This window comes from Lithobates pipiens, unplaced genomic scaffold, assembly GCF_037356315.1.
Source record: "Lithobates pipiens isolate NorthernLeopardFrog02 unplaced genomic scaffold, aLitPip1_a1.2 Scaffold_23, whole genome shotgun sequence".
In the NCBI taxonomy this organism is placed as follows: domain Eukaryota; kingdom Metazoa; phylum Chordata; class Amphibia; order Anura; family Ranidae; genus Lithobates; species Lithobates pipiens.
The window spans coordinates 65,315,668-65,557,787 of record NW_027507785.1 but is presented as its reverse complement, the minus strand read 5'-3'; the positions used below and the strand labels follow the sequence as shown (position 1 = coordinate 65,557,787).

The window sequence follows — 242,120 nt, the reverse complement described above, 5'->3', positions numbered from 1 at the left end:
AACGTTTTACAGGTTACCTTTTTAAAGTTACAAAGGAGGTATAGTGCTAGAATTATTGCTCTCGCTCTAATGATCACGGTGATCCCGCACATGTCGTTTACATATGTGAGTGTGACTTACGTATGCGTGCACTTCTGTGCGCAAGCTCGGAGGGACGGGGCACTTTTTATGTTATTATTTATTTTACTTTTTATTTTTACACTGTTCCTTTAATTTAAATTTTTTATCACTTTGATTCCTATTACAAGGAATGTAAACATCCCTTGAAATAAAGGAATAAGCATGACAGGTCCTCTTTATTGAGAGTTCTAGGGTCAAAAAGACCTCAGAAAGCACATTTACACTTAAAAGCAAAAAATAAAATAAAAAAAAGTAATTTTGCCTTTAAGAAGGAGAAAAAAATCATCCCTTTAAAGCGGGAGTCCACCGGGACTCCGCGTTTTTTTTTTTTTTTTTTTAAAAGCCAGCAGCTACAAATACTGCAGCTGCTCACTTTTAAATAGTGACACTTACCTGTCCAGCGCGCCCGCGATGTCGGCACCCGAAGCCGATCGCTCGCTCGGCTGCCGGGTCCCGCCGCCATCTTGGGTATTGGAATCAGGAAATGGAGCCTTTCGGCTTCATTTCCCGGTTCCCTACTGCACATGCGCGAGCCGCGCGGCGCAATCCGGATGGTCCCCGCTGCCTCTGGGAGCTGTGTGTTTCCCAGCAGGCAGCGGGGCACTTGCTGAAGGGGGCGGGCGCTTGCGGAACGGGCGCGTAACGTACGCCCCGTTCCGCAGAGAGCTAGCCCGGAAGTGGGTGCAGTTACCTGGATTATCCAGGTAACTGCACCCCCCTCCCCCCTGAAAGGTGCCGATTGTGGCGCCGGAGGGGGGGGGGATTCCGATGAGCGGAGGTCCATTTTAGGGTGGACCTCCGCTTTAAGGCTGGAAGGCAGAAGTGACGTCGGACATCGCTCTGGTCCTCCAAGGTCATAGAGCCGAACGGGGGCTATCTTGCCCTAGACCAGTGATGGCAAACCTTGGCACCCCAGATGTTTTGGAACTACATGTCCCATGATGCTCCACTACACTGCAGAGTGCTAGAGCATCATGGGAAATGTAGTTCCAAAACATCTGGGGTGCCAAGGTTTGCCATCACTGCCCTAGACCCATCCTTTGTATGTAATAGGCAAAGTAACTGGAGAGAACACAAGCAGGCTTTATTTACCTTCCCCATCCGCCCCTACCCATGTGAAACCTAAATGGGGATATCCACACTCCTTCTGCTCTCACGTGACGGAAGTGGCAATGTGGCACCTGGACACCAAGGACTACATTGTGGGGAAAGCAAGGGGAGTGTTGTGTGTTACCCCATAACTGGGGGTACTAGGTAAACTTTGGGGTGAGAACTGGATCCTTAGAGCCCCATCCTCCAGGTTTTGGCTCTCCATTGGCACCAGTATAAATGGAATTTAAAACGGTATTAAACCAAAAACCAAAATCGTATTGTATTGTAGCTTACCAATCATTAGATGTGGTGGCTGCATTCGTTTTCGTTTCTTAGTTTTTTATTTTAACCTCCTGTTTTCACCTGGTGATTTGGCCAGTAACACAACTCCTGTATTAGAGAGACACATCTCTGGATGAATGAGCACAGAAGGCACACTGGACTGCAAAATTGCCAGTCTGGGGGAGGGGAGTGTTAAACGTATTAGCAGATTTAAATACACCAACAGACAGAAGTCAAACTCCAGCTCACACTTCAGTTACAGCCAGGAGACGGCCCGTCCATTAAGGGTGCAGGGGCACCGCCCCCCTATCCATGCGCCTGGCCCCTATGCAGAACGCCGGACGCATGAATGTTTTTTTGAAGCACCTAATTAGAGCCAGAGGCTCTAATAGGCTTTAAAATAGGGTGGGCTCAGGGTGCAGAGAATGGACAGGTGATCCTTTTGCACGCCTAGGAGGAGGGGAGGGGATGCACAGCGGAACACCCCTGTGATAGAAAAGAGGATGCAGGAGCCGTGGCTAGCTGCCCGATACCCGCCACCTATATGGGGTAAGTGCCAGACTGACTTTCACGTGGTGAGTGTAGATGCTGCTGGGGGGTGGGGGGGCTTTTGTTTGCACCACACCGGCCACCACTGGTTACAGCAAAGTTTTTCTTTTTTGGGATAAAGGTTTTACATAAATAAATATAAGCTGATCATTATAAGCACCCCTGCCTGTGTTAAATGGTTTGTCTCATCCATGTAAATGGATACATTCTCCTGTAGAGCTTGAGACCTGCTGGCTGGATCACTAGATGAAAATCAAGGAAAGAAAGCCTAAAAAAGAAAACAAATGCAGCCGTCACATCTAAGAATTGGTAAGCTGAAATAAAATAAATGTTTTCTTTTGGGTTTAATACTGCTTTAAGGGTAACCATGAACCTGTGATAGGTGCCTTCTTATGGCCACATCAAGGCACCAGTCTTTATGGTATCCTCACATTTTTAGTGGTCCCAGCCAACTATCCCTGGTGCCATATAATTGGTCAGAAAACCTGTCATACACTGCTTCTTATTTCTGCCTCTTTCATTTCCATAGATTTTGGTTTGCATTTTGACCTGTCCTGGCGACCTGACCTATGGCGGACGCATCGGACACTTTTGACACATTTTTGGGACCATTGGCATTTATGCAGCGATCAGTGCTATAAAAATGCATTGATTACTACAAAACTGTCCCTGGCAGGGAATGGGGTTAACACTAGGGGGTGATCAAGGGGTTAACTGTGTGTTTCTAACTGTAGGGGGAGGGAACTGACCTAGAGGAAATGATAGATTGTGGTTCCTAGCTAATAGGAACTCACGACCTGTCACTTCTCACAGAACAGAACAGGGATTTGTGTGTTTACACAGCTTGTCGACCAGCTGCCATCATTTTACTGCGGCAGGTCGGCACGATCCCGTGAGCCGATGTAGCTATACGTCAGCTCACAGGATCGGGATAGCAGGTGCACGCATGCGCCAACTGCACGGCGGGGGTGCTGATGCTCATGGTCGACGGTCGCGATGCCCGCCAGTCATGATTGTTCGCGGGCACGAGAGGCAGAACATGGACTGCCTCTCGTGCCCACGAACAATCATGACTGGCGGGCATCGCGACCGTCGACCATAAGCATCAGCACCCCCGCCGTGCAGTGGGCGCATGCATGCACCTGCTATCCCGATCCTGTGAGCTGACGTATAGCTACATCGGCTCACGGGATCGTGCCGACCTGCTGCAGTAAAATGATGGCAGCTGGTCGACAAGCGGTTAAACCACTTCACAGAGCAATCAGTGGGAAAAAAGGACCCTTACATCGGTGATCAGTGGGAAGAATGTCCCCTCACGGTGGTGGTCAGTGGAAATAATGCTCCTTACAGTACTTGGTCAGTGGGAAGAATGCTCCTTAAATTGGTGGTCAGTGGGAAGAATGCTCCTTTCAATACTTGGTCAGTTGGAAGAATACAACTTACAGTGGTGGTCAGCTGTCCCTTAGTAGGGGCCTTAGGTGTTGGCGATGCCAGAACACTGTAATCCCTCACATTTACTCTTGTTGGGCGCAGGATGAAGTATTATATCAAAAATGTTAATTACATGCCCCTATTAAACGGGGGTTTGAAAAATCGAGCCTTTGGTTTTGGTGGTGCCAGAACACTGTAAGCCTCACAGTTACTCTTGTTGGGCACAGGAACTGGGCCTGCTATGAAATATTATATCAAAAATTGTAATTACATGCTCCTGTTAAACAGGAGCAGACAAATTGGGCCTTGGGTGGTGGTGCCCTAAACCAAAAATATTGTTGGAAGCTAGCATTATCAAGATTGAGGAGGAATAGGATAGTCAGCATAGACAGTCTTCAAGAGATCCCAGATTAATAGCAAATTAAATCAGTTACCTCAGCATCAGGTGCTTGATAGCTGCTGATCCAAGATCGATTCATTTTTATGAATATGAGCCTATCAACGGAGTCTGTGGACAGGCACACTCTTTGATTCCTTACAAACCCTCCAGCAGCACTGAATGTGTGTTCAGAAAGCATGCTGGATGCAGGACAGGCCAGTGGCTCAACTGCATATTGAGCAGGTTCTGGCCAGTGGTCCATCCTCAAGACCCAGTAACCCAGTGGATGCTCTGTTGGAAAGGTCTCCAAATCTGCTCTTACCCCTAGATATTCCTGAATCATATAATGCAGACACTGGCGAAGGTTGCTTGCACTGATTAGACCTTGGCGCTGAGGACTGAAAAATTGTTTAAAGGCATCGGTCATCTGGCAACCTTCTCCACCGCTCTTCCTCTGACTGAACGAAGTCTCAGCAACACGTTGTCCAGCACCAGGAAATGGTAACCTCCCAGGGTCTGGAAATGCGTTACACAAACCTTTCTTTAAGGCCTCTTGAAGATGTTTCATCCTCTGCTCCCTCTGTGAAGGCAGGATGAGTTTTGCAACTTTACCCTTGTAACGTGGATCAAGAAGGGTTGCCAGCCAGAAGGCTTCTGGGTAATTGGAGACGTCCCTTCCTGTTCATGGACCCACACCAAACTGAGGCTTGGAACGCATGCCGTGTTGGATAGATGGAGTGATGTGACGGATTCCTACAAAACAAACAGCTGGACAGACTCGGTGCCAGTCCTTAGGCACCTTAAAGTGTGAGTTCGAATTTTATCCATCGTCAAAATTTTTTTCGTCAAAATAAATAATTACTTTATGCATACATATTGCACATACATGTTGCGCTATTACGAAAAGTAGGTGGAAACTAGCCAAAACAGTGGAGTGGTTATCCCAGATGAACCAAAGGCAAATTTCTCTTTAGGCTCTGGTGAGTGCCCATTTTATATGGTGGTGGTGGCACATGAACTGGTGGAAAGAAATTCAGCACAAAGCACAAAGGAAAATTCAGAATATACACGATAAATGAAAAAGAAATCTGGAAATATTTTGTATTCATGTTGATATTTTGCACAATATTGACACGTTGCACTTTATAGTGGTTTTGTAATATTGATGTTTTAATAATCAGAATAATTAAATTTGTCACTTTATTGGCATGTTTGCACTTTAAAGTAGAATCAGTGCATAAAGCATATACACTGTGAAGTTGTCTGTTACCCAGACAACCGGGGAATCTCCGCCCCTAATCTCCGCCCAAACACTCTGCTCGGATCGAGATGTAGATGGAGGTACTGCCCCCTGCTGTACGGTGGGATTAGTAGTGGCAGACGGAGCTGGTGTTTGTATACAGGGAGGTCACGTGGCAGAGCTGAGGAGCTCTGTGATATCCTCAACCGACTATTTCTCCTTTCTCGCTCTCGATCCTGTAGAGCACCAAGATTAACGCTTAACTGAAAAAAATCTAAATGAAAAATAATTGTTTTTGTGTGTCTTTTTGGCAGAATTTGAATGTCTGTAGTAGCTGTGCGCCTTGTACATTTTTCAACCAGCGCATTTGAAAGGTCACGCGTGGATCTTTTCCTGTTTCTTGCAGTGCGTCACAGTTTAGAAAAAAATGCTTTTCTGAATAAATATATCTTTTCCTTATGTAAACACAAGCGACTCCTAATGCTGACCCTACTGTTGATAAAATGAAATTGTTCTGTGCATCTCATTTATAAGTTTAGGCTTCATTTACACGGCTAAAAAAAAAAAAAAGGAAAAAAGTTTCATTAACGAATCTGAACGCAGCTACATTTGTTTTCAATGGAGATATTTGCCCAGGTGCATAAACATGCACTGCGTTCAGATACGTAACCAACAATCGGAGTCATTCCTTATGAGGAAATGTTTGAGACATGAACCCACCTCAGGTAGGTATTTTCTGAGCAGGGGTGGTTTTCATTCAGGGAGAATGTTTTCATTTCGTGTTTGCATATTTAGCTTTGCTCTACTCTGACACTGAGTTGAATCTTGATATAGCACAGTCTTACCCCGTAGGGTCCTGACAGGCTTACAAACACATACACAGATACTAGGGCCAATTTATAAACTGAAAAATTAAACTGTTAGTAATGCAGAACTGTAAATAGCCATTTATCAAGTGATTATGAATCATTACTGCTAGATAAAACTGTGCTCATCAAATGCAGCCTCACTGTGCCCATCAATTGCAGCCTCACTGTTCCAGTCTTATGCAACTTCCCTGTGCCCATCATATGCAGCCTCACTGTGCCCATCATATGCAGTCTCACTGTGACCATCATATGCAGCCTCACTGTGCCAATCAATTGCAGCCTCACTGTGCCAATCTATTGCAGCCTCACTGTGTCCATCATATGCAGCCTCACTGTGCCCGTCATATGCAGCCTTACTGTGCCAATCATTTGCAGCCTCACTGTGCCAATCTATTGCAGCTTCACTGTGCCCATCATATGCAGCCTCACTGTGCCCATCATATGCAGCCTCACTGTGCCAATAAATTGCAGTCTCACTGTGCCCATCAATTGCAGCCTCACTGTGCCCATCAATTGCAGCCTCACTGTGCCCATCATATGCAGCCTCACTGTTCCAGTCATATGCAGCCTCACACGCCCACCATATGCAGCCTCACTGTGCCAATCAATTGCAGCCTCATTGTCCCCATCAATTGCAGCCTCACTGTTCCCATCATATTCAGCCTCACTGTTCCCATCATATTCAGCCTCACTGTGCCCATCATATGCAGCCTCATTGTGCCCATCATATGCAGCCTCACTGTGACAATCATATGCAACCTCACTGTGCCAATCAATTGCAGCCGCACTGTGCCAATCAATTGCAGCCTCAGTGTGCCGTCATATGCAGCCTCACTGTTCCCATCATATGCAGACTCACTGTTACATTCATATGCAGCCTCACTGTGCCAATCAATTGCAGCCTCGCTGTTCCCATCAATTGCAGCTTCACTTTGCCAATCATATGCAGCCTTACTGTGCCCATCAATTGCAGCCTCATTTTGCCAATCATATGCAGCCTCACTATGCCAATCAATTGCAGCCTCACTGTGCCCATCATATGCAGCCTCACTGTGCCCTCATATGCCACCTCACAGTACCCATCATATGCAGCCTCACTGTGTCAATCAATTGCAGCCTTATTGTGCCCATCAATTGCAGCCTCCCTGTGCCCATCATATGCAGCCTCACTGTACTCATCATATGCAGCCTCACTGTGCCAATCATATGCAGTCTCACTGTGCCAATCAATTGCAGCCTCACTGTGCTCTTCATATGCAGCCTCATTGTGCTCATCATATACAGCCTCATTGTGCCCATTAATTGCAGCCTCGCTGTGCCAATCAATTGCAGCCTCACTGTTCCCAATCATATGCAGCCTCACTGTGCCCATCAATTGCAGTCTCATTGTGCCCATCATATGCAGCCTCTCTTTGCCCTTCACAGTAGGCCAATCACATCCACATTTCAAGTAAAATAAAATAAAACCACTTAACATAAGGTGTCCTCATCAGAGTCCCCCGTTTTACATCAGATGTCCCAATCAGAGTCCCCCTTTACAGCAGGTGCCCCCCTTTACATCAGGTGTCCCCATCAACATCCCCCTATATATCAGGTGTCCTCATCAGAGTCCTCCTTTACATCTGGTGTCCCAATCAGAGTCCTCTTTTACAGCAGGTGCCCCCCTTTACATCAGGTGTCCCAATCAGAGTCTCCCTTTACAACAGGTGTCCCCATCAGCATCCCTCTATAGTTACATACATAGTAGGTGAGGTTAAAAAAAAACACATCAAGTCCATCTTATGTGTGTGATTATATGTCAGTATTACATTTTATATCCCTGTATGTTGTGGTCGTTCAGGTGCTTATCTAATAGTTTTTTGAAACTATCGATGCTCCCTGCTGAGACCACTGCCTTCCCTTCCACATCCTTTTCGCTCTTCCAGTAAAGAGCCCTCTACGTAGGTTAAGGTTAAACTTCTTTTCTTCTAATGAAGAGTGGCCACGTGTCTTGTTAAACTCCCTTCCGTGAAAAAGTTTTATCCCTATTGTGGGGTCACCAGTATGGTATTTGCAAATTGAAATCATATCCCCTCTCAGGCGTCTCCTTTCCAGCGAGAATAAGTTCAACCTTTCCTCATAACTAATATCCTCCAGGCCCTTTATTAGCTTTGTTGCCTTTCTTTTTATCGCTCCATTTCCAGTACATCCTTCCTGAGGACTGGTGCCCAGAACTGGACAGCATACTCCAGGTGCGGCTGGACCAGAGTCTTGTAGAGCGGGAGAATTATCGTTTTATCGCTGGAGTTGATCCCCTTTTTAATGCATGGCAATATTCTGTTTGCGTTGTTAGCAGCAGCTTGGCATTGCATGCCATTGCTGAGTCTATCATCTACTGGGACCACCAAATCCTTTTCCATCTTAGATTCCCCCAGAAGTTCTCCCCTAAGTGTATAGATTGCATTCATATTTTTGCCACCCAAATGCATTATTTTGCATGTAGTTGACCACCCCATTAATTTGTTCAGATCTTTTTGCAAGGTTTCCACATCCTGCAGAGAAGTTATTGCCATGCTTAGCTTAGTATTGTCCGCAAATACAGAGATTGAACTGTTTACCCCATCCTCCAGGTTGTTTATGAACAAAATAAATAGAATAGTCAGGGGTGGAAAGAGGGGTCCCCTATGGTTCTGTGCTGGGACCAATCCTGAGTATTCCCCCATTTATCTCCACCCTCTGAACTCTCCCTTTGTAGCCAGTTTTTAATCCACGTACTCACCCTATGGTCCATGCCAACGGACCTTATTTTGTACAGTAAACGTTTATAGAGAACTGTGTCAAATGCTTTTGCAAAATCCAGATACACCACATCTAGGGGCCTTCCTTTATCTAGAGGGAAACTTACCTCCTCATTGAAGGTTAATAGATTGGTTTGGCAAGAACGATTCTTCATGAATCCATGCTGATTACTGCTAATGATACCATTGCTAAAATCTTGTATATAGTCCCTTATCACCCCCTCCAAGAGCTTGTATACTATTGATGTTAGGCTAGCTGGTCTGTAATTCCCAGGGATGTATTTTGGGCCCTTTTTAAATATTGGGGCTACATTGGCTTTTCTCCAATCACCTGGTACCATTCCAGTCAGTAGACTGTCAGTAAAAATTAGGAACAATGGTCTGGCAATTACTTGACTGAGTTCCCTATGTACCCTCGGATGCAAGCCATCTGGTCCCGGTGATTTATTAATGTTACGTTTCCCAAGTCTAATTTTAATTATGTCCTCTGTTAACATGGAGGTGCTTCCTGTGATGTGTCATGAGGATAAACACTGCAGTTTTAGTTACTAAAGCCCCCCCGATTCCCTTGTGAAGACTGAGGAGAAGAACACATTCAATACCTTTGCCATCTCACCATCCTTTGTAACCAGATGTCCTTCCTCATTCTTTAAGGGGCCAATATGGTTTGTCCTCCCTTTTTTACTGTTTACATACTTAAAGAATTTCTTGGAATTTTTTTTGCTCTCCTTCACTATGTGTCCTTCGTGTTCTATGTTAGACATCCTTATTGCACCCTTACATTTCTTGTTGCATTCTTTATAAAGTCTGAATGCTGATGATGATCCCTCAACCTTGTATTTTTTTGAAGGACTTCTCCTTTACTTTTATATGCATTTTTACATTGGAGTTAAGCCATCCAGGACTTTTGTTTGCTCTTTTAAATGTATTACCCAATGGGATGCACTGGCCAATGCCCTTATTTAATATGCTCTTAAAGCAAACCCACCTCTCCTCTGAGTTCTTTGTTCCTAAGATTTTATCCCAATTCATGCCTTCTAACAAGGTATGTAGTTTAGGGAAGTTGACTCTTTTGAAATTCAGTGTCTTTGTATTGCCCTTATATTTCTTATTTGTGTGATTTATACTGAAGCCAATTGACCTGTGATCGCTGTTTCCTAAATTGCCCCATATTTCCACATCTGTGATCAGGTCTGTGTTGTTGGTAATCAGTAGATCCAGTAACGCTTTATTTCTAGTTGGTGTGTCTGCCATCTGAACCATGAAATTGTCCTGCAAGACATTTAGGAATTGGCGAGCCTTAGACGAATGTGTGGTTCCCTCCACCCAGTCTATATCTGTATAATAAAATCCCCCATTATGATAACACTTCCCATCCTTGCAGCTAATCCAACTTGTGATAGGAGATCCGTCTCCCCTCCTCCCTCAGGTTAGGGGGGCCTACAGCATACTCCCAGTCATATTTTCCCCTTAGCTTCATCCCTTTGGCGCTCTACCCATAAGGATTTCACCTCCTCCCTAGTTTCCTTAGTGATGTCATCTCTCACTTTACATTACATTACATTTACGTACATTATTCTTGATATATAGGCATACCCCTCCCCCTTTATTACCCTCTCTATCCTTGCAATAAAGGGTGAATGGTTGCCATCCAATCATGAGAGCTGTTGAACTAGGTCTCTGAAATTCCCACAAAATCCAAATCCTCCTTGTACAACAGTATATCTAGATCACCCATCTTGTCCACCAGGCTCCTGGCATTGGTGAACATGCCATGTAGTTTAGATCGGTCGCATACTATCTTCTTATTGGGTGTTCTGAGATTGCAACTAGGACTTGTTACTATACTTACCTTGGCTTTATGTGCTTTAGTCAACCTACCACTATTGCCCCCAATACTACCCTCTGGAATATTTTCCATGCTGACTATCTCTACCTCTGGGTCCTGCCCCACGTCGCCTAGTTTAAAAACCCCTCTAACTTTTTGGGCATCTTTACTCCCAGCTGATCTGCACCCTCCACATTTAGGTGCAGTCCGTCCCTTCTATAGTACTGACAGATTGACTAAAAAGTCAGCCCAGTCCTCCAGGAACCCAAACCCCTCCTTACTTCACTAACTCTTCAGCCACTTGTTTACTTCCCTAATCTCCCTCTGCCTTTCTGGTGTGGCTCAATGTACTGGTAGTATTCCTGAAAATACTACCTTGGAGTTTCTTTTCCTCAATTTAGCTCCCAAGTCCCTTAATACATTCTTTAGGACACTCCATCTGCCTCTGACTTTGTCATTGGTGCCAACGTGCACCATGACAGCCGGGTCTCCCCCAGCCCCTCCCAGTAATCTGTCCACCAGATCCATGATGTGCCGAACCCAAGAGCCCAGTAAACAACATACAGTTCCCAGTAGACAACATACAGTCCCCTACCACCAGAATCTGTCTTTCCTTTCCCTTTGCTTCTCCCCCACTCTCACTGGAGGAGTTCTTCCCCCGGCAGCTAGGAGAGTCCCTCAGCTCCAGCAGTGCTGGTCCCTGACTGGTGTCACTCAATGGAACGTACTTATTGGGATGCTCCAGCCCTGGATCGGCCTCTCTGGCACTTCCCCCTCTACCCTTTGTGACTGTCACCCATTTACTCTTTCCTAGTTCCTGCACCTCTTTTTGTTCCACCCGCCTCTGTGCTGGCCCCCTACCGGCACCTGCCATGTAAGTCCTGGCTCTCCTTTAGTATGGACGGACTTCTCAGTGCTGACAGTTGCTTCCCCAGATTCAGAACCTGGGCTTCCAGGGAAACAATGTGTTACATTTTGCACAGCAGTATTCATCCTCGATCGGATGATCAAGGAACGCATACATGCCGCAAGATGTACAACGAGTCGCATCTCCACACCTGCCGGGCTTCATACTTACTAATTTAATGAGGATTGGGGATTATACACTGTCCAAATTACCTAACAACTAGCTTCCTGACACTAATACTCAACAAGACAATACACAGGTACTCAACAAGACAATACACAGGTACTCGCTGACTTACGTGCACTCCCCTCTAGTGTCCCCATCAGCATCCCCCTATAAATCAGGTGTCATCATCAGAGTCCCCCTTTACATCAGATGTTCCCACTGAGTCCCCTTCACATGAGGTGTCCCCATCAGAGTCCTAATTGCATCAGATGTCCCCATTAGAGTCCTAATTACATCAGATGTCCACACAGAGTCCCCTTTACATCAGATGTCCCCACAGAGTCCCCCTTCACATGAGGCATCACCAGAGTCCCCCTTCACATGAGGCATCACCAGAGTCCCCCTTCACATGAGGCATCACCAGAGTTCCCCTTCAAATGAGGCGTCACCATCAGAGTTCCCCTTCACATCAGGTGTCACCATCAGAGTTCCCCTTCACATCAGGTGTCACCATCAGAGTTCCCCTTCACATCAGGTGTCACCATCAGAGTTCCCCTTCACATCAGGTGTCATCATCAGAATCCCCCTTCAGACCAGGTATCACCATCAGAGTCCCCATTTACATCAGGTGTCACCAGCAGAGTCCCCCTTCACATCTGGTGTCACCATCAGAGTCCCTCTTTACAGCAGATGTCCCCATCAGAGTCCCCCTTTACAGCAAATGTCCCCCCTCTTCCCCCTCGTACTCACAGCTCTCACAGCAAGTCACCTTCCATCCACATTCGGACTGGTTGGGATGAGTCAGAGAAACTGGACGTAACGGCGTGGGTCCCGCCAATCATTAACCACAACAGGGAACAATGCTATATTGGGAGTGTTCTGGGCGCAGAGCTCAGCGCCTGAGGACTTTCTAAAGGAAACCAATAAAGCTTCTTGTTTACATCACGTGATTGCAAACACGTCATGTTTCCCATAGCAATTGTGTGTCCGGCGCCCTGCACACACTTAAAGGGTTATTTTTTTTAAATGATTTCTTATCTATTTTTTTTGAGTGATTGCAGCACGCCATGCTTCCCATACACCTGTGTGTCCAGAATCTCGCACACACTTAAAGGGCCAGTATTTTTTTTATTTTTATGCTGAGTAGCTTTGGGGAGTGGTGCCCCTGCACCCCCTATGGGCAGGGGTTGCCACTGCCGCTCACTGCTGCTCTTTCTCCTTGTGCAGGGTGACTGATCTTGTCTCCGCCCCTCCTGTAATTTTCTGCAGGCAGCCTGTAGTGGGTGAAGCCTGTAATGCTCCTCCCACAGCTCTGCTTTCCGCACAGTCTATGTACAGCACAGCGATGATGTCACTGCTACTTTTAAAAGTTGATATCTGGGTTTGCACAGGCATCTGCGGCACACATAATGGATTTCTATCCTTTGTGGCTATTGAGGAATATATTTAAATGAAAGTTTTTGTGCCCAGAGTTCAGCTTTAAATAAAGTAATTTTTTTTATCATCTTTTAACCACTTTTCATCAGTGCTATAGCCAAAAGACGGCTACAGCGCGGGCGTCCAGTGCTGGGAGGGTCAATAGGCATCCTCTCGTGATTGTGCTGCTTGCACGCCCCCTGCGGTGCGCAGGCAACACACTCTGTGATTGTCGAGTTCTTCGGACTTAGGTGATCACACAACAGGGTAAAGGGTCAATCACAGCTGCCCTTTATCATGTGATCAGCTGTCAGCCAATGACAGCTGATCACGGAAGTAAACAGAAGCCGGTTATCGGATTTTTTTATCCTGACGATCAGAGTCAGGAGAATAGAAGAAAGCAGGTAACTGGCTTCTGTTACAGGGACATCAATCCTGATCTGTGCCCGCCAGTGCTGTTAATCAGTGCCACCTATCAGTGCCACCTATTAGTGACCATCAGTGCCTCATCATCAGTGTCTCCTATCAGTGCTGCCTATCAGTGCCGCCTACCAGTGCCTGTCAGTGTCACCTATCAGTGCCACCTCTCTGTGCCCATCGGTACCACCTATTAGTGCCCACCAGAGCCCGCCAGTGCCACCTATCAATGCCAACTTTTGCTGCCAATCAGTGCCCACCAGTGCCACCTACCGGTGACCATCAGTGCCTCATCATCAGTGTCACCCATCAGTGCTGCCTATCAGTGCCACCTACCAGTGCCCTTCACTGCTGCCTATCAGTGCCCATCAGTGCCACCTATCAGTGTCCGTGCAATTGACATTCAAAATGCAACAGCGCTGAAAGATGAAAATTGGCCCGTGCAGGAAGGAGGTATAAGTGCCCAGTAAGTAAGTAGTTAAAATGTGAAATTCATGATATAAATGCTGTTGAACCTGACAACAGAAAGGGAACTGGATTCCTTACAGAGCGCACACTGGGCTGGAAAATCAGGTTTTTATAGAACATCGAAAAATATTTGACAAAACAGTTTCATCTGGGTGTTGGGCAGGTGCAGCGGGCTCGTCGACTTGTAGGGTACAGTGTGTGTGACTAATGGCTCAAAGATCCCATGTATGCTAAGTGGGTGGAAAAGTCTCTACTTCCGGTTGTCATGATTACACACGCCCACAGCCACTAGCTAACCACAACGTGCGTTCCGTGACTGGGGTATAAGAGGAAATATGGGAATAATGCCGCATACACACGACCGGATTTTCCGGCAGACTAGGTCCGACGGTCTTCCCGATGGACTTTTAGCGGGGTTCCGACGGACCTTCCGTATGAACGGACTTGGCCACACACACGAAAGTCCGTTCGTAAGTCCATTCATTTTGAACGTGATGACATAAGACGGGACTAAAAAAGGAAGTTCAATAGCCAGAAGCCAATAGCTTCCCTTGCGTCGTATTTGGTCCGTCAGACCAGCATACAGACGAACGGTTTTCCCGATAGGAATTGAGTCCGCCGGACAGATTTGAAACAGGTTCTATTTCTAGGTCCGTCTGATTTTTTAATGTGAAAAATGGTCGGATTATCCCACACACGATCGGATTGTCCTACAGACTGATTCCGTCGGACCTTGTCTGCCGGAAAGTCCGGTCGTGTGTACGCGGCATTAGCGGAAACTTATACCGAGTATGCATGGTACTTTCACAGCCCGCACTACCTTTGGCCACCACTAGATGGAGACTCCACTCCAATCCATGGAGGTACTCCCAGAATGTCCGCAAACATCCGTGACCGCCGAGTCTGGAAGACCCGGCACATCACGGATCGCGGTAAACGGCCGCTCGTAGCGGCCAATTACCATGTGATCGCTCTGTCAAATGACGGAGCGATCACATGTAAACAAACCGGTGTCATGTCATGACGCCGGTTCCTCCCTCCCCTCTGTGTACCGATCGGTACAGTGCGAGGGGAGAGGCGGAGAGATGTGGGCTGGATGTGTAGTGCCCACAGCGCTGCTCAATGCCAATACTCTCCCCATACTGTGCAATACTCTACCAATACTCTGCAACACTGTGCAATACTCTACAATACTATGCCAATACTCTGCAACACTGCAATACTATGCCAATACTCGCCAATACTTTGCTAATACTCGCAAATACTCTGCCAATACTTGCCAATACTCTGCCAATACTCTGCAATAAATTTTAACAGAAACAAAGAATTTTTATTTTTTTTCCAAATTTTCAGTCTTTTTTGATTTATAGCGCAAAAAATAAAAAACCCAGCGGTGATTAAATACCACCAAAAGAAAGCTCTATTTGTGTGAAAAAAAGGAAAAAAATAAATATGGGTACAGTGTTGCATGACTGAGTAATTGTCATTCAAAGTGTGAGAGCACAGAAAGCTGAAAATTGGTCTGGTTAGGAAGGGGGTTTAAGTGCCCAGTGGTCAAGTGGTTAAATTGAGTTTTCTCAAGGGGGGGTGCTTGCCATCCAAACCAGTATTGCCCTGTAAACACGGTCGGACTTTCCGATTGAAAATGTGCGAACGGATCGTGTTGTTGGAAAATCTGATCGTGTGTGGGCTCGATCGGAATTTCCGACACACAAAGTTTGAGAGCAGGATCAAAAATTGTCAGACAACAAAATCCGATTGTTTAAATTCCGATCGTGTGTAGACAATTCCTACGGACAAAGTGCCACGCATGCTCAGAATAAATTAAGAGATGAAAGCTATTGGCTACTGACCCATTTATAGTCCCGTCGTACGTGGTTTACGTCACTTCGTTCTGAATGATCGGATTTTCCAACAACTTTGTGCAACCGTGTGTATGCAAGACAAGTTTGGGCCAAAATCCGTCTGAAAAAATCAGATGGATTTTGTCTTCGGAATGTCCGATCGTGTGTACAGGGCATATGAGTTGGCTGAAATTGGTCTGTCTATGGGGGAGCCTTCCACTGACACTGCATTCTGGTTAAAACAAAGTTCCTTATGTATGGGCACCCTCAGCCAACCCCCCAGCCTCTCTATCCTGGTGGCCCCCAGTTTCTGGGTATAATACAACATGTCTCTCAGAGGGTCCTTACCCTGGAACTTCTGTGGTCCTCTGGCATGTCCTCCCCTGGACCTGTCATTGCCTCGCGGTGTGCGCTGTGCCGTGGCCACGGCGGCGCCATTTTGGATTTCGGAGGGCATGCTTTCCTCTAGTTTTCTTGCCTTCCCTCGGGTGCAGAGGGCCAGTGGTGAGGGGGTCGGTAACTAGATGGGAAGCCGTTTTGTGGCCGCGGATTGCTGCTGGGAGAGGATCAATAAGCAGATCTTAGAGCGGAGCTGTGAGACACACTTCCTCTCACATGCCGGTCCAGGCCACGCCCCCATGTATGGGCACCCTAGTTGTACAGAAGTCGATCTACCGATTGTACAACCAGCCTGTGGGATTTTTCCCAATCGTTCACTGCCGCTGGCTATGGCCAACAGCATTTATTGTATTCTGATGACAGGAAAGACTCCCCACTGTCTGAACACAATAGCACCGCCACAGGATTCTACCATCCACATTGAATGTATGGATTGGGGAAACTTTTTTTTATTTCTCAACCCGGTGGTTGAATGAAAAAAATGTATGAATGTATGGGCTGCATTATTATTATTATTATTATTATTAAAATACACAAAAGTTATATAGCGCCAACAGTTTACGCAGCACTTTACAATGTAGGGGGGGGGGTGGGGGACAGCACAATTACAGTACAATACAGAAGGGACAAGAGGGCTCATAGAGCTTACATTCTAAAGGGAGGGGGTGGTAGCATTAGGCTCACTATACAATCTGATTGTACAATCTTCTTTAGATCTACCATCAACTATATAGTATAAGGGTCTGCCTAATCTGATATTAACTGAATGGATTGTTTAACTACTTTCTGCCTGGCCTACAGTCATGGCCAAAAGTTTTGAGAATGACACAAATATAAATTTCCACAAAGTCTGCAGTCTCAGTTTTTAAGATGGCGGTTTGCATATACTCCAGAATGTTATGAAAAGTGATCAGATGAGTTTCAATTAACTGCAAAGTCTCTCTTTGCCCTTGTACACACGGTCGGACATTCCGACGGAAAATGTCCGATCGGACCGTGTTGTCGGATAATCCGACTGTGTGTGGGCTCCATCGGACTGTTTCCGTCAGAATATCCGACGGACAAAGTTTTAGAGCTGGGCTATAAAACTTTCCGACAACATTATCCGATCGGACCTTGTCCGATTGTGTGTAGAGAATTCCGATCGGACAAAGTGCCACGCATGCTCAGATCAAATTCCTAGACCAAAGCTATTGGCTACTAGCCTGAACGTAGTCCCGTCGTAATGAAATAACATCATCACGTTACGAACGATCGGATTTTCCGACAACTTTGTCCAACCGTGTGTATGCAACACCAGTTTCGGACAAAATCCGTAGGACAAAATTTGACGGAATTTGTTGTCGGAATATCAGACCATGTGTACAAGGGCTTTGACATGAAAATAAAGCTAATCCCATAAAAAAACATTTCCACTGCATTTGTGAAGAAGGCTTCAGGGCGCCCAAGAAAGTTCCGCAAGTGCCAGGACCGTCTCTTACAGTTGATACTGGATTGGGGCATCACCAGTGCAGAGCTTGGTCAGGAATGGCAGCAGGAGGTGTGAGGACATCGGCACCCACAGTGAGGAGAAGACTTTTGGAGGATGGCCTGGTGTCAAGAAGGGCAGCAAAGAAGCCACGTCTCTCCAGGATAACATCAGGGACAGACTGATATTCTGCAAAAGGTACAGGGATTGGACTGCTGGGAACTGGGGGGTAAAGTCATTTTCTCTGATGAATTCCGTTTCCAACTGTTTGGGACTTCCAAAAAGAACCTTGTCCAGAGAAGTAAAGGTGATCACCACCATCAGTCCTGTGTCCTCTCCACTGAAAGAAACGGGATTCGCACCCCTAGTGGCCAAAAGGTGAAGCGACGTAGAGTAACATGATTTCGCCCTGCCGTGCTATTCTGCCTCAGTAAAACTGTGGCGGTTGGTCGGCAAGCAGTTAAATACCACCAAATAAAAGCTCTATTTATGTGAACAAAATTATAAAAATGTAGTTTGGGTACAGTGTTGCATGACCGCGCAATTATCATTCAAAGTGTGATAGTGCTGAAAGCTGAAATTTGCCCTGGGCTGGGGGCTGGGGGGGGGGGTGAAAGTATTCTGTATTGAAGTGGTTAAAGCCGGCCATACGTGGATTGATATTTGGCCCATTCAGCAACATCTGAGATTCGATCCATGTATCGGCAGGTGAGGTCAATTGATGGATCAACTTGGGTATAACCAGCCTGTTGGGTTTTTTACATACAGTTATGGCCGGTACACATGGTCAGAAAATCGTTAAAGAAAAAATACGTTTTCGGAGTGATCGTATGATAATCTGATCGTTAGTACAGAGCTTTGGAGAGCCAATTTTTTTTTCGTACGATGCCAGATCATACGATTTTTGTTTAACCGGTACAGCTGTCGTTCGAAAAGACATGACATCACTTCCGAATTTTTATTTTGTCATACGGGAATTGTCATGGATTTAGTAAACTCATCAGATACGATCTGAGATTAGCATGCAAAAAAAAAAACATTCTTCCGACAATCTCATTGTGTGTAGCGGGCAGCATTACTGCCTGTGGCTATAGCAGCTAGCAGCAATCATTGCATTATGCTGGCTGGTAAGGCACCCCGTGACCACGCCCCTCCCCCCATCGGCAGAGCACGATAGCACTGCGGGAGGGATTCCCCTTTGAACACTGACTGTGAATCGAGCAGTTTTTCTTTCCTTCCCCCCACAGTGGAAGGAAAGAAAAGCAAATCATCTACGAGCTGCTTTAGTCTGTCCCCGTATTACATAGTTTGGTAAATCTAAATAAGATTGCACAGAGATTGTACAATTAGATTGTATGGTGTATGGCCAGCTTTATACAGATCTTCCTATCACATGCCTCCCAACTTTTTGAGATGGGAATGAAGGACACCTATCAGCAAAAGTATGCAGGCATAGGACACACCCCTTGCCACGCCCCCTTAAAGGAGAATTGTACAAAAAAACAAGATTGGTTAAATCCACAAGTGCTTTTTTAACCACTTTGTGCCAGGTCAATAGCAGATTGACGTCCGGGAAATGGTTCTGTTATCCTGACTGGGCGTCATATGACGTCCTTCAGGATAACAGCCGCCGTGTGCCCATGCATCGTGGCGATCGGTGGTGCTGTGTGTGTCAGTCTGAAAGACCGCTACACTGATCTCGGTAAAGAGCCTCAGTGCCATCCATATGTACCCATCAGTGCTACCTATGAGTGCCCATCAGTGCCACCTATGAGTGCCCATCAGTGCCACCTATGAGTGCCCATCAGTGCCGCATACAAGTGCCACCTATCAGTGCCCATCAGTGCCACTTATCAGTGCCCATCATCAGTGCCACCTCATTGGTGTCACCTCATCAGTGCCCATCAGTGCAGCCATATCAGTGCCCATCATTGAAGAAGAAAACATACTTATTTACAAAAAAAATAACAAAAACAAAGAAAAACTTTTTTTTTTTTTTTGCAAAATTTTCGGTCTTTTTTTATTTCTTGCGCAAAAATGAAAAATCGCAGAGGTGATCAAATACCACCAAAAGAAATCTCTATTTGTGGGAACGAAATGATAAAAAAAAAGTTGTTTGGGTACAGTGTAGCCTGACCGCGCAATTGTCATTCGAATTGCGACAGCGCCGAAAGCTGAAAATTGGCCTGGGCAGGAAGGTGTCTAAGTGCCCGGTATTGAAGTGGTTAACTACTACTATTCCTTTATATTGGCTTCTGGAATTTACAAATGCAGCAATTTAGAAATCAGATAGATAAAAAGTGTATTTTATATACATCTATACTGTACTGTATTTGTGTTGTCCCCCCTATAAGTTGTAAAGCGCTGCGTAAACTGTTGGCGCTATATAAATCGTGAAGAATAATAATAATAATCTATATGGATCAGACCAAAATGAGGGACAAATGAGGAGGAATGAGGGACAGAGGGACATTGCTCCAAATCAGGGACAGTTGTGAGCTATGCTATCAGCCCTAAACAAGGGACAGAGGGATCTCCAACACAGGGACTGTCCCTGCAGGAGAATGACAGTTGAGGCTGGGAGTAATGACAGTTGGCATGCAGTGCAGTGCTGCACCTCCCATGTGTCAGTGAGTCAGTGTGTTGTACTGAGTCCCAGCACTTGGAGGTGTTTCTGCCTCCAGGAGGGTGTGGAGGAGGGAGAGGCGGTCCCAGTAATAGGGAACTGATCAGCACAACTCAGGACTGAGACCAGAGCTGTCGGTGGACCCTGAACAGCAACACAGAAAGGGGCCCCCAAGTCACTCAGGGGCCACAACCCCTCTCCAGCCAACAAAGCACCTGGGATCTGCTGGACTGACAACTTGTCATTAGCCTTAAAAAAAAAGAGGGATAAAGTTCTGATTGGGATTGTTTAGGGCATTGGACACCTCCACTGGGACCCCTTGTAGCCCACCTAGGGGCCCCCCTCTGGTGGGAACTTGAAGTCCTTCCAATCAGTGGCCTCTTCTTGGATACAAAGTTTTGAGTGGGTTTTTCCTGCCTGTACTCTGATCTCCCTGGCCGGGTGACAAGGACACGAGTGTCAGGATGTAATCGGGATTAACCCATCGGACGCCTCCACTGGGGCCCCTTGTAGCCCCCATAGTGGGGCCCCCTTTATAAGAACTTGTTACATTTCATCATTTTATAGACAATTCTTTCCTACTTGGATACAAAGTTTTCATTGGAGTTTTCCTGCCCTTTACTCTGAACCGCCAGACAGGTGACAATGACACGGGTGACGTTCTTCAGCGTTCTTCTGGTTCACGTCTTACTGTATGGACTCAGTACCCAGGACAGGGGGGCACTCCGGACTCTACCCAATGATGGCGGTGACATCAGCTGCAGTGGGGTAAGTCATACCTATGAATGGAAGACTAGGAGGATCTTAAAGAGGTTTTAATCCCAAAACAAACAAAAAATATATATATATTGCAGCTTACCAATCATTAGATGTGGTGGCTGCATTCGTTTTCTGTTTTTAAGGCTTTGTTTTCACCTCTGTTTTCACCTGGTGATCTAGCCAGTAACACGCCTCCTGCATTAGTGTCCCTTCACTCTGGATGAAGGAGAAAAGGAGGCACACTTGGACTCAGGAGAGGAGAGTGTTAGATGGACTAGCAAATTTAGATACACTAACAAATTGAAGCCAAACTCAGACTACTACTTTATAATTAGTTACAGTAATTTTTTTTTTTTTTTTCATTTGGGATAAAAGTTTTACATGAATAAAAAGCTGATCATTGTAAGCAGCCCTGTCAGTGGTAAATAGTTTGTCTCATTCATGTAACTGCTACATCCACATCAGGGGTCTCCGAACTTCCTAGACAAAGGGCCGGATTAATGTGCCATTGGAAAATGTCCTGGTATCAGTGGGAGTAAACAATGTCCCATTTTTGGTATTAGTGGACATTTTAGTGCCCCATTGTTGGTGTTAATAGGAGAAAAAGTGTCCCACTGTTGGTGTCAGTGCAGAAATTATTACCCAATTGTTGATGTCACTAGGAGGAATAGTGCCCCATCAATGGTGTCAGTGGAGGGAATGGTGCCCCATCGTTGGTGTCAGTGGAGGGAATAGTGCCCCATTGTTTGTGTCAGTGGGAGAAATAGCGCCCCATCGTTGGTGTCAGTGGAGTCAATAGTGCCCCATCATTGGTCTCAGTGGGAGGAATAGTGCCCCATTGTTGGTCTTAGTGGGAGGAATAGTGCCCCATCGTTGGTGTCAGTGGAGGGAATAGTGCCCCATCGTTGGTGTCAGTGGAGGGAATAGTGCCCCATCGTTGGTGTCAGTGGAGGGAATAGTGCCCCATCATTGTGTCAGTGGGAGGAATAGTGCCCCATCATTGGTGTCAGTGGGAGGAATAGCACCCCATCGTTGGTGTCAGTGGAGTCAATAGTGCCCCATCATTGGTCTCAGTGGGAGGAATAGGGCCCCATTGTTGGTCTTAGTGGGAGGAATAGTGCCCCATCGTTGGTGTCAGTGGAGGGAATAGTGCCCCATCGTTGGTGTCAGTGGAGGGAATAGTGCCCCATCGTTGGTGTCAGTGGAGGGAATAGTGCCCCATCATTGGTGTCAGTGGGAGGAATAGTGCCCCATCATTGGTGTCAGTGGGAGGAATAGTGCCCCATCATTGGTGTCAGTGGAGGGAATAGTGCCCTATCATTGGTTTCAGCGGGAGGTATAGTGCCCCATCATTGGTGTCAGTGGAGGGAATAGTGCCCCATCATTGGTGTCAGTGGAGGGAATAGTGCCCCATCATTGGTGTCAGTGGAGGGAATTGTGCCCCATCATTGGTGTCAGTGGGAGGGAATAGTGCCCCATCATTGGTGTCAGTGGAGGGAATAATCCCCCTTCATCGGTATAAGGGAGAGGAATTATGCCCCATTATTCATGTCAGTGGAGGGAATAGTGCCCCATCGTTGGTGTCAGTGGGAGGAATAATGCCCCATCATTGGTGTCAGTGGAGGGAATAATGCCACATTGTTGGTGTCAATGGAAAGAATAGTGCCCCATTGTTGGTGTCAGTGGGAGGAATAGTGCCCCATTGTTGGTGTCTATGCAGAAATGATTGCGCCATTGTTGATGTCAGTGGGAGGATGTCATAAGGATATCCAAAGAGCCACACTCGGCCCCCGGGTTGCAGTTTGTTTACCACTGATCTACATTATTCTTTTGAAAAACAACAGACTTACTAGCCAACTCATCAGGTGATAATAAAGCCTAAAAGAGAAAACGAATGCAGCCATCACATCTAAGAATATGTAAGCTGCGTTATAAAGGTTTGCTTTTGGGTTTAATACTGCTTAAGCCTAGGTTCACACATCGCATGCGATAAGCACAGGAGTCGCACTGTATTTCCGTGCAATGTACATGCGATGTCTGTGCGCTGCGATTTGAGCCATTCATTTTGTATTCTGAAATTGCACCAAGGTGTTGCAGGACCCTTTATTTATTTTTTTGCTGTACCAGAATCGGAACGCACTGGGCTTCTCATCCATGCAATCCGATTCAGGCAATCGCTCCGCGTAGTCTGAGCTGTTTTGGGCTGTCTTTAGTTTAACATTGACACCCGCAGCAGATTGCATGAACACCCTGCGATTTCAATGCGGTGTGGGAAACGCACAGGATTCACTACGTTTCCCACATCGCATATATATGTGAACCGAGGCTTCAGGTGGCCATACAGAATTCGATTTTTATTTGAACATTCATAGAACAATTGTTTAGTACATTCGATCTTTCTATCATGGAGTCCGTTCATTCCATTCTTAGAAATTTTGGGCAGATCTGCTGCTTGAATGGAAAACAGGTTTCATTTTATGTAAAAAAAAAATAGTGAGCAAAGACTACATTCACAATTAGATTTTTGTTTGAGAGAAAAAAATTGTTTCCGTTCCTTCAAATTTACTGTCGCTTTGGTCGAAAACGAACGTTAATTTTATGCCACTAACTGATAGAAAATCGAAAAACAAGAGTTGAGAATTTGAAAAATGTTTAAGAAAATTCTACCGGCCTATGGTCAGCTTTGGCCATCCAGGTGCGATGAAGCTTGGCGAGTGTGTACCCGCGTGTGTCCCCGTGTGTGTACCCGCGTGTGTCCCCGTGTGTGTCCCCGCGTGTGTCCCCGTGTGTGTACCCGCGTGTGTCCCCGTGTGTGTACCCGCGTGTGTCCCCGTGTGTGTCCCCACGTGTGTCCCCGTGTGTGTACCCGCGTGTGTCCCCGTGTGTGTACCCGCGTGTGTCCTCCTGTGTGTCCCCGCGTGTGTCCCCGCGTGTGTCCTCGCGTGTGTACCCGCGTGTGTCCTCGTGTGTGTACCCGCGTGTGTCCTCGTCTGTCTTGTGGCGGGGGGGGGCAGTCCATTCTTTTCCATGGGTTGTCCTATGTACAAGAAATGCGCAAGTAATTGACCCGTTTGCAAAATCGTGCTCTCTGAACTACATTGTGCTACAACACGTTAAAAAATGCGCACGTTGGCAGACGCGTGGGGGGTGCCATCAAGAATCCTCTGCCGAAGGACGGCTCATTTCTCTGCATTTCGGGACAGGTGTGAAGGTCGTATTAGTTAATAAGATTGCCTTATATCTAGGGACAGTTCCTGGCTTCCACATAGGGTTGCCACCTGTCCAGGATTCACCCGGACAGTTCGGGTTTGGAATCATTCGTCCAGGTTTCAGGCTGCCTGAAACCCGGACACATTATTCAGACCAGACTATGGCTTCCAGATACATCTGGATGAGAGGTGCTGGCTGCCAAGAGGTGAGTGAGCTCACCATCCATCCCTGTCTGTGACTGAAGTCTCCCTCCTTCTCTCTCCTGCCTCTGAGTGAGTACACTCAGGTAATTCCGGGTTCTCAGAGCACCACTTACATCAGAGTTCCTCTTTACTCCAGAAGCCTCAGTGTTCCCCCTTACATCAGAGTCCTCTCTGTACATCAGAGTTCTCAGTGTTCCCCCTTACATCAGAGTCCTCTCTGTACATCAGAGTTCTCAGTGTTCCCCCTTACATCAGGGTTCCCAGAGCATCCCTTATGTCAGAGTCCCCAGAGTTCTCCCTTACATCAGAGTCCTCTCCATACATCAGAGTTCTCAGTGTCCCCCCTTACATCAGGGTTCCCAGAGCATCCCTTATGTCAGAGTCCCCAGAGTTCTCCCTTACATCAGAGTCGTCTCCATACATCAGAGTTCTTAGTGTTCCCCCTTACATCGGGGTTCCCAGAGCATCCCTTATGTCAGAGTCCCCAGAGTTCTCCCTTACATCAGAGTCGTCTCTATAGATCAGAGTTCTCAGTGCTCCCCCTTAAAGCGGTTGTGTACCCATTTTTGTTTACTTTGACCTACAGGTAAGCCTTATTATAGACCCTGTACGGTTTAGGAGATATTCCCCTTGCATGCAGCTGCTGACTTCAGCGGCGCATGCACTCTGATTTTCCCAGCTGAAAGATCTGGTAGAATTGTCATCAAGAGGGAAGAAGAAACCATCCGGGGACACCCGTTCTGGGGACACTTTGATTTCCTCTAATCTTTTCTTGCATCTTTGGGACCAGAAGTGGAGAGAAAATTCCTCAGATGAAAAAAACAAAACGTAGTGGGGGGGGAATTAACTCTTCGCTATTAATATCCCAAAAATTGTATCTATACATAGACTTCAAGGTGGTCATACAGGTGGCAATTTGGTGGAACAGTAGAACTTGCAACTCTATTTTTTTGTTGAACCTGCTAAGCATTTGAAGGCGTTCGTTATATAGTGGATCCCATGGACCGCAAGGGGATATGGCTGAACCTAGTTGACTGAAACTTGTCACGTGTATGGCCTGCTCAAAGTACAAGCCACACTAGGGATCCTGTTGTTGGTGTCAATTCATTAGCAATAGGCGCTCCTAAATGACCACACTTACTTGTTCTTGTATGGTTGTTCTGATGCTGGAAATGCTGCAGAATCACAAGGTTATGTTGGGACCCCTCAGACGGGGACTCATCATAACCTCCTTGGTATGGACAGGGAGGGAGCAACACTGTAAGAGGTGAGTGTTCTTGTTGCTTTCTTAGCAATTCTGTCAACAGCAAATTGCCACCAACAAGACGTTGGCAGTTATGACACAGGCCTAACCCCTCCCTCTCCTGAACCAGAAAACATAACCTAACCCTCAAGGATATTCTTTAACACCTAACCTGCCCCTGATACCCAACCTAACTCTACAATATGACCCTTAGCCTAACCTAACCCTACAATATGACCCTTAGCCTAACCTAACCCTACAATATGGCCCTTAGCCTAACCTAACCCTACAATATGACCCTTAGCCTAACCTAACCCTACAATATGACCCTTAGCCTAACCTAACCCTACAATATGACCCTTAGCCTAACCTAACCCTACAATATGGCCCTTAGCCTAACCTAACCCTACAATATGACAGTTAACCTAATCTGACCCTACGATACGACCTGTAGCCTAACCTAACTCTACAATATGACCCTTAGCCTAAACTTTTTCGACAATATGACCCTTAGCCTAACTCTACAATATGATCCTTAGCATAACCTAACACCAGAGGCATTGCTAGGTCTGCAAAAGATCTGGGGCTAAAGCCCAATAGCAGCATAGTAAAGAAAGTTAAACGCAGGCATATACATGTATATGATATGTGTGTGTGTGTGTGTGTGTGTATATGTATCCCCATAGAGCCCCCCCTTACATCAGGGTCCCCAGAGAGCCTCCCCCTTGCATCAGGGTTCCCAGAGAGCCCCCCCTTAAATCGGGGTTCCCAGAGAGCCCCCCTTAAATCAGGGTCCCCAGAGAGCCTCCCCCTAAAAATCAGGGTCCCCAGAGAGCATCCCTTTAAATCAGGGTCCCCAGAGATCCTCCCCCTAAATCAGGGTCCCCAAAGAGCCTCCCCTTTAAATCAGGGTCCCCAGAGAGCCTCCCCCTAAAAATCAGGGTCCCCAGAGATCCTCTCCTTAAATCAGGGTCCCCAGAGAGCCCTCCACTTACATCAGGGTCCTCAGACAGCCTCCTCTCCCCTTGGGAACCCCTGAAGAGATTTGGGGCTATGGGCCCCAGATACGGTGCTATAGCCCCAAAAGCCACCCCCTAGTGACGCCACTGCCTAACACTACAATATGATCTTTAGCCTAACCTAACCCTAAAATATGACCCTTAGCTAACCTAACAATACAATATGCTTCTTAGCCTAACCTGACCCCACAACATGACCCTTAGCTTAACCTGACCCCACAATATGAGTCATAGCCTAACTTGACTCTACAATTTGACTCTTAGCCTTCCCTGACCCCACAATATGATTCTTAGCCCTTGTACACACGGTCGGACATTTCGACAACCAAATCCGTCGGATTTTGTCCGACGGATTTTGTCCGAAACTGTTGCATACACACGGTCGGACAAAGTTGTCGGAAAATCCGATCATTCAGAACGTGATGACGTTATTTGGTTACGACGGGACTACGTTCAGGCTAGTAGCCAATAGCTTTGGTGTAGGAATTTGATCTGAGCATGCGTGGCACTTTGTCCGATCGGAATTCTGTACACATGATCGGACAAGGTCTGATCGGATCATGTTGTCGGAAAATTTTATAGCCAAGGTGGAAAACTTGGTCCGTCGGATATTCCGATGGAAACAGTCCGATGGAGCCCACACACGGTCGGATTATCCGACAACACGGTCCGATCGGACATTTTCTGTCAGAATGTCCGACTGTGTGTACAAGGGCTTAGACTAACTTGACCATACAGTCTGAACCTTAGCATTCCCTGACCCCACAATGTGACCCTTAGCTTAACCTGACCCTACAATATGAGCCTTAGCTCATCTAACCCTACAATATGACTCTTAACCTAATGTGACCCTACAATATGACCCTTAGCTTAACCTGGCCTCAACATCTTAAGTTTAAGCTGAAAACCAAGCCCAAACTTCTTTAAAGTTTTGGATATAGTAGGGTAATGTTGGAACCCCTGTCAGGTGTTTTGTCCACAGGGAAAATTGACTTACTTTGTCCTGGGAAATGATTGTCCATAGGACAGAAAGTCATAGGAAATCCAAAATTTGATGGTGACACCAAGTGTCACAATTATACCGTCAGGTGTTTGGCTTCAGGCGATGGAGTGGATATGGAGTGGATATGTGAACCATCTCCATAGAGAATAATAGATTTATTTTTCTCATCCGGTGTTTTGGAGTTTAAACCTTCCAACTACAAAACGCTCAGGTGTGAATGGGAAGTAACAATCACTTTTCCTGGAAATCCTAGCCTGTTATAGGTAGTAAAAAAACAAAAACAGATCTACTGGCAGGATCAACAGGTAATAAAGAGCTGACTTAATGCCAGTGACAGATTGCACCATAGATGTGATTTTTTTTTAATTTTGCCCGGAGTTCCTCTTTAATCATATAGGTGTATCATGGTGTAATCAGAGTGAAAGCATTGTGCGGGTTCCAGCCGGGGAGGAGAACATCATTTACATTCCTGGGTAATAAGTAATATCTAGAGCAAAGGAACAAGCAGTCACATTTTGAAGCTAATGACAAACATTTTTGGCAAGCGCTTATATTATTACACATCAGGTAATGGCTCATTATCACATTTAGCAAATGGTTAATTCATTTTCACCACTTAAAGTGGAACTTCAAACAAATTCTAAATGTGTGTGAAGGGTGTGTGAAGGGTGTGTGAAGGGTGTGTGAAGGGTGAGATGTGGGTGGCACAGTGGTATAGTGTGTAGCTCTCTCACCTAGCAATAAAAAGGGTCACTGGTTCAAATCCCAACCAAGACACAACCTGCCTGGAGTTTGCATGTTCTCCCTGTGCCTGCGTGGGTTTCCTCCAGGTACTCCGGTTTCCTCCCACACTCCAAAGACATGCTGGTAGGTTAATTGGCTTCTATATATGAATGGGGACCTTGGATTGTGGGCTCCTTGAGGGTAGGGACCGATGTGAGTGTGCAATGTACAGGGATAGGGACAATTGTAGACACTCAGGTTGAACTGGATGGACTGGTGTCTTTATACACCCTAACTAACTATGTAACTATGAGATCACACTTCTGCGCATTAACGTATGTTGCTTTAAGATGGCCTATTCATTTTGTATGGACTACCAACCCACCCCACGCAGTCCAAACTGCGCATACCGTTTTTTGGGGAACCTATTGCAAAGTAATGCAGGGCGGTGCTCTGATTTAGGGCTCATTTACATGGCTATTATTGCCGCTCCTCTGAAAAATGTTTTGGGGTGGATTGCTTTTCAGATGGTGTTTCGCAGGTGTTGAGGAGGTCATAATTACCTTCCTAACTGCCTTTTTTAACCCCAAAATGCCGACCCACTGTGCCGCCCCATTCACTTAATGCCTAAGGGTGAAACAAATCTAAATGCCTATGCCCAATTTTGCAACTTTTACATGTGTTCGTAAAAACCCTACATATCACCACAACTACTTTGTGCATCTAGGTGGATTATAGCTTTTTTTTTTTCAGGACAAATTGGGCTTTCATTTGGTGGTAAATGGTAACATATATCTCATATTTATTTTTATTATCAAAGCAAAACTGGCCCAAAATAGTAAAAGAAAAGAAAAAAACATTTTTTTTAAATTTAGCTGCATATTTCTTGCTACTACCATAACAAACCACCAAAGAACAACCCAAACCAAATTCCCTCACTCCTGACGACCGCAGCGATCATTTGTGTATGTTAGTTGTTTGTACCCGTAGTACGACTCAAAAACAAAAAGTGACCATTTTACTTCCTTTTTTTAATTTTTTTTAATTTTTTTTATCCTACCTAAAACACACTGACACTGATACTAATTACAACAAAATAAAAATCCTGTCCAAAAAATACTGACCCTGACCTTTGACGCTGACGTTAACCTTTGACCTTAACATTTGACCCTGACCTTGAAACAAACACTAAACCCTGGCACTGACCTAGATCAAACCTTGGTCTCTCTAGGTATATATTTTTTTATTAATTTTTATTTATTTATTTATTTTTACACACACATTTTTTTTTCTATCTCTGCAAGGACAGAGAAAGATACAATGTATCTCTCTCGTTGGTTCACATAGATAGAAAACACGGGGGCAGGCTTTACTGTTACTAATCACTGTGATAGCCAATTAGAGGCTATCACAGCAATCAGGTGACCCAGAATCGGACGTTTCCGGGTTCTGATCAATAGACCGGCGTATGGGGTTCGCCGTGTGGTGCGCTCCCAACGCAAATGGAGGTACACAAATATGCAGCCCTACTGCAAAAAACAAAACAAAAAACAAGTCCAGTGGGGCTGCACATTTCTGTTATGTTGGTGCCAAGGAGTTAAAAGAGTAATTTTTGGCAGTGGTACCACCTGTCAAATGCAACATGATATTTGAATTTTGCCGCGGCCACAAAGCAGGGCATTGCACACTCAGCTTGTGCCCAGCCCTAAGCGGCTGCATTGCTGTGTTTAGGTGGGTGATGATGGAGGGGTGGGGGGGGGGGGGGTGGTAAACCCTCGGCTCTACTGCTTGCTTGCATTGCTCTCCTGGCCTCCGTGTGAATGAGCCCTTAGTATGTTGGGGTGTAGACATGTGCAATTTTTTTTGTAACTAATCAAAATTCGGCCGAATTTTGCATCTTTCAGACATTCGGATGCATCCGAACGTCCGAATAAAAAAAATAACGAATTTCAACTAATACGAAAGAAATAATAGCAGGTATAACAAATGAATTTGACATGAGTCGGTAATCTGTGAAAGATCTAATGAAACAAAAAGTCAACACAAAGTAAATCTTACAGTCCAATCAGCTGATTAATTTTGTGCTGGAGGTTGGATTACTGGCAAAGTGCATTCCTGAGAAGGGAGTGAGAAGGGTGTTGTATTGTATTTGAGCCGAGGAGGAGAGATATTTTCATTGTGTGTGTATAGATCCAATAAACCAATGACTTTCCAAACTACGAATCATTATCACGAATATACATACATACATAAATATCGAATTTCAATGAACACGAACAAAATTATAGGGCATATAACGAATGAATTTGATATGATTCCAGATTCAGTATAACGAATATCGACACTCTACAGAAATAACAAATTATCCGAAAACGTATTCACGTAACATAACAAATATAACAGAACAAAATTATGTATTTTATGAATGACAACCAACCGAAACGAAACAACATTTTCCGTTGTGCGCAAGTCTACTGGGGTGTCATTCGAAATGGCAACACAACGAAATAATGAATGGGTGTTAACGCATTGCAAAAGTGGGTTTTAATACCCAACTGAACTTTCAGTTTAAATTTGCTAAATTAGTTACATTTGCAAGAAAAAAAAAATGATGTGCAAAACCTAAGGGCTCATCCAGGCCTATGCATTGTTGCAATGAGCGCCAAAATGCACATGTTAACTTGCAGTGCCACAACTGTTCTATTTGTGGGGTATTGGACTGCCATTCTTTGTGAATAGCACCCCGACGCATTGTACAGTAGAGCACAATGCACTACGGTGCACCACTATGCATGTGCTGTTGTAGTGTGCTGAGTTAAAAAAAAAAAAAAAGGCCAGGCACATTTTTTTTTTGTCTGTTGGTGCATTAGCAGCCTATTCATAATGGATGGGCTTCCCAAATTCAACACACTTTAACATGTGCCTGATGGGAAACCTGATGTAAGGGGGAACTCTGATGGGTATCCTGTAAGGGAGGCTCAGATGAGCAACCTAAAGTAAGAGGGGAACTCTAATAGGCAACTTGATGCAAGGGGGGACCCTGATGGGCAACCTGATATAAGGGGGAACTCTGATAGGAAACTTGATGCAAGGGGGGACCCTCATGGGCATCCTGATGTAAGGGAGAACTCTGATGGGCATCCTGATGTAAGGGGGAACTCTGATAGGAAACTTGATGCAAGGGGGACCCTGATGGGCAACCTGATGCAAGGGAGAACTCTGATGGGCAACCTGATATAAGCAAGGATGGTGATGCAAGGGGGGGGGGGGGGGCGATGATGTAAGGCAGGAATTCTGATGGGGACTATAAGGAGGGACTCTAAAGCCCCATACACACTATCAGATTTTTTGCTGATTTTTGTCTTCAGGTTTACCAAAACCATGTAGTACAATGGCCTGCCTGATCGCATACAAATTGAAACTCCTAAGGTTTGACCTCATATTATATGGTTTTAGTAAATCTGAAGTAAAAAAATCAACAGAAAATCTGAGCAGTACATAACTTGTATACAGCACACATTACATGTGTGGGTCAATGATGCATCCTCAATGTGCACTGAGCGAGGATTAAGGTCAGTAGAGACTGTCTATGGTCTTACCTTCTGATGTAAGGGAGGACTCTGATAGGCACCCTGATGTAAGAGGGGACTCTGATGGGGATTCTAATGTAATTGGGGAAACTGATGGGGACCTGGATAGATGCAATGGGGGGGGGGGGGGCACTCGGATAACCTGTTGTAAAGGGGAACTCGGATGGGCAACCTGATGTAAGGGGGGACTCTGATGGACAACCTCATGTAAGGGGGGACTCTGATGGGCAACCTGATGCAAGGGGGAACCCTGATGGGCAACCTGATGTAATTGGGGAATCTGATGGGGACCTAGCTGCAAGGGGGAACCCTGATGGGCAACCTGATGTAATTGGGGAATCTGATGGGGACCTAGCTGCAAGTGAGGGGGGACTCTGATGGACAACCTGGTGTAAAGGGAAACTCTGATAGGCTACCTGATGTAAGGGGGGACTCTAATGGCAATCTGATATATATGGGGGGACTCTGATGGCAACTGGATTTGAAGGGGAACTTGATGTGAGTGGAAACTCCAATGGGCAACCTGATGTAAGGGGGGACTCTAATGGGCAACCTGATGTAGGAGGGAACTCTGATGGGCAGCCTGATGCAAGGGGGACCCTAATGGGCAACCGGATGCAAAGGGGAACTCTGGTGGGCAACCTGATGTAAGGGGGGACTCTGATGGGCAACATGATGTAAGGGGGAACTCTGATGGGCAACCTAATGTAAGCAAGGACAGTGATGTAAGGGGGGGGGGGGGGGGGTAATGAGGTAAGGCAGGAATTCTGATGGGGACTATGATATAAGGAGGGACTCTAATAGGGATTTTTTTTTGGATGACAATATTTATAAAATATATGATGTGGCCCTCATGCTGAAAAGCTTGAAGAACTCTGATCTATATGTGTGTTGTATAAAATCAGAACAGAAATGCATCAAACATAACTTGTACACAGCACACATTACACAACTGGTTTCTCAAGATCTTTTAAATGCAAATGTCTTTATGTGCCATCACCGGAAGGGTTGTTATTAATAAATTATAAGGTAGATCACTTTAGGCATTCATATGATTCAGAATTATCGGCTTCCTGGAATCATTGCAATTAATTTCACTTTTATAGTAGGTAGGGAGGACCCTCACCATGCCAACATTCAAAATATATATACAAAGATTGGCCAAGTCAAAAAATTGGCAGACTTTGTGGGCACACAATGAGAGGGAAAATCAATTAAAAAAAGTATACATTTTATTACAGCATAAATAAAATGACAAAAAACATATAGCCAACATACAAACAACACCCTGTATGGACACAGTTACCTGTTACCCAACGATGCAGTTACAGAGGGCTGGATCTAAGGTACAAAAATTGATGTCACAATGTATCAAAGTAGGAGAAGAATTTCTGATCCAGTAATGCCTCCAAAAACTTGCTAGACTACGCGTTTCACTAAGATATTAGCTTCCTCAGGACAAAAACTGGGTAGGTGCTGGTATATTTAAAAACAAAAGAGTACATGTGTAAATATTTAGTGTAGTACATATCTGTATAAGTATAGCTGTGACTGTTACAACATTGCTACAGAAGAAGTACATATACAAAAAGACCAATTACATATAGACATAACAACATGTATGCTTGCCTGGTAAACTTGTGGCTCAGGGTATGGGGGAACTTCACAGAACTAACAGACAACCGAAAAAGACAGAATTTCAAATTTTCATACGTGTGTGTATGATAGTAAGATACACAGATATCATGTGGTCTATGATATGTATCACTAGATAAAACAGAGACATATGCATTATGGACCAGGGTGCGAAAAAATACCCAGATCAAAAAAACGGTTTATACTAGAATGGCTCTCACCTGATATGCAACGGTCATGTAGAAGTATATTAGGATATAAATCGCACACAGTGGTGAGTAGTCACAGATTCCCACTATAAATGCATTCAAAAGTAGATCGAATCCATGATTAGGTATTAACCCTTTGAGCAGAATATATATACTGGAATAGAATACACAAGAGATACATAAAATATGTATGAATGGAACTTACCAGTAGTACCAAGAGATGGCCCATTGGGTACAGAAACACTATTTTAAATGAATGAGTGTTCAATCCCTTTAAGTATAGAGACCAATAGCATGTCTAAAAAAAGGGGGGGCATAGCAACCTATTAGCGCAGTGGTCATCAACCCTCTCCTCAGGGCCCACTAACAGGCCAGCTTTGCAAGATAACTAAAATACATCACAGGTGATATAATTTGCTGCTCAGTGATTGCTGTATTCTAGTCTGCATCTCCCCAAAGGTAATACATAAAACCTGGCCTGTTAGTGGGCCCTGAGGACAGGGTTGGTGACCACTGTATCAGCCCACAACGGTGCAACCATATGGTGCAAATTCCAGAACATATTTTTAAGATTGTAAGCTCTAACGAGCAGGGCCCTCTGATTCCTCTTGTACCAAATTGTAATGTAACTTTAATGTCTGCCCTCATGTTGTAAAGCGCTGTTCAAAATGTTGGCACTATATAAAACTTGTATAATAATAATAATAATAATAAAAGTGTAACGCAGCATCTACAAATACCCATATCTTGTACCCTACACAGCAGCCAAGGGAAAAAGGGCAAAAATTTATTTTGGAAAAAGAGACCACCCACCAACAAGCAACAAGCAAGCTAAATGACAATTTGGACAAAAAAAAAAATATGTTTACAAAAAGTTTTATAACTAATAGACTCATTAAGGCCAGAGGCAGTAGTGGCATCCAGGGTGTGAATCCATCTCATTTCTCTTTGTAGGATTTTTTTATCATGATTACCAACTTCAGAGTTTTTTGGAATGTGTTCTACTTCTAATGCTGCAAATTTTACTACATTGTTATCACCAGCATGCATTTGATTTATATGTCATCCTATTGTTGTAAGCAGTTGATTACTGTTAATGTAGTATATATGGGCCTTAATGAGATGCCAAAAAACTTGTTTGGTTTTGCCCACGTAGAAGCCACCACATTCGCAGAACATTATGTACACCACGCCCTCCGTCTGACAGTTGACATGGTGTACAGCAGAGTGTAATCTGCCATTTGGCATATACATCCATGGGCAAAAGGTGCATGAGCCACATTGCCAACTTCCTCTCTAGGTGGTATCCTCACTAGCTATTTCGGACAAAATGGCTTTGTGTCAATCTGTCCCCGAGTGATCTTGCTATCCTGAAAGTGATATTAGGTTTGGGACCTGTATATTTACAGAGAATGGGATCATTGATAAGAAGGTACCAATGTTTCCTAAGTATTTCCTGTACACATGAGTGAAAACTACTAGCATGTAAAAGGGTGTTCCCTGCTGTCTCCTTTCGATATATGGTGGTGTTAATATTTACATACCTTATACCGACACCAACATCTTATATCGAAAGAAGACAGCAGGGAACACCCTTTTTTTTTTGCTAGTAGTTTTCACATGACTCCTCTTATCAACAATGTCCCTTACAGACAATATCTCAGATTGCGCAGAATCTGCTCTAACGATACCCTATTTAAGCAGAAAGCAGATGCATTACAAATGAGATTATCCAATAGGGGATACTCAAAGACATCGCTTAATAAAGCTTATAAAAGAACATGTAGGCAGACTAGACACAATGCTTTAGTTAAGAGACCCAGACAAAGTGAGGAAGATACTACCAGGATCATTATTACTTAGAATTGCCAACACTCATGTGTATGGGAAATACTTAAGAAACATTGGTACCTTCCAATGATCCCATTCTCTGTAAATATACAGGTCCCAAACCTAATATCACTTTCAGGAGGGCAAGATCACTCGGAACAGATTGACCAAAAGCCATTCCTCTGAAATAACTAGTGAGGATACCACCTCGAGAGGAAGTTGCCAATGTGGCTCATGCACCTTTTGCCCATGGATATGTATGTAGTGCCCACCACCGTTAGGTGGGTGCTAGTAGGTAAAGACAGGTTAAAGTACCAGTGCCTTACTGTTCTTTTTGTACAGACCTGGAGGTTTGGTTTGGGTTAGGGTGGAGTTGTAGGTCAGAGGGAGGTGTGACCACCTTTTCATCCCCCTGGAAAACCCTCCCTTGCTTATCCAGAGGAATGTTCTGGAAAGGAGGCGGGTGCGGGGATTGAAGGACAGGCAGTGGCCCTAGTCCAATCATTAATTTGTTTGGGCAGGGGCGGGCTCATACATATACATTGGGGTCACATGTTCCCTGGGGGAGATGGAACGATATTTAATCCAGAAGGGCTGCAAGATGTGACCCACAGAAGCAGGGCCGGAAGGCCTGCATAGACCCCAGTGCTGGAAAGCCACAGAACTTTGCCGGAAAGCCTGGAGGTTCAGAGACCCCAGAGCTGGAAGGTTTCACCACTGAAGAAGCAAGAAGTACCTACTAACAGGACTGAGTAGACCGGGGTTGCCTGGGCAGGTGAGGCCTGGGACTCCAGAATTTCAACAGTACCACATGTCATTCAGAGGGACATGAGCCAGTTCGTTAAGGGAAAGGGTTCTTTCTACTCGTGCAGCTCAACAAGAGAGGCAACTTATACCGTCCTGCATCACTTGCTGATCACACACAACATGGACTGCAGCATCAAGAATAAAAGTTACTGTTTCAACTGTTGAACTGTGTCTGTGATTAATACAGCGGGGGTGGAAGAAGCGTGGAAGAAGCGGGGGTTAAACCAGCCGTACTGTAATGAACTATTTAGCAGCTCCCAAGGGAGTAGTGCGCTACAGATATATGAAAAGCATGCACTGTATTTGCCAAATGGCAGATTACACAGATTACACTCTGCTGTACACCATGTCAACTGTCAGACGGAGGGTTTCTGTGTGGGCAAAACCAAAACAAGCTTTTTGGCGTCGCATTAAGAACCATATATACTACATTAACAGTAATCTACTGCTTACACCAACAGGACGACATGTAAATCAAATGCATGCTTGTGATAACAATGTAGTAAAATTTGCAGCATTAGAACGCATTCCAACAAACTCTCGAGGTGGTAATCACGATAAAAAAAATCCTACAAAGAGAAATGAGATGGATTCACACCCTGGATGCCACTACTGCCCCTGGTCTTAATGATGCTATTAGTTATAAACCTTTTCTGTAAACATATATATATTTTTTGTCCAAATTGTCATTTAGCTTGCTTGTTGCTTGTTGGTGGGTGGTCTCTTTTTACAAAATAATTTTTTTGCCGTTTTTCCCTTGGCTGCTGTGTAGGGTACAAGATATGGATGTTTGTAGATGCTGCGTTACACTTTTATGTTGATAGGTTCCGGATTTGAAATTCTGCGTCATATGGTTGCACCGTTGTGGGCTGATTGTATGCATGGTGTTTGTGAGATATATCATTGCATTGTCTGCCGCATATTATTTACCATGGAAGGCTCCTCTTGTTTGTCCATTTGTTTGGTGGCTGGGTTTTGATGGGGGGGGGGGGGGGGTGTTCGCGTGGCTGTGTGTTGTTGCACCATCCTGTCACTGCCTGTTGATATCTGCTCAATCACTTCAGAAGCGTTTGTGGTCACATGATCCTGCTCACAAGACCACGATCACGTGGCATTGTTATACATCATGTGATCAGGATATCTTTGGGTGCCATATTTGCGCCACCACACTTTCCCCCCTGTTACTTTCATGCCCTATTGTAAGAGGTGAGGTTTATGGTCACATATTGTTATCTGCCCTATTATTTAAGAAGCGGTTTGTGATCACATGAATACTTTCACATGATCATGATCACATGGCGTTGATATACGTCATGTGACTCGTTACTTTATGGCGCCATATTCACGCAGTTGCGCTCCCACCTTTGTTACTTCCATACCTTATCACATGAGGATGTATATGGTCACATGACTTTAATCATGTGACTAGTGATCATGTGACACTATTATACGCCCCATGATTTGGCCATTTTGACGCCATTTTTGTGTCACTACGCCCCTTTCCCCGCCCTTTGCCTCTATATAAGATGGAACACACATGCATTTTGGGTGCCATACACAGCAAGGAAAGCTGTACATAGGGGTGCAGTGCCGAAAGGAAAGCCGTAATGTTTGTTTAGCCATTCTAGCAAATCACTATGTGACATCTTTTTTGGAAACTGGATATTTATTCCATGTATACAACTGTTTTTATTATAGGGGTACATTTCCCCCTGCTTATGTGACAATGCTAATCTGCACCCTAAACAAAGGTCTCCCCCTATGGAAGTGAGCCAAACCTTGGCACCCCAGATGTTTTGGAACTACATTTGCCATGATGCTCCACTACATTGCAGAGTGCATGAGCATCATGGGAAATGTAGTTCAAAAACATCTGGGGTGCCAAGGCTCGCCATCAATGTCCTATGGGATAAGCGCAGTATTCACATATTCAGGGTTATATGTAAATTTGAGGGCTGAAGAATTACACATACCAGTTTGTTATGTACATACGATCGCAATCAAGCACGTCATCATCAATTAAAGTACCATTTGTTATAACACATACATTATTGATTGAAAATGCAATTTATGAACTGTATCTTCACTCTTAGTTACTGCAATCTTTTTCTCTGCTATTGAGAATTTACCATATATAGTAGATCATTCAATAGCTTCATACATTACCTTATCTGCTTCCTTCCTTTCAAATGGTTTGTAAGTTGTCACCTTCTCTAGACACCATGTTTACAGTTAGTTCCCCTAGCCTAGAGGTAAATAGGGTTGTTAATCTGAACCAATGATAATTTTTGCACTAGTAGGCTTATACCTGCTAAGTGTACTGCTCTGTTATACCTATGTAGTATTATAAGACTTCTACCGTTGCAATTCGCTTACAGAATATATTTGTATTTTAGAATTCTTTTGTTAACCCTGATTTATTACCCAATAAAAATCTTTTGAAATGTAAAAAGCAAAAAAAAGAAAATACAATCTATCAGGAATGAAAGATGAAAGTGCGCTCCCAGCAAAAACACATACAGTATATGTGACCACCGGGGCCGTTTTTAATATTGATTGGACCCCGGGCAAAACATTTCTTGGGGCCCCCCCCATGCAGTTTTGCTCTCCACCTGCTCTGAGACATACAATAAATGGCAGCTAGACTCAAAATCAGTTTACTGAATCAGATCAGGCAGCTATTGCGATTGGTTGCCAGAGATTACAGTGTATCATTACCGATCACTGACTGGTTGCTAGAGGTTACAGCACACATTACGGCTCACTGATTAGTTGCTAGAGGTTGCAGCACATGATTTCTGTTTGTTGATTGGTTGCTAGAGATTACTGTGGATATGACCTCAGGGGGGCATGATATACATATCAATACCGCCAGCCGCAACTATTTACATATGAATGCCGCCACTATTTACATATGAATGTCGGTAATTTACATGTAAACACACGGTCTGCAGGTGAGCCATCTGTAAACAACAATAGGGCAGAGCTGGGCAGAATTAGTAGCAGTACTTCACACTGAGATATTGGGACACTGCACAGGACTAAAACCTCAAGGGATGAGGGAATTTAAACCAGGATAGTTGGCAAGTATGAGGCAGCTGCTTTGGGCCCCACAACAATGACAGGGCCCAGGGCAGCTGCCCCTTTTGCTCTGCCTTAAAAATGGCCCTGGTGACCACACAGAAGAAGACTCACTTCAGTGAGGCCGCATATACACTATATTACCAAAAGTATTGGGACACCTGCCAAGCGAACTTTTGTGTGACCGTGTGTATGCAAGCCAAGTTTGAGCAGAATTCCATTGGAAAAACCATCCAAGATTTTTCTGACGGAAAATCCGCTCGTGTATATGTGGCATATGACATTTTTACTGGTTATCACCCCACCTGGGATCCTCACTCTTTGACATCTTTACTGGTGATCATCCCACGTGAGATCCTCACTCTTCAACATGTTTACTGGTGATCACCCAGCCTGGGATCCTCACTCTTTGACTTCTTTACTGGTTAACACGCCACCTGCGATTCCCACTCTTCATTGCGTTTCACCTATCATACCAAATGTATTAGAGTGAGTATGCCAGGTAGGTTTATCGTTGGACCTATCTGCGTGAACTGAAGGTGTTTTTGCTGATCCCGGTGTACAGTGTTTGCTCCATATTTTTTTTTTGGTGGACTCTGGGCAGAGATGGGGCTCCTTAGCTGTACTGGACCAGAGGTGAGAATTGGATATCCAAGTGCAGGCTTTTACCGCAGTATTGGTTTTTGGATTGTTGGTAAAAGCCCATCGACAGTGAAAAATATAATATAATATAATTGGCACCAAGAAACGAGGGAAGACCTTTGTCCTCCCCATTATATAATCATGAGCTCACACTTGATTTTTATGGCATTATGGGGTTTTGAATGTTCCATAGTTATATAATTTTATGACCCACTGGATGACTTAGTATATGAAGCTGCTATATAGATTCAGTTCAGACAACCATCTGAAACGACCACAGTGATTCATACCTCAAAAGGTATTTATTACAAATAGCACCGACAATTTATATGGTGCCTTAAATATATTGTAAATGTCTGTCACTCCTTGCCCTTAAGGGGTTTACAGTCTAAGGTGCCTACCTCACATACATTCACATACTAGGGCCAATTTAGACAGACGTCAAGACTGAACCCAAACTTTTTGGAATGTAGGAGGAAACCCACGCAAGCACAAGGACAGCATGCAATCTCCCCGCAGGTGATGTCAGAGTCGGGATTTGAACTGATGAAAGCAGTGCTGAAGGGTACGGGTGCAAAAATGTTAACTGTGCTGCCAAAGTGGGATAATATTATAATGTACATCTTAGAGCAGTGGTCTCTGAACTGTGGCCACGCATGCTCAGATCAAATTTCTAGACCAAAGCTATTGGCTACTAGCCTGAACGTAGTCCCGTCCTAACGAAATAACGTCATCACTTTGCGTACGATCGGATTTTCTGACAACTTTGTCCGACCGTGTGTATGCAACACCAGTTTCGGACAAAATCCAACGTATTTTGTTGTCGGAATGTCCGACCGTGTGTACAAGGGCTTAAACCATGTGGAAAGCCTTCCCAGAAGAGTTGAAGCTGTTATAGCTGCAAAGGGTGGGCCAACTCAATATTGGACCCTACGGACTAAGACAGGGATGCCATATATATATATATATATATATATATATATATATATATATATATATATATATATATATCATATTGAATATACACAGTATGCATGGACTTTATAATGTTTGCTCTCCTTGTACCACCTTCAATATTGATTGCACAATGATGATTAAAGCTTTGTGAGTGAGAATATATTTTTGTAACATGAGTCAATGGTGACTGTACAAATATCACTTGTCAGGTGTGAAGCAACGCCGGCCAAGTGTATCAAACATCGATACCAGGAAAAACTCAGCTGTGTGTACACTGTTTATATCATACACGTCCTTTGAATGGCTAGCCTTCCTTCAATAACAATTGGTTTGGTTGGAGAAATGTAAAGTGTTTGAATTGCCTTATCTAACCTGCATGACACATGTGAAAGGGTGATTGTGGTAACAATGGGTAACACAAGCACCTTTTCTTGCAGATTGAGGCCTGAGATCTAATCTCACGCGAGTATGAAAAAAGCTAAAAAAAATTCCCTTTGTCACATAAGGAAAACAAATCCTCATTTGCTAATGCGTTTTATGAACATTTGCTAGATGCCAAAAGCACATGTACATCCATTAAAGCACAACTTTAGCCAACATAATAATATGAAAATAAATAGTCCATTAAAACTGAAATAAAACCAGCTTTTGCTGCAATAATCATTATTTCTGCTGCTAGCTGTCCTCAGTCTGATAGCTAGCATCATCCAACCTACTTCCTTTGAGCCCAGGTCATCCTGGACCACCCCGCAGCGTGTGACTGGACAAAATGCTCCTTATCAGCACACAAACTGATTGGCTTCTTGTGCTGCTTCTTCCGCACACACTCTATGCCCTGCTGTACAGGGACTGCATGAGGTGGATACCAGGCCACATTCAGTTACATAAACTGCCTGCATTTACAATAATACATTTATGATTAATGATTATAGAGATGCATTGATTTGTGTCTTTTATATCTGCCTAGAGTTAACTCTTGAAACCTAATTCCATCCAAATGTTCTTTTTAGTTTTGGAAGACCAGACTTTTTGACAGCAAAGGTCCGACAGAATGAGTCCGTCGGACAATTCGATTGTGTGTGGGCTCAATCGGACCTTTGCTTGCCAAAAATCCGGTGGACTTTAGAAATAGAACATGTTTTAAATTTTTCCACTGGAACTCCGCTGGACCGAAAAATCAGTTCGTGTGTGTGCTAGTCCGACGGAAAAAAACGACTCTAGGGCAGCTATTGGCTACTGGTTATGAACTTCCTTATTCTAGTCCGGTCGTACGTCATCACGTTCGAATGTGTCGGACTTTGGTGTGATTGTGTGTGGCCAAGTTCGTTCATTCGGAAAGTCCGTTGGAACTCTGCCGGAAGTCCGTTGGAAAGACCGTCGGACCTAGTCCCTCGAAGTCTGGTCGTGTGTATGCGCCATTACAATTTCTCCAAGGTTTCTATTGCAGTCTGTGTCCCCAATGGGAAACCTCTGAAGAATCCTTAGATCAAGGAACCCCTATCAAACACTGGAGGAGCCTTAGGTCAAGGAACCCCTACCAGCCTCTGTAGGAACCTTAGGTCAAGGAACCCCTAGCAACCGCTGAAGGAAACTTAGGCCAACCCCTGGCAACCTCTGGAGGTACCCTATGCCAAGGAACCCCTTTCAACCTCTGGAGGAACCCTAGGCCAAGGAACCCCTTTCAACCTCTGGAGGAACCCTAGGCCAAGGAACCCCTTTCAACCTCTGGAGGAACCTTAGGTCAGGGGACCACTAGCAACCTCTGGGAGAACCTTAGGTCAAGGAACTCCTAGCAACCTCTGGAGGAAGCTTAGATCAAGGAACCCCCTAGCAATTTCTGGAGGAACATTAGGTCAAGGAACCTCCTATCAACCTCTGAAGGAACCTTAGGTCAAGGAACCCCCTAGCAACCTCTAGAGGAACCTTAGGTCAAGGAACCCCCTAGCAACCTCTGGAGAAACCTAAGGCCAAGTAACCCGCAGCAACCTCTGGAAGAACCTCAGGATTCCAAAGAACCTTGGTTGAGAATGGCTCATATTGAGGTTGCTAAATTTCATATACAATCTTTTATCTAAATACATTTACCAAATGTTTTTTCTCCCTGCATAAATCATTGTCGAATCAGAAAGATCTAGGCTCCCTGTGTTCCAGGTCCCTATTACAGTGACATGGTCTACTATGTCTACAGTCACACCCTGAGTATATATGTTGTTCATCTCTGGCCTGCCATTGAGTATACTGTCCAGTTGACAGTTTCCAAGCAGGTGCAGATTTTAGGAACTTGGTACCAATAAATCCTTCATCTCCCTTAGCATATCTGTCACTATGGTGCTTCCATTTAAATGTCCAGGTGTTTCCATGTCAGCATCCACTGATAACGTATACAATAAAGCTGGAAAGTCCTGTCTATACATACAATAATAATTCACTCTCTGCTTTCATAAAAGGGGAAGTTCTTCAATGCAGTTGGCGTTTAATATCGCTTGACCCCTGTCAAAGGCCTGGATCTATTACGGTGCGTCTGAGTCCTTGGATTGGAAAAAGGAAAAACAAATAGGAGAAAAAGATATATACGGCTAAATAAATTTTTCAAAATTTCACAGAATACCTTACGTCAAATTAAATATCTGCAATTTATCATTAAAGAAAAATTGTCTACCCAAAGTCGATATTAAAATTTTTTGGTAGTCTCAGGGAGTTAAAATACCTAACAGCCTTCTAAAGCCCCTTTCAACAGATTTGTCTACGCCTCGGTTCCTCTAAGGGCACATTACAGATACTTGATTTTAGCCCTTGTACACACGGTCGGACATTCCGATGGAAAATGTCAGATCGGACCGTGTTTTTCTCATAATCCGACCGTGTGTGGGCTCCATCGGACTGTTTCCGTCAGAATATCCGACCAACAAAGTTTTAGAGCTGGGCTATAAAATTTTCCGACAACCTGATCCGATCGGACTTTGTCCCATTGTGTGTAGAGAATTCCGATCGGACAAAGTGCCACGCATCCTCAAATCAAATTCCTATACCAAAGCTATTGGCTACTAGCCTGAACGTAGTCCCGTCGTAATGAAATAACGTCATCGCGTTACAAACGATTTTCCGACAACTTTGTCCGACCGTGTGTATGCAACACCAGTTTCAGACAAAATCCATCGGACAAAATCCGACAGATTTTGTATTCGGAATGTCCGACTGTGTGTACAAGGGCTTAGGAGGGTTAGTAGCCCAGGCCATAACTTGTGGCTCACTATTTCACAGTTCAGTGTTAGGGAATCTTTCTCCATGAGAGGCCTCCCTTATCATGGTCTCTCTGGGTCTTGGGACCATTGTAATGCTTGGGACCTGCCAAATGCAAAGTCCCATGGCTAGCTGGCTATTTTCAGGAGGCGACAAAAGACACTATTCCATACTGTACTGAGGTCTTCTCCATGAAAAACCAACCATCCCATCCCCTTCTTTACCAAGACATTGACTTCACCGTTGACTTCTTTCTCAGAATTAATTGGAGATCAGCCCAGCATACCCAATGACAGAAAATATTTACTTTGCAACTTGCAGAATGTAGACTTCTTCAATGACGTCTCAAAACAGAAAAGTATATACCATAAGTCTTTACCTGTGTAGAACACAACATTTCCCATAGCAAGGTTTGGGACACATAATGTTTGTCATCGGGGCCACTGATAAGGGGGTATCACCGGTCCTTCTGTAAGTTCAACAGGGGAGCCCAGAGCAGCAGGAATGGGTGCAATTATGAGAACCAATCCCCATGTTGCCATCCCTGTGGTAATAATGCTTCAGTTAGTGAATGGTCAGGGAGTCTCTGTACAGAGTGCTTTCTTTTCATTCACTATGCAGCTGAGGCTGCAGAGAAAGGATTGAGGAATCTGTGTCCTCAATTTCTTTCTCTGTCTCAAAAGTGAGATTTTAGGTGTCTATTTAAATCCCTGATATTTTACCAACCCCCCCACAGGACTGTAAAAAACAAACAAAAAAAAAACATATTTAGTCCCCTTTCACACTGGGGTGCTTTGCAGGCACTACAGCACTAAAAATAGCACCTGCAAAAGTGCCCTGAAAGAGTCGCACCTCACACTCCAGTGTGAAAGCCCCGAGGGATTTCACACTGGAGTGGTGCGCTGGCAGGACGGTAAAAAAAAGTCCTGCTATCAGCATCTTTGGAGCGGTGAAGGAGCGGTGTGTATACCACTCCTTCACCACTCCTGCCCATTGAAATCAATGGGGCAGCAGCGCGGCTATACTGCCGGCAAAGCGCCACGGCAGCAGCGCTTTGCGGTGGTTTTAACCCTTCTCGGCCACTAGCAGGGGGGTAAAACCGCCCCGCTAGCAGCCAAATAACACTGCTAAAACGACAGTAAAGCGGCGCTAAAAATAGCGCAGTTTTACCACCGATGCCCGTACTGCCCCAGTGTGAAAGGGGCCTTAAGGTCTCCTTCTCACAGGTATTCCTGTTGCATGAATGAGTGGTTTGTTCAAATGGCTAGAGCTGCCTGTTAGGCTTGGTTCACTGTTCTGCCAGCTAGGTTGTATGGGGCCCCATGATTTCTAAAGGCAGCCCTATTTGTCATTATCTTCAAAGGGCATGACCTCTATCATTAGGAGGGGAGTCACAATACCCATGTGTGGTTTACAGTCTCTAGTCCTCCTTCTCAGCAAATAACAACTCATCCTTTCCTAGCTAGAGGCAATCCAATGATTTTGTGGTGGAGGTACTGTTCCTTTCTGTCATTCAAGGGCAGCTACTCCACTGAACCCCTTACTCCCCTTACTATTCTTTTAATAAAAATGTAGATTTTGAAAAGAAAGAAAAATGTTGAGCATGGTACGGCTTACTGTATCTGAGGTTTTGCTGATTACGTTTAGATAGTCCTAGGCAAGGCGTGTGCCCTCTGTGATGATGGCATCTGGCTGGTATCCCAGTGTGCACACCATGCCAGGTGAACAAGGAGAGAAGGGTCAGGATTTAGAATACTATCTTCATTCATAGTCTCTTTGCTTGGCATAGTGGAGACCCTGGTTATATGGCATCACCCAGGTGCTGGTCAGATGGTATAATAAGCTGGGCCACCACATTTATGGCTTTCTTTACTTTACCTGCACTGAACCTCACTCCGATATCTCCAGGCAAAGGTGCCAAGCCAACATGATCCCTGTTATTAGATGCAATATGTTTCCTTGCAATCAATTTCAGAAGAGCCCCGACTGATTTCCTGTCTCTTAGCCCCATCTCTTCTCCCGCGTCCTGCCTTATCTGACCATGCGCTAAATAAATATGTTTTTAATTAAACAGCAAAGAGTCTCGGCTGTATAATGGGCTGTTATTAGTAACTATGATAATGAGATCTTGATAATTGTATTAGAAAAAAGAAAAGCACACACAAGAAGATTTCATCTTTCAGTTCTGTAAATAATATGATTATTATGGGGCAAAGGTCAATGATGTATCTTAACCACTTGCCTACCGGGCACTCACACCCCCTTCCTGCCCAGGGCATTTTTCAGCTTTCTGCGCTGTCTCACTTTGAATGACAATTGCGCGGTCATGCTATACTCTACCCAAACAAATATTTTATCATTTTTTTTCACACAAATAGGGCTTTCTTTTGGGGTGGTATTTAAAGTGGGGTGCCCCCTAAAAAAAAAAATGGAAAAGTCAGCAGTTACAAATACTGCAGCTGCTGACTTTTTAACTGACACTTACCTGTCCCAGGGTCCAGCGATGCAGGGGAACGAAGCCCCCCCTCGTTTCCCCGCTCCGCTCGAGGCGCCATCATTCTTAGCCCTTGACACCAGTGATGGGGCACTATTCCTCCCACTGTAACTATTCTTCCCACTGACACCAATGATGGGGCACTATTCCTCCCACTGACACCAGTGATGGGCCACTATTCCCTCCCACTGTAACTATTCTTCCCACTGACACCAATGATGGGGCACTATTCCTCCCACTGACACCAATGATGGGGCACTATTCCTCCCACTGACACCAATGATGGGGCACTATTCCTCCCACTGACACCAATGATGGGGCACTATTCCTCCCACTGACACCAATGATGGGGCACTATTCCTCTCACTGACACCAGTGATGGGCCACTATTCCCTCCCACTGTAACTATTCTTCCCACTGACACCAATGATGGGGCACTATTCCTCCCACTGACACCAATGATGGGCCACTATTCCCTCCCACTGTAACTATTCTTCCCACTGACACCAATGATGCGGCACTATTTCTCCCACTGACACCAACATTGCACGCAATGCTTTTCCTCCCACTGACACCAAAGATGTTATCATAAAACCCAAAGGCAAAATAAACACCTGACAAGTCTGATTTACTGACCATAAATAACAATGTGCACTGGCAGCAGTTTCATTGTTTGAGGAATACCTGAAAACTTGTCAAACCTGCTGATATGTTTCAACACAAGTTGTCAGACTAGCGTGGTGTAACCAAGGACGCAGTCCCAGCGTGGAGGTCCGGCCCCAAATAGACAAGAGACTCTGGGCGTCTTCTTGGTCCATAAGGCTCTATGCACACAAGCAGTTTTTATAAGCTCAAAGAATTCTAGAAAAAAAAAAGCTGGATGAAAAATGTTGATAGTGTCTAGGAGCAGAAAAAAAATAGTTTTTGTAGTTTTCTGGAGCATTTTTCCAGTGATAACGCTACTAAATGCTCCTAATAGCATTTTTTGAGGTCTTTTTTTTTTTTTTTTTTTTTTTATAAGGAACTGCAAAAAAGCTAATAAAAATGCTCCCAAAATGCTATCAAAACTCTACTACAAAAATCTATTACCGACCTTTTTTATCCAGCATTTTTTTGTTTAAAAAAACGCTAGTGCACTAGCGCTTTTTTCTTCTCCTAGAAGCTAAATAGTGTTATCCTACTGTATGTGTCCATGCACACTACATTAGGCTATTAGCCCTTTTTGAGCTTCAGAATTAGGGAGCAGAAAAAAAATAGTTTTTGGAGAGTTTTTTTTTCTGCTTGACACTATTTTGGGACCATTTATCCAGCGAACAGTGCTATAAAAATGCACTGATTACTGTGTAAATGACACTGGCAGGGAAGGGGTTAAAGCGGAGGTCCACCCTAAAGTGGACCTTCCGCTCATTGGAACCCTCCCCCCCTCCGGCGCCACAATTGGCACCTTTCAGGGGGGAGGGGGGTGCAGTTACCTGGATAATCCAGGTAACTGCACCCACTTCCGGGATAGCTCTCTGCGGAAAGGGGCGTAGATCTACGCCCCTTTCTGAAAGTCCCCTGCTGCCTGCTGGGAAACACACAGATCCCAGAGGCAGCGGGGTCCATCCTTATTGCGCAGCGCGACTCGCGCATGCGCAGTAGGGAACCGGCAAATGAAGCCGAAAGGCTCCACTTCCTGATTCCCACACCCAAGATGGCGGCGGCAGCACCCGAGAGACGATCGAGAGATCGGCTTCGGGTGCCGACATCGCGGGCGCGCTGGGCGGGTAAGTGTCATCATTTTAAAAGTCAGCAGCTGCTGTATTTGTAGCTGCTGGCTTTTAAAAAAAAAAACGGTGGACTCCCGCTTTAAACACTAGGGTGGCGATCAAGGGGTTAAGTGCGTCCTAGGGAGTGTTTCTAACTGTGGGGGGGATGGGCTTCCACTGCCATGACAGCGATCACTGCTCCCAGTGACAGGGAGCAGTGATCTCTGTGATGTCACAAGGCAGGACAGGGAAATGCCTTGTTTACATAGGCGCTTCCCCGTTCTCCTGCTCCATGGCGCGATTGCCGTGAGACCGGCGGACATTGTCGCTCAAATTGGGCAGATTTGGGTGTTTTTCTTCTTTTTACATTGGTGACCTTTTGCCCTGCACAAACTCGCGGCGAAACGCTCTAAAAAAAGCCACAAAATCACGGTAAAAACTCTGCAAAAATGTGATTTTTTTGCAGGGCAAAAGGTCGCCAATATAAAAAGAAGAAAAACGCCCAAATCTGCCCGATTTGAGGGACAAAAAAGGGTCCAGAACTTGTTTGAGCTTCAGGCGTTCAGCTTCAGGCGACATGGAGTGGAGATGTGAACCATCTCCATTGAGAATAATAGATTTTTTCCCCTCCAGCGTTTTGTAGCTTCAGGCTTCAAGCTACAAAACGCTCAGGTGTGAATGGGGCCTTAAGCACCCTATGCATTACGGTGAAAAAACACCTTGCAGTCACTTGCAGGCCAGTCACAGAGCCTTCCTGTGATCTGAGAAGCGGCGCGTCCGGGTGACGCGAACACATCCGGATCGCGCCTCTGCACGGGCACGCGCGATCCCTCTCCTTCTGAAGGACGTTCCTGAACGTCCACTCAGAAGCAGGGGTGGACTGACAACTCATGGGGCCCCCGGGCAATAGGAGATTATGGGGCCCCCAGGCAATCAGAGATTATGGGGCCACACAGTATACACACACACAGTATACAATTACACAGTATACACATACATGTACACACAGTATACAGACATGTTTATATTGGCAGAGAAGGTACTGGAGAGGTGGGGCAGCTATAATCTCAGGATTTTTAGACCAAAAGGATGTCGGTAAGGGACATTTCAGAGACGGATGTAAAAGAAAACACACATTTTTACATACTGTCCCTGGTTTTACTGAGGCTGGCAACCCTGATGGGACCCCCTAGTGGCATGGGGCAATCGGGCAGTGCCTGAGGGGCCCAATGGTCAGTCCGCCCCTGCTCAGAAGGAGAAGGCGCCCACCCGGGCCTTATATGTGCAGTGGCCGGTTGGGAGGTGGTTGTAAACGATCAACATGTAAAACAACCCATTCAGTTTAAAATAGAAATGAAAGGCAAAACATTTTTGTATAGATAAGAAAACATTATAAACACCTTTTTTCCCTTTTTTTTTTTTTTATAAGTGATCACATTCCCTTGTTTCTCAGCTGCATAAGAGCTGGGGGAGGAGAAGCAGCAGTACACTGAGCTTCCCAGTGAATGGCTGTGCAGCGGACAAGTCTGATCATTGAATGGCTGTGCAGTGGACAAGGACAATTCTGATCATTGGAGGACAGTACACTGATTTCCCAGCATAGCTAGAGAAATGACTACACTGTGTTCTTCTGCTTAGTGTGGTCAGTTTTTAATAGGAAAGCAGAGGGATTGGCAGGAACACCAGGGATTTCATATAAAGGAAGCAATACAAAGAGAATGGGATACTTTCTCATACAAGTACATGGTACAGCAGGCACATGTCAGGAATATGAAGTGTAACAAACGCTTTCATCTTTATACTTGACATTCCCGAGGGTTGTACGTAGAGTAGAATTTAAGTAAAAATTGGTATGTTGCGCAGATTTTCCATTACCGGCGGTGGCATCTTTTTATTGGAATTTGCTGACTTTCGCAGAACTTCACCAGGCAGAGGATGAGCTCAGATTTCAAGCAATTCCCACACTTCTCAAGCTGTTTGGGAACAAAATAGTTTTGTTTTCCGTGAAACGTCGTCTGAGTCAAAGACAACATTCTGAAGAAGCTTCCCGACAACTCTCTGACCTTCTCATTTACTCTTCATGTGCCGTAATTCTTTAATTTAGAACACAGATCATGTGTAGGGGAATCATAAATCATAGGGGATCAAAGGACAGGATATTTGAAGCAAAGACAGGTTCACTTTTTTAAATATCAAAACCACTGTTTTAGTGTATTATCTCCTTGTTTTCTGAGGTTTTTTTGCCCAATGACCACAATATGTTCTCTGATTGGATGAGGTGGAGAGGCAAGGGGGGTGATATCACACCTCATCCAATCTGGGTATGCTTTGCATCCACTGAGAAAATACAAGGCATTCTCTGAATGGCTCCACTGGGTGACCTCCTGTATAATGCAGCAGGACAGGCACGGGACCCGAAAGCAAGTGGAGATCAATGGAGTAGCAGTTTCTACTACAGTGATTTCCAGCTTCTTCAGGGATCACACAGGTATGGCATATGCAGTGGCGGCTGGTCCAACAGGGGCCACCCCCTCCAAAAAAATTCCCAAAGTTAGTTTGCCAAAGAAAAAATCTTCTTAAAAATGTTATAAACTGTTAGCCCTTGTACACACGGTCGGACATTCCAACCACAAAATCCATCTGATTTTTTCCGACTGATTTTTTCCGATGGATTTTGTCCGAAACTGGTGTTGCATACACACGGTCGGACAAAGTTGTCGGAAAATCCGATCGTTAAGAACGTGATGTCGTTCATTCAATACAAAGGGACTACGTTCAGGCTAGTAGCTTTGGTCTCGTAATTTGATCTGAGCACGCGTGGTACTTTGTCCGATCGGAATTCTCTACAATCGGACAAAGTCCGATCGGATCATGTTGTCGGAAAATTTGAGATCCAGCTCTCAAACTTTGTTGGTTGGAAAAAGTCCTATGGAGCCCACACACGGTCGGATTATCCGACGACACGGTCCGATCTGACATTTTCCATCTGAATTTCCGACCGTGTGTGCAAGGGCTAACTCATATTATCATTTATTTAAAAATGTAAAAAAATTAAAACTGTATTTCGTTCATATGCGTGTACACTGTGTGGGGCACCGGACTAATGGGTGTCTATTAGGTCTGTAAACGTTTGAAAAGCATGTGATTTGAGGCGGAGGCTCTAATTGGCTTGTTTCAGGTTGTCCTCAGGGTGTAGAGCACTGCGCCCCGAACCCTCTCACTTTTGATTTTAGCGAATCAATATTTGTCATCTCGTGACTTCCGGTTTCCGCCTTCTCGTCCCGTGGAACGCAAGGCGTCCTCTGGTCAGTGTGGACCTGAAGGGGTTTGTTTGTGCCCCCCACCCCGAATTTTTTTAGCACCAGCCACCGCTGGGTATATGCATAATTACATTGGTCTGTGTTTAACTAATAAAGGGTCTGGAGGACATTAGTTATAAGGAAAGGTTGCGAGCACTGAACTTATTCTCTCTGGAGAAGAGACGCTTGAGAGGGGATAAGATTTCAATTTACAAATACCGTACTGGTGACCCCACAATAGGGAGAAAACTTTTCCACGATAAGGAGTTTAATAAGACATGTGGCCACTCATTAAAATTTGAAAAAAAGAGGTTTAACCTTAGAGCCGGTTCACACAGAAGCAGCACGACTTGCAGCGCGACTGCCTCAGACGACCTGCACACAACTTTAGCGGCAGTTTACAAAATGACTTCTGTATAGAAGTCAATGCAAATCACCTGAAGTCGCCCCAAAAGGATTACAGGAACCTTTTTCTAAGTTCCGAGCGACTTGAGTCGCTCCTATTAGAATGGTTCCATAGTACAGAACGGGACGCGTCTTGTCAAGCGGCTAAGTCGCCCCATGTGAACCAGCTCTTAAACTGCATAGAGGGTTATTTACTGTCACGTACACATGGTTCGAAATTCCGACGGAAAAGGTCCGATCGGATCATATTATCGGAAAATCCGATCGTGTGTGGGCTCTCAATCAAACTTTTTCCATCAGTAATTCCGATGGAAAAAATTTGAGAGCAGGATCTCAAATTTTCCCGCAACAAAATCCAACCGGACTTTTTCCGATCGTTTGTAGAGAATTCCGATGGGACATAGTGCCATGCATGCTCAGATCAAAGTACGAGAGTAAAGCTATTGGTTACTAGCCTGAACGTAGTCCCGTCGTAACGAACGAACGTCATCGCGTTCCGAACGATTGGATTTTCCGATAACTTTGTCCCGATAACTTTGTATGCAACACCAGTTCCGTCGGAAAAAAATTGACGGATTTTGTGGTCGGAATATACGACCGTGTGCACGGGGGCTTAGAGCGGCAAGGATGTGGAATTCCCTTCCACAGGCGGTGGTCTCAGCGGGGGGCATTGATAGTTTCAAAAAACTATTAGATAAGCACCTGAACGGCTTCAACACACAATGTAATACTGACATATAATCTCACACATAGGTTGGACTTGATGGACTTGTGTCTTTTTTCAACCTCACCTACTATGTAATGATTTCCCTCGGTTCATGTCTGATGAAACCATTGTCAGTGAGAACAATACGTAAGGGGAAATCCCTCAAACCGAGTCCTGGACAACAGTAAAAACATTGCAGGATTTGTAATCCTTTCTCTATTTATCCAAAAAAAATAAAAAAGAGAACGTTTTGGGTTGAACTTTAGGTTTTCCTCTGCTCAGAACATAGAAACGGCTGATTTACACTACATGGCCAGAAGTTGACACCTGACCATCTCAACTACGCTATATTGTCAAAAGTATTGGGACACCTGCCTTTACACGCACATGAACTTTAATGGCATCCCAGTCTTAGTCCATAGGGTTCACTATTGAGTTGGCCCACCCATTGCAGCTTTTGACAATATAGTTTATATGAGTTTGTTGCACATCCCATTGCAAAACTATGGAAAATAATATGGAGCTGGCCCCCTTTATGTGGCTATAACAGCCTCCACTCTTCTGGGAAGCCTTTACACAAGATTTTGAGGTTTTCCTATGTAGCCAAAAAAACTTTGAGTCAGACACCGGAAAAGAAGACCTGGTTCATAATCTGAATTCCAATTCCATAGGGGTGAGGTCAGGGCCTTGTGGAAGTCACTGATTTTCCTCCACACCAAAATTTATCAAAACACATCTCTATTGAGCTGGTCTTGATCAATGAGCACAATTAATGCAGGAACAGAAAAGGCATATACAAATTGGGGACCATCAACTCGCTATAACCATATTTATCGGCGTATAACACGCACTTTTTTCCCCTTAAAATCAGGGGAAAATCACGGGTGCGTGTTATACGCCGATACTCTGTGATTTCCGCGCAATTTTTTTGGGCTCTGGGCGGTTCCGAGAGCGGCCGAAAGCCGCCGAGAAGGGCCGAAGGCAGCCGAAAGCCGCCGAGAAGGGCCGAAGGCAGCCGAAAGCCGCCGAGAAGGGCCGAAGGCAGCCGAAAGCCGCCGAGAAGGGCCGAGGCAGCCAAAAGCCGCCAAGAAGGGCCGAGAGCATCCGAAAGCCGCCAAGAACTTCCGGGCGCCGCCAAGATACACAGGACATCTCGGCGGCACCATTTTAAAAAAAATAAGCGGACAATGCACTAAGGCTGCAATGAGGACAGGCTGCATGACGAGGCTGCAATGAGGACAGGCTGCATGACGAGGCTGCAATGAGGACAGGCTGCATGACGAGGCTGCAATGAGGACAGGCTGCATGATGAGGCTGCAATGATAGACTGGCTGCAATGACAAGGCTGCAAATGACACTGACAAGGCTTCAGATGGACACTGACAAGGCTGCATTGATGGGCATTTAAATGTAAATTTTTTTTCCTTAAATTTCCCTCCTAAAAGTTTTTTCCACAAAATTCCCTCCTAAACTTGGGGCGCGTGTTATACGCCGGCGCGTGTTATACGCCAATAAATACGGTAGTTACCACTACACTTGGTAGCATTTTACATACCCATGTAGTGTCCCTAAATATGCAGATTCACCTGTGAATGGTGCGGTCTCCGTGCCTATGGTAGGTAACTATAAAAAGATAATACGGGGGGGGGGAGAGCCCCTTGAAAAGGAGACACGGGTGGGCCAAGCTGCTTAATAAAGGGTTAATAATTTTATTACAAAAAAATACAAAAAACGCCAACACTGGGTACCCATCACCAACACCAGGATTATATTAAAAATAGACAACGTGGACAACGTTGTAGATTAACTAAATTGTAAACCGGTGTTTTGTCAGGTAGGAAAAGGTGGCCTATTTCCACAGTAGGTTATCAGTCCAGAAACCCAGATAAACAATAGTCCAGAGAATACTTGGTAAATTCACAGGGGATTCCACTGTGAATTTAGAAATGGAACTATCAAAAGTCTTGACCAGTAACTGAGCCAATCACGGGGCCCCATACTACCTAAATGACAGGCCCCTCCCCCCTCCAAAAAATACCCATACTTTCACTAAAAATACACAAAAATAATTATTTTTTTAATTATAATTAATTCTATTATATGACATATTTTTACTGGTGCCTTCTCTAAATCTCCATCCTAAAACATCCTCTTGTGCACCTTCAACATAGGGTTGCCACCTGTCCAGGATTCACCCGAACAGTTTTTGAATCACGTGTCCGGGTTTCAGTTCACCTGAAACCCAGACACATTATTCAGACAGGAATGTGGCTCAGAATAGGGCTTGACGGGAGGGTGAGGGGGGCGCTATGTGTGCCACATTACTAGTTTCTTTGCAGTCAGGTCTGTTACAATCCTATAGTGTATACTAAAAAAAAAAATTACTTTGCACTGCTAAAGTGTTCGGGTTTGGCTTGAAGAAAAAGCAGCAACCCTACTGCAACAGCTGCTGGCAGGAGAGGGGAGGAGGGAAGCCGGAAATGCTGCAGGACAAAGGGGCGCAGAGGGGCCCTGGAAAGCAGGGGGTTCCTGATCCCCCTGCAGCACAGCTGAAGGGAGGGAGCAAAGTAGAAGCGAAGCTGGCAGCAGTGCAGGATGAGGCAGAAGATGATTGGTGTCTGCAGTAAGGCAGTACAGTTAGCCCTCTTGCTCAGCAGGTGCCTGGGCCCCCCTTTTGAACTGATGGGGCCCGAGCCCAGTACTGAAGGGCTGGCTGTACTGCCTTATCAGTGGCCATGCACTGAGCACTGCTTGGAGACCTTGTATATAACATACTGATGGTGGTCCCCAGCTATCATCTCACATTCACAATACCTCAGCGCACGTTTTCTACTGGACCAACCTCATTTTTTGCTAAAAGGTGGAGTTCCCCAAATCGTTCTGCGAGTAAACAATAACCACTGTGCTGTTTAATCATCAAATGCTCACAAAGAACAAACTGGTCTGAACTGCTAATACAAAGTGCAAACAGAACGTGGGGAATGCGGTAATCGTTACCTGGGAAACTCCCAGCTAACAAAGAAGTTAACAAAAGTCAGTTTAGAAATATGGCAACTGACAGCTTTGTTTTCATTGACATATTTGTAGCCAAGTCCCGGGTCCCCTTTGGTCTAATGAGAACCTCCAGAGTTAGGGACAGCTGACATCCTTCTGTGTAGAGTGGGTTACGAGGCATGGTGGGTCCAATGCAAGGTAGATTCATGGGCGCCAGACACTTCTTGAATGCAAAGATTTATTGTCTCTTAAACAGAACGGAATTTTAGGGCCAGGACACCCTTCAGTAGTTGCAATGTTAATTTGTAGACTCTAAGCCCCTGTACACACGGTCGTAGATTTCCACAACCAAATCCGTCGGATTTTGCCTGTTGGATTTTGTCCGTCGGATCTTGTCCGAAACTGTTGCATACACACGGTCGGGCCAAGTTGGCGAAAAATCCGATCTTTCAGAACGTGATGACATAATTTCGTTACGATGGGACTACGTTCAGGCTAGTAGCCAATAGCTTTGATGTAGGAATTTGATGTGAGCATGCGTGGCACTTGGTCTGATGAAAATGCTCTACACATGATCGGATTAGGTCCGTCCGGCCCAGTTGGCCGGGAAATATTTCCAACATGTTGGAAAATTGGGTCGGACGGAGATTCGGACGGAATCAGTCCGATGCAGACCACACACAGTCGGATTATCCGACGACACGGTCCGATAAGACGCAATCTGACAGATTATCCGACCATGTGTACAAGGGCTAAGACTTCTATAGGCAGACAGCCATGAAGGGAAAGGCACCCAGCCGGACACTACGTCTGCATGTGTAGAGTAGACACGTTGTCTCCTATCTTGTTGCCTATCTGTTCAAGATAATAATCTTGAACAGTTTCTAACACAAGGTTACAATGAACTCCTTTACTTCCTCTACAATCTCCTCTTGTAGATCTTCACTCAACTGAGCTCCCAGTCTCTCTCACTAGACTTGCTGATCCATTGTCACTGGATACAGGGCCATTTTTAAGGCAGGGCAAAAAGGGCAGCTGCCCTGGGCCCTGTTATTGTTGTGGGGCCCAAAGCAGCTACTTCATACTTGCCAACTATCCTGGTTTAAATTCCCTTGCCCCTTGAGGTTTTATTCCTGTGCTGTGTCCCAATATCTCAGTGTGAAGTGCTGCTACTAATGCTGCCAAGGTCTGCCCTATTTTTGTGTACAGATGACTCACCTGTAGACCCTGGGTTTACATGTAAATTAGCGACATTCATATGTAAATAGTTACTGCATTCATATGTAAATAGTGGCAGCATTTATATGTATATCATGCCCCCTTGAGGTCATATCCACAGTAATCTCTAGCAACAAGCAGAAATCATGTGCTGTAACCTCTATCAACTAACCAGTGAGCTGTAACCTCTAGCAACCAGTCGGTGAGCGGTAATAATACACTGTAACATCTGGCAACCCATTTCAATAGCTGCCTGATCTGATTCAGTAAACTGATTTTGAGTCTAGCTGCTATTTATTGTATGTCTCAGAGCAGGTGGAGAGCAAAACTGCATGGAGGGGGCCCCAAGAAAAGTTTTGCCCGAGGTCCAATCAATATTAAAGACGGCCCTGACTGGATCTCCTGAGCTCTTCCAACCTTCTCACTCAGTATCTTTCTCAAGCGTCAACCACTCTTCCCTGTTGGGTCCCTAGCTTGGCATCCAAGATACTCCTCAAGCGTCACCCCACTGGCCTGCTCGGTCCCTAGCTTGGCACACAAGGCTGCTCTGCAAGCGTCACCTCCACTGGCTGGGTCCTTGGCTTGAACCCTGCTGAAGTTTCCCAATTCTTCACCATCCCCACTTGGTGAGAATACTATTCCGGTACTTGCTTCAGCTACTCACAGTGGTCCCTGGTAATAAGGTGGATATATAGAAAGTATTGGGTTTCACAGGCTCATGCAAATTTAAGGGTTGACATGTTGGGTATGTATTTACTCGGTGGAACCTCGGCTTCTATATTATATTAAAAATGTTGGTGGTTTATTGCATTTGTTTACCCTACAATTCACTTTAGTGGGGGTTATTTACTAAACCTGGAGCATACAGAATCTGGTGTAGCCGTGCATAGTAACCAATCAGCTTCTAACTTCAGCTTGTTCAGTTACGCTTTGATAATAAAACCTGGAAGCTGATTGGTTTCAATACAGATCTGTACCAGATTCAGTGTGCACCAGTTTTGGTAAATCTCCCCCAGTGTGTTTTTTTATGGAAATTTTGCATTTTATACACTTTCGCTGTAATATCAAGTGACATAAAAAAATTGGAAACTACCGTTATTCTATTCGCTAGGGCAGTGATGGGGAACCTCGGCACCCCAGATGCTTTGAAACTACATTTCCCATGATGATCATGCACTCTGCAGTGTGGTTGAGCATCATGGGAAATGTAGTTCCAAAACCTCTGGAGTGCCAAGGTTCACCATCACTGCTCTAGGGTGTCTGCTATCAGAAAAAATATATAATGTTTGGGGGTTTAATGTAATCTTCAGGCCTAAAATTATTTTTTAAATGTGTGCAAAAAAAACCTGCAAGAACGGCTCTGGCAGTGAAAGGGTTAAAGTGGTTGTATAGTCAAATTGGGGGCTTTTACCTACAGGAAAGCCTATAATAAGGCTTACCTGTAGGTAAAAAAAAAAAAAAACTCCTAAACCTGTACGGTTTAGGAGATATTCCCCTTGCAATGTGCCGCTGACTGCAGTAGCGCATGCGCACAGGGGATACTCGGCTGGAAGCCCGGCAGACACCGGACCCTGCCGGAGAGAAATCCCCCTGTGCGCATGCGCGGGAGTGACGATATCACGGCTCCGGCCACTCACAGCACCGGAGCCGTGATACCCAGAAGAAACGCAGAGGGAACATGTCAGCTCCCTTGGTGTGTATCGGGACAGATGTCAGGGCCTCGTTCTAAGGTAAGTATTTCATAATGAGCTAGTATGCGGCGCATACTAGCTCATTATGCCTTTTCCTTTGCAGGTGAGCAAAAAAAAATAAAAAATTCAGCGGGTATACAACCGCTTTAAAGGAAGGGAACAAGATTAATTGAAGAATAGAAAGTGAATGAAGGTCTGCTTTAACTGTATTTTGTCAAACTCACATTACTGGTAAACCAAGTAGAGTTCTTCTGACTTTATCATTGCCTTATTGTTGTCTGTATAGTATTAGTTGTACCATGATCAACAAGGCAGACACAAAGATCTGTGAATGTAGTAGAAGTCTGAATTGAAATCTGACCTTGGAAATAGACGCTGGGTAGGAAGACGCACAATGAGGAGCCATGAAATATGCCCTTGGCGATGGGTCAAATGAGTGCCATTTAGTTAAATCCGGGGAAAGTCCATTCGTGCGTTCAGTATATAATCCAACATAACCTGGGGACTGGCTTAGGAGAGACTACAATGGCTTTGTTAAGATGCATGGTGCAATATTATATGCTAGGCCAAAGCAAACACAGAAAATGGACTTTGCTTTAAGCTCCATATCCAGTATAATTATTAGAGTTGCGACATTATGGCATAGCTGGACGCTTTCCATACAACCTGACCCGTAGATCCTTCACAATTGGGTGTGACCACCATTGGCTGTACAGGGGGTTGGGAACGGCACTTCTTCCAGGGACGAGAGGTGTAAATACTTTTCTATGTCTACTGTATGGCAAACATTTTATTTCTCCGTCCCTTCAGTCTTGCACAATTGTTCAGGCTCTTCTACTTTACTAAAACTGCCTGATTTAATTTCACTGCACACTGTGAGCTTCTCACAGTAACTAGACTTGTGCACAACGGAAAATTTTGTTTAGTTTCGGTTCGTTGTCATTCGTAAAATACATCATTTCGTTCTGTTATATTCGTTATGTTACGTTAATATGTTTTCGGATAATTCGTTATTATTCGTAGAGTGTCGAATTCATTCGTTCGTATTAGTTGAAATTCGCTATTTATGTATGTATAGACATTCGTGATAACAATTCGTAGTTTGGAAAGTCGTTTGTTTATTGAATCTTTTAACACACACAATGACAATATCTCTTCTCTTCGGCTCAAATACAATACAACACCAGTTCTCAGGAATGCACTTTGCCAGTAATCCATCCTCCGGCACAAAATTAATTAGCTGATTGGACTATAAGATTTACTTTGAGTTGATCTTTTGTTTCATTAGATCTTTAAAGAATTACCGAATCATTTCGAATTCATTCGAATTCATTCGTTATATTTCTTTCGTATTCGTTGTTATTCGTTATTTTTTTATTCGGACATTTGGATGCATCCGAATGTCCGAAAGATGCAAAATTTGGCCGAATTTCGATTTGTTACGAAATGAATTGCACAAGCCTAACAGTAACCATTAGAAGCTGCAACATGCCAGATACAGCCTGCATCATTTCCTGGCTGAAGGACGTCCAGTGTCATGTAGCCTTTTCTCCCCCAGCCTGACTGCCCCGGCCCACTCCTTTCATTCATTGGATTTCAGTTCTTTAAGGCTACATTCACAGTGCAAATTGTAGCGGCAGGAATCTGAGATTCCAGCCCAGTACTACATTCAAGGATTCACAATGGCCGCTACAGGCAACAAGAATTTACACTGCAACAAAGGAAGAGGCTGTTCTCTAGTGACATCATCAAATCTTGACAGCTTTATTGATGGAGCACACACTGCTCCTTCCACCTAATGTCCACTCAGCTAACGCATTTTACCCTGCCAGGCATACAATTTGGCCTGGAAGGGTGATAAACACTAAAGGAGAAGACCAAGGTTGGAAGGTGTGTGGTGTCCATCAATAAAGCTGTCAAGCTTTGATGACGTCGCTGGACTACGACCCCTTCCTTTTTTCGCAGTGTGTGGTGAATGGAGCGTGGACAATTCCATTGGGCTGCAGCACCCGGTTGCTGGAGGAGTGGAGAATGATCAACCTGATGAACCTTCCATTCCAAGAATTCATCCTGCTAGCATAGGGGTTGATTTACTAAAACCGGAGAGTGCAAAATCAGGTGAAGCTCTGCCTGGTAGCCAATCAGCTTCTAACTTCAGCTTGTTCAATTAAACTTTAACAAAAAAATCTAAAAAATAACCTGGAAGCTGATTGGTTTCTATGAACAGCTGCACCAGATTTTGCACTCTCTAGTTTTAGTAAATTAACACCATAGCGTTCATCTTTCAGTAAAGACTGCTATGCCAAAACGTTAGAACCTTGGGGCTCTTTCACAATGACCACCAGGGGGCAGTAGAAACAGGTAGCTCAGCCATGGTTTGACCACCTCCTGGCCGTCTACCGGATTTCTAACATTACAACTTGACAGGGTTGCACACATTCCGTGCCAATTTTACCATCTGCAGAGTTGACAGACAGCACCTGTTGTGGCAGTTGCCTCACGGTCATGTAATTTAATCTTGCTGTTCAGCAATTAATGAAAAGAAAAAAAAAAAAAAACGAAGAAACAGGCCTCAGGCAGGTGGAGGCAGTAGCATCTCCTAAATGCCTGCCAGCCACTGCTATACTGGCCTCTGAAAAGCAATTCACTGCAAATTGCTTTCCAGAGGGAGGTAAGCATTACCACCTGTCTGAAAGAGAAGATGGACTTATGCCCTGTACACACGAGATTATCAGAAGAATGATCGTCCGTTTTTTTTTTCTATTGCATGCAAATCTCAGATCGAATCTGATGAGTTTACTAAAGTCACAAAAATTCTCGTACGAAAAAAAAAATAATAATAATTTGGAAGTGATGTCATGTATTGTAATGCATTTGTATTGCATTTCCGAACGATAGCTGTACTGTAGGGCGGCACAGTGGTGTAGTGGTTAGCACTCTCGCCTAGCAGTAAGCAGAGTCGCTGCTTCAAATCCCAACCATGACACTACCTGCCTGGAGTTTGCATGTTCTCCCTGTGCCTGCGTGGGTTTCCTCCGGGTACTCAGGTTTTCTCCCACACTCCTAAAACATGCAGGTAGGTTAATTGGCTTCTGTCCAAAATTGGCCCTAGTATATACGTGGGGACCTTGGATTGTGGGCTCCTTGAGGGTAGGGACCAATGTGAGTGTGCAATGTACAGTGATGGGGACAATTGTAGACACTCAGGTTGAACTGGATGGACTGGTGTCTTTATTCAACCTTACTAATTATGTAACTATGTAACTATGATTAAGCGAAAATTGTACGATCTGGCATCCTATGGAACTAAACTTTGCACATATCCGATAGAATAATATCAGATGAACTGTCATACGATTATCATACGATCGCTTCGAAAGCGGTAATTTCCATACGTTTTTCCGATCGTGGGTGGCATAAGATATCTTGACTCTTGGTTTTAGTTGCTGCGGGTTTGTAGGTGTGGTTGCAGGTGATAAAAGCAAAGTCATAAATCAGGTTTTAAAATAGACCCTGACCCATCATATTATAGATAATGTAGAGATAGAAAACAGGTGTACATGCTCCTCATGCCTGTTAATTATTTGTAGGCTCAAGGGTGGCACCATAGATAGTTCCAATGTACAGCACTTACCATACCATAATTATCTAGAACAAGTCAACAGAGTCAATTCATTGCTGGGCGAGTCATTTTATCTATGCTCTGCGATTTATTACATAACTATCTCTTCCAAATGTTACCTTCACATACAAAAGTGCTGCTTAGGTGCGCATTCTTTATATCTTCACATGAAACTGTTATTTAACCAATGAGAAGGTACCAATAAAAAATTCTCATGAATCAGCACCTGATCGCATGGAGTATGTTATCTCCATGACATAAATGACCTTTTTCATAGAACCTCATTGTTTTTTTTGTTTTGTTTTTCTCAATCAAAGATTTTATTGAAAATAAGATCAGGTTTACAGTCAAAGTCTGAATACAAATAGCAATGCAATCAATCTGTAAACAATATAACATATAAGTACATCTCCACTGTGTTCAGATTCGGTTAGTGGCTAGGTTGGAGTAAGAACACAATTGAAGACGCAAAGTGGCGCATGATGTTTGGGGACAATTGAGAACGGTGTGGAGGGTGTGGGGGGGGGGGAGGTGGGGGCAAGGAGGGGGGGTGTGGGGTGTGATCAGCCCATTGCTATCATTCATAAAACTCCGTTAATTCGAAAGGTTCTGTGACGGCTTAAGCTTTGCTCCCACCGTGATGAGTGTCAAAAGCTGCTGAGGAGTTTAATCCCTAAGGGTGCGGAATTCAGGGGAGAGCGTGAAGATCAGCCATGGTTGCCATGTTTTGATAAAGTTCGTGCTATTTTCATGTTTGGTCGCCACGATCTCCTCCATCTTGTAGATATATTGCACTCTGTCTAACCAGTCTGTAATGCTCTGTGTTTTGGTTGTTTTCCAGTGGATTGGTATCAGTGTTTTAGCGGCCGTGAGTAAGTGTCTGGACAATGATTTTTTGTAGCGGCTTAAGTTGGTGGGGACTAGATTGATCAAGCACATGGCCGCGTTCAATTCTAGGCGAGTTTCTGTTATGTGTTTTATCCAGGATTTGATTGCATCAATAGGCTTGTATTAGCGGGCACTCCCACCATATGTGCAGGAAGGTACCTTTGTGAGTTTTACATCTCCAGCACATGTCTGAGGTGGAGGGAGACCATCTCCTGGTTTGCTGTGGCGTAATATACCATTGAGCTAAAATTTTGTAGGATATTTCCTGGTATTTGGAGCTTAAGGAACACTTGTGTGCTAGCACGCATGCCTTATTCCATTGCTCCTCAGATATGCTTGTCTGGAGATCACGTTCCCACTTTGTTTTGAATTTGTTTTTGTCAGCTTGTGACGCTTGATTAAGCAATGAGTATGCAAGAGATGTGGTGTTCGTGATTGGTGATCTCTGTAGGCATATATTCTCGATCTGAGTCAATGGGAGGCAAAATTGATTTTTGTATTTGTTATTTACCAGGAAATCCTTTAATTGGATGTAGAACCAACTTCCAGGAAACAGCTCCCACACCTCCTCGTTCAAGGTTTCAAATGACTTAACTTGTGTACCTGATATACAAGTGTGCACTAGAAAGTCTTGTGGTAAGTTGTGGTGCAGGCCAGGGATGAAGTCGGGGTTATTCGCGATTGGCGTCAGGGGACCTGGGTTTGTTGCGATCTTGTGTGACTTTACCAGTGTTTGCCAGATCTTTATTGTAGTTTCAATTAGTGGGTGATCTATAAGTTTGGGCTGTCTGGAATGAAGCGACCATGGGAGGTAGAGGGTGCCGCGTTTTGCCAAATTGTTTTCTATTTGAACCCAATCCTTATTCGGGCCGTGGCAGTGCCAGTCTATTACTCTTGTGACATGGGTGGCCTGGTGGTATTTTTTGAAGTCGGGCAATCCTATACCCCCCATCTCCTTTAGCCAGTGTTAAATGTCGGAATTGGATTCTAGGTTTCTTATCAGCCCACAAAAATCGCCTCTGAATTTGGTTTAATGTTTTAAAGAAGAGTTCTGGGATTTTAATTGGTAGGGCGTTGAATACATACAGAAGTTTAGGGAGTACCGTCATCTTTAATATGGCGGCCCTCCCAAACCAGGAAAACATTTTTGCATTCCACTTAAGGAGGTCTCTTTTAATCGTGGCAAGTAGGGGTTTATAGTTTGCATCATATAAATTTTCAATGTCGCTGGATAACTTTATACCCAAATACTTAAGGGCGCCCCGTTCCCATTTATAGGGGTGATTGGTTTGTAGATTTTCGAGGAGGTTCTGTGGCAGGGTGAGATTTAGGGCTTCCGATTTAGACTGGTTTATTTTAAAGTTGGAAATGTACCCAAAGGTTTGAAAAACTTTGTGTAGGTTGGGTATCGAGATGTGGGGGTTGGTGAGAAAGAATAGGAGGTCATCAGCATAAGCAGCAATTTTATATTCTCTATCCTTTAATGTAAATCCCTGTATGTCCGTGTTTAGGTTAATAGTTCTAATTAAAGGCTCCAGGGTCAGAATAAAGAGAAGGGGTGACAGGGGGCAGCCTTGTCGTGTACCGTTATGGATGGATATAGGTTCTGAGAAAATATTGTTAATTTTGATTTTGGCTTGGGGGTTCCGATAGAGAGCAGAGATCCATGACAACATGTTTCCTCCAAGGCCAATGTGCGAGCATGTAGCCATCATGTACTCCCAGGAGACCCTATCAAAAGGCCTTCTCGGCATCGGTAGAGAGCAGCATGCCCTTAGTGCCGGATTTGCGCGCAAAATGTATCAAGTTCAAGGCCTTAATGATGTTGTCACGGGCCTCCCTCCCCGGCATGAACCCCACTTGTTCAGGGCCGATTATGTTCGCTAAGAGGGGTTTTAGTCTATTGGCTAGGATTTTGGCCAGGAGTTTTAGGTCTATGTTAAGGAGTGAGATGGGTCGAAAGTTTGCGCAGTCAGTGTGTTCTCTGTTGGGCTTGGGAATCACAGCTATATGCGCCATGAGAAAGGATTGGGAGTCGTGTTGGTTTTTTGCCAAGAAATTAAAGGCTGAACGGAGGGGCTTTATTAGGGCAGTGGTGTAAGTTTTATAATATTGTGATGTGAAGCCGTGGGTCCGGGGCTCTTCCCTGCTTTTAAGTCTGCAATCACGTTTGAGATTTCAGTGGCAGTTATTGGGTCCTCAAGTGCGTTTGTATCCTCTACTGTCATCCAGTCTTATCAGGGCTCTGTCTCTTCTCTTCCCTGCCCGATCGGTTATTGCCAGTTGTTCTGTTTGGCGCAGAATTTCGGTTTTAATGTCCGTTATTGCAGCTGTGAAGGAGCTTTTAATGTCGGCCGCAATGTCAGTCATGGCCGCATAGGTGAGCAGGTGGTCAGCCTTATTGGCACCAGCAATAGAGTCTTCAGAAGCAGGTAGAGAGACCTCGTCGTCTTCCATGTCTTCTATGATACCGTTGTCCTGTGGGGGCGCCTTTTTGGTATGTTTACTGCTGCCCGAGTATTTAAATTTGCTTAGGTTTGCGGATGATGAATTGCTCTGCGGGGTCCCCAGAGAGCGTAGGGTATGGGTATGTGTACTTCTCCGTGAGTGCATTGACATAGTCAAGATGATCCGTTTTCACTTCTCAGGTCCCCAGGTCACCAGGGTTGTTTTACATCAATAGCATATAGGCTATACACCAGGCCGCTACCCCTATTGCTAGCTCTGAAAATATGTGGCAGATTAGCAATTGAAGGGGGTGTATCCTATGTACAATCCTTACAGGTGTACTTTTGTGTCCCGGACAGCCAGGTCAGTCTATTGCAGGTAGGTTTAGAAGTGGGTTCAGCAGTCAGGGTGTATCAATATGGCCGCTGGTACTCTGTCAATAGGCCTGCTGGCTCTTGTTGTCCCACTGGCAGCTCCTGTTCCCCAAGTGACCTAGGGCTTGCAGGGAGGGATGACAGGTGGAACCGGGTGCTGGGCAACGGTGGCTGTGGGGGTGGGGGGAGGTGAGATGGGCTCTGTGTTACTCACTGCGTGCCCAGGGTGAAGGCCCAAGTCGTGGCTGGCATTTCCGCGGGTCCTGGCTGCATCCTGGGGCTCCTCAACAGCAGTCGTCGGGTGCTTTGGCTCTGCTGGTGTGAGGAGATGCCTGTAGATCTGGTGCCCGGCGGTGGAGGGTAGCACGGAACGGCCGGTACATAGGCCCCAAGATGGCGCCCGTGGGAGTCAACTGCCGCGCTGCGGCCTACTTCACCCACGCCGCCCCGGGTGGAAAGAGGGGCCCGCCGGCGACGATCCATGGCCGTTCTGTGACCCCCAATAGCTGGCGGATGGATGGATGGCGGATCGCTGGTCTGCGGGGACGGACTACGGAGGCCCCGGTATGCGTTGGTGGCGTGTGGCGCGATGCGGCCTGTCCTTAGGCCTCAAGATGGCGCCCGACAGTCTGTACGCCTCGCGGCGTCTTGCAGCCCCGCAACCGTTCTCGGCTGCCAAATGACCCCGCGAGGAGTCGTCCGATGGACACCGCAGTTGCCCCGTGCGGGATGGACGGTTGTCCGAGTCGTACGGGCTCCGGATGGCGGCGGATAGCAATCGCCTTCCCGGAGCTCGGCCTCTGTACGTCCGCACTCGTCCGCGGCTGGACACGCCCCCCAGAACCTCATTGTTATCACCAATTGGAATCCAGTAGTATTTAAAGCATTGCTCTAGTTATTATTACAGTTTGCACAGCGCTTTACAACATGAGGGCAGACAGTACACTTCCAATACAAATCAATACAGGAGGGACTAGAGGGCCCTGCTCGTTAGTTCCATCTTTTCAACCTTTTTTTTTTACCTTACAAGAACCCTTGAAATATTTTTTTAGGCCTCAAGGTACCCATGATAAAACCAAGTGACTGGGGGGCAGTGGGAAAAAATGCTATTCACATTGGTGGCTAGTGGGGAAAATGTTCCTTACATTGGTTGTCTTTGGGAAGAATTCCCGCTTACAGTGGTGGTTGTAAAGTCACTCTAAGCCCTTGTACACACGGTCGGACATTCCGACAACAGAATCCGTCTGATTTTGTCCAACTGATTTTTTCCGAAACTGGTGTTGCATACACACAGCCGGACAAAGTTGTCAGAAAATCCGATCGTTCGGAACTTGATGACGTCATTTCGTTACGACAGGACTACGTTCAGGCTAGTAGCCAATAGCTTTGGTCTCGTAATTTTATCTGAGCATGCGTGGCACTTTGTCCGATCGGAATTCTCTACAAACGATCGGACAAAGTCCGATTGGATCATATTGTCGGAAAATTTTATAGCCCAGCTCTAAAACGTTGTCGGTCGGATATTCCGATGAAAACAGTCCAGTGGAACCCACACACGGTCGGATTATCCGATAACACGGTCCACTCGGACATTTTCCGTCGGAATGTCCGACCGTGTGTACAAGGGCTTACTGCTAACCTAAAGGATCATTGGTGTCATACCACTACCTCCACCAAGTGGCATTGACCTCGGAAATATACATGCACCATCAATTGGGAGGTCAATCAGCCACAGCGCAAGGAACTTCTAGCAACCTATGGAGGAACCCTAGTTGAGAATTGTAAAGAATCTACCTAATGGATGGATCATACCAAATGGGTAAAAAAAAAACTAAAAGCACCAAATAAGAAATAAGGGATGAAAACTGTGGAAAATGATTAGTAAATGACAATATTAATGATAGGTACCAACAGTATTAATAGGTTTGTGTAAGATAGCCCAGAGTGGTAAACATAGCTAAAACTAGGAGCTGCAGCTAGAAGACCAGAGAGGGCACTCACTTTCCAACCACTGGAAGAAAACAAAATAAAAAACAGCACAGCGCCATAGTGTAGCATTAAAAAAATAAAATAAATGACAATTTATTGAAAAATAAAAATGCACTCACAAAAGTAACACATGTGTAGAGCATTTCATAAAGGTGACTTGCTCTAGTTCCATCTTTTCAACCTTTCTTTTTACCTTACAGAAACCCTTGAAATTATTTTTTTAGGCTTCAAGGTAGCCATGGTAAAACCAAGTGACTGGGGGGGGGGGGGGGGATGCTATTTACATTGGTGGCTAGTGGGGAAAATGTTCCTTACATTGGTTGTCAGGGAGAAGAATGCCCACTTACAGTGGTGGTTGGAAAGTCACTCTAACTGCTAACCAAAAGGATAATTGGTGGCACGCCACTGCCTCCGCCAAGTGGCATTGGCCTCAAAAATATGCATGCACTGTCAATTGGGAAGTCAATCAGCCACAGAGCAAAGCAACCCAGTGGCATAGCGTGGGGGGTGCGGGGGGTGCCGTGGCCCCGGGCACGACATTTAGTCGGTATGTGTCACTCACTGCTGCTCCTCCTAATTTCAATGCCTGTGTCCCGGGGCTCCGGCACCCTGTGATTGGGCGTATGGGGGTCAGAGGTCTTCAAACTTTCTAAACAAAGGACCTTAGGAGGGCCAGAACGTGGACTTTGGATGTAGAAAATGGTCCTATATCAGTGGAAGTAAACAATACCCCAGTTTTGGTGTCAGTAAGAGGACCCCTGCCCCATCACTGTGTCATTGTGAGAAATTGTGCCCCATCGTTGGTGTCATTGGTAGGAACTGTGCCCCATTGTTGGTGTCATAGTTACATACATAGTTAGTCAGGATGAAAAAAGATACAAGTCCATCCAGTTCAACCACAAAAAATAATAATAATAATAATAATAATATCATACCAGCCCATATACCCAATTCTATACCCACAGTTGATCCAGAAGAAGGCAAAAAACCCCAGCAGAGCATGGTCCAATTTTCTAAAGCAGGGGAAAAAATTCCTTCCTGATCCCCTGAGATTTTTCCCAGATCAACTTTACCTATAAATGTCAGTACCCAGTTATATTATGTACACTTAGGAAATAATCCAGAGGGGGCGTGTCCGGCAGCCGACCTGGAAGGACGCACATTCTGAGTGCTCTCCTCCAGCCCGCCGCTACAAGGCACTGAATCGGGGACTTACCTGCGCCTGATGGGGAGATCGCGGGCCACTCGTTCCTCCTCACTCCGGGGAACGCCTCAGCCTCCACCGGGACCCTCCGCGGCCTTCAAAAACTACTTCCAGCCGCCCGAGGCCTTGCCGGGCGGTGGAAGCAAGATGGCGCCGGACGGCGCGGAGCCTCATGGACGGGCTCCTCCGGCCCCCTCTGCACCCCGGACGAATGCCGCACATCAGCCCCCGCTCCCCCCGGAGCCCGCGGGGGAGCGGGAAGCCTTCTGTCACCCCTCGGACCCTGCCCTGGACTGCCGAGAGGCCCCGGAGGGGCCGGCCAGGGATCCACTCCTCGCGCTAGGCCGCAGTGACAAGATGGCGCGGATCGGGCGCCCAACGTCCTCCCAGGTACGCCAGCCCTCTCCCCTGCCTGCAACCGCTCAACCCCTGTCCCAGCCTGCCTTCTCCCAGGATGCTTTGCAGGGCAGACATTGTTCAGGAGAGGCCACCCAGGACTCCCCATCCCCCACCCCCCCCTCTGTGCTCTGGGGGGAGCGAGCCGAGGATCCACCACCATCCCTGCTGGATACCCAGTGTTCAGAGGCCTTCCCCCGCCTGCTACGCTCAGCTCCTCTCCCGAGCCCGGCCCTCAGCTTATCCCTGTCCCCCCCATCCCTGGGCACTTTGGAGGACTCTCGGGAGCGCTCGGACTGTCTCCCTAGTGGGGATGCTGGAGCACCCCTGGTAGCTGTGGGGGGGGCCCCGGGGACATGGCCGCGGCCTGCCTCTCCTAAGGCGCAGAGGCCCCCCAGTTCTCGGGACTCTAGCGAAGTCAGGATCCGCCCAGATGTCACCCCCTCCTATGCCCAGGTGGCCCGGGCCCCTGGCCACCTCCGAGGAACTGCCCAACTGGACCCCTCACCCTGCCCCCCCCATGCTACCTCCTGGGCTGATCCCAGGGGACCTATGCCATCGTGGCCCCCTTCTCCCACCCGGGAACTGCAGCGGGGTGGGCCGCCCCTCCACTCTCAGCCCTCCTTGTCTTCATCCCGATGCCATGAGGCAGCCCGCCCTGACTGGCAGCTGTACCTGCAATCTATGCCAACGAAAGAGGACTTTAAACAGCTTATTACGGAGGTACAGGCCACTTGCCGCGCTGAGATTCAGTCCCTGCACACTGGCCTCAAACATCTATCTGACCGTGTGGAGATGGTGGAAGAGGAGGTCCAGGAGACCAAGCTGGCAGTCCACCGTGCTCAGGTGGAGACCTCGGACCACCGCCTCATGCTTCGGGATATGCAACGCCACGTAGAAGACCTCGACAATAGAGGCCGCAGAAACAACATCCGCATTCGTGGCCTGCCTGAGTCGGAGGGCGCCGAGGACCTTCAGTCTTCACTGCAAACGCTATTTAACGAGATGTTGGGGGAAGACCCGGATAAGCACATTGAAATGGATAGAGCCCATCGGGCCCTGAGACCCAAAGGCCCGGCCTCCAAACCCAGAGACGTTATCTGCAGAATTCACTCCTTCCCGCTTAAGGAAGACATTATGCGCAAGTCCCGCACCATCCGAAATCTGGCCTTCGATAACTCACCGATTCAGCTTTATCCGGACCTCTCCTGGATCACACTCCAAAAACGGAGGCTGCTGCAGCCTCTGCTCAGAGCCCTGCAAGATAAGCACGTTTTATACAGATGGGGCTTCCCCTTCAGCCTGACCGCAAGACACCAAGGAAAGTCGGCAACTCTCCGCTACCCGGAAGATCTTGTCCCCTTCTGTGACACTCTTGACATCCCTGTCCCCCATCTGCCTGATTGGGATCTGGTCGCCTCTCCCCCTCCGATGCCGGTGATCTGGCAGAAAGTCCCTTCGGCCAAACGGCGCAAAGGCCCGGATCCCCACCGCGGGTCACCCAAGCGTGACTGAAGTACTGGCCCTGTCCAACGGACGTCTCCCCTCTACGTTTTTTTCTTTTCCCCTGTTTTTTAGGGGTTTTGCTACTTTTTTCCCCCCGATTGCCGGAGCTACATGATTTCCCAGTTTTTTTTTTTCTCGGGCTGGCCTAGGTTGAGTCTCGAACCGGATCGACTCCCGGGTTACTGCCCCCCCCTGTGGTTTTCCACTTGTTGGTTTCTTTGGTGGAGTGGACTGTTGGTGCCTCCCTAACCCGACTTTTATTTTTTTTTGGGTTGGGGAGCCGATAAGGAACCGTGCGGATCCGGTGTCCCTATAGGACCTCCGGACCTGTTACTTGACAATGTTTTCTTTTATCTTGTGCTGTGTTTCTGTCTCTCTTTTTTCCTCTCTCTCTAGGCTCTTCTCTGTTTTTGTTTCCTCAGGAGTGCCTTGCCAGTGGTCCTCTCGGTCGCCGTCCCTCCTCCGGTGGTCGTCGCTCCTCCCGAGGCACCTGGGCCTCCAACGGACCGAGCTAAGTATGCCCTGTGCTCTACCCCTACTTGATCATGGCTAAGATCCTGTCCCTTAACGTTCATGGCCTCAACTCCAACAAAAAACGGCACCTGGCACTTAGGGAGTTTCGACAGGCGGGAGCGGACATAGTAATGGTCCAGGAGACGCATTTTAACCAGGGAGACTCCTTTGCGTTTGCCTCCAGGCATTTCCCTCAGGTTTACCAGGCTTTCAACCCGCGGAAGAGAGCAGGAGTAGCCATTCTTTTCCGGCAGGGAGTCCCCTTTACTTGTACCTCTGTGCACCTAGATCCACGGGGCCACTACATTATACTCCGTGGTCTGTGGCGCACGCAGGCACTGACTTTATGCGTCCTCTACGCCCCCAATGTCCATCAACATAATTTCTTATCTAAGGTGTTTTCCCGTTTGTTTAAGACGCCCCCCGGGCTCCTGGTGATAGGGGGGGATTTCAACCTTATTCAGTCCGCACTCCATGATCGCCTGGTGGTGGGCCTCCGGACGCCTCAGACTAGGACTTTGAGAGACTCCAGGCTCTTCCGCCAAATTACCAGACGGCGGGGTCTTTTTGACGCCTGGCGAGCCTTGCACCCGCAAGACCGCCAGTACACCTTCTTCTCCGCTCCCCACGGCACGCACTCGCGCATTGATCACTTTTTTGTTAATAACACGACACTGCGGTCGGTCCAATCTGCAAATATACTCCCCATCTCCTGGTCAGATCATGCCCCCATAACTCTGACTCTAGCGCTGGACTCCCCCCTCTATAAGCCCTGCACCTGGAGGCTGAATAACTATCTCCTACAGCATGCTCCGGCAAAGGCAGAGCTGGAGTCTTCGCTCCGGCACTACTTTGTCGAGAACGACACCCCAGACATTTCCCTTACTACCCTTTGGGCCGCCCATAAGGCTGTCATCCGGGGGCGCTGTATAGCTCTGTCTTCAGCCTTGAAGCGGGACGCACGGACCGCCAGGCTGCTGGCGGAAAAACGACTTAAGACCCTCGAGGCCCGTCTCTTGGTCTCCCCCTCCGTCCCCACCCTTAAGCGAATCGTCCAGACTAGGCAGACACTTAGGGACCTGGCGTTGGGATCGGTTGAGAAAGCTCTGGTCCGCTTACGACAACTGTACTATGACAAGGGGAACAAGGCACAGTCGCTGCTGGCTCGGAAACTGGCGGACCGTACGGTGACCTCTGCCCCGGCCCAAATTAAAAACAAGGGGGGGGACCTTTTGACTCACCCCCAGGCGATAGTGGATGCGTTCGCGGACTATTATACTGACTTGTACAACAGACCGGACATCCCCCACAATCCCCCGACCTCGGACCAGTCCGCCCGCATTACCCAGTACTTGGACAATATAGTCCTACCCCGACTGCAAGCCGCAGACCTCCGAGAGCTGAATGCCTCTGTTACTGAAGAGGAGCTCTTGGAGACTGTGAAGACCCTCCCTGCCCACAAGTCCCCGGGACCGGACGGCCTCCCCTATGAATACTACAAGGCGTTTATGCCCCTTTTAAGCCCATACATGACCAAGCTTTTTAACTCCTTTCTCCAGCAGACCCCGGTCCCGACCGACATGCTAGGCTCGTTTATCTCCCTTATTCCCAAGCCAGACAAGGACCCGACGGTTTGCGCTAGTTATCGACCTATAGCCCTGCTGAACGCTGATTTGAAAATCTTTACGAAGCTTCTAGCGAACCGCCTTAACACAATCCTCCCCTCCCTAATACACAAGGACCAGGTGGGATTTGTCCCCTTGAGACAGGCAGGGGATAACACTAGAAAGATCATTGATCTTATTGACGTGGCGAACAGGGATAACCTAGAATCTTTGGTTCTCAGTTTGGACGCCGAGAAGGCGTTTGACCGCCTCAGCTGGCCTTTTATGGAGGCCACGCTACACCGCATGGGCTTCCGGGGCCCGTATCTGCGAGCGGTACGGCACCTCTACACCACCCCCTCCTCGCAGGTTAAAACCCCCTTCGCCACGTCCTCTACTTTTACTATCACCAATGGCACCCGCCAGGGCTGTCCGCTCTCTCCTCTCCTTTTTGCTCTATGTGTGGAGCCTCTGGCGGCTGCCGTTCGAAGCAACCCCGATATTCGGGGGATCCCGGTCAGAGGCAAGGAATTCAAGATTTCGCTCTTCGCAGATGACGTTATCCTTACCTTGGCTCAGCCCGGGATCTCACTCCCCAACCTCCACTCTGAGCTGGACCGCTATGGGGAACTCTCCGGCTACAAAATTAACCCGTCCAAATCGGTGGCCCTCCCCCTAAACATGGGGGCGTCAGAGACGACCCGCCTACGTTCCGCTTTCCCGTACAAATGGGAAAGCTCTTCCCTTAAATACCTGGGGGTCCTCCTTACACCATCATTCCACTCCCTGTATCAGGCTAATTTCCCCCCCCTTTTTCGGGCGATTAGGGATTTACTACGTAAATGGAAGGCCCACCACATATCGCTCATAGGACGGATCACGTCTATTAAAATGGTGATCCTCCCCAAGCTCCTGTATCTGTTCCAGACATTGCCGATCCCAGTCCCGTACGCACAGTTACGCGCGCTCCAGAAGGACCTGTTGAAATTCGTATGGAACTACAGAAAACACCGGGTCCCGAGCTCTGTCCTGACGGCCTCGCGCTCTGACGGCGGTCTGGCGTTCCCTGACCTAGTCCGCTACTACCAGGCCACTCAGCTGCGGGCCATAGCTTCCTGGTTTCCGCAGAAGTCTTATAATAGGTGGTCGGAGATTGAAAAGATCTGGCTAGCTCCTATACATCCGAACAGCTTCTTATGGGGGGCGAAGACTGATATAGACTCGGGTCGACTACTGGGGCCGATGGCCCAGCTTCGTCTCCTCTGGCGGAAGCTCTCCCGCGACCACAGCCTCCACTCGGAGTTCTCCCTACTGACCTCCTTCCTCTATAACCCGACTATCCCGACCAGCTTGACCCACCAGATGTCCTGGCCTTGGGCCTCGCGTGACCTGTTCCACTTAGGGCACCTAGTGGACCCCAGAACACGACGGCTGTTGTCCTTCTCGGAGCTTCAGGCTAAGCATGACCTCCCCCGTCAGACGTTCTACAGCTACCTACAAATTAGGCACTTTGCACAATCTAGGGCCCCTCACTTACGGTTCTCCCCACCCTCCCCCTTTGAGCAGATAATCCTGGCAGGACGGGATCGCAGAGGGTTGATCTCAGACATATACCGCGTCCTCAACGCATACCACTTTCAAACGAAGGGGAAGCACTCCTACATGAAACGCTGGGAGGGGGAATTGGGTGAGGAGCTCCCCCTTGAGACCTGGCAGGCGGTGTGGCGCCAGGCAGCCAAATCCTCTCTGTGCACATTGTACAAGGAGAATTTCTACAAAATTCTTTTCTTCTGGTACCAGACCCCGGATGTTCTCCACAGGATATACCCCTCTACCTCGGATTGCTGCTGGCGGTGTCTGAGGGAGCGGGGCTCCCTGTTCCATATCTACTGGGCCTGTCCCCTGATTGCCCCATACTGGCTTACGACCCGTGAGCTGCTCCAGCGTCTATTCGACGTTCCTGTACCCCACTCCCCCAAATTTTTCTTGATGGGCCTGTCCCAACCCGCTCTGTCTAAGCCGAGCCGGAAGCTCCTGCGGCATATCTTGACAGCGGCCCGCTGCCTGATAGCCCTTAACTGGAAGAATCCACTGCCCCCGTCTAGGGAGGCCCTTTACTCCAGGATCAAGGACGTCGAGCTCATGGAGAAGATGACTGCCAGGGTGAGGGACAGGCTGGAAGAGCATGACCTGGTCTGGGGGAGGTGGCGGCTGCTGGAGGACTGATGGTGTACCGGTGTGGACATGGTGAAGTGGACCGTTGGCACTCTATTTCTTTTTCTCTGTCTTTCCCTCTTTCCTTCCTTCTCTCTCCTCTTTTCTCCTCCACTCTTCTCGTTCGCATTACTGATGGTCCTTATTTTGTTTTAAGTTTGGCATGTAAGTTACGCAGCAGACCCCGGGTGGCCTTTCGGACCCCAGCACGGATAACTGACTTTTGGTGTCTTCCGTCCTGCTATGCATCCTGGGCCGGTTGGTCTGATCCCGCTGTATTTCCCGGTACTGTACTTTTCTGCACTGCACACTCATGTTGGGCCTCCTGTGTTTTGGAAGCCATGTTACTATTGCTGTATGCCTGCACTACTACTTTTGTTCTGCGACCACGAAAACTTAATAAATTGTTATTTGAAGGAAATAATCCAGGCCTTTCTTAAAGCAATCCACTGAGCTGGCCAGAACCACCTCTGCAGGGAGTCTATTCCACATTTTCACAGCTCTCACTGTGAAGAAACCTTTCCGTATTTGGAGATGAAACCTCTTTTCCTCTAGACGTAAAGAGTACCCCACTTGTCCTCTTTGTTGCCTGTAAAGTGAATAACTCGACACCAAGTTCACTATATGGACCCCTTATATATTTGTACATGTTGATCATATCCCCCCTTAATCTCCTCTTATCAAGAGTGAATAAATTCAGTTCCTCTAATCTTTCCTCATAGCTGAGTTCCTCCATGCCTCTTATCAGTTTGGTTGCCCTTCTCTGCACTTTCTCCAGTTCCCCGATATCCTTCTTGAGAACTGGTGCCCAAAACCGAACTGCATATTCCAGATGAGGTCTTACCAATGATTTGTACAGGGGCAAAATTATATCTCTCTCTCTGGAGTACATACCTCTCTTAATACAGGAAAGGACTTTGCTCGCTTTGGAAACCGCAGCTTGCCATTGCATGCTATTATTAAGCTTATGATCTACCAAAACCCCCAGATCCTTCTCCACTATGGATTCCCCCAGTTGTACTCCCCCTAGTATGTATGATGCGTACATATTCTTAGCCCCCCAAGTGCATAACTTTACATTTCTCAACATTAAACCTCATCTTCCACATAGTCGCCCAATCATTGGTAGGAATTTTGCCCTATCTTTGGTGTCATTGGGAGGAATAGTGCCCCGAAGCAAAGGGCAACAGTGTGGAAACCACTGCACTAGGCACACAAACTAGACTTTGGAGTTTGAACATAGTACTGTCTATACCCTCTAATGTGAGTAGACCTTTGGAAAGATGGAACTTGTAGAAAGAAAGATCAGAGTTTAAAGGTAGATGTGCTTCACCCATGTGTGTAGGTTGTTGGAAGGGGAAATATCCATAGCATTTATGTTTTCGGGTGGTGGTACAAGGTAGCTGGCCTAGAGAAGAAAAATATAAATCTGAGAATAATAAGTCCAGACCTTATGAACAAAAAAATGAGATTCCAGAAAGGAGTCATTTTATTATTCACAGCTCTGGTCCGGTATTGCAGAACTCATTGACCACAGGCTGAGAAATTAGGAAACGTGTCATTTCTCTATCATTCGCCCCATTGCTTCACCTATTCATCCTCCCAGCATTCTGGTAGAAACCGTCACCACAAATCATCATAGCTGTAAAGGTTAATAGGGGATGAGCGCCCAGACCAAAACAAACACATACGCTAACAAGATCCTTCCTATTGCACTTATAATAAATACCAGATGTCACTGATTCATAAATCCATTTGATGGTTTGGAGAAATGACAACAGATAAATGAATCTGCAATAGCGTGCCATACATCATGCCGTCTACCTGCAACAACAACAACAACAAGTCTGTGGTCATGAAGAAGAAACAAAATTAAAACGGAACAGTGTAAAAATTAAAGGAACAGTGTGAAAAAAAAAAAAATATAGCAAATAATTTTTTTTTTTTTTTAAATGTAAGCGTCCCCATCCCCATGTGCTCATGTGCAGAAGCGAACACGTATGTAAGTCATGAACACATGTAAACTGTGTTTGCACCACACATGTGAGGTATCGCCACAAACTTCCACAATGCATTGAAAAAAATAGAACGCAGAACGCTAATTAATGCGCGTTTATGAACGTTTATCAGCGTTTAGCGTTTTTTCGCTTTTTTTGTTGGCAGAAAAACTGCACTTTGAACGCGTTTTTTATGGCGTTCAGCGAATAGCCCATAAACTCCACTGCTGATAAAAGTTCAAAAACATGCATATGTGTGCACACATAGGATAACATAGAGTGGAGTTTATTGGCTGGTAAAAAAAAAATGCCCAAACTCCAAAAAAACGTGTTTATGAGGCCTGGAGCCTTTAAAGCGTCACCTATGGAGATTTTTAAGTATCGTAGTTTGTCGCCATTCTACTAGCGTGCACAATTTTTAAAGCGTGACATTTTAGGTATCTATTTACTCGCCATAACATCGTCTTTTATATTTTACCAAAAAAATGGGTTATATATTGTGTTTTTTTTTTTTTTTTTTTGCATTAACCTCCCTGGCGGTGATCCCGAGTCTGGCTCGGGCTGGGATTTCAGTACCATAAGCGGTAACCCCGAGCCAGACTCGGGATCGCATCGCTGGATACAGGGAGAGTTACTTACCTTGTCCCCTGGATCCAGCGATGTCCCCCGCGCTGTGTGATCGAGCCGTCCTCCGCTCGATTCACACAGTGCCCGAGTGCCGCCGAGCTCCGTTTCCCTGCGACATTACGGCGCACGGGAGCGGAGATCGGCGCCAAATTCAAAAAAGTAAAAACACACAAAACACACACAGCACTGTAATCTTACAGATTACAGTACTGTATAAAAAAAAATACACACCCCCTTTGTCCCTAGTGGTCTGTCCAGTGACCTGCATGCACTTTTATATTATAAATACTGTTTTTTTCTGCCTGGAATTTGGAGATTGCCCATAGCAACCAAAAACTGTCCTTTTATGTCAAAAGTGATTTTAGACCAACTAGAAAACAGCGATAATAAATTATAATCACTTGCAGAATTGAGCGATAGAGATTTGTGGGGAAATTCGTCATCAAACACTAAATCTAATGACAGCGACAATTCTGCAAATGAGCAAATTTCAGTGTTTTTGGATTACATTATTGAATAATTTTTATTATTATTTATTATCATTATTTATTATATTATAAATTTTATCATACCCGGGATGTCCGCTAGACTCTGGTTTGAACAGATTTAAGAGAGTTATTCCTAAGAATTGCAGGCCTACAATATAAAAACGCCAAATTTCCATGCAAAATAATTATACCGCTTTCAGCACCTAAAATCAGAAATAATCAATACCGCCAGGGAGGTTAAAATTCATTAAAGTGTATTTTTTCCAAAAAGATTGTGTTTACCGTGTGACATAAAAAAATTGCAAAGATCACCATTTTACTCTCTAGGGTCTCTGCTAAAAAGATATATATAATGTTTGGGCGGGTTTTCTAGCAAAAAATACAGGTTTAAACAAAAAGTGCCAGAAAAGGCTTGATCGGGACGTGGATAATACTTTCAGTTGATATATAGCACATTTTTTTTTATAGTGGTCTACTGTATATATCACATAACAAAAAGGGACAACTAAGAGGAAAAGTTGGACTTGGGTCCAAAAGAGGGACAATTCCTGGAGATAAGGGGGAGTTGGGTGGTATGTTTGTGTGAGTGACGATTGCTTCATACAGAAACTGAACAGGTTTACTGATATATGTTTCTTTTTCTGTTGCAGGATCTGGTATGTGAACAATCAGGTATGTACTGTTTGGAGCTCTTCTTACATCTCTATTGTTGTTTCTGTTGGCGAAACAAACATGCGGGACGGAAACCTCTCCATTCTCAGGCGTTAGATTTCTGGCGCTTTCATCTTTTCTTGTTATCAGAAGTTAAAGAGGGGATTTCACAAGACACATTCAAGACCAGAAATATTATTATCTGCTCCTACTGAATGTTCTTCAAGAGGGTTCAAAAAATGTACATAAAATATCTCACAAAAGTGAGTACACCCCTCACATTTTTGTAAATATTTAAGTGTTCTTGCATAACAAGAGCGCTTACTGTTATCTCACATATAATATTATTATTATTATTGCCAAATTTACCACCCTAACTCCTCCCACAGCTTTTACACGACATACACAGTAATATACCAAAATGTGCGGATTGTTCCTGATTGGTGTGCTACTACTTTGTGGAATGTTTCGCCGAATGGTTCACGAAATATCGTCATTTTTGAGGCAAAATTTGTCCCATAGGAATGAATGGCGAAATGTTCAAAACTAGAGTGGGAGATGACAAAAACTGACAACCCCATGATCAGCCAAATCATTATGACCACCACATGATCAGCCAAAACATTATGTCCACCCCATGATCAGCCAAATCATTATGACCTCCACATGATCAGCCAAAACATTATGTCCACCCCATGATCAGCCAAAACATTATGACTAGCAAAAACATGACCAGCCAAAACATTATGATCAGCCAAAACATTATGACCACCACATGATCAGTCGAAACAGTATGTCCACAACATGATCAGCCAAATAATTTATGACCACCCCATTATCAGCCAAATCATTATGACCACCACATGATCAGCCAAAACATTATGACTAGCAAAAACATGACCAGCCAAAACATTATGATCAGCCAAAACATTATGACCACCACATGATCAGTCAAAACAGTATGTCCACAACAGGATCAGCCAAATAATTTATGACCACCCCCTGATCAGCCAAATCATTATGACCACCCCATGATCAGCCAAATCATTATGACCACCACATGATCAGCCAAAACATTATGTCCACCACATGACCAGCCAAAACATTATGACCAGCGAAAACATGACCAGCCAAAACAATATGATCAGCCAAAACATTATGACCACCACATTATCAGACAAAACATAATGACCACCCCATGAAAAATTTTTTAAAAAAAATAATAATCAAAAAAAAAACATTTTTGAACAAAAAAAAAATTCGCAAAAAAAAATTATTTTTGAAAAAAAAATTGGAAAAAACATTTTTTGAAAAAAACATTTTTGGAAATAAAAATGATAAAAAAAATGTTTTTTGAATTTTTTTTTGAAAAAAAAAACTTTTTTGGAAAAAAAAATCGTTTAACAAAAAAATAATTTGAAAAAAAAAATAATTAAAAAAAAAAAAAATCATTAAAAAAAAAAAAATCATTTAAAAAAAAAATGTTCCGCTCTTTCAGCTAATGATGGGACTTCTTCAACTTTTTTTACTACTATTTATACTTTTTTAAATATTAAAGCAGTAGTAAACCCGCACATTTTTTTTTTTTTTTTAAACCTGCAAAGCAAAAGGCATAATGAGCTAGTATGCTCTACTTACCTTAGAACGAGGCCCCGACATCTGGCCCCATCACGCCGAGGGAGCTGACATACTCCCTCTGCGTTTCTTCTGGGTATCGCGGCTCTGGCGCTGCATGCGCGCGGGAGATTTCATTCCGGCCGGCCGGTCCACTGCCGGATTTTCAGGCCGAGAATCCCCTTGTGCGCATGCGCCGCTGCAGTCAGCGGCGCATACCGAGGGGAATATCTCCTAAACCGTACAGGTTTAGGAGATATTTTTTTTACCTACAGGTAAGCCTTATTATAGGCTTTCCTGTAGGTAAAAGTAAAAAAATTGAGTATACAACCACTTTAAGCTTTTTAACACTTTCACAGTTACTCCAGCTACTCTAACCACACAACAGTTACTCAAGCCACTCCACCCAGTTACTCCGCTCACTCCAGTAGGTGGAGGCAAGAACCCCTTTACACAATTTCCCCAGAAATTGTAGACTTTTCTAGTTTATTCTATCTTTTCATGTGACAACACTGAAGAAATTACACTTTGCTACAATGTAAAGTAGTGAGTGTACAGCTTGTATAACAGTGTAAATTTGCTGTCTCCTTAAAATAACTCAACACACAGCCATTAATGTCTAAACCGCTGGCAACAAAAGTGAGTACACCCCTAAGTGAAAATGTCCAAATTGGGCACAAAGTGTCAATATTTTGTGTGGCTACCATTATTTTCCAGCACTGCCTTAACCCTCTTGGGCATGGAGTTCACCAGAGCTTCACAGGTTGCCACTGGAGTCCTCTTCTACTCCTCCATGACCACATCACAGAGATGGTGTATGTTAGAGATCTTGTGCTCCTCCACCTTCCATTTGAGACTGTGCCACAGATGTTCAATAGGGTTACTATGTGTTGTGAAGGATGGCGATTATTTTGGGCAATAAAGGTAATTTGTTTGTATCTTCTGTTTTGTTTGTTTTTGGATAACATTTACCAAACATTTTAGACACACCTAGTAGAAGTCAGGAGAAAATGTTCACACCAGGAATGCCTTTTCAACGGTAAGGCTCGGTTCACACAGGGGGCGATGCGAGGCGACACGACTTGCCTCGCCGCGACCTGCCGCGACCTCAGCGGCGACTTGCAAATGACTTCTGTATAGAAGTCAATGCAAGTCGCCCCGAGGTCGCCCAAAAGTAGTACAGGAACCTTTTTTCTGAGTCGGAGCGACTCGAGTCGCTCCTCTTAGAACGGTTCCATTGTACAGAACGGGGGCGACTTGTCAGGTCGCGGCACGGCAAGTCATGTCGCCTCGTGTCGCCCCCTGTGTGAACCGGCCCTTACAGAACCAACAAAAGCAAAGACATTTACATTCCTCCACCATCCCATGAAGGTGGTGGCACTCAGCTTAGGTTAAAAACACTCCAGCTTAGTTCAGCTTTTTTTTTGCCTGGTGTTCAGCTTTAAATATTACATTTTTATAGAGGTCTAATCATCAGAACAAAATAAGGGACATTGTCCTTGGCAGGGTAACTCATCTGTGTTTCTGCCTTCTCCAATACAGAAATGTGGTGCAGTCCTGGAGACATAGAGGCAGCGATGACCCCCGTCCTGGTGCCGAGCGACCTCAGAGTGGAAACGGTGAAGAAGTGCCACAATGATAACTGCTCTCTCTGTGTCCAGGTGACGGTGGAGATTTCGGCAGCTTTCCTAACAGGTGAACATTCACCGATGGTTCGGTAATTGAATAACTTTCCTTCCAGGTTCCTCCAGGGCTTTGTGAGGAGCAGAAGTATCCTGCCTTTGGATCAGGGGTGTCCAACCCAAGTTCATTACTGGGCCTCATCAGTATTAGTGCTCATGCACATGGACGTTTTAAAAAACTGGCTGCAAAGCTAGCTCTAAAGCCTGGAAAAATCGGCGTTAAAAACGCGATTTTTACCGTGTTTTGCATTGGCGTTTTTGCGCGTTTTTGTGCGTTAGCATTAAGTAGCGTTTTTTAAAGAAATACATCTCTTGGCTATAGCACTCAGAAAACAAAAAAAATATGTTGCGCGTTTATGCGCGTTTGTGCGCGATTTTCCGCGATTCGCGTTTTTACAGCTCTAGCTCCGCGCCACGGAACGCACTGGTCCTGGGTTTTTTCTACAGCTTAAAAACGCCTATGCCATTTGCAGCTCAAAAACGCCTAGGTGGGCATGAAGCCATAGACTAACATGGACAGGCGTTTTTTAAGCTGCAAAAAACGCTCAAAAAAGCGGCTGTAAAAACGTCCGTGTGCATGAGGCCTGTTGTCCTGAAAGGTTGTATCTGTAAGATTAGATGTCCAGAGCACTCCCCCCCTTCCATCATATGTCAAGAGCATCCCTCCCCCAACACCAGAAGTCAAGAGTCCCCCACCCTCACTTACATCACAGTGCACCCCCCTTACCTTGTGCTGCTGCCGCTGTTCTGCCAAAAACTGTCCGGCCATCGGATAATGTCCGCCCCGTACTGCACAGGCACAGCACTTGCTCAGTACGGAGGACAAGGAGACTCCGAAAGTCTCTGAAGAAGAACGGTGCCTGTGCAGGTGCAAGCCCCACCATCCAAGTGGACATACAGTTACACATAGTAACAGGGCCCCTGACGGGTTCGCTTCACTCACCACGCTTCAGGCATGGACTCGGTTCACTCGGCTATTTTTTATTCTAACTCTATGTCCACTTGGATGGTGGGGCTTGAACCTGAACTCACGGCACAGGCGCCGTTCATCTTCCGAGACCTTCGGAGTATCCTTGTCCTCCGTACTGTGGCGGACACTATCCGACGGGGGACGGTATTTGACACAACACCGGGAAGAAGCTGAGGGTGGAGCTGGGAAGCAGAAAGTGTGGGTCTGGAGGAGAATCAGAGGAGGGCAGGAGTCAGCTGCCAGAGTCTGCACAGAGAGGGGCAAGATCTGTAATGCCGCGTACACACGACCAGACTTTTCGATGGACTAGGTCCGTCGGAATGAATGCGTCGGATATTATGATCGTGTATGGGCTCCAGTGGACTTTTTTTTCCCCAAAAGTCTGACGGACCTAGAAATAAAACATGTTTCAAATCTTTCCGATGGACTCGAGTCCGGTCGAAAAATCAGTTTGTCTGTATGCTAGTCCGACGCACGAAAACCGACGCTAGGGCAGCTATTGGCTACTGGCTATGAACTTCCTTATTCTAGTCCGGTCGTACGTCATCACGTTCGAATCCCTCGGACTTTGGTGTGATTGTGTGTGTCCAAGTCCGTTCGTTCGGAAAGTCCATCAGAAATCCGCCGAAAGTCCGTCAGGAAGACCGTCGACCTAGTCCGTTGAAAAGTCCGGTCATGTGTACACAGCATAAGAGGAGTTCTGAGATTGGCGAGGTTAGGAGTGGCATAGACAAACATCTCCATGGCCCTACAGAGAAGCCCAGGATCTGGCGGAGGAGTTCTGTCCTCTTCTCTGCTGTTGACTGCTGAGATGGGGGTGGGTTGCAGAAACGAACCTCTCCGTGGTTGCAAAGAGAAACCCAGGATCTGGTGGAGGAGTTCTCCTCTATGCTGCAGACTGCTGAGACAAGGTGGTGGCAGAAATGAAGGGGGTTTCCGCAGCTGGAGGAGAGGTGTGAAGGCCACATAAAATGGCCTGGAGGGCCAGATTCAGCCTGCAGGCCTTGTGTTTGACACCGTGCTTTAGATTGTAAGCTCCCCTGACCAGGGCCCTCTGAACCCTCTACCACATGGGTGCTCAACCTGTGGCCGTCCAGCTGCTGCAGAACTACAAGTCTCATCATGCCTCTGTTTTTGGGAGTCATGCTTGTGACTGTCAGCCTAGCAATGCCTCATGGGACTTGTAGTTCCACAGCAGCTGGAGGGCCACAGGTTGAGCACCCATGCTCTACCACAACGGATGGAGGGGCTTTTATACATGCCACAGTCGCAAAGCATCGTAGACACAGGATGTGTACAACCCCCTCTGGCTGTTTGTTTTAGATTAAGGGGGCTGTCGGGGGGCAGTAAAACTGTGTTTCCCACAGCATAATTTTCAACAGGCAGTACCACTGCCGAATGCAACCCATTCAAGTGACTTTGGCTGCTTCGCAACTGCCCTGCAATGCACCCAGTTGTGGCGTGGAAGGTTTACAGGGTTAAGCGGGTGGTAAGGAGGGGATATATTGTCTCTCAGCCACCTGTTAAACACCCTCTGAAAAGCGATCCACTGCATATCACTTTTCAGAGGGCAACAGAGATGTGAACGAGCCTTTAGGCCCCACCCACACTTGGTCATTTGGAACTGTGGACAGAATTGCTACGATTCTGACCATGATTCCAAATCACACAGCAATTACGAGGAGCGTTTGGGCGCCATTCCTTCTAAATGGCACCCCAATTGTGCTGTGATTATTGCGCTGCAATCGCGCCTTTAAAAATCACGTGAAGCTTGTAGCCCCAATGGGAGCAGGAGCTTCTTTTGAGGCGACGCATGCGCATAGAGCAGCCCATAGAAGTGAACGGGGCTGCCCTATGTGTGACATGCGGAAATCACCCATGCAAAATTGGAAGTGAGAACGCAAGGGTGAATGGGGAGATTTTCCTTTACTTCCTGCCCACAGCAGGGAATCAGAGGAAACATCTTGTCTTAGCCACTGGTGTTACCATTGGAGGATCTTTTTTTTTCACCTTCCTCTGATAACTCAGAATGTTTGAATTTTCCCTTAATTTCAGTCCCTGTAATAATGATTTCAAGGGGGGAAAAAAAGGGATAGGTCTTCTCAGATAAAGACAGCATTAAAAAACATAATCCTTTCGTAACAGTTCAGTGCTGCTGATCTCCTGAAAGCCTCTTTGCAGCCACTTCCTGCCTACGTGCACTAAAGTGATGGCTGCTTGTCATTTCTTAGGACGAGCTTCCTGTTGGTGACAGCAGTGGGTCATGCCTGTGTAAGTGACTCATCCACTTCTACAGTAGTCTGCATTGGGACAAAAGGGTTGATTTACTAAGACTAGAGAGTGCAAAATCTGGTGCAGCTCTGCATACAAATCAATCAGCTTCCAGGGTTTATTGTCAAAGCTTAACCTCTTGTCGTCCGCGCTATAGCTGAATGATGGCCACAGCGCGGACCTGAATTTCCGCGAGGCCGTCATATGACGGCCTCCCCTTTGCACGCGCCCTGCACAGCGCCCCCTGCAGGGCGCACGCTGTGATCACCGAGTCACTGAGACTCGGGTGATCACAGATCCGAGTAAGTGCCCGGTTCCGGCCCCTGACCACGTGATCAGCTGTCAGCCAATGACAGCTGATCACATGATGTAAACAAAAGCTCGGTAATCATTTTTTTTTCACGTGAGGAGAAAAAAAAGCCGATCACTGGCTTATCTGCAAGGGACATCGGCCCCAAAGAGGAAGAGACAATTATGCCTCATCTGTGCCCACCAGTACCCCCTGCCAGTGCCACCTGCCATTGCCACTTGCCAGTGCCCACCAATGCCACCTATCAATGCCCACAAGTGCCACCTATCAATGCCCACCAGTGGTGCCAATCAGTGCCACCTAGCAGAGCTGCCTATCAGTGTAACCGATCAATGGCCATCACTGCCACCCATCGGGGCCCATCACTGCCACCTATCGGTGCACACCTTACAACTTTTGGAGATGGGAATGAGGGACACCTATCGGCAAAAGTAGGCAGGCATAGGACACACACCCTTGCCACGCCCCCTTAAAGGAGAATTGCACACAAAAAAAACAAGATTGATTAAGCCCACAAGTGCTTTTTTACCATTACTATTCCTTTATATTGGCTTTTGGAATCTACAAATGCAGCAATTTAGAAATCAGATGAAAGGTTTAGCGCTGGAAAACACTTTTTGATAGATAAAAAGTGCATTTTATATACATCTATATAGATCAGACCAAAATGAGGGACCAATGGGGAGGAATGAGGGACAGAGGGACAAAATAAGGGACAGTCCCTTGAAATCAGTGACAGTTGGGAGCTATGTCGGTGCCCATTAGTGCCGCCTCATTAGTGCACATCAATGAAAGAGAAAAATTACCTGTTTGCAAAATATATAAAAAAAAAAATAAATAAAACAATTTTTACAATTTTTTTTTTTTTTTAAATACTACCAAAAGAAAGCTCTATTTGTGGGAAAAAATGATAAAAATGTCAACTGAGTACAGTGTAGCATGACCGCGCAATTGTCATTCAAAGTGCATCAGCGCTGAAAGCTGAAAATTGGTCTGGGCGGGGGGGGGGTTAAGTGCTCAGTCAGCAAGTGGTTAACCCCCCTGGCGGTGTTCCCGAGTCTGGCTCGGGGTGGAGATTTTGTACCAAAAACGGTAACCCCGAGCCAGACTCGGGACCGCATCGCTGAATGCAGGAGGAGATTACTTACCTTCTCCCTTGGATCCAGCGATGTCCCCTCCGCCAGATCTATCACGGAGCCGATCTCCGTTTCCTGCGAGCGTTGCGACGCACGGGGACGGAGATCGGCGCCAAATTCAAAAAAGTGAAACACACACATTACATACAGTATAATGTAATCTTACAGATTACATTGCTGTATGTAATAATTTTGCATCTCCTTTGTCCCTAGTGGTCTGCCCAGTGTCCTGCATGCAGTTTTATAATATAAAAATTGTTCTTTCTGCCTGGAAACTGGAGATTGTCCATAGCAACCAAAACTGTCACTTTACATCAAAAATTATTTTAGACCAGCTAGAAAACAGCGATAATAAATTAGAATCACTCGCAGAATTGAGCGATAGCGATTTGTGGGGAGATCCGTCATCAAATACTGAGAAGTAATGACAGTGACAATTCTGCAACTGAGCAAATTTCAGTGTTTTTGATTTGATTACATTATTGAATAATTTTTATTATTGTTATATTATTATTTGGTACAATTATTTATAATTATTTATTATATTATAATTTATGATTTTATTTTTTCAAACTTTATCATACCCGGGATGTCTGCTAGACTCTGGTTTGTACAGATTTAAGTGAGTTATTCCTAAGAATTGCAGGTCTACAATATAAAACGCCAAATTTTCATGCAAAATAATTGTACCGCTTTTAGTACCTAAAATCCGAAATAATCGTACCGCCAGGGAGGTTAATTGAACGAGCTAAAGTTACAGTAGAAGATGATTGGTTTCTATGCAGAGCTGCACCAGATTTTGCGATCTCCAGTTTTAGTAAATCATCCCCAGTGTGACAACGCAGGAGAAGACCTGGGAGACGGGAACACAGTGTTGTCACCCTATAACAGGAAACGCCTATACAAGGGCATTCATGGCAGGATCACCAGGTGGTTCCTCAATGAAGATTGCACATTGGGAAATATTGAAAATGACTTTTGAAATGACATTATTTTAATGAATAGGGCTATGTGTATTTTAATTACAATTGGGCTCACTGTGCCACAAATATGCATTAAATTGTACTTTTCTCTTCCAGAACATAATGAAGAGCTGGGATCTGGTGACTGTGACTATGATTTTGACGAGAATTACGACTCTGAATATGATGAAGAGGAGGAAAGCACAGAAATAACAGCTGTTAACGTGTATTTAAAACTCAATAACTCCAACAACGGTAGGGGGGCGCCGTTTTGTGAGTTATTTATTTACTTCAGCCCCAGAAGGATTTACCCCCTTAATGACCAGGCTATTTTTTGCAATACGGCACTGCGTCGCTTTAAATGACAATTGCGCGGTTGTGCGGCGCTTTACCCAAACAGAATTTATTTCCTTTTTTCCACAAATAGAGCTTTTTTTGGTGCTATTTGATCACCTCTGCATTTTTACATTTTTTGCACTATAAACAAAAAAAAAAAAAACTGACAATTTTTAAAAAAACAAACAATATTTTTAACTTTTTGCTAAAACTAGCGGCGATTTACCGCTGATGCCCGGGTGCTGGCAGTGATATTTATACAGCAATCAGAGTTAAAAATAGCCACCGATTACTTTACAAATGACACTGGCAGGGAAGGGGTTAACAATAGGGGCAAGTGGCTTGGCTAGGGGGTGGCTTTTGGGGCTATAGCCCCGAATCTGGGGCCCATAGCCCTCAAGTCCCCAAGGCTCTCTGGGGACCCTGATGTAAGTGGGGGGCTCTCTGGGGACACTGATTTTAAGGGGGAGGCTCTCTGGGGACCCTGATTTAAGGGGGAGGCTCTTTGGGAACCCTAATGTAAGGGGGGCCCTCTGGAAACCCTGATGCAAGTGGGGGGCTCTCTGGGGACCCTGATGTAAGGAGGAGGACCTCTGGGGACCCTGATGTAAGGAGGAGGATCTCTGGGGACCCTGATGTAAGGAGGAGGATCTCTGGGGACCCTGATGTAAGGGGGGACTCTCTGGGGATTTATATACACACACACACCTATATACATGTGTATGCCCGCCCAAGCATATGACTTTCTTTACTACGCTGCTATGGGCTCTAGCCCCGGATCGTTTGTACACCTAGCAACGCCCCTGCTAGGGGGCGATCAAGGGGTTAAGTGTGTCCTAGGTAGTGATTCTAACTGTGGGGGGCGGGGGAGGGGACTGACAGGGAGTAGAGAGAGATCACCGTTTCGGATCACTAGGAACAGCAGATCTCTCTCTGCTTCCCTGTCAGAACGGAGATCTGCTTGTTTACATTGACAGATCCCCGTTCTGGCTTACTGTGTAGCGATTGCGGATGGCCGGCGGGCACCTGCTATTGCTCTTAAAGCGGACGACATAGAGCTATGGCGATTAGCGCAGCCGAGACGACCTGCCGCTTTATAATGACAGCGGCTGGTCGGCAAGCGATTAAGCAACTGAGATCGAATGGTTTTATTTATGAGGGTTTATTCTTTTTTTAATATTTTCATGGATTTTTTTTTCTCTGAGAATAGGTGCTGGAACTCCCCCATTTTGGGTCACTTCTTGTCTCCGCCCTCTACCCACCTCCAAGCATCACCCCTTGGTTCCACCCCCTACTCCCCTCCCAGTACCGCCCCTTATAGAAAACACATAACCAAGTACAGGGTCGTCTTTAAGGCAGGGCAAAAGGGGCAGCTGCCCGGGGCCCTGTCATTGTTGTGGGGCCCAAAGCAGCTGCTTCATACTTGTCAACTATCCCAGTTTAAACTCCCTTGTCCCCTTGAAGTTTTAGTCCCGTGCTGTGTCCTGATATCTCAGTGTGAAGTGCTGGTACTAATGCTGCCCAGCTCTGCCCTATTGTTGTGTACAGATGACTCACCTGCAGGCCCTGTGTTTACATGTAAATAACAGACATTCATATGTAAATAGCGGCGGCATTACTAAGTAAATAGCTGTGGCCAACGGCACTGATATGTAAATAAAGGCGCCATTCATATGTATATCATGCCCCCTTGCAGTGGGGAGATGATGTGCTGTAACCTCTAGCAACCAATCAGTGAGCAGTATTACTGTACAGTAATCTCTAGCAACTAATTAACAAGCACAAATAATTTTCTGTAACCTCTAATAACTAATCAGTGAGCCATAATGTATACTGTAACCTCTAGTAACCAGTCAGTGAGCGGTAATGATATGCTGTAACCGCTGGCAACCAATCGTAATTGCTGCCTGATCTGATACAGTAAACTGATTTTAAGTCTAGCTGCTATTTATTGTATGTCTCAGAGCAGGTGGAGAGTGAAATTTTATGGGGGGGGGGGGCCCAAGAAATTTTTTGCCCAAGGTCCAATCAATATTAAAGAGGGATTCCACCTACAAAATAAATTAAAAGCCAGCAGCTATAAATACTACAGCTGCTGACTTTTAATAAATGGACACTCACCTGTCCCAGGGTCCAGCGATGTCGCCATTCTAGGTGAGGGAATCAGGAAGTGAAGCATTGCCGCTTCACTTCCCGGTTCCCTACTGCGCATGCACGAGTCGCGCAACGCACTAGGAATGGTCCGCGCTGTCACTGGGACTCGTGTGTGTCCCAGCAGACAGCGCGGCAGGACAGGAAACAGCATAGACTCCCGTGGGAGTCTATGCCCGGAAGTGGGTGCAAATACCTGTCTTAGACAGATATCTGCACCCCCCTCCCCCCTGAAAGGTGCCAACTGTGACACTGGAGGGGGGGAGGGTTCCGATGAGCGGAAGTTCCACTTTAGGGTGGAACCCCGCTTTAAAAACGGCCCAGACCAAGTATAATTTTGTGGTGCTCAGTAATTTTGTATAGAATTTGTTAAAAATAACAAGAAAAGAAGAAGGAAAGTGGATCCCCCGCAGCAATAGACCCCCTGCAGCAACAATAAATCCCACCCCCCCCCCCCAGCAACAACAGACCGCCCAGAAACAATGGACCTCAACAATAGGCCCCGGATTTCCCAGCAGCAATAGATCTCAGTAGATCTCTTCCAGCAACCTAAGCACCACTTCCCAGCAACAATAGATCCCCCACCAGTAACAATAGACCTCCACAGCAACAATAGACTGCCTGGCAAAAACAGGTCCCCTCCGGACAACAATAGACCAGCCAGCAACAACAGACCCCCTCCCTCAACAGTAGATGCATGGTTGTGCGTTGCTGCGTGTTGTATTTTCTGAAACGCATCAGATGATTGGCCCCACAATGCATTGCTCTGCAGTACAGGCTTTTGCTGCGACTTGTAGGTGAAAAGCCGCCATCAATGTTCTCTATCTGGGCCCAGCTGCACGGTGAAGCTGATTTGCAGACATGTTGTGGCACGCGGTGTATTACGTACATTTCAATTTAAAAATATATTTTTATCATTCGTTTTGCTGCCGCTCCTTAAATTGTTTCGGTTATTAGATTGCGGCTAATCCATCATACATAATAATCATAAATCAATTAGATGTCACATGTTTTACTATTTCTTATTATCATACCTGCTATGTCTGCCATACTGGTTTCCAGGCTTTGATCATCTTATTTATCTGCAGGTTCCCTTCTCTGCGCCAACCTGATCATCGCTCCTCCCACTCTCAGCTGTTACGCAATGAAGGTGTCTCTGCCCTTGTCCGCCGTGCCACCGACCAACAGCTCCAGCAGTACGGTGGTCGTAAGTATCACCTTCTCTGTATCTTGTCAAGGGAAACCTGTGCTATTGTGCATAGCAGCCAATCAGATTGCTGATATCATTTTCTATTTCAAAAATGCCTCATTGTGTTTGAGTATTAACCACTTAAGCCCCGGACCAATTTGCAGCCAAAGGACCAAGCCCCTTTTTGCGATTCGGCACTGCGTGACAATTGCGCGGTCGTGCGACGTGGCTCCCAAACAAATCTGATACAGTCCAAAATCAAGGTAATCCTATGGGCATAGCTCACATTATTGCAATCAAAAAAGTAGACCATGCTGCATTTTTCCGCACCGCAATGTGAAAAAAAACGCAGGAAAATGCACCGCAACACATCACAGTGCACATAGAAGCCGGGAAAGAAAGAAGAAGGAAGAGACCTCACAGGACAAATGCAAATAGAAAAACGCACTTCAACTGCATGTAAATGCGCATTAGCTGCATGTATATGTGCAAGGAAAAACATGCAGCAGAAGTGCAGTATCTAGTGTGAATGGGCCCTTACCTGCTGCTCTGTGTAATGGTTTTGCACAGAGCAGCCCCGATCTTCCTCATCATAGGCCCTTCGCCGGTGCTCCTGGCTCCTCCCCCCACCCACGAGTGCCCCCATAGTAAGCAGCTTGCTATGGGGGCACTCGTGCATGCTCACTTGCGAGCCGCCTCTCTGTGTCCATTGACAAACAGAGTGAGGTTCTGCCCCGCCCCCTCCTCACTGGGTGTTGATTAACAACCTCCCACTGCTGTCTCTGAGCCAATGAGTATGTAGACAGCTGACAGAGCCTCTGCTCTTGTGCACATCGCTGGATCAGGATCTGATTCAGGTAAGTATAAGGAAGGGCTGGGGGGAGGGGTAAGCTGCATGCAAACCTGCTGCCTTTAAAACCAATTTAATGGTCATCAGCTCCATCTAGTGGTCATAATGTGTTATGTTCATGATTTATGCTATAGATATGTGTATATAAAAAAAAATAGTTCAACCTAAAGAGAAAATAACCTACTAACGTCTGTTTACAAAACGAATGTACATGCAGTTTCGCAGGATGAATATATCTGAAATTTTATGTTTGGTAAATACACCCGGGTGTGCCAATTTCTAAGTCAGGCAGATGACGAGGGCAATAAAAATATTTCATAGGTAACCTTACATAATTATAATAATTTATTGCCCAACTTCGAGCTCTCACCCCCCCCCCCTCCCCTCCTTCAAGCCACACCCAACTGTCATTTTCCAGGGAATACTTGAATCTGATTGCTTTTAATGCTTAGTCTAAAGTATGTTTGAAATTCCTCCTTTAAAATCAATGATATATATATATATATATATATATATATATATATATATATATATATATATATATATATATATATATATATATGTTTATATAGTTACATAGTTACATATATATATATATATATATGTATATATATATATTTTTTATTTTTATTTTTTTCCATTTGTTATATTATGTATATAATTATTTAATTATTTATTTTTAGGGTTCCGTTGCGTATAACTGTATTAAGGTATCACCGGGCGCTGAGATGAACATCACATCGTACTCTTATCCGAGGTACACCAAAATCCTCAGCATAAGTCATGAAGTGCCAGGTAGGTCTCTCTTTTCTATTATATATTATATGTATTATATGTATGGATCTTAGGCAAGAGTGGAGTTTAAAATAGAAGGGAGCTCCCGGTCCATCCCACTCGGATCTAGGGATCGCTAATGCTGAATCCCAGAGTACAGTCCCTTTCATGGGATCTTCTAGAACACATATATCAAACGCAAGGCCCGGGTGCTGAATCCAGCATGCCAGGTCTTGTCATGTGGCCCTCGCACCCAGTTTTGCAGTCGGAACATGGAGGAACGCCCGTTCTGCCACCTCCCGGCCCTCATCCTCCACTCCTGCTGTCGCTTATAAACACAGAAGCCTTCTGTGTTTACCAGAGACAGCTTTGCTCTCAGTGGCTCCTGGAACTAACAGATGCCTGCACACACTCACATCGGGGCACTGCGGGGACAGATCTGTACATAATGTAACGTAAACCTAAACCCTGCACTCTGTACAAAGTGCACCCCTGAACCCTGCACTCTGTACATAGCGCACCCCTGAACCCTGCACTCTGTACATAGCGCACCCCTGAACCCTGCACTCTCCACATAGTGCACCCCTGAACCCTGCACATAGCGCACCCCTGAACCCTGCACTCTGTACATAGCGCACCCCTGAACCCTGCACTCTGTACATAGCGCACCCCTGAACCCTGCACTCTGTACATAGTGCACCCCTGAACCCTGCACTCTGTACATAAAGCACCACTGATCCCTGCACTCTGTACATAATACACCCCTGAACCCTGCACTCTGCACATAGCGCACCCCTGAACCCTGCACTCTGTACATAAAGCACCACTGATCCCTGCACTCTGTACATAATACACCCCTGAACCCTGCACTCTGTACATAGAGCACCACTGAACTCTGCCCTCTGTACATAGAGCACCCCTGAACTCTGCTCTCTGTACATAGAGCACCCCTGAACCCTGCATTCTGTACATAATACACCCCCTGAACCCTGCACTCTGTACATAGCACACCCCTGAACCCTGCATTCTGTACATAGCACACCCCTGAACCATGCACTCTGTACATAGCGCACCCCTGAAATCTGCACTCTGTACATAGCACACCCCTGAAATCTGCACTCTGTACATAGCACAACTCTGAACCCTGCACTCTGTACATAGAGCACCCCTGAACCCTGCACTCTGTACATAGAGCACCCCTGAACCCTGCATTCTGTACATAATACAACCCTGAACCCTGCATTCTGTACATAATACACCCCTGAACCCTGCATTCTGTACACAGCGCACCCCTGAACCATGCACTCTGTACATAGCGCACCCCTGCAATCTGCACTCTGTACATAGCACACCCCTGAACCCTGCACTCTGTACATAGAGCACCCCTGATCCCTGCACTCTGTACACAGAGCACCCCTGAACCCTGCACTCTGTACACAGAGCACCCCTGAACCCTGCATTCTGTACATAATACACCCCTGAACCCTGCATTCTGTACATAATACACCCCTGAACCCTGCATTCTGTACATAGCGCACCCCTGAACCATGCACTCTGTACATAGCGCACCCCTGAACCATTCACTCTGTACATAGCGCACCCCTGAACCCTGCACTCTGTACATAGAGCACCCCTGAACCCTGCACTCTGTACATAGCACATCTCTGAATCCTGCATTCTGTACATAGCACATCCCTGAACCCTGCACTCTGTAAATAGCACATCCCTGAACCCTGCATTCTGTACATAATACACCCCTGAACCCTGCATTCTGTACATAGCACATCTCTGAACCCGGCACTCTGTACATAATACACCCCTGAACCCTGCATTCTGTACATAACACATCTCTGAACCCGGCACTCTGTACATAGAGCACCTCTGAACCATGCATTCTGCAAATAGTGCACCCCTGAACCCCTGAACGCTGCACTCTGTACATAATTCACTCCTAAACCCTGTACATAGCTCATCCCTGAACCCTTTAATCTGTACATAACACACTCCTGATCCTTCCACTCGGTACACAGAGCACCCCTGATACAACTGGCTCTTTCAGGGTAACCATACTGCTGATACAGCCCGCAACAAAATTGAGTTTGACGTCCCTATTCTAGTAGAGATAACAGCATTGATGATACTGAATACGCCATCTACATGCTATTTTATTACAGCTTTACATATTTCATGTAATACATATGCCAACATTTGCATAGGGACTCATGGCTCACATATATTGTGTTACATGATTAAGTTGGCATACTGCATCAAAGTGATCCCACTATGGCCAGTCCTACTGTATGCAAAGTGATAAATGCTCTGCTCATAGCATACAAAGACCCCTTTCACAGTGAGGGCGTTTTGCAGGTGCTATAGCATTAAAAATAGCACCTGCAATCTGCCCTCAAACAGCTGCTCCATTGTCGGGGCTTTCACACTGGAGTGGTGTGCTGGCAGGGCGTCAGGAAAAGTCCTCCCAGCAGATTCTTTGGAGCGATGAAGGAGCGGTGTATTTACCACTCCTCCACCGCTGCTGCCCATTGAAATCAATGGGGGGGGGGGGGTCAGCGCTGCTATACCGCTGGCAAAACGCCACCATTGCGGGTGGTTTTAACCCCTTCTCAGCCGCTAGCAGGGGTTAAAAGCGCCCTGCTAGCGGGCGAAAATGCGCCGCAAATCTGACGGTAAAACGCAGCTAAAAATAATCTGTGAATGGCACAGAAGAATACCTTCCTTCCTAGCTATCTTCTGTAAAACACCAATTGCCCTGCCTCCCCCATGTACTGGAGATGAAGAAATATCGATGTGTTTCATTTACATGAGTGGCAAAAGGGTAGTAAAAAGAGGCAGTTGATTTGTGTTTTTACCCCCCCCCCCCTCCGTTTCCCCAGCCACCTAAGCTCTATCATGCACATGCTATAGATGTGATGTTTTGCCTCACTGTTGTGTCAAATTTAAATCATGTTGAGTTTGATGGCAGTGTCTACCAAACTCGACCAGGGACTGAGAAGCACCTGTGAATCAAACCCTTGGCTCCCACTTGTGGTGTGGCATTTAAATGCAAAATCCCAGGATTGAAAAGTAAAAAGAAAAAAAGAAAAAAAAAAGAAAGTGAATGCCTTGAAGTTGGTGCTCTACCGCCCTCTGAAAAGTGACCCACCAAGGATCGCATTTCAGAGGGATGGTAGAGACTGTGTAAAGGGTGCTTATGGATCATTAAGATTTTTTTTTCCTTACCCTTCATCACTTTTTTTTGGCATTGCACTAACTATATGAAATACTTATTTCAACAGGCTGTGCTAAGCTGAACCCGCTGGACAATATATGGGTGTGTGGTGGTAAGTCTGACGTTCTTTATTCCTTTCATGCCTAAAGCCTATTTCTGACATCTGTTGCTTACAAGTTAAAATACGTATTTATTTGCTAGAAAATTACTTGTACCCCTAAAAAGTATATATATATATTTAGCAGAGACCCTAGAGAATAAAATGGCGATCATTGCAATATTTTATGTCACACAGTATTTGCACAGCGGTCTTTCAAACGTAATTTTTGGGGGAAAAAAAGACACTTCAAATAATTAAAATAAAATAAACAGTAAAGTTAGCCCAATATTTTTGTATAATATGATCAGCATGGGAATTGTTTTATCTTTTTTCTTTTTTTTTTAACCAAAGACATGTAGCAGAATGCATTTTAGCCTAAATTTATGAAGAAATTAGATTTTTTTATTGGATATGTTTTAGTGATGAACTTCGGTCTGTAAATGAGGTCAGTTTAACCATTTAAAGATCAGGCCTTTTTCTGCCACTTGTTGCTTACAATTTAAAAATCAGTATTTTTTGCTATGAAATTACTTAGAACACCCCAAACATATATATATATATATATATATATATATATATATATATATATATATATTATTATTTTTTTTTTAAATCATTGAAGTGTATTTTTTCCCAAAAAATTGTGCCTGAAAGACCGCTGCGCAAATACAGTGGGACATAAATGATTGCAACAACCACTATTTTATTCTCTAGGGTCTCTGCAAAAAAATAATAATATATATTATATATATATATATATATATATATATATATATATGTATATATACAAAATGGTCCAGTTTAACCATTTAAAGATTAAGGCCTTTTTCTGACACTTGTTGCTTATAAGTTAAAAATCAGCCAAATTTTGCTAGAAAATTATTTAGAACCCACCCAGAGACCCTAGAGAATAATATAGAGGTTGCTGCAATAATTTATGTCCGATGTGTCTGATGTGTCCGCCATAAATTCGCAGATTGCCACCATTACTAGTAAAAAAAAAAAGAATAATAAAAATGACATAAAACTATCCCCTATTTTGTAGACGCTATAACTTTTGCACAAACCAATCAATATACGCTTATTGCGTTTTTTTTTGTTTTTTTTTACCAAAAATATGTAGAAGAATACATATCAGCCTAAACTGTGGAAGAAATTCGTTTTTTTTATATATTTTTTGGGCAGATTTATTATAGCAAATAAATTTTAAAAAATGCTTTTTTTCCCAAAATTGACGCTCTTTTATTTGTTTATAGTGCAAAAAATAAAAACCGCAGAGGTGATCAAATTCCACTGAAAGAAAGCTCTATTTGTGGGAAAAATAAGAAGTCAATTTTGTTTGGGTGCAACATGGCAGGACCGCGCAATTGTCAGCTAAAGCAAAAGCAGTAGAGAATCGCAAAAAAAAACTGCTCTGGTCAGGAAGGGGGTAAATCCTTCCAGGGCTGAAGTGGTTAAGAAAAAAGAAAGGGAAAAAATGCACTCGACTGCATCGAAAACGCACCAAAAACACGCATGCAGGAAAGCATCCAGACTGTGTTTCTATGGTGTGAACTGGTCCTTAGTGTCAGGAAAACCTGTCGCTGTGTCAGCAGAGGAAGGAGGCTATAGAGAGAAACGACACTTAGTGCTCTGGACTGAGACAAGTACACACTATAGAGGGATGAGCTTTGTTCATATTTCACGTTTGAGGTTTACAACCCCTTTATGTTTTTTTTCCGTTACTTCTTAGAAGAAAAAAAAAAGATCTTTTGAACAATAAAGAGCAACTAACCAATGATTAATCGATCTTCGTTTTCAGCCCCTGTCCTGGACTTTGTCAATAAATCCAACGAGACCTCGGTGGGAATAGTGAATGGGACAAACAGCCGGAAAGCACGCGTTTGGGTTTTCTACAATTACAAGAAGAACACTACCCACAGCGACAAAACTTTAGTAAGTACTGCTTTAATATTCATTACTGCTTGTTTAAAGTTCCTGCCTGTACAGTAAAACCTTGGATTGCGAGCATAAATTCATTCCGGAAACATGCTTATAATCCAAAGCACTTGTATATCAAAGCGAATTTCTCCATAAGAAATAATAGAAACTCAAATGATTCGTTCTACGACCATTTATTCATTGGTCCTTCAGTTTATAGTCCATATAAAAAGATGATAGCAATGTGATAGGTTGTGTAACCATAAAATGTCCATCCACAAATGGAAGCCTCCACAAGGGGATTAGAAGCAAAATCCAGCAGGAGCTCCAGAGTATAAAAGAGAAGAGGGGCGCCTCTAAGTGTAGCAATATGGTTACATTTAATGAAGGTACAACATTTTAGCAGCTCACATGGTTGATGATTAAAAGAGGCTGTCCACATAGACCATCCTCCACACCGCCGGCTCTCACCGACGGTGTGGCAAAAGATCAGGGAAAAGGTTAAAACACCTGCCAGATTATTGTTTGCTGTCTGTATACAACTGGGGAAATTTCCCTTCACTTCACCCCCCAAAGAGTTAACAGGAAGCTAGAGGAAATCTCCAGAAGTAAGGGGAACTCCTCTCTTAGACATACCCCTTAATAGGTGTCCCCTTTGGAGAAATATCCCTTTCTTCATGTTCTGAGGATAACTCTAATGCCCTGTACACACGGTCCGTTCGGATTATATTGTCAGAAAATCTGATCGTGCGTGGGATCTATCGGACTTTTTCCGTCTGAATTTTTTTTTAGAGCAGGATCTAAAATTTTCCGACAAAAAAATCCGATCAGACTTTTTCCGATCGTCAGAGAATTACGACGGACAAAGTGCCACACATGCTCAGATCAAATTACGAGACCAAAGCTATTGGCTACTAGCGTCTACGTAGTCCCATCGTTTGCAACGAACGTCACCTTGTTCCGAACAATCGGATTTTTGGACAAAATCAGTCGGAAAAAATTTCATTGATAAAAACGGCATGGGGATTTTCCCACAGGGGAACCCTGAACCAAAATGTAAAAAAAAAAAAAAAAAAATGCGTAGGGGTCCCCCTAAATTCCATACCGGGCCCTTCCAGTCTGATATAGATTTTAAGGGGAACCCCGCGCCAAAAAAAAAAAATGGCATGGGGGTTCCCCTCAAAATCCATACCACAGGGTCTGGTATGGATTTTAAGGGGAACTCCACACCAATTTTTTTTTTTTAAATAGCATGGGGTCCCCCCAAAAATCCATACCAGACCCTTATCCGAGCACGCAACCTGGCAGGCCACAGGAAAAGAGGAGGGGACATGAGAGCACCGCCCTCCTGAAGCGTACCAGGCCACATGCCCTCAACATTGGGAGGATGCTTTGGGGTAGCCCCAAAGCACCTTGTCCCCAAGTTGATGGGGAGAAGGGCCTCATCCCCACAACCCTTGCAAGGTGGTTGTGGGGGTCTGCGGGTGGGGGGCTTATCAGAATCTGGAAGCCCCCTTTAATAAGGGGACCCCCAGATTTCCCCCCCCCTGTGAATTGGTAATGGGGTATAAATGTACCCCTACCATTTCACCAAAAAAAGTGTAAAAAAAAAATGGCCCAGGGTCCCCCCAAAAATCCATACCAGACCCTTATCCGAGCACGCAACCTGCCAGGCCACAGGAAAAGAGGGGGGACGAGAGAGCGCCCCCCCTCTCCTGAACCATACCAGGCCACATGCCCTCAACATTGGAAGGATGCTTTGGGGTAGCCCCAAAGCACCTTGTCCCCCTGTTGATGGGGAGAAGGGTCTCATCCCCACAACCCTTGCCAGGTGGTTGTGGGGGTCTGCGGGCGGGGGGCTTATCGGAATCTGGAAGCCCCCTTTAACAAGGGGACCCCCATATCCTGACCCCCCCTGTGTGAATTGGTAATGGGGTATAAATGTACCCCCACCATTTCACAAAAAAAAAGTGTCAAAAAGGTTAAAAAACACAAGAGACAGTTTTTGACAAGTTCTTTAGTAATTTCTTCTTCTTTACGCTTCTTCTTTCATCTTATTTCTTCTGGTCTTCCTTCAGTGTTCTTCTTGTTCCTCCAACTTCTTCTTCTCCATCTTCTTCATGTCCCGCGTCTTGCTCTGGCTTCTTCTCCGCTCCGTCCGTCCGAACGTTCCGCCTCAGTGGGAGTCTTCCGCCATGTGACGCTTCAATTCTTCTGACACTTCTTAAATAACAGAGGGTGGGGCCACCCGGTGACCCCGCCCTCCTCTGACACACGGGGACTTCCCTATGGCTTTCCCCGTGATGTCAGAGGGGGTCCTATTTAAAACAATGAAAATGTTTAAAAGTGTACAAGACATAATGTTGATCCTACCAGTAGACACTTTATTATTTATTTTTTTGTCCAGATTGGAGAGAATCGACACTATATTCCACAGTCGGATATTGTCCCCTGTATGTGTATTCAGGTAAGTCGCTGACCTAAACCTAAGGCCCAGGGCCGGGACAAGGGGTGGGCAGGAGGGTCAGCTGCCCTGGGCACTGTGGTATCATGTGAGGTGGGGGGAAGACCATGAGGAGGTTGGGGGGGGGGGGATTTGTGTTGGGATGGGGAATTTGGTGAGGACAACAGGGTATAAGAATTGTTCTAGGAGGGGACATTTTGGGAGATGTGATTACAGTGGTGATTTGAGGGGATTTGTGTTGGGAGGGGGGAAGGGGGGAGAATATTTTGGGGGGGTTGTGTTAGAAAAGGTAATATGGTGGGGGGGGGGGGGATTTGTGCTAGGAGTTTTTTTTGTTGGGGGGGTGGGGGTTGGTGGTGGGAGGGGAAATTTGAGGTGATTTATTCTAAAATGGGGAATTGGGAGAGAATTTGTGTTGGAAAGGGGGATTTGGAGTGGGGGGGGGGGGGGCAATTGGCATGTGCGTCCTTGGCCCTAGGTGACCTTGCCCGGCACTGCTGATGCCACTATGAGTTTTTGCACTTTGTCCAATGCACTTAATCTGACTTTGATTGGGAGATGCTCAAATGTTTCTGATGGTTTTAATTTTTTCCCGTCTTTGGCAGGCCTGGTACAGTGATCTGGTGGATGCCGTGAGAACCATGATGTGCCCATTCAGGAATTGTAAGTTGTGTTATCCTTTTCTCCGAGTGTACATGCTACACTGTCCATAGACAAGTCATTGCATAAGATATCCCTGTTATAGGTGTATGCAGGATACAGACGTCCTTTATATTTTTGGAAGCTGCTTGTTCTTAATGGGAACCTGTCATAACCACTGTTAGCCTGGTCCTGCCAAGACTGGCATCCAGAGTTTGCCCACTCCCCTACAAGCAGTACTAGTGCACGATGCAATCTGATTGTACAACCTCCTTTAGACTGCCATTAATTGTGTCATGCAAGAGCTTTCCTGATTTGAGTGGATTGTTTAGGCTTAGTCCTTATATTGCATAGTTTTGGTAATTGGCAAGGAGCTTGTACAGAGATTGTATAGTGTATGGCTAGTATTAATCTTGCACCCTTTCAAGGGGTTGGATAGCAACAGCCTGGGAGCCTCCGATCTGACAGGTCACCGCTATAATGTCAGGTTCTCTTTAAAGTGGACCTAAAGCCTAACTTTAAAGTGGTGTTGCACACAAAAAAACCCCCAAAAAAATGATTAAAATTCCTAATTCCTAAAATTTGGATTTTTTTTTTTTTTTTTACTTACCTCTAAATGCCTGTTGCTAGGGGGTCCATCGTAGTCTGCTTCCTTCAGTGCCTGGGCTGGTGACATCACTCCCCCTCAGCACAGGAAGGGCTCAGCTCTGCCCCCTCCCTCCTGTCAGTCATCTGGGACACGTGACAGGTCCCAGATGACTGCGCGGCCAATCATGGCGCGCTGCGCCGCTTGCGCATGCACAGTGGGTGCCCGGCTGTGAAACCACGGCCGGGTGCCCACAGTTGCAATGCCGGCGCCGCCGAGCGGACGAGCGGAGCTTTGACCCCCCCACGTCGCTGGACCCTGGGACAGGTAAGTGTCCGATTATTAAAAGTCAGCAGCTGCAGTATTTGTAGCTGCTGACTTTTAATTTTTTTTTTCAAATGGAAACTCAACTTTAAAGTGTTACTAAGCCCACAACAATAATATCAGTCTGTATATGCAGTAACAGATGCTTTTTATACTCACCGTTGAACCTAATCCTCTGCATTGTGTAAAAAAGATGTTTGATTCTGTCGTCTCGGATCCTCCTCTTCTTCCACTTTCCCCATTGCATCTCCTGATAGAACAGAGCCTTGGGGGCACTCTGCACATGCTCAGTTTGGTGTGTATTACTAGAGAGTTTTTATTTTCTTGGGAGGGTGCGTGTGATCAGCACAGGGGCCAATCAGCACTGTCCAGACAGAGGGTCAGGGGTCATGTAGCCTCAGAGGACCATCAGAGGAGAATGAAAACTCCTCCTACAAGCTTTAACCAGACACTGATAGAAGTCACAAGACTGCTATATAATGCTGATGAGAAAAGGTATTTGGCAGTTTATACTTATTTAGATATTTCCATTTCCATGTTCTGTGTACTGCGGGAGACCAGATATAGTGAATGCAGGATCTGGGTCCGACCGTGTGTACAAGGCTTTCCGTTTTTTCGGAAAGTCCGTCGGAACTCCGCCGAAAGTCCGTCGGGAAGACCGCGGACCTAGTCTGCCGGAAAGTGCGTCGTGTGTACGTGGCATTAGGCATGTGCTGTATACCAAAACTCATGATATCATGAATCAGCCAGGTATGAAGAACAAAATTAAAGTTTATCTTTTATTCTGATAGAAATTTCCTCCTTGATAAATAAACATCACTTCTGTTTCTTTTCTTTCAGACTCTAAAGATTTAATTCTAGATAAAAGTAAATTGGAGGTGCAGATCAATGGATTTGATGTTTACATATTTAATGCACCTTGTAAAGTTACGGCGGAAGCTTCCTTGTGTTGGAAATCTGGGAACCCCCCGAGATGTAGAGAGATCCCCAATACGAGGACTGAAGTGGTCAGCCAGGTAAAATGATCAGCAAGATTTACTATGCAAGATGAAAGAATGTCCGAAACATTTCCACTTTCTGGTATCTGTCACTTGTACCAATATTGACATATGTCAATGTAAACGCAGCCCATTGATTGTATAGGCTGATAATGCGGCTTAAAATGCAATAAAATACAACAGCAACATTTGTGCCTACACAGCATGCCGCAAGCTATGGGGTCTATTCAGGGCTTTTTTTCTTGGAAAATAGATGCAGGAACCCCAACCCCAGCCCCCCCCCCCCCATCTGAGTCACCCCTTGTCTCTGCCCCCTACCCACCTCTGACCACCGTCCCTTCATTCCACCCCCTACCCACCTACCAGTACTATCCCTTTTAGAGAATACAGAACCAAGATCCCCACACAACAATGGACTCCACCCCAACCACAATCGATTCCCTGCAGCAACGGTGAACCACCCACAACAAAATATCACACCCAGTAACAAAATATCCACCCAAACAACATTAAATCCCCCAGCAGCAACAACAGATCTCCCAGGAGCTAGCATCAATAGATCCTCCGGCAGCCAGTAAATATATCCCTCTCTCTCAACAGTAGATCCCTTCCAGCAACATAAGACCCCCCCAGCAACAATATATTCCCCATCAGCAACAATAGACCCTCACACAAAATCAGATCCCCACCAGTGACAATAGATCCCCCAGCAGCCAACATCAATAGACACTCCAGCATACCCCACACCCCATGCTATTACACACATTCAGTGCTGGAGGTTCCCCCGCGTTCCCGCTGAAAAAAAGCCCTGGGTCTATTTATATCTGAGAATGGAAAGTAACAGTGCTGGTATACTGTAAGAAATACAAAGAATGCAAAAAATTTTCTCATGAAAAACACTGTGTTAAAATAGCTAACACGCAAAAAAGTGAAAAATAGAAAATGTCCGTGAAGACTAAATAAAAAATAAATCAGTCCCAAAGATCGATATGTCAATCACAGCTATAGTGGTTCACAATATAGAAAGACAGAGGATGATCCGATGGGCATCCGAAGACAGTGACCTCAGCCAGGTATATAATAGATGGGTACTCTTACCAAAGACAATGGACCTGCGTGTGGACAACACCAGGTCTACCGAGCATGAACAGATAAATCCTCCATCTTTTAGGAACGATGCAGCAGGTCAGAGATGGTCCTTTAACCAAAAGGGAACAATCCGCAATGTCCTCAGGAGCTCGCAAACCTCTCTTGATGGAATCCAAGGATGAGGGAGTAGCCACCAAACAATGAGTCAACAGTTGGTGTAAAAAAGGCTCACAGAGAAGGTCATATGTAAAACAAAACGGGACAACAGCTTCCCATGGTGTGGGTTCAAAAAACAAGTTGGCTGTTTATTGGCATAAAACCAGAATACAAAATAAAAATGGAAAAAGAATAAAAATAGTGATCACAATGTTAAAAGCAATATAGGGAACATAGAAACCAGGCCCTATCCGTTTCGTCCCAGGGGACTTCTACTGGGGCATCAGATGATGAGGAACTGACTGGACCATGCGTTCCGACAGCTTCTCCTGCCCCTCTGCTGCAGGAGTTCCCTGCCACCGACCATGTGGTGACATTGCAAATGACTGTGTAGAGGCAATGTTCCCTCACAGTTCTTTCCGGGCCTTCTCTTGTAATCGACACCCACAGATGGGTATGGCCTTCTGCTGCTGCCTAGCATTCCATTCCTCACTACACTCAGCCGACTTCTCCTCCCCAGTGGCATATCACCTCAGGTAATATAGGAGGCCTGTCCCCGGCCAATACCGATTGGGGATTGGTCAGGGCTCCCACATGAGCTGCCTACCATTCCAGTTATAGGCCCAGCCACTCTTCCAGAATCTTCTCCCTGGAAGCAGGGTAGACGCCCCAGAACTAGAGCACAGGTGGTCACACCCATTACTACTCTGGCCACTCCCAGCCCCCCCGATCAAAACAGACAGGCCTAGCTTGCAGTATAGGCCTGCCTAAATTTGCCTGTGCTGAAAATACTAGTAAAATAACCCTTACTAGCACCTACCTATTGGTAGAGGTTGCTACAAATAAAAGAGAAGAAATAAGAAATAATATTTTGGCTAAAAGCCACATCCGAAACAGAGAATGCAAAAAATTGGTGTAGCTGGTTCCACATTTTGCAAAAAGAGAAGAAAATTACACAGGCTTGCAATGTAAATTATAGGTTTCTATATTAGCGTACATTATGCAGGCATTGTCCATTGTTGTCACCATTTTAAAACCTGCCTTAGGGAATGCCTTGCAGCCATTGCTGGAGTGCAAATAGAGAAGTGAGGATATTTTATAACAACATGTCATTAATTTGTGATGTACAGTGCTTAGCAAACAAAATATCATTCAGTTAAAGAGACCCTGTCACCAAGTTTAAAAAAAATGCAGGCAAACACACAGAAAAATCCAGGATTATTTGCAGCATTTTTCCTTTCCATAAATGATTTTTTTATTCACTTGCAATGTGTCTTTGAAGTTGCCATTGGCTACTCTAACAATAGTAAACACCATTGCACAGTCATCTCCCTCTTTGCATGTCATAGCTCACTCCTCTTTTGAGAGTGGCAAATTGCTGTCTGTGCTGCTCCAGCTCCTCTGTCCTTGTATTTACTTCTCTATGTAACCTTTTATGTATGAAGAGGAAAACTATAAAGCAGCCATTCTCAACTAGGGTTCCATGGAACCTTATGGTGCCTCCAGAGGTTGCTTGGGGTATCTTGAGCTGTGACTGATAATGCCTCCCATCTAATAGTGCCTGTATAATTCCAGGACCAGAGCCAACTGCATGACACCAATGATCTGTAAGCCCTTGTACACATGATCGGACAATCCGACAACAAAATCTGTCAGATTTTGTCCGAAACTGGTGTTGCATACACACGGTCGGACAAAGTTGTTGGAAAATCCAATCGTTCGTAACGTGATGATGTTATTTCGTTACGACAGGACTACGTTCAGGCTAGTAGCCAATAGCTTTGGTCTAGGAATTTGACCTGAGCATGCGTGGCATGCATGGAATTCTATACAAACGATTGGACAAAGTCTGATCGGATCATGTTGTCGGAAAATTTTATAGCCCAGCTCTAAAACTTTGTCGGTCGGATATTCCGACGGAAACAGTCCGATGTAGCCCACACATGGTCGGATTATCCGACAACATGGTCCGATCGGACATTTTCCGTTGGAATGTCCGACCGCGTGTACAAGGGCTTAGAGTACTAATCTGACCACCACTGTAAGGGTTGCATTTTTTCCGATGGCCACCAATGTAAGGGGAGCATTCTTTCCAATGGCTATCAATGTAAGGGGAGCATTCTTTCCAATGGCCATCAATGTAAGGGGAGCAATTCTTCCCATTGGCCACCAATGTAGGGGAAGCATTCTTTCCTATGGCCACCAGTGTAAGGAGAGCATACTTCTCAATGGCCATCAATGTAAGGGGAGCATACTTCCCAATGGCCACCAATGTAAGGGGAGCATTCTTCCCAATGGCCACCAATGTAAGGGGCGCATTCTTCCCAATGGCCACCAATGTAAGGGGAGCATTCTTTCCAATGGCCACCAATGTAAGGGGAGCATACTTCCCAATGGCCACCAATGTAAGGGGAGCATTCTTCCCAATGGCCACCAATGTAAGGGGCGCATTCTTCCCAATGGCCACCGATGTAAGGGGAGCATTCTTCCCAATGGCCACCAATGTAAGGGGAGCATTCTTCTCAATGGCCACCAATGTAAGGGGAGCATTCTTCCCAATGGCCACCAATGTAAGGGAAGCATTCTTTCCTATGGCCACCAGTGTAAGGAGAGCATTCTTCCCATTGACCCCAGATTAATTGGTTTTAGTAAGGTTTCTCTGAGACCTCTGGGGTAAAAATATTGAGAAAGGCTTGTACAGAATGTCATCTGAGTGACATCTTTGAACCTGCTGGGGTTGCAGACATTTTACAGGTTAAAAGCATGCATAAAATATGATAAATGCACATATCATCTTTTAGGAAGACGGTTGTTGAAATTAATGGTCTAGGACAGGGTCTCTTTAAGATTTACATCTACATAAAGGTATTTTTTCTCTGCCTTTCTGTGGTAATTACATGGAGGTTTGCAACTGCTGCAAGATAGGAAAATGTTAAATGATGTTACACAACAGGGAAGCTCCATTCCAGGAAGTGTTGGCTCCATTTGCATAGTATTTTTTGAAGTTTACAAAATAAGATGGGAAGATGGGACTTCCCTCGCACATAACCTAATCGCCTTGGGCACGCTGAACATGTGTTGTCTTTAATCAGCTTTGATGAATAGGAGGATACATTGCATTTTGATTTGCCAATCTGACCTGTATGAGATGCAGCCTTGAAGGCTAAGATGACAGCGGTGGTGATAAAAATAGGTGGTTAATCTGTGTTTTTTTTCCACCACCCACCTACTATGTGACATGGAGGCCACTCACATTGCTGCCGCAGCAATACTTTCCTTCGGAGTGTGGTAATTTGGACTCTGCATGTTGAGTTTGGTAAGCAGTGCCATTTGCCAAACTCGCCCATTGAAGAAAATGGGACCATGCCACAAATGGTTATAGCACAGTATTTCAGTACAAACTTTTACTTCTTGGGAGCAACAAAAAAAAACTGGATTATCACGTCTCGAAAACACCTGTAAACCGGCTCTGAACCGCTACTTAAAAAACAGTCCATCGCGACCAGCTGCCGGTGTGAAAAAGGCCCAAAGGTCAATTGACCACAACAAGCAAATGGCTATCACCCCAGTCCGGGATCTTTGGGAATAAACTGGACTCCTCAGCCTCAGCGATGATGAGAGATGTGTGGAGATCATCATCGCTGAGGTTGAGGAGTCCAGTTTATTCCCAAAGATCCCAGGTTGGGGTGATAGCCATCTGCTTGTTGTGATCTCCTATAACTAAGGGACCACCACGTTCTGGTAAGCTGCAGTGTTTACTGTGGTGGAGACACGTCTATCTGGTCACACTTTTTTTGGGGTTGTTTTTTGTTTTTATTACCTGAGAAGAGTCTACAATCTTCCATTAATTGTGCATGGACTTTATTATATTTAGCCCCCGTACACACGGTCGGACATTCTGACAACCAAATCCATTGGATTTTGTCCGACGGATTTTGTCCGAAACTGTTGCATACACACGGTCGGACAAAGTTGTCGGAAAATCAGATTGTACATAACGTGATGACGTTATTTCGTTACGACGGGACTACGTTCAGGCTAGTAGCCAATAGCTTTGGTCTAGGAATTTGATCTGAGCATGCGTGGCACTTTGTCCGTCGGAGTAGGCTACACATGATCGGAGTATGTCTGATCGGACCAGTTTGTCTGAAAATATTTCCAGCAAGTTGGAAAATTTGGTCCGATGGATATTCCGAGGGAAACAGTCCGATGCATACCACACACAGTCGGAATATCTGACAAAACAGTCCGATAGGACACATTCTGACGGATTCTCTGACCGTGTGTACAAGGGTTTACTCTTCACTATTGGTAACCCTTTGGGTTATTATCATCAGTCAGTATACATGAACTAGTCACTTGATTTTTGTGATTTATTTTTCAGTTTTTTTTTCACTTGAGCTTTGATATGTATTGAGTTTTGGTATTTATTTTTGTTAGCATTGTATTCACACTGGGAGAAGCCCTCTTCTCATAATGGTCTCACCCACTGTGGGATATTAGCCTTTATATCATAATTGTCTCACGGATTAACTAGTTTAGCGCAGCTCCCTTTTGTTCCTCATTAAGAAGAATGCCTTTTACATTGATGGTCAGTGGAAAGCGTTTCTTACATTGGGTGTCCATGGGAATAATGCGTCTTACTTTGGTGATCAATGGGAAGAGTGCTCCTTGCAATGATAGTCAGTGGGAAGAATGCTCCTTACATTCGTGGTCAGTGGGGAAAATGCTCCTTCCGTTGGTGGCCAGTGGGAAGAATATCCCTTACGTTAGTGGTTAGTGTGAAAAATGCTTCTCATATTGGTGATCATTGGGAAGAATGCACCTTAAAGTGGTGGTCAGTGGGAAGAATGCTCCTTATATTGGTGGTCAGTGGGAACAATGCTCCTTACATCGGTGGACACTGGGAAGAATGCTTCTTACATTGGTAGTCAGTTAGAAGAATGCTTCTTAAATTGGTGGTCAGTTGGAAGAATGTCATGTGGTCAGTGGTGCTCCTTACATACAGAATGCCGCCATTCCAAACTGCTAAAAAGATCACTGGTGTCCATTGTGTTAAAAAAGATAATTGATGTCATTCTGTTGGGTTACCACATCATCCCTTTAATCCAGGACACATATGAATTACACAGGTTCGGAGGCTGATTTATTGCAAATAAGGCACCGAGTGAGTTTAATTACCCCCTTAATCAGCCACAGAACCTTTGTATTTAATATGTGCAGGGCCGTCTTTAAGGCAGGGCAAAAGGGGCAGCTGCCCTGGGCCCTGTCATTGTTGTGGGGCCCAAAGCAGCTGCCTCATACTTGTCAACTATCCCAGTTTACATTCCCTTGTCCCTTGAGGTTTTAGTCCTGTGCTGTGTCCTGATAGCTGCTGTCAAGCTCTGACTTAGTGTTGTGTACAGATGACTCACCTGCAGACCCTGTGTTTACATGTAATTAACCGGCATTCATATGTAAATAGCAGTGTCACGCATATGTAATTAGCTGAGGCCAACAGCATTGATATGTAAATAAGGCAGCATTCATATGTATACCATGCCCCCCTGCAGTGAAGAAATGATGTGCTGTAACCTATAGTAACCAGTGAACAGTATTACTGTACAGTAATCTCTAGCAGCCAATCAACAAGCAGAAATCATGTGCTGTAACCTCTAGCAACTAATCAGTGAGCCTTAAGGAGTGCTGTAACCTCTAGCAACCAGTCAGTAAGCAGTAATGATATGCTGTAATCTCTGGCAACTAATCACAATCGCTGCCTGATCTGATACAGTAAACTGATTTTAAATCTAGCTGCTATTTCTTGTATCTCACAGAGAAGGTGGAAAGTGAAATTGCCTGGGGGGAGGGGGGCCCTAAGAAAATTTTTGCCCAGGGCCCAATCAATATTAAAGACGGCCCTGAATATGTGTCCTGGATTAAAGGGATGATGTGGCAACCAACCCTACCTGGAACTCTCCTGGCGCCAATAAAAGGAGTCAATTAGTAAGTGCTCAAGGAACTCCTAGCAAACTCTGGAGGAACCCTGGTGGAGAATGGCCGAAGTTGTTTATCACTTCCTGTTGGACTTTCTTACATACCTTGGAAAATGCAGCGGAAGTAGTGAGAGCCCCCTTTACTGCAGGAGGAATGAGACTCCTGTCATAGCGTGGATGAGTAGAGCCATGGCCAGTGGATGTCTTGCCACTACAAGAACCAAGCTGTCCAGCATCTACCAATTAAACACATGGCTTTCGGAGAGTTGAGTCTGTGAAGGAAAACCATAAAGCACGCTCATTAAATCTGATCTATTACTGCATGGTTCAATCACCAAAAAATGTTGATGTGCTGATTTTACAGGAGAAAATGTTTGTCTGTTTGTCTTGAAATTCATTGCATCAGGCAGGAAGTGATGGGAAATCCAAAATTGCACCGTTGTCACCAGAATGAAAATAGAGGAAACAAAAAGTTTTAGCTTTGGATATATTTTAAAATAAGATCACACCACATGTAATACGTACAGTAATTGGTTTATTTTCCAGACAGTATCCTTAAAATTTCTCTACTTGTTTTATATAACAGGTTCGAAATAGAATTGAGGGTCTGAAGGTGCTGCACCCATCGCTCTGTGTCCAGGTATGAACCATCCTTGTTATATTATCTGTATGTATTGATTGTATTTATTGCATTATGGGCTCCAGGCTAAAATTATAAATCCACTGCAGCCCAACTACAGCACTCCTTATGCTGCTTCTACCAACAAAGTTCTGCTGTACAGGGGCTGCAAGAGCCATATTAATATTAAATATGTAATATTAAATATTGCCATATGTAATATTAAAGCAATATTAATGTTTTTTTTCTTTTTTTATTAATATAAAAAGCATGTTATACTTACAAATGGTTTTGCACAGAGCAGCTCCAATCCTCTTCTTCTGGGGTCCCCCACTGGCCGTTCCAGGCTCCTCCTCTTTAGCAAGTGCCCACAAATGAAAGGCACTTTCCATGGGGGCACCATTGTGGGATCACTCCTGAGCAACACTGTTTGCATCTATTGACACAGAGCGTGCAGCTTGGCCTGCCCCAACTCGCTGTATACAGCATTTGATTGACAGCAGAGGGAGACAATGGCTCTCGCTGCTGCCAAAAGGAAATCAGGAGTGCGAGTCCCTGGAGAGCCAAGGTTCTCTTGGACATCACTGGATCGAGAGGGGGCTCAGGTAAGTATTGAGGGGGGGGGCTGCTACCCCCAGAAGGTTTTTTTACCTTCATGTATAGAATGCATGAAGGTAAAATACTGTACCTTGTGCCTTTACAACCACTTTAATGCCTATGCTGCGTACACACAACCGGACTTTCCGTCAGAAAAGGTCCGGCGATCTTCCCGATGGACTTTCGGTGGACTTCCGAAAGCCCGTTCGTTTTGAAAGTCATGACGTAAGACAGGACTAAAAAAGGAAGATCAATAGCCAGTAGCCAATAGCTGCCCTTGCGTCATATTTGGTCCGTCGGACCAGCATACAGACGAACGGTTTTCCCAATAAGGATTGAGTCCATCGGACAGATTTGAAACGTGTTCTATTTTTAGGTCAGTTGGATTCTTTTTATGAAAAACGATTGGATTAGCCCACACACAATCTGATTGTTCAATGGACTGATTCCGCCAGACCTAGTCTGCCGTAAAGTCCAGTTGTGTGTACACGGCATTATAATGCATTAAGGAAAAATTTTAAGGCTTTAAAACTAGGGCTGCAACTAACAATTATTTTCATAAACGATTAGTTGACCGATTATTGTTTTTATTAATTGATTAATCGGTTAATAACCTTAAAACAAGTGTGGTGTATAACTTAGTTAATATGTCAAGTTAAAAAAAATGGCAATTTATTCTTAAATATCTCTATGCAGTGGTAAATATAAATAACCAACTATATGGTTGGGGAGAAAATAACTGATAATAACAGACAGAAGAGATATACTGTATATACTATTAGAGCAGAGATATACTGTATATACTATTAGAGGAGATATATACTGTATATACTATTAGAGGAGATATACTGTATATATTATTAGAGGAGATATATACTGTATATACTATTAGAGGAGATATACTGTATATATTATTAGAGGAGAGATATACTGTAAATACTACTAGAGGAGATATATACTGTATATACTATTAGACGAGATATATACTGTATATACTATTAGAGGAGATATACTGTATATACCAGTGATGGCGAACCTTGGCACCCCAGATGTTTTAAAACTACATTTCCCATGATGCTCCACTACACTGCAGAGTGGATGAGCATCATGGGAAATGTGGTTCCAAAACATCTGGGGTGCCAAGGTTCGCCATCACTGGTATATACTATTAGAGGAGAGATATACTGTATGTAGCACTGACCCCCGAAGGAGCGGCTGGTTTGATTTGGGCTTACCGTTTACCTCCTTTGCCTTGTAGCTCGTCGTTCTTGTCTAGGGGTTCCCGAGGTTGATGGCCCAATAACTGCAGAGACCGACACCTGTATACCTTTTGGAATTTTTATTTAAAACGTTGAACAGAAAGACAGTCTCTCAGCCAGCCTCGTGCGTGGCCCTCTTCCGAAGAGTCCTCCCATATGCGATGTTAGTACAGCGCTCTCCCCCGCTGAGCTATTGTGTTCTGACAAGGGGATGCCAAAGCCAGAACATACTGGTCAGCGATCCTAGCCATTGGCTGAGAGCGCTGATCGAATGCCGATTGACAGACCTTTTCCGGACCAGCTGCCGTACACACAGTTTTTATTGAACCGGCTGATACTGCCCGATATTCGGCCCCTGTGTTTGGCCCTATAGTGTCTTTGTCCCCACACAAACTCAGCTATGCCTCATTAAAGCGGAGTTCCACCCTATTTTTTCACTCTGGTCCCAGGCATTGGATATACTATTTTTTTCCCAGGCGCAGTGTAGGGATTTTTTATTTCAGCCCCTTGACAGTAAGGACAAAGCTTTTGAAATCTGAATGTTTTTCTATTTTGACTACACTAGCTTGATAGGGGCCCACTGTGTTTCTGGTTTTCCTTTCAAAGGAATGATATCTGCTGTTGAGTACAGTAACTACAAAATGTAATCTTTGTACTGTGTATTCAGCACCTGCATTGCCAACTTACTCATCTGTGACCAGTGCATTGCATTGCAAGTACGCATTGTACTTTGTGAACATGTTGACAGATGTGCCGCAGCTTGTAATAACTTTGTGGCTCCAATTGAATGTACATGATCAATAAGGATGGGTATGAGTTCAAGTAAAGAAGTGGTATAGCAAAAGAAATATCAGATGTAGACACAGCTATTGGGTCCATGGTTCCCAAGAATGGGCCCCCAAGAATGTTTATGTCTTGTTCTTCATTGCATAAATAGACGTATTATCATCACTGTTTCAGATGGTAACTAGTGATGAGTTTGGCTTCGGATTCAGACTGGTACAAGCCTGGAAGTTAGCAGTCAATGCTGGGCCAATGTGCTCCGGGCTGGTGATTTCTGGCATTGCAGCTGATATACACAAAGGATTTGCACAACATCATTGACCAAATATGGCCACACAGGCATATAAGGTCAGTTTTTTTACCTCATTTGCCCTACGATGATTGCTAATGTTCAGGTTTGGACCAAACCTGGTTCAGATAGAACAGCCATTCTCAACCAGGGTTCCCTGAAACCCTGGGGTTCCTTGAGAGGTTGCTAGGGGTTCCTTGAGCTGTGGCTGATGAAATAACTTTTTGATGTTGCCTACATAGTTCAAGGTTCAGCATCACTTAGCAAAGCCAGCAGCATGACACCAAATATCTTTTTAGCTGTCTTTTAAAGGATATCTAAAGGTTCGTGGTTTGTTTTAAAATAAAATAAAAAGTCACACTTGCCTCCTCTGTGCAGTTGGTTTTATACAGAGTGGCCCCAATCCTTCTCTTCTGGGGTCTCTCCTGGCTCCTTCTCTTCTCAATTGCCCTATTGGAGAGCCACTCTGCCTCTGGGCTATGGTGCAGGCGCACTCCCGTGTCCTGCTGCTGTGTCCATTGACACAGACAGTAGGACTCGGCCCCACCCCCCTGCTCCCATGTTAGTGGATTTGATTAATAGCAGCGGGAGCCAATGACTGCACTGCTATCAATCTATCCAATCAGAACCCGAGACACCGGCTGGAGCTGGTGTGCTCGTCCCCATTGCTGGAAAGATCGGGTTCAGGTAGATAAAAAGAAGGCTCTTGGGGGCTGCTGCATCACAGGAGGTTTTTTAACCATAATGCATTGAATGCATTAATGTGAAAAACCCTGAGGGTTTACAACCCATTTAAGGGTGGCATTCTGAGTACCACTTTAAGGGGGGACATTCTTCCTATTGGCCACCAGTATAAAGGGCATTGTTCCAATCAACCCCTGATGAATTGGTTTTAGTAAGGTTTCCTCAAGAACTGGGAATTATTTTTGGGGTTCCTCTAGGGTTAAAAGGTTGAGAAAGCCTGAAATAGAACCCAATTTATCCATACCTCATTAGCCCTACAATGACAGCTAATGTCCAGGTTTGGACCAAACCTAGTTCAGATCGAATCTAAGCTTATCTCTACCTCATTGGCCCTACGATGACAGCTAATGTCCAGATTTGGACCAAACCTGGTTCGGATAGAACCCAAGCTTATCCATACCTCATTGGCCCTACGATGACAGCTAATGTTCAGGTTTAGACCAAACCTGGTTCGGATAGAACCTAAGTTTATCCATACCTCATTGGCCCTATGATAACAGCTAATATCCAGATTTGGACCAAACCTGGTTCGGATAGAACCCAAACTTATCCATAATAGTAATGAGTTTGATTAATTGGGGAAGGAGTTAGGCTTAATTCATGGAGCTTTACACAAGGATAAAGATTTTTATTTTAAGTTAGGTTATTATCATTTAGAAATATAAGTGATAGGTAAATTAGGAGAATCTTTGATTCACAAATATTAGGTAGTAGTGTCACATCCAACTGGACTTGTTTTGTAATATTGAAGATGTTTCACCACTCATCCAACTGTCTTCCTTGGTTCCAGTGAGTGTTTTTTTTTATTTTTTATCAAAAGGTTTTTATTGCTCAAGAAACATAAAGCAAATTCAAGCAGGTATCACATTACACTTCATTTTATAAAGAATTAGTTACATAACCATTAGTCATATCCTGCAGTATACATATAACTGTGAGTAGACATTGCATTGCACATACATTGAGTTATTTTTGGTGATACATTGCAAACCCTTGCCAATGTGCTGACAACCCTAACATCTCCTCTCTTTTACCCTACTATGTTTTCTGTTACCCATGCGGGTGTGTCCCTGGGTATCTTTTACATCTATGAGCATCTAAGCAGTCTCATCTGTATCAGTTCTCTTGGGCTTATTCCTGGGCATATCGAGCCAAGCGGCCCAAAATCTGTCAATTTTCCCAGGATTCCCCCTAGGCTGATATATGTATTTTTCCATGATAACAGTATTACCCATGTGTTCAACCCAGAATTTAACCGTTGGTGATGTGGCAGATTTCCAGCTCATAAGTATTGTTTTCCTAGCTTGAAACAATGCTCTGGCGAAAGCCATCCTTGTAATTTCCTCTGGAATTGCCCCCTCCAGTATACCTAGAAGGCAACCTAGTGGATCAAGAGGGACAATAGTTTGAAATACCCTGTTAAGTGTGGCCAGGACCCCCGTCCAATATCTATGGCGTTTGGGGCAATGCCAGAGCAGATGTATCAGATCACCGGGCACTATTTTATACTTGCCACACGAGTCTGGCAATTTGTCGATTTTTGTGAAGTTTTACTGGGGTATAGTGTGCTCTCAATAGAATATATAATTGGGATACTTTTTGTAATACGTTCCGCGAACAGGTGTTAACAGCTTGAAGGGCCTCTTCCCACTGCTCCCCTGTAATGGGGCCTAAGTCTGCCTCCCACTGGATCGCTACTTTAATGGGGTCTCCCTCCAAGAATGCAGAGAGGATCATAAGGTAGCATTGGGATATTATACCCATTTTGTCTCTGAAGCGAGTCAGTAGGGGGTATATATTTAGCTTATAACAATCAGTTTGAGGCATATATAAATGTAAGTATTTAAAGAAGCTCTGCATTCAAACCAGGTTCCTCATCCAGTTACATCAGTGCAGATTTAGATCAGTTAATGGTAAGGCCTGAGTAGTGGCCAAAATCAGTGATAAGGGACACTGTGTGAGACAATGAGTTATCCGCGTCCTCCAGGAAGAGGAGCATATCGTCGGCGTTGAGCATTATTTTTTCATGCAATTCACTCTACCAAAATACATTGATTTGTGGACAAACCCATACCTGGGCAGCGAGAGGCTCAATAGCCAGTGCAAATAGCAGGGGGGACAGGGGGCAACCCTGCCTAGTGCAAAGAGATGAGACATCCTGTCTGACATGCGTATGGTGGCCCTTGGAGAACTATACAGTAACCGTACCCATGCGATGAATAGAGGACCAAACACAAATTTGGACAGTACATCCCAGAGATAACACCAACTGACACTGTTGAATGCCTTATTGGCGTCAAGAGACAACAGTGCCCTGTGGCCAGCTTCATATGCTGGGGTCTGCATGTTCAAAAAAAAGTAATCTAAGGTTAGTCGCAGTGGATTTTCGTGGCATGAAGACTGCCTGGTCTGGGTGAATGGTAGACAGAATAACCTTGTTAACCCTTAAGGCCAGAACTTTGGCTAGTATTTTTACGTCACTTTTGCAGCAGTGAGATGGGCCTGTAAGAGCTTGGATCTACCGGGTCTTTTCCTGGTTTAAGTAATAGTATAATGTTTGCCCTGGTCATAGTTATAGGTATCTGTCCCGACTTTAAGGAGGAATTAAAGACTTCTAGTAGTTTGGGTAAAATTACCTCCCCATACTGGGTAAAGTACGGGGAGGTAGTTTGGGTAAAATTACCTCCCCGTACTTCCATGGGGATCCTGTGCTCTCGTGGTGCTTTACAGGTAGGGAAGGAGGCAGCCGCCTCTTTCGGCTCGTCTAACGTGAATGGAGCTTCCGGGTCTTAAGGGATATCGTTTCTAGATAACCTTGTAGTGCCTCATCAGAGTAATCATCACAAGGCTTGTACAAATCTGCATAGGAAGGAAGCTAGTTCAGTGATTATTAGCTCAGGGTCATTCACCAGTGAGTATTTTAAATGGTATGATTCTTCACTGATTGGACAAAGCTGTGTAAATATATTTAGGACATCTAGGTATGGCCAGCTAAAGAGGTTTTACACCATATCCCTAATCTGCTAAGAGATGTCATAACTGTCTTAACCAATGTGTGGTTATAAAGAATATCCTGTGTATAGTTCAATAGATAGTAAAAATACATTTAAAAAAAAAAGAGTCAGACTTGGACCAATTGCTCCTTTTCCAACCCCACTTTTTTTTTTTTATAATTCTGCTGCATATTTTAACCTCTTCATACTTATTAATTTACAGGTGTCAGTTAAAGGGAAAGTCTTGCATACAGAATGCTTAAATGCCAGCGGTAAGTTGTTTTATAGCTTTGTATTGAGTCTGCCAAATGACTATACTGGTTTTCCTTTATTTTATTTAGCTTGTTGGAAAGGTTGGGTTTCAGTATCTTGCCATAAGCTGTTCTTGCTTTACCTACAAAGCATTGTCTTAAAGCGGTAGTAAACCCGCATTTTTTTTTTTTTAAACCTGCAAAGCAAAAGGCATAATGAGCTAGTATGCACCGCATACTAGCTCATTATGAAATACTTACCTTAGAACGAGGCCCCGACATCTGGCCCGATCCACGCCGAGGGAGCCGACATGCTCCCTCGGCGTCTCTTCCTGGTATCGCGGCTCCGGCGCTGTGAGTGGCCGGAGCCGCGATATCGTCACTCCCGCACATGCGCGCGGGAGATTGCAGTCCGGCCGGACGAGCGCTGCCGGATTTTCACGGAGAGAACCCCCTTGTGCGCATGCGCCGCTGCAGTCAGCGGCGCATACCGAGGGGAATATCTCCTAAACCGTACAGGTTTAGGAGATATTTTTTTTACCTACAGGTAAGCCTTATTATAGGCTTTCCTGTAGGTAAAAGTAAAAAATGTGGGTATACAACCACTTTAAATGCCCATTGTTTAGGGATTGGAATTTTCTAAATGTGTGTTATAGAATGAAGGCATAGGAGAAGCCACTGCTCATGCAACTCCTATGCTGACCTATATCAAGGGAAATAGTAAAAAATCCTTCCAGCGCCCAAAAAAGTAATTTTTTCCCCATATCTGTTGGCCGAATTTGGCACTGCATGAGACACCAAATCAAACATATTGGCTATAGGCTGGTGTTTTTGAGTAGTCATCATATTTGACCCTGCACAACACCTCCATAGAGCACACCATGGTAATGCTATCACGTGGTACCATGCAAAGTCACTTGCCATGCAGAGAAAGCCTGACAGAGGCCTAGTTCCCTGCCATTGGTTCTGAAGATTCCTGCACCCTAGGAACTCATCAGACAAACAATGCTTCTGCTGATGGCCAGCTTGCAGGTATTGAGTAAGGCTTGGAAGACTTGGTGACCTATGATAAGGAAAGCAAAAAGAAGAAGGCACACCGGCATAGTACATTACCCATAAGACCTTTAATTAGTAAAACAAATTCCAGTGTACACACAAAAGTATAAGATAAAGTGCATGTATCGTCCTAATATCTGCTTGTTGAATCTATTATTTGTTGAATAGATAGATTGACAGTTAGCCTTTTATTAAAAAAGTGTCAGTGCTTTGAATGTGCAATAGTATACTGTATCTGTAAGTTAAAATCGATAAAATACGTGTTAGAGCAGCCTTTCTCAAGCTTCTACTCCAGAGGAACAATTTTTAGGTCTCGAGGAACCCCCTGCTAAAACCAATTCATTGGACTTTGGTGTCCCATTACAGTGATGGTCAGAATACCACCTATACAGACATCTAAAAAAGGTCTTTGGTGTCATGCTGCTGATTCTGCCAAGTTGTGTTAGCCCCAAAATTATGCAGACATCATCCAAAGGGAGGAGAGAAATCAGCCACAGCTCAAGGAACCCCTAACATCCTCTAGAGCAGGGGTGCCCAACCTTTTTAAGAGTGAGGGCCACTTAAGCAACTTGGTAACCAGTCGCGGGCCACAATGAGTGGAGCGGGTGGATGACAAGTCACGGCTACTCTATACACCCTCTGATCTGATCCACCCAGATGGAAGGGGATGAATTCCCTTCTATTTTTTGTATCGGATTTGTAGGATCGGATTGGAGGCAGGCGTGCGTAAACGGACAAGAGTCTGTTTACATCTGCCGCTCTGTAGAGGTGAATCGAGGGTCCGATTGGGTAGGGGCGATTGTGTGAAAAGGGCCTAAACCGCTTTCACACTGATGTGCTGCAGTTTACCCACACCACGGGTGCAGCGTAGCGCACCTGTGTCTATCCTGTGGGTTAACTGAACTTTGCCATAGAATCTGCCTGTGGCAAAAGCCGGCGCTGTACAGGAAGCATCGGGCTATGGGGCTCTGCTCTGCAGCCACTTTCTTCCTCTACCACCAGCTTCATTGACAACACTGATGCTGTGATATGACGAGCCGGCAACCTGTGAACTGGTCTTGCTAACCCGCCATTCCAGAGCAGGAGGCCGCGGGCCACATCAGAGGGCTCCAGAGGCAACCTGTGGCCCCCGGACCACTGGTTGGCCACCCCTGCTCTAGAGGAACCCTAGTGTTTCACGGAAACCTGTTTAAAAATGGCTGTGTTAGATTATGAACTATTGTAAATAAAAAGATTTCCATTATGACCTTTTCTTTGTCTTCTTTCTCAGTGAGACGCGAGTTTCAGAATGAAGCTTTACTATGCCTCATAGAAAATGGAAGATGCAAAACACTATTCAACACGACACACCAGGTACTGCAAGAATACTAGCTCTCTGCGGGACTATGTTCTGAGATCCTTGGGGGTGGTTCTGGGGAAGAGCTTTTCCTCCTCAAATTAAAACAGTGATGACAGGAAGCTAAAAGAAGCCTGAATGAATACTACACTGTGTGAATTTTCTACCTGTTACATATCTGCTTTACATTTTCCATTGCTTTTGCTATATTTCAAGAGGTTTTTCTGTTTTAGACTCAACATAGAAAACTTATCCATTTGCCCTCTGCTGATTGGTGGGATCTTCCCAACTAAAGCCATGGCCAAGCTTCCTTCTTTCTCTCCATGTTTACTGTATTTTTATTGCATTTCCTTTTAACTGGAATAAAAGAAAATAGCAAATACAGAAATATGTAAGAAATGAAAGTTATAAAAAGACTGAAGCATTGTAAAAATATATATTTGCATAAAGTTTTAGAATGTCAAAATCTTGTATGTTTTTGTTTCTGTGCAGCCAAACATAGTTGCATATTTAGAAGAAAAGTTGGTGGGAGACGCGGTGTCAGAGCATTGTTTAAAGGTGAGACTGAAGTAGTAAAGAAAGTTGCTGTAAGCTATAGTAACCAATCAGATGCATTACTTTGTGCCCTGCCTGAATCTGATTGGCTGCTACAATTTATGTGGACAAAGTATGTGGACACTCAAATTATTGAGTTCAGGTGTTCCCAGGGTACTGTTAGCCCAGGTTCACAGCGCCCACAAATTCTAAGTCGCGCAACTTCCGCACATGACTTTGAATTTGGCCCTCCAGTGTGACTTCAGCACGGCTTGCATGCGACTTCTTTAACAGAAGTCAATGCAAGTTGTACCAAAGTCAGACCAAAAGTAGTGCAGGAACCTTTTTCTAAGTCGGAGAAACTCAGATCGCACCGATTGTTTACGGTTCCATTGCACAGAACGTGGTCTGACTTCTGATGCAACAAGTGCTCCAAAGTCGGATTGGTTGTCGCATCAGTGTGAACCGGGCCTTACTGCTACACAATGCAAAGATATTTTAGGCAAGTGTATGCATGTAATCTTGTAGTAACAGCTTGAGATAGACCCTTTTCAGTTCTACCAAAACGACCCCATAAAGACATGGTTTGATGAGTTTGGTGTGGAGGAGAGGCCTGACTAGAGGCCTGACTTCAACCCTACTGAACTATTTTGGGCTGAATTAAAATACAGATTGAAAGCCAGATCTTCTTGTCCAACGCATTACTAGACATGTGTGATTCGTTTCGTTACGAATCTAAATTTGGACAAAATTTTCAATATTTTGAGTTTCGGATGTATCCAAATCTCCGAATCACAATAGTAACAGATTTCAAGGAATCCAAAATAAGTTATGAGGAAACAACAAATTCATTTGTTTCATTGGATGTTTGAAGCATCTGTAATAACGTAATGACATAAAAAACAATTTAAATTGATTTAGTTTTTAAGCTGCATTAACGTTTTTCATTATTATAAAAAAAAATGCACTACATATAAAATGGAAACATAATGCAATAAATACAGTAAGATACAAATGTAAAATAAAATTGTGTTGGTTGAATGGAGGTGGATCCATCAGAAGCTCCAAATTACAATATAACTAATTAATCTGAAATTATGATTGTTCCATTCGTCATGTTATGTTTCATAGATTCTCATGGATGCACCTCCATCCAACCCAGAGAGCATAAGTTTTCCCCTAAAATATTGAATTAAAATGTTAAAGAAAATATAGCCAATCTTCCGAACATACTTCCAAGATATGAATCGATTTGGAAAAACGAATATTATAAAAAACAAATCCAAATATACACATTGAATCCAAATTTAGAAAAATAATCCAGATATACAAAACGAATTCTGAAAAATGAATCATTCTAACATAACAAATATGATGAAACCAAATGAAATACGAATTGATCCGAAATAAAACAAATTTTTCCATTGTGCACATCTGTACTCAGCACCAGAGTTCAAAAATGCTCCTTTGGGAGCTTTGTGAAAAGCCTGACAATAAAATTGGAGGCTGTTGTGACTGCCTTGGGGAAGGAGAGGGGTCCCAAATGAATGCCCATCATTTTGGAATGGGATGTTCAGTAAGCTCATATAGATGATTTACAGGGGTCCACATCTTATCGGCCTTGTTAGAAAACCTGTTAGCCCTTGTACACACGGTCGGACATTCCAACAAAATCCGTCGGATTTTGTCCGAAACTGGTGTTGCATACACACGGTCGGACAAAGTTGTCGGAAAATCCGATCGTTCGTAACAGGATGACTTTATTTAGTTACAACGGGACTACGTTCAGGCTAGTAGCCAATAGCTTTGGTCTAGGAATTTGATCTGAGCATGTGTGGCACTTTGTCCGACCGGAATTCTCTACAAACGATCGGACAAAGTCCAATCGGATCATGTTGTGGGAAATTTTTTATATCCAGCTCTCAAATTTTGTTGGTCGAACGTTCTGACGGAAAAAGTCAGAAGAAACCCCACATACGGTCGGATTATCTGACAACACGGTCCAATCGGACATTTTCCGTCTGAATGTCCGACCGTGTGTACAAGGGCTTAGAGTCTACAAAAGACAACATAGAATGGTTTATGTCAAAGCATATTCATGTGTTAGCCCTTGGACACCTGGTCGGACATTTCGACAACCAAATCCGTCGGATTTTGTCCGTCGGATTTTGTCCGAAACTGTTGCATACACACGGTCGGACAAGGTTGTCGAAAAATCCGATCTTTCAGAACGTGATGGCGTAATTTCCTTATGATGGGACTACGTTCAGGCTAGAAGTCAATAGCTTTGTTGTAGGAATTTGATCTGAGCATGCGTGGCACTTTGTCCGATCGGAATTCTCTACACATGATCGGAATATGTCCTATCGGACCAGTTTGTCGGAAAATATTTCCAGCAAGTTTGAAAATTTGGTCTGACGGATATTCCGACAGAAACAGTCCGAAGCATACCACACATAGTCGGATTATCCGACAACACGGTCCGATAGGACACATTCCGACGGATTCTCCGACCGTGTGTACAAGGGCTGAGAATGGCCCAGTCAAAGTCCAGACCTAAACCCAGTTGAGAATCTGTGGCAAGACTTGAAAATTGCTGTTCACAGACGCTCTCCATCCAATCTGACAGAGCTTGAGCTATTTTGCAAAGAAGAATGCGCAAAAATTTCACTCTCTTGATGTGCAAAGCTGGTAGAGACATCCCCAAAAAGACTTGCAGCTGTAATTGCAGCGAAACGCGGTTCTACAAAGTATTGACTCAGGGGGGGCTGAATACAAACGCACGCAGGGGCGGACTGACCATTGGGCCACTCGGGCACTGCCCGAGGGCCCCGTGCAACTAAGGGGCCCCATCAAGGTTGCCAGCCTCAGTAAAACCATGGAAAGTATGTAAAAATCTGTGTTTTTTTTTTACATCTGTCTCTGAAATCTCCCTTACAGACATCCTTTTGGTCTAAAAATCCCGAGATTATAGCTGCCCCACCTCTCCAGTACCTTCTCAGCCAATAGAAACATGTCTGTGTATACTGTGTGTGTGTTTGTGTATACTGTGTGGCCCCATAATGTCTGATTGCCTGGGGGCCCCATAATCTCCTATTGCCCGGGGGCCCCATGAGTTGTCAGTCCGCCCCTGAACGCACGCCACACTTTTGACATATTTATTTGTAAAAAATTCTGGAAAACATTTAACATTTTCCTTCCAATTCACAATTATGTGCCACTTTGTGTTGGTCTATCACATAAAATCCCAATAAAATAAATTTACATTTGTGGTTGTAACATGACAAAATGTGCAAAATTTCAAGGGGTTTCTAACAAATGTTTTTTTTCTTTTTTTTTTCTTTTCAGGTCTTATCTAGTGCAAAACAAAACATCTCCGTCTGCTCAGTTGATAAATGTAAGTGCATTCATAATATACAACCCTAACTCCAAAAAAGTTGGGACGCTGTGTAAAATCTACATAAAAACAGAATGCAATGATTTGCAAATCTCATAAGCCCGTATTTTATTTACAATAGAAAATAGAAAACATATTAAATGTTTAAACTGATAAAATGTACCATTTTAAGAAACAAATATCATTTTAAAATGTGAAATTTGTAAGATAATTTAGAATTGTGTATAACACATTTCAAGGATTAGCGTGCTACAAGTCACTGGCACCACTATGCTATGGCTAGAAATAATGCTTTCTCCAAAAAAAGAAAAAAAAAAAAAAGAAAATCCAGCTTTTCAATATGCCTGCAGTTTTCCAGCAAAACATAATGGCAGAAACAGCCATTTCACAAACTGAGTTGAATTTCTTCACGTGCAATCTTTAATTGATTTTCTCCAATTGTTTTCTTGCCTCTGGCTCTTGCCGCTTCATTGTCATTAAAATTCTCTTAACAGCTTGCCAAAATAATCAACACCTTTAATAAATACTTATACAGCCTGTGCCAAACCTCAGTTGATGATTTCCACTCAAAAAGAAAACTGTCCAGGTTAGAAGCACGCCGTCCTAAAGTATCTGCAAACCCAAAAACATAATAACTTACTGCTTTCCAGTCCTTGGATGTGGTGGCTGCATTTGTTTCCTTTTTTGGCTTTTTTTCCCTTTATTTTCACCTTGTGATCCTGACAATAACACTCTCACTGCCTATACTGAATCTATGGTGTAGCGGCATTGTCACCCAAGGTTGCTCGTCTGATTTGGACTAGACATGTGCGATAAGTTTCGCTACGGATTGAAATTCAGACTACATTTTTCGTTATTTGGAAATTCGGATGTATCCTAATTACCGAATCACAGTGGTAATAAATTTCAATGAATCCGAAATTAATTATTACAATATAATTATATAAATAATAATATTCATTATTATTATTATGTATTTTTTCTAATTTGAAAACGATTTTGTATTCAAATTTGAAAATGAATTTGAATTAGAAACATATTGCAATAAGTAGAGTAAGGTATAAAAGTGAACCATGATGATGATTCCTACTTAAGCTACTGAATAGAATAGAATATACATAAATTGAATATATTATAATAGAAAATAAAAGAGCAGAATAAAATGGAATAGAAAGGGATAGAATAAAACAGAATATAATAGAAAATAAAGGAATATAATATAATAAAATAGAACAGGAAATAATATAATAGAATATAATTATTATTATTATGTAATTTTTCTAATTTGAAAACGATTTTGTATTCAAATTTTAAAATGAATTTGAATTAGAAACATATTGCAATAAGTAGAGTAAGGTATAAAAGTGAACCATGATGATGATTCCTACTTAAGCTACTGAATAGAATAGAATAGAATAGAAATAAATTGAATATATTATAATAGGAAATAAAAGAACAGAATAAAATAGAAAGGGATATAATAAAACAGAATATAATAGAAAATAAAGGAATATAATATAATAAAATAGAACAGTAAATAATATAATAGAATATAATTATTATTATTATGTATTTTTTCTAATTTGAAAACGATTTTGTATTCAAATTTGAAAATGAATTTGAATTAGAAACATATTGCAATAAGTAGAGTAAGGTATAAAAGTGAACCATGATGATGATTCCTACTTAAGCTACTGAATAGAATAGAATAGAATATACATAAATTGAATATATTATAATAGAAAATAAAGAGCAGAATAAAATAGAATAGAAATGGATAGAATAAAACAGAATATAATAGAAAATAAAGGAATATAATATAATAAAATAGAACAGGAAATAATATAATAGAACAGACTAGAATGGAAAATTAATAGAATATAATAAAACAGAATATAATAGAAAATCATATAATAGAAAAGAAAAAAACAAAATAAAAAGTAAAAGATGATAATAGAATAGAATGGAATAAAATAGAATAGAATAGAAAATAAAAAACTATAATAGAAAATAATAAAATAGATAAGAATAGAATAGAACAAAAAAAAATAGAATATATTACAATAGAATAGAACAGAATAGAATAAAACAAATATAGCCGTCTTCTAAAATTCGAATTTTGAATCAATTTGAAAAGAATGAAAATATATTCTAATTTTGAATTGATTTTAAAATAACAAATATACGAAAAAAATTCCAGACACATGATAACACAAAAAAACGCGCTTGTGAAAAATTAAATACAATCAAAAATTAAGCTGCACCACCAACATGAGATATTATCACAAAAACGTAAAAAAAAAAATGTGTTGCCCTAAATCCAAAATACAATTAGGTGAGTCCAAGAAGTTTCCTGATGCTCGTGTAACTGGTGAGCTGAGTCTTAAATGCCAAAATTGCACACACCACTTTGTGAATTCACCACCACTACATATAGATGTGCTCTTACCAGGGAGCATAGACCTCCTATCACGGGAGGTCAAAGAAGGCTCATGTCTCTCATAAACCCATCCACTGTTCCAGCAAAGAGAAGACGATGGGAAGCACTTCATACCAGCCGACAGACGTACCGTCATTCCCTCTTGTCTCAAACCATCCGATGGTGTATACCAAAGAATAGATAAATGCCAATAATGTAAAACCATTTAAAATTCAACTTTATTAAAACTAATGCACTTACTCAATCCAGAATTAAAAAAACAGCTTCAGTCCACTTTCAATGTATAAAAAAACAAAAATTATCGCTGGTTAATCCAGATAGACGCAGTGACATGGGTCTTTATCTCCACCCGACCGGTTTCGTCACAGGAAGGACTTCTTCTGGGGCATATATATGAAATGAATTCCAAAAACAAATTATTCTCACATAACAAATATGACCAAATTAAATTATTAACTTAACAAGCAAATCCAAAATGAAACACAATTTTTCTGTTGTACACATCTCTAATTTGGACTACAAACATCTCCTGCTCTCTTCATCTCCAAAGGGAACAGAGGTTGTGTAGTTGACAGAAGATAGCTTGGAAAGCGTATACATTGTATGAGATTAGTTCAATTCACAGAAAGTGCACTTGCAGAAAATGTACTTAGCCTGAAAAAAGAAAAAAGAAATAATGCTATCCTATCTAATTACTGGTAAGCTGCAATTCAGATATACAAGATATTTGTTCTTGAGTTTAGATTTTATTCCTTATAAACATACATGTTCATTGTCTGAAGATATGGTTGGCTGTGGGATAGTAATTCATTGGTAACCACTCTTGTCTGTAGCTAGAGGTTCCAATACAGGAGCCTGAATGGAATCTTTCTTTATTTTACTGGGAAATAATTTTTTTTTTAGGATAAATCGTTGGCTCGGAGTACACAGAGATGTCTTAAGGCCTCTTCTTTCTCTCTTTGTAGTTATGAGGTCCAGGTGGACCTGGTCCCGGGTGTTGTGTCTGCTCGTAGTCGCCTGCCTCTTACTGATCATATTACTAAGGATAGAAGATCTTAAAAGTAAGTTTCTTGGGTGTTGCTCAAAGAGGACGTGTGGGCACTGGACATACAACAAATCTTCCATAACTTATAGATTAAAGCAGCATTACCCACACCAGATAGTGTGGCCACTACTGGGTCATGTTCTCCATATCTTTCCACTGTATCAATGGTGAAATAATTATTGTATTCATGAACGCATCTGAAGTTTGAGAGAATTTAACATCTTAGTGGCACTTAAAGAAGAACTATCATAAAAAAAATGTATGTTATTTACTTCCCAAGGGGATCCAGGAGAAGGAGGCATGGCTCTGTGTTGGCTGTACCCTCCCCCCTCCCCCTTCACCACAAGAATGCCCATAATTTGGGCTTCAGAACAGGGTGGAGCTATAGCCAACATTAAAAGGCGTGTATAGTGGATAACAGGGCCACCAGTCAGAATGGGACCAAATACTACTGTATATGCACTTGGTTCCTTGGGAAATTAAATAAAATGTAAAAAAAATGTAAAAAAAGAATGAACAATAGTTCTCCTTTTAGGGGCAATAAAAGAGACTGATGATATGACACTAGGCCAATATCTCTTCAATGTACTGTCCAGTTGTAATAAAAGTTAATATTGAAGAAGAATAGACAGTACAAAGGCTTGGTGGTTAGCATTTTAGCATTTTAGGGTTGCAGCACTAGGGTCAAGCCTTGGCTTGAATTCCAACCAGGAAACTACTTGCATGGAGTTTGCATGTTCTCATTGTGCTTGCTTGGGTTTCCTCAGGGTTCTACAGTTTCTTTTCCCTAGCAGTATATACATGCGAGATAAGGACTTTAGATTGCAAGCTCCTTGAGGGCATGGACAGTTGTTGGCAATATGTAAATAACTGTTATAAAAAAATACATAAATTTGATTTTAAGCAAGTCAAATATAGCTATAAAAACTTTTAGGTGCTACTGGGAAAAGATAAATGCATTTATTATTACTAATACTACTTATTTATATAAGTTTCACTGTGCTTTCACACTACAAGTAAGTCCCACTTACTTGTATAGAGAAGCAGTAATAATACAACAGAGAAAGGCCTAACTGGCACAGGCTACAATACATCAAAAATAATGGTGCTCCAATTCAAAGATCCTTCAGATAGGCCTCACATACGTACTGTGTGTGAGCAGCAAAATGCAGACCCACCTGCAATTCATCTTTTGAAACCGAAGCAAGCTGTCTCATGATAGTAGCCTCTGCGGTCCAATTCACAGAACTCCTTCTAAAGCCGTGTACACACGATCGGATTTTCTGACGGATATTGCCTGATAACAGGCTGTTGGCGGAAAATCTGACCGTTTGTATGCTCCATCGGACAATTGTTGGATAGCAGGTTTTAAAATTTTCCGCAGACAAATGTCTGTTGTCGGATTTTCCTAATGTGTGTACACAAGTCCATCAGACAAAAGACCCAAGTATAAACATGCATGCTCGGAAGCAAGGACAAGCCAGAAGCGGTTGGTCTTGTAAACTAGCGCTCGTAATGGAGAATTAACATTCGTGACGTGGCAAATTATGAAATCTTGAAATTCAGCGCACATTCTCTTCTTCTTTAATGGTATAATAATGGTGACACTGATGGAGTTATGCTGGTGACACTGATGGAGTTATTGCAAACACATTTTCAAAGGCTTTTTTTTTTTTTTCTAGTGATATTAAGAATAATATTATTATGCTTTTTTTTTTCTTTTATTTGGGCAAGTTACCACAACACCATTATCCCGTAATTTTTAAGATCAAAGATAAAACTACGTTGGTGCCCCTTGTCAATTTTACATTGTATTTTTTTTTAGATGTAACTGCCTACTCCCAAAACTGTTATTTGAAGTAAAATGCATAGCCAAGTATTATTCTACACAATTTTTTTATTGTGCATTAAAAAAAGAAACAAATAAAATTAGATGTGCTATCTGCCAATAGAACTTAACCAAAAAGTGCATTCTAGGCATCCAAAAATATAGAAAGTATACCAAATCAAATCATTATTTAACCAAAAAAATAATGCCAAAGCAATAACTCCAAGGCCAATAATAAATAACACATTATCTCCTATGATTCCGTAACATGTCTAGTTGATGAATGGCCGTTCAGAAACAAACTAAAAAGCACAAAATGAAAAGAGCTAAATGGTGAGTGTTGAAAAATCAACACTCACCAAACTTCTACTAACACGAAATTAGCAGAAGGAGCCCAAAGGATGGTGCTAAAGAGCTGAAAAAACATGTAGTACGTCACAACGTTGTACGTTCGGGATTGTTGTGCCGTGTGTATGCAAGACAAGTTTGGCCCAACTACCTTCGGATAAAAGTCAGCGGTTTTGTTGGCGGAAAATCCGATCGTCTGTACGAGGCTTTATTCTTTTGACGTTGACTTTCTCAGGTGTGTCATTTGCCTTGGAACTAGTCTGTGGAATTCTGGATGTCACACCGGCACAAGGCTGTTTCCCTGAATAATTTATTTATACATGCATGTAGTTTGCAGAGCTGTGATTATTATAAAACAGCATTTGCATGAAATTCTAATAGAGCTTCCAGGTGGGACTACAAAAGATCCAAGATTGATAGCAGTTTGTGTTGGCAGTCAACAGGAGAAGCATTGAGGAAGTGTAGCCTTATAAGAGTACAAGGTTGCCCAGGGACAGGTCTGTGGGAAAGGAGAAATAGTAAAGCTGGCCATAGACGGAGCGTTTTTCCTTCCTGCAACCTCGATTCTCCCATCAATACAGTCAGCGATTGGGGTATCCCTCCCATGGAGACATTGTGTTCTCCTGGCAGGGGGAGCTGTTCACACCGGGAGAACACATTGATTACTGCTAGCGGCTACAATAGCTGCTAGCAATAATCACATCTAAAATCCGACAGGCTGGTTGTACCCAAGTTGATCAATCTATTAATGTGGGTACATTCAGCCTACCCATACATGGATCAAATCTTGGCTGGTCCCTGCTGAAATTTGAACTGTCGACGGCTGGTTTAGGAATGGATTTAAGCCAGCCTGGGAAGAGTGCTGAGGAAGGGTATATCTAGGAGAGTTCTGTGGGGAAGTAGAAAGACTAAAGCCTCATACACACGATCGGACTTTGTACAAACGTTCCAAAGGGCGTTGGCCCTGAACTTGTTAAGCATACACACGATTTGACTTTTTCAGCCAACTTTCACCAAATCACGTGGTTTTTCTGCTCTTTACCGCCACCTTTTGCCAACTTCTGTATTGTTGTCTGATCTTTTGCATTGGTTCTAAGCATGCGTGTTTGTAAAGTCAGATGGTTTTCTGTACACACGATCGGACTTTGCTCCATCGGACTTATGTTGTCGAAAAGTTTGTCCGTTCGCACAGCCAACAAAAGTCAAATGAAAACCGAAAAAGTTTGTCCGATGGAGCGTACACACGGTGGGATGCTGCCTTAAAACAGCTAATTTGCATGTTTGTTTTCAAAAAGTCTGATCGTGTGTACGGGCCTTAAGAATAGTTAAAAGCCAGGCAGGGAAGAGTGTTGAAGAAGGGTAGCCTTATTGGAATCCAAGGTGGCCCCAAGAAAGACCAAGTATGGATGCAAGTGAGGTGGTTTGGTGAGTAAACAATATGGTGGGGAGCAGGTAGAAATCTTAGGAAGCATTAGGGAAAAAAGACCTCAATATAGTGACATAGCCTGACTCTCAAAGCACACAGTACAAGAGAGTAGGTGAGGTTGGGTATACAGGCTATGGTTTATATACTGGAAGAGATGTTCCCAGAACCTGGGTTACAATCAGTGAGGCTCTTTTAAGGGTGTCTATTAGTCCTCCAAAAACCCCATGATGATTTGAAAATCAGAAACCCAGGGTTGGAAGGCTGTGTCTACTAAGCAAAAATATTTTATAGCTTAAGCTTCGGTATTAAAGCCTAACTCTAGGTTTCCAATGAATATATAGTTCTCAGTCGCCCACTGTGAGTGCTGAATAAATTGTAAATAAATGCCAGAAGTGGTAGTAACGGCGCTCACCTACTATTGATTATACCTGCAGCAGGCTCACCTGCTATTAATTACATTTTGTTTTTACAAAGATCTGTGTAAATATGTGCAAAATTGGAAATGTAACTTGAAAATGCCTACGTGACAATATCTCTCATAAAATAATAATGCAAAAATAAAATGTAAAGAAACTTATATTGTATGGAAAAAAGCACAATAAATATTCTACATATCTAAGTCGCTGGCCATATGCGTAGGAATAATTGTGAAGGCCCTACTTTACATATAAAAGTTATAATTCACTTATTGCGATTTTAAGGGTGCAAATATACATTAGTGCTAAACATTCATTGAAAAGTGCTAGGTGCTTAAAAAAGTGCCATGATAACAATAACTACTGTGAAAAAGTGCTAAGTGCTACTTAAAGTGCAATAATGTATATATTCAGTCCTTATGTACTTATAAAGTCGCTAAATGGAGGCATGCATTTTTTAGTTGTTATAAAAGTCCAACGGCAGAAAAGACAATACAGCTCCAGTAAAAAATTCTTCTAAAACAAACAAAGGTGACAGTGTGCTTCAGTTTTCAGTGGATTCCTGGATTGCAACCGGTGCGATTTTCGTGTATAAAGACAATAGCCCGCACTCACCAGCTCTCTCTCCCCTTAAGGGGTTAATGCGCCTCCACAGTGTAAGCCCCTGTGCCGCTGTGCAGAGCTGGTCCGGTTAATATCCAGTGATAATCCAAAGATTTCCTCATTAAAAGCAAGATGAGGCAAACATAGTGTAATCCAGTTTTTTAAAACGTTTTAGTAAATAGAATGCTACTCACACAATAGAAGTTAAAAATGCGTTTCAATGGATGTGGTTCACAGCGTGTTTTGAATTCACCGCCGCCGCTATGCGACAGTGTATACACCTTAGGCCACGCTGAATAAATTGTATGTAGCATCAGCTACACACAGTATACAGGGCTGTGTCCTGGCAGTGGGACAGAGACTGAGCATTCACAGGAGGGTTTGTATTTTATAAATTAATCTGATTGGCTGAGATAAAAAGGCAGGAGGATGATGTAACAATCTCTACCAATCAGAGGAAGCCTTTTAAGCATTCATAAAATACAAGCCTTCCGTTGAATGGCTGAGCAGCACCCAGCTTGACTCAGTTTTGTCCAGGGAATGGGACAGGGTGTCCGCATCCCGCTGCCGCAACACAGAGCCAAATACTGTATGTAAATGAAGCTACATACAATTTATACAGTGCTCCCGATGGATGCATCAATTAATGAAGGAAATCGTTTGTTTGGACCAGCTTGGCTTAAACAAGCTATTTAAAGTCATAGGAAACCTAGAGTTAGAATTTAAAGTGGTGTTGCCACCAAAAAATGAAAAAGTGCTGGAAGTGAAAAATAATTGGAAAAAAAATTTTTTTTACTCACTTCTAAATAGCTGTTGCTAGGGGGTCCCTCGTAGTCTGCCTTCTTCCTTGCCCGGGCTGGTGACATCACTTCCCCTCGCGCCGCACAGTGACCTGGGACCTGTCATATGTCCCAGATGACTGTGCCTCTCCCTCATGCGCAGTGGGTGCCCGGCTGTGAAGCCACAGCCGGGTGCCCACAGTACGAATGACGGCGCCGCGAGCGGGGAATGAGGGGGGGGCTTCGTTCCCCCACATCGCTGGACCCTGGGACAGGTAAGTGTCCAATTATTAAAAGTCAGCAGCTGCAGTATTTGTAGCTGCTGACTTTTAATTCTTTTTTTTTAGGGGCACCCCACTTTAAAGCGGTAGTAAACCCGCACATTTTTTTTTTTTTTAAACCTGCAAAGCAAAAGGCATAATGAGCTAGTATGCACCGCATACTAGCTCATTATGAAATACTTACCTTAGAACGAGGCCGCGACATCTGGCCCGATCCATGCCGAGGGAGTTGACATGCTCCCTCTGCGTTTCTTCCGGGTATATCGTCACTCCCGCGCATGCGTGCGGGAGATTTCATTCCGGCCGGCCGGCCACTGCCGGATTTTCAGGCCGAGAATCCCCTTGTGCGCATGCGCCGCTGCAGTCAGCGGCGCATACCGAGGGGAATTTTTTTTACCTACAGGTAAGTCTTATTATAGGCTTTCCTGTAGGTAAAAGTTTAAAAATTGGGTATACAACCACTTTAAGTGTGAAATCCTAGGACCAAAATAATATTGATAGCATTAGGCAGAAAAGTGAAGAGATATGGAAAAGAGTAAATAAACTTTAAATATACTTTGGAAATTGTAGAAAATAGTGAACTGTAAAAATTCCTGCACGTAACCTATACACCTTTTCTGTATACAGAGTGGTTGAAGTCGGTGACGGCAGAAAAACCTCTGGGTAAGTACCAACGGGACATATTTTGTAAAATAAATCGACTTGGCTAAACAGCCAAATTCCACTGACAATCCTCCCGAAGGTTTAACACAAACAGCCACGGCATTTTAAATGATGTAAATGATAATAGAGGGCAAGTTCTCTTCTGCTGCTGCTTCTATATACAGGTCTTATCTTGTCATCATCATGAATCACAACTTAGGATTTTCACGTCTGTATATGCAAAAGTAGTTGTTGCCACAAGATATCTAGAAAGATGTGAAAAGGAGATAAAAGTAAGATTCCTTAATGCTTGCTTATGAATACAGCAAAAGGAAATATGTGCCACAAGGTGACTAAGACCCTACATATATAGGCAGTCTCTAAAGTTACTCAAAAGTCCAAAAACCATATAAAATGATGTGCAGTTCCATCGGCTTATAAGAAGATCCTAAAGATGGGGGGTGTCGAAGCACTAGGGCAAGCTTAACGCAAGAGCAGAAGCAGGGGCAAAACAGAAAAAGCACTTCTGAGTGCAGACAACTATAACATTTTATAGTAAATAGAAGACAAGGGGCAACTCACATTTTGAGAATAAATACAAGCTCATCAATCAATGGAAGCCAGGATGTCAACGCCCAGAAGGCCACCATGGTTCACTGCAGCATGGAGTGAGTCAGGCGGGAAATCTTGTGACTGGAGCCAAGAAGCTGGGATGGTGCTGGAGAGAACTGCAGCGCTAGAGGAGTGATATCACCGGAGGGGGGGAGATTGTGACGCGTTTCTGAGTCTGAGGAATGCCAATCCTGGACATACGCACTCGTTTAAGCCTGACAAAGGAATGCGCATTTCCAGGATCGGCATCACATCAGCAGGCTTCTGCTGGACATGCATAATGGAAAACCAGCAGCCAATGGCAGAAAGCACTGATCGGAGTGTTCTGGGGGGGGGGGGGGGGGGGTTTTGGACGACAGCTCAGCAGGGGAAATCTCTGTACTAACCTTGCATGGTTAGTACAGTAGCTCCAACTCAAGCTGTCAGTTTTTTTTTCTGGGTTGCACGAAAAAAAAAAAAGATGAGTGTGTACCCGGCTTAAGCATTGAGCCCAGGTTCACACCAGTGCACCTACGGTTCCGATCACATGCGATGTCTATGATATGCGAGTTCAGCCATACAGTTGTATGGCTGAACTCGCATTAGATTCGCACAAAAGTGCAGGGACTCGTTTTTTCCCGCTCTAGAATCAGATTGCATGGGTGTTCTCACCTATGCGATCTGATTCCTGTGCCAGTTAACAGTTCACACTGCGATCTGTGAACTGATCTGGGGGTGTCATTAACAATGTAATGACACCCGCAGCGGTTCGCAGAAGGCCTGCGGGAGAGGAGCGATGCGGAACCAGCGCTGTAATTGTTCTGGTTCCCACATCACATCAGTGGCCGCTCTATTCCTCCGCTCTACGGGCTACAGTGGGATGGGTCAAGATTCCCCTCTGGCGTCAACATTTGAGGTCACATGACCGCTGTGCTTGGCCACATAGCCCCTCCCACTTTAGTCCTTGGATGGAGAAGGAGAGCAGCCGGAGGTCACGTGGCCGGCCAGAAGAGATCAAAGATAAGGTAATTACAGGTATCATTTAAAAAAAAACAAAAAACATTTAAACAGTGTAGGAGAGATTAATAGAACAGAGGAGCTGTCTGTAATTGTTCTTTACTTTTACTGCTAGTTACTAATAGCGGCAGGAGGGAGGGAGGGGGGGCAGAGAGAGGAAGAGACACACAGGAGCTGACAGGCAGGGAGGGAGGGAGATGCAAAAAGGAGAGCAGCGGGGTGATGGAGGCACTTAACCTGACCACTATTGTGGATAAGCAGCCATGATTACTGTGATACAGTAACAGGCAGAATCAACCAGGTTTTTTACAGCTTAGAAAGGGACAGCTTAGTCAGCACAAGCACTGTGCTGTTTAATCCGCTATAAAGGAAGAGGATTTTTTTTTTTTTTTTTGCTTTAGGGTTACAACCACTTTACGTTCTGAACAGTGATCTGGGGATCATGGTTAATGTTTTCTGCATGTAACAATGTTTTTTTTTTTTTTCTGCAGATGAGATCTTCAAAAATAGAAGAGTGCTGATCCTCTACTCTCCGGATAACGCAGCCTATGAGGAGCTAGTGAGGGTTTTTGCTCTCTCGCTGAAAGTGGAGCTTAAGCTTGATGTTATTCTGGATCAGTGGGACCGGACAGAAATGGCTAGAGTGGGCCCTCTGCCTTGGTACGAGAAACAAAAATCTGCTGTTTTTGAAAAAGGAGGTCTTATCATCCTGCTGTTCTCAGAGGGAGCCCGGGAAAGGTATACAGCGTGGATAGAACAAAGAGCTGAGCAGGTGGTGGAATCTGACCCTTATGGATCATTTGGGGCCATACTAAACTGTGTTTACCCTGACTTCCTAAAAGGGCGAGCCAAAGGGCGCTATCTAGTCGCCAGCTTCGGCTCCAATAATAATGTTGTGCCGGATCCGTTTGGTTTACCCCCAATCTACACGTTACCCTTGAATTTGCTAAAATTATTGCCGGAGCTGGCAGGAGATAACAGAAAAATACTTTGGAGGAAACAAGCCAAGCGCCTGTCTGTTAAAATCAGCAACAGTCTGCAGGAGCCTTTGAAGGCGTGCCAGAAAATTATGAACAGGCAAACACTCATTAGCCAGGATGGTGGTGAGTTAGCCAAATCACCAAGATTCGATGAAAACGTTGCTGTGGAATTACAGCCGCTCGTGTAAAACTTGGACACAATTTGGAATGGCAGCGCACAATGTGGAGGCCACTTTGGAGGACTATCGGCCAGACCAAAGGACCTGTTTCCAAATGCAACAGAAGTATTGTAGAGATGGACAAAGCGCATTAACGGGCATTTTGTAATTTATTTTCAAGGGTAAAGTGAAGAATTTTTAAAAAGGTTTTCAGCAATCCTGTGACGTTAAAAAGATATTTTCTGAAAAAAAAAAAAAACGAACCTTTTTTAATGTTCTCATAAAAGAGGCTTTTCAGTGATGAGTCCTCATCTCAATACCTTCAATGAGAAAGTCCGTGACACCTGAGCTTATCTTACATCACCTGATCTGAGATGAACCTGTGTGTCTATAATTATACAATTTTCATGTACAATTTACCTTTAGATTTACCAAAACCATAAAGGCAGCACAGTAGCTAGGTGGTTAGCACTTCTGCCTAGCAGCACTAGGGCCTGCCTGGAGTTTGCATGTTCTCACGGTGCCTGCGTGGGTTTCCTCCCACACTTTGGTTGGTTAATTGGCTCCTGTCTGAATTGACCCCAATATGTGTATGTATGAATGTTAGTTAGGGACCTTAGATTGAAAGCTCCCTGAGGGTAGGTACTGATGTGAATGTGGGAGCAATTCTGTCCCATTGTTGGTGTCATTGGGAGGAATAATACCACATCATTGGTGTCAGTAGGATGAGTAGTGCCCCATTGTTGGTGTCAGTAGGAAGAATAGTACCCCATTGTTGGTGGCAGTAGAAAGGATAGTGCCCTGTTGTCGGTATCAGTGGAAGGAATAGTGCCCCATTGTTGGTGTCAGTGGGAGGAATAGTGCCCCGTCAGTGTGATGAGCAGTGTCCTATTGTTGGTGTCAGTGGAAGGAATAGTGCCCTATTGTCAGTATCAGTGGGAGGAATGGTGCCCCATTGTTGGCGTCAGTGGGAGGAATCGTGTCCTATTGTTGGTGTCAGTGGAAGGAGTAGTACCTGGTCGTTGGTGACAGTAGGAGATATTTTGCCCCATTGTTGGTGTCAATGGAAGGAATTGTGTCAGTGGCAAGAATTTCGCTTCACATAAGCGGGAGGAATGAAAGGGCCGCAGTTTGGAGACCATTGCACTAGAGAATCAGAGTTTCTGGTACACCACTCTTGGTGCGTTTCTATAGAAATAAATGAAGAATGCACTGTGAAAAGGGAAGGAAAATAAAAATAAGCTTATATGAATGTCCTGGGTGTCACCAGGACAAGAAGTGAGGACAAGGCTTAACATGGGGGACACAAACACTAATAAAAACCCAGCACATGTACTAAACTTTTTTTGATTGACTTTCCATTTCCTTCCAAAATTAAGCAAGAGAGACACTTTCTTTACCCACCTACATTTTGCCTGATTAGACTGTAGTCTAATCTTTGGCAACCAACCACCTTCCAGGTTTAATCTGTCTTGTGAATATTGGCAAACAGAAGGAGAAATCGGAGTAGCTGCTTTCAGAAATGTCCTTTCATTTTGTACCGGAGTTAGACCAACAACAGCTGGGGACTGATTGGTTGGGTTGGGCAAAAGGGACTGTTTTCTTTTAGAACTATTTTTACAATGCAAATGTATCCCTCGATGATAATATGTAAGTGGCTGCATGCAGGGCCGGGTTGAGACAGATGCAAGATAAGCAACCGCCTTTGTTTTTATGCATTGCCCTCCTGTGCCCTGCACTGTGCAGGACCGAAATGTCAAACTGATAGCCTAGTCCTGCGCATTGCACTAACAGCTCCCCCTGTGTAATTAGCAAAGCTCTGTTGTCAGTGTAACAAACACCTGTTCTGTATCAGGAGCAACCCCATTCACAGAGCATGGCACATAGCTGATAAAGTGACAGTAGAGCTCCTCTGATTACACTGGAAGAGCCGCTCACCCTCCATAATCTGCAGTTGGGTATTTATGCCTTGTCCTGCCGTTGGTTGCATTCTCACAAAATTTCTCCTGAAGGCAGAAAATGCCTTTAAGGCCTGTTTTGTTACACTGATATTCAGTGCAAATGTTATGTACAGTTTTGCTATATCAGTTTCTGTGAAACTAGACAATAGCTTGAAATTTCAGTTTAGGGTGGTGCTTATGGCTTCTTATACCTCTGCAAGGCCACAGATACCATGTTCCCCCAGAGTACTTTTTTTTTTTTAAGTTGCCAGCATTCCTGAAAAACCTAGGGGGCATGTTTGTGTCAACTGCTTTGGCAAACTTGACAACATTGTCTAAGCCCTTGTACACACGATCGGAGATTCCGACGGAATGTGTCCGATCGGAGCGTTTTGTCGGATATTCCGACTGTGTGTGGTCTGCATCGGACTGTTTCCATCGGAATATTCGTCGGACCAAATTTTCCAACTTGCCGGAAATATTTTTCTGACAAAATGCTCCAATCGGACATACTCCGATCGTGTGTAGAGAATTCCGATCGAAATAACGTCATCACGTTCTGAACGATGGGATTTTCCGACAACTTCGTCCGACCGTGTGTATACAACAGTTTTGGACCAAATCCGTCGGATTTGAATCCATGACAATGGTGGAACTAGACCAGGGGTCTCCAAACTTTCTAAACAAAGGGCCAGTTTACTGTACTTCAGATGTTAGGGGGGGGGGGGGGGGCAAAATGTCCCAGCATCAGTGGAATTAAACAATTCCCCATTATTAGTGTCATTGGTAGGAATTGTGCCCTTCACTGGTAAAAGCAAGAAAAGGGTCAGATAAAAGCAAGCAAAGGGCTGCAGTTTGGAGACCACTGAACTAGACTTTTATTACTCATGGTGGAGAAAACAATGCAGATGACATCATCATGTGGCCTTGACAGTTGTATAGCACTGGAAAATCTGATGAATTGGTCTCACCATTCTAGTCCCTCTAATGCCGCGTACACACGACTGGACTCTTCGGCAGACTTGGTTCGGCGGACCCGAATCCGTTGCACAATTCGATCGTGTGTGGGCTCCAGCGGACTTTTTTTTCCCAAAAGTCCGACAGACCTAGAAATAAAATGTTTCAAATCTATCCGACGGTCTAAAAATCGGGAAAACCGTTCGTCTGTGTGCTGGTCCAACAGACCAAATACGACGCAAGGGCAGCTATTGGCTACTGGCTATTGAACTTCCTTATTTAGTCCCATTTAAGTCATCACATTCAAAACAAACGGACTTTCGAGCGGACTTAGTCCGGTCATGTGTGGCCAAGTCTGTTCCGTTCAAAAAGTCCGTCAGACCTCCACCAAAAGTCAGTTGTGAAGACTGTCGCACCTAGTCGGACCCGGTCGTGTGTATGCGGCATTAGGTATAAGAAGCCAGGAAAAGTGCTACCTTGCCAACAACCATTAAAAATGGAATACCCAGAAAGTAATGGACAACTACATCCAAAATATAATTTATTGATGAAACTGACCTTTATTTTCTGGACATGTAAAAACTATTTAAGTTAGTATTATTGTCAAATTATTTGTGTACATAATAAATCCTGCTAAATGATAATTTAAATAAGATTGACTTGAATCAACCCTCTTGTAACTGTTGTTGAAAATGAATGGATTATAAAAATTTTGTATTGTTGCTGTAAAAACAAATGAAGGAAATCCAATAATACTGTCTACTGTCTTTGAATATAACCCATTGGATGTGGTATGTAAGCTGATATAGTTGACTTCAGGTATCAAAATGTATGATAAAATGTTTTTCAGCTAGGCCTAACATACTTATGACCATCAATCCCTCATATTTGACACCCAGACTGGCTGGTGTTTTTTTTGGGGGATATAAAAAGAGAAAAAAGGGCGCACCATCCTTGTGCATTGTCCAGCCTTGTGCATTATCCTTTGTGTATGTTTTTATTAAAAGTGATAAAAAAAAGAAAACTTCTCACAAACGACAGTAGGATTCTTGCAATAAAATATTCGCCAAATAGCAGCATAAAATCTAAAATGAACAATACTCTCCAAAGGTCACAGAGGAAATCACAGGACCACTGCCAGCTGACACGTTTCGAGGGGATAACCCCTCTTCCTCAGAGCTCAGGTTTTTTTTTGGGGGGGGGGGGTTGTGGCAAACAACTCACCCACTGCCAACCACCCCGGCTGGCCGGGTCACGGGTGGCACACCCCCCCAGGGTCAGTCAGTAGGTCAGGGCCCCACACGTAGGTCTCTCCTGTCTTGCCATAGCATGACGGGTGCGTGTATGCCTGTGACGCCACCACCTTTTTGCCCATCCTTACGGCGGGTCCCGGCTCCAGTGAGTGGTTGCTCCATCTGGTGTGTTCTGCGAGTGGTTGCTCAGTCTGGTGTGCCCATACACTGCGCGTCCAGGCCCCCAGTCTGTGGCCGCTCAGTCTGGCAAGTCTTTTACACTGTCCTGGCCGTTAAATCCTGGAGTTTGTTGACACCAACTTTCCACCCATTTTCCCCAGCAGGTCTGGGCCCCAAACTTACCCCATCTCACGGGCAGTGCTCCAGGTGGCGGCTGCTTCTCTCTGGGCTCGCGTCATGGCGTCTCCTCAAAATGAGTATCCTTCCTAAGGAGGAGCATCAGTGTTAAAATAGCAAATATTCGTTCAATCACACAACTGGGCGGGCTTTGGGCGCAGTGCTCTGCCCCGAGCCCACCCTTTTTTGAAAATTATAAGAGGAACCCATGCATAAAGCACTCTGCATGTATATCAGGGGGTCGGACACATGTATAGGGGGAATGGCCTATGGATGGGCAGCCACCGTGCCTGGGTCTCACTCATCTTTCACAGATGACACCCTGGCCTCACTAGTCCTTCACAGATGACTCCGGGGTCTTACCAATCCTTCATAAATGGCACTCTGGTTTTACCAATCCCTCACAGATGACATCTGGGCCTCACCAATCTCTCAGATGACAACATGACCTTGCCAGTCCTTCACAGATGACACCCCATCCTCACCGTTTTTTCTAATAGATTATGCCTGGACCTCACTAATCTCTCACAGATGACACCCTGGCCCCACTAATCCTTCACAAATGACACCAGGTTTTACCAGTCCTTTACAGGTGACACCCAAGGTGACACACTTCACCAATCCCACATGACACCAAGGCCTTACAAATCACTCAGATGTGTCACCTATGCCTCAGCAGTCCTTCACAGGTGACACCCTGGCCTCAAGATTTCCTCACAGATTACAATTTGGGCCTCACCAATCCTTTACAAATGACAGCTGGTCATCAGAAAACCCGCACAGATGACACCCTTTCCCCACCAATGCCTCACAGGTGACATACTGGCCTCACTAGTCCTTCACAGATGACACCTGAGCCTCAGCAAATGTCACAATGACACTTTGGCCTCACCAATCCTACAAAGATTATACTTCACTAATCCTTTACGTGACAGACGAGCCTCACCAATTTCTCACAAATTGCATGTATAACCCCAGTTCCAAAAAAAGTTCCTTGAATATCTTGGGCTGTAAATGTCCAGCCAGATATAAGCTAAGCTGACCAACAAAAATCTTAATAGCGCCTTAAAAAAGATCTGCACTGCCCAGTACAACCAATCCGATTCTTCATTTCTGTTTCAATCCAATTGGACATTATAGAGATCCAGACAGTCTTTCCTTTGAGACTCAGTTACAGTATGTCTTGCCAAGTTTACTGTAGAATATGGAGGCAAGCTGGGACTTTGCCCAAACCTGGAGGACCTTCGGGTTGCAGCTGTTTGGTGTAGATATTTAAACTTAAAAGTGTTGTACAAGTCTGTGTATTTATAGCTGTGGTTTTTGATAAGATGCGCAAACATTTGATATGTGGAACACAATGTGCTCAGTGAAGCCTGTGGAAATATACCAGATTGTATGGTGACATGCATGACAAATATTGGAAGAAATGTTTTAGCTCCAGCCAAACTAAGCGAATAAACCCATACCATTTACACAAGATTAGATAGGACAGTTCTGTTATCAGCATGGAGAAATTTGACGCAATGGTTGTTTATGGTTTTCTTGTCATGTACAGTGGCAAGCTGGAACTAAAAGCAGCTCTGGCATCAAAAACATACCACTGAAGCTCTATGTACATGACCCACAAAGGCTTTAACAGGGCTGGGAGCCAGGTCACTAGCGTGACTCAACTTAATCTGCTTTTCCTACTGCTGTCAATGGAAGTGTATATTTTTCTTGTATCCAAAATTACCCATGGTGAACTAAATTGGTTTTGAATAAATAAGGAGTTCCAAAATGGGGCAAGGCCAAAATAATGATGTTTTTAAGTGGGATTAAAGTGGAACTATAGGCATTTTTTTTTCTTTTTCCAAATATTTTATTTAGTCAAAGGGCATGGTTCAATGACACACAATATGAACAGTTTTGGTATATAATACAGCACAACAGATATTAACTACAAAAGATGAAACGTTGTGAACCCAGGATGACATGATGTCTGCTGACTACCCGAGGTATCTTGTATATGCCAGGCTAGATGTAAGGAAGATGGAACCTCTGGGCCGGCATGGTTAAGGTAAGTCATAGCCAAAATGCTAAAGTGTTCCAATGAGGTGGGGCCACGGAACCAGCCCAAATAATTTTTTAAATTTTGTATAGAAAAAAGGTAATATGGACCCATAGAAACATGGATCCATGAAGAAGAAATATTGAAATATAAAAAGAGAAAAAAAGAAGAGCATAGCAGAAAGAAGAAGAGTAGGAAGTGGGGGAAGGAGAGGAGCAGGGGGAAGGGAGAGGGATTGGAGAGCCGCATAGATGGCATACAGGATTCAGGTTTGGTATTTCTAAAATACCAAGTGTAGTCAAGGTCCTAGTAAGGTAGATTTAGTCAGCAGGGTCACAATCAAGGAGAGTTCTACCTTCATCAGAGAAGACGAACATGTTCCAGAGTGACCAAGTCTTGGAGTAGCGTTCTTGTTGGTGGCATGCCAAGAGAATGAGGTCTTCCAGCTCATTTATTTCCTCTACTTTCTTAAGCCACATCCCGATGGTCGAAGGCTGTGGGGATTTCCATTCAAGAGAAATGCATGCCTTGACTGCATCAAGGAGATGGCCAATTATTGATTTTTTGTAGATTCTCCTAGAGGCATGGAGGAGCAAAAATGCTGGATCGTCCGGTATCAGGCGCTCCGTGAATTTTTAGTTTGGGACAAGTCCAAAAAATATGGAGACTGGTGCCAATTTCTTCCTGGCATCTCCAGCAATAATCTCATATTGCAGGAAAAGTTTTTGAAACCTCATCGGTGTTCTATACCATCTGGTTAAAATTTTTAATTTAGTTTCTTGCACCTTCGTGCAGATGGAGGATTTGGAGGTAAATCAGAGGATATGTTGTCTTTGTTGTGGACTGAATGAGTTACCAAGATCTTGCTCTCACTCATAGAGGCAGCTTAGGGAGTGGGGTTCCGGAGGTGTGATCAGTAGGTTGTAGTTGGCTGAGAGTGTGTGAGGCATCATTCCCGAATCTGAGCAGTATTCCTGTAAAGTTGTGAGGGGCCTACTGAAGTTGGTCTGGGGCGGAAGGGATCTGAGAAAACAAGTGAGTTGAAGAGCCTTCCAAAATCCCAAACAGAAGGAACCAGCCGGGTTGGCGAGAGCTGAGATCAACAGCCAGAGCCCCTCAATTAAGAAGTGAGAGGCCTGCAAATGTCCAGACCTCATCAAGTTCCGAAAGGTTGGATCCTGGTATCCCGGGTAAAAAAGTGGATTTCCCAATATTGGGAATAATGGTGAGGTCGGGGAGGAGAGGGGAGTTTGTGTAAGCAAAGATGAACAGAAATATTGACAGGGAAGAGGGGAAATAAGGGAAAAAAAATAAATAAATAAATAAATAAATAAATAAATAAAAAAAAGAAATGAAAGAACCTTCACACAAAAAGACCTCAAAAAAATGTGGGTTCAGTTGGACTTTTTAGGCATAAAGAAAGTTGTAAACACAACCGGTATGAAAAATAATTATTTCTATTTATTTAAAATAAAAAAGACAATTTAAAAAAGAACAGGAAAAAGTTCAATTTCCCTTTTACACAAAAAAAGGGAAAAAGTTTCCTCCTTAAAATTGCACAATTAAGACCTAATTGACATCCTATCAAACATAATAACAACCTTTTCAAATTTCCAAAAAGGAAAAGAAAAAAACAAAGTATATATCTATACAAATGAGGGATCAAGGATATCAATCATACAGTCAACGGTTACATATATTTTTGGTGCTCTACATGTTTCGTGTCTACAATGACACTTCTTCAGGAGCTGATAATAATGTTCTGAATTCTAAGGAGAGAATATAAATGAGTAAAAGAAAAACAGATATATGTATAAAATACTAGAAAGAAAAAACATACATCTATAAACATTCGTATAAATAACATACATATATCCAACAAATTTCGTTAGATCACCCATCAAGATACTAAGGTGTAAAAAAAAAAAAAAAAAAAAAAAAAGGGGGGGGGGGGGGGGGAAGAGAGGGGGATTTTTCCTGAGACCACAATGTGGGGGCGGGTATAACATTCCTATTTAATGCCATATAGTATCAGCCACTCGATACTTACATTCCTTCGTAAAAGGGTGTCCTAAATAGGGAGATCACCGTTTCCAAAGGAGGAAATTGGTACGATTGGTTACACAAAACTTTTCTCCACAGAGGGAAACAAGAAAGGGAAGAGAAAAGAGGGGGAGAGGAAGAAAAAAGAAAAACAATTGTTGAGCAAGTATATAAACAAAAGTTAAATAAAGAAATATATTTTTTGAACTTAGTGAAATTGCTATAAAGGTGTATTCACCTCATAAAGATTAGATCTTCAGTGTGTTTAGTAAAAATTCTTGAGGCGTAAGTGAACACAGATAAATCCGTGATGGATACTCTTTGGTATCTCCTGAGCTGTATAATTAGAAGATAAAAAAAAAAAAAAAAAAAAAAAAAGAACCATAAAAAAGTGGGGATTTTTAGAATATATAGATAATATCCAAGAACATAAAGAAATATATCCATAAGGATAAGAAAAAAAATATATATATGAACTCACTATATAAGTGAAACATCAATTATTTAAACAGCAAAGAGAGAAAGAGGGCCAGCAAGGAGAAATTGTGCAGTGTATGCTAAAGCTAAGCTATTAATAGTGCCTACACCATAATAGATTTAGAGGAGATGAAAAAAATATATCAAATAAAAGCATATATAAAGTTGTGTAAACCAATTACCTCAAGTTGCAAAAAATGGATCAAATTCCCACTGGGTAAAGGAGGAAAGTAAAGGGGGAATCAAAGAGGCAGACTAATCGGCCCATTCACCCCTCTCATATTGTTTTTTGTGTGTAGAAGATGGCCGCCATTCATGGACACCAGCCACGTGTGTCCTTTTATATATATCCGTCCCGGTAGTGACGCTAATCCGCAATCGACGGAAGCGACGTTCATCTACCCGACCAACGTCTCCTACGATGCGTTCGGTTGATACCGACGTTACACACGAACGTGCAACGTCCTCGCATAGAGCACGTGTGTACGTTCGTGAGGCCAAAGGAAACACCTACGTCTGGCCAATATAACGTACAGACGTGCACCAGATAGGGGAGGAGCACCTTAAAGGTTCCTCCCCGATCTGCGGAGGTGGAATAGGGGGCCTCGTTCCGATGCAGCGAATGGAGACAGTACCAGAAGGGACTGTGAGAACAGCCCACAAGTCCCTATGGTAGAGCGCCAAACCCCATATCCCAAATGGGGTAATTAGGGGTCGCGCTCACGTGGTCGCACATTGTGGTCAAGGAATAAAATAAAATAAAAAAAATAAAAAAAATAAAAAAAACACCTAAGTATTGATGAAGTAATAATTACAGTGAACTCAAAATATACATAATTCTTTTTAAGCAAATTAGACTGTTACAGAGAGTTTCCATGAATGGCGGCCATCTTCTACACACAAAAAACAATATGAGAGGGGTGAATGGGCCGATTAGTCTGCCTCTTTGATTCCCCCTTTACTTTCCTCCTTTACCCAGTGGGAATTTGATCCGTTTTTTGCAACTTGAGGTAATTGGTTTACACAACTTTATATATGCTTTTATTTGATATATTTTTTTCATCTCCTCTAAATCTATTATGGTGTAGGCACTATTAATAGCTTAGCTTTAGCATACACTGCACAATTTCTCCTTGCTGGCCCTCTTTGCTGTTTAAATAATTGATGTTTCACTTATATAGTGAGTTCATATATATATTTTTTCTTCTTTTCTCTTCCCTTTCTTGTTTCCCTCTGTGGAGAAAAGTTTTGTGTAACCAATTGTACCAATTTCCTCCTTTGGAAACGGTGATCTCCCTATTTAGGACACCCTTTTACGAAGGAATGTAAGTATCGAGTGGCTGATACTATATGGCATTAAATAGGAATGTTATACCCGCCCCCACATTGTGGTCTCAGGAAAAATCCCCCTCTCTTCCCCCCCCCCCCCCCCCTTTTTTTTTTTTTTTTTTTTTTACACCTTAGTATCTTGATGGGTGATCTAACGAAATTTGTTGGATATATGTATGTTATTTATACGAATGTTTATAGATGTATGTTTTTTCTTTCTAGTATTTTATACATATATCTGTTTTTCTTTTACTCATTTATATTCTCTCCTTAGAATTCAGAACATTATTATCAGCTCCTGAAGAAGTGTCATTGTAGACACGAAACATGTAGAGCACCAAAAATATATGTAACCGTTGACTGTATGATTGATATCCTTGATCCCTCATTTGTATAGATATATACTTTGTTTTTTTCTTTTCCTTTTTGGAAATTTGAAAAGGTTGTTATTATGTTTGATAGGATGTCAATTAGGTCTTAATTGTGCAATTTTAAGGAGGAAACTTTTTCCCTTTTTTTGTGTAAAAGGGAAATTGAACTTTTTCCTGTTCTTTTTTAAATTGTCTTTTTTATTTTAAATAAATAGAAATAATTATTTTTCATACCGGTTGTGTTTACAACTTTCTTTATGCCTAAAAAGTCCAACTGAACCCACATTTTTTTGAGGTCTTTTTGTGTGAAGGTTCTTTCATTTCTTTTTTTTATTTATTTATTTATTTATTTTTTCCCTTATTTCCCCTCTTCCCTGTCAATATTTATATTCACAAAGTGATAATTAGGACGCGGCATTTTTTCTATCAGTGTATCCACAGACACCACCCTGTGATAGATACACAATTGTTCATTTTTCCAAAAAAGATGAACAGAGTTTTGCGGTCTGGCTAAACAGGGGATGGTTTTTCACTTCCCTAGGCAGAGAAACAAAGCTCTAAGTTGCTTTACAGATAGGTATGGTACTTAGAGCTTGCTCTACTCAAACCCACAATTTGAAGTCGCCATGCCTATTCCAATCTAGGAGTCTTAGATGTTCAGCCTGGTAGTATTTGCGTATGTCTGTCACCGCCAGTCCCCCATATTGTTTAGGTAGTGTGAGCTGACTTTGTTTCAATCATGGGCGTTTATGGGCCTATATGAATGCAAAAAAAATATCCCTTGGATCTGTTTGAAATAGCTATATAGCTATATAGATTGGTAGAGCTTGTAGAAGATATAGGAACTTAGGAAGGATACTAATTTTGAGAATATTGCAGCGGCCAAACCACGAGTGGAGTCCGGTGGTCCATTTGTCCAGAAGAGCTCTGACTTTTTTCAGTAGTGGAGGAAAGTTTAATTCAAATATCTTGAATATGTTGGTAGGGATAAGCTTGCTTAAGTATGTCAGCGCCACTCTATTCCTGTCAGGTCACCTGAGACCAGGTGACAGTGCACTCCGTAGGAGTCGGAAGTGCACCGCTAGGTAGTGGACCTTAGGACTGACTGCTGCAGATTGTACCCAGTGAGATTCAGGACACAGGTCTACAGGATCACTAACACGGATCCCAATGGGAGCTGGAGCATAGATTCCCCAGGGCGCGGAGTCTGAGGCCGCGTACACACGCGCGGACTGTTGGCCCAACTTTGTCCGTCCAACAGTTTGAGCGAACAGTCCGCTCAAACTTAGCATGGACGGACATGGCCACACACGACGGACGAACAGTTTGCTGAAACCGTGCGCGATGACGTGAACGGCACGTACGACGGGACGAAAAATACGACGTCCTATACACTGCAATGCAACCTTCCGACGTGGAAATCCTTTCTGAGCATGCGCGAGACTTAGTTGGCCGAACAAGCCTACACACGAGCGAACAGTCCGCTGAAACCTTGTTTCAGCGGACAGTTTTTCGGAATTTCCGTAAGACCTTGTTCGGCCAACTGTCCGCTGAAACTGTCCGCTGAAGCCCCACACACGAGCGGACTGTCCGCCCAAACACTGTTCAGCGGACAAGGTTGGGCGAACAGTCCGCGCGTGTGTACGCGGCCTAAGAGCCAGCGGGTGTTCGCCAGAGCCTCCAGTGGTGAGGATGGACTTCGCTGCAGTCTGGCTCCAGGTCGCGGCCCCTAGGGTCTCACAGCTCACGCTCACAGTAGACTACAGGAGAAGGAAGCAGCAGGCTGGAATGACAAGGATATTAAGTGGATACGGCAGAGGTCAGGGCAACTAGCAGACAGGAACAACAGAGTACACTCCAAAGGTTCAGGGTCACAGGCAGACAGGGATGGTCGGGAACATGCAAAAGGTCAAGGTCGCAAGCAGACAGGAATCGTAGCGAACATGCCAAGGCCGGTAACAGAGTCAAACATAGAGCACACGACAAGCAGGAACCAGGAAGCCAAACACACAATGAATACACAATGGTTGATCAGCAGTGTTGGCTTGCAGTGCACAGGTTAATACAGGGTTCCCTGATAGGGCCTAGGGTGGAGCCATGCTTAGAGGAGAAGTTATAAAAACCACCAGGTGGAAGTGGCTGGCCTCTTAGTCAGAAGACATGAGGGGGGTAATATACGGACTTCCGTTTCCGGGGGGTGTGTGCTGAGCATGGAGGAGTGAGGAGGCTCGTGTGAGCGGTGACCGTGCTTACAGACAGCGTGTATTACACAGCAGCGGACCGGAGAGACTCTCTGTTCATGCCGGGCCGTGGGCGGAAGACAAAGCAGCTGAATGCTCCCGTCCGCTCGTATATCACGAGGTATCTGGTGAAGAGCGGAGGGGGTACAGCAGTGGAGGAGGAGGAAAAGCTAAAGACTAGGACGGTGAAGAGCGGGGGAAGAGAGGAGAGTGGCGTGACAGCTGACACAGCTAAGATCATTAAATCCTCGCAAACCCCGGCATGTGATACTGCATTCCTCTCTTCAAAGACAGTTTTGTACACTGGCATTAATCCTATGCAGAGCTGGGACACAGAGGAGATAGCGAAGGCTAAAGATATCTCTGCACAGACGGAGAAGTGCATAAGAGGAGGACGGCCGGATCAAAACGAAAGTGAAAGGTCAGTCTTGTATCCACTTTCAGATAATATCCCTGCCTCAGTCCAGAAAATGTCAGAAACAGACCGGCAGATATATCAGGCACCAGTAACAAGCACAGATTTAAAAGAGATGGGAGGAGGGGAACAGGGGCTTAGACAGTTGATTCAAGCCCTACCCACAAAGGATGATATACAGGCATTAATGTGTAATCTGCTGGGTCCATTAAAGGAGGAAGTGGGTGAGGTACGGAAGAAAATAGAGGCAATAGACTATAAATTGCATAACTGTGAATTATCCCAAAATAAAGTAGAAATACGGATGGAAGAACTAGAGAAAAAATGTATAGAGCAATCGCAGAGAATGACTACTATGCAGCTACATTTGGAGGAATTTGAGAATAAAAGCAGAAGGAATAATCTGCGGATAAAAGGTATTACAGAAACGGTGTCAGCTACAGAGCTAAGAGGAGTATTACTGAATATTTTTAATGAACTGCTGGGTAATCCCCCTGATACGCAGATTGAGCTTGATCGTGTGCATAGGATTCCGGTGTCTCAGAAAATAGCCATGAAAGCTCCCAGGGACGTTCTCTGCAGAGTACACTTTTATAAAACGAAAGAGGAGATAATAAGAGCGGCTTGGAGAAAGAGCCCAGTCGAGTTTGATAAACATGAGATACAAATCTATTCAGATCTTTGCCGACAGACGAGAGACAGACGCCGAGTGTTGAAGCCATTATTAGATCATGTGCTACTTAAGGGGGCAACATATCGATGGGGGTACCCAATTTCATTGATAATTAAAAAAGAAGGACTAATGTTTTCTCTATACGACCATAAGCAGTTACCCGATTTGTTTCAATTTCTGGGATCAGAGATGATTGAGATACCTAACTGGAAAGACCCCTTGATAATAGGAGAAGAGAAAGATTTCCCGAATAAAAGGAAGAACAGAATGGTAGAAAGGAGGGACCAATCAGAGGGACCAAGCTGTGGATCACCAAAGTGAAGCTGAAGTAGAAGAAGTAGAAGAAAAGATAGACCCTGTATTAAGAGGCAAAGGACCTCCTCCCCCAATTAATTTTTTGCTTTTGGGACTCCCCCTTTCTTTATTTTTCTATTTATTTATTTATTTATTTTTTCTCCCCGAGAAATATTATCTCTGGGATTTGTGTGTTTATTTTTTGTATTTTTTATCTCTTTTTTTTTTTTTTTTTTCTCCTCCCTCCCTGCGTCTCAGAGGGGTAGATGGAGGCATGTTTTGCTGTGCGGTGGAAAGAGGCAATGTGGATTTTTTTTTTTTTTTTTTTTTTGCACGAATAAGGAATATGAAACATAGATGAAGGGCGATAATAGAGTATATTATATAATTATTTTTTTTTTTTATTTTTTATTTTTTTTTTTTTTATTTATTTATTTATTTATTTACTTATTTTTTGTATGATACACATATAAAAAGTAGAGTGATCTAATAGGATTTTTTACAAATGGAGAATGTGGGTATGGTAGGTTAAAGGGACTGGGAGGAGGGTGGGATGGTAAAATGGAAGCGTGAGATAATGTGTGCACTCTGATATACACGGTTTTGGATTTATGTTAAGGGATGTGGTAGGGGGAGGGGATGGGAAAGGAAACTATAAGTATTTTTGTGGTTTATGTATGTATATATATGTGTATGTATACATATATGTTTGTGTGTATATATATATATATGTATATATTTTTTTTTTTTTTTTTTTTTTTTTTTTTTTTTTTTTTTTTTTTTTTTTGTGATTGCACGGATATGACACAAATGACACAAAATGTGGATTGATTCAATAGGACTCCCTTGGAGGGGAGAAGTAGGATGGGGAAGTAGAGTGAATAGAGAGGGGGGTGAAGGTTTATTCGGTTTTGGAGGGTGAAGGGGAGGGGATGGGGGAGGGGAGGGGGAGATTGTGTTTTTTTTTTTTTTTTTGTTTTTGTTTTTGTAGAGTGATCTAATAGGACTTCTTACAAATGGAGAAGTGGGTATGGTAGGTTAAAGGGATTGGGAGGAGGGTGGGATGGTAAAATGGAAGTGTGAGATAATGTGTGCACTCTGATATACACGGTTTTGGATTTAAGACAGGGGATGTGGTAGGGGGAGGGGATGGGAAAGGAAATTATAAGTATCCTTATGGTTTATATATATATATATATGTATATATATATATATATATATATATATATATATATATATTTTTTTTTTTTTTTGTTTTTTTTTTTTTTTTTTTTTTGATTGCATGGATATGACACAAATGACACAAAATGTGGATTGATTTAATAGGACTCCCTTAGGGGGGAGAGGTGGGGTGGGGAAGTAGAGTGAATAGAGAGGGGGGGTGAAGGTTTACTCGGTTTTGGAGGGGGAAGGGGAGGGGAGGGGGAGATTGTGTTTTGTTTTTTGTTTTTTTGTGTCCCCCGCACATCTTCCCCTCCTGCCCTCCCTTTCCTGTTGATAGCGGGGGGGGGGGGGGGGGGGGGGTTGAGGGGAGAGTAATTTACTTAAGGAAAAGAAGAGAGGGGTAGCAGTAGAAATGATGAGGGGGAGGAGGGAGAGAAGATGGGAAAGAGAAAGAGAAAGGGAAAAGAAATAAAGGGGAAGAATAGAGATAATATGTGAAAAGTAAAGGATTAAGTAAAGATAATGATAAAGATCATGTCTATGTTAACAAGAAAAAGATGAATGTGGTAGAAAAATAATTATTGTTAGTGTGGAGAACGCTGGTTGTGGGCGCGGTTCACTTGCTCCTCTTTTGCTCACTAACACCCCCATATTAAACGCCTCTCCTCCAGGTGGAGGAAAAGTCGGAGGCGTTGGGTTTTTTTTTTTTTTTTTTTTTTTTTTTTTTTTATTCTTGGGGGACAGCTCCGGATATAGTATCTGTCTCTCATTTATCTGAAAGAAGGGGTAGTTTTGGGGCGTGGATTGGGTTTTATTTTTATATATTTATTTATTTTTCGTCTCCTCTCTTTTTCCCTCCCCCCCCCCCCCGAACTGACAATAAAAATGACTAAAATAAGTTTCACATCATACAATGTTAAGGGACTAAACACCCCAGAGAAACGTACACGATTAATAATGGAGTTGAAAAGATTTAAATCTCAAATAGTTTTCTTACAGGAAACTCATTTTAAAAAGGATAGGATCCCTTGGAGTAAAGGTCACTATTTCCCCTGGGTATATCATAGCACCTCACAGAACTCGAAATCCTGTGGGGTATCTATTTTAATAGCAAGACAGACACCATGGAAGGAACAAGGGGTATACATGGATGAGGAAGGTCGCCTCCTGATAGTAAAAGGTACATTGGGCTGCCAAAAAGTGACATTGGTAAATATATATCTGCCAAATGAAAACCAAGTAACCTCTCTAGAAATCTATTTACAGATTATTCAACAACATAAAGAGGGAATATTAGTGTTAGGAGGCGACCTAAATATGGCTTTGGATCCAATAAAAGACACATCAAAAGGCTCGTCTCATCTATCTTATGTCAAATTAAGGAAAGTAAAGAGAATGATGCAAGAACTGCAGCTGATCGACAGCTGGAGGGCTGTTCACACACAGAGCAGAGATTATACTTTTTTCTCGGCAAAATATAAATCTTACTCTAGAATTGACTATATTTTAATCTCCCAGAATGTGATTACATCCCTAGTGGAAGCCTCAATTGGCCTATTTACACTATCAGACCACGCCCCGACGAGTTGTGTGATTGAATTAGGGGAAGCTGAACCAAGGGAATGGCAATGGAAGTTAAATGAAACATTACTAAAGGATAATGAATATAAGGTAAAATTAGAACAAGAACTGGATGTTTTTTTTGCAACAAATAAAGTAGGAGAAACAACACCTTTTTGTATATGGGAAGCACATAAATGTGTCATGAGAGGAATATTTATATCCATGGGAGCACATAGAAAACGCAGAATGAATGAAACGATTGATAACTTGCTTAAAGAGATTAGGGAACTAGAAACAGTACATAAAAAATCACAAGCACAATTAGTAGAACAGAAATTAGAGGGTCTGCGTGAAAAATTAAATCTCCAATTAATAGATAAAGCGAAAGCAAAGCTAACTCGAGGGAAACGGAGATTCTATGAATTTGGGAATAAACCAGGGAGACTGTTGGCAAACGCCCTCAGAGAAAGCACAACTAGGAATTCAATTACACAAATTAAGACACAGAGAGATGAAATGGTTAATACATCGGAGAAAATTGCTCAGGTATTCAAAGAATACTATGAGAAGCTATATCAGTTGGAAAAGAAGCCTACGTTGGCAGAGGAGTTAAAAAAAGGAGAGATCGCTAGAGAATATATTGAAAGGACAGAAATGCCAAAAATAACAGAGGAAATGGCCAGAGAAATAGATGTACCAATCACTCTAGAGGAAGTTGCAAAAGCATTAAAAATATTGAAATTAGGTAAATCACCAGGTCCAGATGGATTTACTTTGTCATATTATAGAATGTTCGCGGAGAAATTGGCTCCGAGATTCGTGGAAGCCTATAATTCAATACGGGAAGGGAAGCAAATTCCAACAGAAACGTTACTGGCGCATATAACAGTAATACCGAAAGAAGGAAAGGATCCCTCTCAGTGTCCCAGCTACCGACCTATTTCGTTGTTGAATGTGGACCTTAAATTGTTCACAAAAATATTAGCCATGAGATTGATAAATTTGATACCGGAACTAATACACCCAGATCAAGTGGGATTCGTCCCAGGGAGAGAAGGAAGAGAAAATACGCAACGAGTGGTGAACACAATTTACCTGGTACAAAAATTGCATAAGTCAATGGTGATAGTATCTGCGGATGCAGAAAAAGCGTTTGATCGGGTGGATTGGATATTCTTAAAAGCAGTACTACAACATATAGGCCTGGGGGAGGGGATGCTGAGATGGATCCTAAACTTATATTCAAAACCAAGTGCTAGGGTGAAAGTGAATGACAGATTATCAGAGCCATTCTCCATTTTAAATGGAACACGCCAGGGATGTCCCCTCTCACCCCTGATATTCATTTTGACAATAGAACCTTTTTTAAGGAAAATACGTGCCAATGTGGATATCAGGGGGGTAAAAATAAAAAATGAGGATCAGAAGTTGGCAGCTTATGCAGATGATTTGATCTTTTTTGTAACGTCCCCAATTACATCTCTCCCATCTTTACTAATGGAGCTACGAGAATATGGGAAAATATCCAACTTTAGAATAAACTATGGAAAATCGGAGGCAATGGGAGTAGAGATGGATTCGCCTCAGTTGCAAGCAGTGTCCACGCAATTTGATTTTAGATGGACGAATTCATATATAAGTTACTTAGGAACAAAAATGTCAAAAAATCTAAATGAATTGTTTGAACTTAACTATATCCCACTGGTAAGACAGATCAAAAGAGATCTTCAAAAATGGGACAAAGAGATTTTTACATGGTTCGGGAGAACCAATATTATTAAGATGAATGTGATGCCCAGACTGTTATACATAATTCAAACTATACCAATTAAGATCCCTTCAAGTTTGTTTAAGGATCTTAGATCAAGATTTATGAAGTTCATCTGGGCTGGGAAGCCAGCAAGAGTACGTCGAGATATTTTAGTACTCCCCAAAGGAAAAGGAGGGATAGGACTTCCAGATCCAATAAAATACCAGGAGGCCTCACACTTAACTAGAGTAGTGGAATGGTGTAGGCTTAAAAACGAAAAACCGTGGATACAGACAGAACAAGCAGCGACAGATATCCCATTGGAAGGATTAGTGTGGATTCCAGATACAGAAATACCAATGGGATTGAGAAAACATCCAATACTAGGGGAGACATTACGAATAACTAAAAGAGTATTCAGGAAAACATCTATTTCAAGAATTCCCAGTCCGCTCCTTCCTATCCTTGGTACCCCAGCATTTCTACCGGGAATGACAGATCCAAAGTTTAAAACAATACAAGATAGAGGTATGAGTAGAATTTGTCATTTCTCGGTAGGCAACCGGTTAATGACTAAAAAAGATATTGAAAAAGGAATGACAATAGGACTAGACCCTTTCAGAATGAGGCAATTAGAAGCCTTTATTAGATCTAAATCAAAGGTATACGTAGAAATAAGGGCATTGACTGAGTTTGAAGAGATCTGTTTGAAAGGAGAGGAACTGAGACATCTGATGTCTTATTTTTATAGTATGTTAATAGAACAGGAGACTTTACAAGATTTGCCCTTTTTACAGGCTTGGGAAAGAGATTTAGGGACTACGTTTTCCCCAGAACAAAAGGATAAGATGCTGTGGTTTAATCAAAAGGCCTCGATGGCAAGCAGATATCAAGAAGGGGGATACAAGATCCTTACTAGGTGGTATAGAACACCAAAAGTGTTACATCAAATTTACCCCCAGATATCAGAGACATGTTGGAGATGTCATGGAGCAGAAGGAACATTATTACATATATTTTGGGAATGTCCAAAAATGAGAGTGTTCTGGGAGATGGTAGCCGATACTATTGTAAGGATTACAGGAATTGACCTGGGAGATAAACCGGCAACTTTTCTGCTGCTGGACATCCCAATGGCAATAGAAAGATTCAAAAATTCTTTGCTGAGACATTTATTGATAGCAGCAAGGGCATGCATCCCGGTTCTGTGGAAAAAAAGCAACCCTCCAGCTAGAGCACAGTGGTTTCAGAGAATTGCAGAAATCCAACAAATGGAAAATTTAACAATGACAATGAGAGATCAAGACGAGAAATATCAGAAGATCTGGGCTCCATATCTAAATTATAGAGAAAGTATGATGTGAAACATTTCGAAATATGATAGAGCAGGCGGGTGGTGGTGGGGGGGGGGGGGGAGTGAGGGGGGGGATTATAGTGAAAATTCAAACTTTTTTTTTTTTTTTTTTCTCTTGTTTGTATATTTATTTATTTATTTTTCTGGGAGGGAAGGGTGAGGGAGGGGGGAGGATGACATGGAATTGAGGTACGGATTGAAATATTATAAGACTGTTATAGCTGTTAAAGAAGTTGTAGATGTAAAACGAAATGTAATGTGAAATCTATGGAAAGAAAAGATGAAAAAATAAAGAATTTATAAAAAAAAGAAGACATGAGGGGAGGTAAGCAACCAGAGGAAGATCACTGCATAACCATGACAATTCCATTTTAATTAAAATTTTGCTCTGGAGTTGTGAAAGAGTCAGCTGCGGGAGGTTAATTCCCATTGCTTCTGATTTGGTAAAATTAATTAATTAATTTGGAGAGGGCTCCATATCTCTCAAATCCATCTTTCAGATTCGGGAGCAAGATCAAGGGGTTCGTAAGGGAAAATAAAATGTCGTCAGCATAGGCAGAGACCTTTTGTTGGGTATTTCCAACTGTTATGCCAGTAACGTCGGGGGTTCAAACGTATGGTACATAAAAAAAGTTCCAGTGACAGAGCAAAGAGGAGGGGTGACAGTGGGCATGCCTGTCGTGTTCCATTTGTAATTTTAAAAGGTTCCGACAGGACCCCATTGGCTTGAACTTGAACTGAGGGGTGAGAGTAAATTGTGGAAATCCACTGGAGCATATTGGTGCCAAAGCCAGCATGTTTTAAAACTGATAGCAAGAAGCTCCAATTCACCTTGTCAAAGGCCTTTTCCACGTCGGTACTAAGGAACATACATTGGGTACGGGATTTGTTGGCTACATGTAGTAAATTAAGAACCTTGGTTGTATTGTCTCTAGCTTCTCGGGTGGGGACAAAGCCTACTTGATCTAATTTAACTAGGTTCAGAAGATGGTGTTGAATCCTATTTGCCAAGATTTTCGTGAAGAGTTGAGGTCTAGATTGAGCAACGAGATCGGCCGATAGCTCTCACAGGAGGTTGGGTCTTTGTCCTCCTTAGGGATCACTGATATATGAGCCAGTAAAGTGTCTACAGCAAATGATGCGGTAGAGTCTATCGCGTTAAACAGTTTGACCATGAATGGGGCAAGGGTAGGTAGCAAGGCCTTATAATATTGGATAGTAAGTCCATCTGGGCCTGGAGCCTTCCCCGGTTTAGTGGCCCCTATGGCTCTCTGGCTCCATCTATGGTGATGGGGTCTTCCGAGGCATCCCTGTCCACACTCGATAGTTGGGGCATGTGGGAGGAAGAGAGGTAAGAATTTATGTGTTCCTGTGGTGGGGACCTAGTTGGCAGATTGCTATAGGGAGTTTTCTGGAACTCCTGTGCTGCATCGTGAGGCATTGTAACTTTGGGTCCATGTGGCAAATAAGGTACATACGTTGCCAATTTCTTGTCAGATGTTTATACTGAATTATTAAAACAGTATTATATTTATGGAATTATGCAAAATCTGTGTTTAAGGAGATTTTCACATTTTTTCCACAATACAACCAATTAAATCAAGTTTGTTTATCCATGCTAGTTTGAAGATGAGGGAGTACAACAATGTGCTAAAAATATACATTTATTAACTAAAAATTCAGTGTAAAATAATATCAGCTATATTTAGTGATAATACAAAAATATATATAATTTAAAATATCAAATATATGGGTGATACAGATGATAATACATTTTACCACATACAAACGTCTTTCTGTTTAGTGATATTTCAGACCTAACCCACAATTTTCTTCTTGGTCAGTTCCTTATTTGAGGCTCTTAATTTACAACTCAGGCTGATATGCAAGGAGCCTAGAGTCTCTTACAAACCATCTTGTGAGGGTTTCTTAGGCCGCGTACACACGGGCGGACTGTTCGCTCAACTTTGTCCGCTGAACAGTGTTTCAGCGGACAGTCCGCTCGTGTGTGGGGCTTCAGCGGACAGTTTCAGCGGACAGTTTGACGAACAAAGTTTTTCGGAAATTCCGAAAAACTGTCCGCTGAAACTTGGTTTGAGCGGACAGTCCGCCCGTGTGTAGGCCACTTTCGAAATGAGCAAACTGTTCCCGCTCGGAGGAAAGTCTGCTCATTTCGAGCGCGTCTCCAGGTAGGCGGCCTGGTATGGACTTAAAGGGGAACCCCAACGCCGAAAAAAATCCCGCTCGGAGGAAGAAGAAGAATGGAAGGCGACCGGAAGGCGACAGCGGCGACAGAAGACCGGGCCACTGCCTCTAAAAGAGCTATAAGAAGGCGCGGTGGCCCGGCAGAAGAACGGAAGGCGGCGGCGACAGAAGACCGGGCCACCGCCTGCAAAAGAGCTATAAGAAGGCGCGGTGGCCCGGCAGAAGAACCGAAGAGGGGGACAAGACCCCCGAAGTCGGGAGAAGAGGCCGGCGGCGGGGAGGAAGAAAGCCGGACTCCTCCGCTAGCAAAAGAGCTACAAGAAGATAGCGGAGGAGTCCGGCGAGAAGACCCCCGAAGACGGAAGACCCCCGGAGCTGTGCAATAAAATATTTTATCTCGTGTGTTGTGGTTTTTTTTTGGGTACTTTTATTTTACAGGTGAATGGGTAGGGGTATATTGTACCCCATACTCATTCACATAGGGTGGGGGGCCGGTATCCGGGGGCCCCCTTATTAAAGGGGGCTCCCGGATTCCGATAAGCCCCCCGCCCGCAGACCCCGACAACCAACGGCCAGGGTTGTCGGGAAGAGGCCCTTGTCCTCATCAACATGGGGACAAGGTGCTTTGGGGTGGGGGGGCCGCGTGGCCCCCCCTTCCCCAAGGCACCCCCCATGTTGAGGGCACGCGGCCTGGTACGGCTCGGGAGGGGGGGGCGCGCTCGCTCGCCCCCCTTTCCTGGCCGGCCGGGTAGCGTGCTCGGACAAGGGTCTGTTGTGGACTTTGTGGGGACCCCCACGCCGATTTTTTTCGGCGTTGGGGTTCCCCTTTAAGTACATTCCAGGCGGCGCAAAAGTTGCGCGGACTTAGTACGACGAACAAAGTTTGCCGTATTTGTCCGCTCAAAAAGTGCCGTGTGTGGGCGTGTTCGTTCATTCAAAAGTTTGAGCGGACTGTTTGACGAACTTAGTTTCGGCAGACAGTCCCCGCGTGTGTACGCGGCCTTAGTTTCAAAGACAATGAACTTAAGTTAACCTCTTTAAAAATATATACAGTTGTGCTCATAAGTTTACATACCCTGGCAGAATTTATGATTTCTTGGCCATTTTTCTGAGTATATGAACGATAACACAAAAACATTTCTTTCACTCATGTTTAGTGTTTGGCTGAAGACATTTATTATCAAAAAAAGGTGTTAACTCTTTTTAAATCATAATCACAACAGAAACTATCCAAATGACCCTAATCAAAAGTTTACATTCCACAGTTCTTAATACAGTGTATTGACAGCTTGAAGTCTTTTGTGGTATTTGTGGATGAGGCTCTTTATCTTCTCAGAAGGTAGAGCTGGTATGTTATCGCTTGAGCCTTGACCCATGCTTGATAAGCACACCGCAAATGACCACTTTGTGTGCCTCCCAAACAATACTGGAGTCACAGTCTGATGTTTTGTTAGTCCTGAAGTAAAAATCTAGTTCCCCAGTAACATCTGCAAGCACTTCATTGTCGTGCAGGAGGCTTTATTTTAGCCTACAGCTCTTGAACCTGGATGTCTTGGAGTCAGTGAGAGCATAGGACAGGAACACGTCGAATGGTCGAACCATGTAATGCAGCCTATGTTGGAGGCATGGACTGCATGTAATTGAGCGTGATCTACTAAAAAGTATCATACCTTGTGGGCCAGAGCATAGAAAGTGAAATCCCTTTCTGTGGGATGTAAAAGGCACCACACCTCAATTAATTGGCTCTTATGCAAAGAATGAGCAATGTGTTTACGAGAGCCAGAGGAGACGGAGGACATACCTGAGGAGGTATCCTCAGATGGGATCAAGGGAACGTTCAGGTCTCCACCTACAATCAATCACCTCTCGGCAAAATCCATTAAGCGAGCTAGCATTTTACTTAGGAAGTGGTGGTCATTAGGGATGTAGAGATTTGCCAGGGTTACCTTGACACCGCAAGTCATACCTTTTAAAAACAGAAAGTGACCTCCAGGGTCCGTAATGGACTCTAGGCAGGACCACGGCACTCTCCTCGAAAAAAGAACAGATACCCCTCGCAACTTTTCCGTCGGATTGGTGGAATGGTAAACCACCAGGAAGGGTCGATTGGTGAGTATGGGTAATTTGTCGTCTTTAAAATGGTTCTCCTGTACAAAAGCTACATCTGATTTAAGACGATGTAAGTCTTGCAGAAGCATCCGTCTTTTCTCTGGAACATTAAGTCCTTTAGCGTTGAGCGAGATCACATTGATAACCTCCATGGGTAGGGCTAAGGTAAAAAGAAGAGGAAAGAGGGGGGAGAGTAGATAGAGTAGAAAAATCTAGGAAAAGAGACTAATAGTAGCTGAGCAGGAGAAAATAATAGATCGCTATGATGGAAGCAAACTATTGGTAACATGCTCACCAGTCCGAGACTGGAGACTGAGCGCTGGCGTATGTGGAGGTTTGGATAGACAGAACCGGGAATGGAGCCCCAACTGCCCCTACCCACCCCGACCTTGAAAAATAATGAAAACGGTAGAGCCGAATATCTGATGCGTATAGGTCAACATGCATAAACAATATGCAGCAACATTAAACAACATTTCTAGTAACTTTAATAGGTGGGAGGATCATCCCCAGTATGTAACCTGATATACACAGGGGCTCGAGGCATACCAGTCCTCCAAGAGTCTGCTCACATGTAGGAGAGTCCCCCTTCCCCAAAAGTGAGGATGGAATCTCCCCCTACCCACAGGAACGAATGACTAGCCCCCCCCTCCAAGTACAGCAGACACATAACAGCATCTTAAAGGCATTTAGGAAGGCCCGTTACAAGTTTAAGGCATCAAAGGGAGTTGGGGAGGAAGGGAAAGTGTGGGGGGGAGAGGGGTAGAAGTGTGGTGGGAGGGGGGCTAGGGAGGGGGCCTTAAGAGGGTAGGGCTGTAGGAGACCGGGACCCGTATCTCACACCAAGCAAGCAGCATCTTTGGAGTGGTGAAGGAGCGGTGTATACAAAGCTCCGCTTTGTGTGTCATTTTAACTCATTTTCGTCTGCTAGCCGGGGTTAAAAGCACCCCGCTAGCAGCCAAAAACCTCAGTAAAAACAGCGGTAAAGCGCCGCTTTACCACCAATGTCCCAGTGTGAAAGCAGCCTTAACAAAAAACAGGGTCATTAAGTAACACTGGTTTATATCATCTCACTATCCTTTTGATTCTCCTAAATTAAAGCTATATGTTGTAGAAAAAAAATTCTGATGTTTAGTTGTCCTGTTTGGTTCCACTGGCTATGCCTCATCTATTTATTTATTTTTTCATCCCTTTTAATAAATCCTCTTTCCGTTTGCAAATCTGTATACTTCATCCACAAAGTCCCTAGAACAGCGTTTCTCAACCTTTTTGCCCCAGAAGAACCCTTCAAATAATTTTCATGACTCAGGGAACCTCAGCTAAACTGAATTGATCAGGGTCAAATGGGAAGAACAACCCTTACATTGGTGGTCAGTGGGAAGAATGTCCCCCTTAGTGGTGATCAGAAAGCCACCACTGCATTTAAAAAGATCATTGGTTTTATGCTGTTCATCACTATCTAGTAAAAATCATTTATTTAACAGAAAAAAAAGGAATGGGTCTGTAAGGTTTGCTATTTCCATAGACCCAATGCTCCCACTGTCCCATATAGAAATTGGCTTATTTCTACCATTGGCAACAAGTCATGGCCAGACAGATAAATTAGGGCTAGTTTACACTTGCTTCAAAATATGGCTTCAAACAGGCATTGTTAAAGCTCTCTGAACGCCAGTCAAAGCCCATGTTACTAAATAAAATGGTTATCTTACAGTCCTGTTTACACCTTGCTTTTGCTTGGTGCTTCGATGAGGCTTCGTTGGAGCTTTGATGAGCTTTGATGAGCCTTTGGTGGAGCTTCGATGAGCCTTCAAGCGAGTTTTGCCATAAACTTCTATGGAGGTTTTGAAGACACTTTGAAGCACCACTAAAGCTACATGAGGTATAATTTTTGAAGCAAAGCCAAAGCAAAGCAAGCTGTAAACAGGACTGTAAGCTAAATATTTTATTTAGTGACAGGAGCTTTGACTAGTGTTCAGAGAGCTTTAAAAAAGTCTGTCCAAAGCCTTGTTTTGAAGCAGGTTTAAACTAGCCTTTAATGTGTGTTGAAGCTGAAGCAAGTGTAAATGAGCCCTTTCTGTCAATCCTAGAGGGAGTTCACTTTATATTTGTTGGAAAAATACTCAGAAGGCTTGGTGCTTCGCTCAGCCCCACCTTTGGAGATCGTATTTTCCATCAAACAAAAAAAGTCATTATGGATTGGCAAATAGTGGTAGTTATAGTTATCTGTCTGGGCAATAAAGCCTAGTACACATGGGCCGAATATCGAGCAGAATCGGCTGGTTCAATAGAAACTGTCCGACATTCAGCCCGTGTGTATGGCAGCTGGTCCAACAGAAGTTGTCCATTTGGCCAGCTTCTATTGAAGGGGCATGATGGAAAAAAAGGTCTGCCGATTGGCATCCAATCAGCGAAGTATATTTTGGCAGGGGGAAGGGGGTCCCCCTCTAAGACTTGAACATCGGATAGTTAGTACAGCGGCTCTTCCTGAGCTTTTCAGGACTAGTGTGTACCAGGCTTAAGGCTAAACTCCAGAGTGATCCCATAAGGCTGGCCATACATTGGCCATACATTTTCTTCTACAATTTTCCTTTAGATTTATTAAAACCATATATGATTTGTATGATATGCATGCAGCCAAGCAGGTCCTTGCACTACATAGTTGAAGGTAAATCTAAAAGGAATTGAACATGAAAATTGTATAAAGTATGGCCAGCCTTACCTTAACCGAACCTGCAAATAGTTTTTTTTCAACAGACTCAGTTGTTCACGAAAAAATAGCCCCTGAAAAAGCTCCACCTCAGGGCTTGACTGCACTGATAAGACCGGCAACCCCCTTGCTTTCTCCGTGAGTTATCTAATGGTGGTGTAAACTCCTTTCTTTAGCATTTGAAGCCAAATGGCGGTGTTGCCATCAGTACAGCATGCCGGCAATGGGTGGACATGTTCTGTGTTTTACCACCCATCCCCACCCTGAGCCCTTGAGTGACAGTGTACTGTGAGCCTTGCGTAGAATGCGTACAGGACGTAAGTAAAAAAAGCAGAACTGTGCTTCCGCTTCCCCCAAGAGCCCTGCCCTGAGTTGTGGACTGTCATCTCACCCTGTAGGATATCATTGTCCATTCACCCATTTTTGTACTTTATTCCGGAACCCTACACCCATACAATTATGCCGCGTACACACGATCGGAATTATCGTCGGAAAAAGCTCTAATGGCTTTTCCGACAGAATTACGCTCAAGCTGTCTTGCCTACACACGGTCACACCAAATTCCAAACGTTTAGAACGTACTGACGTACAACGGGACTAGAAAAAGGTAGTTCAATAGCCAGTAGCCAATAGCTTCTGTCTCATAGTTGAATCTAAGCATGCGTAATTTATGGCGTGTCAGAATTGCATACACACGATCGGAATTTCCGATAGAAAGTTTTTCCGTCTGGAAAATTGAGAACATGCTATACATTTTTGGATGGCGGAAATTCGGACAGCTAAATTCCGATGGAGCATACACACGCTCACATTTTTCGATGAAAAGCTCTCATCGGTCTTTTTCTGGCTGGAATTCCGATCGTGTGTACGTGGCATTACACAGACTATGGTTTCCGGCATTTTTGATTGCAGTTTGCGCCATTACCTACCCTCCTTTTGTACATGATGTAAGTCCTCCTCCTGATGCCGTGAGGCAGCTGCAGTGCTTGGGGGAAAGGTGGTGACATCATAGAAGTTGTATAGAATGGTTTTCTCTGCAATTGAACTTTGTATTAATTTTTTGGCCAATTTATTTGTACACTGTGAAGGCAATTTTAAAGCGGGACTGCACTGCGGAAAAAAATATTAAAAGCCAGCAGCTACAAATACTGCAGCTGCTGACTTTTAATAAATAGACACTCACCTGTCCCGGGGTCCAGCGATGCCGGCAGCCGAGGCCGATCGATCGCTCGGCTCTCGGCTGCTGCCGCCACCATTCTAGGTGAGGGAATCAGGAAGTGAAGGGAAGCGGCTTCACTTCCCAGTTCCCTACTGCGCATGCGCGAGTCGCGCAGCGCAACAGGAATTGTCCGCGCTGTCTCTGGGACCCGTGTGTGTCCCAGCAGACAGCGCGATCAGCGGAAGTTCCACTTTAGGGTGGAACCCCGCTTTAAGGCGTAAAAAGTTGATCCTTGGGTTTAGCATTAATAATATGACTTTTTGCCAATAGGAGAGATAAGAGAAATCATAAAGCTAAATTTCTTGGAATGGTTTTCCAGAAAAGGTGATAAGTGCACCTCCAACGCCTCCATGTTCAAAGTCTAATACAGGCAAACCTTTCTTCTGTACCTTGTTTAGGTAACATTTAGTCACAGTCTTATTATATGTCAAAGTGCAGGTTGCTCAATTCTGTTCTGAAATGAAACAGAAGTTAAAGTTTCAGTTTTACTGCACCTTGTTTAAACATGAATTCATTATTGGGCAACATTTAATGATCCCTTCATATTTTTCTTCCAATTCCCCTTATGATGATTCTCGTAACTAAATTAAAGAGGAGATCCACCTGAAAAAAAATAAAAGCCATCAGCTACAAATACTGCAGCTGCTGACTTTTAATAAATGGTCAATTACCTGTCCCAGGGTCCAGCGATGTCGGCAGCCGAAGCCGATCAATCGCTCGGCTCTCGGCAGCTGCCGCTTCCACCATCCTCGGTGAGGGAATCAGGAAGTGAATCGTTGCGGCTTCACTTCCTGGTTCCCTACTGCGCATTCGCGAGTCGTGCTGCGCATCCTAACTGGTCCCTGCTATCTCCTGGAACCCGTGCGGGTCCCAGCAGAGAGCGTGGGGGGACAGGAAGAGGCATAGACTCCCGTGGGAGTCTATGCCCGGAAGTGGGTGCAAATACCTGTCTTAGACAGGTATCTGCACCCCTCCCCCCTGAAAGGTGCCAAATGTGACACCGGAGGAGGGGGGGGGTTCCGAAAAGCAGAGGTTAAATTTTTGTGTGACCCTCCGCTTTAAGGTAAAATCATATTAGAGCTGAACTCCGGGTTGATATAAATGACACAAATGAGTGAAGCTCTGTATTCATTAACACATTAAAAAGTGTTACTAAATGCACAACTGTAAAATCAGTCTGTATGTGCAGTAAAGCATGCTTGCTATACTCACTGTGGAACCTAAGGGGTTAAAGAGGAAGTAAACCCTCGCTTTTTTTTTAAAATAACAAGCATGTCATACTTACCTTCACTGTGCAGTTGGTTTTGCACAGAGGGGCCCCCGAACCTCATCTTCTGGGGTCCCTCAGCGGCGCTGGTGGTTTCTCCTCTTGTCGAGTGCCCCGGAGAAGCGCTCTCCTTCGGGACACCCTTGCGGGCGCACTCCCGAGTCTATTGACACAGACAGCAGGACTCTGCCCCGCCCCCCGCATTTGATGGACAGCAGCAGGAGCCAATGGCTGCGCTGCTATCAATCTATCCAATCAGGACGCGAGACACCAGCTGGAGCTGGTGTGCTCGTTCCGGTTGCAGGAAATTACATGGCTCAGGTAAGTAAAAGGGGGGCTCGGGGGGCCGCTGCAGGAGGTTTTTCACCGGCTCCGTACCATTGGGTGGAAGCAACATCAAACATCACTTCCACCCAATGGTCTTAAAGGTTTTTTGGGTTTTTTTGCAACAAAAAAAAACTTTTTTAAATTTAATTTTATTGTATTTTAGTGTAAATGTGAGATCTGAGTTTTTTTTTACCCCAGATCTCACATTAAAAAGGTCCTGTCATGCTTTTTTTCTATTACAAGGGATTTTTAGATTCCTTGTAATAGGAATAAAAGTGACACAAATGTATTTTTTTTAAAGGACAGTGTAAAAATAAAAAGTTAAATAAATAAGAAAAACTGTTTTTTTTAAAGCGTCCCGTTTCACCGAGCTCGTGTGCAGAATCGAACGCATAAGTTGCAGCCACATATGAAAACGGTGTTAAAACCACACATGTGAGGTATCGTAGCGATTGTTAGCGGGAGAAGCATGAAACATCCTCTGTAAATCTAAACTGTTAACCTATAGACATTTTTAAACATCGCCTATGGAGATTTTTAAAAGTTCAAATGTTGCATTTCCACGAGCGGGCGCAATTTTGAAGCGTGACATGTTGGGTATCAGTTTACTCAGCGTAACATTATCTTTCACAATATAAAAAAATTTGGCTAACTTCATTGTTGTCTTATTTTTTAATTCAAAAAAGTGTATTTTTTTCCAAACAAATTGCAGTTATAAGGCCTTCTGTGCAAATACGGTGTGATATAAAGTATTGCAACGGCCGCTATTCTATTCTCTAGGGCAGTGGTCTCCAAATTGTGGCCCTGGGGCCGGATGCGGCCCTTTGCTTGCCTTTATCCGGCCCTTGTGGCATTATTCCTGCCACTGACACCAACAATGGGGCATTATTCCTTCCACTGATGCCAACGATAGAGCAGTATTCCTCACCCTAATACCAAAGATCTGTCATTATTTGCTCCCACTGGGCACAGTATGGCCCCCCTAAAGCCCGAAGGATAGTAAACTGGCCCTTTCTTTTGAAAGTTTGGAGACCCCTGCTCTAGGGTGTCCGAAAAAATATATATAAAGCTTGGGAGGTTCTAAGTAATTTTCTAGCAAAAAAATTAAATAAAAAAACAGATTTTAACTTGTAAACGTTGAGTCTGAAAAATAGGCCCGGTCCTTAAGTAGTTAACGAGACACTGATAGAAGTAACAAGGGATCAGAGGGGTGAACAGCCAGATAAGAGACAGTCCAGTAAAATTAAAGTAAACTTTATTCAGCAAAAGGTAAGTAAAAAAAAAAGAGCTGTCAGGCTTGGCTTGTAACACAGGGGCACACCTGGGAAAAGTTCAGCCTCTGCAGCCAACAGGCTGGTATGCACAGGACACAGCTCTAGCCAGAGCTACAGTCTTTTATATGGTTTAGCTCACCCCAGCAGGCCACAATCCAGCAATGGAGCTCTCCCCCCAACGTGCTGATGTCTCGTTCACTCCAAGCACACAGCAGGGCCATCTTAATGCATGGGCACTGCGCAGGGCCCCAGGTGCATGGGGGGCCCCATCATAATCTGGCATACTTGACAACTGTCCTGGATTTGCTTTTACTAAAAGTCATGCTTTTACTAAGCTGTCCCAGGATGGCCGTGTCCTGGGCAGCGTCCCGGAACCAGTACTGTGCCCCCCTGACCTACCCTGTACTGTGCCTTTCTGCTTCCCTCTGTACTGTGCCCTTTGTGTTGATTAGTCTTTGATTTATGGCATGTGTTCTCATTGTTTAAAATTGATTTTATTGAAAGTACTACTCCATATATTTTTCAACTCTATCAACTATTCATGCTATAATTCTTCAGCGTAGGGGTGCAAATTGGGGCAGGCTGGTAGGGCCCCCAGTGTGTTACTTTGCCCAAGGGCCCATGATGTTATTAAGACGGCCCTGCCCTACAGCGTAGACCCCTTAACAGTGCAGACCCCTACAGTGTAGACCCCTCCCCCCTACAATACAGACCTCCTCTACAATACAGATCCCATCCCTGTGTGAGACAGCCGAGCCAAGCTGAGACTGATCGTGGCCACGAGAGAAGGGGATCGTTGCGGCCAGGTTCTGGGTCTACCGACAGGTGTCATTCGGGTGCGGCTCGCATCCCCCCTCCTGCAAAGCTACTGCAGCTCGCCTCAGGCTCTCCGTGTGCCTGTCACTGCCCGCTATCTCCGCTAGTCCGCTTTAGTCACTGGGGGGGGGGGGGGGGGGCGTCGGCCTGACACTCCCCCAGTGTGTGGCCTGGACATCTGAATGATGCTTGGCTGGGGTCGCTGGGCAGGTGGGGCCCCCCTAGCAAGTGGGGCCCCTGGGCAACCCAGCGTGCCCATGCAAAAAGATGGCCCTGCTGTAGGGGGGTCTGCACTGTAGGAGGGAGTTTGTACTGTAGGGGGGAGGGATCTGCACTGTAGGGGGGTCTGCACTGTAGGGGGGGTATGTATTGTAGAGGGGAGTCTGTATTGTAGGGGGGTCTGCACTGTACCCACCAGCACCAGCAGTACCCACGCCAGCAGCACCAGAGTGTGAGTGTGTACATTTATATATATTTATTTAGTTTTTTTTAGTTGTATGATTTAGTGGTGAAAGTTATTATTAGTGCCCAAGTTTTCACTGTAATATCTTATGTGTTCCCCTTATATATCAATCTAATGCCGCGTACACACGAGCGGACTGTATGGCGTACTTAGTCCGTCGAAACACATTTCAGCGGACAATCCGCTCGTGTGTGGGCTTCAGCGGACTTTTTCAGCGTGCAGTCCGGCGTACTAAGTATTTCGTTTTTTTCTAAATTCTGTCCATCGTACTTTGGTTTCAGCGGACAATACGGTCGTCAGTATGCTAGTTCGACGGACTAAGAATGGCGCATGCCCAGAAAGGATTTACACGGCGGAAGGGTGCTTTGCTGTGTCTTGGACTTCCTATTTCTAGTCCCGTCGTACGTGCTGTACACGTCATCGCGCAAGCTTTCGACGGACTGTTTGTGTATCCGTGTGTGGTCAAGTCCGTTCAGTGGAAAGTACGACGGACTGTCCGTCGGATTGTATGACGAACTAAGTATGCCATACAGTCCGCTCGTGTGTACGCGGCATTAGAGTTTCCACAAGTTCGAGGAAGTGTAATGCCCTGTACACACGGTCAGACTTTGTGTGTTTTGTCGGAAAATCCGATCGTGCGTGGGCTCCATCAGACTTTTTTTTGTTTGAGAGCTGGATCTAAAATTTTCCGACAACAAAATCCGATCGCTTAAATTCCGATCACGTGTACACTATTCCGATGGAAGTGCCACGCATGCTCAGAATAAATTACGAGACGAAAGCTATTGGCTACTGGTTTATAGTTCCGTTGTACGTGTTCTACGTCACCGCGTTCAGAACGATCGGATTTTACGACAACTTTGTGCGACCGTGTGTATGCAAGACAAGTTTGGGACAAAATCCGTTGGAAAAAAATCTGACGGATTTTTTCGTCGAAAAGACCGACCGTGTGTACAGGGCATAAGAAAGTTGAGGAAAAATAAACTTTATTATGTGTTGGTGAAAATAACCTTTAGAGCAGAGCTCGTGTTATATTGTCCAAACGTTGTGTTAATGTTTAAACACTGATTTAGTTGGAAGTACCAATAAATATAACCTTATTGATCATTTGCATTTTTATTTGCGTGATTGTGTAGACAGGGCCCCAGTGCACTGTATTGCCCTGGGGCCTATAAGGCTCTTAAGATGGCCCTGTTAGGAGACGTTAATTTTACCTACAGGTAAGCCTTATTATAGGCCTTATTATAGGCTCACCTGTAAGTAAAAATGAAAAATAAGGGTATACAACCACTTTTTAAATGAAAATGTTACAATTTATATTTGGGACCTCTGGAAGTCTTTGAATATGTTTTGGGTAATAAACTGCAGTAACAAATTGACTGTGTAATAGAGAGAACGCCAATCAAGCATATCAAGCCTTGTTCCTTGATTTTAGATCAGAGAACAAATGTATTCCTTATCTGATAGCGCCCCTTAGTGGGCTGCTGGTGCATTACAGCCAAACTGGGCTGAATTCTGGGCTTTAGTGACTTCAGGCCATATATAACGTGTTACCACTAATGTCGCGTACACACGATCAGACTATCCGGCGGACTTGGTCCGGCGGATCCACCCGTGTGTGGGCTCCGGTGGACTTTTTTTTCCCCAAAACTCCGGCGGACTTAGTAGTTTTGACTCAAAAATTGTCCGCCGGACAATCCGGCCGTGTGTGTGCTAGTCCGCCGGAATTTTGAAATGAACGGACTTTCCCGCACACAGAGGAAAGTCCGTTCATTTTGAATGCGGCTCCAGGTAGACGGGACTAGCGAAGGAGGTCAATGTCGCCGCACACCGCATCCCTGTCATTGCGGCCAGAGAGAGAATCGAGTCAACATCTCAAGGAAGAAAAACAAGAAGAAGAAGAACAAGAAGAGAAGGCGGCGGCGACAGAAGACCAGGCCACCGCTAGTAAAAGAGCTGGAAGAAGGAGCAGAGGCCCGGCAAGAAGAACCGAAGAGGGGGACACAACCCCCGAAGTTGGAAGAAGAGGCGGCGGCGACAGAGGACCGGGCCACCGCTAGTAAAAGAGCTAAAGGAAGAAAGTGGAGGCCCGGGAAGAAGAACCGAAGAGGGGGACAAGACCCCTGAAGTCGGAAGAAGACCCCCAGGCGGCGATGAAGAAGAAAGCCGGGCTCCTCCACTAGTAAAAGAGCTAGCAGACGATAGCGGAGGAGTCTGGCGAGAAGTCCCCCCAAGACGGCAGAAGACCCCCGGAGCTGTGCAATAATTTATTTTAAACCCTTGTGTTGTGTTATTTTTGTCCCCCAGGTGAATGGGTAGGGGTACATTGTACCCCATACTCATTCACATAGGTTGGGGGGCCGATATCTGGGGGCCCCCTTATTAATCGGGGCTCCCGGATTCCGATAAGCCCCCGCCCACAGACCCCGACAACCAACGGCCAGGGTTGTCGGGAAGAGGCCCTTGTCCTCATCAACATGGGGACAAGGTGCTTTGGGGTGGGGGGGCCTCAGGGCCCCTCCTTCCCAAAGCACCCCCCCATGTTGAGGGCACGCGGCCTGGTACGGCTCAGGAGGGGGGGGGGCGCTCGCTCGTCCCCACCCCCTTTCCTGACCGGCGTGCTCGGATAAGGGTCTTATATGGACCTTGGGGGGGACCCCCACGGCATTTTTCCGGCGTAGGGCTTCCCCTTTAAGTCCATACCAGGTGACGGGGCCAGCGACGTGTCAATCTCGCCGCCTAAGGTGGCGACATTGACCTCCTGCGCTAGTCCCGTCTACCTGGAGCCGCATTCAAAATTAACTGATCTGTGGGCAAGTCCATTCATTTCAAAAGTACGGCGGACTCCCGGTCACACAAGTCCGGTTGTGTGTGAGCAGGTCCGCTCGTTCGGAAAGTCCGGCGGAGCTCCGCTTCAAAGTCCGGCGGTTTGTCCGCTGGGCTAAGTCCGCCGGACAGTCTGATCGTGTGTACGCGGCATAAAAGTCTTATTTCGAAAGCTCAGACAATTTCAGTTGGCTCAAACTTTGTATCACAATGTTTGGCATTTTTACAAAGTAAATTTAAGACACCAAAGTATATTTTCAGCATACTCAAATGAAGCAAAATTAACAAAAAAAGTTGAAGGTGTATATAAACTCTTAACAATAAACTTCTCCTATTTCCTCTCTTTTGGTATGTTAAATCTGAAGTTTTCTCTGCATAGAATTTGTCTTCCCTGGTCACCATCCCCCTTCCTGTCTACACGCTGATGACATTTTGAAACAGATTTTACCCCCTTTTTTTTGCTATTCAGCACTGAGCTACTTTAACTGGTAACTGCACGGTCATGCAAAACTGTACCCAAATTAAATTTATACCATTTTTTTTTAATCACAAATTGAGATTTCTTTTGGTGGTATTTCTTTCATTTTTTTTTTTTCACAACAAAAAATTTTGAAAAAAAATATTTTCTACTTTTTTGTTATAAAACATGTGCAATAAAATCAAATGTCTTCATAAATTTAGGCCAAAAGATATTCTGCTACATGTCTTTGGTAAAAAACAAAAAAAAACAAAAAAAAAACAAATCCAAATAAGTGCGTATTAACCATTTGAGCTCCGCAAGATTTACCCCCCCCCCATATGACCAGGCCTGTTTTTGCGATATGGCACTGCAATACTTTAATTGACAATTGCGCGGTCACGCGACGCTGTATCCAAAATAAAATGTTTGTCCTTCCCCCCCCCCCCACAAATAGAGCTTTCTTTTGGTGGTATTTGATCATCTCTGCGGTTTTTATTTTTTTGCGTATAAACAAAAAAAAGACAGACAATTTTGAAAGAAAAAGACTATATTTTTTATTTTCTGCTATAAAACATATCCCATAAAAAAAGTAAAAAAAAAAATTATTTCTTCATCAGTTTAGGCCAATATGTATTCTGCTACATAATTTTTGGTAAAAAAAAAAAAAATAAATCCCAATAAGCGTATATTGATTGGTTTGTTCAAAAGTTATAGTGTCTACAAACTATGGAATATTTTTATTTATTAATTTTTTATTTTTATTTTTTTTTACCAGTAATTGCAGTGATCAGTGACTTATAGCGGGACTGCGATATTGCGGCAGACAAATCAGACAGCTAACTGACACTTTTTGGGGATCGGTGACACTGATACAGTGATCAGTGCTAAAAATATGCACTGTCACTGTACTAATGACACTGGCTGGGAAGGGGTTAACATCAGGGCGATCAAAGAGTTAAATGTGTGCCTGGGTTGTGCTTACTCACTGTGGGGGAGGTGCTTTGACTAGGGGAAGGCATAGATCTGTGTTCCTGCTTAGCAGAAACACAGGCTCGGTGCCTTCTCTTCTGAGAGAATGACCATATGCCTTGTTTACATAGGCAGATTGTCGTTGTGCCCGTGTCCTGTGTAATTGGCGGGTGGACGGGGGAACACCAAATCTGCTGCGTGGAATCTAATAGGGAGCGGGCTGCCGGCAACGCACGCCCGAGACCCAAAAGTGTCAGATCATGTACTAGGTAGGTGATCTGGTGCAGGGTGGCCAGATCATGTGCTACTAAAAAATTATTAATAATAATAATAATAATAATATAATACAGATTAGTAATATATACTGTACATATAAGATTACTAGTACAACTACAACATAATAATAATAAAATGAATAAATATTAGTAACATATACTTACAAGAATATCTGTACTATTGCAAAAAAAAATAAAAAATTATATATATATATATATATATATATATATATATATATATATACACACACAAACTAATATAAATAATAATAATTTAAATATTAGTAATATGTGCTTATAAGGATACTTGTGATACAATAGAAAAATAAAAAAGTTAATATTAATAAATATTAGTAGTATAATTAATAATAATTTATATACCTAAAATATATTAGGGAAATAATGATAAATAATAATAGTTATTATATATATTTTATATAAGTAAATATACCAAATAATAATAATTAAAAATATTAGTGAAATATGTTTATAAAATGACTACAAAATAATAATAATATTAATACAAATTAGAAATGTATACAAATATGATTACTTGTACTAATAAAACATAATAATCATATTAATAATACAGATTAGTAACATAAACTAATATAAATAATAATAATTTAAATATTAGTAATATATGCTTATAAGGATACTTGTGATACAATAAAACATAAAAATAAAGTTAATATTAATAAATATTAGTAGTATAATTAATAATAATTAATATACCTAATATATATTAAGAATATAATGATAAATAATAATAGTTATTATATATATATATTATATAAGTAAATATACCAAATAATAATAATTAAAAATACTAGTAAAATATGCTTATAAAATGACTACAAAATAATAATAATATTAATACAAATTAGAAATGTATACAAATATGATTACTTGTACTAATAAAACATAATAATCATATTAATAATACAGATTAGTAACATAGACGTTAAAATTACTTGTACTACTACAAAATATTCATAATAATATAATACAGATTAGTAATATTTACTGTAAATATAAGATTACTAGTACAACTACAACACAATAATAATAAAATGAATGAATATTAGTAATATATACTTACAAGAATATCTGTACTATTGAAAAATAATATTAATATGTGTATATATATATATATATATATATATATATATATATATATATATATATATATATATATATATACACAAAATAATATAAATAATGATAATTTAAATATTAGTAATATAAGTGTATAAGGATACTTGTGATACAAAAAAAAAAGTTAATATTAATAAATATTCGTAGTATATACCTTATATATATTAAGAATATAATGATAAATAATAATAATATATATATATATTTTTTTGTAGTAACATATAAGTAAATATACCAAATAATAATAATTAAAAATATTAGTATATATATGCTTATAAACTTATTACAAAATAATATTAATAAAGTTGTATACATATATGATTACTTGTACTAATAAAACATAATAGTAATATTAATAATACAGATTAGTAACATATACATCTAAGATTAATTGTACAAATGTAATATAATAATAAATAATATATGAGAATACCTGCACTACCGAAAAATATTAAAATAAATAAAAATAATATAAAACATAACAGTATAATAGAGATGATGATCTCTGATCCTCATTCTAGAGCCTCGCACGTGCGGCACGGTACCGGCTGCTCCGATCACATTATCATTAGACCCGCCCCCCTCCCGGCACATAACGGGTTACCGCACACTGACAGACCGCTGCCTGGGGACTCGCCGGGTGACGTCAGGGCACATGGCCGCCTTTGATTGGCCGAGGGTCCGGGCCAATAGGAGACGTGTTCTGCAGCCAGCTGGTGCTCGCAGTGCGGAGTGCGCGGTGCACGCTGGGAGTGGCGCTGGAGAGAGAGAGGCAGAGCCGGGTATTGGGGGACATGCTGCACCCCTCATCTGTATAGGGGACACCGCCGGAGGTGGGTATGAAGGGCTCGTAGATGGCAGGGTGGGGGCATTATGACTCCCATAGACATGAGATGGGGGAGGGAGGAGGGGAGGTATTAGTGGCCCTCATGCTGGGGACAGGTGTGGTGCCCAGTCACCCCTCTGTGTGTGTTCTGGGGTCACCCACAATGCACCTTGATAAGAGGGGTGTGTTGGAGTGCACCATGTCATAGATTGCTATATCATAGAGCCGCACCATTCTGGCTCAAATGAGAAACACCATTTTTCTTTTTATTCTTTGCTTAGAATAAAGATCACGATTCTCACATCATATTTCACGTAATACAAAAAATTGGGCAAACTTAACTGTATGTGGCTTATTATTTATGTATTCTTATTTATTTGCCCCCCCCCCCCCCCCAAAAAAAAATGCGTTTGAAAGACCCCTGCACAAATACGGTGTGACATAAAATATTGCAACAACCGCCATTTTATTCTTCAGTGTCTCTGCTTAAAAAAAAAAAAAAAAAAATTATGTTTGGGAGGTTCTAAGTAATTTCTAGCAGAAAATACAGATCTTTCACTTGTAAACATCAAGTGTCAGAAAAAAGGTTTGGTCTCTAAGTGGTTAAACTGACTTCGTTTACAGACCAAAGTTCATTCCTTTGATTTAAAAGAACCGAGGGATACATTGTATCTCTTCTCTATCTCCCAGCTCTGAGGAATGTTAATAAACATTTGCAGGCTCCCCCCCCTCCTTATGAGCGGCTCTGCACTTGTCACATAGAATCGAGGAAATGTCGGGTTAAGATTGTGAAGGGGGGGTTGAATCGAGATCACAATCTTTTTAACGATTAATCTTGCAGCTCTACTATATGGTGAGAAAGAGGACTGGAGCCTTCTATGGTGTGTTGGGTGTCTGATTAAAATAAACGTCTTATCACTGAGTGTGTTCACCTACCTACCTACCCACCCACCCATCCACCCACCTCACATGAGCTCCATACACCCAGCACCACAGCTGACCCTTTTATCACCAACACTATACAACGCGGTCCATGTGTATTTGCCCATTGGGCTTCATTTGCACCTTTTTGTGACTTGTCACCTATGACCGTCTCATTCAGCCACAACGTGACGGCTCACCACAGCATGAACCCCCCATAACGCGGCCTCCAAGCGGCGTTCCCCCCCATAACGCGACCTCCAAGCGGCGTTCCCCCCCCCATAACGTGGCCCCCCCCCCATAACGCGCCCCCCCCCATAACGCGGCCCCCGGGCGGCCCCCCCATAACGCGGCCCCCGGGCGGCCCCCCCATAACGCGGCCCCCCGAGCGGTGCCCCCCCCCATAACGCGGCCCCCGAGCGGCGGCCCCCCCATAACGCGGCCCCCCATAACGCGGCCTCCGAGCGGCGGCCCCCCCCATAACGCGGCCTCCAAGCGGCGGCCCCCCCATAACGCGGCCTCCAAGCGGCGGCCCCCCCATAACGCGGCCTCCAAGCGGCGGCCCCCCCATAACGCGGCCTCCAAGCGGCGGCCCCCCCATAACGCGGCCTCCAAGCGGCGGGCCCCCCCATAACGCGGCCTCCAAGCGGCGGGCCCCCCCATAACGCGGCCTCCAAGCGGCGGCCCCCCAATAACGTGGCCTCCAAGCGGCGGCCCCCCATAACGCGGCCTCCAAGCGGCGGCCCCCCCATAACGCGGCCTCCAAGCGGCGGCCCCCCCATAACGCGGCCTCCAAGCGGCGCGGCCCCCCCATAACGCGGCCTCCAAGCGGCGCGGCCCCCCCATAACGCGGCCTCCAAGCGGCGCGGCCCCCCTATAACGCGGCCTCCAAGTGGCGCCCCCCCATAACGCGGCCTCCAAGCGGCGCCCCCCCCCCCCCCATAACGCGGCCTCCAAGCGGCGCCCCCCCCCCATAACGCGGCCTCCAAGCGGCGGCCCCCCCCCCCATAACGCGGCCTCCAAGCGGTGGCCCCCCCATAATGCGGCCTCCAAGCAGCGGCCACCCCCCCATAATGCAGCCTCCAAGCGGCGGCGCCCCCCCCATAACGCGGCCTCCAAGCGGCGCCCCCCCATAACGCGGCCTCCAAGCGGCGCCCCCCCCATAACGCGGCCTCCAAGCGGCGCCCCCCCCATAACGCGGCCTCCAAGCGGCGGCCCCCCCATAACGCGGCCTCCAAGCGGCGGCCCCCCCATAACGCGGCCTCCAAGCGGCGGCCCCCCCATAACGCGGCCTCCAAGCGGCGGCCCCCCCATAACGCGGCCTCCAAGCGGCGGCCCCCCCATAACGCAGCCTCCAAGCGGCGGCGCCCCCCCCCATAACGCGGCCTCCAAGCGCCCCCCCCCATAACGCGGCCTCCAAGCGGCGGGCCCCCCCCCATAACGCGGCCTCCAAGCGGCGCCCTCCCCCATAACGCGGCCTCCAAGCGGCGGCCCCCCATAATGCGGCCTCCAAGCGGCGCCCCCCCCCCCATAACGCGGCCTCCGAGCGACGGTCTTCCCCCATAACGCGGCCTCCGAGCGACGGTCTCCCCCCATAACGCGGCCTCAACGCCCCACCACAACACCATAAGGTGGGGACTCGCCTAATATTGAGCAGTTCCTCCTTTTGCTGCCAAATCAACCCTGACCCATCAAGGCATGGACTCCGCTAGACCTCTGCTGTGGTATCTGGCACCAAGCCGACAGTAGCATATCCCTCACTTCCTGTAAGTTGTGAAGTGGGGCCTCCATGGATTGGGCTTGTTTTTCCAGCACATCCCACAGATATTCAACTGGATTAATATCTGGAGGCCAAGTCAACACCTCAAACTCATTGTTGTGTTCCTCACACCGTTCTTGAATCCACCAGACCAGGCCGCCTCCTTCCATTGCTCCATGGTCCAGTTCTGATGCCCATCGTAGGTGTGTTTGGCTGTGGACACGAGTTGCGCCCCCCCCCCGTACACAACAAACTGTGATGCACTGAGTGTTCTGACACCCTTCTGTCAGACCCTGCACTACCTTTTTCAGCAGTTTGTTCTACAGTATCTCTTCTATTGGATCTGACTACAAATGGCCAACCTGCCCATCAGTGAGCCTTGGTTGCCCATGATCCTGTCGCCCGTTTTCCCTTCCTTGGGCTACTACTTTTGGTCGGTCCTGATCACTGCAGACCCGGAGCATCCCACAGGAGCTGCAGTTTTGGAGTTGTGATGCCGAGCCGTCCAGCCTTTACGGTTTGGCCCTTGTCGAATGCGCACAAATTCTTACGCTTTCCTTTTTTTGCCTGCTTTCAACTTCAGGGACAACATGCTCACTTGCTGCCTAATATGTCCCACATATAGGTGCTATTATAACAAGATAATCAATGTTATTTACTTCACCTGTCTGTGGTCATAATGTTATGGCTGAACGGTGTATGTATGATGACCGTTGTCCTTGCACAGCAGATAACTGCAGGCCGCTATTGGACCATCGCGGCAACGGGGTTCAAAAGGGTGGCCAGGATATTTGGCATTGGTGCACCTTTTCTGATCTAAGGGGGGACTCTTATGGGGAAACAGTTTTGGTAACTCTAAAAGATTGTACAGTGGTTGGACAGTCAGATTGTTATGTATATGATCAGTGTTTAGAGGACTGAAGATAGGTTGTACAATCAGATTGTAATGTGTATGGTCAGCTTTAGGCAGTAGGTGAGACTCTTGGCCATTAAATATGATGATGCGGAGAGCAGCGCCAGGAACAACAATGACAATGAGATCTTATCACAGGCCCCCCTAGAGATATGGGAAGCCAGCAAGTAGCTGCCTCCGCCTGTATCAGAAATATCCGTTTTGGGCAGAATAATCCTTTGTGTACAGGAGAAGCAATGGCTGCTGTATGTCGGCACAGCAGGTACCTAGTCGTCCTGTGTCGGCTCATGGTGCACATCTGTCACTCTGGTCCCTTTGGGCTCTGCCTTCCTAATAAATACTTAAGTAGCAATTTACATCTCTGCGTCTGAGTCCACCGAGACCTCGGGCCGTGCTCACCCAGCAATCGGCAGCACAGCACTCGCTGAGTAATGAAACGCACCACCAAGACCTGATTGTATATGATGTCTAATAATGCTTAAAGAATGTAATGTATACAAAGTAGAAAAGTGTTGTCGCTCTATTGCAGGGATCCTCAAACTACGGCCCTCCAGCTGTTGCGGAACTACACATCCCATGAGGTATTGTAAAACTCTGACATACACAGACATGACTAGGCATGATGGGAATTGTAGTTTCTGAACAACTGGAAGGGCCGTAGTTTGAAAACCCCCTGCTCTGTTGGTATGCCCATGTTATCACATAATAATAAAAGATATAAAAAGTATCCATGTTGTATTGGGGGGGAAAAAAGATTAGCTGTGCTAAATAAATACTATAAACTTAAATAATAACAAATTGGTGATAGGTGATGTCAATGAGTAAGCCCCCACTGGGAAAAACTTTGCCAGGTGGCTCAATGCTGAAAGTGATGATGAAACCACGGTGATGAATACAACAGCATAAATTAATATAACTATTAAAATTGTCCAATTCGCTCCAGAGTGTCGCTAAATGAATGTTCCATAAAATAGTGCGATTCCAAACGATATTCAGATGATTGTTCCTTATTACTCTAGTCATTAGTGACGTAACACTAGATCACCCAAGAAATTGTGACCGGGTATGAAAGGAAAGGTCCTCCACCACCGAAAATACTGCCGCTTACCAAATTGTTCGATCTCTTATTACGGAGATCACCAAAAGCCTGTGGCTCTTTCCCCAGCCCTGGGTCTCTGTGTAAGGCTGGCAGGAAATTCCCAGATGGGTCCCTTCAGGTTGTTCTCAGAGTAACAATCGCTCATTCCCCCCATGTAAAGAACAGAAAAGCCTCCATAGTGTAACTCTTTAAAATAGTTTAATAAATAAAAAAAGTATTGCACTTACAGAATGCCGTATATTAAAAAAAAAAAAAAAAAAAAAGGTCTCAGTTTCAGCTCTCAATCGCTGCCCGTCGCTTCCGGGACAAGCGCGCAAATGGTGACGTCAGCACGCCGCTCCTCCCTATGCTGTTTCGTCACAGATTACGTCTTCTGGGGGGGCATCCATATTGTATTGCATATACAGTACAGGAGGATTTCAAGAGAGATCATTTTAGCGGAGGTTATCTTCAGTATCTAAAGCCCCGTACACACGAGAGGACTTATGTCCGACAGACTTCCGAAGGAGTTCCGTCGGAGTTCTGCTGGAATTCCGACGGAGTTCTGACAGACTTTTCGGCTGAGCGGACTTGGCCACACACAATCACACTAAACTCCGACGGATTCGAACGTGATGACGTACGACTCGGCTCGAATAAGGAAGTTCATAGCCAGTAGCCAATAGCTGCCCTAGCGTCGGTTTTAGTCCGTCGGAGTAGCATACACACGAGCGGATTTTTCGAAGGGGACCGGGTCCGGCGGAGTTCCTTCAGAAAAATTTGAAGCATGTTCCATATTCTAAAGTCCTTCGGACTTTGGCGAGTCAAAAGTTCGTTGCAGCCCACACACGATCGGATAGTCTGACGGACTCAGTCCTTCGGACTTTGGATGTTGAAAAGTCCGCTCGTGTGTACGCGGCATAAGTCAGCCTTTTTTAGCCCCAGAGGAACTCTTGAAATTATTTACAGGGAACCCCTGAAGAGTAGTCCATCAGAGGACATTGGGGGGGGGGAAATGACCCTTACATCGGTGGAGGTCAGTGGGAGGAACGCCTTACTTGTAGTGGTGGCCAGAATGTTGCCATCACTGGCTCTGCTAAGTGGCTTTGGACCTGGAACTCTAATGCCGCATACACACGACCGGAGTTTCCATCAGAATAAACTCTGATGGAGTTCCGCTGACTTGCCTACACACGATCACACCAAAGTCCGTTTGTTTAGGACGCGATGATGTATGACTGGACTAGAAAAGGAAGTTCAATGCGTCGTATTTGGTCCGTCGGAATAGCACACCGACAAAAGGTTTTCCCGAAAGGAATTGATTCCGTCGGAAAGATTTAAAACGTTCTATTTGTAGGTCCATCAGAATTTTTGAAAAAAAAAAAGTCAGATGAAGCCCACAGATGATCGGAAAATCTGTTTTGAAATGATTTAGTCTGACCTTTTCTGCCGGAAAGTCCGGTCGTGTGTACGCGGTATAAAGGTGCCATCAGATGAGCGGTCAGTTAGCCACAACTAGAGGAACCCTAGTTGAGAATGAATGGTCTACTCTAAACCATCAGTAGATCCAGAGATATAAACCATTAAAATGTTCATTCTGACTCTTCCTGTAGGGCCCCCTTCATATGGGCCTAGTTGTGGCCCTCTGACCCTTGGTGGATCAAGCGGCTGGCCCTCAACGCCTCTTTCTTGCCTGTTAGAAGAGGGATTTTGCACTGAACAGGCTCTTTCATCCAAAGGATCTAGGGGGAGATTTACTAAAACCGGTGCACTCAGAATCTGGTGTAGCAGTGCCTGGTAGCCAATCGGCTTCTAACTTTTAGCTTGTTCAATTATAAGCTTTGACAAAAAAAACCTGGGCGATGATTGATTGGTTTCTATGCAGAGCTGCACCAGAGTTTGCACTCTCCAGTTTTAGTAAATCCCCCCCCCCCCCACCCCGCACAGTTGCAGTGTGGACCCATTCAGAAGGCAAGCAATACTACCTTTTGAACGCTACATGCCCCTTCTTTTTTTTTTTTTTTTTTTTTTCTTTATATTTTTTTTCTGTTTCCCATAGACATTGCTGCAAAGCTATGCTTTATGGGGCAGCCATTGCCTGGTTTTCATCAGGCAGCAGAATTAAAAATAGACTTCAACCACCTGGTTCTGTCATCTGACAGTCCCTTGCCTTGCGTTCTCTTGCATTGGGAGCCTCCCCATTGATCTTTACAGTGTAACCAAAGGCAATCTTCTTTTCTTCATTTTGGATCGAGTAAGGGATGGTTATACCCTGTCAGGTTTTTCTTTGTCATCTTTGCCCCTTTACTTCTTCCTGTCCCATAGCCAAATCATGAAAAGAGAGAACATCCTTCCAAAGTGAAGGAATCCCTTGTCAGCAGAACTGGTATCCTCATTGGAAGATTCCTCCTATTACTGTTCTGATGCCAACCCAAAATTTGGGCTTTTTCTTGTACTAGAGCTGCACGTTTAATCGTTAAGAATCGTTATCACAATTAAAAAAAATATATATTTTTGTTTCCCCGTTGAGATCTTTATAAAGTATTTCCCGATTCTTTCTATGCAGAGAATTCTCCCTGCTAAAACCATTCCGTCTGCCATGAATCACAACATTCTTTAGCAGTGGAACTTAGAGGGGTTCCCAATTTAAAAAAAAAAAAAAAGCAGCTACAAATACTGCAGCTGCTGTCTTTTAATAATCGGACACTTACCTGTCCCAGGGTCCAGCGATGATCGAAGCCACGTTCGGCGGCGCCGGCATTGTAACTGTGGGCGCCCCGGCTGTGGCTTCACAGCCGGGTACCCACTGCGCATGAGCGAGCGGCGCCGTGATTGGCCACACAATCATCTAGGACCTGTCGCGTGTCCCAGATGATTGACAAGAGGGAGGGGGCAGAGCTGAGCTCTTCCTGTTGCGAGGGGGAAGTGACGTCAAGAGCCCAGGCACTGAAGCAGGCAGACTACAAGGGACCCCCTAGCAACAGCCATTTAGAGGTGAGTAAAAAAAAAAAAAAGAAATCCCAATTATTTTATTTATTTTTTGGGTGTAGCACCACGTTAAGTATAAACATTGTAACAATTTGTCCTTTTAGGCTTAATGTACACGGGGGGCGTCCATTTAGCCGCATGGTGTTTGTTTTTGTTTTTTTTCTTAGGCCAAAATGGAAACTCTTGTAAACGCAAGTTACCGCATTTAGCCACGTTTAGAAGCGTTTGGCGATTGAAATGCCTCTAAACGTCAGCGTCTGAACTCTTTTTTTTTTTTTTTTTTTTTTTTTTTTTTAAACTCAACTGCCTAAAAACGACATTAAATGAACCTGTGTACATGTACTGATAAGATAACATTGGATGAGTTCAGGGGCAGCTGAACAAAAAATAAAAGCATCCAACTGCCTCTGAATGCCCGTTTACCAGCAGCAAAGGAATACACTTTTTGGTGTGTACATGAGGAAAGTTTAACTACACAAACACTAAAACTTTTTCTGACATTTGTTGGTTTCAAGGAAATTTTTTTTTGCTAGAAACGTGTGTTTTATATATATATATATATATATATATATATATATATATATATATATATATATATATATAATATACTTTTTTTTTTTTTTGTAGAGACCCTAGAGAATAAAATGGCGGTTGTTGCAATAATTTATGTCACACTAAACAACTAACTAGTAAATTTAGCCCAATTTTTTTTTTTTTTTGTGTGTATAACGTGAAAGATTTTACGCCACAAGTATTGTGATCTTTTTATTCTAAGCAAAAAAATTGGGATTCCCAATTTAGCCAGACTTGTGCCGCTCTAACTTGTACCATCAATGGTAAACAGGAGAAATGGAGAGGGTGAGTCTACCAGGGCCAAAGACAGAAATGGGTGTTCTAATCCCTCTCCACTGTATCCAAAACAAAAAAAAAATTGGGCTTTTAGTTAAATTTTAAATGTGATGGCCATCCTCGCCAGCCAATAGTGAAGAAGTGGGATGGTTCAGTCCTGAGTATTACCGGTAAGACAGGATTTGCATACCATTTTTAAGCAGCGTATACAGGTATATCTCAAAAAATTTGAATATCATGAAAAAGTTCATTTATTTCAGCAATTCAATTTAAAAAGGGAAACTCGTATATAGAGTCAGGGTAAGTCACAAAAGGTCATTGGTAAAGAAGCTGGCTATTCAGAGTGCTGTATCCAAGCATAATAACTGCAGCAAGAATTTGGGGGAGGATTCCCAAGAAGTGGACTACAGACTGCTGTCAGTTCTTCAAGAGCCACCACACACCCAGACGTATCCAGGGCATGGGCTACAACTGTCATATTCCTTGTGTCAAGCCACTGCTGAACCAGAGACATCAGAAGTGTCTTACCTGGGCTAAGGAGAAAAAGCACTGGACTGTTACTCGGTGGTCCAAAGTCCTCTTTTCGGATGAAAGTAAATTTTGCATTTCATATGGAAATCGAGGTCCCAGAGTCTGGAGGAGGCGTGGAGAGGTACAGAATCCAAGTTGCATGAGGTCCAGTGTGAAGTTCAGTCGGTGATGATTTGAGGGGGGGGGGGGAGCCGTGTCCTCTGCTGGTGTTGGTCCTCTGTGTTTTATCAAGTCCAAAGTCAGCACAGCCCTCTACCAGGAAATTCTAGAGCACTTCATACTTCCCTCTTTCCCCTTTATGGAGATGCTAATTTCATTTTCCAGTAGGACTTGACAGGCACCTGCCCACACTTCCAAAAGTACCAATATCTGGTTTAAAGTGCTAACAGGGCTACAGCAGGAGGGGCAGAGCAGCCATGTGACCTCCTCGGCTGATGTCGGAGGGAGATCTCGGCCTCTCCCGCTGTAGTCCTGGATGGTGGTAGCAGAGCAACCAGAAGTCGCTTGACCACCCTGAATGTAGCTGCAAAAAAAGGTATTTAGTGACTTTGTTTATTAAAAAAAGAAACAAAAAAAAACCCACCTTTTTTATACAGTGCATTATCTCTGGATAAAACAAAGGGGCTGCAAGTGAAAGGGGTTTGAAAGGTAACAACCACTTTTAATGATCGTGGTATCGCTGTGCTTGATTGGCTAAGAATTGGCCAATTAACAAGAAGAGGATGAGATGCCAGACCCAACAATGCAGATGATCTGAAGGCCGCTATCAAAGCAACCTGGCCTCCATGCCATGCCGCACTATATAGTAGGTGAGGCTGAAAAAGGACAAAAGGACACAAGTCCATCAAGTCCAACCCATGTGTGTGATTATGTCAGTATTGCATTGTATATCCCTGTATGTTGCGGTCGTTCAGGTGTTTATCTAAGTTTTTTTGAAACTATCGATGCTCCCTGCTGAGACCACCGCCTGTGGAAGGGAATTCCACATCCTTGCCCCTCTTACAATAAAGAACCCTCTACTTTTTTTTTCTTCACATGTCTTGTTAAACTTCCTTCCCCCCAAAAAAGTTTAATCCCTATTGTGGGGTCACCAGTGTGGTATATGTAAATTGAAATCAAATCCCCTCTCAAGTGTCTCTTCTCCAGAGAGAATAAGTTCAGTGCTCGCAACCTTTCCTCATAACTACTATCATTGCATTGATGCAGTAATTCATGCAAAAGGAGCCCCGACCAAGTATTGAGTACATACTATACTGTACCTGGACATAATTTTCACTAAAACAACATTTGTGTATTCAAAATCCTTTATGCGTCTTGTGTAATATTCTCATTTTTTGAGGTACTGAATTCTGTTCTGTTTTCACTAGCTGTAAGCCATAATCATCAAAATTAAAAGGGAAATGCTTGAAATATCACTGTGTATAACGCATCTATATAGAATCTTGGTTTCACTTTTTTTGTTATTGAATTACTGCAATAAATTAACTTTGATATGCAAATTTTGGGAGCTGCACCTGTATATCCAGTTCTGTTGATTTAATTTTTTTTTCAATATGCACTCAGATTTATTTTGCTAAATTTTTTTTTTAAATGGATGTTCTCATAAACGCTGCTTTTTATAAAATGTATCTTTAGGCAAAAAAAGTGTGTATGTATGTGTTATACACACACACACACACATAATGTGTGTGTGTGTGTGTGTGTGTGTGTGTGTGTGTGTGTGTGTGTGTGTGTAACAACACGTTTGTTGTTATTTAAATAATAAAATAAAAAACCTTTTTAATAGCACTTTAAGCACTCTATTTCTAATGGTTTTCTTATTTTCATAATTCAGTTCATTGCTGTTGACTCTCCAATATGGATCATCGGTCAGGACTGATGGGGTACTTTGTTGGGACGTTGTACATCCTTCTGGTACTGTCCAACATCAGCGCTGCCAAGCAAGAGCCATGCATGACTTGTATGAACTTGGTCAACAATTTTGTTCGGGTGAGAAATTCCAAGTGTTCAGCTCATTATTGTATATCGTTATATGTAATACTTTCCCTTAGATTATATCTATTACCGTAATGCAGATTTCCCCCCGCTGATTGTGAGCGGTGTGAGCACCTCTGACATACACAAAGCCGAGTGTGTGTGTGTGTGTGTGTGTGTGTGTGTGTGTGTATATATGTTATATAATATTCATATATTCTTTGGTGCAACGTCGCACAACCAAGCAACTGTCAGTTAAACAGATGCAGTGCCGAATCGCGATAAGTGCTCTGGTCAGGAAGGGGGTAAATCCTTCCAGGGCTGAAGTGGTTAAATTTACAGGACTAATCTGTGTACCCCATATGCACATACTGTAGAAACTCTGTGGGAGCCAGAATTATTATTGGTTGATAGGGGATCTAAAACTTTATTTTACTCACTAAACTGCAACTCGATTTGTATCGTGTGTGTTTTTTCTGGATTTTTGGTTGATATTCTGTCTCTATCATTTAAAATACACCTTTGATAAATATTTATAGACCCTTCATTTCTTTGTAAATGGGCAAACTTGCATAATCTGCAAGGGATCAAAAATTATTTTCCCCACTGTACGTATATTTATTGTAGTATTTCAAAAACGAGAACAGAGATTTGCTTCAGTGTTTGTTTGAGCTACACTTCACCTTTTTGTATATTATTTTTATTTTTTCTTATAGTGAAAATTGCATGCTGTGTATTAGTTAAATTGTATATACTTTCTACTTTAGGGCATCGAGAAGACTGCTGGACATAACTTTGGTGGAGGCAACACAGCCTGGGAGGAGAAAAAGCTAGCCAAATATGAATTCAGGTATTTTATGGCCCTTTTTGAATACACGTAAAGCACACCATTTTAAATGTATAGCCAATGAAAAGTAGCCATAAGAAACAAATATATGAATTAGTAAAAATGCGGCGCTACCAAAAAATTGCTAAATAAAATCAGTGTGTAATAATCTCAAAATAAATGTGAATAAAATAATATCCACTAAATATAAATACAATAGGTAATGGATTAATTTCAAAAATTCAACAAATATACGTGAATGCAATAAATGTGCAAAAATAGTGAATAGAAATCCGTGGAAAAATATTCAGACACCTAAACAATCCACATAGACAATCCAGATGCAAACAAACATAATAGAATATCCATATGAAAATTATAAAAAACAATAGTGAAATAACGTGAAAAAATAAATATTTAGTCCATAATTAAAGTGCATTAGTGACTGATGCCATTGCAAAATAAATGGATAAAGTTCATGCAAAAAAATGTGATCAGACGATTCCCACAAGTGACAAATCACTGCAAACTTCAGTGCTTAATGGGTGCACCACCTATTTCCCCCAGCCTCTCACCTCCAATAACTGGTATACAGGCACTGTATAAAAGGGTAACTGCTGGCTTCTATTTCGTTCACACTGCTTCACCGCTGATTAAGTTTTCACTGTGAGGATATATATTACTTGCCCTCCCAATAGCTCCAGGATATCCAGACCATAAAGAGTAAAAGAACACAGAGGGCTCTCATGTGCAGTAACTTCGCTATTTTATTGAAAACCCAATAAAATAGCGAAGTTACTGCACATGAGAGCCCTCTGTGTTCTTTTACTCTTTATGGTCTGGATACCCTGGAGCTATTGGGAGGGCAAGTAATATATATCCTCACAGTGAAAACTTAATCAGCGGTGAAGCAGTGTGAACGAAATAGAAGCCAGCAGTTACCCTTTTATACAGTGCCTGTATACCAGTTATTGGAGGTGAGAGGCTGGGGGAAATAGGTGGTGCACCCATTAAGCACTGAAGTTTGCAGTGATTTGTCACTTGTGGGAATCGTCTGATCACATTTTTTTGCATGAACTTTATCCATTTATTTTGCAATGGCATCAGTCACTAATGCACTTTAATTATGGACTAAATATTTATTTTTTCACGTTATTTCACTATTGTTTTTTATAATTTTCATATGGATATTCTATTATGTTTGTTTGCATCTGGATTGTCTATGTGGATTGTTTAGGTGTCTGAATATTTTTCCACGGATTTCTATTCACTATTTTTGCACATTTATTGTTTTCACGTATATTTGTTGAATTTTTGAAATTAATCCATTACCTATTGTATTTATATTTAGTGGATATTATTTTATTCACATTTATTTTGAGATTATTACACACTGATTTTATTTAGCAATTTTTTGGTAGCGCCGCATTTTTACTAATTCATATATTTAATTCTGGTGCAGAGAACACTTTTTTATGCTGGCTGCTTCCTAGATACATTATTTCTTTTCTGTAGGATAACTCAGGTGGAGCGCACTAGCATTTCCTTTTTACATTTGAGCCATAAGAAACAAGTTTCTTTACATAGTTACATAGTAGGTGAGGTTGGGGGGGGAAAAAAAGATACAAGTCTATCAAGTCCAACCTATGTGTGTGATTATATGTCAGTATTACATTGTATATCCCTGTATGTTATGGTTGTTCAGGTGCTTATCTAATAGTTTTTTTGTTTTTAAACAAGAGTCCTCTACGTAGTTTAAGATTAAACCTCTTTTCTTCTAATGAATGGCCACATGTCTTGTTAAACTAGTTTTATCCCTATTGTGGGGTAACCAGTACAGGATTTGTGAATTCATATCATATCCCCTCTCAAGCGTCTATAGATTGCATTCATATTTTTAACACCCAAATTCTTTTTTTATTTTTATTTTTTATATATTTTCACATTGAACCTCATTTGCCATGTATTTGCCCACCCCATTCATTTTGTTCAGATCTTCTTGCAAGGTTTCTACGTATTGCGTAGAAGTTATTGCCCTGCTTTGCTTAGTATAAACCCGCAAATACAGAGATTGAACTGTTTACCCCATCCTCCAGGTCTTTTATTAACAAATTAATAGGACCCTGGGAGGTCCCACTACCCACCTCTGGCCATTCCGAGTACTCCCCATTTATCACCACCCTCTGAACTCGCCCTTTTATCCAGTTTTCAATCCATATACTCGCCCTATGGTCTATGCCAACGGACCTTTATTTTGTACAGTAAACGTATTATGGGGAACTGTGTCAAATACTTTTGCAAAATCCAGATACAGCACGTCTACGGGCCTTCCTTTATCTATCTAGATGGCAACTCACCTCCTCATAGAAGGTTTTTAGATTTGGCAAGAACGATTCTAAATGAATCCATGCCAATTACTGCTAATGATACCGTTCGCATTACTAAAAAATGGTGTGTGTGTACACACACACACACACACACACACACACACACACACACACACACACACACACACACACACACACACACACACACACACACACATACATACATACATACATACATACATACATACATACATACATACATACATACATATTCCTGTATCATCCCCTCCAAAAGCTTGCATACTATTGATGTCCCGGGGATGTGTTTTTTTTTTGGTCCTTTTTTAAATATTGGCCCTACATTGGCTTTTTTCCAATGGTACCATTCAAGTCAGTAGACTGTCCGTACAAATTAGGAACAATGGTCTGGCAACTACTTGACTGAGTTCCCTAAGGACCCTCGGGTGTAAGCCATCTGGTCCCGGTGACTTATTAATGTTAAGTTTTCCAAGTCTATTTCTAATTCTGGCCAGTTCAACTGATCTTGCCAACCAACAATTTGAAGGCCAGGCTTTCTGATTTTGACTAGATGGTTTAGGCTGTTCCTAGTTACTATTAGGTTGTTGGCAGATACCTAAAATGGACCTTTCAGTTTTTTGTAAATCTGCATAAATTTTTGACCTGTCGCAATATACTGCAGTAGTATCATCAAAAAATCAACTTATTATAAAGCTGTCATTGGCCACCAGTCTTCTACCTTTGCCTAGGCTGAGATGAGGCTATCATTCTGCTGCAGGCAAAACTAAGCATTTCCTTAGTCTCACCTGCCCCTAATTATCTGACTTTACTTTGCAACTTTGTAGCAGATCACAATGTGAGTGGGTCCGCTGAAGCCGCTCACATTGTGATTTGCTACAATTTATGTAAGACGTTTGTAAATACAGACAAACTGTGTCAGCCATCTCTGAGCTGGCATCTCTGTCCTGGAAGTAGATGGTGACCCTTGATGATGCCTGAACAAAGATGACCTTTTCCTTGATATCAAGTGGATAACATTTTTTGTCTGTGACATCTTGTGATCTTGTCTTTGTCAGTGAGACGCGCCTGGTGGAAGTGATAGAAAACGCTTGCGATCAGTCCGACTTTGAGTGTAACAAAATGCTGGAGGTGAATGAGGAGCATCTGGAGACTTGGTGGTTCAAGAGGTGAGGATCATCATCATCATCATAATCTTACTGGGATATACGCTGGTAATGAAATCTGATTATATTTTATTTTTTTTCTGTTGACCAGCCAGATTATAGGCTACATTGTTGGGAATTCTCCCACCAGTCCCCACCTCAGAGGAGCTTGCAATCTTTTTTTTTTTTTTTTTTTTTTTTTGTTCCTACCATACCTTCTCGGGCTGATTTTTGGTAGAAGGTTAATAACCTGCCAGTATGTGGTGTGTGGGGTTTTTTTTTTTTTTTGGTACACAGAGGAAACCGACAGACACTGTCCTCTTGGTGCCACTTGGTGGGAATAATTCCCAGCAAGGCAACAGATGTGATCCGATGTACCACCCAGTGAGTTGAACATGTAAGACTGAGCATCCTGAGAAGGAGACAGGTGGCCATTCAGATTTTGTTTGCTCAAAATGTATTTCAAGCAAACATGGAGCCATTGCTATACGGTGATAACATTTGGTGGCTTGGTTATCATGGTAATAAAAACACAGGATCAGCTTCTCAGTCACTGGCTCTGAGCAAAATAGACAGATGGGGAGTTTTGAATTCTACCATCTTTACTTGTTACAATATCATTGTGGTCTAGACAGTATTAAAACCAGACTCAGCCATGCAACTAGCATTTTTAGTAGGAAATCCGCAAAGGTAGTCTATGTACTTCTCACGACACATTGACCACTTTTTTCCCCATTCCAGCCCAGGCCAATTTTCAGTTTTCACCACTGTCCCACTTTGAATGACAATTGTGCGGTCATGTAACACTGTATTCATACTAAATTTGTTATTTGTTTTCACACAAATTGGGCTTTCTTTTGGTGGCATTTAATCACCACTGTGTTTTTTTTTTTTTTTTTTTTTTTTTTTTTTTTTTGCTAAATAGACTAAAAACATTTTCATGGTTTGTTAAATTACCTGTTTTCTAAATTTGTATTTCTCCTTCAATGATGTGCGCTGATGAGGCTGCACTGGTGGGCACTATAAGGTGACACTGGCAGCACTGGTGGGTGCTGTTTGGCAGCACTGTTAGGACTGATCTGATAATTGGTGCCCTGATTATCAGTGTAGATGTCCCTTTTACACGGTTATCGGCTCTCCTCCCCTTCTCATGCTGTCAGCGTGAGAAAAGAAATGCCGCTAACTGGCTTGTGTTTACATCTTGATCAGCTGTCATTGGACATGGCTGATCATGTCATCAAAAGCAGCCAATTGGCTCTTTTATCCGATCTGCAATGAGCTGTGTCTGGAGGACGGCACGATCAGAGTGCTGCCAGATCACGGGAGGATGTCGTTTGACTGCCTCCCAGAACTGGCTTGTTGTGCTGTAGCTGTCGTTCGGCTATAGCACGGTCAGCAAATAGTTACGTTATAAATTTTTTTTTTTGTTTTGTTTTTTTGTGCTTGTCAGCTATTAACCTGACTTGCCTTCCTTTCCTTTTTTTTTTTTTTTCTCTGTCTCCACCATTTTCAGACCGAAGGATCCCAGTGGCCTCTTTGAGTGGCTTTGTATGGAAACTCTGAAGTTGTGCTGTCCTCCAGGCACCTTCGGCATCAACTGTACACGTGAGTAGTTGCCCTCACAATTGGATTGTATCCTGAAGAGTATAGATTTCCCTTAACGGGCAATGCTTTTCCTCCTTTTTACTACAGCTTGCCCAGGGGGCACAGAGAAACCCTGCAGCGGACACGGCAAATGCGATGGCTCTGGGACACGATCTGGCTCAGGAACCTGTGACTGTAACCCTTCCTATGGTGGCCCGCTCTGCCAGGACTGCGCTGTCGGTTATTACGAGCAATCCCGAAACGAGAGCCACCTGGTATGTTCGGGTATGTAAAGGGAGACGATAAAGCGCGCTCACACCCAGCGTAATATTACCTGCCTATTTTTTATTTTAAGCAAATGTAGTGGTTCTATACACATTTTCTTCTTCTATCTCGAGCAAAATTTACTAAGATTGAAACCGCTATGCATGGCAACCAAACTGCTTCTGTCTTTCATTTTTAAAGCACAATTAATACAAGTTGAAGATAGAAGCTGATTGGTTATTATGCAAAGCTGCTCCAGTTTAGTAAATTCCCCTCATAGTGTATCATTTAAAATTTGGCACCTTTCAGGGGGTAGTGGCTACCTGGTTTTGACAGGTACACGCTCCCACTTCCGGCTGACTTTGCCACGGCGAACTCATCTGGAAGTTCGGCCCTCGGCCTTCCTTCACAGCCGCGCCATTCACAAAGCGCAGCATGCATGCCTAGTAGGCAACTGGCTGTGAAGCCACAAGGCTTCACTGCCAGTTCCCTTTACCCGAGATGGGGGTGGCAGCACCCGAGAGCCGATTGAAAAATTGGCTCGGGTGAAGACACCTCTGGATTCCTTGACAGGTGTATCCTGATATATTAAAAGTCAGCCACTACAGTATTTGTAGCTGCTGACTTTTAATTTATTTTTATTTTTTTCTGAAGGTGCTGGAGCTCCTCTTTGTGGTTATTTTTTTTATTTTTTTTAAGTTTACATACAAAGGTGAATGAGTCTGAACATTGACTTCTTTATCAGATGGCCATGGATTCAGTGATGAACAATATACCTGGAAAGGTGTGCCTGTTTTTGGAATGGTGGGTTTTCACGAAAACCCATCTCTGGCCAAAGTCCTCCTCACCTCCCTACTGATTCACTGACTATAAGAGGCTGCCCTCTTTGTCCCATTTCTACACCGCTTCTGGGAGCGAAGACTGATCCAGCACTGCAGTCTGTCTGCACTGACCAGTCACCTCTGCATCATATCTTTGTGTTCTTCTGAAGGCTAGGAGTACCTCGCTGCTGGATATCCATTAGTAAGTGTCCACGTCACCTAGGGCTGCAACTAACGATTATTTTCATAATCTGGAAATAACAGAAAACTTCTTGGTCAAAGGAATTTTCAGACGGTGTATGTTTTTTTTGTTCAGAAATTAAGTGAAATTTTAAAACAACATTCTTTCATTCAGTGAATGTACAAAGATTTTTCATCTGAATAGTCTCACCTGAAAATTGATCTGTGTGGCCAGCATTAGGCTCAGTACACACCTATGCAGTTTTTGCTTTTGATCTGTTTCTGCAGTGCTTTTTGCTGTGTGTTTTTGATTTTTGCGCACATGATTTTACTGCAATTTGCTTTTTTTTTTTTTTGGGCAGATTAAAAAACACAAATTGCTGCAAAAACGCATTACATTATTTTCTGCAGCTTCTCCGTTGAAGTATATTGAACCAAAAAAGCACCATTTGCGTTTAAAATTCCCTGACCCTTTCCAAATATGCAGCGGCTGAAATAAGCAGAGATATGAATGTGTCCCATAGGAAACCATGTAAATGAACTGTAGTGCGTTTCTGCAAAAAGCACCATTAAACATATATAGATGTGAACCAGGCCTAAGATGTTTAGTAACATAATGGGGTTAAAAAGACTAAAATTAGCCCTTTATAGTACAAAAAAGCAGATAATCGGTACTGTAAGGGGTTCATTTTTTTTACTGTAGAACATTGAAAGTAATATTTACAGTAGTGATTATATTTTTGTACTATAAAAGGACTCATTTTAGTTTATTTTTAACCCCATTATGTTACTGCCCGATTAATCGATTATGAAAATGGTAATCGATTAATTTCATAATCGATTAGTTGTCGATTAATCGATTAGTTGTTTCAGCCCTAACGTCACCCAAGTAGCAACATGGGCACCCGAAGAAGGGGCCTCTTGCTCTAAAGTGACCATGGATTTATATACGCCAAAGGAGCATTTAGCTTGGGTTATTTTTAAATGGATGATTACTTTGAGGGTGTTTAATGATCAGAGTTCAGCATTAAAACCTATAAACGTATAAAACAATATTGTATGTGTATTGGTCTCAACTGGGGAACCCATTCTTTTGTGGATCTGGTGCTGAGCTGTGTTTTTTCTCTTTAAACAGAGTGCCACAAGGGATGTAGCAAGTGTCTTGGCCCGGAGGAAGATCAGTGCCTCTTGTGCAAGAAGGGCTGGATGCTGCATGAAAAAAAATGCATTGGTAAGTACTGAGAATGGGAGGTATCAAAGACCAAATTAAAGGTTCAACTTTTTTGTAAAATAAATGCACATCCTTTTTTCAGGTAAAAAAAAATTTACATTTATGATTTCATTTTTACTTGGAGCCTGGAAAGCAGGTGCCATGCAGGGCCTGCAGATTTCTCAGTATATCTGTCTGCTTGTGGGTGGGGTTGCAGCTGTTGGAAAATCTTGCATGTTCCAACCCAAATATGGGTATAACATTTTCCAAAAGGTGAACTTCCCTTTTAAGGCTGGATTCACATATATGCAAATTGGATGTGGGTTTCCTCGCATCCAATTTGCATGACAGGCGAGTGTGGCCGGCTCTCGATGGAGCTGGTTCACACATGTCCAGGGCAACCGCAGTCCGGATTGCAGAAGGGTCCTGTGCTTGTTTTGGGTTTGGTTCAGGTGCGAATTCAGGCGAAAATTCGGACCTGAACCGGTGAACAGACATTCATCAGACACTAGGCACAAACCAGCGGCCGCACATATGTGAACCAGGCCTTAAAGTGCCATTTTAATCACAACTTTGTTTCCTGACCTGGCAGTTTTCTTACTCTGCAACATCTGTTAAAACCACAAAAAAACAAAACGAAAATAACAAAAAGGTGGTCTGTCCCTTTTTTAAAAAGCAAGAGAGATCTTTGGCAATCCAGCCTCTTGCAGACCTCCTTCATATCTTTACTGTTAATACATTTAATGAAGGGATAGCTCTAGGCAAAAATAATGAATAGATGATCAAATCTGCTTTTTGGTGTTTTTTGGTCAGAAGCATTCTGCTCTTCTATCTTTTTGTGTCCTGAAATTACTTTCATGTGTTATAGTTTGATTTCCCCCCCCCCTTCCTGTTGCTATACTATTTATAACTTTCATTGTATGTACTTTTACAAAAACGGATATAATAATTAAACTGAGTATAACCGAAGAGGTGTGTGTGTGTGTGTGTGTGTGTGTGTGTGTGTGTGTGTGTGTGTGTTCCTTCAAAAATAACTTTTGAACTTTTCTCCACCATAGATGTCGATGAATGTGGCACTTTGGATCGCTGTAAATCAAACCAGTATTGTCTGAATACAGATGGGTCCTATGAATGTCGAGGTCAGTAATGTTGCAGATCTGGAAGTCTTTACTGTAGCAGTGGAGGGTGCTGTGAGATCCTTTTGTATGCAGCCTGTAGCCTCTTCCCACAGAGTGAAGCGGTTTGTAAATTGTTCTGTAGGATTGTTTTTTTTACTGGACTTAACAGGAATAAGTGAAACATGTCTAGATAAATTAGATGAGGGCAATCAATTTTATTTCTCCATTTTCTATCTGTAGCAGTTTTTTATTTTTATTTTTTTTCTCTATAAACACAGACTTTACAGTCACTTTAAGAATTTCACTGAAAAAAAAAAAAAAAAAAAGTTGTACTTAACTGCTCTGTGTAGTGGCTTTGTACAGGGCAACCCAGATCTTCCTCTTTGGCACTCCTGGCCCCTCCCTCATGTTGAGTGCCCCCACAGCAAGAGGCTTGCTATGGGGACACCCGAGTCGAGCTGCAGCTCTGTGTGTCCATTCAGACACGGAGCCCTGGTTTGGTCTCTTTCCCTTTTTTCTCTCCCGATTGGCTAACTGACTTTGACAGCAGCGGGAGCCGATGTCGATGCTGTTACTAAGCCAATCAGGAAGGAGAGTCACGGATGGCGGAGGCACTCATGGACATCGCTGGAGAGAGATGGGGCCTGTGTAAGTATTAGGGGGAGCTGCTCCACACAGGTTTTTTATCTTAATGCATAGAATGCACCTTCTGCCTTTTACAACCGCTTTAAGTATATTATATGTAGCAATTTTAATCTTGGTACAAATGCAGTAGCATGTCCCCTGTTGAGTCGGCACCAACACTGATTCCTCGGATTGTTGACCCCCCCCCCCCCCCCCGGTTTCCAGGTTAAATGGAATAACAGCGATTCCGGTGGAAGGGACCCCTGCTTTCAAGGGCCCTGTCGACAGAAGGGCCAAGGCGGTTGCCCAGTCCATGTTTACCGTGGTGGGGGTCAGCATTGCGGCCAGTGTTGGCTATGGCCCTGGTGTCGCAGACACTTACTGAATGGGCTAAATTGTTGCACCGGGAATTGGAGAAGCAACAGGCTATCCCCGGTCTACATGGAGCTGGTCGACCAGTTGGTGCCGGGCCTTAAGTATGTCTGTGACGCGGCCTTAGATATGGCCCCCTTGCTCTCTAGAGCCTCAGTATCAGTAATAGTGCTATGTTGCCTGATTTGGCTGAAATGCTGGTCTGAGGACCAGGCATCTAAGAAGGCACTGGCGGACTTGTCATCCAGCGAGGCTAAAAAAATAGCCGCTCACCCTAGAAAGGGACGAGCACTACCAATTTGTAGCTCTCCCTTTTTGGCCTGGCGTCGGCACAGAGTGTCTTCACCAAGGTGGCAGCCCCAATTTTGGCTTTGCTAAGGCAGCAAGGGATCGCAATCGTCGGTTACCTGGACGCCCTCCTTCTGAGGGTAGCTTCCTCCTCAGGATTAAGGGAGGATGTAGAAATCGCCATGCAAACTCTTCGGGAGTTTGGTTGGGTACTGAACCTACATAAGTCGGTGTTGGTGCAGACTCAAGGCCTGGAGTACCTGGGCCTGCTTTTGGACTCCTCGGAGGCAAGAGCGTGTTTTTATTTTATTTTATTTATTTTTTCTTCTTCGGACACGCTGCAGACTTTTCAAGCTGCGGTGAAGTTATTGGTGTCCCGCAGGTGGTCATCACTGCGTGTTTTTCTTTTTTTTTTTCTTTCTTTTTTTTTTATCGTGAGTCCTGGGTCTCATGGTAGCCACTTTCGAGGCGGTAACGTATGCTCAATTCCACACTCGAATCTTTCAAAAGGAGATCCTGTCAAGATGGGACAAATCTCCATTATCCCTGGATTGTCAAATCCGAGTGAGCCAGCTAGTCAGGGACTCCCTGCTCTGGTGCCTGAGGTCGCCGGCTCTTTGGTCTGGGAAGTCGTTCATTCTTCTTCATTGGACGGTGATCACAACGGACGCCAACCTGACCCGGTTGGGGGGGAGTTTGGGGCCTACAGTCAGCCCAGGGTCAATGGACCCAGGAAGAATCCCGCCTGCCGATCAACGTGCTGGAACTTTGGGCAATCAGGCAGTGCCTCTCCACATGGTCAAAGGCTGCAGGGGCGTCCGGTCAGGATCCAGTCTGACAATGCCATGGCGGTGGCGTATGTCCTCCATCGAGGAACAAGGAGCTCGGCTGCAGCACTGGAGGTCGCTCACATCCTGTGGTAGGCAGAGCGGCACGTGCCAGCTCTATTGGCCATGTACATTCCAGGCGTAGAAAACTGGCAAGCGGACTACCTAAGTTGTCAGATGCTGGGCCAAGGGGAATGGTCGCTACATCCGGATGTATATCGGCTCCTTTGCCTAAGGTGGGGCATGCCAGATGTGGCTTTCCTGGCTTCTCGACTCAATTGGAAGGTACAGAGGTTTGTGGCCAGGTCAAAGGATCCCTGGGCGGATGCGGCAGACGCGTTGGTGGCTCCATGGGGACATTATCAGCTTATTTATGCTTTTCCCCAACTCAAACTTCTACCATGTCTGCTTTGCAGAGTGGAACCCGAGGGGATTCCGGTAATCCTGATTGGCCTAGGCGTCCATGGTACGCCGACATAGTACGATTGGTGGCGGATGTTCCTTGGCGATTGCTGAGGCGAGAGGACCTTCTGTCGCAAGGTCCATTACTTCATCCTGCTTTACTGTCACTGGCTTTAATGGCATGGCTGTTGAAAGCCAGGTGCTAAGGGGCCGAGGTCTATCAGATTTGGTAATAGCCACTATGTTGAGGGCACGGAAGTCATGTTCTCGAAAGACTTATCATACATGGAAGGTCTACATCTCCATGTGTGAGGAGATGGTGTGGCGTCCACGTACATATTTCCAGTAACCTGCTGTTTTTGCAGCAAGGAGTGGATCAGAAACTTATATTAAGCACCATGAAGGGGCAGATATCAGCTTTGGCTTTTCTGGGGGTTCCACATTTGGCCACTCCGGTTCATCCACCTCTACCTCCATGGGATTTGAATCTGGTGCTCTTGGTGCTTCAGAAGCCGCCGTTTGAAAACATAAGGGATATTCCCTTATTGACACTCTCTCAGAAAGTAGACTTTCTAGTGGCCACTACATCTGCCAGGAGGGTTTTTGAGTTGGCGGCCTTGTCTTGCAAGTCTCCCTACTTGATCCTCCATAGGGATAAAGTGGTAGTGTCCGCAGCCTTAGTTTCTTCCAAAGGTCATCGTGCTTCCATCCTTATGTCCTCGGCCATCACACACCAAAGAGGTGGCTTTGCATTCCTTGGATGTGGTCCGGGCTCTGCGGGTGTATCTGTCTGTCCTTTTTTGGAGGTCGGACTCGCTGTTTGTATCGGTGGCTGGCCTGAAGAAGGGACTGGCGGTCTCATCGGCCACCATCTCTCGGTGGATCAGACAGATTGTAGTTCAGGCTTATTCCATAAGGGGAGTGACGCCCCCCCCCCCCCCTTTCCTGTCGTTGCACATTCTACCAGGGCAATTGGTGCCTCTTGGGCTTTCCAACACCAGGTGTCCGTTTCCCAGGTGTGTAAGGAGGCGACATGGTCGTCCATTCACACTTTCACAAAATTTTACAAGGTTGATGTGAGCGCATCTTCGGATGCTTGCTTTGGCCGCAAGGTTTTGCAGGTGGCTGTTTAAGGTGGCAACTCCTTCGTTAAGGAGCTCTGGTTATTATAGGTGGAGTTGTTGTTTGCTGTTCCCACCCCTCATTTCTTTGACACTGCTTGGGGACCTCCCTAAGGTTAAGAAGAGCTGCTGTGTCTGTCAATGGACGATGGAGAAAATAGGATTTTTGTACTCCCCATAAAATCCTTTTCTCTGAACTTCATTGGACACAGCACCCACCCCTCCTATTTATGTTTGTACTGCTTTTGAGGAACTGAGCTGCTGGATGCAGTGTGAGGGGTTATAGCCAGTAGGACCGCCCCCTGGGCGGTACTGTGCAAGTGTTTCTGTTTTTAACACTTTCTGCCTAGTCCTCTCCTAAAGGGGCGATATAACCCTAAGGTCAAGAAGAGCTGCTGTGTCCGTCAATGAACTTCAGAGAAAAGTATTTTACGGTGAGTACAAAAATCTTTTTTTTTTTTGTTCAAGTCCACTTTGAGGCCAAAAAAGGCACGCTAGAGGTGGCCATGGTGATCATTTCCTAGCTAAAGTTGGTGATTGTATTCTTGTGCTTTCCTGTTTGTGTGACTAGCCTTGCTTTTCTTTCCCTGTCTTCCCCAAGTTTTCAGAGATTAAGGTCAAATTGCAAACATCCCTGCAATAAGATTTTAATTTTTGGTGAGAGATGTTTAGAGTTCCCTTGCTCAGGGGGGGTTAAAGTGAAGGAAGGTTCTCCCACTTAGCAGTTAGATTAGAAGGGCTTGCTAAAGACTACATTTCATATTATCAGAACAGGAGACCATCTGCAAAAAAAGTTTGCCAAAATTCTTGCAGTCAAAAGTATATATTGTTGGTGAGGGATTTTCTTTTCCTAATTTTGTCACTGTCACGTTACATTGCCTGTTAACCACCATTAGGTGACATTCATTATTTTATTTATTTATTTATTTTCTCTTCATGCTCCATTTATTTTATTTCCAGAGTGTGACAAATCCTGCATTGGCTGCATGGGAGCTGGTTCTTCTCGATGCAAGAAGTGTAACGCTGGCTACTATCGGGACGGAGCCCGATGTCTGGGTGAGTGCTGGGACCACTGTTACAGGCAGTCTGAACAAAGACATATTGAGACATTTTTATTTTATTTGTCGTCTTTTTCGTCTTCTTCTGAAAAGGTTTATTAGAAAATGGATACATGTAACATACCTGGAAAAACAATAATAATTATACAGGTACCAGCTATAGATTGTTTCAATACATGCAGCCATGTCGTTTGCACGTTGCCTCTGACTTTCAGGTCGCTGTAGTGTGAACTGGCACTTACACTTACTTGCTTTGTGTAATGGGTTTGCATAGAATAGCCCCGATCCTCTCAAGTCCCTTGCCAGCACTCCTGGCCCCTCCTTTCTGCCGCATGCCCCCAGAGCAAGTAGCTTGCAATGGGGGCACCTGAGCCAAGCCGCTGCCCTGTGTCTATTCAGGCACGAAACTGAGGCGTGGCCCCTCTCGCCTCTCAGCCAATCGGGAGGGAGAGTCCCGGACAGCCGAGTGTTATTTGTTTTTTTTTTTTTTTGTTTTTTTTTGGTGCAACATTGCTGGCTTGAGATGGGGCTCGGGTAAGTATTAGGGGGGCTGCTGCATGCAGAATAAAAGCCACCTGCCTTTACAACCACTTTAAGTGATACGAGTGGAACGGTTTGGAGCGCAGGGTCTCCCTCGCCCCCTGACAGGGTTCCCACTTCTAGGCCACACCAGAAGAGAACCCCTCCAGATAAGTATCATTATAGAGTAACCCTGGGATACAAAACCTTTTTGAGGTGCCATAGAATTAGAGACAGGAGTGGGGGACATCCTCCATTCACACACGTAACCCTGAGCTTTAACTGCATGGTGCAGCTGAAGATATTAATATGCACTCAAAGGTAGGGAAAAATTAAGCATGGAGCTCCAGGAATGAAAACCGATGCCATTGTTGAAAATACGAGTGAGATGTGTAATATCCTCATGAGCCTGCCACCGTTTACCAAATTGAAACTTCTTTAGTTTGCCCTATTTACCATTGTGCCATATATGGCTGAACCCAATGATTCCCATGACCTTTTGCAGTTGTTTGGCCTGGTTCCAATTTTTTTTGTTGAAGCACATAAATAGGGAACAGTTTATTGGGCTTGTGGAAGGATAAGGATTCCAACCCAGAGGGCGGGGTCCCTGGCCCCAGTATAGTGTAGCAGTATCTTGAGTGTAGAACTCGGGCCGTCAGGGTTGGCCACTTTGAACGGGCCATAAACAGTATGCTAAAGCTGGACCGATAACTAAAAACTCCACGGATTTGGTAGGGCCATCCCCTGCTATTTTCGGGTCTCTGGAGCTGCTCTAGAAGGTCTGTTCTTCCATAACAGCTTACGAAAAACAGATTATGTTTTTTCAAGGGAATGATGACTGGGATATTGCTAGAGTCTGGTGTACTCTTAAAGCGTGAACACCAGATGGCACTGTAGCACTGATGAAGAAAGTAAATCGCATCTGTCACCAGATGGCGCTGCAGCACTAATGAATACTCATTTAGGCATGTCCTTGTCAACTGTACAGCACTGTACAGCTTGATTTTCTTTTTATTTATGCTTTTATATAGGGTTGCACTCCACTATGAGTTGCATTATGTAGATTAGCTTTGGGGGTAATCTAAATGATTTTGAAGGCATTGCAGTATGCACTCCTGTTAATTTTTTATTTTTGTTTTTTGCATTCTTTTTTCCAATACTTTATAAAAGGAGAAACTGGTTTAAATTCTTTGTGTAGATATCGGCAGTTTTATTTTGGTTTTAGATGCCGTGGTCTTGAGCATTGGGATTGGGGATGGTTTGGGGGGGAGGGTATAAATACGATTGCAGTCCATACGTTGTCTATGTTCTTTCAATGTTTGTGTGTTTTTCATCTGGTGATCTTGTGAATCCAAAAGCAGCATAGTTGGCGCCTCTTCTTCCCTGTGTATATGACTGTTACAGAAGCACCTAAGAGTAGCTCACCGTCACCTGGCATCAGATTCAGCATGTCCCTTGCCACTATCGCCTGCCACCAGACGCAGCGTGTCACTTGCCACCATCACCTGCCACCCATATGTAGCTTGTCACTACTTATGCTACTTCTGGCAGCCTCTCCACTGTAAACTGCAACATGCGGGCAGTGAGAAATGACGTTACTATCTCTCTCTCTTTGCACGCGGCTGCAGCTCTGTTAAGGGAAACCTACGTGTACCTGCTGTAGGGGTGATTCAGGCAGTGAGATGTCATCTCTCTGCTGCCCACCAAACCGCGGACAGACTGCACGGGGACAGGGGGAGGAGGTCTGACCAATATCAGTATGTTTCTTGCTGATAATTTTGAAAAATTTTTAGTAATGGGGGGGCTCTGCTAATCGGTTGACCCCTAACTGCTGGTTCACACTAGTGCAATGCCAGACATTCCATCTAATTCGCAGAGCCACTGCTGCTCACGTTGCATGCAATGTCAGCCATACAGATAGTATGGCTGATATCGCACCACATTCGGTCCAAACGCGCACAGGACCCTTTTTTCTAATCGGACCAGAATCGGATTGCATGTGTATTTACACACATGCAATCCGATCCATGTCCGAACTACACTGCAGAGTGCATGAGCATCATGGAAAATGTAGTTCCAAAACATCTGGGGTGCCAAGGTTCGCCATCATTGATGTTGTAGAGTATGGAGCGATAATGATTACAGTTGTGGAGCGTTCACCTTTAAAAAAAAAAAAAAAAAAAAAAAAGCATTGTTCATTATAAGCTCATTCAAGGGGCTAGGGGTTGATGTGAGTGGCTCTGTTTATACTATGGCACCAAGTAATATGTCAGCACCGTATGGGAGAGAAGTGATACCCAGTAATGCCATTTTTTCATCCAGTTGTGCTTCACTATTAAATAAATTTTTGTTTTTAATGTACATGTCTCTCTTCCAGACATCGATGAGTGTGACAGTGAGTTACCCAAGTGCAAAGGCTCACACGAGGAGTGCGTGAACACGGAGGGCAGCTACAACTGCGTGTGTGAGAAGGGTTACTCCAAAGTAGAGGGCATGTGCAGAACTACCAATCAAGGTAGGAGTGTTTGATAGGAACGTGCCCACGCTCCCTTTTTAGCTCCGTGCAGCTTTTTAGCCTGTATAACCTAAAAAAAAGTAAGCAATAGGGCAGATCTGGCAATCGTTCTTGGTGACTGTGCCATGAGCTGATGCCACGGTAGAAACGCTCGTCGATACCTGACAACTGTTTTGTTTATACTTCGGCTTTTAGCAATGGTATAAAGCTTTGGAAAGTTATTTACAATTTTTAAACGTGTTTATTTTCCCATTTTGCACTTCTTCTTTTTTTTTTTTTTTTTTTATGTGAAACCTGTAACTATATGTTAAAGGTGTAAAAATATTAACGAACAAAGTTGTAATTATTTAATAGTTTTTGTTTTATTGAAAATAAACAAAAAAAATCACAAGGGATTTTTACATTCCTTGTAATAGGAATAAAAGTGACACACTTTTTTTTTTTTTAAAAGAACAGTGAAAAAAATAAAAATAAAAGTTAAAATAAAAAAAAATAATTTTTTAAACGCGCCCTGTCCCGCCGCTGACTTTACTGTTGTCTTATTTTTTTTAATTTAAATACATTTTTTTCCCCCAAAAAAGTGCGCTTGTAAGTCCGCTGTGCAAATATGGTGTGACAGACATTATTGCAACGACCCCCATTTTACTCTCTAGGGTGTTAGAATAAAAAAATGTGTATGTGTGTGTGTGTGTGTGTCTATGTATGTATGTATGTATGTATGTATGTATGTATGTATGTATGTATGTATGTATGTATGTATGTATGTATGTATGTATGTATGTGTGTATGTATGTGTGTGTGTATGTATGTGTGTATGTATGTATGTATGTATGTATGTATGTATGTATGTATGTATGTATGTGTGTATGTATGTGTGTATGTATGTGTGTATGTATGTGTGTGTGTGTATGTATGTATGTATGTGTGTATATATATATATATATATATATATATATATATATATATGTTTAGGTGTTCTAAGTAAATGGAAGGAGATATCCCCATTAGCATTGCTGGTTGTAATTCCAACGGCCACCACAAGAGGGCGCCAGATTCCAGAAGGAATAGGATCACAGAAGGCCTCAAAGCCGGGGGCTCAATTACTGGCGGCGCGGCCCGACGCAATCACGCCGGGGGGGTCCACGGAGACAGGAGACCCCCAGCTGTGCTGCCCCAGGCGCCGGGTCGCTAATTCTAGTCGCCAATGCGACCTGGCACCCGGGTTTTGTCGAGCCCTGTCTTAATGCATAGAATGCATTAAGATAAACCTTCTGCAACTCCTTTTTTTAAGGGGTTAAACAGGAACATTTTAAAGTTGTTCTAAATGCATTTATTTATTTATTTTTTATCTTAATGCATTCTTTGCATTAAGATAAGACCTTCTTCAGTGCGCAGCAGCCCACCTAATATTTACCTGAGTCCCATCTCGATCCGGGGATGTTGTCTGAGAGACTGGGCTGTCTGGGGCTCTCCCTCCTGATGCTCCCGCTGCTGTTAATCAAATTTATTGAGCCAATGGGGAGAGTGAGGGTGCAGAGCCAAGTCATGGCTCCCTGTCTGAATATAGACACAGAGCAGCGGCTCGGCTTGGGTGCCCTAATGGGAAGCTGCTTTCTGTGGGGGTACTTAGCAGGATGGATGGGCCAAGAGCAGGTAAGTATAACCGTTTTTATAAAAAAAAAAAAAAAAAAACGGATTGCTTTTAAACTGACTTCATCTGCAGATCAAAGTTCATCAAACAAATACAAAGATTTCCAAGCTCAAACTTGCCAACCAGCCAGCAACCAACTGTATTGACCTGTCTAACAAAATGCATTAAGAACAGGGGATTGGTTCACACATTTGCAAATACAACGGTGGAAGCTGCAGGCCCCGCCAAGGCACCCTGTTATCTGCAGTCCCTAATGTCTGAGTCTCTATGGTGGAAGCACATGCATTTATAATGGATAGGTAGGTGAGCCTGGAGGGAGCTCACTCCTCAAAGATTCAGGGGCACACTGAACACTCGGCAGATGACACTATGACAGCAAGGGTGTCAGTGCATTTGCCTGACCAATATATTAAAAATACAAATATCCATTAATGCATGTGCTTCCATTATGGAGAGTTGGGGACTGCAGAAAACGGGGTGCCTTGGCGGGGCCTGCAGTTTAAGCATATATTTGCAAATGTGTGCAACGAAACCCCTGTTCCTAACACATTTTGTTAGACAAGTCAATACAGTTGGTCGCTGGCTGGAAATCTTTGTATTTGTTTGTTTGACTTGTGCCACTATTCCAGTGCTCCTTGCTACAAAGACCAGTTATAGGTGGGGACAGTGGCCACTTTTTTGTAGATCAAAGTTCATCCTTTTTTGAACTGATCTGTAGATGAAGAAACAGAAAGGTGCAAAATTAATTTTTTTTTTTTTTTTTTTTTTTTTTTTATCTTTCTGTTTTAGCGGCTGGGCAATGTTGTTAAACATTTTCATGCTTTGCCTTTTCTTTCTTTCTTTCTTTCTTTCTTTCTTTCTTTCTTTCTTTCTTTCTTTCTTTCTTTCTTTCTTTCTTTCTTTCTTTCTTTCTTTCTTTCTTTCGTCAGGTTTACACTTCAGCTGTCAAAGGGGAACTCCACTCGGCACAACACTTGGCTTCTGTTGGACCGGTGTTCTGCCAAAAACTGTCCCCCATCGGATAATGTCCGCCCCGTACTGCGCAGGCGCAGCGCTTGCACAGTATGGAGGACAAGGAGACTCCGAAGATGAAGTCGGGGTTCAAGCCCACCATCCAAGTGGACATACAGTAGCACTTAGTAACAGGACCCCTCGCGGGCTCGCTTCGCTCTGCAATTTTTTATTCTAACTCTATATCCACTTGGATGGTTGGGCTTGAACCTGGACTTGGTGCGCAGGCGCCAATCATCTTCAGAGACTTTCGGCGTCTCCTTGTCTTCCATACTGCGCTTACGCAGTACAGGGCAGACACTATCCGGGGCCCATGTCTCATCACTTGTCTGTCAACTGCCCCCTCACACAGAAGATTTATAGCAATTTAGATAAATTGGTGAGATCAGGTGACGCGCATAAAGTCATTAGTTTTCTTTTGTGTTCTTTGTGCAGACGATTCTGAGAAAGGCCTGTTTGATGACATCACAGATGACGAGGTGGTGGTCCTGCAGCAGATGTTCTTTGGAGTTGTGATCTGTGCTCTGGCCACTCTGGCAGCCAAGGGAGACATGGTCTTTACAGCCATCTTCATCGGGGCAGTGGCCGCCATGGCTGGATACTGGTTCTCGGAAAAAAGCGATCGAGTCTTGGATGGCTTCCTGAAAGGCAGATAGCTCCTCGGCGATGGGGATACACACGTACGATGGAGTGAATTGTGTACAGTGCTTCTCCTCTGCTTTACAAGTGGGCACCAAAGAGTTTGTATCGCCTCTGCTTTGAAGCAGAGAATCCTTATCAAGTCTTTAAACCAGGCTGACCTTAGGATAAGCAACACCCAATTTACGTCCTCTTTTAGTAATAAAAGACCCCTCCAAGTACAGATCGAAGCATTATCATCCTGGAAGTCTGCAACTAGCGGGTGAAAATAGAAGGCGAATATTATTTCTAAGCCTGAGAAGTTTTTATGGTCAACCTTTTTTGTATGGCCACCTTACCTGCATAGGCCTTGGCTAGACTTTCCTGGCTAATAAGGAGCTTTACATGGAGCCTGACAACTCGTCATAGGCGTTAGGTGTTTCCTCAAAGCACGACCTGGCCAAGCTGTCCAGAAACTTATGATTTAGCACATTGTGTACCTATGGCCTTGCTGAGCAACTCCTTGAAAAGGAATATTCTTTATGGTGTGTGGGGTCCTTCCATATGCCTGTGTGGTTTTTGCGGTCATCTGGACAAAAAAGTCTATTAACTACGTTTTGTTTGCCCTTCTTACAGCCTGTGCTATGGACAGTCCAGCAATGCTGCTATAGATTAAAAAAAAAAATGGATTTGATTAACACAGACTGGAGTAACTTGGTGGCATGCAGAATGTGAACTTGAAGCCGTGACTCTACAAAGCTTGTAGCTATTGGACAGCTGCTGACCTGGAGCTATTTGTGAAGCCATTTGACATACCGCTTTTCATAGGAAAGGGTATAAGGTGTGTGTGTGTGTGTGTGTGTGTGTGTTTGTTTCTTTTTTGTTTTTATTTGTTTTTTCAGAATGTGGCCTATTTAGTCTTTCATTGGATTGGGTTTGTCTGAGCATAGGAGCATAGGGTTAAAGTGTCTGGAGAGTCAAATGTCCTCTACTTTTCACAAATTCTGGGCAACTTAAAACAATGGGGCTACGTCAGCACTGCAAGGGTTAATTGCTCATTTTTGGTCTGGGGTGGGGGGTTACTGTTTCAATCCTCTAGTCCTCCCTGCCTCTAAACCAGTCCTTGTAGCTTCTTCTCCCCCCACGCTTCAGTGGTCTATGGTCCTGAAGTCATCAAATCCAAAGCCCTGCATTGGACATGATGATGCCGAGGGACAGTCCACCTCCTGGAGTGCCATCTGCTGGGGGAGCAGAGAATCGGTAAGTAAAACTGTTTCTCCTCTCCCCTAGGCAACACAAGAAATTTAATTTAGTTGCCTGGACTAGAGCTTTAAGGGCCGGTTCACACTGTTGCGATGGCAGACATTGCATGTAATTAGCAGCGCACTGCTGTTCACATTACATGCAATGTCTGTGCGGGTGCGATGTCAGCCATACAGATAGTATGGCTGATATCGCACCGCATTCGGTGCAAACACGCACAGGACCCTTTTTTCGGTTCGGACCAGAATCGGATCGCATGTGTGTTCACACATATGCGATCCGATTCATGTCTGAACTGTCAGTTCGCAGTGTGATATGCGAGCTGAAATGGGGGTGTCATTAACATATGACACTCCCCAGCAGTTCGCATATGGCAGTGTGAACTGTCGTGCATGCCGGGTGCGATGTGGGAACCCACAGTTGATTAGCAGTGTTTTACTGTCAGATTTGCAGCGCGTTTCAGCCGATAGCGGGGCGATTTTACCCCCGGCGCACGCTCTAGCGGCCGAGAGGGTTAAAACCGCCCACAATAGCAGCGTTTTTCTGGCGGTATTGCAACGCTGCCCCATTGATTTCAATGGAGAGGAGCGGTAAAAACACTGCTCCAAAGAAGCTGCTGGCAGGACTTTTCCTGACACCCTACCAGCGCACCGCTCTAGTGTGAAAGCCCTCGGGCTTTCACACTGGAGACAGTGGAGAATCAGTTTGAGGGCAGATTGCAGGCGTTATTTCTAATGCTATAGCACTTGAAAAACACCCTCGGTGTGAAAGGGGTCTTAAGATTTGACTTAAAAGATATTGCAAAAAAAAAAAAAAAAGACATCTGTCTAACTTTGTGGTCTTGTATGTAAGTATACAAAAATCTGTTTTATTTCACGTGCCTTTTTAGTTATTATCTTCAAATTTACATGCAGCCAAACTGTTTAGCAAGTGACAGCGGATAGAACAAACTTTACTTTAACATGACCACTGGGTGCTTACAAAGATGACCTTTTTAATTGCATGGTTTGATTGTTCTTTATTATTGGTAGTTAGAGTGCGGGCAATTTATAAAGCGCTTTAAATAATATACATTCGCACCACTCCCTGCCCTCAAGGAGCTTACGAAGGTCACTGTCACCTACACATATACTAGAGCTGGGGTCTCCAAACTGGCCCTGCAGTTGTTCAAGAACTAGAAAGCTCATCATACCTAGTCATGTCTGAATGTCAGAGTTTTACAATGCTTCATGGGATGTGTAGTTCCGCAACAGCTGAAGGGCCCGTAGTTTGGAGACCCCTGTACTAGAGTTTTGAAAGGATGGGAGCACCACACTGCCTTGTACAGTCCCAAAGATTTTATTTTGTAACGTCAGACATGTTTAGAGGGCTCAGAACTCCCCCTTTCATCAGGACTAAACAGATCATGAAGTGTCTGGATTTATCAGTCCAGACACCTGCATGATCTGTTTTTTATCCCTGATGAAGGGGAAGTGCTGAGCTGAAACATGTTGAATGTTACAAAATAAAATCTTTCAACTTAACTGCACAAACTAGCGTGGTGCTCCCATTCTTTCAACACTTTAGTAAATGCTGAGGGTCCAGCAGGACTCTATTATTGCTGGTGAGCAGCCTCCTGGAACTGCGCACCACCCATCACATTATAAAATATCGGTCTCTAGGACTGCACGCCACCCATCACGTTATAATGTCTCGCCCTCTAGAACTGTACACCGTCCATCGCACTATAACATGTCGGCCACAAGGACTGTATACTGCCCATGACCTATTGGCCACGAGGACTGTACACTGCCCATGACCTATTGGCCACGAGGACTGTACACTGCCCATGACCTATTGGCCACGAGGACTGTACACTGCCCATGACCTATTGGCCACGAGGACTGTACACTGCCCATGACCTATTGGCCACGAGGACTGTACACTGCCCATGACCTATTGGCCACGAGGACTGTACACTGCCCATGACCTATTGGCCACGAGGACTGTACACTGCCCATGACCTATTGGCCACGAGGACTGTACACTGCCCATGACCTATTGGCCACGAGGACTGTACACTGCCCATGACCTATTGGCCACGAGGACTGTACACTGCCCATTACATAACGGGCATTAGGACTGTACGCCACCTATCACGTTATAATATATCGGCCTTTGAGCCTGTACACTGCCCATCTTATCACTGATCACATTATAACACATCACCATAGGGATTAGCATTCGTACAGCACGAAAAGACTATACCCGTACTTGGGCCAGTTATCCTACAAAGTCTTTGAAGTGTGGGAGGAAAACCCATACAAACTGCATGCAGGTGGCATCCTGGTTGGAATTGGAACAGCGGACCCCAGTGATACAAGGCAGAAGTGCTAACCACTAAACCACTGTGCTGTTACATGCAGCTTGACCCGTATGCAAAATCAGATCAAAATATAAAAAAAAAAGGCATGTGAGAAAATGAAATGCAAAAACCTAACACCGTCATTGCAGGTGACCACTTACAGTTATGAGAATGCAATCATTCTCGTTGTTGTGGTTCTTTAGGATTAGAGCTGTGGTTGATGATGTACTAATATCGGTCTGGGATTTATTTTGATTCCTTTTTAGAGTGAAGGAAAATTCCATCCAGCTTGTTGAACCTCTGCCTGTGGGTATGAAACCTGGAGCAAGGGTGGACTAGGGCTATGCCCATAGCAGCCAGTTTGATTTTAGGATACATCCTTTAACCTGCTCATGGACTCCTAGGTTGCTGTGCGCAAAATGTATTTTATGAATCGGCTTGACTTTTTTCCTGCAGGCGGGGAAAAAACTCAAGCCATGTGACATTGGCACTAGCATGAAACTGGAAGACCTGTCACTATTTACACAGTTCTGCTTCTAACAACCTGTATGCCAAACGTAGTGACTCGGATAAGCAGCGAGTTCCATACACCTCAAAGCAAACCGATTATTGCCACATTGGAGATGAACCTTCGTCTTCATTTCACAAAAATGTTAAAAAGAACAGTCTGTCCAAAACGGACATTTTAATATTTGGTATGTGATTGACAGCAGATCAAACCACCTGTGCTGAGTTCCTGGTTCTGCACACCTGATGAGGCCATTTAGGGGTTGCCCACATCCCTTCTGGTTTATTTACATCTTTGGGGAAATGTAACTGGATGCACAGGACCACATAGAGGTAGCCTGCAACATCCAAATGTCCGAGAAGGACACGAGACATCTCAGTGTTGAAAAATTCAAGACCATTAAAGCTGACCTCCAGCCTTCCCTTCAGTCTTGCACTGTTGTACAGACTCCTTTCATGGACTGAAGTTGCTTAGTCTGATTTCACTGCACACTGAGCTTCTCACAGTGTGCATTAGATGCTGCAGCAAGTCATTTAGAGCCTGCCTCATTTCCTGGCAGGATGAGTTGAGAGGTATCTTTAAAGCGGGGTTCCACCCTAAAGTGGAACTTCCGCTGATCAGAACCCTCCCCCCCCCCCCTCCGGTGTCACAATTGGCACCTTTTCAGGGGGAGGGGGTGCAGATACCTGTCAAAGACAGGTATTTACACCGACTTCCGGGCATAGACTCCCACAGGTGTCTATGCCTCTTCCTGTCCCTGCGCGTTGTCTGCTGGGACACACACGGGTCCCAGAGACAGCGCGGACAATTCCTATTGCGCTGCGTGACTTGCGCATGCGCAGTAGGGAACCGGAAAGTGAAGCCGCAGCGCTTCACTTCCTGATTCCCTCACCTAGAATGGTGGCGGCAGCAGCCGAGAGCCGAGCGATCGATTGGCCTCGGCTGCCGGCATCGCTGGACCCCGGGACAGGTGAGTGTCCATTTATTAAAAGTCAGTAGCTGCAGTATTTGTAGCTGCTGGCTTTTAATATTTTTTTCCACAGTGCAATCCCGCTATAGCACGGTCTTACCCCGAAGGCTCCCGACGCGCATTGAGTTCCTGGGAAGAGAGGGACCAGAAGCAGCACAGAACGGCCGAAAGGTAGAAGAGAGAGACTACGCAGGAAAAGCCAAGTCTTCATTAGCCTGCGGAAGACTGGAATAGTGGGGGTGCCTCCTAGAGCAGGACAGGGAGGCTATTCCATAGTACGGCACCCTGGTGGGAGAAGGCCTGACCACCACGCCAGATCTTGGGCACCGAGATGTAGAGGAGATTTCTACCGGAGGATCTGAGTGATCTGACGAGCTAGTTTATGAAATCGAGAGCAGAGATAGCTTGGGGCCAGGCCTCTCATAATCTTAAACATAATACAACCTGAGGCCCAGCATCATCTAGCCCAGGGGTCTCCAAACTCTCTAAATGAAGGGCCAAGTCCTTCAGTCTTAAAGATAAGTTTGTCGAGTGTCTGAATGCATAGTCTTGTCTACCGATTTGTCCTTGTAGTGACAGCATTTTCCTTTTGGAAAGGCCCAGCATTTGCATCAATCACTGGGAACCATAGAGGGCTCCGTGTTGTCTGAGCTAGCTGCAAGTGTGTGAGGACATGGACCTCCTTAACTCATTCATCTGAACCTGGATAGCCTGAAGCAGTCGGTTCAGTCCTAGAACAGGGGTCTTCAAACTTCCTAAACAAAGGGCCAGTTTGCTGTCCTTTTGGACCTTAGAGGGGCTGCACCATGACAAGTGGGTATTTGAAAATTTCTTGCCTCGGTTGGAGTAAACAGTACCTCATTGTTGGTGTCAGTCTGAGGAATAATGCCCAGTCATCGGTGTCAGTAGGAAGAATAATGTCCCATCATTGGGAGGAATTGTGCCCAATCATTGTGCACAATTCCTCCCACTGACACCAATGATTGGGCACAATTCCTCCCAATGATGGGGCATTATTCTTCCTACTGACACCAATGATTGGGCACAATTCCTCCCACTGACACCAATCATTGGTGTCAGTGGGAGGAATTGTGCACAATCATTGGTGTCAGTGAGGAAATATTGCTCCATTGTTGGTGTCAGGAATTATGTCTTGTTGGAGTCAATGTATGAAATGGTGCCCCATGGGCCAGGATAAAGGCAAGTATCTGGCCCCTGTGCCACAGTTTGGAGACCCCTGTCCTAGCCCATGCTCGTGGTTTCCTTTTTGCCCTCATCCTTCGTTTTGCTTATCACCTTTTTATAAATGCCTTACAAAAGAGGGACTAAAACAGAATGGGAAGACACATTATTGTGGGTTTTTGTTTTGCATATTGTTGATACTATATAAAGGCAAAATCCAGAGCTATAAAACTGCAGTGTGAGAATGACAGAACACTACTGTTCATGTGGACAAACCAGATTTGCATACTTGTTCCAGGTCAGTGGCACAAAAAGCCTTGCAGTCCAAGAATCGACATGACAGCCAGGCCTTTTTATATAGAAGGATTGGTTGTGGCGGCGCGCACGTTTCTTGAAGTGAGACTCCCGTGTGCACATACACTAAACAGATACGTTTATTAGGGTGTCATGTGTTCTCTAGGACAACGAGGAAGAGCCTGGAACGGTCATTGAATGTTGCACTATTATGTTTTTTTGTCTGGTATATGCAATAGTTTTTGTGTGTGTGTGTGTGTTTGTTTTTTTTTTTTGTTTTTTTGTGTGAACAATGGTAGTTTACAGTCACTGAAGCCTCCATCTAGTACCTGTGGTTGGGGGTCCATTTATAGAGCGGTGGTGAAGGCTAGACGTGACCATATTGTGAGCTACTACCCTGGTTCCCCGAAAATAAGATCTAGCGCGATTGTCGGTGATGGCCACAATATAAGCCCTAGTTAAATTCCTTGTAGGTCTTCTTTTCAGGGTAGGGTTTATTTTCGGGGAAACAGGGTAGGCTTGTTTGGGGGGTAGGGCTTATATTGCAGCCATCACTGACAATCACGCTAGGTCTTATTTTCGGGGAAACGGGGTAGTAGCTCACAATATGGTCACGTATAGGCTTCACCACCGTCGTGTGACTGCTGCTCTCCTCCTGGCCGGGAGTGTTCTCCGCAGCATTATGCCTTGGCAGCCCCACACTGCTTTTCTATAAATGTTAAAGGCTGGCGCAGAGTATTTCCATAAAAGTCAGGAGGGGTGTAGAACGTGCAAACTACAATTTTGTGTTGCCATCAGTGGCCCACTATTGATGTTGGTGGTTTAGTGAATCGCCCCCACTATTTCCAAAAAATAAAAACTCTGCTTGCTGCACGTTTAGCAAAACTCTCTGTAAGAAAAGCTAAGATTTCAGACTCGGTGCCTCTGTTGTGAAGTTGAAGATGAATACCTCTACGATGCCTATAGCTACAGAGGTGAATGAGAGCTTCTTTTTAAAGTGATTTGGCTGCTTGTTTAGAATATGTAAATGCCTAATGTGCTTTGTCTGGGCAGAGGTTCACTTTGTTTTCGTAGTCTGGGCATAGGTTCATTTTAGGTTGCCTACAAACCGTAGACGGGAACCAGATGTGACGTTGTGGCCTGGCTAGAAAATGATACTTCTCTGACTGGTAATGTTTTGCTTTTCCCAAGTACATATTTAAGAGTGTTGCACTTTTTTAGACAGTTGGGGCTCCGTTTGCCTGTGGGCCCATAGTACGCTACCACTAGCCAATCACAACATACTGCACTATAGAAATATGCCACTGGAGAACATCGTTTTTTCGGTTTAGCCAAACCCTTTGCTTGTTCTCATACTCGCATAAGCACCTTTCTAGTACGCACCTCAACACCTTTTGTGGCCTGTAGAAAATAAAACCCAGATTATCCTTTTGTCCATATGCTGTTGGGCCTGTGCAATCACACATGGGTCAGTCACTCGGCAACCAATCCGATCTGTTTACAGCAGTCTGATTGTCAGGAAGATCAGTTGTTGAGGATAATAGTTTTTACTTTGAGTTTTTTGCTTTTTGGGCTTTTGTTTGCATCAGAACTTGCTTCTCTCCCCATACAAGGCAATGTGAATTCTAAATTAGGTTGATGCAGCTTAGGAGGTCAAATGTTGGCATGAAGGCGGTAAATGGCAGATCAAATGCACCGCCTGTCTATTAACAATCAATGATCTTAGAGACTCAATTGGATCTTAAGTGCAAGTGGAATGCACCTGAAAGCAAGATGCATTTGTTCGACGCAAACCCAAAACTACTTGTCGTAAGCCCTTTAAATGAGCCTATGCTTTGGGCATACCATAGATTATACAATTTTCTCTCCTTGTACCAAGGGTGCAAGAAAATAATTTCTCAATACCCCCATCAATACAGTCAGTGTTTAATGGGGGAATCCCTCCTGCAGCACTATTGTGTTCTGCTGGTGGAGAGCCTTCCCTGCCAGCAGAACACAATGATCACTGCTAGCAGCTATAACCGTCAGCAGTGATCAATGGGAAAAGAAAATCAGACGGGCTGGTTGTACTGAAGTCAATAGATGGATCTGGGCCGTCCCTGCTGAATCAGCTGAGATTCAATCAATATGTGACTGGCTTTACTCATGCAGGGCACAGCAATAGTTCACTTGGCTTACCCCTCCCCTGCATCGCATACTCCCCTATTTTCACACCCCCGCTGTGCCATTCGGCCATTGGATGTGAAGAGAGGAAGTGTAGGCTGCAAGTCGCATTTTGATGCTTACACAGGACTGAGAACTCCTCCCACCCCATGTGCCGGCGCCTGAGTATCCAATATTCAACCGCTTGCATGGTCACATTGGAGGCAAGGGAAAGGGGGTCCCTTCTATCCCAACAGGGAAAAGTAGTACTTGAGGTGGGAGTAGCGCTAAAGTGAACCATTGCTTTGCCCTTTTATATAGAAAGCACAGATCCCCTTATAAATATAGAGCAGAAATGGTCAAATTTTGGAGAATTAAAATAACGGCTTCAGAAAAAAAAGTGTATAGTTGTGATTTTCTTATCCTGTGCAAATTATACTTGAACAAAGGACACGGTTTGCAGATTAAAGGCCCTTTCACACAGGGGAATCCAATCGGGTCCCCCTGTCAGTTTTTCAGGCCGACCTGATTGTAAGGTTTATGGATCAGCGAGTGTAAACTTACTTTTGTCTGTTACAGCCACCTACCTCTGGGCCGATGAAGAAAAAAATAAATAAAAAAAGAGGACTGCGTCCTCGTCCATTTGGGCGGACCAGGTTAGGGGCAGCCGGGTGTGAACAGACAGCAGAGTGGGGTCTGTCCATGTCTGTGCCGCATAAACTGAACGGGTACAGACCTGTCCATCCGCCCGGTCTCTGCGGAAGGGTGGGAGGAAGGCAGGTGTGAAAGGGCCCTAAGATCTTAAAGTAATTCCATTTTTGTTGAAGGAGAAAAAAAAACAAATGCCCTGCACTTTGTACATTGCAGGGATTTGCCAAATTTAGTAGCATATTTCTAAGCATTTTTGCTAGAAATGGTTATGTCCTATGTAAGCTGAATTTGAATAGGAAACTTTAGTTCATTAAAATCACCTGGTGCACTCGGTGTTCTAGTGAGAAAAGTTGCAGGCTCTGCATGCCTTTAGAAGTATCTAACCCCTGGGGAGTATCTTATGAAAACTGAAATTCCTATTGCAGGGGGTGCCTAATATCAGTGAGCCAACCCTCTCCAGGAAATCTTTTTTTTTTTTTTTTTTTTTTTTGAGAGCATCTGTATAACAACCGTATACAGAACAATGAAAAAGAGGTCATTAACAATAAAATACATCATGGCTTGTGTTTTTAATATTTGTAATTTTGTTTGTTTTCTTTTTGTTTTTCCATTTGCTGTATTTTTGTCACAAAAGCGGAGTTACCTGTTGATGTTCTGCAACCACAAACTAAATAGGTTTTTTGGGAGGAAATCCCTCACGGCTCCTGTGGACTATCAGTAAAAGGGCTCGAAAGACAATGAGCTTGTGCATGTTCTAAGCCTGTTTTATTTGACTCGGTTACCTTTTTAGAAACTGTTTTGTCTCTTATTTATTCATCTCAGGATAATAAACATATTTAAGCCTTTTAAACATTTGTGATTGTCTTATTAATTCATAGTTAATTGAGTGGAGAATTTCCCCTTGTTACAATCTGGGATTCCAGACCCTTTTTTTTTTTTGTTTTTTTTTTTTTTTTTTGGTGATAATTGTCACCAAGATGGAGTGAAGTTCTCCAACCAACCGGGGGCACATAAAAGGTAATAAAAACTTGACAAAGGTTTTATTATTTCCTTTCTCTGTTTAACATGGGCCTGAAAAGCCAATACGCTGCTTGAAATAAAGGAGGAAGAATGTCTAAAGCTGACAGAACACCACCAGTAGTTTTTTTTTTTTTTTTTTATAACGTTTTTATGAAAATTCTGGGTACACTTAATGCCTTGACGAGTGTGAGTCGAACATACTGCAAATGTTTTTTTTTTTTTTTTTTTATTATTATAATTATTTTTTTGTTTTTTTATAATTATAATAAAAAAAAATTGTAATAATAAAAAAAACAAAAAAAATTCAGTTTTTTTTAATAATTTTTTGGGGGTTTTTTATTAATAATTTTTTGGGGTTTTTTATTAGTTTTTTTGGGGTATTTTATTTTTTTATATATATATTTTTTTTTTCTTTGTTTTGGTTTTTTTTTCTATTTTATTTTATTTTTTTTTTATTTTTTTTTATTTTATTTTTTTTGCTTTTAACATTTGATTTTGGAATTCATGTACTGCTGATGTTCTGCATTTCCTTCTTCACTTCCTTCTACATGTACTCCAGCAATGGCTACATGGCTTTTCCTCGGGGTTGGGATTCATTATGGGGACACCAGTGGACCATGGCTGCATATTGTGTGTTGACACAGCCACTTCTTGTCTCCATTGAAAGTCTTTGTAACGGGGTGACCTCCAAGGAGCACTTCTGCTTCCACACAGCACTGCCCAACCTCGGACTCTCCTCATGCAGCCCCACCATGTTTCCAGGTCCCTCATCAGACCTGGGCCTGGCATGGCGGGTGATGCTGGGTGGAAGAGAGGGAAATTTCCCCTTTTTTTTTTTTTACTAAGGCTGGCCATACATGAATACGAGATTCTAACCATTTAACTACTTGCCACCCAATATTTTTATCGCAAATTACTCAGAACCCCCAAACATATACAGTATCTGACAAAAGTGAGTACACCCCTCACATTTTTGTAAATATTTTACTATATCTTTTCATGTGACAACACTGAAGAAATTACACTTTTTGCTACAATGTAAAGTAGTGAGTGTACAGCTTGTATAACAGTGTATATTTGCTGTACCCTCAAAATAACTCAAAACACAGCCATTAATGCCTAAACCACTGGCAACAAAAGTGAGTACACCCCTAAGTGAAAATGTCCAAATTGGGAACAAAGTGTCAATATTTTGTGTGGGCCCCCATTATTTTCCAGCACTGCCTTAACCCTCTTGGGCATGGAGCTCACCAAAGCTTCACGGGTTGACACTGGAGTCCTCTTCCACTCCTCCATGACGACATCACGGAGCTGGTGGATGTTGGAGACCTTGTGCTCCTCCACCTTCCGTTTTGAGGATGCCCCACAGATGCTCAATAGGGTTTAGGTCAGGAGACATGCTTGGCCAGTCAGTCCATCATGTTTACTCTTGGCTTCTTTAGCAAGGCAGTGGGGGGTCATTATCATGTTGGAATACTGCCCTGCAGCCCAGCCTCCAAAGGGAGGGGATCATACTCTGCTTCAGTATGTCACAGTACATGTTGGCATTCATGGTTCCCTCAATGATCTGTAGCTCCCCAGTGTTGGCAGCACTCGTGCAAACCCCAGACCATAACACTCCCACCACCATGCTTAACCACTTAAGCACCGCCTCATGCCGATGTACGTCGGCAGAATGGTACGGCTGGGCACAAGCACGTACCGGTACGTTGCTCTTAAGTGCCCAGCCGTGGGTCGGGACCAGCGTCCTGAGCTGCGTGACCGTGGGACCAGCGGACCCGATCGCAATGCAACAGGGCTGCTGCTCGACATGGGACCCCCAAAGATTGTAATTTAATAGAAAAGATAAACCACCACTCCAGAGTAATCCTCGAACTGAAGCTCTGTCTCCTATTGATGAGCCCCAGGTGCTGACAATTACACACACACCATGAGCAAGCAAGCAGAACAAAACTCTGGATAGCCGCACACTGGAAAGACTTGAAATCCCATCTATAATTGAAACAACATGGGTCACATCAAAACAAAATCGAATAATCCACAGCAAAACCCTGTACCCTTTCATTCTTTTGCTGTGGATTATTTGATTTTGTTTTGATGTGACCCATGTTGTTTCAATTAAAGATGGGATTTCAAGTCTTTTTCCAGTGTGCGGCTATCCAGAGTTTTGTTCTGCTTGCTTGCTCATGGGACCCCCAAAGCCAGTACAGATCACTGGAGTAGCAGTGTCTAATACAGGTGATTTTCAGCTTCTAGAGCAGTGATGGTGAACCTTGGCACCCCAAATGTTTTTGGAACTACATTTCCCATGATACTCAACTACACTGCAGAGTGCATGAGCATCATGGGAAATGTAGTTCCAAAACATCTGGGGGGCCAAGGTTCACCATCACTGCTCTAGAGGATCCGCTGGTATGGTATATACATAGTAATATTGGTCTAAACTGGTCCAATATCCATACCTGGAATAAAGCCGTGCTCTTTCTTTAAAGGAGATTTTTTTTTTTTTTTTTTTGTCTCTTTATAATAGGAACCTTAATTTTTTTTTTTTTTTATGAACACATTTAACTTTTCTTCTTCCCCCTTTTTTTTTTATTTTTTTATTTTATTAGCACTATGCTTGCTGCTGACCAGTTTGTATTATTTCAGAGTTCCGCTCCAGTTAATTGGGTTATATTGTAGAAGTTCTCTCTCCTTCAGCGTCTCCAAGGATCGGGTCAGCCGGTTTTCTTGCCATCTGTTTTCCATTAACTACAAATATTGAAGAAAAAGCATTTATCCACAAAATTCTTTAGGATGATTTATTAAGTGATCTAAGCGGTTGCGATTTATTACCCCCCCAATATTCCTTTTTATTCGAATACTCTAAAAGATTAAAACCCATCTGCAGTTTTCTCCCGCTTCCCAATCTCCCCCTGGAGGACTGCCGCATGTATATTATGCTTTAAAAAAAAAAATACTACTTTTCCATCTGTCGTCAGGCCAGTCACACGGCAGCTGGGATCTTCTTTCTCTTCAGGTAGTCTATGAAAGGGGTCTTCAATGTTTTTAAACAAAGGGCCAGATTACCGTCTTTCAGACTTTAGAGGGGCTGGACTGTGGTCAGTGGGAATAGAAAATGCCCTGGCATCATTGGGAATAAACAATGCTTCAGGCATGGTGATCGTTGGAAGTAAGAAAAAATTGCCTAGTGGCCCTGGTGAGGAGGAGGAATAGTGCCCCATTCTTGGTGCCAGTGGTAGGATTAGTGCCCCATCGTTGGTAACGGCGGAAAGAATTGGTGTCAGTGAGAGGAACGGTGCCCAATCATTGGTGTCAGAGGAACAGTGCTCCATCACTGGTGTCATTGGGAAAAATAGTGCCTCATCTTTCGTGTCAGTGGGAGCAATAGTGCCCCATTGTTGGTATCCGTGGGAGGAATAGTGCCTCATCATTGGTAACAGTGGGAGGTACAGAGCTTCATTGTTGGTATCAGTGGGAAGAATAGTGCCCCATTTTTGGTGTCTGTTGGAATAGTGGCCCATTGTTGGTGTCAGTGGGAGGAATAGTACCCCATCATTGGTATCAAGAGTAGAGGTCGACCGATATGGGTTTTTCCTCTGGCTGATGCCGATTTTTATTTTTATTTTATTTTTTTTCCTTTTTGTTAGGCCGGTTCATGGGCACATTTAACCCCTTCCTCGGCTGCTAGCTGGATTATAAGTGCCCCGCTAGCAGACGAATAGCGCCGCTAAAATTACGGTAGAACGCCGCTAAAACTGGCAGCATTTTACCGTCAACGCCTGCCCGCTCCAGTGTGAAAGCAGTCTTAAGTGATGCAGAAAATTTCTTACATTTAAACATTTATTAAACAAAACAAACATCCAATCAGTTCACTTGTATGTATAATTTAAATTATAAAAAATTATATATATATATATATATATATATATATATATATATATATATATATTACACAAAAACAGGTAATCAAAACTTTTGGATGAAAAAAAACTTTACTGTTTTATTTTTTTTAAATCAGTGTATTTTTTCCCAAAAAAATGTGTTTGAAAGACCGCTGCGCAAATACCGTGTGACATAAAATATTGCAACAACCGCTATTTTATTCCCTAGGATCTCTGCTAAAAAAATATATATATATATATATAAGTTTTGGGGGTTCTAAGTGAATTTCTAGCAGAAAATACAGGATTTTTATTTGTAAGCAGCAAGTGTCAAAAAAGATTTAGTCTTTAAATGGTTAAACTGAGAACTTCTACACACTGAGTTGAATTCATTCAGAAGTGTAAACATTGTATCTCTTTGATCTTTTCTTGGCAGACTGCCCAGAGAGGAGACAAGTTGCTTCACTGCTGTCTTCAGGCAACTTGCATTGACTTCTATTACTGAAGTCATTTGCAAGTCGCACTGAATATATCATCGGCCTTTTTTAACAGCACAATCGGCCGATGACGATTAATTAAAAAACGCCAAATATCGGCCGATATATCGGTTGACCTCTAATCAAGAGGAATAGTGTGCCATGGTTGGTGTTTTAGGTGTAACAGTGCCCCATCATTGGTGTCAGTGAGAGGAATAGTGCTCCATTGTTGGTATCAGTGAAAGGAATAGTGCTCCATCACTGGTGTCATTGGGAAAAATAGTGCCCCATCTTTTGTGTCAGTGGGAGGAATAGTGCCTCATCATTGGTATCAGTGAGAGGAATAGTGCCCCATCATTGGTATCAGTGGGAGGAATAGTGCCCCACTGTTGGTGTCAGTGGAAGAAATGGTTCCCGATCCTTGATGTCAGTAGGGAGAATACTGCCTAGTATCAGTGAAAGAAACAGTACCCCGCAGGCCAGATAAAGGCAAGCAGAGGGCTGCATCTGGCCTATGGGATGCAGTTTGGACCCCTGTTCTATGGCATTGGGCAGTAGGTGATTCAAAGAGCGGCGATGATATCAGGGCCACTGTGAGTGAAGGATACCAAGGTGACGCCAAGATGAAGGGTATGTGATGTCCTGAACGCATAATATGTCCTCAGTCTCCAGGTGGAATGACATAGGATGGACATCTTGTGCAAAAGAAGTGCTATGGAGGATAGATCAGGTTTGAAGGTCAGTATTGCAGAAAAAGCAGCATTTTTGTTTGATTTACTTCCAGAGACATCAATAAAACGTTTTATCTAGGAATAGGCTTTAAGGAGGGAGATGGCGATGAGTACATTTTTATTTATATAAGCTACTTTAAAAGCAACTTTAAAACTAGTGCCAGGCAACCTTAGAAATATAAAATTATTGACTCACCCGTTTATTCTCATCCCTGTATTTTCTCAGGAATAAGGCTTTTGCTCGTTCCTGCTCCAGGTCCTGGACAATGGCTAGCCGGTCAGCTTCCTTGAGAATCTCCAGTTCCTTGCTCTGGCTGGCCAGGGTCTCCCTCTGCAAAGCCCACTTGTCACTCATCTGCTTCTTCAGCACATGTCTGGTCTCCTTTCTGGAAAATACGTGATAAAGAAAATGGTTTCTGTCATGGAAATGAGATGGGAATCTGTCATATATGAACATCTACTGACATATATGCAGGGCTGGTGCTACCACTAGGCAAACTAGGCAGCCGCCCAGGGTACCCTGCCACTTGTGTTCCTACTTTCTGCAGCAAGCAACTAAGTCTCGGCATCAGCAGGCAGCCGCTGCTCCATTTGCACCTAGTGTCAGAGGCACAGCGGCGGGGGAGGACTGTGTCTGTCTGTGTTCTGACTCCCGAATGAATGGAAGCAAGCAAACATTCATGATGGGCTCTGGTAGGCTGCATTTGATGGTCGCTGGCAGGCTGCATTTGATGGGCGCTGGCAGGCTGCATTTGATGGGCGCTGGCAGGCTGCATTGATGGGCGCTGGTAGGCTGCATTTGATGGGCACTGGTGAGGCTACATTAAAGGGCGCTGGTAGGCTGCATTTGATGGGAGCTGGTAGGCTGCATTTGATGGGTGCTGGTAGCCTGCATTTGATGGGCACTGGCAGGCTGCATTGATGGGTGCTGGTAGGCTGCATTTGATGGGCACTGGTGAGGCTACATTAAAGGGCGCTGGTAGGCTGCATTTGATGGGTGCTGGTAGCCTGCATTTGATGGGCGCTGGTAGGCTTTATTGATGGGCACTGGTGAGGTTACATTAAAGGACGCTGGTAGGCTGCATTTTCTGGCCGCTGGTAGGCTGCATTGATGGGCACTGGTGAGGCTACATTAAAGGGCGCTGGTAGGCTGCATTGATGGGCACTGGTGAGGCTGAATTTCATGTGTACTTCATTAAAAAGGTGGGGGTATACAAGGGGAAAGGGGGTGGGGTCAGGGGTGGAGCCAAGGGAGGGGTGGGGGTGGCAAAATTCGGTTTTGTCTAAGGTATCAAAAATCCTTACACCAGCCCTGTGTATATGATCTTACTGATAAAGAAGTGTGCTGACATGTGCACCACAGAAGTGTGCTGAGATGGGCGGTGCATGGGCCTAATTGGCCGTCTGCATGAGTCCTTACATTTTTAAGAGTAAGCAATCCAGTCTATGAACAGATGCCATTTATTGGTCAATTGAATTTCCCAATACACTTAAATTCCTAAAAGGTATGAATTTTATTGCACAATCCTTAAAATCCTAAGTGGGGTTTACAATCCCCTTAAAACATTGGGTAGTTCAGCAAACCATGTTCGGTATTGCAACACCTAATAGAGAGGCAGCTCCCCTCGTACACATAGATATATGCCATACTGTTACATATGTGACATCTCAACATTTTCAGTATCACACATTCCATTATAAAAAGGGGGAGAATGCCCCATCCTGATGTGTTTCACAATGAAAGTTTTTTTTTTTCAGGGGTTCATGGGGTGTATTCAAGTATGGTTGCTGAAAAAGGAAAATACATGATGCTATTAATTATCTGTCTAGACCAGGGATATGCAATTAGTGGACCTCCAGCTGTTGCAGAACTACAAGTCCCATGAGGCACAACAAGATTCCGACAGCCACAAACATGACATCCAGAGGCAGAGGCATGATGGGACTTGTATTTTTGCAACAGCTGGAGGTCCGCTAATTGCATATCGCTGGTCTAGACTTTGCATTCAACGGGGACTGATATAACCCTGTGACTCCCCCTTGTGGGCGCCATCTGGGACTTTCTGGAGGCTCTTGTCTGGGCCATCACTTCTGCACTATTTACATTTTGCACCATTAATGCTTTTAATGATGGTTTGAGAGATTGGTAGATTCTGTCTGTACCCTTAGTGGTGATATTTTCTCAGCACTTTTTTTTTTTTCTTTTATCTGCTTGCTTACTTAATTCAAGGATTATGTATACTATATATTTGTTCAAATTCATGTATTTTCCTTTTGCAGCAGCCACTTTGAATGCACCCCATGAACCCCTGAAGAAGCTTTCACTGCGAAATGTGTTGGATCGAGGCATTCTCACTTTCTCCCCCCTGTTATACTGGAATGCGTGTGATATTGAAAATGTTGAGATGTCATATGTAACAGTATGGTATATATCTACTGTATGTGTACTAGGGGAGCTGCCTCTCTAATAGGGGGTTGTAATACCGAATATAGTTTGCTAAACAACCTCATGTTTTTAGAGGATTGCAAACCCCACTTACAATTTTAAGAATTGTGCAATAAAATGTATACCTTTTTAAAGCATTTGTTAAGCCAAAAAAATAAAAAATATATATTGATCCTGTTTCTTATACAGCATAGTACTCGTGTTGTGTGATTTGGCCCCCTGTAACACCTGAAATATCTAGTTGATCCTGCCAGTTTCTGCCCTCCCCTATGTAAACTGACTACGGTGTATCATGGCTGCTGAGCCCTGACACCATGGTCAGTTTACGTGCCTCCGTCATCTGCAGATTGCTATCTGTAGCGCTCCTCTCTGCCCTCCCCCCCCCGCCTGTCAGCTCTGTGTGTAAGCCGCCCCCCCCCCCTTTCTATCAGCATTCCAAGCAGCTTGCATATTACTGCTCCCAATCACTGCCATCCCCTCTGCTAGGCTTACATGATCTACAGTATATACTATATGCCATTTTCTAAAATTCTTCTTATAAATACCGGTTTTCTTATTCCTGATCCGCGGTCACGTGACCGCGCGGTGGGTCTTCCTCCGATGTTTGTGTTACAGAGGGTGGTCACATGACCGCCCGGCAGACATCATAGGGAGCGCTCAGCCCCTCCCTCTGTAATACAAACATCGGAGGAAGACAGCGCCGCTGATTGGGGATAAGAAAAACTGTATTTATGAGAAGAGTTTTAGAAAATGACATATAGTATATACAGTATCTCACAAAAGTGAGTACACCCCTCACATTTTTGTAAATATTTTAGTCTATCTTTTCATGTGACAACACTGAAGAAATGACACTTTGCTACAATGTAAAGTAGTGAGTGTACAGCTTGTATAACAGTGTAAATTTACTGACCCCTCAAAATAACTCAACACAAAATAACTCAACACACAGCCATTAATGTCTAAAAAAAAAGCTAGACTCTCCCTGACTTGATGGCTTATCTCTACCAATTACTATCCACCTGTTCAATGGCAGTGCTCTGATTGGTCACTAAAACTAAAACGGGCTTCCAGTTGGCAGGACTTTGTCATCAATTTAAAGGCTGGTCGGGCAAATTCTTTGCTTGATTAATTAAAGGGTAACTCCACTTTCCTGTTTGTATCATTGTCTCACTGATTTTCCCAGAAGTCTACACTAAGATACAAATCAGATTTTTGGCATCCCCTGCAACAAAAATAACATTTTTGGTTAGATTCTCCCAATAGGAAATCATGTCTAAAGGGATGTAGACCCGGACACTTTCCCCATTAGAGCCCTGATTCTGCAGCAGCTGGTTGATAATTATGAAACCACTCCCATTAGACTCACTAAGCACAGGGGCACAGACACACGCACAGAGATTTCTTCAGAATAACAAAAGGTTGGAATCTGCAACAAAGTTTGTTAAAATCCCTGAAATGTACAGAGATCATCCAGAGGGGAATGTTTTTATCAACAAAAGTGGAGTTACACTTTAAAATTAAAAGTGACGTTTTTAAATGTTCCCGGGTTAAAGAGTGCCAAATGGAAAATGGAAGGATATTCCGAAAATGAGGAGAAGGTCAGAAAAGTCTTATTATGAAAAGCTAAATATTACTTGCCTGTATTCCTCTTTTTCTAGTGCTGTGCCATAAAATGGCCGCCTCCAGCCCGTGTGGAACCTGGGAAAATAAAGAATTTGTTATATGATGGTGCTGAATTGTCTTCCCTTTAAAGCCCGAGTGGAAAATGTAACAGGAGTTTTTACACTTATTTAAAACTCCAGCCTTTTTTGTCCCATCTGCTTCTACTTATGGTGCTTTGTGAAAAACTATACTATTACCCCTCCCCCTCCTCCACCTTGTTCCTCTGAATTCACATTGAAGGACACTGCAGCAGGCACACTTCCAATCTATAGGACGCTCAGTCTTCCATAAGACCCACCTGGAGGCTGCTGTGTCCAATGTGGTGCATATAACTTCCATACAGCCTGTTTAATTTGGATGAGAGAAAGTTGGATGTAGATTTGCCCCCCCATAACTTTTATATTTTCTCTGCAGCAGTTGATACATTGATCAAACTACTGTCTATGCCAGTGATGGTGAACCTTGGCACTCCAGATGTTTTGGAACTACATTTCCCATAATGCTCAACTACACTGCAGAGTTCATGAGCATCATGGGAAATGTAGTTCCAAAACATCTGGGGTGTCAAGGTTCACCATCACTGGTCTATGCGGTGTGATCTGGACATCAAACATGTAATAGCATTTTGCTTCATCTGGATGAGAAAGAGTTATCTGCATAGAACCCTTGAGTGCAGTGGTCATCAACCCTGTCCTCAGGGCCCGCTAACACAGATGCCTGTGTTGCACAAATGAACTACACAACACCAGTAATGAGGGGGGGGTAGATTCAGGTGTATGCTGTGCAGGAGGCACGCTACATCCACTGTAACAGCCAGGGCCGTCTTTAAGGCAGGGCAAAAGGGGCAGCTGCCCTGGGCCCTGTCATTGTTGTGGGGCCCAAAGCAGCTACCTCATACTTGCCAACTATCCTGGTTTAAATTCCCTCGTCCTTTGAGGTTTTAGTCCTGTGCTGTGTCCTGAGATCTCAGTGTGAAATGCTGCTACTAATGCTGCCCAGCTCTGCCCTATTGTTGTGTACAGATGACTCACCTGCAGAAATGTGTTTACATGTAAATTACCGACATTCATTTGTATATCATGCCCCCTTGAGGTCATATCCACAGTAATCTCTAGCAACCAATCAACAAGCAGAATTCATGTGCTGTAACCGCTAGCAACTAATTAATGAGCCATAATGTGTGCTGTAACCTCTAGCAACCAGTGGAAATGATACACTAACCTCTGGCAACCAATTACAATAGTTGCCTGATCTGATTCAGTAAACTAATTTTGAGTCTAACTGCTAATTATTGTATGTCTCAGAGGAGGTGGAGAGCTAAACTGCATGGGGGGGCCCCCAAGAAAAGTTTTGCCCAGGGTCCAATCAATATTAAAGACGGCCCTGGATATCATTTGCTGCTCAGTGATTGCAGTATTCTAGTCTGCATCTCCCCAAGGTAATACATAAAACCTGGCCTGTTAGTGGGCTCTGAGGACAGGGTTGATGATGACCACTGCTCTAGTGCACACCGAACTGCTGGACCCAGGAAATCCTCTGCAGTAGACATGTGCGATCAGGTTCATAAGGAATATATTTTCGTACTAATTTGTTATGCCCTGTACACACCAGCGGATTTTCCGTCGGAAAAAACTTTGATGGTTTTTCCGACGGAATTCCGCTCAAGCTTGAAACTGAGCCTCAAGCCTGTATTGATTCAATACAGGACACAGGTTGCCCTGTATTGGTTGCAAGTCTAATATCCAGATGACTCCTGCTGCCTAACACCATTGAGATATACACCACCGCTCAAAGGCAGGTCCTGAGAACTCAGAGATCATTGCTCCAGGTGAAGGGATCCGGGTGCGAGCCACAGCATGCAGATAATGTGGATAATGACAGAACTCTGGACGGCCGCACTCCGATGCTAAAACGATGCTTTATTCAAATAATGTTTAGGACACAGCAAATGACATCACAGTGAAAGATGCTAACAGCTGACGCGTTTAGCACTAAGGCTAGTGCTTACTCATAGCTGGTTAACATGGTGGCAGACAACAAATAAATATATAGAGCGTTGCAATATGACAGTGGGTAGGGCCAGGCGATGAATCAATCAAACAAAAGAGACATCACCTGGTGCCTGTCCACCTGAACCTCTTAGGCCCCTTTCACACGGGGCGGATCAGTAATGATCCGCCCCGTGATGATCCGCTCGCTCAACGGGGATCGCTCCGTTGTCCCCGCTGAGCCGGCTGCGGACAGGGCGGTCTCCGCACACTGTGCGGGGACCGCCCTGTCAGCTCTCCGCTCTCCTCTATGGGGATCGGACGAGCACGGACCGTGTGTCCGTGTTCATCCGATCCGCTCTGCAGACGGACAGAAAAATAGGATTTTCCTCCGTCTGCAGAATCGGACATTTGCGGAGGCGGACAATAGCGGGTGTCTGCGGATGCTCATCCGCAGACACCCGCTATCCCATAGGGAGGAATGGATGTCCGTATTTCATCCGCAAACGGATGGATGAAATACGGACATATCATCCGCATGTGTGAAAGGGGCCTTAATCTTTATACAAGACGATGAAAGCGCTCAGTGTAAGTCCAATGTGAACTACAGTGCATTGCAAACACAAAAGCAAAACCTTTGGCCACATCCCAACAGGGATGGATCGAGGAGGACACATATATAATAGCTGTGTAAAAAAAAAAAGAATTAATAAAAAATTACAAAGAAAATTATTTATATGAAGTGACAAGTAGTGTGCAAAACCCAAATCATTGGATGTGAATGGATATGCCTCAATATAAATGTATGTGAAAAAATGTGTACGTGGTCATAATAAATGCTGAATTGTAAAAACGAAATGAAATTATGAGATTGTAAGTATAAGTATGGTTAAATAACCATGCAAACATAAACTGTGAAAAAGTGATTGAAAGGTGTGAACAATGAAGTACATAAACGTGTGTACAATCGAAAGAATCAAAAGCATTAATATGCACACGGCCGCCCATGCAAAAGCGTCAGAATATATATATATTTATTTGTTGTCTGCCACCATGTTAACCAGCTATAAGTAAGCACTAGCCTTAGTGCGAAACGCGTCAGCTGTTAGCATCTTTCGCTGTGATGTTATTTGCTGTGTCCTAAACATTATTTGAATAAAGCATCGTTTTAGCATTGGAGTGCAGCCGTTAATATCCCCATTATCTGCCTAACACCATTGGTTGCCAAGGTGCATCCTGATGCCCAGTGTAGTAAACCTTAGTTCTTCAGTGACTTGTGTGCCCCTTGGTTGAGAACCACTGGCCTAGCTTCCTGCGGCCGTCCAGAGTTCTGTCATTATCCACATTATCTGCCTAACACCATTGGTTGCCAAGATGCAGGTGTATCCTGATGCCTAATGCAGTAAACCTTGGTTCTCCAGTGACTTGTGTGCCCCTTGGTTGAGAACCACTGGCCTAGCTTCCTTGGTTACCAGGGCACAGGCATCTAACGTTCATGCAGTAGTGGTGAAAGATGTGAAGAGAGGACTTCAGATATGAAAGCAGGAGCTCTGATGTGAAGAGAGGACACCCCTGCGCACCCTTGCGATGCCAAGGAGAGGGTGAGGTCATCTTTGAGTGCAGAAGTCAATGTCCTTCAACCCAATAAATACGGTTCGGCCACCATTAGCCCTCCTCTAATCTGTCAACTTTTCTACGCCACCCAATAGCCTTCAATTTGATAAACATTGATGGCAACCCTAGTCTGATAGGTTGCAATGGACAACACAGACCTAATCATATGTGAGGCCAGCTATGAGTTCCCCCAGGTATCTATAATGCTGTTGCTATGGTGATTTCTTGCTAGTTACTCACCGGCTATATTCTCTTTGCTGCATGCAGATGACCCTCTGGTGATTGTGCTGGTGGGTGGGCACGGTCTCCAGGCTCACCGTCCTCCTCTTCACTCCCGGGGGATGGAGGGGGTTGACACGAGGAGGGAACTGGAGCAAAACAAACACATCCAAGTAAAAGTATTTTACATCACGTAATAGTGAAATAAAACATCAGGCCTGAACATATAAAGAACAATTACAAGCGACATACGGTAGGCTTAGGCCTGGTTCACACCTATGGAGTCTGCTTTTGATCAGTTTCTGCAGTGCTTTTTGCGTTTTTGCGCATGCGTTTCATGACGCATCTTTGCACGTTTTTGATGTGTTTTGGGTTTTTCATTTTTTATGCGTTTTTTTTGGCCAATTTGTTGTTGGTGAGTTAAAAAATGCAAATTGTGGCAAAATCTTTTGCCTTAGTTTCTCCATTGAGCCCTGGTTCACACTTATGTGTTGTGGAAAACGCAGTGAATCCTGTGCATTTTCCGCACTGCATTGCAATCACAGGGCATCCATGTGATCTGCTGCCGGTGTCAATGTTAGATTAAAGTGATTGTAAAGTCTTGTTTAAAAAAAAAAAAACATGTTATACTTACCTCCTCTGTGCAATTGGTTTTGCACAGAGGCAGAGCAACCCAGATCCTCCTCTTCTTGGGTCCCTCTTCTGTGCTCCTGGCTCCTCCTTCCTGTTAAGTGCCCCCACAGCCAGCAGTTTGCTATGGGGGCACCCCAGCAGAGTCGCAGCCCCCTGTGTCCGACCCGGCCCCGCCCGGCCCCCTCTCTCTTCTGATTGGCTAACTGACTTTGATTGACAGCCGTGGGAGCCAATGGCTCAGCCAATCAGGAGGAGAGTCCCAGATGGCTAAGACACTCATGGACATCGCTGGAGAGAGATGTGGCTCAGTTAAGTATTAGGAGGGCTGAGAGGGGCTGCTGCACACAAAAGGTTTTTTGCCTTAATGCATAGAATGCATTAAGGTAAAAAACCTTCTGCCTTTACAACCACTTTAACCGCTTCAGCTCTGGAAGGTTTATCCCCCTTCATGACCAGGCCATTTTTTGTGATACGGCACTGCGCTATTTTAACTGACAATTGCGCCGTCGTGCAACACTGTACACAAATAAAATGGTATGTCCTTTCTTTCCCACAAATAGAGCTTTCTTTTGATGGTATTTGATCACCTCTCTGGTTTTTATTTTTTGTGCTATAAACAAAAAAAATACTGACAATTTAAAAAAAAATCTATATTTTTTGTTTTCTGCTATAAAATATATTCAATACAAAAATCTAATTTCTTCATCATTTTAGGTCAATATGTATTCTACTACACGTTTTTGGTAAAAAAATAAAATAAAAAAATCACAATAAGTGAATATTGATTGGTTTGAGCAAAAGTTATAGCGTCTACAAACTATGGGATATATTTATGAAATTTTTATTTTTTTTATTTATTTTTTTACTAATAATGGCAGAGATCAGTTATAGTGGGACTGCGACATTGTGGCAGACAAATCGGACACTAACTGACACTTTTTAGGGACGAGTGGCACTAATACAGCGATTAGTATTAACAATAGTCACTGTACTAATGACATTTGCAAGGAAGGGGTTAACATCAGGGGGGATCAAAGGGTTAAATGTGATGTTTTGTTACTCTGTGGGAGGTGCTTGTGCTGTGGGAAGGCAGAGATCCATGTTCCTGCTTTGCAGAAACACAGGATCACTACCTTCCCTACTGACAGAACGGCGATCTGCCTTGTTTGTTTACCAGATTGCTGTTTTGCACCTCTCCCAAATGTTTGCCAGGTCTCGGTGGACATGGAGTCCGCTGGACCTGCCGATTGGCTGCCGCAGTGTCCAATCACAGGGGGAGAGGGTCACCAGCGGCGCATGCCCCACACCCGGAAGTGCAGAATCACATACAGGGGCGGTCGGCATCTGGTTAAAGCCATTATAATTTCCCAGTATAATCAAAAAGAAAAGCCACACAGTTGTTATTTTTCACGGGCAAAACTTTATGCAGGCGAAAAGCTTCAGCACATGGTCCCGCCCCCAGAAACACCCCCTGACATGTTTCACCCAATGGGCTTTACCATAGATGATGCATTAGAGTTTCCCATGAAAAAAAGTTTCCTTTCTACACTGATGGGGTTCCATTGATGGGAGGGAGGCTCCATATAACAGAATAATGGCATCATACTTACTACCATGCTGGTGGTATGTGACACTGGCACAGGGGGCAGACACAGGGGGGTGATGGAACATTTTCTTCTAGGAGTGAAGTAATCCCCCCAGGTGACGATCGGTGTACTTGGCAACGACACCCCTTCTGGAGAAAAAGAAGGTGACCATGTGATAAGATTTTGATAAGTGACATCCTTCTTCTAGATCATCCTTTCTCAACTTTATTACCCCGAGGAACTCTTGAAATAATTTCAACTTCTCGGGGAACCCCTGCTAAACAGAATTAAGTCTACAGCTCATGATACATTAGCATAATTAATACATCAAAGAAAGTTGTAAATATAAGAATAAGTAATTAGTGTCCACACTAACATTAGTGGTTAGTTTAGAAGTAGTGGAAAATTACCCCCTTGCATTGGTGATCAGTAAAGGTGGGAGATCAATCCACTATTGCTCAAAGCTCAAGGAACCCCTAGCAACCTCAGGAGGAACCCTTGGTTTTTATAACCTTAGGGGGAACCCTTGGTTTTTATAACCTTAGGAGGATCTCTTGGTTTTTATAACCTTAGGGGGAACCTTTGTTTTTTATAACCTTAGGTGGAACCCGTTGGTTTTTATAACCTTAGGTGGAAGTTGGAACCCTTGATTTTTATAACCTTAGGAGGAACCCTTGGTTTTTATAACATTAGGAGGAACCCTTGTTTTTTATAACCTTAGGTGGAACCCGTTGGTTTTTATAATCTTAGGTGGAAGTTGGAACCCTTGATTTTTATAACCTTAGGAGGAATCCTTGGTTTTTATAACATTAGGAGGAACCCTTGTTTTTTATAACCTTAGGTGGAAGTTGGAACCCTTGATTTTTATAACCTTAGGAGGAACCCTTGGTTTTTATAACCTTAGGGGGAACCCTTGGTTTTAATAACCTTATGAGGAACCTTTGACTTTTATAACATTAGGAGGAACCCTTGTTTTTTTTAACCTTAGGTGGAACCCGTTGGTTTTTATAACCTTAGGTGGAAGTTGGAACCCTTGATTTTTATAACCTTAGGAGGAACCCTTGGTTTTTATAACATTAGGAGGAACCCTTGTTTTTTATAACCTTAGGTGGAACCCGTTGGTTTTTATAACCTTAGGTGGAAGTTGGAACCCTTGATTTTTATAACCTTAAGAGGAACCCTTGGTTTTTATAACCTTAGGTGGAAGTTGGAACCCTTGATTTTTAGAACCTTAGGAGGAACCCTTGATTTTTAGAACCTTATGAGGAACCCTTGGTTTTTATAACCTTAGGTGGAACCCTTGGTTTTTATAACCTTAGGAGGAACCTTTGGTTTTTATAACCTTAGATGGAACCCTTGTATTTTATAACCTTAAGTGGAACCCTTGGTTTTTATAACCTATAACCTCCGCAGAACCCTGGTTGAGAAACACTGTTCTAGATGCTCACATATAGTATTCAGTCTACTGCCACATACACACGATCGGACTTTCCACCGGACAATCCGAAGGACTTCGCAGCTGAGGTCCGCCAGACTCTCAAACAAACGGATTTGGCCACACACGATCACTCCAAAAGTCAGACGGATTAGAACGTGATGACGTAGAATAAGGAATTTCATAGCCAGCAGCCAATAGCTGCCCTAGCGTCGGTTTTAGTCCGTCGGACTAGAACACAGACAAACGGATTGTCCGCTAAAAGCCGAGTCCGGCGGACAAAATTGAAGCCAGTCTTTTTTCTAAGTCCGCCGGACTTTTGGGAAGAAAAAGTCCGCTGGAGCCCACACGCGATCGAATTGTCCAACGGACTCTGGTCCGCCGGAAAGTCTGATCGTGTGTATGCAGCATAAGGCTTGTTCACTCTAGCTTTGCTCTCTGAAGTATTATTGGCATTCGGATTTCTCTTCAGAGAGCATTTGACAGATGGTGAGGAGGTGTTGTATCGCCTTTTCACTAGTAAATATGAACAAAGAAATAATGAATTACATCTGCGCTTGTGAAGGTGCTGCTGGTATAGGGTGGTAGTACTTTCAAAGGCAGTGAATTTAACAAATGATCGTGCGTGTTCTGCTGCCTAAACTGATCAGGGGTGGTCCGAAAAGAGCCAGGTGAAGAAGAAAAGATGGAAGGCGCGTGATCTGAAGCTTTGATCAAAAGATGTATACAGTTTATTCACATAAAAAATGATAAAAGCATATGCAAAGTATCTACGTATTCATAAAAGCAGGTTAACAACATATTCACATTAGAAACTTGTTTTTAAAAACAGGCATGCCCATACAAGGACAAGCATTCGAAAGGTGGGCTCTTCATCAGAGGACATCCTCGAAACGCGTTAGCCCACCTTTCGAATGCTTGTCCTTGTATGGACATGCCTGTTTTTAAAAACAAGTTTCTAATGTGAATATGTTGTTAACCTGCTTTTATGAATACGTAAATACTTTGCATATGCTTTTATCATTTTTCATGTGAATAAACTGTATACATCTTTTGATCAAAGCGTCAGATCTTCGCGCCTTCCATCGTTTCTCCTTCACAACGCCTTTTCATTGCCTGCTTTAACCCTTTCAACACTACACTAGCACGCAGCAACTGCATGTATTGCACATGTTTGTGGGGTGCTTGCGGGGCAGCCCTGTTTGCTTGAATAAAGGGGGTAGCAATTGGTGGTGGGGGAGGGGGTATTGTAAAAGCGTGGCCCAACTGCAGTGTTTTATTGGCCCCCAACCACTAGTATGAAGGGGGGTTAAAAATGCATGGTTGAGACATGTTTTTAGTGCCCTCCCCCAACAGCCCCCTTAAGCTGCAATGGCAGAGAATGGGGGTGTTTACAGGCCGTGGTCATTGATGCTTCACATCCGCAGCAAAAACTAGCCAACAAAACACAATATTCGGGCCGGGAAGCCTGCTGATCACGACCCATTCAAGCAAATTGTGAAGTGCTGCAAACACCCATATACAATGCACGTAGTTGTTGGGCATTTATTCAGCACAAATGGTGTTAAAGCAAGTGGTGAGTCACAAAACCTCAGTAGTCTATGAAAAGTGATCCAAATGTGGATTGATTTTCAGAGGAGCAGCAGGTTTGGACACACATCTAAACCTAGCCTGTGAGATATGGTTTTTGTCATTTTTACAAGCCTACAATGGGCAATGATGACTTTTAATGCTTTGCAATTGCATTTTTTTCCCCTTTATTTTCACCTGGTGATCCTCCCAGTAACACACTTCCTGTCCTAGGGAGATAGCGCTCACTTACTGTACTGCATGTACTTGCTTCTTATTTAAACTACAGAACACCACCCCATCTCCGCATCATCCTAAAATGGGGGGGGGGGGGGGGTTCTGCAGTCCACCGAGTGAACTGGGCAGGGCTGATAATACTGCTCAGGGTTCACTGCAGAAGAGTGCACAGGAAGTCTCAAACTCACCAGATTTCTGGCAGGATCAATTCATATTTTGCACTTATTAAACACTTTTAATGGTATATTTAACAGACCAAACGGTAGCAAATCATTGTTAAGGTAGAACTATAGGAAAAACTTTTTTTTTTTTTGATAGAGTAAAGGAGGGTTATAAACCCTGTCAGTTATTCGGCCATCTGTGTATTCGGCCATCTGTGTCCCGATTTGGAAGATTTCCCTTCACTTCCTTTCCCATAGACACAACAGGAAGTGAAAGGAAATCTCTCCAAAGTGCAGGAATCCAGAACTCGCGTCCCCATTGGAAGATTTCCCTCTATTTCTGTTCCGATGACAACCCAAAATTTGTGATTTTCTTTGACTTTTGATAACAGTCTCCAGGACAAATAAAGAGGATGAATCCTCTTAACGGGGGGCACAGAGAGCAATAAAGGGTCCCTTTCCAATGTATCCAAAGCTAAAGAAAAAGTTTTTGCCTTTAGTTATACCTTTAGGAATACAGCGGACTGCACAATGGAGGGATTCAGAGCTTGTCTACTTACTCAGGCTCATTCTTTGGCCTTGCCGGGGGTCAGAGGATGACCTGCAATGACAGAAACATTTCTACTTCTACTGTTATATATAAGCCACTTCTGTATCATGTTGATGTTTAAAACCCCAAGCCAAACATTTCAGGAAAATGGACGATCGTCTTCCCAAAAGGGAGATTTTAGTTATAGGTGGAGCCCAAAATTGTACCCAACCAATGGCCAGGATCCATGCCATCTCCTCTATGTACATTGATTGAGGACTCGGGTCAGTCTCTGCTTCAACCCGATGTAAAGGGGACTCTGACGGGGATCATGATATAAGGGGGATTTTAATGGGGATTTTAATATAGGGGGTATTCTATTGGGGACCATGATTTAAAGAGGGACTCTAATGGGGACCTCCTCATGTAAGGGGCATTCTGATGGGGACCGCAATGTAAACGGGACTCTGAAGGGGACCATGATGTAAAAGGGACTCTGATGGGGACCATGATGTTGGAGGGTTCTGATGGGGATTATAATTTAAGGACGACTCTGATGGGGAGCCTGATGTAAAGAGGACTCTGATGGGGTGATATAAGGGCTAACTCTGGTGGGAACCCTGATGTAAGGGAAAACTTTGATGGGAACCCTGAAATAAGGGGGGTGGGGTGGGACTTCAATGTAAGGGGGGGCTCTGGTGGGAACCCTGATATGAGGGGCTCTGATGGGAAACGTGAACTGTGATGGGGACCCTGATATGGGGGGGGGGGGTGATGTAGGGGGAGACTCTGATGGTGAGCCTTTTATAAGGGGGGGCTCTGATGGGGATCCTGATGTAAGGGAGGACTCTGATGGGGATCCTGATGTAAGGGAGGACTCTGGTGGGGATCCTGATGTAAGGGAAGACTCTGATGGGGATCCTGATGTAAGGGGGGACTCTGATGGGGATCCTGATGTAAGGGAGGACTCTGATGGGGATCCTGATGTAAGGGAGGACTCTGATGGGGATCCTGATGTAAGGGGGGATCTGATGGGAATCCTGATGTAAGGGGGAACTCTGATGGGAATCCTGATGCAAAGGAGGACTCTGATGGGGATCCTGATGTAAGGGAAGGCTCTGACGGGGATCCTGATGTAAGGGAGGACTCTGATGGGGATCCTGATGTAAATGGGGATTCATATATTAATTTAAAAAAAATGTCAGCCAACAAATATTTATAAAATGTACAATGTGGCCCTAATACTGAAAAGTTCTGAATGAATGTAGCGTGCGTTCAGCGCACTGCAGCGTAAAAGTGTTGCGCGCGGTCGGACGTTGCGGGCGCACTCACCTTGCGTCCTCCCAGCCCCGGGAATCCTCTGATTACTGGAGAGACGCGGTGATGAGATCCTCTTAGGAGATGAAATAGATGAACTTCTCCTCTGTAACTCAATCTCTCTCCTCTCTCTCCTCTCTCTTTGCTCTCCGGAGGACTGTTTGCATCATGTGACCGCCTGCTTCTATGGGAAACAGAAATCCTGCGGACAATAGGCCCGGCAAGTGGCAGGGCAGGTCCGGGGACTCCCACAGAGGGGACTCAGGAATCCATTGTACACAAACTCGTCATTATCAGATCGGCAGCAAAGCCTGTCACCTGGCAGAGAAATGGTTAACTAATCTCTTGGCTGCAAAAGGTCTCAGCAGGCGGTTACAATGTAACTTTACAAAGTATATAGAAAGACAGAACACTCCATAGGAGTTAAAGCGGAACTTCACTCTTCCAATCAACATTGACTATTTGTAATCCTCATGCTGCTCGCATTAGTAAATAGATAGGAAAATGATGTCATACACATCCCAGGAGTCTTCAGGAGGGGGGAGGGATTTTCTCAGCTAGGCACACCCTCCTGCCTGCATGCCTGAGGTAAGGGTAGATGGAATCCAGGAAGTAAATGCTACATGAACTGTCTGTCCTTACTCAAAATGGCCAGAAATGCTAGAGGGGTGTCTATCAATGTGATTTCTCAAATGAAATAAATTGTGTTTTTGGTTTATGGTGCTCAGATGCAGAGTGGTTCCGCTTTAAGGCTCTGTTTACACTTGTACGACTCCAAAGTTGAGCGGACTTTGGTGTGCGACTTTGAATGGGTGCGACTTATATACGACTTGGATAATGGACGACTGTTGCACTGTATACAAGGGAGAAAAGTTCCTCCAAAGTGGGGTTTTTAGGCAGCAAAGTGAAAAAATGTGTCAATATTGTATATAAAAAAAAAAGGATTGTTTATTAGTAGTACCAAAGGGCATAACATGATGGTTAAAAAATGAGCACCAGTAGGAAAATTAAAACTAAACCAAATATACACTTGCAGACAGGAGTTTCATAGCAACATTAATAATGAAATGTCGACAGTATGAAAGATTGGACTGACGCATTTCAACCCATATACCAAGGGTTTTCTTCAGAGGATCGGTCTGCTAATGAAAATATATATATTGTTGTACTGTATAACATTCAGGAGCGACTTTCATGCAACTTTTAAGGGTTAACATTAATATTCTAACCCTAAGGCTCCATGCAGTTTGCTTTTTCTGCAGTGCTTTCCATGTTTTCGGATACGCATCTTTTGACCGGTTTTTGATGCTTTTTGTTTTTTGCAATTTTTATGCTTTTTTAATTTTTTTATTTGGCCAATTTGTTGTAGGGCAGATTAAATAATGCAAAATCCATCAAAAACGCACTAAGGGCACACGCAGTCCAGTGCGTTTTATTTCTGCATCAAAAACACGTGGAAAGTAGGTTATATGGTTTTCAATGACATTGTTCACACCAGTGCTTGCAATTTCAGAAAAAAATAAATTAGACCATGCTGCATTTTTCCTGCACTGGACTGTGCTGGAACGCACCAAAAATGCTCTGGAAGAAACATGTCCTTAGGTTAAGAAAAAGAGGGGGAAAAAATTAACCGGACTGCATCAAAAACTGACCAAAAATGCACCAAAAACACACTGGAACGCATCAAAAACTCATCCAAAGCACGGATGCATAAAAAAAGCACCAAAAACGCACTGCAACGCGTCAAAAACTCATCAAAAACACGGATGCATAAAAAAAAAGCATCCGGAGGGCGTTTATGTGGTGTGAACCAGCCCTTAAAGAGCTCTACATGCTCTTCTGCAGCATCTCCATTGGAGGCTATTGAACCAAAAAAGCAAAAAAAAAAAAAAAGCAGCATTTTGCGTTTAAAAAAGTCCCTGACCCTTTCCAGGCACAAAGATGCATTGATGTGAACACGTTCCATAGGAACCCATATTAAAAATAATGACCTGCAAAAAAAAACAAAAAGCATGAAAAAACGCATTGGTGTGAACCGATCCTTAGGCACGACTTTTATGCAACTTTTAAGGGTTCACATTGAAGTCTATGACCCTAAGGCTCCATTCACACCTATGCACTTTGCTTTTGAGCATTTCTGCAGTGCTTTTTGCATTTATTTATTTTTTTTACCACAATTTTGCTGTGATTTGCATTTTGCATTTTTTTTTTTTTTTTATGGTTTTTTGGGCAAACCTGTTAAAAAACGCAAAATGCAAATCACTGCAAAATTTCAGTAAAAATGCGGAAAAAAAAACCACTACGTGCTTTTCTGCAGCTTCTCCATTGAAGTCTAATGAAACAAAAATGCAAAAACAAAAACAAAAAAAAAACACCACCGTCTTGCATTTAAAAAAGTCCCTGACCCTTTCCAAAAACGCAGAGGCACAAAAATGCATTGATGTGACCGTATTCCATAGGAACCCATGTTAAAAAAATGTCCTGTGTTTCTGCAAAAAAGCATGAAAAACACGCATTGGTGCGAATGGAGCCTAATGCCGCGAACACACAAGTGGATTTTCCATCGGAAAAAACTTGGATGGTTTTTCCGACAGGAATTCCGCTCAAGCTTGGCTTGCATACTCAAGGTCACACAAAAGTTCGCTGAACTTTCGACCGCCAAGAACGCGGTGACATGCAACACTACGACGAGCCGAGAAAATGAAGTTCAATGCTTCCGAGCATGCGTCGAATTGTTTCTGAGCATGCGTAAGAATTGTGCGCGTCGAAATTGCTACAGATGATTAAAATTTCCGATCAAAACTTTTTCCGACCGAAAAATTGAGAACCAATGGTTGCATTTTCCGACCAAAACCTCTCATCGGTCTTTTGCTGGCCCGAATTTCCGATCGTGTGTACGCGGCATAAGGCCCCTTTCACACTTGTGCGACCGGAAAGTCGCGTGATTTTCCTGCAATTTTTGCCAGGACTAGGGATGAGCT

General features: G+C 43.9%; 3 protein-coding genes and 1 long non-coding RNA gene across 5 annotated transcripts; 2 read left to right on the top strand and 2 right to left on the bottom strand.

The window, feature by feature from the left end:
• Positions 1 to 20,345: 20,345 nt before the first annotated feature.
• Positions 20,346 to 141,288, top strand: IL17RC (interleukin 17 receptor C). The gene is made up of 19 exons (XM_077451777.1): positions 20,346 to 21,045; positions 79,504 to 79,525; positions 82,661 to 82,813; positions 88,567 to 88,704; positions 92,025 to 92,143; positions 93,659 to 93,770; positions 97,043 to 97,087; positions 98,877 to 99,010; positions 101,403 to 101,462; positions 102,065 to 102,122; positions 103,849 to 104,024; positions 111,813 to 111,866; positions 118,734 to 118,782; positions 121,088 to 121,170; positions 121,646 to 121,711; positions 125,036 to 125,084; positions 128,490 to 128,585; positions 134,878 to 134,913; positions 136,992 to 141,288. Exons 1-19 carry the CDS (start codon positions 20,923 to 20,925, stop codon positions 137,666 to 137,668), a joined length of 2,250 nt encoding a protein of 749 aa, XP_077307903.1. The 5' UTR covers positions 20,346 to 20,922; the 3' UTR covers positions 137,669 to 141,288.
• A 35,331-nt stretch (positions 141,289 to 176,619) lies between these two features.
• On the top strand, positions 176,620 to 208,973 carry CRELD1 (CRELD disulfide isomerase 1). 2 transcript variants are annotated; one of them, XM_077451775.1, is made up of 12 exons: positions 176,651 to 176,752; positions 180,868 to 180,919; positions 187,619 to 187,773; positions 188,526 to 188,608; positions 192,006 to 192,116; positions 193,606 to 193,697; positions 193,785 to 193,961; positions 196,077 to 196,172; positions 197,210 to 197,290; positions 201,864 to 201,959; positions 204,858 to 204,995; positions 208,093 to 208,973. In XM_077451775.1, exons 3-12 carry the CDS (start codon positions 187,642 to 187,644, stop codon positions 208,311 to 208,313), a joined length of 1,227 nt encoding a protein of 408 aa, XP_077307901.1. In that variant the 5' UTR covers positions 176,651 to 176,752; positions 180,868 to 180,919; positions 187,619 to 187,641; the 3' UTR covers positions 208,314 to 208,973. The 2 variants fall into 2 exon arrangements, with proteins under 2 accessions (XP_077307900.1, XP_077307901.1); XM_077451774.1 differs by lacking the exon at positions 180,868 to 180,919 and having other exon boundaries at positions 176,620 to 176,752.
• Positions 208,974 to 221,218: 12,245 nt separating this feature from the next.
• Positions 221,219 to 224,125, bottom strand: LOC143927611 (uncharacterized). Its single transcript, XR_013262288.1, has 2 exons — positions 223,937 to 224,125; positions 221,219 to 221,400 (listed from the first exon to the last, which is right to left on the bottom strand). It is a non-coding gene; the product is annotated as an uncharacterized LOC143927611 (long non-coding RNA).
• A 3,677-nt stretch (positions 224,126 to 227,802) lies between these two features.
• Positions 227,803 to 239,388, bottom strand: LOC143927119 (uncharacterized). Its single transcript, XM_077451073.1, has 5 exons — positions 239,155 to 239,388; positions 237,854 to 237,894; positions 233,916 to 234,040; positions 231,694 to 231,821; positions 227,803 to 227,887 (listed from the first exon to the last, which is right to left on the bottom strand). The coding sequence occupies exons 2-5, from the start codon at positions 237,861 to 237,863 to the stop codon at positions 227,803 to 227,805; spliced, it is 348 nt and encodes a 115-aa protein (XP_077307199.1). The 5' UTR covers positions 237,864 to 237,894; positions 239,155 to 239,388.
• Between the last annotated feature and the right edge of the window lie 2,732 nt (positions 239,389 to 242,120).

What these genes read in the sequence shown, in the direction of transcription:
- IL17RC (XM_077451777.1), top strand. Translation starts at nt 20,923, where the DNA reads ATGACACGGGTGACGTTCTTCAGCGTTCTTCTGGTTCACGTCTTACTG. An exon ending in TTCGGCAGCTTTCCTAACAG is followed by an intron (nt 82,814 to 88,566) that starts GTGAACATTCAC and finishes TTTCTCTTCCAG; the next exon opens with AACATAATGAAGAGCTGGGA. An exon ending in TCCCCTGTATGTGTATTCAG is followed by an intron (nt 101,463 to 102,064) that starts GTAAGTCGCTGA and finishes CGTCTTTGGCAG; the next exon opens with GCCTGGTACAGTGATCTGGT.
- CRELD1 (XM_077451774.1), top strand. Translation starts at nt 187,642, where the DNA reads ATGGATCATCGGTCAGGACTGATGGGGTACTTTGTTGGGACGTTGTAC. An exon ending in GCATGAAAAAAAATGCATTG is followed by an intron (nt 196,173 to 197,209) that starts GTAAGTACTGAG and finishes TCTCCACCATAG; the next exon opens with ATGTCGATGAATGTGGCACT. An exon ending in GTGCAGAACTACCAATCAAG is followed by an intron (nt 204,996 to 208,092) that starts GTAGGAGTGTTT and finishes TTCTTTGTGCAG; the next exon opens with ACGATTCTGAGAAAGGCCTG.
- LOC143927119 (XM_077451073.1), bottom strand. An exon ending in CACATACCACCAGCATGGTA is followed by an intron (nt 231,822 to 233,915) that starts GTAAGTATGATG and finishes GTTTTGCTCCAG; the next exon opens with TTCCCTCCTCGTGTCAACCC. An exon ending in CAGCAAAGAGAATATAGCCG is followed by an intron (nt 227,888 to 231,693) that starts GTGAGTAACTAG and finishes TTATTTTCCCAG; the next exon opens with GTTCCACACGGGCTGGAGGC.